Source organism: Taudactylus pleione, unplaced genomic scaffold (assembly GCF_031769625.1).
Source record: "Taudactylus pleione unplaced genomic scaffold, aTauple2 ptg000141l, whole genome shotgun sequence".
NCBI classification, from domain to species: domain Eukaryota; kingdom Metazoa; phylum Chordata; class Amphibia; order Anura; family Myobatrachidae; genus Taudactylus; species Taudactylus pleione.
The window spans coordinates 737,939-1,015,000 of record NW_028284543.1 but is presented as its reverse complement, the minus strand read 5'-3'; the positions used below and the strand labels follow the sequence as shown (position 1 = coordinate 1,015,000).

The 277,062-nt window shown below is 45.6% G+C and overlaps 1 protein-coding gene and 1 long non-coding RNA gene across 2 annotated transcripts; one reads left to right on the top strand and one right to left on the bottom strand.

Moving 5' to 3' along the window:
• The first annotated feature begins 35,609 nt into the window (after window positions 1-35,609).
• On the top strand, window positions 35,610-150,501 carry LOC148522730 (uncharacterized). The gene is made up of 3 exons (XR_015878517.1): window positions 35,610-35,697; window positions 47,696-47,758; window positions 150,367-150,501. It is a non-coding gene; the product is annotated as an uncharacterized LOC148522730 (long non-coding RNA).
• Window positions 132,963-176,370, bottom strand: LOC148522729 (lens fiber membrane intrinsic protein-like). Its single transcript, XM_088473825.1, has 5 exons — window positions 176,343-176,370; window positions 165,559-165,764; window positions 163,514-163,654; window positions 133,441-133,575; window positions 132,963-133,281 (listed from the first exon to the last, which is right to left on the bottom strand). Exons 2-5 carry the CDS (start codon window positions 165,731-165,733, stop codon window positions 133,214-133,216), a joined length of 519 nt encoding a protein of 172 aa, XP_088329951.1. The 5' UTR covers window positions 165,734-165,764; window positions 176,343-176,370; the 3' UTR covers window positions 132,963-133,213.
• Between the last annotated feature and the right edge of the window lie 100,692 nt (window positions 176,371-277,062).

Genomic DNA, 277,062 nt, shown 5'->3' with positions numbered 1-277,062 from the left:
CTGTGCTGCCACCACAAGCCTCTCTGCTCACAGGGTCTTCTCCTGCCAGCTCTGTATCCCTCCTCTGTGCTCCCACCACAAGCCTCTCTGCTCACAGGGTCTTCTGCTGCCAGCTCTGTAACCCTCCTCTGTGCTGCCACCACAAGCCTCTCTGCTCACAGGGTCTTCTGCTGCCAGCTCTGTAACCCTCCTCTGTGCTTCCACCACAAGCCTCTCTACTCACAGGGTCTTCTCCTGCCAGCTCTGTAACCCTCCTCTGTGCTTCCACCACAAGCCTCTCTATTCACAGGGTCTTCTCCTGCCAGCTCTGTAACCCTCCTCTGTGCTGCCACCACAAGCATCTCTGCTCACAGGGTCTTCTCCTGCCAGCTCTGTAACCCTCCTCTGTGCTTCCACCACAAGCCTCTCTACTCACAGGGTCTTCTCCTGCCAGCTCTGTAACCCTCCTCTGTGCTGCCACCACAAGCATCTCTGCTCACAGGGTCTTCTCCTGCCAGCTCTGTAACCCTCCTCTGTGCTGCCACCACAAGCCTCTCTGCTCACAGGGTCTTCTCCTGCCAGCTCTGTAACCTTCCTCTGTGCTGCCACCACAAGCCTCTCTGCTCACAGGGTCTTCTCCTGCCAGCTCTGTATCCCTCCTCTGTGCTGCCACCACAAGCCTCTCTGCTCACAGTGTCTTCTGCTGCCAGCTCTGTAACCTGCCTCTCTGCTCACAGGGTCTTCTCCTGCCAGCTCTGTATCCCTCCTCTGTGCTCCCACCACAAGCCTCTCTGCTCACAGGGTCTTCTGCTGCCAGCTCTGTAACCTGCCTCTCTGCTCACAGGATCTTCTCCTGCCAGCTCTGTATCCCTCCTCTGTGCTCCCACCACAAGCCTCTCTGCTCACAGTGTCTTCTGCTGCCAGCTCTGTAACCTGCCTCTCTGCTCACAGGGTCTTCTGCTGCCAGCTCTGTAACCCTCCTCTGTGCTCCCAACACAAGCCTCTCTGCTCACAGTGTCTTCTGCTGCCAGCTCTGTAACCTGCCTCTCTGCTCACAGGGTCTTCTGCTGCCAGCTCTGTAACCCTCCTCTGTGCTCCCAACACAAGCCTCTCTGCTCACAGTGTCTTCTGCTGCCAGCTCTGTAACCTGCCTCTCTGCTCACAGGGTCTTCTCCTGCCAGCTCTGTATCCCTCCTCTGTGCTCCCACCCCAAGCCTCTCTGCTCACAGTGTCTTCTGCTGCCAGCTCTGTAACCTGCCTCTCTGCTCACAAGGTCTTCTGCTGCCAGCTCTGTAACCCTCCTCTGTGCTCCCACCCCAAGCCTCTCTGCTCACAGTGTCTTCTGCTGCCAGCTCTGTAACCTGCCTCTCTGCTCACAGGGTCTTCTGCTGCCAGCTCTGTAACCCTCCTCTGTGCTCCCACCACAAGCCTCTCTGCTCACAGGGTCTTCTCCTGCCAGCTCTGTAACCCTCCTCTGTGCTCCCACCACAAGCATCTCTGCTCACAGGGTCTTCTCCTGCCAGCTCTGTAACCTGCCTCTCTGCTCACAGGGTCTTCTGCTGCCAGCTCTGTATCCCTCCTCTGTGCTCCCACCACAAGCCTCTCTGCTCACAGTGTCTTCTGCTGCCAGCTCTGTAACCTGCCTCTCTGCTCACAGGGTCTTCTCCTGCCAGCTCTGTAACCTGCCTCTCTGCTCACAGGGTCTTCTGCTGCCAGCTCTGTATCCCTCTTCTGTGCTCCCACCACAAGCCTCTCTGCTCACAGTGTCTTCTGCTGCCAGCTCTGTAACCTGCCTCTCTGCTCACAGGGTCTTCTGCTGCCGGCTCTGTAACCCTCCTCTGTGCTCCCACCACAAGCCTCTCTGCTCACAGGGTCTTCTGCTGCCAGCTCTGTAACCCTCCTCTGTGCTCCCACCACAAGCCTCTCTGCTCACAGGGTCTTCTGCTGCCAGCTCTGTAACCCTCCTCTGTGCTGCCACCACAAGACTATCTGCTCACAGGGTCTTCTGCTGCCAGCTCTGTAACCTGCCTCTGTGCTGGCAACACAGGCAAACTTCCAATTGCTTAATTAGTCCTTGTTTACCAGCGGGGTCCCAGAGCAAGCCTTGCTGATTGTTGCTAAAATTACCGATGTTAGGAAATATCGGACTTGCTTTGGAGGTGCGAGGAAATAACCTCCCAGCGCTCAAAAACTGACAAACCCGGCACCTGACTATATATGCCCCAAAGAGACCCAATTCCTGCAGCAGGATGCCAGTATCTATTGGGAACGGCCTAGTATTGAGAATGACCTCCTGCAGACAATACACAAGAATAGCAAATGCAGGGAAATGATCATCCCGTCACCATCATATCCTAACTGTAAGGCGCTGTGTAACAAGCTGGCACTAATTATACCCATAGACTTCACATCTCCTAATTCTCTTACTGCTATATAAAGTTTTAATGGTGGGAACTCACAGCCGTGGCGTCCAATGTCACAGCTCCATCTCCGGAAATAGCGTATTCTCCTACTGCTTGAAAGCAGGAAACATAACGCTGCATGCTGATAGCACTAGGATAATGGCATATCTGTAATGGGTGCAGGGTGTGTGGGGAACATGAGCCCCTAGTCCAGGGGGGCCCACACCGCACAGCCTGCACCCAGAATCTACTGCGCTGCGAGATGCATGGGGCCTGCACAGAGTCTGCACACAGGCCCTCTCCTCTCATGAAAGGCCCCTGGTCTGAGTGGAGGATATGATGAACTATCCAACTGTTCCAGGCTAAACTCCGTCCTCATACCACCTCCAATACCCCATCTGCATCCTGGGGCTGAGAGACTCCACTGCTCCCCAAAAGAGACGTCCACGCAGTATTCATTTGTGTCTATTCTCTATGTATCAGAGCCGGAAAACATCTCAGGGCCGGCTGGATGTGTCCCACACCACCCAGAGCTCATGAATCATCTCAGATGTCTTCTCCGTTCCCAATGATTACAGATCCCATAATAAATGCTGCTTAGCTCCTGACAGAGGTGATAATGATCCTACTGGTGTCTCAGGTAGCGATGACATGATGATGTCTGGGGGCAAAGTGCCCAAAATCAATCAACTCAAATATGTTCCTCACAATAAGATCTCAGTCCTTAGATCAGTTATAGTGAGTCAGACGCTGCCAGGGGCCTGGGATCTACCAGCCAGACGCTGCCAGGGGCCTGGGATCTACCAGCCAGACGCTGCCAGGGGCCTGAGATCTACCAGCCAGACGCTGCCAGGGGCCTGAGATCTACCAGCCAGACGCTGCCAGGGGCCTGAGATCTACCAGCCAGACGCTACCAGGGGCCTGAGATCTACCAGCCAGACGCTGCCAGGGACCTGAGATCCAGGGGGGGTGGAGTGGGTACAGCGTACCCAGGCCCGGGCTTGCTAGAGGGGCCCGTCCAACGTTAACATCCCCCTCCCTCACAGCAACTCAGAAGACAGCTTGTGCTGGGCTGCAGTGCGAAACTGATTGCGGCTGTTGCAGCAGCCGGAGCAGTCTCCTATGGCTGTGGGGGGTGCACACTGATCACGTCCCCCCCACTGCTTAGCGCCGGGCTGTGGGGCTTACAACACCCCCCTCCCCAGCATGCAGCGCTGCTACGTGGCACTGCAAAAATTATTTATTATTTACCTTTTTTGTCAAGCGGGCGCTCCTTTACCTGGGCCCGGCCAGGCTCTCTATGGCCCTTCTGGGATGTACCAGCCAGGCATCGCCCCCCCGTCATTGCCTGTATCATGTTATACAGAATAAAGCTTTCCATTATCTACTCACACTGAGTGCTCATCGCACACTTGGTCTGTGATATAACATTATAGATGTGCGCACAGACCCCGTGAGATCATGTCATTTGGACCTGTCCTTGTACATACAACATTACACCAGCCATGCCCTGTCCTTGTACATACAGTGTTACACCAACAACAGTCATCTCCAGCCATGACCTGTCCTTGTACATACAGCATTACACCAGCCATGCCCTGTCCTTGTACAAACAACGTTACACCAGCCATGACCGGTCCTTGTACATACAGCGTTACACCAATAACAGTCATCTCCAGCCATGACCTGTCCTTGTACATACAGCATTACACCAGCCATGCCCTGTCCTTGTACATACGTTACACCAGCCATGACCTGTCCTTGTACATACAGCGTTACACCAATAACAGTCATCTCCAGCCATGACCTGTCCTTGTACATACAGCGTTACACCAATAACAGTCATCTCCAGCCATGACCTGTCCTTGTACATACAGCTTTACACCAGCCATGCCCTGTCCTTGTACATACAACGTTACACCAGCCATGACCTGTCCTTGTACATACAGCGTTACACCAATAACATCCATCACCAGCCATGACCTGTCCTTGTACATACAGCGTTACACCAATAACATCCATCACCAGCCATGACCTGTCCTTGTACATACAGCGTTACACCAATAACAGTCATCTCCAGCCATGACCTGTCCTTGTACATACAGCGTTACACCAATAACATCCATCTCCAGCCATGACCTGTCCTTGTACATACAGCATTACGCCAATAACATCCATCTCCAGCCATGACCTGTCCTTGTACATACAGCGTTACACCAGCCATGACCTGTCCTTGTACATACAGCGTTACACCAATAACATTCATCTCCAGCCATGACCTGTCCTTGTACATACAGCGTTACACCAGCCATGACCTGTCATTTTACATACAGCGTTACACCAATAACATTCATCTCCAGCCATGACCTGTCCTTGTACATACAGCGTTACACCAATAACATCCATCTCCAGCCATGACCTGTCCTTGTACATACAGCGTTACACCAATAACAGTCATCTCCAGCCATGACCTGTCCTTGTACATACAGCATTACACCAGCCATGCCCTGTCCTTGTACATACAGCGTTACACCAGCCATGACCTGTACTTGTACATACAGCGTTACACCAGCCATGACCTGTCCTTGTACATACAGCGTTACACCAATAACATTCATCTCCAGCCATGACCTGTCCTTGTACATACAGCGTTACACCAGCCATGACCTGTCCTTGTACATACAGCGTTACACCAATAACATTCATCTCCAGCCATGAACTGTCCTTGTACATACAGCATTACACCAGCCATGCCCTGTCCTTGTACATACAGCATTACACCAGCCATGCCCTGTCCTTGTACATACAGCGTTACACCAGCCATGACCTGTACTTGTACATACAGCGTTACACCAGCCATGACCTGTCCTTGTACATACAGCGTTACACCAATAACATTCATCTCCAGCCATGACCTGTCCTTGTACATACAGCGTTACACCAGCCATGACCTGTCCTTGTACATACAGCGTTACACCAATAACATCCATCTCCAGCCATGAACTGTCCTTGTACATACAGCGTTACACCAATAACATCCATCTCCAGCCATGACCTGTCCTTGTACATACAGCGTTACACCAATAACAGTCATCTCCAGCCATGATCCCCTCACGGGTCACAATATTGTTTTCACCCACATTGGCCAAAGGCTGCAGTGAGCCAACTAAGCAACAGAGCAGCGGCACAAACACACGGCAGTATAATACATATATAGGACATCTAGGATACAAAGTGACACTGCAGTGGCAGACAGGATAAACTATAGAAAGCTATATCATATATATATTATATTATATTTATAGTAACAATCCATAAAGGTGGCACACTCACCACAACGGTGTTGAATAGCCCCAGTGCCCTCCGTAGGTGAATCGGTATGATTTGCCACCGGACCCCTGCCCGGCGATTGGAATCCTCACAGTGGCATCCCAGCAGAGGAAGAAATCCCGATAGTCGAAGGTAAGTATTCTCTAACCTAATTCTACCCCCTAACCCTAACCTCCCGGGGGGGGGGGTGCCTAACCCTAAGTCCCCCTCGGGGGTGCCTAACCCTAACCCTCCCTCCCCCTAGCCTAACCCCAAGTCACCCCCGGGAGCCCTAAACCTAACCCCCCCCGCCGCTGTCCGCACTTGGCGCCCGGCATTCCTTCGATCAGGAAGCCGGGCGCCGGTCTCATGGTATCGGTAAAATGACAGGTGTCTAGATTTAGACGCCTGTCATTTAAACATCGCCGGGATAAAGCAGTTGGGAAGCCGGGTGTTGGGATTAGGTCCACCTCCGTAGGTATCCCCCAGAGGGAATCCAAATATATCCGCTCACGGTACGGCGGCACTCAGGTATGCAAAATATACAAGTCGCAAGGGTATCACCAACGTTTCCATGTTTTAAAAATCTAAAAGGTCGGTGGTACCCCTGTGACTTGTATACCAAAGTCCCGTGAGTGCATAGATTATATATAGTGACAAGAATCACATAGACCGGGTAATATCCAACAGACGTTTATTTCCTCACCACATGCAGGAATACAGGACAGCACAGTGCTCAAAGGCCCAGGATGCCTAACACTAGTCACCCCCAGGCCTATAACCTGGGCGACTACTTCACCGTCAGGATCATCATCCCTGGGCACAAACACCATTTCTAACGCTAGCTAACAGGTTATACCAGTCAGCCATGGTGCAGTTCATCTCTGACCCTAAAGAAAACCTGGACTGAAACGATGTTCAACTAGTGTTCCACATTTAATCCAGTGAAGTCCTGCTGTCCTTGTCACAACACACACACACACACACAAACACACACACAATATAGGAATACGAAATGAGTGTCCCATATCTACAAAATCTGAGATAGAGAGATTGCTGTAATACAGGACCATCCCATGTCACAGACGCTTGTACACCAGACAATGTCAGAGGAGGAAAACAAGTGTAATATGCCCTCAGGGCGCAATAAACACAACTTCTGCACATGCTATTGGATTTGTCTCACATGTCAGATTATCAAATATCAGTCTCCGCTATATAATTGCACGGACCTGTCCACCCCATGAGCCTCGCTTAATGTGACACAGCCTCCATTCTGCATTATACACTGACAAACACAGCATCAGCCTCCAATCTGCATTATACACTGACAGTAACAGCATCAGCCTCCATTCTACATTATACACAGCAAGTGACAGCATCAGCCTCCATTCTACATTATACACAGACAGTAACATACACAGCATCAGTCTCCATTCTACATTATACACAGACAGTAACATACACAGCATCAGCCTCCATTCTACATTATACACAGACAGTAACATACACAGCATCAGTCTCCATTCTACATTATACATAGACAGTAACATACACAGCATCAGTCTCCATTATACATTATACACAGACAGTAACATACACATCATCAGCCTCCATTCTACATTATACAGACAGTAACAGCATCAGCCTCCATTCTACATTACACACAGACAGTAACAGACACAGCATCAGTCTCCATTCTACATTATACACAGACAGTAACATACACAGCATCAGCCTCCATTCTACATTACACACAGACAGTAACAGACACAGCATCAGTCTCTATTCTACATTATACACTGACAGTAACATACACAGCATCAGTCTCCATTCTACATTATACACTGACAGTAACATACACAGCATCAGTCTCCATTCTACATTATACACAGCCAGCAACATACACAGCATCAGTCTCTATTCTACATTATACACAGCCAGCAACATACACAGCATCAGCCTCCATTCTACATTATACACAGACAGTAACATACACAGCATCAGTCTCTATTCTACATTATACACTGACAGTAACATACACAGCATCAGCCTCTACTCTACATTATACACAGCCAGCAACATACACAGCATCAGTCTCCATTCTACATTATACACAGACAGTAACATACACAGCATCAGCCTCCATTCTACATTATACACAGACAGTAACATACACAGCATCAGTCTCTATTCTACATTATACACAGACAGTAACATACACAGCATCAGCCTCCATTCTACATTATACACAGACAGCAACATACACAGCATCAGTCTCTATTCTACATTATACACAGACAGTAACATACACAGCATCAGTCTCTATTCTACATTATACACAGACAGTAACATACACAGCATCAGTCTCCATTCTACATTATACACAGATAGCAACATACACAGCATCAGTCTCCATTCTACATTATACACAGACAGTAACATACACAGCATCAGCCTCTATTCTACATTATACACAGACAGTAACATACACAGCATCAGTCTCCATTCTACATTATACACAGACAGTAACATACACAGCATCAGTCACTATTCTACATTATACACTGACAGTAACAGCATCAGCCTCCATTCTACATTATACACAGACAGTAACATACACAGCATCAGTCTCTATTCTACATTATACACAGACAGTAACATACACAGCATCAGTCTCCATTCTACATTATACACTGACAGTAACATACACAGCATCAGTCTCCATTCTACATTATACACTGACAGTAACATACACAGCATCAGCCTCCATTCTACATTATACACTGACAGTAACATCATACACAGCATCAGCCTCCATTCTACATTATACACAGACAGTAACATACACAGCATCAGTCTCCATTCTACATTATACACTGACAGTAACATACACAGCATCAGCCTCCATTCTACATTATACACTGACAGTAACATACACAGCATCAGCCTCCATTCTACATTATACACAGACAGTAACATACACAGCATCAGCCTCCATTCTACATTATACACTGACAGTAACATCATACACAGCATCAGCCTCCATTCTACATTATACACAGACAGTAACATACACAGCATCAGTCTCCATTCTACATTATACACTGACAGTAACATACACAGCATCAGCCTCCATTCTACATTATACACTGACAGTAACATACACAGCATCAGCCTCCATTCTACATTATACACAGACAGTAACATACACAGCATCAGTCTCCATTCTACATTATACACTGACAGTAACATACACAGCATCAGCCTCCATTCTACATTATACACTGACAGTAACATACACAGCATCAGCCTCCATTCTACATTATACACAGACAGTAACATACACAGCATCAGTCTCCATTCTACATTATACACAGACAGTAACATACACAGCATCAGTCTCCATTCTACACTGACATTAATATACACAGCATCAGCCTCCATTCTACATTATACACAGACAGTAACATACACAGCATCAGTCTCCATTCTACATTATACACAGACAGTAACATACACAGCATCAGTCTCCATTCTACATTATACACAGACAGTAACATACACAGCATCAAGCTCCATTCTGCATTATACACTGACAGTAACAGTCTCTATTCTACATTATACAGACAGTAACAGCATCAGCCTCCATTCTACATTATACACAGACAGTAACAGTCTCCATTCTACATTATACAGACAGTAACAGCATCAGTCTCTATTCTACATTATACAGACAGTAACAGCATCAGCCTCCATTCTACATTATACACAGACAGTAACAGACACAGCATCAGCCTCCATTCTACATTATACACAGACAGTAACATACACAGCATCAGTCTCCATTCTACATTATACACTGACAGTAACATACACAGCATCAGCCTCCATTCTACATTATACACTGACAGTAACATACACAGCATCAGCCTCCATTCTACATTATACACAGACAGTAACATACACAGCATCAGTCTCCATTCTACATTATACACTGACAGTAACATACACAGCATCAGCCTCCATTCTACATTATACACTGACAGTAACATACACAGCATCAGCCTCCATTCTACATTATACACAGACAGTAACATACACAGCATCAGTCTCCATTCTACATTATACACAGACAGTAACATACACAGCATCAGTCTCCATTCTACACTGACATTAATATACACAGCATCAGCCTCCATTCTACATTATACACAGACAGTAACATACACAGCATCAGTCTCCATTCTACATTATACACAGACAGTAACATACACAGCATCAGTCTCCATTCTACATTATACACAGACAGTAACATACACAGCATCAAGCTCCATTCTGCATTATACACTGACAGTAACAGTCTCTATTCTACATTATACAGACAGTAACAGCATCAGCCTCCATTCTACATTATACACAGACAGTAACAGTCTCCATTCTACATTATACAGACAGTAACAGCATCAGTCTCTATTCTACATTATACAGACAGTAACAGCATCAGCCTCCATTCTACATTATACACAGACAGTAACAGACACAGCATCAGTCTCCATTCTACATTATACACAGACAGTAACATACACAGCATCAGTCTCCATTCTAAATTATACACAGACAGTAACATACACAGCATCAGTCTCCATTCTGCATTATACACTGACAGTAACAGTCTCTATTCTACATTATACAGACAGTAACAGCATCAGTCTCTATTCTACATTAAATAGACAGTAACAGCATCAGCCTCCATTCTACATTATACACAGACAGTAACATACACAGTATAAGCCTCTACTCTGCATTATACACAGACAGTAACATACACAGCATCAGCCTCCATTCTACATTATACACAGACAGTAACATACACAGCATCAGTCTCCATTCTACATTATACACAGACAGTAACATACACAGCATCAGTCTCCATTCTACATTATACACTGACAGTAACATACACAGCATCAGCCTCTATTCTACATTATACACAGACAGTAACATACACAGCATCAGTCTCCATTCTACATTATACAGACAGTAACATACACAGCATCAGTCTCCATTCTACATTATACACAGACAGTAACATACACAGCATCAGTCTCCATTCTACATTATACACTGACAGTAACATACACAGCATCAGTCTCCATTCTACATTATACACTGACAGTAACATACACAGCATCAGTCACTATTCTACATTATACACAGACAGTAACATACACAGCATCAGTCTCCATTCTACATTATACACAGACAGTAACATACACAGCATCAGTCTCCATTCTACATTATACACAGACAGTAACATACACAGCATCAGTCTCTATTCTACATTATACATAGACAGTAACATACACAGCATCAGCCTCCATTCTACATTATACACAGACAGTAACATACACAGCATCAGTCTCTATTCTACATTATACAGACAGTAACAGCATCAGCCTCCATTCTACATTACACACAGACAGTAACATACACAGCATCAGCCTCTATTCTACATTATACACAGACAGTAACATACATAGCATCAGCCTCCATTCTACATTATACACAGACAGTAACATACACAGCATCAGTCTTCATTCTACATTATACACAGACAGTAACATACACAGCATCAGTCTCTATTCTACATTATACAGACAGTAACATACACAGCATCAGTCTCCATTCTACATTATACACAGCATCAGCCTCCATTCTACATTATACACAGCATCAGCCTCCATTCTACATTATACACAGAGTAAAATACACAGCATCAGTCTCCATTCTACATTATACACAGACAGTAACATACACAGCATCAGTCTCCATTCTACATTATACACAGACAGTAACATACACAGCATCAGTCTCCATTCTACATTATACACTGACAGTAACATACACAGCATCAGCCTCTATTCTACACTATACACTGACAGTAACATACACAGCATCAGTCTCCATTCTACATTATACACAGACAGTAACATACACAGCATCAGTCTCCATTCTACATTATACACTGACAGTAACATACACAGCATCAGTCTCCATTCCACATTATAGACTGACAGTAACATACACAGCATCAGTCTCCATTATACATTATACACAGACAGTAACATACACAGCATCAGTCTCCATTCTACATTATACACAGACAGTAACATACACAGCATCAGTCTCCATTCTAAATTATACACAGACAGTAACATACACAGCATCAGTCTCCATTCTACATTATACACTGACAGTAACATACACAGCATCAGTCTCCATTCCACATTATACACTGACAGTAACATACACAGCATCAGTCTCCATTATACATTATACACAGACAGTAACATACACAGCATCAGTCTCCATTCTACATTATACACAGACAGTAACATACACAGCATCAGTCTCTATTCTACATTATACACAGACAGTAACATACACAGCATCAGTCTCTATTCTACATTATACACAGACAGTAACATACACAGCATCAGTCTCCATTCTACATTATACACAGCATCAGCCTCCATTCTACATTATACACAGACAGTAACATACACAGCATCAGTCTCCATTCTACATTATACACAGCATCAGCCTCCATTCTACATTATACACAGCATCAGCCTCCATTCTACATTATACACAGACAGTAACATACACAGCATCAGTCTCTATTCTACATTATACACAGACAGTAACAGACACAGCATCAGTCTCCATTCTACATTTTACACAGACAGTAACATACACAGCATCAGTCTCCATTCTACATTATACATAGACAGTAACATACACAGCATCAGTCTCTATTCTACATTATACAGACAGTAACAGCATCAGCCCCAATTCTGCATTATACACTGACAGTAACAGACACAGCATCAGCCTCCATTCTACAACATACACAGCATCAGCCTCCATTCTACATTATACACAGACAGTAACATACACAGCATCAGTCACTATTCTACATTATACACAGACAGTAAAATACACAGCATCAGTCTCCATTCTACATTCTACACTGACAGTAACATACACAGCATCAGCATCTACTCTACATTATACACTGACAGTAAAATACACAGCATCAGCATCAACTCTACATTATACACTGACAGTAACATACACAGCATCATCCTCCATTCTACATTATACACTGACAGTAACATACACAGCATCAGTCACTATTCTACATTATACACAGACAGTAACATACACAGCATCAGTCTCCATTCTACATTATACACTGACAGTAACATACACAGCATCAGTCTCCATTCTACATTATACACAGACAGTAACATACACAGCTTCAGTCTCCATTCTACATTATACACAGACAGTAACATACACAGCATCAGTCTCCATTCTACATTATACACAGACAGTAACATACACAGCATCAGTCTCCATTTTACATTATACACAGACAGTAACATACACAGCATCAGTCTCTATTCTACATTATACATAGACAGTAACATACACAGCATCAGCCTCCATTCTACATTATACACAGACAGTAACATACACAGCATCAGTCTCTATTCTACATTATACAGACAGTAACAGCATCAGCCTCCATTCTACATTACACACAGACAGTAACATACACAGCATCAGCCTCTATTCTACATTATACACAGACAGTAACATACATAGCATCAGCCTCCATTCTACATTATACACAGACAGTAACATACACAGCATCAGTCTTCATTCTACATTATACACAGACAGTAACATACACAGCATCAGTCTCTATTCTACATTATACAGACAGTAACATACACAGCATCAGTCTCCATTCTACATTATACACAGCATCAGCCTCCATTCTACATTATACACAGCATCAGCCTCCATTCTACATTATACACAGACAGTAAAATACACAGCATCAGTCTCCATTCTACATTATACACAGACAGTAACAGACACAGCATCAGCCTCTACTCTACATTATACACTGACAGTAACATACAGAGCATCAGCCTCCATTCTACATTATACAGACTGTAGCATACACAGCATCAGCCTCCATTCTACATTATACACAGACAGTAACATACACAGCATCAGTCACTATTCGACATTATACACTGACAGTAACATACACAGCATCAGCCACTATTCTACATTATACACAGACAGTAACATACACAGCATCAGCCTCTATTCTACATTATACACAGACAGCAAAATACACAGCATCAGTCTCCATTCTACATTATACAGACAGTAACATACACAGCATCAGCCTCTATTCTACATTATACACAGACAGTAACATACACAGCATCAGTCTCCATTCTACATTATACACTGACAGTAACAGCATAAGCCTCTGTTCTACATTATACACTGACAGTAACATACACAGCATCAGTCACTATTCTACATTATACACAGACAGTAACATACACAGCATCAGTCTCCATTCTACATTATACAGACAGTAACAGCATCAGCCTCTATTCTACATTATACACTGACAGTAACATACACAGCATCAGTCACTATTCTACATTATACACAGACAGTAACATACACAGCATCAGTCTCTATTCTACATTATACACAGACAGTAACATACACAGCATCAGTCTCCATTCTACATTATACACTGACAGTAACATACACAGCATCAGTCTCTATTCTACATTATACACTGACAGCAACATACACAGCATCAGTCACTATTCTACATTATACACTGACAGTAACAGCATCAGCCTCCATTCTACATTATACAGACAGTAACATACACAGCATCAGTCTCCATTCTACATTATACACAGACAGTAACATACACAGCATCAGTCTCCATTCTACATTATACACAGACAGTAACATACACAGCATCAGTCACTATTCTACATTATACACTGACAGTAACAGCATCAGCCTCCATTCTACATTATACACAGACAGTAACATACACAGCATCAGCCTCCATTCTACATTATACACAGACAGTAACATACACAGCATCAGCCTCCATTCTACATTATACACAGACAGTAACATATATAGCATCAGTCTCCATTCTACATTGAACACAGACAGTAACATACACAGCATCTGCCTCCATTCTACATTATACACAGACAGTAACATACATAGCATCAGTCTCTACTCTGCATTATACACTGACACTAACAGCATCAGCCTTTATTCTACATTCTACAGACAGTAACAGCATCAGCCTCCATTCTACATTATACACAGACAGTAACATACACAGCATCAGCCTCTACTCTGCATTATACACAGACAGTAACATACACAGCATCAGCCTCTACTCTGCATTATACACAGACAGTAACAAACACAGCATCAGCCTCTACTCTGCATTATACACTGACAGTAACAGCATCAGCCACTATTCTACATTATACAGACAGTAACATCATCAGCCTCCATTCTACATTATACACAGACAGTAACATACACAGCATCAGCCTCTACTCTGCATTATACACAGACAGTAACATACACAGCATCAGCCTCTACTCTGCATTATACACAGACAGTAACATACACAGCATCAGTCTCCAATCTACATTATACAGACAGTAACAGCATCAGCCTCCATTCTACATTATACACAGACAGTAACATACACAGCATCAGCCTCCATTCTACATTATACACAGACAGTAACATACACAGCATCAGTCTCCATTCTACACTATACACAGACAGTAACATACACAGCATCAGCCTCCATTCTACATTATACACTGACAGTAACATACACAGCATCAGCCTCCATTCTACACTATACACTGACAGTAACATACACAGCATCAGCTTCTATTTTACATTATACACTGACAGTAACATACACAGCATCAGTCTCCATTCTACATTATACACTGACAGTAAGATACACAGCATCAGCCTCCATTCTACATTATACACTGACAGTAACATACACAGCATCAGCCTCCATTCTACATTATACACAGACAGTAACATACACAGCATCAGCCTCCATTCTACATTATACACTGACAGTAACATCATACACAGCATCAGCCTCCATTCTACATTATACACAGACAGTAACATACACAGCATCAGTCTCCATTCTACATTATACACTGACAGTAACATACACAGCATCAGCCTCCATTCTACATTATACACTGACAGTAACATACACAGCATCAGCCTCCATTCTACATTATACACAGACAGTAACATACACAGCATCAGTCTCCATTCTACATTATACACTGACAGTAACATACACAGCATCAGCCTCCATTCTACATTATACACTGACAGTAACATACACAGCATCAGCCTCCATTCTACATTATACACAGACAGTAACATACACAGCATCAGTCTCCATTCTACATTATACACAGACAGTAACATACACAGCATCAGTCTCCATTCTACACTGACATTAATATACACAGCATCAGCCTCCATTCTACATTATACACAGACAGTAACATACACAGCATCAGTCTCCATTCTACATTATACACAGACAGTAACATACACAGCATCAGTCTCCATTCTACATTATACACAGACAGTAACATACACAGCATCAAGCTCCATTCTGCATTATACACTGACAGTAACAGTCTCTATTCTACATTATACAGACAGTAACAGCATCAGCCTCCATTCTACATTATACACAGACAGTAACAGTCTCCATTCTACATTATACAGACAGTAACAGCATCAGTCTCTATTCTACATTATACAGACAGTAACAGCATCAGCCTCCATTCTACATTATACACAGACAGTAACAGACACAGCATCAGTCTCCATTCTACATTATACACAGACAGTAACATACACAGCATCAGTCTCCATTCTAAATTATACACAGACAGTAACATACACAGCATCAGTCTCCATTCTGCATTATACACTGACAGTAACAGTCTCTATTCTACATTATACAGACAGTAACAGCATCAGTCTCTATTCTACATTAAATAGACAGTAACAGCATCAGCCTCCATTCTACATTATACACAGACAGTAACATACACAGCATAAGCCTCTACTCTGCATTATACACAGACAGTAACATACACAGCATCAGCCTCCATTCTACATTATACACAGACAGTAACATACACAGCATCAGTCTCCATTCTACATTATACACAGACAGTAACATACACAGCATCAGTCTCCATTCTACATTATACACTGACAGTAACATACACAGCATCAGCCTCTATTCTACATTATACACAGACAGTAACATACACAGCATCAGTCTCCATTCTACATTATACAGACAGTAACATACACAGCATCAGTCTCCATTCTACATTATACACAGACAGTAACATACACAGCATCAGTCTCCATTCTACATTATACACTGACAGTAACATACACAGCATCAGTCTCCATTCTACATTATACACTGACAGTAACATACACAGCATCAGTCACTATTCTACATTATACACAGACAGTAACATACACAGCATCAGTCTCCATTCTACATTATACACAGACAGTAACATACACAGCATCAGTCTCCATTCTACATTATACACAGACAGTAACATACACAGCATCAGTCTCTATTCTACATTATACATAGACAGTAACATACACAGCATCAGCCTCCATTCTACATTATACACAGACAGTAACATACACAGCATCAGTCTCTATTCTACATTATACAGACAGTAACAGCATCAGCCTCCATTCTACATTACACACAGACAGTAACATACACAGCATCAGCCTCTATTCTACATTATACACAGACAGTAACATACATAGCATCAGCCTCCATTCTACATTATACACAGACAGTAACATACACAGCATCAGTCTTCATTCTACATTATACACAGACAGTAACATATATAGCATCAGTCTCCATTCTACATTGAACACAGACAGTAACATACACAGCATCTGCCTCCATTCTACATTATACACAGACAGTAACATACATAGCATCAGTCTCTACTCTGCATTATACACTGACACTAACAGCATCAGCCTTTATTCTACATTCTACAGACAGTAACAGCATCAGCCTCCATTCTACATTATACACAGACAGTAACATACACAGCATCAGCCTCTACTCTGCATTATACACAGACAGTAACATACACAGCATCAGCCTCTACTCTGCATTATACACAGACAGTAACAAACACAGCATCAGCCTCTACTCTGCATTATACACTGACAGTAACAGCATCAGCCACTATTCTACATTATACAGACAGTAACATCATCAGCCTCCATTCTACATTATACACAGACAGTAACATACACAGCATCAGCCTCTACTCTGCATTATACACAGACAGTAACATACACAGCATCAGCCTCTACTCTGCATTATACACAGACAGTAACATACACAGCATCAGTCTCCAATCTACATTATACAGACAGTAACAGCATCAGCCTCCATTCTACATTATACACAGACAGTAACATACACAGCATCAGCCTCCATTCTACATTATACACAGACAGTAACATACACAGCATCAGTCTCCATTCTACACTATACACAGACAGTAACATACACAGCATCAGCCTCCATTCTACATTATACACTGACAGTAACATACACAGCATCAGCCTCCATTCTACACTATACACTGACAGTAACATACACAGCATCAGCTTCTATTTTACATTATACACTGACAGTAACATACACAGCATCAGTCTCCATTCTACATTATACACTGACAGTAAGATACACAGCATCAGCCTCCATTCTACATTATACACTGACAGTAACATACACAGCATCAGCCTCCATTCTACATTATACACAGACAGTAACATACACAGCATCAGCCTCCATTCTACATTATACACTGACAGTAACATCATACACAGCATCAGCCTCCATTCTACATTATACACAGACAGTAACATACACAGCATCAGTCTCCATTCTACATTATACACTGACAGTAACATACACAGCATCAGCCTCCATTCTACATTATACACTGACAGTAACATACACAGCATCAGCCTCCATTCTACATTATACACAGACAGTAACATACACAGCATCAGTCTCCATTCTACATTATACACTGACAGTAACATACACAGCATCAGCCTCCATTCTACATTATACACTGACAGTAACATACACAGCATCAGCCTCCATTCTACATTATACACAGACAGTAACATACACAGCATCAGTCTCCATTCTACATTATACACAGACAGTAACATACACAGCATCAGTCTCCATTCTACACTGACATTAATATACACAGCATCAGCCTCCATTCTACATTATACACAGACAGTAACATACACAGCATCAGTCTCCATTCTACATTATACACAGACAGTAACATACACAGCATCAGTCTCCATTCTACATTATACACAGACAGTAACATACACAGCATCAAGCTCCATTCTGCATTATACACTGACAGTAACAGTCTCTATTCTACATTATACAGACAGTAACAGCATCAGCCTCCATTCTACATTATACACAGACAGTAACAGTCTCCATTCTACATTATACAGACAGTAACAGCATCAGTCTCTATTCTACATTATACAGACAGTAACAGCATCAGCCTCCATTCTACATTATACACAGACAGTAACAGACACAGCATCAGTCTCCATTCTACATTATACACAGACAGTAACATACACAGCATCAGTCTCCATTCTAAATTATACACAGACAGTAACATACACAGCATCAGTCTCCATTCTGCATTATACACTGACAGTAACAGTCTCTATTCTACATTATACAGACAGTAACAGCATCAGTCTCTATTCTACATTAAATAGACAGTAACAGCATCAGCCTCCATTCTACATTATACACAGACAGTAACATACACAGCATAAGCCTCTACTCTGCATTATACACAGACAGTAACATACACAGCATCAGCCTCCATTCTACATTATACACAGACAGTAACATACACAGCATCAGTCTCCATTCTACATTATACACAGACAGTAACATACACAGCATCAGTCTCCATTCTACATTATACACTGACAGTAACATACACAGCATCAGCCTCTATTCTACATTATACACAGACAGTAACATACACAGCATCAGTCTCCATTCTACATTATACAGACAGTAACATACACAGCATCAGTCTCCATTCTACATTATACACAGACAGTAACATACACAGCATCAGTCTCCATTCTACATTATACACTGACAGTAACATACACAGCATCAGTCTCCATTCTACATTATACACTGACAGTAACATACACAGCATCAGTCACTATTCTACATTATACACAGACAGTAACATACACAGCATCAGTCTCCATTCTACATTATACACAGACAGTAACATACACAGCATCAGTCTCCATTCTACATTATACACAGACAGTAACATACACAGCATCAGTCTCTATTCTACATTATACATAGACAGTAACATACACAGCATCAGCCTCCATTCTACATTATACACAGACAGTAACATACACAGCATCAGTCTCTATTCTACATTATACAGACAGTAACAGCATCAGCCTCCATTCTACATTACACACAGACAGTAACATACACAGCATCAGCCTCTATTCTACATTATACACAGACAGTAACATACATAGCATCAGCCTCCATTCTACATTATACACAGACAGTAACATACACAGCATCAGTCTTCATTCTACATTATACACAGACAGTAACATACACAGCATCAGTCTCTATTCTACATTATACAGACAGTAACATACACAGCATCAGTCTCCATTCTACATTATACACAGCATCAGCCTCCATTCTACATTATACACAGCATCAGCCTCCATTCTACATTATACACAGAGTAAAATACACAGCATCAGTCTCCATTCTACATTATACACAGACAGTAACATACACAGCATCAGTCTCCATTCTACATTATACACAGACAGTAACATACACAGCATCAGTCTCCATTCTACATTATACACTGACAGTAACATACACAGCATCAGCCTCTATTCTACACTATACACTGACAGTAACATACACAGCATCAGTCTCCATTCTACATTATACACAGACAGTAACATACACAGCATCAGTCTCCATTCTACATTATACACTGACAGTAACATACACAGCATCAGTCTCCATTCCACATTATAGACTGACAGTAACATACACAGCATCAGTCTCCATTATACATTATACACAGACAGTAACATACACAGCATCAGTCTCCATTCTACATTATACACAGACAGTAACATACACAGCATCAGTCTCCATTCTAAATTATACACAGACAGTAACATACACAGCATCAGTCTCCATTCTACATTATACACTGACAGTAACATACACAGCATCAGTCTCCATTCCACATTATACACTGACAGTAACATACACAGCATCAGTCTCCATTATACATTATACACAGACAGTAACATACACAGCATCAGTCTCCATTCTACATTATACACAGACAGTAACATACACAGCATCAGTCTCTATTCTACATTATACACAGACAGTAACATACACAGCATCAGTCTCTATTCTACATTATACACAGACAGTAACATACACAGCATCAGTCTCCATTCTACATTATACACAGCATCAGCCTCCATTCTACATTATACACAGACAGTAACATACACAGCATCAGTCTCCATTCTACATTATACACAGCATCAGCCTCCATTCTACATTATACACAGCATCAGCCTCCATTCTACATTATACACAGACAGTAACATACACAGCATCAGTCTCTATTCTACATTATACACAGACAGTAACAGACACAGCATCAGTCTCCATTCTACATTTTACACAGACAGTAACATACACAGCATCAGTCTCCATTCTACATTATACATAGACAGTAACATACACAGCATCAGTCTCTATTCTACATTATACAGACAGTAACAGCATCAGCCCCAATTCTGCATTATACACTGACAGTAACAGACACAGCATCAGCCTCCATTCTACAACATACACAGCATCAGCCTCCATTCTACATTATACACAGACAGTAACATACACAGCATCAGTCACTATTCTACATTATACACAGACAGTAAAATACACAGCATCAGTCTCCATTCTACATTCTACACTGACAGTAACATACACAGCATCAGCATCTACTCTACATTATACACTGACAGTAAAATACACAGCATCAGCATCAACTCTACATTATACACTGACAGTAACATACACAGCATCATCCTCCATTCTACATTATACACTGACAGTAACATACACAGCATCAGTCACTATTCTACATTATACACAGACAGTAACATACACAGCATCAGTCTCCATTCTACATTATACACTGACAGTAACATACACAGCATCAGTCTCCATTCTACATTATACACAGACAGTAACATACACAGCTTCAGTCTCCATTCTACATTATACACAGACAGTAACATACACAGCATCAGTCTCCATTCTACATTATACACAGACAGTAACATACACAGCATCAGTCTCCATTTTACATTATACACAGACAGTAACATACACAGCATCAGTCTCTATTCTACATTATACATAGACAGTAACATACACAGCATCAGCCTCCATTCTACATTATACACAGACAGTAACATACACAGCATCAGTCTCTATTCTACATTATACAGACAGTAACAGCATCAGCCTCCATTCTACATTACACACAGACAGTAACATACACAGCATCAGCCTCTATTCTACATTATACACAGACAGTAACATACATAGCATCAGCCTCCATTCTACATTATACACAGACAGTAACATACACAGCATCAGTCTTCATTCTACATTATACACAGACAGTAACATACACAGCATCAGTCTCTATTCTACATTATACAGACAGTAACATACACAGCATCAGTCTCCATTCTACATTATACACAGCATCAGCCTCCATTCTACATTATACACAGCATCAGCCTCCATTCTACATTATACACAGACAGTAAAATACACAGCATCAGTCTCCATTCTACATTATACACAGACAGTAACAGACACAGCATCAGCCTCTACTCTACATTATACACTGACAGTAACATACAGAGCATCAGCCTCCATTCTACATTATACAGACTGTAGCATACACAGCATCAGCCTCCATTCTACATTATACACAGACAGTAACATACACAGCATCAGTCACTATTCGACATTATACACTGACAGTAACATACACAGCATCAGCCACTATTCTACATTATACACAGACAGTAACATACACAGCATCAGCCTCTATTCTACATTATACACAGACAGCAAAATACACAGCATCAGTCTCCATTCTACATTATACAGACAGTAACATACACAGCATCAGCCTCTATTCTACATTATACACAGACAGTAACATACACAGCATCAGTCTCCATTCTACATTATACACTGACAGTAACAGCATAAGCCTCTGTTCTACATTATACACTGACAGTAACATACACAGCATCAGTCACTATTCTACATTATACACAGACAGTAACATACACAGCATCAGTCTCCATTCTACATTATACAGACAGTAACAGCATCAGCCTCTATTCTACATTATACACTGACAGTAACATACACAGCATCAGTCACTATTCTACATTATACACAGACAGTAACATACACAGCATCAGTCTCTATTCTACATTATACACAGACAGTAACATACACAGCATCAGTCTCCATTCTACATTATACACTGACAGTAACATACACAGCATCAGTCTCTATTCTACATTATACACTGACAGCAACATACACAGCATCAGTCACTATTCTACATTATACACTGACAGTAACAGCATCAGCCTCCATTCTACATTATACAGACAGTAACATACACAGCATCAGTCTCCATTCTACATTATACACAGACAGTAACATACACAGCATCAGTCTCCATTCTACATTATACACAGACAGTAACATACACAGCATCAGTCACTATTCTACATTATACACTGACAGTAACAGCATCAGCCTCCATTCTACATTATACACAGACAGTAACATACACAGCATCAGCCTCCATTCTACATTATACACAGACAGTAACATACACAGCATCAGCCTCCATTCTACATTATACACAGACAGTAACATATATAGCATCAGTCTCCATTCTACATTGAACACAGACAGTAACATACACAGCATCTGCCTCCATTCTACATTATACACAGACAGTAACATACATAGCATCAGTCTCTACTCTGCATTATACACTGACACTAACAGCATCAGCCTTTATTCTACATTCTACAGACAGTAACAGCATCAGCCTCCATTCTACATTATACACAGACAGTAACATACACAGCATCAGCCTCTACTCTGCATTATACACAGACAGTAACATACACAGCATCAGCCTCTACTCTGCATTATACACAGACAGTAACAAACACAGCATCAGCCTCTACTCTGCATTATACACTGACAGTAACAGCATCAGCCACTATTCTACATTATACAGACAGTAACATCATCAGCCTCCATTCTACATTATACACAGACAGTAACATACACAGCATCAGCCTCTACTCTGCATTATACACAGACAGTAACATACACAGCATCAGCCTCTACTCTGCATTATACACAGACAGTAACATACACAGCATCAGTCTCCAATCTACATTATACAGACAGTAACAGCATCAGCCTCCATTCTACATTATACACAGACAGTAACATACACAGCATCAGCCTCCATTCTACATTATACACAGACAGTAACATACACAGCATCAGTCTCCATTCTACACTATACACAGACAGTAACATACACAGCATCAGCCTCCATTCTACATTATACACTGACAGTAACATACACAGCATCAGCCTCCATTCTACACTATACACTGACAGTAACATACACAGCATCAGCTTCTATTTTACATTATACACTGACAGTAACATACACAGCATCAGTCTCCATTCTACATTATACACTGACAGTAAGATACACAGCATCAGCCTCCATTCTACATTATACACAGACAGAAACATACATAGCATCAGCCTCTACTCTACATTATACACAGACAGTAACATACACAGCATCAGTCTCCATTCTACATTATACACTGACAGTAACATACACAGCATCAGTCTCCATTCTACATTATACACAGACAGTAACAGCATCAGCCTCCATTCTACATTATACACAGACAGTAACATACACAGCATCAGTCTCCATTCTACATTATACACAGACAGTAACATACACAGCATCAGTCTCTATTCTACATTATACAGACAGTAACATACACAGCATCAGTCTCCATTCTACATTATACACAGACAGTAACATACACAGCATCAGTCTCCATTCTACATTATACACAGACAGTAACATACACAGCATCAGTCTCCATTCTACATTATACACAGACAGTAACATACACAGCATCAGCCTCCATTCTACATTATACACTGACAGTAACATACACAGCATCAGTCTCTATTCTACATTATACAGACAGTAACATACACAGCATCAGCCTCTACTCTACATTATACACAGCCAGCAACATACACAGCATCAGTCTCCATTCTACATTATACACAGACAGTAACAGCATCAGCCTCCATTCTACATTATACACAGACAGTAACATACACAGCATCAGTCTCCATTCTACATTATACACAGACAGTAACATACACAGCATCAGTCTCTATTCTACATTATACACTGACAGTTACATACACAGCATCAGTCTCCATTCTACATTATACACAGACAGTAACATACACAGCATCAGTCTCCATTCTACATTATACACAGACAGTAACATACACAGCATCAGTCTCCATTCTACACTATACAAGGACAGTAACAGTCTCTATTCTACATTATACAGACAGTAACAGCATCAGTCTCTATTCTACATTATACACAGCATCAGCCTACATTCTACATTATACACTGACAGTAACATACACAGCATCAGTCTCAATTCTACATTATACACAGACAGTAACATACACAGCATCAGTCTCTATTCTACATTATACACTGACAGTTACATACACAGCATCAGTCTCCATTCTACATTATACACAGACAGTAACATACACAGCATCAGTCTCCATTCTACATTATACACAGACAGTAACATACACAGCATCAGTCTCCATTCTACACTATACACTGACAGTAACAGTCTCTATTCTACATTATACAGACAGTAACAGCATCAGTCTCTATTCTACATTATACACAGCATCAGCCTACATTCTACATTATACACTGACAGTAACATACACAGCATCAGTCTCAATTCTACATTATACACAGACAGTAACATACACAGCATCAGCCTCTACTCTACATTATACACAGACAGTAACAGTCTCTATTCTACATTATACACAGCATCAGCCTACATTCTACATTATACACTGACAGTAACATACACAGCATCAGTCTCAATTCTACATTATACACAGACAGTAACATACACAGCATCAGTCTCTATTCTACATTATACACTGACAGTAACAGTCTCTATTCTACATTATACAGACAGTAACAGCATCAGCCTCCATTCTACATTATACACAGACAGTAACATACACAGCATCAGTCTCTACTCTACATTATACACAGACAGTAACATACACAGCATCAGTCTCTATTCTACATTATACACAGACAGTAACATACACAGCATCAGTCTCTATTCTACATTATACAGACAGTAACAGCATCAGCCTCCATTCTACATTACACATAGACAGTAACATACACAGCATCAGCCTCTATTCTACATTATACACATACAGTAACATACACAGCATCAGTCTCCATTCTACATTATACACAGACAGTAACATACACAGCATCAGTCTCTATTCTACATTATACAGACAGTAACATACACAGCATCAGTCTCCATTCTACATTATACACAGCATCAGCCTCCATTCTACATTATACACAGCATCAGCCTACATTCTACATTACACACAGACAGTAACATACACAGCATCAGTCTCCATTCTATATTATACACAGACAGTAACAGACACAGCATCAGCCTCTACTCTACATTATACACTGACAGTAACATACACAGCATCAGCCTCCATTCTACATTATACAGAAAGTAACATACACAGCATCAGCCTCCATTCTACATTATACACAGACAGTAACATACACAGCATCAGCATCAACTCTACATTATACACTGACAGTAACATACACAGCATCAGCCTCCATTCTACATTATACAGAAAGTAACATACACAGCATCAGCCTCCATTCTACATTATACTCTGACAGTAACATACACAGCATCAGCCTCTATTCTAGATTATACACAGACAGTAACATATACAGCATCAGTCTCCATTCTACATTATACACAGACAGTAACATACACAGCATCATCCTCTATTCTACATTATACACAGACAGTAACATACACAGCATCAGTCTCCATTCCACATTATACACTGACAGTAACAGCATCAGCCTCTATTCTACATTATACACTGACAGTAACACACACAGCATCAGTCTCCATTCTACATTATACACAGACAGTAACATACACAGCATCAGTCTCCATTCTACATTATACACAGACAGTAACATACACAGCATCAGTCTCTATTCTACATTATACAGACAGTAACAGCATCAGCCTCTATTCTACATTATACACTGACAGTAACAGCATCAGCCTCTATTCTACATTATACACTGACAGTAACATACACAGCATCAGTCACTATTCTACATTATACACAGACAGTAACAACCACAGCATCAGTTTCAATTCTACATTATACACAGACAGTAACATACACAGCATCAGTCTCTATTCTACATTATACACTGACAGTAACATACACAGCATCAGTCTCCATTCTACATTATACAGACAGTAACAGCATCAGCCTCTATTCTACATTATACACTGACAGTAACATACACAGCATCAGTCACTATTCTACATTATACACAGACAGTAACATACACAGCATCAGCCTCCATTCTACATTATACACAGACAGTAACATACACAGCATCAGTCTCTATTCTACATTATACACTGACAGTAACATACACAGCATCAGTCTCTATTCTACATTATACACTGACAGCAACATACACAGCATCAGCCTCTATTCTACATTATACACAGACAGTAACATACACAGCAGCAGTCACTATTCTACATTATACACTGACAGTAACAGCATCAGCCTCCATTCTACAATATACACTGACAGTAACATACACAGCATCAGCCTCTACTCTACATTATACACAGCATCAGTCTCAATTCTACATTATACACTGACAGCAACATACACAGCATCAGCCTCCATTCTACATTATACACAGACAGTAACATACACAGCATCAGCCTCTACTCTGCATTATACACAGACAGTAACATACATAGCATCAGTCTCTACTCTGCATTATACACTGACACTAACAGCATCAGCCTTTATTCTACATTATACAGACAGTAACAGCATCAGCCTTTATTCTACATTATACAGACAGTAACAGCATCAGCCTTTATTCTACATTATACAGACAGTAACAGCATCAGCCTTTATTCTACATTATACAGACAGTAACAGTATCAGCCTCCATTCTACATTATACACAGACAGTAACATACACAGCATCAGCCTCTACTCTGCATTATACACAGACAGTAACATACATAGCATCAGCCTCTACTCTGCATTATACACAGACAGTAACATACACAGCATCAGCCTTTATTCTACATTATACAGACAGTAACAGCATCAGCCTCCATTCTACATTATACACAGACAGTAACATACACAGCATCAGCCTCCATTCTACATTATACACTGACAGTAACATACACAGCATCAGCCTCCATTCTACATTATACACTGAAAGTAACATACACAGCATCAGCCTCCATTCTGCATTATACACAGACAGTAACAGCATCAGCCTCCATTCTGCATTATACACTGACAGTAACAGCGTCAGCCTTTATTCTACATTATACAGACAGTAACAGCATCAGCCTCTACTCTGCATTATACACTGACAGTAACAGCATCCATTCTGCATTATACACTGACAGTAACAGACACAGCATCAGCCTTTATTCTACATTATACACTGACAGTAACAGCATCAGCCTCCATTCTACATTATACACTGACAGTAACAGACACAGCATCAGCCTCCATTCTACATTATACACAGACAGTAACAGACACAGCATCAGTCTCCATTCTACATTATATACAGACAGTAACATACACAGCATCAGTCTCCATTCTACATTATACACTGACAGTAACATACACAGCATCAGTCTCTATTCTACATTATACAGACAGTAACAGCATCAGCCTCCATTCTGCATTATACACTGACAGTAACATACACAGCATCATCCTCCATTCTGCATTATACACTGACAGTAACAGCATCAGCCTCCATTCTACACAGACAGTAACATACACACCATCAGTCTCTATTCTACATTATACACAGACAGTAACATACACAGCATCAGCCTCCATTCTACATTATACACAGACAGTAACATACACAGCATCAGCCTCCATTCTACATTATACACTGTCAGCAACAGACATAGCATCAGCCTCCATTCTACATTATACACAGACAGTAACATACACAGCATCAGCCTCTAGTCTGCATTATACGCTGACAGCAACAGACACAGCATCAGCCTTTATTCTACATTATACACTGACAGCAACAGACACAGCATCAGCCTCCCTTCTGCATTATACACTGACAGTAACAGCATCAGTCTCCATTCTGCATTATACACTGACAGTAACAGCAGCAGCCTCCATTCTGCATTATACACTGACAGTAACAGCAGCAGCCTCCATTCTGCATTATACACTGACAGTAACAGCAGCAGCCTCCATTCTGCATTATACACAGACAGTAACATACACAGCATCAGTCTCCATTCTACATTATACACAGACAGTAACATACACAGCATCAGTCTCCATTCTACATTATACACTGACAGTAACATACACAGCATCAGTCTCTATTCTACATTATACAGACAGTAACATACACAGCATCAGTCTCCATTCTACATTATACACAGACAGTAACATACACAGCATCAGTCTCCATTCTACATTACACACAGCATCAGCCTCCATTCTACATTATACACTGACAGTAACATACACAGCATCAGCCTCCATTCTACATTATACACAGACAGTAACATACACAGCATCAGTCACTATTCTACATTATACACTGACAGTAACATACACAGCATCAGTCTCCATTCTACATTATACACAGACAGTAACATACACAGCATCAGTCTCCATTCTACATTATACACAGACAGTAACATACACAGCATCAGTCTCCATTCTACATTATACACTGACAGTAACATACACAGCATCAGCCTCTACTCTACATTATACACAGACAGTAACATACACAGCATCAGTCTCCATTCTACATTATACACAGACAGTAACATACACAGCATCAGTCTCCATTCTACATTATACACTGACAGTAACATACACAGCATCAGTCTCCATTCTACATTATACACAGACAGTAACATACACAGCATCAGTCTCCATTCTACATTATACACTGACAGTAACATACACAGCATCAGTCTCCATTCTACATTATACACAGACAGTAACATACACAGCATCAGTCTCCATTCTACATTATACACAGACAGTAACATACACAGCATCAGCCTCTATTCTACATTATACAGACAGTAACAGCAGCAGCCTCCATTCTGCATTATACTCTGACAGTAACAGCAGCAGCCTCTATTCTGCATTGTATATAGTAAGGGGGTGATTGACACTGTAGAATGCCCTTGCAGGAAACAATATATAGGTAGGACCATACGACCACTAATAGTAAGACTAAACATACAGTATAAGGAATATAAAAGAAAGGGACTGAAGAACACCCGAATTCATCACAGTTCAAACATATTCACCAATCAGATCCCATCTTGGATTTTTTTTTAGCCCTCTAGACAGTTAAACCTAACAGGAGGGGGGTAACTACAGTATATCCCCCAGATAAACAAAGAGGAAATCAGACTAATACACAATATGGGCCCTGTAGCACCTAGAGGCCGGAACTTGTACAATGAGATTAGGGCCCTCATTCAGAGCCGTACGCTCTGAGCAGAGCGCACGCTCTGAATGAGGGCCGGCCTCCATTTTCATGGAGCGTCCTCCTGGACGCTCGTATAGCTGTGGGTCACCACCCACAGGCTATACGAGCGTGGATTGTGATGGTCGCGATGGTCGAGACCATCGCGACCATCGAAATTGCGAGCCGGAGCCTGCGGTTGAGGTTTTCAACCGCAAGCTCCGGAGTGATTTTGGCTCTATCAGAGCCAAAATCACTCCCACTGACATCACTAGTGATGTCAGTGGGCCGGCTTCTGACGGGAGGCGTTCCCGTGGGAACGCCCCCGTCAGGGAGGCACGCCCCCGGCACGCCCACCAAAGGGGGCGTGCTGTCAATCAACATTGACAGCACGCCCCCTTTGATCGGACACAACGAGCGAAGGACTTTCCTTCGCTCGTCGCGTCTGGCGCATGCGCACGACGGAGCTCCCTCCGTCGTGCGCATGCTCAGTCCATAACATCGACCCACTTGCGAGCGGACAGCCACTCGCGAGTGGGTCTGAATCAGGCCCTAGGTCCATTATTTGTAGTTAGATACATTTGTAAACCCCTTCTGCCCCCATACGATGCACCTCATCCACTCATCATAATAAGCAGATATGGCCAATATAGGTATAGAGAGTAAATACCCCATAAAGACAGGCTACTTACTATACAGAATAATTAGTGCTGATAATAGAGACGATATCCTTCTCTCTCTTTCATCATGCAAAATGCTACCAATGTTTAATGTGTATTCATTATTCTGCCCATATTGTTTTACATTAATTACATCACAAGACCACAGGGCAGGAATGCATGGATGGGTGCATTAGTGACCATGCCTACTTACTATCAGTGAGATCATGTTATATGACAGCCAACACCGATATTCCAGCATGAAGTCTGAATGAACACATGGCAGACGGCTTCCTGATACACCAGAGGTTCCCAAACTCGACCATTACAGTCCAGGTTTGAAGGATATCCATGCGTGAGTCCATTAAATTGACTGATGTACTAATTAAGTCACCTGTGCTCAGGCATGGAAGTCCTTAAAATATGTACTATAATGGCGGAGTTTGGGAACCTCTGTAACAGACAGACTCATCGACCAATATGAACAAACCTACATAGACTAATCCAGTGGTTCCCAAACTTTGTCCTCAGGCCCCCACACAGTTCACGTTTTGCACGTCACCCGGCTGGCACACAGGTATAATCATTACTCACTGACACATTTCCCAGGTCCCCCAGCAGGTGCACAGGTGTAATCATTACTCACTAACACATTTCCCAGGTCACCCAGCAGGAGCACAGGTATAATCATTACTCACTGACACATTTCCCAGGTCACCCGGCTGGCACACAGGTATAATCATTACTCACTAACACATTTCCCAGGTCACCCAGCAGGTGCACAGGTATAATCATTACTCACTGACACATTTCCCAGGTCACCCAGCAGGAGCACAGGTGTAGTCATTACTCACTGACACATTTCCCAGGTCACCCAGCAGGTGCACAGGTATAATCATTACTCACTGACACATATCCCAGGTCACCCAGCAGGTGCACAGGTGTAATCATTACTCACTGACACATTTCCCAGGTCACCCAGCAGGAGCACAGGTGTAGTCATTACTCACTGACACATATCCCAGGTCACCCAGCAGGTGCACAGGTGTATTCATTCCTTACTGACACATTTCCCAGGTCACCCAGCAGGTGCACAGGTATAATCATTACTCACTGACACATATCCCAGGTCACCCAGCAGGAGCACAGGTGTACTCATTACTCACTGACACATTTCCCAGGTCACACAGCAGGTGCACAGGTGTAGTCATTACTCACTGACACATTTCCCAGGTCACCCAGCAGGAGCACAGGTGTAATCATTACTCACTGACACATTTCCCAGGTCACCCAGCAGGTGCACAGGTGTATTCATTACTCACTGACACATTTCCCAGGTCACCCAGCAGGTGTAGTCATTACTCACTGACACATTTCCCAGGTCACCCAGCAGGTGCACAGGTGTAATCATCACTCACTGACATTTCCCAGGTCACCCTGCAGGTGCACAGGTGTAGTCATTACTCACTAACACATTTCCCAGGTCACCCAGCAGGAGAACAGGTGTACTCATTACTCACTGACACATATCCCAGGTCACCCGGCAGGAGCACAGGTGTAATCATTACTCACTGACACATTTCCCAGGACACCCAGCAGGAGCACAGGTGTAATCATTACTCACTGACACATTTCCCAGGTCACCCAGCAGGAGCACAGGTGTACTCATTACTCACTGACACATATCCCAGGTCACCCGGCAGGAGCACAGGTGTAATCATTACTCACTGACACATTTCCCAGGTCACCCAGCAGGTGCACAGGTATAATCATTACTCACTGACACATATCCCAGGTCACCCAGCAGGAGCACAGGTGTAATCATTACTGACTGACACATTTCCCGGGTTACCCAGCAGGAGCACAGGTGTAGTCATTACTCACTGACACATTTCCCAGGTCACCCAGCAGGTGCACAGGTATAATCATTACTCACTAACACATTTCCCAGGTCACCCAGCAGGTGCACAGGTATAATCATTACTCACTAACACATTTCCCAGGTCACACAGCAGGTGCACAGGTGTAGTCATTACTCACTGACACATATCCCAGGTCCCCCAGCAGGAGCACAGGTGTAGTCATTACTCACTGACACATATCCCAGGTCACCCAGCAGGAGCACAGGTGTAGTCATTACTCACTGACACATTTCCCAGGTCACCCAGCAGGTGCACAGGTGTAATCATCACTCACTGACATTTCCCAGGTCACCCTGCAGGTGCACAGGTGTAGTCATTACTCACTAACACATATCCCAGGTCACCCAGCAGGTACACAGGTGTAATCATTACTGACTGACACATTTCCCGGGTTACCCAGCAGGAGCACAGGTGTAGTCATTACTCACTGACACATTTCCCAGGTCACCCAGCAGGTGCACAGGTGTAATCATTACTCACTGACACATTTCCCAGGTCACCCAGCAGGTGCACAGGTGTAATCATTACTCACTGACACATTTCCCAGGTCCCCCAGCAGGTGCACAGGTGTTGTCATTACTCACTGACACATTTCCCAGGTCACCCAGCAGGTGCACAGGTGTAATCATTACTCACTGACACATTTCCCAGGTCACCCAGCAGGTGCACAGGTGTAATCATTACTCACTGACACATTTCCCAGGTCCCCCAGCAGGTGCACAGGTGTTGTCATTACTCACTGACACATTTCCCAGGTCACCCAGCAGGTGCACAGGTGTAATCATTACTCACTGACACATTTCCCAGGTCCCCCAGCAGGTGCACAGGTGTAGTCATTACTCACTGACACATTTCCCAGGTCACCCAGCAGGTGCACAGGTGTAATCATTACTCACTGACACATATCCCAGGTCACCCAGCAGGTGCACAGGTGTAGTCATTACTCACTGACACATATCCCAGGTCACCCAGCAGGTGCACAGGTGAAGTCATTACTCACTGACACATTTCCCAGGTCACCCAGCAGGTGCACAGGTGTTGTCATTACTCACTGACACATTTCCCAGGTCCCCCAGCAGGTGCACAGGTGTTGTCATTACTCACTGACACATTTCCCAGGTCACCCAGCAGGAGCACAGGTGTAATCATTACTCACTGACACATATCCCAGGTCACCCAGCAGGAGCACAGGTGTACTCATTACTCACTGACACATTTCCCAGGTCACCCAGCAGGAGCACAGGTGTAATCATTACTCACTGACACATATCCCAGGTCACCCAGCACGTGCACAGGTGTAATCATTACTCACTGACACATTTCCCAAGTCACCCAGCAGGTGCACAGGTGTAATCATTACTCACTGACACATTTCCCAGGTCACCCAGCAGGTGCACAGGTGTAGTCATTACTCACTGACACATTTCCCAGGTCACCCAGCAGGAGCACAGGTGTACTCATTACTCACTGACACATTTCCCAGGTCACCCAGCAGGTGCACAGCTGTAATCATTACTCACTGACACATTTCCCAGGTCACCCAGCAGGTGCACAGGTGTAGTCATTACTCACTGACACATATCCCAGGTCACCCAGCAGGTGCACAGGTGTAATCATTACTCACTGACACATATCCCAGGTCACCCAGCAGGTGCACAGGTGTAATCATTACTCACTGACACATATCCCAGGTCACCCAGCAGGTGCACAGGTGTAATCATTACTCACTGACACATATCCCAGGTCACCCAGCAGGTGCACAGGTGTAATCATTACTCACTGACATTTCCCAGGTCACCCAGCAGGTGCACAGGTGTAATCATTACTCACTGACACATATCCCAGGTCACCCAGCAGGAGCACAGGTGTAATCATTACTCACTGACACATTTCCCAGGTCACCCAGCAGGTGCACAGCTGTAATCATTACTCACTGACACATTTCCCAGGTCACCCAGCAGGTGCACAGCTGTAATCATTACTCACTGACACATATCCCAGGTCCTGGGGACTAATGAGATTAATCAGAGACCCTCCCTTTCTTTGGGGGAAGTCAGTGTATGTTTGTGGATGGGGCTGGATAGAGACTTTATGGGAAGGACATACAGAGTGCTATGAGCTTAGGATGTTGCCAATGACCCTCCAGCTCCTCATGTGATGTGATTGGTGTATGTACAGTCTACAAAGCAGATTCATGGTAAAGTATTTTGGGGAACCAGCTCCCCTCCCATGCTATGCCTCTGTGCGCACACAATATTGATTTTCTGCTTACTTACCTCCTGTTACACCATTTATTAATAATGTCTATTATACTGTCACCTTTTCTTCTTTTGATTTCTATTTCTGCTTTTGTCACAATGAAATGTATTCTCTGCATTGTTACATTGCACAGTACTTTAATACATTTATTTAAGTGTCATTTACAAAGGGGAATTAAAGAAGAATGTAAAACATAGGGTCTATGTTACATAGGGTATTCTGAGCTAGAGCTGCGGCCTGTACAATATCCATATATTCATAGTGAGGAGGCCACTGTAACAGGCAGGGTGATGTATTGTACAGTATTCATAGTGAGGAGGCCACTGTAACAGGCAGGGTGATGTATTGTACAGTATTCATAGTGAGGAGGCCAATGTAACAGGCAGGGTGATGTATTGTACAGTATCCATAGTGAGGAGGCCACTGTAACAGGCAGGGTGATGTATTGTACAGTATTCATAGTGAGGAGGCCACTGTAACAGGCAGGGTGATGTATTGTACAGTATTCATAGTGAGGAGGCCAATGTAACAGGCAGGGTGATGTATTGTACAGTATTCATAGTGAGGAGGCCACTGTAACAGGCAGGGTGATGTATTGTACAGTATTCATAGTGAGGAGGCCAATGTAACAGGCAGGGTGATGTATTGTACAGTATTCATAGTGAGGAGGCCAATGTAACAGGCAGGGTGATGTATTGTACAGTATTCATAGTGAGGAGGCCAATGTAACAGGCAGGGTGATGTATTGTACAGTATTCATAGTGAGGAGGCCACTGTAACAGGCAGGGTGATGTATTGTACAGTATTCATAGTGAGGAGGCCAATGTAACAGGCAGGGTGATGTATTGTACAGTATCCATAGTGAGGAGGCCAATGTAACAGGCAGGGTGATGTATTGTACAGTATCCATGTATTCATAGTGAGGAGGCCACTGTAACAGGCAGGGTGATGTATTGTACAGTATTCATAGTGCGGAGGCCAATGTAACAGGCAGGGTGATGTATTGTACAGTATTCATAGTGAGGAGGCCAATGTAACAGGCAGGGTGATGTATTGTACAGTATCCATGTATTCATAGTGAGGAGGCCACTGTAACAGGCAGGGTGATGTATTGTACAGTATCCATGTATTCATAGTGAGGAGGCCAATGTAACAGGCAGGGTGATGTATTGTACAGTATTCATAGTGAGGAGGCCAATGTAACAGGCAGGGTGATGTATTGTACAGTATTCATAGTGAGGAGGCCAATGTAACAGGCAGGGTGATGTATTGTACAGTATCCATAGTGAGGAGGCCACTGTAACAGGCAGGGTGATGTATTGTACAGTATTCATGTATTCATAGTGAGGAGGCCAATGTAACAGGCAGGGTGATGTATTGTACAGTATTCATAGTGAGGAGGCCAATGTAACAGGCAGGGTGATGTATTGTACAGTATTCATAGTGAGGAGGCCACTGTAACAGGCAGGGTGATGTATTGTACAGTATCCATGTATTCATAGTGAGGAGGCCAATGTAACAGGCAGGGTGATGTATTGTACAGTATTCATAGTGAGGAGGCCAATGTAACAGGCAGGGTGATGTATTGTACAGTATTCATAGTGAGGAGGCCACTGTAACAGGCAGGGTGATGTATTGTACAGTATTCATAGTGAGGAGGCCACTGTAACAGGCAGGGTGATGTATTGTACAGTATTCATAGTGAGGAGGCCACTGTAACAGGCAGGGTGATGTATTGTACAGTATTCATAGTGAGGAGGCCACTGTAACAGGCAGGGTGATGTATTGTACAGTATTCATAGTGAGGAGGCCACTGTAACAGGCAGGGTGATGTATTGTACAGTATTCATAGTGAGGAGGCCAATGTAACAGGCAGGGTGATGTATTGTACAGTATTCATAGTGAGGAGGCCAATGTAACAGGCAGGGTGATGTATTGTACAGTATTCATAGTGAGGAGGCCACTGTAACAGGCAGGGTGATGTATTGTACAGTATTCATAGTGAGGAGGCCAATGTAACAGGCAGGGTGATGTATTGTACAGTATTCATAGTGAGGAGGCCACTGTAACAGGCAGGGTGATGTATTGTACAGTATTCATAGTGAGGAGGCCAATGTAACAGGCAGGGTGATGTATTGTACAGTATTCATAGTGAGGAGGCCAATGTAACAGGCAGGGTGATGTATTGTACAGTATTCATAGTGAGGAGGCCAATGTAACAGGCAGGGTGATGTATTGTACAGTATTCATAGTGAGGAGGCCACTGTAACAGGCAGGGTGATGTATTGTACAGTATTCATAGTGAGGAGGCCAATGTAACAGGCAGGGTGATGTATTGTACAGTATTCATAGTGAGGAGGCCACTGTAACAGGCAGGGTGATGTATTGTACAGTATTCATAGTGAGGAGGCCAATGTAACAGGCAGGGTGATGTATTGTACAGTATTCATAGTGAGGAGGCCACTGTAACAGGCAGGGTGATGTATTGTACAGTATTCATAGTGAGGAGGCCACTGTAACAGGCAGGGTGATGTATTGTACAGTATTCATAGTGAGGAGGCCAATGTAACAGGCAGGGTGATGTATTGTACAGTATCCATAGTGAGGAGGCCAATGTAACAGGCAGGGTGATGTATTGTACAGTATCCATGTATTCATAGTGAGGAGGCCACTGTAACAGGCAGGGTGATGTATTGTACAGTATTCATAGTGCGGAGGCCAATGTAACAGGCAGGGTGATGTATTGTACAGTATTCATAGTGAGGAGGCCAATGTAACAGGCAGGGTGATGTATTGTACAGTATCCATGTATTCATAGTGAGGAGGCCACTGTAACAGGCAGGGTGATGTATTGTACAGTATCCATGTATTCATAGTGAGGAGGCCAATGTAACAGGCAGGGTGATGTATTGTACAGTATTCATAGTGAGGAGGCCAATGTAACAGGCAGGGTGATGTATTGTACAGTATTCATAGTGAGGAGGCCAATGTAACAGGCAGGGTGATGTATTGTACAGTATCCATGTATTCATAGTGCGGAGGCCAATGTAACAGGCAGAGTGATGTATTGTACAGTATTCATAGTGAGGAGGCCAATATAACAGGCAGGGGGGTGATGTATTGTACAATATCCATGTATTCATAGTGAGGAGGCCAATGTAATAGGCAGGGGGGTGATGTATTGTACAATATCCATGTATTCATAGTGAGGAGGCCAATGTAATAGGCAGGGTGATGTATTGTACAGTATTCATAGTGAGGAGGCCAATGTAACAGGCAGGGTGATGTATTGTACAATATCCATGTATTCATAGTGAGGAGGCCAATGTAATAGGCAGGGTGATGTATTGTACAGTATTCATAGTGAGGAGGCCAATGTAACAGGCAGGGTGATGTATTGTACAGTATTCATAGTGAGGAGGCCAATGTAACAGGCAGGGTGATGTAGGATTGTGAGGAAGGGGCAGGGGAGGCATTGTACAATATGGGGAGAGGGCTATGATGGGGTAGTATGGGGGCTATAGGAAGCGGTCAGTGTATTCCCAATTAATAATAGGTGACATACTGCACAAAGAGTGAGGACAGATTGCAGTCATATAAATAATAATCTTATTACTACACAATGCTATGCTACCATGGATGGGATAACAGGTGAAGTTGCAGGAGGGGGGGACTTCGGAGTAGGGGCAGGGAGAGGGCAATGAGAGCTATGGAGGAGGCAGTATATATAGATATGGGCAGGGAGAGGGCAGTGAGAGAGCTATGGAGGAGGCAGTATATATATATATATATATATATATATATATTAGGGGTGTGCACCGGCCACTTTTCGTGTTTTGTGTTTTGGTTTTGGATCTGGATTTTTCTTCGTGTTTTGGATCTGTATTTTTTTGAAAAAAAGCATAAAAACAGCTAAAATCACAGAATTTGTAGGTTTTTCTGCTCCTATGCTATTATTAACCTCAATAACCTTAATTTCCACTAATTTCCAGTCTATTCTGAACACCTCACACCTCACAATAGTGTTTTTATGTCCAAAAGGTTGCACCGAGGTAGATGGATGACTATGCTAAGCGACACGAGTGGGCGGCACAAACACGTGACCCATCTAGGAGTGGCACTGCAGTGGCAGACAGGATGGCAGTTTGAAAAACTAGGCCCCAAACTGTACATAATGCAAAGAAAAAAAAGAGGTGCAAGATGGACTTGTCCTTGGGCCCTCCCACCCACCCTTATGTTGTATAAACAGGACATGCACACTTTAACAAACCAATCATTTCAGCGCCAGGGTCTGCCACACAACTGTGGCTGAAATGATTGGTTCGTTTGGGCCCCCACAAAACAAGCTGGCAATTAATGTGTCCCTGCACAAACTGGCTCTATGGAGGCAAGATGTCATCCTCATCCTCCTCATCCACCGATTCCTCACCCTCTTCAGTGTGTACATCCTCATCCTCACAAAGTATTAACTCGTCCCCACTTGAATCCACCACCACAGGTCCCTCTGAACGTTCTGGAGGCTGGTCTCCTTGGAAGAGCTGATAATTCATTTTGATGAACATCATCTTCTCCACATTCTGTGGAAGCAACCTCCTACGCCTTTCGCTGACAAGGTTCCCGGCTGCACTAAACACTCTTTCGGAGTACACACTGGAGGGGGGGCAACTCAGGTAAAATAGAGCCAGTTTGTACAGGGGCCTCCAAATTGCCTCTTTTTCCTGCCAGTACAGGTATGGACTGTCTGACATGCCTACTTGGATGCTGTCACCGATGTAATCCTCCACCATTCTGTCAATGGTGACAGTATCATATGCAGTGACAGTAGACATGTCAGAAATTGTTGCCAGGTCCTTCAGTCCGGACCAGATGTCCAAACTTGGTCCTGCCTGCCCTGCATCACCGCCAGCGGGTTGCTTAGGATACCTACGTTTTTTCCTGGCAGCCCCAGTTGCGGGAGAAAATGAAGAAGGAGCTGTTGACGTGTCACGTTCCGCTTCAGCTGACAGTGTGTTCACCAGCAGGTCTTTGCACCTCTGCAGGCTTGTGTCGGCCAGAAAGAGAGACACCACATAGGCTTTAAACCTAGGATCGAGCACGGTGGCCAAAATGTAGTGGTCTGATTTCAACAGATTGACCACCCTGGAATCCTGGCAAAGCGAATGAAGGGCTTCATCCACAAGTCCCACATGCCGAGCGGAATCGCTCCGTCTTAGCTCCTCCTTCACTTTCTCCAGCTGCTTCTGCAAAAGCCTGATGAGGGGAATGACCTGACTCAAGCTGGCAGTGTCTGAACTGACTTCACGTGTGGCAAGTTCGAAGGGCTGGAGAACCTTGCACAACATGGAAATCATTCTCCACTGCGCTTGAGTCAGGTGCATACCCCCTCCTTTGCCTATGTCATAGGTGGATGTATAGGCTTGAATGGCCTTTTGCTGCTCCTCCATCCTCTGAAGCATATAGAGGGTTGAGTTCCACCGCGTCACAACCTCTTGCTTCAGGTGATGGCGGGGCAGGTTCAAGAGTGTTTGCTGGTGCTCCAGTCTTCGGCACGCAGTCGCTGAATGGCGAAAGTGGCCTGAAATTTTTCGGGCCACCCAAAGCGTCTCCTGCACGCCCCTGTCGCTTTTCAGAAAATTCTGCACTACCAAGTTTATTGTGTGAGCAAAACATGGGACGTGCTGGAATTTGCCCAGATGTAATGCCCGCACAATATTGGTGGCGTTGTCAGATATCACAAATCCCCAGGAGAGTCTAAGTGGGGTAAGCCACTGGGCGATGATTTCCCTCAGTTTCTCTAAGAGGTTGTCGGCGGTGTGCCTCTTACTGAAACCGGTGATACACAGCATAGCCTGCCTTGGAACGAGCTGGCGTTTCTGAGATGCTGCGACTGGTGACGCTGCTGCTGTTGCTGCGTAAGGTGATACATCTGATCTACCCAGTGGGCTGTCACAGTCATATAGTCCTTAGTCTGCCCTGTTCCACTTGTCCACATGTCCGTGGTTAAGTGGACATTGGGTACAACGGTATTTTTCAGGACACTGAAGACACTTTTTCTGACGTTTCTGTACTGTCTCGGTATCGCCTGCCTAGTGAAGTGGAATCTAGACGGGATTTGGAACCGGGGACACACTACCTCCAGCAATTGTCTAAATCCCACTGCACTAATGGCGGATACCGGACGCACGTCTAACACCAACATAGCAGTCAAGGCCTCAGTTATACGTTTTGCTTCAGGATGACTGCTGTCGTACTTCATCCTCCTCGCTAAGGACTGTTGGAGGGTCAATTGTTTAGTAAAAGTAGTGGTGTTCCTACTTCCTCTCTGGGATGATGAACGACTCGCAGCAGCAACAGCAGCAGCGGCAGCAGTAGGCGTAGCAATGCAGGATCCTCCGGAGGAATCCAGGATAGGAGAGTCAGTCATGCCAGTGACATGGCCTGCAGGACTACTTCCGATCCTGACTAAGGAGGAAATTGACGAGGAGGGAGTTGACGGTGTGGTTTGCAGGCGCTTGGATACAACAGGACAACGGGATTTAGGTGTCCCTGGACTGCTTACGGTCTTAGCCAAAGTTTCTGAACTTGACAGTAACTTATTATGAACGCGCTGCAGGTGCCGTATAAGGGAGGATGTTCCTAGGTGGTTGACGTCCCTACCCCTACTTATTCCACCTTTACATAAGGTACATATGGCAAGACAGTTGTCTGGATTTGGATAGAAATATTGCCAGACCAAAGAGGTGGAATGTTTGGTCTTCTGCCCAGGCATGACGGTGATGGGCTTTTTCATCCCACGGACAACTGTCTCCCCCGGAGCCTGATTTAAACAAACCACATCACCATCAGAATCCTCCTCGTCAACTTCCTCCTCAGCACCAGCTACACCAGTATCCTCATCCTGTTGTACTTCAACAGTGACATCTTCAATTGGCATATCAGCAAGTGGACTGTGGGTGCTCCTTTCAGCACTTGCAGGGGGCGTGCAAATGGTGGAAAGAGCCACCTCTTCCCGTCCAGTGCTGGGAAGGTCAGGCATCGCAACCACCACCACACTTGGACTCTCCTTGGGGATTTGTGATATCTTCTTAGAAAGCACAGTTCTTCGCTGTGCTTTTGCCAGCTTAACTCGTTTGATTTTTTAGTGGGAGGAGGGCTTCCATCGTCATGTGAAGCTGAACCACTAGTCATGAACATAGGGAAAGACCTTAGCCGTTCCTTGCCACTCCGTGTCGTAAATGGCATATTGGCAAGTTTACGTTTCTCTTCAGCTGATTTAAATGTCTTTTTCAAGGTCATTTTCCTGAACTTTGTCATTTGGGATTGTATGTGTCCTCTATTATGACATTGGGCATCGGCCTTGGCAGACGACGTTGATGGCATGTTATCGTCTATGTCATGACTAGTGGCAGCAGCTTCAGTACTAGGAGGAAGTGGTTCTTGATCTTTGTCTATTTTATTTTTATCGGAGAAAGTTTGGTCCTCCATTTATGTTATATCGATTTGATATATACGTGCGGCTAAACACAGAAAATATTTTTTTATTTTTGCTGGAGAGTAGTGCACTCTGTGGGTTACACCACCCTTTAAGAAATGAGCCAGCCGGCTCTTTACTTATGGGACACAGGCGCACGCTTGGCACTACTTTGTTGATGCACGTGCGGCTACTGCGCACACAATTCACAAACACAGAAAATATATTATTTTTTTAGCACTTGGGGGGAGCACCCCTGATGGACAGAGCACCCCCTGGACAACACTACAGCACCCCTTTAGGACTGGGACACTGCACAGGACTTTGGAGTGGACACAGCCCCTATGGAGAACTGACTGCACAACACAGTCCAGCCAGCCCCTATGGACTTTGAAGTAGTGGACACAGCCCCTATTAACAACAGCAGCACAGCACAACACAGCCAGCCCCTATGGACTTTGAAGTAGTGGACAACAGCAGCACTACACTACACTACACAGCCCTAACTCCCACCCTCCCTCTTCACTGTCCACAGCCGAGTGAGAAAATGGCGCCGACGCGGGTACCTTATATAGGATCCAAAACCCGCGAGACTCTGAAGGCGGGATGATGACGTTTTGCCTCGATTTCAGATCCGAGTCAGGCGGGAAAAGTCGAGCCTGACTCGGATCGGACTCGGATCGGGGGGGCTCGGGGGGGTTCGGATTTCAGAAATCCGAACCCGCTCACTCCTAATATATAAATATAAAAATATATATATATATATATATATATATATATATAAAATCTCTATCACAGTCAGGTCCATAAATATTGGGACAGTGACAGAATTGTCATATTTTGGCCTCTAGTCACCACCACAATGGCTTTGAAATGAAACAAACAAGATGTGATTTACCTGCAGACTTTCAGATTTAATTTGAGGGTAATTACATCCAAATCAGGTGAACGGTGTAGGAATTACAACGGTTTCTATATGGGCTTCCTTCTTTTTAAGGGGCCCAAAGTAATGGGACAAACTAAACAATCCTAAATCTAACTTTCACTTTTTAATACTTTGTTGCAAATCCTTTGCAGGTAATTACAGCCTGAAGTCTGGAACGCATAGACATCACCAGATGCTGGGTTTCATCCCTGGTGATGCTCTGCCAGGCCTCTACTGCAAATGTCTTCAGTTCCTGCTTGTTCTTGGGGCATTTTCCCTTCAGATTTGTCTTCATCAAGTGAAATGCATGCTCAATCGGATTCAGGTCAGGGGATTGACTTGGCCATTGCATAACATTCCACTTTTTAGCCTTAAAAAACTCTTTGGTTGCTTTTGCAGTATGCTTCGGGTCATTGTCCATCTGCACTGTGAAGCACCATCCAATGAGTTCTGAAGCATTTGACTGAATATGAGCATATAATATTGCCCGAAACACTTCAGAATTCATTCTGCTGCTTTTGTCAGCAGTCACATCATCAATAAATACAAGGGTACCAGTTCCATTGGCAGCCATACATGCCCACGCCATGACACTACCACCACCATGCTTCACTGATGATGTTTTGGATCATGAGCAGTTCCTTTCCTTCTCCATACTCTTCTCTTCCCATCACTCTGGTACAAGTTGATCTTTGTCTCATCTGTCCATAGGATGTTGTTCCAGAACTTTAATGGCTTTTTTAGATGTTGTTTGGCAAACTCTAATCTGGTCTTCCTGTTTTTGTGGCTCACCAATGGTTTACAGCTTGTGGTGAACCCTCTATATTCACTCTTGTGAAGTCTTCTCTTGATTGTTGACTTTGACACATATACATCTACCTCCTGGAGAGTGTTCTTGATTTGGCCAACTGTTGTGAAGGGGTTTTTCTTCACCAGGGAAATAATACTTCTGTTATCCACCACAGTTGTTTTCCGTGGTCTTCCGGGTCTTTTGGTGTTGCTGAGCTCTCCGGTGCGTTCTTTCTTTTTAAGAATGTTCCAAACAGTTGATTTGGCCACACCTAATGTTTTTGCTATCTCTCTGATGGGTTTGTTTTGATGTTTCAGCCTAATGATGGCTTCACTGATAGTGACAGCTCTTTGGATCTCATATTGAGAGTCGACATCAACTGATTCCAAATGCAAATGTCACACTGTGGCCGGAGGCTAGCCACACAGGGGTAATGGCTGCTGCGACACTGAAGGGGTTAACCCCTGTGCTGCGGCGCCATTTTTAAATGGACAAAGGGGCACTAGGCGCCATGTTAAAATGTATTACCGGCGCTAGGTGCCGGGTGTGTGGGGGGGACTGTCTGAAGCACTGCATGCTGCCGGAGTTGAGCTCCGGCCGAGCGGCGATGGCAGATTTAACCCCTGGTGCGCAGTGCTGAGAGAGGGCAGTATGGAGCGCTCGCATCCAGAGTTTTGTGCTGCGGCGCTCAGGAGGATTAACCCCTGGTGGAGCCCCAGCAGTCCAGGACTGCAGGAATAAGGGAGCCCAGCACTGAGCGCTGGGGACAGTATAAATAGCACAGATGTACATGTGGTTAAAATCACAAAATGTATTTAAAAAGTATGTGCAGCACTGAGCCAGAATAGGAGGTCCTGGGGTGATGCTGGGCACAGGCACAAACGGTGAATGTATTTAAATGTATAATTTAAGTAAAGTGCACTTAACTGTGATGCTCTGGACAGCCAGGGGATCCAGAGTCCTCCATGGGCTGGAACCCCCAGCCCCTTCCAGAGGAAATAAAATGTCCCCCTATGCAGCCTCAAGCCTGGAAGTGGTATGAGGGGGTGCATAGGGAGCTGGCTAAGGCAGCCAGATAACCATTTCAGGGAGCTTCAAAATGGCTTCCCTTCCATGGCCAGGAAAGTGTGCCCGGGGACCCTGCTTCCCCACCTCTGGAGCTCAGATTCAGGCAAAGGTGGCTGGGCTGGTCCCTTAGCAGATTCCTGGAAGTATGGTTTTTTGGGACAACCTCCCCCAGCCCTAGACGAGCTGACTCCTGGGTGGTGACCAAAACACCAGGAAGTCTCAGGCTCAGGGGAGTGACCACTCCCCACTGTCCATAGGGGACAATGTTAAACGTGCATGTGGCTAGCACATGCACAGGTCATGCACTTATGATGATTGGTTGGAAGCCACAGGGCAGACTTACCCCCTGTGGTAATGTGTGTTAGAATGACATAAAAAGAGGGTCTGTGAGCCCTGTATGTGTACAACCCTGTAACTCCTGTGTGGAGGAGACCTGCTGTATGATTTTTGTAACATCTTGTATGCTGATATTCCCCTTCAATCTGAAGGGAGGGTCTTTTTTTTTTAAGACTTTGAGCAATAAACACCTTGCCTGACTTCAATTGTGCCTCAATCCTGCGACCAACAGAATTGCGCAAAACACTATTCCGTTCTCCTGCTTTTCTGGGAAAGAGCTCCGTGTCTCCAAGTTCAAGCCCTCTGCCAGCTACCGTGCAGACCTGGTCCATTGCGAGGGATCAGGTGGGAACAGCCGACACCAAACAGGAGGTGTGTCCACAGATAGTCAAACGCATACGCAGCAGAAGCTGTTCCAGGTTCCAAGGCAGGAGCCTGAGTGTACCTAGTAAGCGGTTCCAAACGCCGATGGTAGAGTTTTGTGGTGGCAGCATCATTAAACGCCCACGGAGCAGTGGGCAGAGTCAGTGACAGGCGGTCACTGATGGTGAGTGGGAGTCCGAAAGCGCTAACCTGTGACCAGGGACGGCCTAGGCGAAAGGCGTCTGGTCACACACACACCTAGAATCAACTCCAGACCTTTTACCTGCTTAATTGATAATGAAATAATGAGGGAATAGCCCACACCTGTCCATGAAATAGCTTTTGAGTTGATAGTCCCATTACTTTTGGCCCCTTAAAAAGTGGGAGGCACATATAGAAACCGTTGTAATTCCTACACCGTTCACCTGATTTGGATGTAATTACCCTCAAATTAAATCTGAAAGTCTGCAGGTAAATCACATCTTGTTTGTTTCATTTCAAAGCAATTGTGGTGGTGACTAGAGGCCAAAATATGACAATTCTGTCACTGTCCCAATATTTATGCACCTGACTGTGTATATATATATATTATGCAATGAGAGAGCTATGGAGGAGGTAGTATATAGATATGGGCAGGGATAGGGCAATGAGAGAGCTATGGAGGAGGCAGTATATATAGATATGGGCAGGGAGAGGGCAATGAGAGAGCTATGGAGGAGGCAGTATATATAGATATGGGCAGTGAGAGAGCTATGGAGGAGGCAGTGTATCTATATATATATATATATATATATATATATATATAGATATGGGCAGGGAGAGCTATGGAGGAGGTAGTAATATAGATATGGGCAGGGAGAGGGCAGAGAGATAGATCCATACATTATCATGCTTTATGCTGTCTGGCAGTATCAGATTCAGGGGAGAAATCTATATTATTTTGCTCTCCTAAATACAGGTATTTATTATTTTATCTTTTCCAGACATGTCTGATACCTTCCAAGAGTTAGACAGCTACTAACGGAGCTTAGAGCACCAGCCGGCAGGTAGGACATAAATTCTCTTGGCCTTGGTTATTGTATGTACTCCATGCCGCAGCATAATGAAAACAAGGATGGGGCTCGTGGGTACGGTTTTCCCTGCGAGGCCACACCCACTCTTCCAGGCTCTGCTCCTTAGGCACGAAGAAATTACCCCCCCATCCCCTTTCGTGGTGCCCCCCTGTCATTTTGTTCACTACTACTGTGTGTATAATGTGTAAGGGGCACTATTACTGTGTGAATAATGAGTAAGGGGCACTATTACTGTGTGAATAATGAGTAAGGGTCACTACTACTGTGTGTATAATGTGTAAGGGGCACTACTACTGTGTGTATAATGTGTAAGGGGCACTACTACTGTGTGTATAATGTGTAAGGGGCACTACTACTGTGTGTATAATGTGTAAGGGAAACTACTACTGTGTGTATAATGTGTAAGGGGCACTATTACTGTGTGTATAATGTCTAAGGGGCACTACTACTGTGTGTATAATGTGTAAGGGGCACTATTACTGTGTGTATAATGTCTAAGGGACACTACTACTGTGTGTATAATGTCTAAGGGACACTACTACTGTGTGTATATTTTACCCTCCCCCAAACAAATGTCTACCTCATACAACACACATATACATTAGACTAGCTGGGCCCATAGGTTCCTTACTGCTCCCATATCCTGTCTCTATAATCTTCCCTGAGTGATAAGGTGTGATGTGTACAGCTGCTGGCTATTACTGTCCATGTATGGTAACTGGTACATTACTATAACCTGATGTACTGTACAAGTAATCACCAGATAGTATAATACAGTGCAGTATCCTGTCTCTATAATCTTCCCTGAGTGATAAGGTGTGATGTGTACAGCTGCTGGCTATTACTGTCCATGTATGGTAACTGGTACATTACTATAACCTGATGTACTGTACAAGTAATCACCAGATAGTATAATACAGTGCAGTATACTGTCTCTATAATCTTCCCTGAGTGATAAGGTGTGATGTGTACAGCTGCTGGCTATTACTGTCCATGTATGGTAACTGGTATATTACTATAACCTGATGTACTGTACAAGTAATCACCAGATAGTATAATACAGTGCAGTATACTGTCTCTATAATCTTCCCTGAGTGATAAGGTGTGATGTGTACAGCTGCTGGCTATTACTGTCCATGTATGGTAACTGGTACATTACTATAACCTGATGTACTGTACAAGTAATCACCAGATAGTATAATACAGTGCAGTATACTGTCTCTATAATCTTCCCTGAGTGATAAGGTGTGATGTGTACAGCTGCTGGCTATTACTGTCCATGTATGGTAACTGGTACATTACTATAACCTGATGTACTGTACAAGTAATCACCAGATAGTATAATACAGTGCAGTATCCTGTCTCTATAATCTTCCCTGAGTGATAAGGTGTGATGTGTACAGCTGCTGGCTATTACTGTCCATGTATGGTAACTGGTACATTACTATAACCTGATGTACTGTACAAGTAATCACCAGATAGTATAATACAGTGCAGTATCCTGTCTCTATAATCTTCCCTGAGTGATAAGGTGTGATGTGTACAGCTGCTGGCTATTACTGTCCATGTATGGTAACTGGTACATTACTATAACCTGATGTACTGTACAAGTAATCACCAGATAGTATAATACAGTGCAGTATTCTGTCTCTATAATCTTCCCTGAGTGATAAGGTGTGATGTGTACAGCTGCTGGCTATTACTGTCCATGTATGGTAACTGGTACATTACTATAACCTGATGTACTGTACAAGTAATCACCAGATAGTATAATACAGTGCAGTATCCTGTCTCTATAATCTTCCCTGAGTGATAAGGTGTGATGTGTACAGCTGCTGGCTATTACTGTCCATGTATGGTAACTGGTACATTACTATAACCTGATGTACTGTACAAGTAATCACCAGATAGTATAATACAGTGCAGTATCCTGTCTCTATAATCTTCCCTGAGTGATAAGGTGTGATGTGTACAGCTGCTGGCTATTACTGTCCATGTATGGTAACTGGTACATTACTATAACCTGATGTACTGTACAAGTAATCACCAGATAGTATAATACAGTGCAGTATTCTGTCTCTATAATCTTCCCTGAGTGATAAGGTGTGATGTGTACAGCTGCTGGCTATTACTGTCCATGTATGGTAACTGGTACATTACTATAACCTGATGTACTGTACAAGTAATCACCAGATAGTATAATACAGTGCAGTATCCTGTCTCTATAATCTTCCCTGAGTGATAAGGTGTGATGTGTACAGCTGCTGGCTATTACTGTCCATGTATGGTAACTGGTACATTACTATAACCTGATGTACTGTACAAGTAATCACCAGATAGTATAATACAGTGCAGTATCCTGTCTCTATAATCTTCCCTGAGTGATAAGGTGTGATGTGTACAGCTGCTGGCTATTACTGTCCATGTATGGTAACTGGTACATTACTATAACCTGATGTACTGTACAAGTAATCACCAGATAGTATAATACAGTGCAGTATCCTGTCTCTATAATCTTCCCTGAGTGATAAGGTGTGATGTGTACAGCTGCTGGCTATTACTGTCCATGTATGGTAACTGGTACATTACTATAACCTGATGTACTGTACAAGTAATCACCAGATAGTATAATACAGTGCAGTATCCTGTCTCTATAATCTTCCCTGAGTGATAAGGTGTGATGTGTACAGCTGCTGGCTATTACTGTCCATGTATGGTAACTGGTACATTACTATAACCTGATGTACTGTACAAGTAATCACCAGATAGTATAATACAGTGCAGTATCCTGTCTCTATAATCTTCCCTGAGTGATAAGGTGTGATGTGTACAGCTGCTGGCTATTACTGTCCATGTATGGTAACTGGTACATTACTATAACCTGATGTACTGTACAAGTAATCACCAGATAGTATAATACAGTGCAGTATCCTGTCTCTATAATCTTCCCTGAGTGATAAGGTGTGATGTGTACAGCTGCTGGCTATTACTGTCCATGTATGGTAACTGGTACATTACTATAACCTGATGTACTGTACAAGTAATCACCAGATAGTATAATACAGTGCAGTATCCTGTCTCTATAATCTTCCCTGAGTGATAAGGTGTGATGTGTACAGCTGCTGGCTATTACTGTCCATGTATGGTAACTGGTACATTACTATAACCTGATGTACTGTACAAGTAATCACCAGATAGTATAATACAGTGCAGTATCCTGTCTCTATAATCTTCCCTGAGTGATAAGGTGTGATGTGTACAGCTGCTGGCTATTACTGTCCATGTATGGTAACTGGTACATTACTATAACCTGATGTACTGTACAAGTAATCACCAGATAGTATAATACAGTGCAGTATCCTGTCTCTATAATCTTCCCTGAGTGATAAGGTGTGATGTGTACAGCTGCTGGCTATTACTGTCCATGTATGGTAACTGGTACATTACTATAACCTGATGTACTGTACAAGTAATCACCAGATAGTATAATACAGTGCAGTATCCTGTCTCTATAATCTTCCCTGAGTGATAAGGTGTGATGTGTACAGCTGCTGGCTATTACTGTCCATGTATGGTAACTGGTACATTACTATAACCTGATGTACTGTACAAGTAATCACCAGATAGTATAATACAGTGCAGTATCCTGTCTCTATAATCTTCCCTGAGTGATAAGGTGTGATGTGTACAGCTGCTGGCTATTACTGTCCATGTATGGTAACTGGTACATTACTATAACCTGATGTACTGTACAAGTAATCACCAGATAGTATAATACAGTGCAGTATCCTGTCTCTATAATCTTCCCTGAGTGATAAGGTGTGATGTGTACAGCTGCTGGCTATTACTGTCCATGTATGGTAACTGGTACATTACTATAACCTGATGTACTGTACAAGTAATCACCAGATAGTATAATACAGTGCAGTATCCTGTCTCTATAATCTTCCCTGAGTGATAAGGTGTGATGTGTACAGCTGCTGGCTATTACTGTCCATGTATGGTAACTGGTACATTACTATAACCTGATGTACTGTACAAGTAATCACCAGATAGTATAATACAGTGCAGTATCCTGTCTCTATAATCTTCCCTGAGTGATAAGGTGTGATGTGTACAGCTGCTGGCTATTACTGTCCATGTATGGTAACTGGTACATTACTATAACCTGATGTACTGTACAAGTAATCACCAGATAGTATAATACAGTGCAGTATCCTGTCTCTATAATCTTCCCTGAGTGATAAGGTGTGATGTGTACAGCTGCTGGCTATTACTGTCCATGTATGGTAACTGGTACATTACTATAACCTGATGTACTGTACAAGTAATCACCAGATAGTATAATACAGTGCAGTATCCTGTCTCTATAATCTTCCCTGAGTGATAAGGTGTGATGTGTACAGCTGCTGGCTATTACTGTCCATGTATGGTAACTGGTACATTACTATAACCTGATGTACTGTACAAGTAATCACCAGATAGTATAATACAGTGCAGTATCCTGTCTCTATAATCTTCCCTGAGTGATAAGGTGTGATGTGTACAGCTGCTGGCTATTACTGTCCATGTATGGTAACTGGTACATTACTATAACCTGATGTACTGTACAAGTAATCACCAGATAGTATAATACAGTGCAGTATCCTGTCTCTATAATCTTCCCTGAGTGATAAGGTGTGATGTGTACAGCTGCTGGCTATTACTGTCCATGTATGGTAACTGGTACATTACTATAACCTGATGTACTGTACAAGTAATCACCAGATAGTATAATACAGTGCAGTATCCTGTCTCTATAATCTTCCCTGAGTGATAAGGTGTGATGTGTACAGCTGCTGGCTATTACTGTCCATGTATGGTAACTGGTACATTACTATAACCTGATGTACTGTACAAGTAATCACCAGATAGTATAATACAGTGCAGTATCCTGTCTCTATAATCTTCCCTGAGTGATAAGGTGTGATGTGTACAGCTGCTGGCTATTACTGTCCATGTATGGTAACTGGTACATTACTATAACCTGATGTACTGTACAAGTAATCACCAGATAGTATAATACAGTGCAGTATCCTGTCTCTATAATCTTCCCTGAGTGATAAGGTGTGATGTGTACAGCTGCTGGCTATTACTGTCCATGTATGGTAACTGGTACATTACTATAACCTGATGTACTGTACAAGTAATCACCAGATAGTATAATACAGTGCAGTATCCTGTCTCTATAATCTTCCCTGAGTGATAAGGTGTGATGTGTACAGCTGCTGGCTATTACTGTCCATGTATGGTAACTGGTACATTACTATAACCTGATGTACTGTACAAGTAATCACCAGATAGTATAATACAGTGCAGTATCCTGTCTCTATAATCTTCCCTGAGTGATAAGGTGTGATGTGTACAGCTGCTGGCTATTACTGTCCATGTATGGTAACTGGTACATTACTATAACCTGATGTACTGTACAAGTAATCACCAGATAGTATAATACAGTGCAGTATCCTGTCTCTATAATCTTCCCTGAGTGATAAGGTGTGATGTGTACAGCTGCTGGCTATTACTGTCCATGTATGGTAACTGGTACATTACTATAACCTGATGTACTGTACAAGTAATCACCAGATAGTATAATACAGTGCAGTATCCTGTCTCTATAATCTTCCCTGAGTGATAAGGTGTGATGTGTACAGCTGCTGGCTATTACTGTCCATGTATGGTAACTGGTACATTACTATAACCTGATGTACTGTACAAGTAATCACCAGATAGTATAATACAGTGCAGTATCCTGTCTCTATAATCTTCCCTGAGTGATAAGGTGTGATGTGTACAGCTGCTGGCTATTACTGTCCATGTATGGTAACTGGTACATTACTATAACCTGATGTACTGTACAAGTAATCACCAGATAGTATAATACAGTGCAGTATCCTGTCTCTATAATCTTCCCTGAGTGATAAGGTGTGATGTGTACAGCTGCTGGCTATTACTGTCCATGTATGGTAACTGGTACATTACTATAACCTGATGTACTGTACAAGTAATCACCAGATAGTATAATACAGTGCAGTATCCTGTCTCTATAATCTTCCCTGAGTGATAAGGTGTGATGTGTACAGCTGCTGGCTATTACTGTCCATGTATGGTAACTGGTACATTACTATAACCTGATGTACTGTACAAGTAATCACCAGATAGTATAATACAGTGCAGTATCCTGTCTCTATAATCTTCCCTGAGTGATAAGGTGTGATGTGTACAGCTGCTGGCTATTACTGTCCATGTATGGTAACTGGTACATTACTATAACCTGATGTACTGTACAAGTAATCACCAGATAGTATAATACAGTGCAGTATCCTGTCTCTATAATCTTCCCTGAGTGATAAGGTGTGATGTGTACAGCTGCTGGCTATTACTGTCCATGTATGGTAACTGGTACATTACTATAACCTGATGTACTGTACAAGTAATCACCAGATAGTATAATACAGTGCAGTATACTGTCTCTATAATCTTCCCTGAGTGATAAGGTGTGATGTGTACAGCTGCTGGCTATTACTGTCCATGTATGGTAACTGGTACATTACTATAACCTGATGTACTGTACAAGTAATCACCAGATAGTATAATACAGTGCAGTATCCTGTCTCTATAATCTTCCCTGAGTGATAAGATGTGATGTGTACAGCTGCTGGCTATTACTGTCCATGTATGGTAACTGGTACATTACTATAACCTGATGTACTGTACAAGTAATCACCAGATAGTATAATACAGTGCAGTATCCTGTCTCTATAATCTTCCCTGTGTGATAATGTGTGATGTGTACAGCTGCTGGCTATTACTGTCCATGTATGGTAACTGGTACATTACTATAACCTGATGTACTGTACAAGTAATCACCAGATAGTATAATACAGTGCAGTATCCTGGCTGATTAGTAAATTCATCTGGGAGCGTTAATTGGACAAACACAGCAGACAATGGGGTAGGGTGTTCCAGGGCTGGGTGTGAACGCCCAAACTAGGGCCTTATATCAGAGCAGAGTGTTGAATAACAAAGCAATAATCAGAGAGGGTGACGCCCTGCAGTGAATGAAGCTTGGCAGGTTGGTTTCTGCAGGACGAGACGGGTGACTGATGTCTTATTGATTTATATACAGTACCTGCAAAGCATCTGTAGCAATGATACATCCCGATTCCCAACCATCACCCCTTCATCTGCGCCACCGCTGAGGGGGAATCACTCGGTGCATGGGGGCAAATGGTCGGCTGAAGACTCTTCACAACCAGTATCGTGGCTAATTCCCCATAGAGGTGCAGACTAAATAACATTACGCACCATAAAATACGTCGGTGTCCAGCAGCACATTACGCAGAACTTATTCCCTCCCCAAGTCATAGCAATGTTCATTCAGGGGATTTAATTACTGGATTTATTTATTTAATAGGGTGACCAGCTAAACACAATAGAATAGTGAATACAGGGTCTCATTCAGACCCACTCGCGAGCGCTGTACTCTTGCAAGCGGGTTGATGTTACCCAAATGCGCAGGTGCACGACGGAGGCGCCTCCGTTGTGCGCATGCGCGAGACCCGAATATCGTTATGGGTCTTGCACCAAAGGAGGCGTGCTGTTGATGGTGAGTGACAGCACGCCCCCTTTGGTGGGCGTGCCGGGGGCGTGGCTGGCCAGGCGGAGGCGTTCCCATGGGAATGCCTACCATCTGGGTCCGGCCCCACTGACATCACTAGTGAAAGTGCCAAATTCACTCCAGGGCTTGCAGCAGACGAAACCCTACCGCAAGGGTCTTGTCGCAAGCCCGATGGTCGCGATGGTCTTGACCATCGCGACCATCATCATGGACGCTCGCATAAGCTGCGGGTGGTAATCCACAGCTATGCGAGCATCCAAAAGGCCGCTTCGCAATTACAAAAAACACGCCCTGATTCAGAGCTGGCACTCGTTGAGAGCGTCCGGCTCTGAATCAGGCCCTCAGTTTATTAGTGATGTGTGTATTTTGGTTTTGCCAACACCTGTTTTTGTTACTACAGTGTTAACACCAATAACATTAATTTCCAGTCAATATTGCCCACCTCACAGCGCAGAAAGCCATGCTGGGGTCAGGCACAACAAGTAGCGATGTGTCCCCCGCGGGACCTATTGGCGTCAGGCGTTGGGATGCTCTGTGTGCTCAAAGCGCCAGGTAAGCAGAGGGGGCGGGTAGCTGGTGCTGGGACAGAGTATCTGTTCCCAGCGTCTGTCAAGCATTGGGCGCGGCGGTCCGTACTTTGCTCCGTGTGCGGGCTTACTGTAGCCCGCTGCCTGGCAGCCTGGTTACAGCGGCGGTTGTTTGGCTCGCGGGCCAGCAGCCAATAGAAGGCAGATGCGACGAGCCAATCGCGGCTCGCCGCATGATTGTCCCGCCCACTCGCGGTGTCTTGTTTTAGGGGGAGGAGAGAAGACCTCCCGAAGAACAGAAGGTCGTCACGGCAACAGGTCCAACGGCCGCGAAAGAGGCCAGAAGACGCCCTGAACAAGAGTGAAGATAGATGGGGCCGGCTGGATGCGGAGAAGTTCTGCAGTGGTGGGAAGCAAAAGAGCTGACTAAGCTCCTCACTGCAGCCTCTCCCAATGTCGCTGTTGCAGGCATTGTGATGCAGGGGGCGGGGCCACAATGACGCAATTCAGCGTGAATAGCGTCACCGTTACCCCGCTGCAGGGGTTTCAAAGATGATTGCGTGGGGATAGGAGGGGTGTGTGGCAGCCGGGAGGATTGCCTGTCTTTCCGGGAGGTTGGGAGCGGCACCCGATTTTCGGAAGGCTTCCGACCAAATCGGTAGGGTAGACAAGTGTGCCATAAGGTGGCCTGGGTATTAGACGCAGGCCATGAAGTAAGCCCACAGTCAGGCAGGCCCGTAGGCCTGAGCCATCATTATGAAAAGGGGACTCTGGCCAGTAGGCAGGCATAAAGCCTGAGCCGCCAGCCCATTGAGGGTGGTTCTGGGCAATAGGCCCAGACCACTGGTATAGTAAGAGTGTAGCCCCTGTGTGAGTGTATAGAGGTGTGAGTGCCTGTATGGCGCTCTCTCCAATTACCCAGTGGAGAGCTGTCAGGTAGCGTTTCCCCCGTCATATAGAAGAGGAACTGGCCAGCTGTAGTTAGGCAGGTAACAAACATTTAAGGGGACAGTACCGTGTTTTACTCTTCTGTGATTACCGTCTGTGATTGTTCCGTGCAGGGTAAATGTTTAGTTGTTTGTTGTTGTCCATTCTGCACTATACACACTGTAGGTTGAGGGCGATGCTGTCATAGTATGATAGACATTGGGTGTACACACTGATAGATATATGATAGACATTGGGTGTACACACTGATAGTTAGATATGATAGATATTGGGTGTACACACTGATAGATATATAGGATAGACATTGGGGGTACACACTGATAGATATATAGGATAGACATTGGGTGTACACACTGATAGATATGATAGACATTGGCTGTACACACTGATAGATATATATGATAGACATTGGGGGTACACACTGATAGATATATAGGATAGACATTGGGTGTACACACTGATAGATATATAGGATAGACATTGGGTGTACACACTGATAGATATATAGGATAGACATTGGGTGTACACACTGATAGATATATAGGATAGACATTGGGTGTACACACTGATAGATATATAGGATAGACATTGGGTGTACACACTGATAGATATATAGGATAGACATTGGGTGTACACACTGATAGATATATAGGATAGACATTGGATGTATACACAGATAGATCTATATGATAGACATTGGGTGTACACACTGATAGTTAGATATGATAGACATTGGGTGTACACACTGATGGGTATATATGATAGACATTGGGTGTACACACTGATAGATACATATGATAGACATTGGGTGTACACACTGATAGATATATATGATAGACATTGGGTGTACACACTGATAGATATGATAGACATTGGCTGTACACACTGATAGATATGATAGACATAGGCTGTACACACTGATAGATATATAGGATAGACATTGGGTGTACACACTGATAGATATATAGGATAGACATTGGGTGTACACACTGATAGATGTATATGATAGACATTGGGTGTACACACTGATAGATGTATATGATAGACATTGGGTGTACACACTGATAGTTATATATGATAGACATTGGGTGTACACACTGATAGATATATATGATAGACATTGGGTGTACACACTGATATATATGATAGACATTGGGTGTACACACTGATAGATATATATGATAGATATATATGATAGACATTGGGTGTGCACACTGATAGATATATATGATAGACATTGGGTGTACACACTGATAGATGTATATGATAGATATATATGATAGACATTGGGTGTACACACTGATAGATATATATGATAGACATTGGGTGTACACACTGATAGTTATATATGATAGACATTGGGTGTACACACTGATAGATATATATGATAGACATTGGGTGTACACACTGATATATATGATAGACATTGGGTGTACACACTGATAGATATATATGATAGATATATATGATAGACATTGGGTGTGCACACTGATAGATATATATGATAGACATTGGGTGTACACACTGATAGATGTATATGATAGACATTGGGTGTACACACTGATATATATGATAGACATTGGGTGTACACACTGATAGATATATATGATAGATATATATGATAGACATTGGGTGTACACACTGATAGTTATATATGATAGACATTGGGTGTACACACTGATAGATATATATGATAGACATTGGGTGTACACACTGATAGATATATATGATAGACATTGGGTGTACACACTGATAGTTATATATGATAGACATTGGGTGTACACACTGATAGATATATATGATAGACATTGGGTGTACACACTGATATATATGATAGACATTGGGTGTACACACTGATAGATATATATGATAGATATATATGATAGACATTGGGTGTGCACACTGATAGATATATATGATAGACATTGGGTGTACACACTGATAGATGTATATGATAGATATATATGATAGACATTGGGTGTGCACACTGATAGATATATATGATAGACATTGGGTGTACACACTGATAGTTATATATGATAGACATTGGGTGTACACACTGATAGATATATGATAGACATTGGGTGTACACACTGATAGTTAGATATGATAGACATTGGGGGTACACACTGATAGATATATAGGATAGACATTGGGTGTACACACTGATAGATATGATAGACATTGGCTGTACACACTGATAGATATATAGGATAGACATTGGGGGTACACACTGATAGATATATAGGATAGACATTGGGTGTACACACTGATAGATATATAGGATAGACATTGGGTGTACACACTGATAGATATATAGGATAGACATTGGGTGTACACACTGATAGATATATAGGATAGACATTGGGTGTACACACTGATAGATATATAGGATAGACATTGGGTGTACACACTGATAGATATATAGGATAGACATTGGGTGTATACACTGATATATAGGATAGACATTGGATGTATACACAGATAGATCTATATGATAGACATTGGGTGTACACACTGATAGATAGATATGATAGACATTGGGTGTACACACTGATAGATATGATAGACATTGGCTGTACACACTGATAGATATGATAGACATAGGCTGTACACACTGATAGATATATAGGATAGACATTGGGTGTACACACTGATAGATATATAGGATAGACATTGGGTGTACACACTGATAGATATATAGGATAGACATTGGGTGTACACACTGATAGATGTATATGATAGACATTGGGTGTACACACTGATAGATATATGATAGACATTGGGTGTACACACTGATACAGTATATATGACAGACATTGGGTGTACACACTGATACAGTATATATGACAGACATTGGGTGTACACACTGATAGATATATATGATAGACATTGGGTGTACACACTGATAGATGTATATGATAGATATATATGATAGACATTGGGTGTACACACTGATAGATATATATGATAGACATTGGGTGTACACACTGATAGTTATATATGATAGACATTGGGTGTACACACTGATAGATATATATGATAGATATATATGATAGACATTGGGTGTGCACACTGATAGATATATATGATAGACATTGGGTGTACACACTGATAGATGTATATGATAGATATATATGATAGACATTGGGTGTACACACTGATAGATATATATGATAGACATTGGGTGTACACACTGATAGTTATATATGATAGACATTGGGTGTACACACTGATAGATATATATGATAGACATTGGGTGTACACACTGATATATATGATAGACATTGGGTGTACACACTGATAGATATATATGATAGATATATATGATAGACATTGGGTGTGCACACTGATAGATATATATGATAGACATTGGGTGTACACACTGATAGATGTATATGATAGATATATATGATAGACATTGGGTGTACACACTGATAGATATATAAGATAGACATTGGGTGTACACACTGATAGATATATATGATAGACATTGGGTGTACACACTGATAGATATATGATAGACATTGGGGGTACACACTGATAGATATATGATAGACATTGGGTGTACACACTGATAGTTAGATATGATAGATATTGGGTGTACACACTGATAGATATATAGGATAGACATTGGGGGTACACACTGATAGATATATAGGATAGACATTGGGTGTACACACTGATAGATATGATAGACATTGGCTGTACACACTGATAGATATATATGATAGACATTGGGGGTACACACTGATAGATATATAGGATAGACATTGGGTGTACACACTGATAGATATATGATAGACATTGGGTGTACACACTGATAGATATATGATAGACATTGGGTGTACACACTGATACAGTATATATGACAGACATTGGGTGTACACACTGATAGATATATATTATAGACATTGGGTGTACACACTGATAGTTATATATGATAGACATTGGGTGTACACACTGATAGATATATATGATAGATATATATGATAGACATTGGGTGTGCACACTGATAGATATATATGATAGACATTGGGTGTACACACTGATAGATGTATATGATAGATATATATGATAGACATTGGGTGTACACACTGATAGATATATATGATAGACATTGGGTGTACACACTGATAGTTATATATGATAGACATTGGGTGTACACACTGATAGATATATATGATAGACATTGGGTGTACACACTGATATATATGATAGACATTGGGTGTACACACTGATAGATATATATGATAGATATATATGATAGACATTGGGTGTGCACACTGATAGATATATATGATAGACATTGGGTGTACACACTGATAGATGTATATGATAGATATATATGATAGACATTGGGTGTACACACTGATAGATATATAAGATAGACATTGGGTGTACACACTGATAGATATATATGATAGACATTGGGTGTACACACTGATAGATATATGATAGACATTGGGGGTACACACTGATAGATATATGATAGACATTGGGTGTACACACTGATAGTTAGATATGATAGATATTGGGTGTACACACTGATAGATATATAGGATAGACATTGGGGGTACACACTGATAGATATATAGGATAGACATTGGGTGTACACACTGATAGATATGATAGACATTGGCTGTACACACTGATAGATATATATGATAGACATTGGGGGTACACACTGATAGATATATAGGATAGACATTGGGTGTACACACTGATAGATATGATAGACATTGGCTGTACACACTGATAGATATATATGATAGACATTGGGTGTACACACTGATAGATATATAGGATAGATATATATGATAGACATTGGGTGTGCACACTGATAGATATATATGATAGACATTGGGTGTACACACTGATAGATGTATATGATAGACATTGGGTGTACACACTGATAGATGTATATGATAGACATTGGGTGTACACACTGATAGATATACAGTATATATGATAGACATTGGGTGTACACACTGATAGTTATATATGATAGACATTGGGTGTACACACTGATAGATATATATGATAGACATTGGGTGTACACACTGATAGATATATATGATAGACATTGGGTGTACACACTGATATATATGATAGACATTGGGTGTACACACTGATAGATATATATGATAGACATTGGGTGTGCACACTGATAGATATATATGATAGACATTGGGTGTACACACTGATAGATGTATATGATAGATATATATGATAGACATTGGGTGTACACACTGATAGATATATATGATAGACATTGGGTGTACACACTGATAGATATATATGATAGATATATATGATAGACATTGGGTGTACACACTGATAGTTATATATGATAGACATTGGGTGTACACACTGATACATATATATGATAGACATTGGGTGTACACACTGATAGATATATATGATAGACATTGGGTGTACACACTGATAGTTATATATGATAGACATTGGGTGTACACACTGATACATATATATGATAGACATTGGGTGTACACACTGATAGAGATAGATATATATATATATATCTATCTATCTCTATCTCTATATATCTCTATCTCTCTATTACACACACACACACTACATGCAAGAAAGACCATAGGTATCGTTCATGCGGGAATGCGCATCGTTGGTCGATCGTTCACTGAATAAAAATGAACGATTTATCGTTGAATGATATTGATTATCGTTCAGTAAAATCATCCCGTGTGTATGCAGCTTTAGCTTAGGTGTATCTGACTTTCTCAAAAAACGAACCCACACAGCTCTGCAGCATATCCCTAGGCCCGCACAGCTCTGCAGCATATCCCTAGTGCCACACAGCTTTGCAGCATATCCCTAGGCCCGCACAGCTCTGCAGTATATCCCTAGTGCCACACAGCTCTGCAGTATATCCCTAGTGCCCACACAGCTCTGCAGCATATCCCTAGGCCCGCAGAGCTCTGCAGTATATCCCTAGGCCCGCACAGCTCTGCAGTATATCCCTAGGCCCGCACAGCTCTGCAGTATATCCCTAGGCCCGCACAGCTCTGCAGTATATCCCTAGGCCCGCACAGCTCTGCAGTATATCCATAGGCCCGCACAGCTCTGCAGTATATCCCTAGGGCCGCATAGCTCTGCAGTATATCCCTAGGCCCACACAGCTCTGCAGCATATCCCGAGTGCCACACAGCTCTGCAGCATATCCCGAGTGCCACACAGCTCTGCAGTATATCCCTAGGCCCGCACAGCTCTGCAGTATATCCCTAGGGCCGCACAGCTCTGCAGTATATCCCTAGGCCCACACAGCTCTGCAGTATATCCCTGCTGTGTCTGCACTGCCAAGCCTCGGAGCTGAGCGCAGCGGGGCACTGCAGACATGACCCCTGGCTCACCAAAAGACGACAGGTGAGACGGGAGAAGGTAAGGGAATGCGGCAGCGGGGAGTGGGTGCCGGGGGAGGGGGGAGTTACGCTCTGGACTGGCTTGTGGTAGTTGAGTGCATTGAATAGGAGTTACTGCTCCTGCCTCTATCTACTACACTGCAGGCGGCTCTCCACTCATACCGGAGGAGACAGGCTCTGGTGCTGGCAGGGGAGCGCAGGCAGCATGACTAGCTGCGGGAAGGGGAGCACAGGGAGAGGAGACACCGGGGGCAGGTAGGGGAGCGCAGGCAGCATGACGAGCTGCGGGAAGGGGAGCACAGGGAGAGGAGACACCGGGGGCATGTAGGGGAGCGCAGGCAGCATGACGAGCTGCGGGAAGGGGAGCACAGGGAGAGGAGACACCGGGGGCAGGTAGGGGAGCGCAGGCAGCATGACGAGCTGCGGGAAGGGGAGCACAGGGAGAGGAGACACCGGGGGCAGGTAGGGGAGCGCAGGCAGCATGACGAGCTGCGGGAAGGGGAGCACAGGGAGAGGAGACACCGGGGGCATGTAGGGGAGCGCAGGCAGCATGACGAGCTGCGGGAAGGGGAGCACAGGGAGAGGAGACACCGGGGGCAGGTAGGGGAGCGCAGGCAGCATGACGAGCTGCGGGAAGGGGAGCACAGGGAGAGGAGACACCGGGGGCAGGTAGGGGAGCGCAGGCAGCATGACGAGCTGCGGGAAGGGGAGCACAGGGAGAGGAGACACCGGGGGCAGGTAGGGGAGCGCAGGCAGCATGACTAGCTGCGGGAAGGGGAGCACAGGGAGAGGAGACACCGGGGGCAGGTAGGGGAGCGCAGGCAGCATGACGAGCTGCGGGAAGGGGAGCACAGGGAGAGGAGACACCGGGGGCAGGTAGGGGAGCGCAGGCAGCATGACGAGCTGCGGGAAAGGGAGCACAGGGAGAGGAGACACCGGGGGCAGGTAGGGGAGCGCAGGCAGCATGACTAGCTGCGGGAAGGGGAGCACAGGGAGAGAATACATTGGGGGCAGGTAGGGGAGCGCAGGCAGCATGACGAGCTGCGGGAAGAGGAGCACAGGGAGAGGAGACACCGGGGGCAGGTAGGGGAGCGCAGGCAGCATGATGAGCTGCGGAAAGGTGAGCCCAGGAAGAGGAGACACCGGGGGCAGGTAGGGGAGCGCAGGCAGCATGACGAGCTGCGGGAAGGGGAGCACAGGGAGAGGAGACACCGGGGGCAGGTAGAAGAGCGTAGACAGCATGACGAGCTGCGGGAAGGGGAGCACAGGGAGAGGAGACACCGGGGGCAGGTAGGGGAGCGCAGGCAGCATGATGAGCTGCGGGAAAGGGAGCACAGGGAGAGGAGACACCGGGGGCAGGTAGGGGAGCGCAGGCAGCATGATGAGCTGCGGGAAGGGGAGCACAGGGAGAGGAGACACCGGGGCAGGTAGGGGAGCGCAGGCAGCATGACTAGCTGCGGGAAGGGGAGCACAGGGAGAGGAGACACCGGGGGCAGGTAGGGGAGCGCAGGCAGCATGACGAGCTGCGGAAAGGGGAGCACAGGAAGAGGAGACACCGGGGGCAGGTAGGGGAGCGCAGGCAGCATGACGAGCTGTGGGAAGGGGAGCACAGGGAGAGGAGACACCGGGGGCAGGTAGGGGAGCGCAGGCAGCATGACGAGCTGCGGGAAGGGGAGCACAGGGAGAGGAGACACCGGGGGCAGGTAGGGGAGCGTAGGTAGCATGACGAGCTGTGGGAAGGGGAGCACAGGGAGAGGAGACACCGGGGGCAGGTAGGGGAGCGCAGGCAGCATGACGAGCTGCGGGAAGGGGAGCACAGGGAGAGGAGACACCGGGGGCATGTAGGGGAGCGCAGGCAGCATGACGAGCTGCGGGAAGGGGAGCACAGGGAGAGGAGACACCGGGGGCAGGTAGGGGAGCGCAGGCAGCATGACGAGCTGCGGGAAGGGGAGCACAGGGAGAGGAGACACCGGGGGCAGGTAGGGGAGCGCAGGCAGCATGACGAGCTGCGGGAAGGGGAGCACAGGGAGAGGAGACACCGGGGGCATGTAGGGGAGCGCAGGCAGCATGACGAGCTGCGGGAAGGGGAGCACAAGGAGAGGAGACACCGGGGGCAGGTAGGGGAGCGCAGGCAGCATGACGAGCTGCGGGAAGGGGAGCACAGGGAGAGGAGACACCGGGGGCAGGTAGGGGAGTGCAGGCAGCATGACTAGCTGCGGGAAGGGGAGCACAGGGAGAGGAGACACCGGGGGCAGGTAGGGGAGCGCAGGCAGCATGACTAGCTGCGGGAAGGGGAGCACAGGGAGAGGAGACACCGGGGGCAGGTAGGGGAGCGCAGGCAGCATGACGAGCTGCGGGAAGGGGAGCACAGGGAGAGGAGACACCGGGGGCAGGTAGGGGAGCGCAGGCAGCATGACGAGCTGCGGGAAAGGGAGCACAGGGAGAGGAGACACCGGGGGCAGGTAGGGGAGCGCAGGCAGCATGACTAGCTGCGGGAAGGGGAGCACAGGGAGAGAATACATTGGGGGCAGGTAGGGGAGCGCAGGCAGCATGACGAGCTGCGGGAAGAGGAGCACAGGGAGAGGAGACACCGGGGGCAGGTAGGGGAGCGCAGGCAGCATGATGAGCTGCGGAAAGGTGAGCCCAGGAAGAGGAGACACCGGGGGCAGGTAGGGGAGCGCAGGCAGCATGACGAGCTGCGGGAAGGGGAGCACAGGGAGAGGAGACACCGGGGGCAGGTAGGGGAGCGTAGACAGCATGACGAGCTGCGGGAAGGGGAGCACAGGGAGAGGAGACACCGGGGGCAGGTAGGGGAGCGCAGGCAGCATGATGAGCTGCGGGAAAGGGAGCACAGGGAGAGGAGACACCGGGGGCAGGTAGGGGAGCGCAGGCAGCATGATGAGCTGCGGGAAGGGGAGCACAGGGAGAGGAGACACCGGGGGCAGGTAGGGGAGCGCAGGCAACATGACTAGCTGCGGGAAGGGGAGCACAGGGAGAGGAGACACCGGGGGCAGGTAGGGGAGCGCAGGCAGCATGACGAGCTGCGGAAAGGGGAGCACAGGAAGAGGAGACACCGGGGGCAGGTAGGGGAGCGCAGGCAGCATGACGAGCTGCGGGAAGGGGAGCACAGGGAGAGGAGACACCGGGGGCAGGTAGGGGAGCGCAGGCAGCATGACGAGCTGCGGGAAGGGGAGCACAGGGAGAGGAGACACCGGGGGCAGGTAGGGGAGCGTAGGTAGCATGACGAGCTGTGGGAAGGGGAGCACAGGGAGAGGAGACACCGGGGGCAGGTAGGGGAGCGCAGGCAGCATGACGAGCTGCGGGAAGGGGAGCACAGGGAGAGGAGACACCGGGGGCAGGTAGGGGAGCGAAGGCAGCATGACGAGCTGTGGGAAGGGGAGCACAGGGAGAGGAGACACCGGGGGCAGGTAGGGGAGCGCAGGCAGCATGATGAGCTGCGGGAAAGGGAGCACAGGGAGAGGAGACACCGGGGGCAGGTAGGGGAGCGCAGGCAGCATGACTAGCTGCGGGAAGGGGAGCACAGGGAGAGGAGATACCGGGGGCAGGTAGGGGAGTGCAGGCAGCATGACGAGCTGCGGAGAGGGGACCACAGGGAGAGGAGACATCGGGGGCAGGTAGGGGAGCGCAGGCAGCATGACGAGCTGCGGGAAGGGGAGCACAGGGAGAGGAGACACCGGGGGCATGTAGGGGAGCGCAGGCAGCATGACGAGCTGCGGGAAGGGGAGCACAGGGAGAGGAGACACCGGGGGCAGGTAGGGGAGCGCAGGCAGCATGACGAGCTGCGGGAAGGGGAGCACAGGGAGAGGAGACACCGGGGGCAGGTAGGGGAGCGCAGGCAGCATGACTAGCTGCGGGAAGGGGAGCACAGGGAGAGGAGACACCGGGGGCAGGTAGGGGAGCGCAGGCAGCATGACTAGCTGCGGGAAGGGGAGCACAGGGAGAGGAGACACCGGGGGCAGGTAGGGGAGTGCAGGCAGCATGACGAGCTGCGGAGAGGGGACCACAGGGATAGGAGACATCGGGGGCAGGTAGGGGAGCGCAGGCAGCATGATGAGCTGCGGAAAGGGGAGCACAGGGAGAGGAGACACCGGGGGCAGGTAGGGGAGCGCAGGCAGCATGATGAGCTGCGGGAAGGGGAGCACAGGGAGAGGAGACACCGGGGGCAGGTAGGGGAGCGCAGGCAGCATGACGAGCTGCGGGAAGGGGAGCACAGGGAGAGGAGACACCGGGGGAAGGTAGGGGAGCGCAGGCAGTATGACTAGCTGCGGGAAGGGTAGCACAGGGAGAGGAGACACCGGGGGCAGGTAGGGGAGCGCAGGCAGCTTGACTAGCTGCGGGAAGGGGAGCACAGGGAGAGAATACATTGGGGGCAGGTAGGGGAGCGCAGGCAGCATGACGAGCTGCGGGAAGAGGAGCACAGGGAGAGGAGACACCGGGGGCAGGTAGGGGAGCGCAGGCAGCATGATGAGCTGCGGAAAGGGGAGCCCAGGAAGAGGAGACACCGGGGGCAGGTAGGGGAGCGCAGGCAGCATGACGAGCTGCGGGAAGGGGAGCACAGGGAGAGGAGACACCGGGGGCAGGTAGGGGAGCGTAGACAGCATGACGAGCTGCGGGAAGGGGAGCACAGGGAGAGGAGACACCGGGGGCAGGTAGGGGAGCGCAGGCAGCATGATGAGCTGCGGGAAAGGGAGCACAGGGAGAGGAGACACCGGGGGCAGGTAGGGGAGCGCAGGCAGCATGACTAGCTGCGGGAAGGGGAGCACAGGGAGAGGAGACACCGGGGGCAGGTAGGGGAGCGCAGGCAGCATGACGAGCTGCGGAAAGGGGAGCACAGGGAGAGGAGACACCGGGGGCAGGTAGGGGAGCGCAGGCAGCATGACGAGCTGCGGGAAGGGGAGCACAGGGAGAGGAGACACCGGGGGCAGGTAGGGGAGCGCAGGCAGCATGACGAGCTGCGGGAAGGGGAGCACAGGGAGAGGAGACACCGGGGGCAGGTAGGGGAGCATAGGCAGCATGACGAGCTGTGGGAAGGGGAGCACAGGGAGAGGAGACACCGGGGGCAGGTAGGGGAGCGCAGGCAGCATGATGAGCTGCGGGAAAGGGAGCACAGGGAGAGGAGACACCGGGGGCAGGTAGGGGAGCGCAGGCAGCATGACTAGCTGCGGGAAGGGGAGCACAGGGAGAGGAGACACCGGGGGCAGGTAGGGGAGTGCAGGCAGCATGACGAGCTGCGGAGAGGGGACCACAGGGAGAGGAGACATCGGGGGCAGGTAGGGGAGCGCAGGCAGCATGACGAGCTGCGGGAAGGGGAGCACAGGGAGAGGAGACACCGGGGGCAGGTAGGGGAGCGCAGGCAGCATGACGAGCTGCAGGAAGGGGAGCACAGGGAGAGGAGACACCGGGGGCAGGTAGGGGAGGGCAGGCAGCATGACGAGCTGCGGGGAGGGGAGCACAGGGAGAGGAGACACCGGGGGCAGGTAGGGGAGGGCAGGCAGCATGACGAGCTGCGGGGAGGGGAGCACAGGGAGAGGAGACACCGGGGGCAGGTAGGGTAGCGCAGGCAGCATGACGATCTGCGGGAAGGGGAGCACAGGGAGAGGAGACACCGGGGGCAGGTAGGGGAGGGCAGGCAGCATGACGAGCTGCGGAAAGGGGAGCACAGGAAGTGGAGACACCGGCGGCAGGTAGGGGAGCGCAGGCAGCATGACGAGCTGCGGGAAGGGGAGCACAGGGATAGGAGACACCGGGGGCAGGTAGGGGAGCGCAGGCAGCATGACGAGCTGCTGGAAGGGGAGCACAGGGAGAGGAGACACCGGGGGCAGGTAGGGGAGCGCAGGCAGCATGACGAGCTGCGGGAAGGGGAGCACAGAGAGAGGAGACACCGGGGGCAGTTAGGGGAGCGCAGGCGGCATGACATGGCAAACATGCCTAGTGTTAGGGACCTAACAGGAAACTAAGGTGACTTCCACGGTGTCTAATAGTCCTACCAAAATTAATCTCTTCCCTGTGGGTCTACGTGCTGTGAAACCAGTGAGAATGAGCAATGCTGGGAAATACGGGCTACTCCTTCCTCCTTATGAGGCCCATTAGCTGTGTAGCAATGAGGGAATGTAGTATTGCCAAAGCTCGGAGGGGCAGACTGCTGAGATGGGTCTTCTGGATTGCCCCAATATGGGCTTTAAGCCTATGGAAATATTTCAGTGCTAATCGTGTCTTTTGGGGAGAGTTCTCCTTTAGCATTGGTTGACAACAAATTAACCATAACTATAAAGACCAGATATAAAATACTTTACATAGACCAACATTCTATAGAATAATCTTGAATCTGCAAATCTGGCTGAATAAAAAAACACAACACATAAGGGTAACGTAGAGAAAAAATTACCTGAGCTCAGTTTTGCGCGTCATGGCAAAGGCCGTGATTACTTATGTACATGAGATTTCTTATTGATTTTTTTTTTTTATATATATAAAATTCTCAAAAATCTCTAAAAGACATTTTACACGTGGTCATTATGGGGTATTGTGTGTAGAATTTTGAGGACAAAAATGAATTTATTCCATATTGGAATAAGGCTGTAACATAACAAAATGTGGAAAAAGTGAAGCGCTGTGAATACTTTCCCTATGCACTGTATATACTGCAATAAAGCGTCTGGTCATGTGGGAGCCCTAGATAGGGAGCTACGCTGTAATATCTCCATATACATATTGCAAGTAGACGTCTGGTCGGAATCCGTATGATTTACCGCCAGCCGCATGGCCTGCGGTTCTAATCCCAATGATGGCAGCCCAGCAGAGGTGGAAATCCCAATCGTCCATTAAGGTAAGTACAGCTAATCTAATTCCCCCCCTCCCTAACCCTCCCTTAGTTGTGCCTACCCTCCCCCCCCCCCCCACAAGTACCTAAATCTAACCCCCCCACACCTTCCCCGCAGCCTAACCCTAAGTCTCCTGGGGGGGTGCTTAACCCTAACCTCCCCCCAGGGGTGCCTAGCCCTAACCACCCCTGTCCCTAGCCTAACCCTAAGTCCCCCCCGGGAGCCCCTAACCTAGCCCTCCTCCCCCCACCGCGCCTGGCTTACCTTCGATCGGTAAGCCGGGTGTCGGGTTCCCGGCATAGGTCTAATGAGCTGCGTCGATATTTCGACACCTGTCATTTGAACCTTGCCGGGATTAGACAGTCGGGAAGCCAGCTGTCGGCATTGCAACCGTCTGCTTCACGACTGCTTCCCGTCTGGTCATGTGGGAGTCCTAGATAGGGAGCTACGCTGTAATAACCCCACATACATACTGCAAGAAAATAAACAAGGTAATAAGAAAAGAGCAGACCCTTTTGTTCTAGCCTGTCACCATTTTTTCGTGTATAATATATTGCCTGTCTATTACCTGTCCACATATATTCACCTGTCTATAATATTGCCCCATGTATCACCTGACTATATTACCTGTCCCCATGTACTACCTGTCTACAATATTACCTGTCCCCATGTATCACCTGTCTACAATATTACCTGTCCCCATGTATCACCTGTCTACAATATTACCTGTCCCCATGTATCACCTGTCTACAATATTACCTGTCCCCATGTATCACCTGTCTACAGTATTACCTGTCCCCATGTATCACCTGTCTACAGTATTACCTGTCCCCATGTATCACCTGTCTACAATATTACCTGTCCCCATGAATCACCTGTCTACAATATTACCTGTCCCCATGTATCACCTATCTACAATATTACCTGTCCCCATGTATCACCTATCTACAATATTACCTGTCCCCATGTATCACCTGTCTACAATATTACCTGTCCCCGTGTATCACCTGACTATAATATTACCTGTCCCCGTGTATCACCTATCTACAATATTACCTGTCCCCGTGTATCACCTATCTACAATATTACCTGTCCCCGTGTATCACCTGTCTACAATATTACCTGTCCCCGTGTATCACCTGTCTACAATATTACCTGTCCCCGTGTATCACCTGTCTATAATATTACCTGTCCCCGTGTGTCACCTGTCTACAGTATTACCTGTCCCCATGTATCACCTGTCTACAATATTACCTGTCCCCGTGTATCACCTGTCTACAGTATTACCTGTCCCCGTGTGTCACCTGTCTACAGTATTACCTGTCCCCGTGTGTCACCTGTCTACAGTATTACCTGTCCCCGTGTATCACCTGTCTACAGTATTACCTGTCCCCGTGTGTCACCTGTCTATAATATTACCTGTTCCCGTGTGTCACCTGTCTATAATATTACCTGTCCCCGTGTATCACCTGACTATAATATTACCCCCGTGTGTCACCTGTCTACATGTGTCATCCAGTTTAAGTTTTATTATTATTAATGTTATTCTAGGAGCTGAAAGCCCGAATGACAGCGTGTACGTGCGCGCTGGCCGGCTTATCTCCCCTAATTGGTGTCACCCTACATTTGTGGATGTCCCTGCACCTTATTTATTCTCTGATACTGATCTGTAGTCAGCAGTCAGGACCGTTCAGGGGCTCATTCACTGGAGCTTACCAGTCACTAGCGGACCCTGAAGCGCATCTGGCAGGGGTGTAGGGAAAGTGGGGTGTGTTTGGGTTATTCACCCCCTTAGTCTGCACCTTGTTTTGCTGGAAGGCTGAGATGAAACTTGGCAGAGACGAGTGCAATGAATCAGTCTGGAGCAGGACATGTTTCTGAGACTTTCCCCGTCCTGTTTATCCGGCCGGAGCGCTGCCTATTGTGGGATCTTTCATGAGTCAGTAAGAGGCTGAGCTGCCTCCTCTGTAGTGTTTGGATGGATTAAGAATATATTCTATCCAGGACAGCCTCTGTGCTTTGTCTGTGTGATTGCTTCATGTTTGTTTAAATCACTTTTAATGCAGCCAAGTAAATGCTGTACTTTTATACCAAGGAGCAGCAGACCCTGATGTCACAATCACACCTGTCCAAGCCCTGCCCCTGTATGCTATGTGCCTGGACTGGCCCATCTGAGGGCTCCGCCAGTGTCAGCCAGACAGCTCCTGCTCACTGGGACACTTATCAGGCCCGAATCTTACCACACCCTGGGACGGTGGATGGGAGATCATCGGCCATTGTCCCCTCTTCTTCTGACATTTACTCTCGTGACTCACCAGACTGGCTCTATGACATCATGAGTCCATAATATAATACATTTCTCTGCCCGGAACGTCACAATCCATCTACTCTTTGGGGTAAATTTACTAAGAATGGAGTTTGGGAGAGTTTGCCATCTCTGGAGAGTTTGGGCTTTTTATCCCACTCGCAAATTTACTCATGTAAAACTCCGGGGAGAGAGATCGCCTTTACTACGGGAAAATACTGGAGAGTTAGCAAACTCTTCAATTCACCGTCGGCTAAACTCGAGAACCTTTTCACTGGTGAAGATCGGATTCGGGAATGTACCAAGCAGAGAGTTTCTAAACTCTCATGAGATGGGAAAACTCTCCTGTAAAAACTCGGGGGGGGGGAAAAAAATCCCCGCCACCCCTGGGTGGTGGGTGACGGGCTGATAGTGTATGTGGTGTATAAAAAATAGAAGTATCAACATTGTCTTTACAGTCGAACTGCAGGACCCAGCAATCCTCCCCCGAATGCTGGTAGTTGGAGAACCACAAGTATCAGCATGCAGGACATTAACGGCTCACTGGTACCTATAGTTCACCTGTAGAGAAATGTCTAAAAAAAAACACACACACCGTGAACGTACAGTTGTATTACACTTACACACACACACGCACACACACTCGCGCACACACACACACACGCACGCGCGCGCGCACACACACACGCACACGCACACGCACACACATGCGCACACACACACTCTCATTACCAGGAGTGGTCCCCTTGTACAAAGTAGGCATCCAAGGTCTTCTTAAAACATAACGAAAATAACGACCCATGCATCAGATACCAACCAGGATAGTTGATATCTCCCAAATGAAACGCTCAGACGCGACTTCTGCCTGTAAAGAGCCGTATCTGAGCGTTCATTGGCTGAGAGGTGAGCTCCTACCTCTCTCTGCCAATGAACGGCTCCTCCATTGAAGTCAATGGTGGGAAACGCAGAATAAACTTTACTAACTTGCGGCTCTCCATTGACTTCAATGGAGGAGCCATTCATTGGATGAGAGAGGCGGGGGCTCGCTTCTCTCAGCCAATGAACACTCAGATACGGCTCTTTACAGGCAGAAGCCACGTCTGAGCATTTCATTCGGGAGATATCAACTATCCTGGTTGTTACATGTTGTGTGGATCGTGATTTTCATTTTATCGTTTTCTGAATCCCTTGGATGCCTACTTTGTACAAGGGGACCACTCCTGGTAATGTGTGTGTGTGTGTAATAAAACTGTACTTTCATGGTGTGTGTGTTTCTTTAGACATTTCTCTACAGGTTAACTACAGGTACCAGCGAGCCCTTAATGTCCCGCATGCTGGTACTTGTGGTTCTCCAACTACCAGCATGTGGGGGAGGCTTGCTGGGTCCTGCAGTATGACTGTAAAGACAATGTTGATACTTCTATTTTTTTACACACCACATACACTATCAGCCTAGGCCAGGTATGCCCTGGAGAGGGGCACCTCTGGGCATTATTGGGGGTCCCCAACTCTACAGGGATGCCTGGGCTGACTAGCGGTCAGGACTTATGCTGCGGCTGGTGGGCCCAGTGAAAGGGCTCCCCAGGCTGTGGCACCAGCCCCCCGCTAGAAAGGGTCCGGTGCTGGTTTTAATTATAGGGGGACCCCTATACAATTTTTTTTTTCTTTCCCCTATAATTAAAACCAGGACTGGCCCTGCAGCCTGGTGCTGGTACCTAAATTATGGTCGAACCCTACTTGTTTTGTTCCTCATAATTTAGGTACCAGGACTGGCTGGCAAGTCTGGGTCTACTTAAGCTTTGGGGGGGGAAACCCTACGTAATTTGTTTTGTAACTTTTAACCCGTTATTTTACAGCTACAACACAAGCGGCTTACACATATCTCACTGATATATCTCACTGACATGTGCAGGCTGCTCGCTCGGGAGAGTCACATAACTCACTGATGTATCTCACTGATATGTGCAGGCTGCTTGCTCGGGAGATCACATTAATCCCTGATATATCTCACTGATATGTGCAGGCTGCTCGCTTGGGAGATCACATTAATCCCTGATATATCTCACTGATATGTGCAGGCTGCTCGCTCGGGACAGTCATATAACTCACTGATGTATCTCACTGATATGTGCAGGCTGCTCGCTCGGGATATCACATTAATCCCTGATATATCTCACTGATATGTGCAGGCTGCTCGCTCGGGAGATCACATTAATCCCTGATATATCTCACTGATATGTGCAGGCTGCTCGCTCGGGAGATCACATAACTCACTAATGTATCTCACTGATATGTGCAGGCTGCTCACTCGGGAGATCACATTAATCCCTGATATATCTCACTGATATGTGCAGGCTGCTCGCTCGGGAGATCACATAACTCACTAATGTATCTCACTGATATGTGCAGGCTGCTCACTCGGGAGAGTCACATATCAGTGAGATACATCAGTGAGTTATGTGACTCTCCCGAGCGAGCAACCTGCACAGATCAGTGAGATATATCAGGGAGTTATGTGACTCTCCCGAGTGAGCAGCCTGCACATAACTCACTGATGTATCTCACTGATATGTGCAGGCTGCTCGCTCGGGAGAGTCACATAACTCACTGATGTATCTCACTGATATGTGCAGGCTGCTCGCTCGGGAGAGTCACATAACTCCCTGATATATCTCAGTGATCTGTGCAGGCTGCTCGCTCGGGAGAGTGTTGCAGAGAGGACTCTGCAATCTCGGGTGAGTCATCTCCTCCAAAACCTGCTACTCGGGGAGATATCTCGTTCTGCGTCACTATCGGACATCTCACTCTCAGCTAAACTCACTTCTTGGTAAATTTGAGAGTTTCAGGAGCCTAAAATCACCCGAGTTTCCGCAAAGCTAATCGAGTAAAAAAAATCCAATCTCTCCCAGACTCTCTTCTTAGTAAATTTACCCCTTACAGTGATCAGATTATCATCTCATCCATATACCGCACAAGCAAGTATAATAGTAATTAGAGGGGGGACATGGGGCGATCGTTTTGTACCATGTTGGAAGGGTGTACTGGTAGTCACTTCCTATGCACAGCCAATATATTGAATAAAGCATGTGTAACAGTCGTACAGTTTACACGAGGAGTATTACCCGGTAATACCATGCAAGTGTCATGTGGCCATTAGGTGGCGCAATGCTTTTGCCGACTATGGGTCCTATTCATCAAACGATAAATGGCCCGGTAACCATGCGGAAACTCTAGTTTCTGTGTATTTAAGTTACCGGGCTATTCATCATGATAGGACACCCTGATATTCAGCATATGGTGCCGAGAACAAGCGCCAGATGGCGCTTATTCTTGGATCTCCTCTCCTTCCAATGGGAAGATGTTTCGGGGATGTGGAGAGGGATCCAAGCGAATCCCTCCGCCGCCTCCTCACTACCTCCCTGGCGGCTTTGCGCATGTGTGACCTGAGGTCCGGCATCCGTAGCCAGGACGAGGAGGAGCAGGTAAGTAACGCAGATACAGAAGTAGCTGCGATCCGAACTACGAAGACAACTGCTTTTCGGAGCAGTTGTCCTCTCACTGGAGTAATGATTGCTCCGGGGTCACGTTTCCCCCGCTGTGAGTTGGATACTTAAGTATCCCTCGCAGCAAGTTCTAAACTTCATCATCGGAGGCCATAGGCCCCTATGGGAGATACCTTATGTGCCTCAGCCCCATGTAATCGGGCCTCTACTGAGCACAAGTCCATAGAACTGATTATAACCCAATTAGCCACCAGGTATGAAAGGCTTGGGCCCAATGTAGGCTGGGAATGCCCAATGTACTGTAGGCTGGGAATGCCCAATGTACTGTAGGCTGGGAATGCCCAATGTACTGTAGGCTGGGAATGCCCAATGTACTGTAGGCTGGGAATGCCCAATGTACTGTAGGCTGGGAATGCCCAATGTAGGCCGGTAGTGCAGTTGTCCTTCCACCACAGCCTCTGCTGCAGCAGGTACTCTCATAACTCCTAAACATTTAATTACACAGTAACACAAGGGCTGGAATCCATTTACTAGAACACATTCCAAATCATTGGCAGTTATAAAGCTGCCAGCACCCTCCATAGCTTTACGTGACAGAGCCACCGAGCTGGGATCTGTAATTGCAGTCTATGGGAGAGTCATTATTCAGCCTTGTATACACGCATGTTTTCTCACTATCTCATGCTGCATTGCACAGTCTATAATAACAACCCTGACTTGTTTCTCTTCTCAGCTTAATTATATGTTTTATTCACATTCAACTAAGAGCATTTATTTATTATATATATGCATTGCACACACACTATATAGAAAGATATATCTATCACACATGGTCCGGCTCTCCCAGGTAGGTGCCCCAGTGCCCGCATAGATAAACTTCATATGTATCCAATGGGAGTGGCCCTCAGGTACCTGAATACAATCTTTAATGCAGTAACATGAACGATCAGTAACGATTCTGTGAATATACCAGTGTGACTTAAACATTACACCAAGAACACACTAGAACCATGTCCTTATAAACCGGACGGTGTATATATAATATACCAGTGTGACTTACACATCATTACACCAAGAACACACTAGAACCATGTCCTTATAAACCGGACGGTGTATATATAAATATACCAGCGTGACTTACACATCATTACACCAAGAACACACTAGAACCATGTCCTTATAAACCGGACGGTGTATATATAATATACCAGCGTGACTTACACATCATTACACCAAGAACACACTAGAACCATGTCCTTATAAACCGGACGGTGTATATATAAATATACCAGCGTGACTTACACATTACACCAAGAACACACTAGAACCATGTCCTTATAAACCGGACGGTGTATATATAAATATACCAGCGTGACTTACACATCATTACACCAAGAACACACTAGAACCATGTCCTTATAAACCGGACGGTGTATATATAATATACCAGCGTGACTTACACATCATTACACCAAGAACACACTAGAACCATGTCCTTATAAACCGGACGGTGTATATATAAATATACCAGCGTGACTTACACATCATTACACCAAGAACACACTAGAACCATGTCCTTATAAACCGGACGGTGTATATATAATATACCAGCGTGACTTAAACATTACACCAAGAACACACTAGAACCATGTCCTTATAAACCGGACGGTGTATATATAATATACCAGTGTGACTTACACATCATTACACCAAGAACACACTAGAACCATGTCCTTATAAACCGGACGGTGTATATATAAATATACCAGCGTGACTTACACATCATTACACCAAGAACACACTAGAACCATGTCCTTATAAACCGGACGGTGTATATATAATATACCAGCGTGACTTACACATCATTACACCAAGAACACACTAGAACCATGTCCTTATAAACCGGACGGTGTATATATAAATATACCAGCGTGACTTACACATTACACCAAGAACACACTAGAACCATGTCCTTATAAACCGGACGGTGTATATATAAATATACCAGCGTGACTTACACATCATTACACCAAGAACACACTAGAACCATGTCCTTATAAACCGGACGGTGTATATATAAATATACCAGTGTGACTTACACATCATTACACCAAGAACACACTAGAACCATGTCCTTATAACCCGGACGGTGTATATATAATATACCAGTGTGACTTACACATCATTACACCAAGAACACACTAGAACCATGTCCTTATAAACCGGACGGTGTATATATAATATACCAGCGTGACTTACACATCATTACACCAAGAACACACTAGAACCATGTCCTTATAACCCGGACGGTGTATATATAATATACCAGTGTGACTTACACATCATTACACCAAGAACACACTAGAACCATGTCCTTATAAACCGGACGGTGTATATATAAATATACCAGTGTGACTTACACATTACACCAAGAACACACTAGAACCATGTCCTTATAAACCGGACGGTGTATATATAATATACCAGTGTGACTTAAACATTACACCAAGAACACACTAGAACCATGTCCTTATAAACCGGACGGTGTATATATAAATATACCAGCGTGACTTACACATCATTACACCAAGAACACACTAGAACCATGTCCTTATAAACCGGACGGTGTATATATAAATATACCAGCGTGACTTTCACATCATTACACCAAGAACACACTAGAACCATGTCCTTATAAACCGGACGGTGTATATATAATATATCAGCGTGACTTACACATTACACCAAGAACACACTAGAACCATGTCCTTATAAACCGGACGGTGTATATATAATATACCAGCGTGACTTACACATCATTACACCAAGAACACACTAGAACCATGTCCTTATAAACCGGACGGTGTATATATAATATACCAGCGTGACTTACACATCATTACACCAAGAACACACTAGAACCATGTCCTTATAAACCGGACGGTGTATATATAAATATACCAGCGTGACTTACACATCATTACACCAAGAACACACTAGAACCATGTCCTTATAACCCGGACGGTGTATATATAAAAATACCAGTGTGACTTACACATCATTACACCAAGAACACACTAGAACCATGTCCTTATAAACCGGACGGTGTATATATAAATATACCAGCGTGACTTACACATCATTACACCAAGAACACACTAGAACCATGTCCTTATAAACCGGACGGTGTATATATAAATATACCAGCGTGACTTACACATCATTACACCAAGAACACACTAGAACCATGTCCTTATAAACCGGACGGTGTATATATAATATACCAGCGTGACTTACACATCATTACACCAAGAACACACTAGAACCATGTCCTTATAAACCGGACGGTGTATATATAATATACCAGCGTGACTTACACATCATTACACCAAGAACACACTAGAACCATGTCCTTATAAACCGGACGGTGTATATATAATATACCAGCGTGACTTACACATCATTACACCAAGAACACACTAGAACCATGTCCTTATAAACCGGACGGTGTATATATAATATACCAGCGTGACTTACACATCATTACACCAAGAACACACTAGAACCATGTCCTTATAAACCGGACGGTGTATATATAATATACCAGCGTGACTTACACATCATTACACCAAGAACACACTAGAACCATGTCCTTATAAACCGGACGGTGTATATATAATATACCAGCGTGACTTAAACATTACACCAAGAACACACTAGAACCATGTCCTTATAAACCGGACGGTGTATATATAATATACCAGCGTGACTTACACATCATTACACCAAGAACACACTAGAACCATGTCCTTATAAACCGGACGGTGTATATATAATATACCAGTGTGACTTACACATCATTACACCAAGAACACACTAGAACCATGTCCTTATAAACCGGACGGTGTATATATAATATACCAGCGTGACTTACACATCATTACACCAAGAACACACTAGAACCATGTCCTTACAAACCGGACGGTGTATATATAATATATCAGCGTGACTTACACATTACACCAAGAACACACTAGAACCATGTCCTTATAAACCGGACGGTGTATATAAATATACCAGCGTGACTTACACATCATTACACCAAGAACACACTAGAACCATGTCCTTATAAACCGGACGGTGTATATATAATATACCAGCGTGACTTACACATCATTACACCAAGAACACACTAGAACCATGTCCTTATAAACCGGACGGTGTATATATAATATACCAGCGTGACTTACACATCATTACACCAAGAACACACTAGAACCATGTCCTTATAAACCGGACGGTGTATATATAATATACCAGCGTGACTTACACATCATTACACCAAGAACACACTAGAACCATGTCCTTATAAACCGGACGGTGTATATATAATATACCAGTGTGACTTACACATTACACCAAGAACACACTAGAACCATGTCCTTATAAACCGGACGGTGTATATATAATATACCAGTGTGACTTACACATCATTACACCAAGAACACACTAGAACCATGTCCTTATAAACCGGACGGTGTATATATAATATACCAGTGTGACTTACACATCATTACACCAAGAACACACTAGAACCATGTCCTTATAAACCGGACGGTGTATATATAATATACCAGCGTGACTTACACATTACACCAAGAACACACTAGAACCATGTCCTTATAAACCGGACGGTGTATATATAATATACCAGCGTGACTTACACATCATTACACCAAGAACACACTAGAACCATGTCCTTATAAACCGGACGGTGTATATATAATATACCAGTGTGACTTAAACATTACACCAAGAACACACTAGAACCATGTCCTTATAAACCGGACGGTGTATATATAATATACCAGCGTGACTTACACATCATTACACCAAGAACACACTAGAACCATGTCCTTATAAACCGGACGGTGTATATATAATATACCAGTGTGACTTACACATCATTACACCAAGAACACACTAGAACCATGTCCTTATAAACCGGACGGTGTATATATAATATACCAGCGTGACTTACACATCATTACACCAAGAACACACTAGAACCATGTCCTTATAAACCGGACGGTGTATATATAATATACCAGCGTTACTTACACATCATTACACCAAGAACACACTAGAACCATGTCCTTATAAACCGGACGGTGTATATATAATATACCAGCGTGACTTACACATTACACCAAGAACACACTAGAACCATGTCCTTATAAACCGGACGGTGTATATATAATATACCAGTGTGACTTACACATCATTACACCAAGAACACACTAGAACCATGTCCTTATAAACCGGACGGTGTATATATAAATATACCAGTGTGACTTACACATCATTACACCAAGAACACACTAGAACCATGTCCTTATAAACCGGACGGTGTATATATAATATACCAGCGTGACTTACACATCATTACACCAAGAACACACTAGAACCATGTCCTTATAAACCGGACGGTGTATATATAATATACCAGCGTGACTTACACATCATTACACCAAGAACACACTAGAACCATGTCCTTATAAACCGGACGGTGTATATATAATATACCAGTGTGACTTACACATCATTACACCAAGAACACACTAGAACCATGTCCTTATAAACCGGACGGTGTATATATAATATACCAGCGTGACTTACACATCATTACACCAAGAACACACTAGAACCATGTCCTTATAAACCGGACGGTGTATATATAATATACCAGTGTGACTTACACATCATTACACCAAGAACACACTAGAACCATGTCCTTATAAACCGGACGGTGTATATATAATATACCAGCGTGACTTACACATCATTACACCAAGAACACACTAGAACCATGTCCTTATAAACCGGACGGTGTATATATAATATACCAGCGTGACTTAAACATTACACCAAGAACACACTAGAACCATGTCCTTATAAACCGGACGGTGTATATATAATATACCAGCGTGACTTACACATCATTACACCAAGAACACACTAGAACCATGTCCTTATAAACCGGACGGTGTATATATAAATATACCAGCGTGACTTACACATCATTACACCAAGAACACACTAGAACCATGTCCTTATAAACCGGACGGTGTATATATAATATACCAGCGTGACTTACACATCATTACACCAAGAACACACTAGAACCATGTCCTTATAAACCGGACGGTGTATATATAATATACCAGCGTGACTTACACATCATTACACCAAGAACACACTAGAACCATGTCCTTATAAACCGGACGGTGTATATATAATATACCAGTGTGACTTACACATCATTACACCAAGAACACACTAGAACCATGTCCTTATAAACCGGACGGTGTATATATAATATACCAGCGTGACTTACACATTACACCAAGAACACACTAGAACCATGTCCTTACAAAACTGACGGTTTAAAGGGGATTGTGGAATTTACATACACAAGATCAGTGCAGACAAATGGACTATTATGTGGGTAACTATAACATTAATATACCACATGTACAGTATATAATACAGAAGGCATTATGTGGGTAACTATAACATTAATATACCACATGTACAGTATATAATACAGAAGGCATTATGTGGGTAACTATAACATTAATATACCACATGTACAGTATATAATACAGAAGGCATTATGTGGGTAACTATAACATTAATATACCACATGTACAGTATATAATACAGAAGGCATTATGTGGGTAACTATAACATTAATATACCACATGTACAGTATATAATACAGAAGGCATTATGTGGGTAACTATAACATTAATATACCACATGTACAGTATATAATACAGAAGGCATTATGTGGGTAACTATAACATTAATATACCACATGTACAGTATATAATACAGAAGGCATTATGTAAGTAACTATAACATTAATATACCACATGTACAGTATATAATACAGAAGGCATTATGTGATGCAGAGAGTTCCATAGGTCACCTGCAGCACAGGAGAAGTCTCCCAGATGCCAGAGACTGGAGGTTACAGGAAAGCTGGAGAGACTGATAATCGCATGTATATGACAGTACTGCTCTGTGTGTCACCCCCCCTATATGTGCGGTGTCACCCCCCCTGTATGCGCAGTGTGTCACCCCCCCTGTATGCGCAGTGTGTCGCCCCCCCTGTATGCGCAGTGTGTCGCCCCCCCCTGTATGCGCAGTGTGTCGCCCCCCCCTGTATGCGCAGTGTGTCGCCCCCCCCCTGTATGCGCAGTGTGTCGCCCCCCCCTGTATGCGCAGTGTGTCGCCCCCCCTGTATGCGCAGTGTGTCGCCCCCCCCTGTATGCGCAGTGTGTCGCCCCCCCCTGTATGCGCAGTGTGTCGCCCCCCCCTGTATGCGCAGTGTGTCGCCCCCCCCTGTATGCGCAGTGTGTCGCCTCCCCCTGTATGCGCAGTGTGTCGCCCCCCCTGTATGCGCAGTGTGTCGCCCCCCCTGTATGCGCAGTGTGTCGCCCCCCCCTGTATGCGCAGTGTGTCGCCCCCCCCTGTATGCGCAGTGTGTCGCCCCCCCCTGTATGCGCAGTGTGTCGCCCCCCCCTGTATGCGCAGTGTGTCGCCCCCCCCTGTATGCGCAGTGTGTCGCCCCCCCCCTGTATGCGCAGTGTGTCGCCCCCCCCTGTATGCGCAGTGTGTCGCCCCCCCCTGTATGCGCAGTGTGTCGCCCCCCCCTGTATGCGCAGTGTGTCGCCCCCCCCTGTATGCGCAGTGTGTCGCCCCCCCCCTGTATGCGCAGTGTGTCGCCCCCCCCTGTATGCGCAGTGTGTCGCCCCCCCCTGTATGCGCAGTGTGTCGCCCCCCCCTGTATGCGCAGTGTGTCGCCCCCCCCTGTATGCGCAGTGTGTCGCCCCCCCCTGTATGCGCAGTGTGTCGCCCCCCCCTGTATGCGCAGTGTGTCGCCCCCCCCTGTATGCGCAGTGTGTCGCCTTACAGCCTGATGTTATAACCAGGCGACCAGCAGAAAAATAGGTTTTTGTTAACATTTTAGTTTGAAAATAAAAAACCGCATTCACTATTAAGTTTGATTTATACACCCAGAAAAGCACATTTTATATAATGTATGAAGACAGCGCGGATCAGCCAATCAGAGTGGCGGCAACCATTATCATCAGTGGGTATTTGTACCAGCCCCTGGACTCGCAAAAGTGACGCGGCTACTGAGATACACTTAACAAGCGGCACCCAAGTGTCTGTCCTCCCTTTTACTTACTATTCATGCTTCACTGTGGCTATACTACAGTATAATTGTTCTACAGACTGACCCATATCCTGTACTCCAGACTTCTCTCTTCCAGAGACTGACCCAGATCTGTCTCTCTCTCTCTCTTCTAGAGACTGACCCAGACCTGTCTCTCTCTCTCTCTCTTCCAGAGACTGACCCAGACCTGTCTCTCTCTCTCTCTCTCTTCCAGAGACTGACCCAGACCTGTCTCTCTCTCTCTCTCTCTCTCTCTCTCTTCCAGAGACTGACCCAGACCTGTCTCTCTCTCTCTCTCTCTCTCTCTCTCTCTCTTCCAGAGACTGACCCAGACCTGTCTCTCTCTCTCTCTCTCTTCCAGAGACTGACCCAGACCTGTCTCTCTCTCTCTCTTCCAGAGACTGACCCAGACCTGTCTCTCTCTCTCTCTCTTCCAGAGACTGACCCAGACCTGTCTCTCTCTCTCTCTCTCTCTCTCTCTCTCTCTCTCTCTTCCAGAGACTGACCCAGACCTGTCTCTCTCTCTCTCGCTCTCTCTCTTCCAGAGACTGACCCAGACCTGTCTCTCTCTCTCTCTCTCTCTCTCTCTCTCTCTCTCACTTCCAGAGACTGACCCAGATCTCTCTCTCCCTCTCTCTCTCCCTCTCCCTCCCTCCCCAGAGACTGACCCAGACTCTCCCACATATCTGTGTTATAGAACAAGTCCCATAGTCTTTGTGTGGCATTGTCATAGTGACTCCATGCTGTCTGCCAGATCCCCTTTCCTGTATGATGTGGGGTAAGGACTTACGATCACCATATATCACCACCTGAGCAGTACACGGTGTCCTACCTGTATAAGGGAACAACAACAGCAGCATCTGGAGAAGACCATGACTGAGGGCTGAGTCCATGTATCTCCAGGGCACGGTGCCAGACCCCATGACTTTCTCCAGACAAATTCACAACTTGTAACCGGGAAGAGCCCAAATTCCCCAGTCCAGGGTCTCTCCAGAGCAGGGAGTCGGCTGTCTGACTGTCTGTCTCTTCCCTCTCACTCACTCATTCCTGGATTAAAAAGTAGCCCAACTAGTTTCCCACAGGCAAAGACAAAGCTATGCGGAGGGTGGAGGGGGAGGGCCAGGCGTGACAAGTGCAAAGCACTAATGAGATGATCAGTGACTGATGTCACTGTGTGTGTATATAATATACAATATTACTGTATATGGCGCACACACATACTGCAGCGCATTGCGGAGAGTATTTCCATCATTCATGTCTGTCCTATTCCCTAACACACCCTTACATCCACGGGCCAGGGGTACAGGGAAAAGCCCATGAAGGCCAGGACGGGGAGACCCCATTTGGAGGGGGGTCCCCACTTTCCATGGATTGCCATCCCTGGGCTAAGTAGTCTGTGGCTGGCTTAATGCTTTGGCGCTGTGTGTCCTCCTGCTGTGGCATTACCACCCCGGCTGGTTCAGCCTGTTACTGTAAATGGAAAATAGGGGAACTCCACGCTGGTTTTTCCTCTGATTTTCCATGACCACAATAAGCTAAAAAGTACAGGACTGGTACTGGAATTACATTGGAACTACTTACAGTAACTGCTCCTCCTAAGCCATGGCGCCCGTAGAGGTACTTACATGCAGGGCCGTAGCTAGGGTAGTGCGGCCGGTGCCATCACACAGGGCAGGGGGCGCTGTTTGGGCCTGTCAGTCTTCCTGTTATTATCATTCTTGCTTGTAGCTTCCTCTTATTTCATCCCCAGCATCTCCTGGCCTCCCCTATCTCTTCCCTGGCCCTTCCCCATGAGGCCATGGCCCTCTCTCAGGTGCACTATATTATGTCCCTATTTATCCCCAGCAACTCCTGGCCTCCCCTATCTCTTCCCTGGCCCTTCCCCATGAGGCCATGGCCCTCTCTCAGGTGCACTATATTGTGTCCCTATTTATCCCCAGCATCTCCTGGCCTCCCCTATCTCTTCCCTGGCCCTTCCACATGAGGCCATGGCACTCTCTCAGGTGCACTATATTATGTCCCTATATATCCCCAGCATCTCCTGGCCTCTCCTATCTCTTCCCTGGCCCTTCCCCATCAGGTGCACTATATTATGTCCCTATTTATCCCCGGCATCTCCTGGCCTCCCCTATCTCTTCCCTGGCCCTTCCCCATGAGGCCATGGCCCTCTCTCAGGTGCACTATATTATGTCCCTATATATCCCCAGCATCTCCTGGCCTCTCCTATCTCTTCCCTGGCCCTTCCCCATCAGGTGCACTATATTATGTCCCTATTTATCCCCAGCATCTCCTGGCTCCCCTATCTCTTCCCTGGCCCTTCCCTATGAGGCCATGGCCCTTTTTGGATGCATTATGTCCCTTTGAAAAATGATGGGGGCGCCAATGCTCTTTCTGGCACAGGGCACCACAAAGTCTAGTTACGGCTCTGATTACATGCAATACACAACATGCAAATTAGGTTTTCTAATCCAAGTTCCGTACTGACAGTAGACCTGCACCCGGACTCCGTGCATTTAGAACCCCAAAGTGATTCCAAACTGGGGTTCATTTCGATATGGAACCGCTAACTTTGGGTGTGGTCATTTTTCAGGAAAACCGAACTGCAGATCTCTATGCAAAACCAACCGTAATCCTGTGTTCATGTACATAGAGGAAGCCCAACAATAACATTATATATATATATATACTGCACCTCAATAGAAAATGACCTATTGCCACAATTTCTCCAGGTCAGCTGCGTGATACTAAGCTCCGTGACATCACTGATTGGCCGTGGTAAGAGCCCGGAAACCCACTTACACAAACACCAGATACATAGAGCAATATAAATCCTAATACACATGGTATAGTATGGGCACCTAATAAACATGATATAGTATGGGCACCTAATACACATGATATAGTATGGGTTCCTAATACACATGATATAGTATGGGTACCTAATAAACATGATATACTATGGGCACCTAATACACATGGTATAGTATGGGCACCTAATACACATGATATAGTATGGGCACCTAATACACATGATATAGTATGGGCACCTAATACACATGGTATAGTATGGGCACCTAATACACATGATATAGTATGGGTTCCTAATACACATGATATAGTATGGGTACCTAATACACATGATATACTATGGGCACCTAATACACATGATATAGTATGGGTTCCTAATACACATGATATAGTATGGGTTCCTAATACACATGATATAGTATGGGTACCTAATACACATGGTATAGTATGGGTTCCTAATACACATGATATAGTATGGGCACCTAATACACATGATATAGAATGGGTTCTTAATACACATGATATAGTATCGGTACCTAATACACATAGTATACTATGGGCACCTAATACACATGATATACTATGGGCACCTAATACACATGATATAGTATGGGTACCTAATACACATGATATACTATGGGCACCTAATACACATGGTATAGTATGGGCACCTAATACACATGGTATACTATGGGCACCTAATACACATGATATACTATGGGCACCTAATACACATGATATACTATGGGCACCTAATACACATGATATAGTATGGGCACCTAATACACATGATATACTATGGGCACCTAATACACATGACATAGTATGGGCACCTAATACACATGATATAGTATGGGCACCTAATACACATGATATACTATGGGCACCTAATACACATGGTATACTATGGGCACCTAATACACATGATATACTATGGGCACCTAATACACATGGTATAGTATGGGTACCTAATACACATGGTATAGTATGGGCACCTAATACACGTGGTATACTATGGGCACCTAATACACGTGGTATGCTATGGGCACCTAATACACGTGGTATACTATGGGCACCTAATACATATGATATACTATGGGCACCTAATACACATGATATACTATGGGCACCTAATACACATGATATAGTATGGGCACCTAATACACATGATATAGTAAGGCCACCTAATACACATGATATACAATGGGCACCTAATACACATGGTATAGTATGGGCACCTAATACACATGGTATAGTATGGGCACCTAATACACATGGTATACTATGGGCACCTAATACACATGGTATACTATGGGCACCTAATACACATGATATACTATGGGCACCTAATACACGATATACTATGGGCACCTAATACACATGGTATAGTATGGGCACCTAATACACATGGTATACTATGGGCACCTAATACACATGGTATACTATGGGCACCTAATACACATGATATACTATGGGCACCTAATACATGATATAGTATGGGCACCTAATACACATGGTATACTATGGGTACCTAATACACATGGTATACTATGGGCACCTAATACACGTGGTATGCTATGGGCACCTAATACACATGATATAGTATGGGTACCTAATACACATGATATACTATGGGCACCTAATACACATGGTATAGTATGGGCACCTAATACACATGGTATACTATGGGCACCTAATAAACATGATATAGTATGGGCACCTAATACACATGATATAGTATGGGTTCCTAATACACATGATATAGTATGGGTACCTAATAAACATGATATACTATGGGCACCTAATACACATGGTATAGTATGGGCACCTAATACACATGATATAGTATGGGCACCTAATACACATGGTATAGTATGGGCACCTAATACACATGGTATAGTATGGGCACCTAATACACATGATATAGTATGGGTTCCTAATACACATGATATAGTATGGGTACCTAATACACATGGTATACTATGGGCACCTAATACACATGATATAGTATGGGTTCCTAATACACATGATATAGTATGGGTTCCTAATACACATGATATAGTATGGGTACCTAATACACATGGTATAGTATGGGTTCCTAATACACATGATCTAGTATGGGTTCTTAATACACATGATATAGTATCGGTACCTAATACACATAGTATACTATGGGCACCTAATACACATGATATACTATGGGCACCTAATACACATGATATAGTATGGGTACCTAATACACATGATATACTATGGGCACCTAATACACATGATATAGAATGGGTTCTTAATACACATGATATAGTATCGGTACCTAATACACATAGTATACTATGGGCACCTAATACACATGATATACTATCGGCACCTAATAGACGATATACTATGGGCACCTAATACACATGGTATAGTATGGACACCTAATACACATGGTATACTATGGGCACCTAATACACATGGTATACTATGGGCACCTAATACACATGGTATACTATGGGCACCTAATACACATGATATACTATGGGCACCTAATACACGATATAGTATGGGCACCTAATACACGATATAGTATGGGCACCTAATACACATGGTATAGTATGTGCACCTAATACACATGATATAGTATGGGTACCTAATACACATGGTATACTATGGGCACCTAATACACATGGTATACTATGGGCACCTAATACACATGGTATAGTATGGGCACCTAATACACGATATAGTATGGGCACCTAATACACATGGTATAGTATGGGCACATAATACACATGGTATACTATGTGCACCTAATACACATGGTATAGTATGGGCACCTAATACACATGGTATAGTATGGGCACCTAATACACATGGTATACTATGGGCACCTAATACACATGGTATACTATGGGCACCTAATACACATGATATACTATGGGCACCTAATACACATGGTATACTATGGGCACCTAATACACATGGTATACTATGGGCACCTAATACACATGATATACTATGGGCACCTAATACACGATATAGTATGGGCACCTAATACACGATATAGTATGGGCACCTAATACACATGGTATAGTATGTGCACCTAATACACATGATATAGTATGGGTACCTAATACACATGGTATACTATGGGCACCTAATACACATGGTATACTATGGGCACCTAATACACATGGTATAGTATGGGCACCTAATACACGATATAGTATGGGCACCTAATACACATGGTATAGTATGGGCACCTAATACACATGATATACTATGGGCACCTAATACACATGGTATAGTATGGGCACCTAATACACATGGTATAGTATGGGCACCTTATACACATGGTATACTATGGGCACCTAATACACATGGTATACTATGGGCACCTAATACACATGATATACTATGGGCACCTAATACACATGGTATACTATGGGCACCTAATACACCTGATATACTATGGGCACCTAATACACATGATATAGTATGGGCACCTAATACACATGATATAGTATGGGCACCTAATACACATGACATACTATGGGCACCTAATACACATGATATAGTATGGGCACCTAATACACATGATATACTATGGGCACCTAATACACATGATATAGTAGTGGCACCTAATACACATGATATACTATGGGCACCTAATACACATGGTATACTATGGGCACCTAATACACATGATATACTATGGGCACCTAATACACATGGTATACTATGGGCACCTAATACACATGGTATAGTATGGGCACCCAATACACATGATATAGTATGGGTACCCAATACACATGGTATACTATGGGCACCTAATAAACATGATATACTATCGGCACCTAATACACAATATAGTATGGGCACCTAATACACAATATAGTATGGGCACCTAATACACATGGTATAGTATGGGCACCTAATACACACGATATACTATGGGCACCTAATACACACGATATAGTATGGGTACCTAATACACACGATATAGTATGGGCACCTAATACACATGATATAGTATGGGTACCTAATACACATGATATAGTATGGGCACCTAATACACATGATATAGTATGGGCACCTAATACACATGATATAGTATGGGCACCTAATACACATGGTATACTATGGGCACCTAATACACATGATCTACTATGGGCACCTAATACACATGGTATACTATGGGCACCTAATACACATGGTATACTATGGGCACCTAATACACATGATATAGTATGGGCACCTAATACACATGAGGGGACCACTACTGGGAAAACTGCATGGGGGGGGCTACTGCTGGGGGCACCATATAAAGGGCACTGCATAAGGGGCTACTGGGCACACTGCATTGTGGGGACTGCTACTGGGGGCACTGCATAAGGGGGAACACTACGTGGTGCACTGCATTTGGGGGGGCCACTACTGGGGGTACTGAGTAAGGGGAACTAATTGGGGGCTGTATAAGGGGACCACTACTGGGGATACTGTATAAGGGGCACTACTATGGACCTGCATAAGAGGGACCACAACTGCATACTGGGGGCACTGCATAAGGGGGAACACTACGTGGGGCACTGCATTTGGGGGGGCCACTACTGGGTGTACTGAGTAAGGGGAACTAATTGGGGGCTGTATAAGGGGGACCACTACTGGGGATACTGTATAAGGGGCACTACTATGGACCTGCATAAGAGGGACCACAACTGCATACTGGGGGTACTGTATAAGGGGCACTACTGGGGTTAAGGTGCATATGGATAGGAATGTTCAGTGTGAAAATAAAGGGGTGTGTCATGTTGACACGCCCCATTTTTAAGTGACCACGCCCATTTTTTTGCCGGGTGCGCACATCGGGGGGCGGGTTCCCTTTTCAAATTTGCCCTGGGCTCCAAATACCCTAGTTACGCCACTGATGTGGGAAGATGATCAGCTGCAGTAAGTGGGGGACACTTACTGTAAAGTGTAAGAATACCTGTATACAGTACTATGTATTTAACTCTTTAATGTACAGTACATCCACAATACTGGTGTACTGTACTGTTAAGCTACTGTTTTTAAAAAAGAAATGCACTGGCCGTTCTGTCCCTCCTGTGTAGGCTTAAGGTGCCCATCCACTAGACGATTTATGTGAGTGATCGATAATGTAATCGTTCATAAATCGTTTGCAAACATGTCTAAAATGACCGGTGATGCGCATGCCCGATGATCGTTTGTGTTTCATAAAATTGTACCATTAAGCTCGTGCAGTTACAGTACAATGTACTGTACTATGTACTATACTGTACTATGGAGATTGGTTGCTACTGTAAGATACCCCCAAAAATGAAACATGAACAGGAGATATTGTAATGTATTAGTGCTGGAGCGTGGTATTGGATAATATCCCTCTGTATAAAGTGAGCTTAGTGGTGTACTCTCACATTTTAGTTATGCAATTCATCAACCTGTATCTATAGTATAATCTTAAAATATAAACCATGATACACTGTAGTATTGTACAGTACTTTGATGCTACAGCATTAGATAGATGTACTGTATGTGTTTCTCTGTGGGAACATTTCAGGATCATTACAGTATCTCATTGTTTGATTATACAGTAGATACAGTACATTATCTTGAATTGTATAAATGAAATATGTGAGTACACCATAAATCTGAGTGACATTATTCAATATTGTACCACGCTCCAGTGCTGCTATTGTAACATATACTGTACTGACATGAAAATCATGCCATCGTCAAAATCCCAACACCGTTTAAATACAGTACATACAATGGAGAATTATAGTAAGGACTACAGAAGACTCTAGCAATTAGAATTACTGTACCTCTCCACTACTGTTCCTGCTAATCACCGGTTATTTGTACAGTAGGAGCTTATATAATATGCAGCGAGATATACAGTAGGCTGTGTAATAAAACAACCTGGCTTGGCCTTGTACATCACATGATTGGTGATTTAAAAATGTGACTAAACAGTACTGTACTTGCCGATACTCCAGTACTGCCTGCATCTCGTTAAAGTACAGTATGTCAAAAGCGCCATATTCTGCTTTGGAAAAACAATTTCATTGCAGTAATACGGTGATGTACAGTGCATTATTTACTGTTCAGTATTTACCTACAATTGGTATCGGCGGCTCCTCGTCCATTGGCTCTTCCTCTAAAGGTAAAAAGAAACTGCATTGGCTCTACTGTACTGTATATTGGCTCTACTGTACATTGGCTCTACTGTACTGTACATTGGCGATACTGTACTGTACATTGGCTGTACTGTACATTGGCTCTACTGTACTGTACATTGGAGATACTGTACTGTTCATTGGCTCTACTGTACTGTACATTGGAGATACTGTACTGTACATTGGCTGTACTGTACATTGGCTCTACTGTACTGTACATTGAAGATACTGTACTGTACATTGGCTCTACTGTAGTGTACATTGGAGATACTGTACTGTACATTGGAGATACAGTAAGTGTGAGTCTGAAGGCTGCAATTCCTCCTTATCAGAATACCTCATATATAATTCCCCATATCATCAGTAATTCCCCCTTATCAGTAGCATCTGTAATCCCTAATATCAGTATACCTCATATAATTTCCCATATCATCAGTAGTCCCCTGTAATCCCTCATATCATCAGTATACCTCATATACTATAATTCCCCATATCATCAGTAGTCCCCTGTAATCCCTCATATCATCAGTATACCTCATATACTATAATTCCCCATATCATCAGTAAACCCCTGTAATCCCTCATATCATCAGTATACCTCATATACTATAATTCCCCATATCATCAGTAGTCCTCTGTAATCCCTCATATCATCAGTATACCTCATATACTATAATTCCCCATATCATCAGTAGTCCCCTGTAATCCCTCATATCATCAGTATACCTCATATAATATAATTCCCCATATCATCAGTAGTCCCCTGTAATCCTTCATATCATCAGTATACATCATATAATTCCCCATATCATCAGTAGTCCTCTGTAATCCCTCATATCATCAGTATACCTCATATAATATAATTCCCCATATCATCAGTAGTCCCCTGTAATCCCTCATATCATCAGTATACCTCATATACTATAATTCCCCATATCATCAGTAGTCCTCTGTAATCCCTCATATCATCAGTATACCTCATATAATATAATTCCCCATATCATAAGTAGTCCTCTGTAATCCCTCATATCATCAGTATACCTCATATAATATAATCCCCATATCATCAGTTGTCCTCTGTAATCCGTCATATCATCAGTATACCTCATATAATATAATTCCCCATATCATCAGTAGTCCCCTGTAATCCCTCATATCATCAGTATACCTCATATACTATAATTCCCCATATCATCAGTAGCCCCCTGTAATCCCTCATATCATCAGTATACCTCATATACTAAAATTCCCCATATCATCAGTAGTCCCCTGTAATCCCTCATATCATCAGTATACCTCATATACTATAATTCCCCATATCATCAGTAGTCCTCTGTAATCCCTCATATCATCAGTATACCTCATATACTATAATTCCCCATATCATCAGTAGTCCCCTGTAATCCCTCATATCATCAGTATACCTCATATAATATAATTCCCCATATCATCAGTAGTCCCCTGTAATCCTTCATATCATCAGTATACATCATATAATTCCCCATATCATCAGTAGTCCTCTGTAATCCCTCATATCATCAGTATACCTCATATAATATAATTCCCCATATCATCAGTAGTCCCCTGTAATCCCTCATATCATCAGTATACCTCATATACTATAATTCCCCATATCATCAGTAGTCCTCTGTAATCCCTCATATCATCAGTATACCTCATATAATATAATTCCCCATATCATAAGTAGTCCTCTGTAATCCCTCATATCATCAGTATACCTCATATAATATAATTCCCCATATCATCAGTTGTCCTCTGTAATCCGTCATATCATCAGTATACCTCATATAATATAATTCCCCATATCATCAGTAGTCCCCTGTAATCCCTCATATCATCAGTATACCTCATATACTATAATTCCCCATATCATCAGTAGCCCCCTGTAATCCCTCATATCATCAGTATACCTCATATACTAAAATTCCCCATATCATCAGTAGTCCCCTGTAATCCCTCATATCATCAGTATACCTCATATACTAAAATTCCCCATATCATCAGTAGTCCCCTGTAATCCCTCATATCAGTATACCTCATATAATATAATTCCCCATATCATCAGTAGTCCCCTGTAATCCCTTATATCATCAGTATACCTCATATACTATAATTCCCCATATCATCAGTATACCTCATATAATATAATTCCCCATATCATCAGTAGTCCCCTGTAATCCCTCATATCATCAGTATACCATATACTATAATTCCCCATATCATCAGTAGTCCCCTGTAATCCCTCATATCATCAGTATACCTCATATAATATAATTCCCCATATCATCAGTAGTCCCCTGTAATCCTTCATATCATCAGTATACCTCATATACTATAATTCCCCATATCATCAGTAGTCCTCTGTAATCCCTCATATCATCAGTATACCTCATATACTATAATTCCCCATATCATCAGTAGTCCCTGTAATCCCTCATATCATCAGTATACCTCATATAATATAATTCCCCATATCATCAGTAGTCCTCTGTAATCCCTCATATCATCAGTATACCTCATATAATATAATTCCCCATATCATCAGTATACCTCATATACTATAATTCCCCATATCATCAGTATACCTCATATAATATAATTCCCCATATCATCAGTATACATCATATAATATAATTCCCCATATCATCAGTATACCTCATATAATGTAATTTCCAAACATCAGCAGTAATCCTCCCATATAACTATACGCCCTCTCATATCCGTACTCCCCCCTCCCCCATATCATCAGTACTCCCCCCTCCCCCCATATCATCAGTACTCCCCCCATATCATCAGTACTCCCCCCCCCTCTCCCCATATCATCAGTACTCCCCCCTCTCCCCATATCATCAGCACTCCCCCCATATCATCAGTACTCCCCCCTCCCCCCATATCATCAGTAACCCTCCCATATAACCGGGAAGCAGGATAAATTTAGGCTAGGGCAAGGGAGGGATAGGATTAGGCACCCCCCGGGGGACTTAGGTTTAAGTGGCGGGGAAGGGGGGGGGTTAGGTTTAGGCACTTGGTGGGGAGGTTAGGCACCCCTATGGGAGGGGTAGAGTGTAGAATAGGTTAGTCAATACTTACCTTTCGACGATCTGTATTTTCACTGCTGCTGAGATGCCACGGAATCCATATCATTAGTAATCCCTCATATCAGTAATACCCCATATCATTAGTAATCCCTCCATATCAGTAATACCCCACATCATTAGTAATCCCTCCATATCAGTAATACCCCATATCATTAGTAATCCCTCATATCAGTAATACCCCATATCATTAGTAATACCCTCATAATGATATCAGTAATACCCCATATCATCAGTAATACCCTATATGATTAGTAATCCCTCATATCAGTAATACCCCATATCATTAGTAATCCCTCATATCAGTAATACCCCATATCATTAGTAATCCCTCATATCAGTAATACCCCATATCATTAGCAATCCCTCATATCAGTAATACCCCATATCATAAGTAATCCCTTATATCAGTAATAACCCATATCATTAGTAATCCCTCCATATCAGTAATACCCCACATCATTAGTAATCCCTCCATATCAGTAATACCCCATATCATTAGTAATCCCTCCATATCATCCAAAATCCTCTCATATAATCAGTAATCCCTCATATCATCAGTAATCCTCCCATATAACCAGTAGCCCTCATATCAGTAATACCCCATATCATTAGTAATCCCTCCATATCAGTAATACCCCATATCATTAGTAATCCCTCCATATCAGTAATTCCCCACATCATTAGTAATCCCTCCATATCAGTAATACCCCATATCATTAGTAATCCCTCATATCAGTAATACCCCATATCATTAGTAATACCCTCATAATGATATCAGTAATACCCCATATCATCAGTAATACCCTATATGATTAGTAATCCCTCCATATCAGTAATACCCCATATCATTAGTAATCCCTCATATCAGTAATACCCCATATCATTAGTAATCCCTCCATATCAGTAATACCCCATATCATTAGTAATCCCTCCATATCATACGAAATCCTCTCATAAAATAAGTAATCCCTCATATCATCCGAAATCCTCTCATATAATCAGTAATCCCTCATATCAGTAATCCCTCATATCAATATTACCTCATATCATCAGTAATCCCTCCATATCATCAGTAATCTCTCATATCAGTAATACCCCATATCATTAGTAATCCCTCCATATCAGTAATACCCCATATCATTAGTAATTCCTCCATATCATCCGAAATCCTCTCATATAATCAGTAATCCCTCATATCATCAGTAATCCCTCCATATCATCAGTAATACCCCATATCATTAGTAATCTCTCATATCAGTAATACCCCATATCATTAGTAATCCCTCCACATCAGTAATACCCCTTATCATTAGTAATCCCTCCATATCAGTAATACCCCATATCATTAGTAATCCCTCCATATCAGTAATACCCCATAACATTAGTAATTCCTCCATATCATCCGAAATCCTCTCATATAATCAGTAATCCCTCATATCATCAGTAATCCCTCCATATCATCAGTAATACCCCATATCATTAGTAATCAATCATATCAGTAATACCCATATCATGGGTATTACTGATATGAGGGATTACTAATGATATGGGTATTACTGATATGGAGGGATTACTAATGATATGGGTATTACTGATATGAGGGATTACTAATATCAGTAATCCCTCATATCAGTAATACCCCATATCATTAGTAATCCCTCCATATCATCCGAAATCCTCTCATATAATCAGTAATCCCTCATATCAGTAATACCCCATATCATAAGTAATCCCTTATATCAGTAATACCCCATATCATTAGTAATCCCTCCATATCATCCGAAATCCTCTCATATAATCTGTAATCCCTCATATCAGTAATACCCCATATCATTAGTAATCCCTCCATATCAGTAATACCCCATATCATTAGTAATTCCTCCATATCATCCGAAATCCTCTCATATAATCAGTAATCCCTCATATCATCAGTAATCCCTCCATATCATCAGTAATACCCCATATCATTAGTAATCTCTCATATCAGTAATACCCCATATCATTAGTAATCCCTCCACATCAGTAATACCCCTTATCATTAGTAATCCCTCCATATCAGTAATACCCCATATCATTAGTAATCCCTCCATATCAGTAATACCCCATAACATTAGTAATTCCTCCATATCATCCGAAATCCTCTCATATAATCAGTAATCCCTCATATCATCAGTAATCCCTCCATATCATCAGTAATACCCCATATCATTAGTAATCAATCATATCAGTAATACCCATATCATGGGTATTACTGATATGAGGGATTACTAATGATATGGGTATTACTGATATGGAGGGATTACTAATGATATGGGTATTACTGATATGAGGGATTACTAATATCAGTAATCCCTTATATCAGTAATACCCCATATCATTAGTAATCCCTCCATATCATCCGAAATCCTCTCATATAATCAGTAATCCCTCATATCAGTAATACCCCATATCATAAGTAATCCCTTATATCAGTAATACCCCATATCATTAGTAATCCCTCCATATCATCCGAAATCCTCTCATATAATCTGTAATCCCTCATATCAGTAATACCCCATATCATTAGTAATCCCTCTATATCAGTAATACCCCATATCATTAGTAATCCCTCCATATCATCCGAAATCCTCTCATATAATCAGTAATCCCTCATATCAGTAATACCCCATATCATTAGTAATCCCTCCATATCATCCGAAATCCTCTCATATAATCAGTAATCCTCCATATCATTAGTAATACCCCATATCATTAGTAATCCTCCATATCATCAGTAATACCCCATATCATTAGTAATTCTCCCATATCATCAGTAATCCTCCCATATCATCAGTAATCCCTCCATAGCATCCGAAATCCTCTCATATAATCCGTAATCCCTCATATCATTAGTAATCCCTCCATATCATCAGTAATACCCCATATCATAAGTAATCCCTTATATCAGTAATACCCCATATCATTAGTAATCCCTCCATATCATCCGAAATCCTCTCATATAATCAGTAATCCCTCATATCAGTAATACCCCATATCATAAGTAATCCCTTATATCAGTAATACCCCATATCATTAGTAATCCCTCCATATCATCCGAAATCCTCTTATAATCAGTAATCCCTCATATCAGTAATACCCCATATCATTAGTAATCCCTCTATATCAGTAATACCCCATATCATTAGTAATCCCTCGATATCATCCGAAATCCTCTCATATAATCAGTAATCCCTCATATCCGTAATCCTCCATATAATCAGTAATCCCCTGTATAATCAGTAACCTACCCATATAATCAGTAATCCTCTGTATAATCAGTAACCTACCCATATAATCAGTAATCCCCTTTATAATCAGTAACCTACCCATATAATCTGTAACCTACCCATATAATCAGTAACCTACCCATATAATCAGTAATCCCTGTATAATCAGTAACCTACCCATATAATCAGTAATACATCCATATAATCAGTAACCTACCCATATAATCAGTAATCCCTGTATAATCAGTAACCTACCCATATAAACAGTAATACATCCATATAATCAGTAACCTACCCATATAATCAGTAATACGTCCATATAATCAGTAATCCCTGTATAATCAGTAACCTACCCATATAATCAGTAATCCCCTGTATAATCAGTAACCTACCCATATAATCAGTAATCCTCTGTATATTCAGTAACCTACCTATATAATCAGTAACCTACCCATATAATCAGTAATCCCTGTATAATCAGTAACCTACCCTCATAATCAGTAATCCCCTTTATAATCAGTAACCTACCCATATAATCAGTAATCCCTGTATAATCAGTAACCTACCCACATAATCAGTAATCCCCTTTATAATCAGTAACCTACCCATATAATCAGTAATCCCTGTATAATCAGTAACCTACCCTCATAATCAGTAATCCCCTTTATAATCAGTAACCTACCCATATAATCAGTAATCCCTGTATAATCAGTAACCTACCCACATAATCAGTAATCCCCTTTATAATCAGTAACCTACCCATATAATCAGTAATCCCTGTATAATCAGTAACCTACCCATATAATCAGTAACCTACCCATATAATCAGTAATACATCCATATAATCAGTAACCTACCCATATAATCAGTAATCCCCTGTATAATCAGTAACCTACCCAAATAATCAGTAATCCTCTGTATAATCAGTAACCTACCTATATAATCAGTAACCTACCCATATAATCAGTAATACATCCATATAATCAGTAACCTACCCATATAATCAGTAATATATCAATATAATCAGTAACCTACCCATATAATCAGTAATCCCCTGTATAATCAGTAACCTACCCATATAATCAGTAACCTACCCATATAATCAGTAATCCCCTGTATAATCAGTAACCTACCCATATAATCAGTAACCTACCCATATAATCAGTAATACATCCATATAATCAGTAATCCCCTGTATAATCAGTAACCTACCCATATAATCAGTAACCTACCCATATAATCAGTAATCCCTGTATAATCAGTAACCTACCCTCATAATCAGTAATCCCCTTTATAATCAGTAACCTACCCATATAATCAGTAATCCCTGTATAATCAGTAACCTACCCACATAATCAGTAATCCCCTTTATAATCAGTAACCTACCCATATAATCAGTAATCCCTGTATAATCAGTAACCTACCCATATAATCAGTAACCTACCCATATAATCAGTAATACATCCATATAATCAGTAACCTACCCATATAATCAGTAATCCCCTGTATAATCAGTAACCTACCCATATAATCAGTAATCCTCTGTATAATCAGTAACCTACCCATATAATCAGTAACCTACCCATATAATCAGTAATACATCCATATAATCAGTAACCTACCCATATAATCAGTAATATATCAATATAATCAGTAACCTACCCATATAATCAGTAATCCCCTGTATAATCAGTAACCTACCCATATAATCAGTAACCTACCCATATAATCAGTAATACATCCATATAATCAGTAATCCCCTGTATAATCAGTACCTACCCATATAATCAGTAATCCCCTGTATAATCAGTAACCTACCCATATAATCAGTAATCCCCTGTATAATCAGTAACCTACCCATATAATCAGTAATCCCCTGTATAATCAGTAACCTACCCATATAATCAGTAACCTACCCATATAATCAGTAACCTACCCATATAATCAGTAATTCATCCATATAATCAGTAACCTACCCATATAATCAGTAATCCCCTGTATAATCAGTAACCTACCCATATAATCAGTAATCCCCTGTATAATCAGTAACCTACCCATATAATCAGTAACCTAGCCATATAATCAGTAATACATCCATATAATCAGTAACCTACCCATATAATCAGTAATCCCTGTATAATCAGTAACCTACCCATATAATCAGTAACCTACCCATATAATCAGTAATACATCCATATAATCAGTAACCTACCCATATAATCAGTAATCCCCTGTATAATCAGTAACCTACCCATATAATCAGTAATCCCCTGTATAATCAGTAACCTACCCATATAATCAGTAATCCCCTGTATAATCAGTAACCCACCCATATAATCAGTAATCCCCTGTATAATCAGTAACCTACCCATATAATCAGTAACCTACCCATATAATCAGTAACCTACCCATATAATCAGTAATACATCCATATAATCAGTAACCTACCCATATAATCAGTAACCTACCCATATAATCAGTAATCCCCTGTATAATCAGTAACCTACCCATATAATCAGTAATCCCCTGTATAATCAGTAACCTACCCATATAATCAGTAACCTAGCCATATAATCAGTAATACATCCATATAATCAGTAACCTACCCATATAATCAGTAATCCCTGTATAATCAGTAACCTACCCATATAATCAGTAACCTACCCATATAATCAGTAATACATCCATATAATCAGTAACCTACCCATATAATCAGTAATACATCCATATAATCAGTAACCTACCCATATAATCAGTAATCCCCTGTATAATCAGTAACCTACCCATATAATCAGTAATACATCCATATAATCAGTAACCTACCCATATAATCAGTAATATATCAATATAATCAGTAACCTACCCATATAATCAGTAATCCCCTGTATAATCAGTAACCTACCCATATAATCAGTAACCTACCCATATAATCAGTAATACATCCATATAATCAGTAATCCCCTGTATAATCAGTAACCTACCCATATAATCAGTAATCCCCTGTATAATCAGTAACCTACCCATATAATCAGTAATACATCCATATAATCAGTAATACATCCATATAATCAGTAACCTACCCATATAATCAGTAATCCCCTGTATAATCAGTAACCTACCCATATAATCAGTAATCCCCTGTATAATCAGTAACCTACCCATATAATCAGTAATCCCTGTATAATCAGTAACCTACCCACATAATCAGTAATCCCCTTTATAATCAGTAACCTACCCATATAATCAGTAACCTACCCATATAATCAGTAATACATCCATATAATCAGTAATCCCCTGTATAATCAGTAACCTACCCACATAATCAGTAATCCCCTGTATAATCAGTAACCTACCCATATAATCAGTAATCCCCTGTATAATCAGTAACCTACCCACATAATCAGTAATCCCTGTATAATCAGTAACCTACCCACATAATCAGTAATCCCCTGTATAATCAGTAACCTACCCATATAATCAGTAATCCCTGTATAATCAGTAACCTACCCATATAATCAGTAATACATCCATATAATCAGTAATACATCCATATAATCAGTAATACATCCATATAATCAGTAATCCCCTGTATAATCAGTAACCTACCCATATAATCAGTAATCCCCTGTATAATCAGTAACCTACCCATATAATCAGTAACCTACCCATATAATCAGTAATCCCCTGTATAATCAGTAACCTACCCATATAATCAGTAATACATCCATATAATCAGTAATACATCCATATAATCAGTAATACATCCATATAATCAGTAATCCCTGTATAATCAGTAAACCTACCCATATAATCAGTAATCCCCTGTATAATCAGTAACCTACCCATATAATCAGTAACCTTCCCACATAATCAGTAATCCCCTGTATAATCAGTAACCTACCCATATAATCAGTAATACATCCATATAATCAGTAATACATCCATATAATCAGTAATACATCCATATAATCAGTACCTACCCATATAATCAGTAATACATCCATATAATCAGTAACCTACCCATATAATCAGTAATCCCCTGTATAATCAGTAACCTACCCATATAATCAGTAATCCCCTTTATAATCAGTAACCTACCCATATAATCAGTAACCTACCCATATAATCAGTAATACATCCATATAATCAGTAATACATCCATATAATCAGTAACCTACCCATATAATCAGTAATCCCCTGTATAATCAGTAACCTACCCATATAATCAGTAATCCCCTTTATAATCAGTAACCTACCCATATAATCAGTAACCTACCCATATAATCAGTAATACATCCATATAATCAGTAATACATCCATATAATCAGTACCTACCCATATAATCAGTAATACATCCATATAATCAGTAACCTACCCATATAATCAGTAATCCCCTGTATAATCAGTAACCTACCCATATAATCAGTAATACATCCATATAATCAGTAATACATCCATATAATCAGTAATCCCCTGTATAATCAGTAACCTACCCATATAATCAGTAATCCCCTGTATAATCAGTAACCTACCCACATAATCAGTAATCCCCTGTATAATCAGTAACCTACCCATATAATCAGTAATCCCCTGTATAATCAGTAACCTACCCACATAATCAGTAATCCCCTGTATAATCAGTAACCTACCCATATAATCAGTAATACATCCATATAATCAGTAACCTACCCACATAATCAGTAATCCCCTGTATAATCAGTAACCTACCCATATAATCAGTAACCTACCCATATAATCAGTAATACATCCATATAATCAGTAATCCCCTGTATAATCAGTAACCTACCCATATAATCAGTAATCCCCTGTATAATCAGTAACCTACCCACATAATCAGTAATCCCCTGTATAATCAGTAACCTACCCATATAATCAGTAACCTACCCATATAATCAGTAATACATCCATATAATCAGTAATCCCCTGTATAATCAGTAACCTACCCATATAATCAGTAATCCCCTGTATAATCAGTAACCTACCCATATAATCAGTAACCTACCCATATAATCAGTAATCCCCTGTATAATCAGTAACCTACCCATATAATCAGTAATCCCCTGTATAATCAGTAACCTACCCATATAATCAGTAATACATCCATATAATCAGTAATATCCCTTTATGATAAGTAATCTTCCTATATAATCACAAATCCCTTTATTATCAAAAGACCTCCCACCATATATTATTTATTTATTATCAGTTACTTCTATAGTGCCACCATATTCCGTTGCGGTTTACAGATGGGAAGAAACAGTAATAAAACAAGACTGTCTAATAACAGACAGACATGGAAATAAGAGCGCCCTCCTTGCAAGTTTACATTCTATAGGAAAATAGGCATGAGGATAGGTGCTACCTATTGCATATCCGTCCAGCCAGATTGCAGAGGTTCTTGGTGAGTTGTATGAACCAGTCACACAGGAATGTTGGCCGAGGGTTAGGAGGATGTAACAGTGAAAAAAAAAGAGAAAATATGTAAAGTTGTGTGTGGACTGTATATAGGGGAAGTAATTTAAGTAGGATAATTTATAGAGGTTAAGTGGGTGGTTCTGGAATTTGATATGCTTGTCTGAAGTCCGTTTTCAGGGAATGCTTCAAGGTTTGGGAACTAGAGGAAAGTCTTGGAGTCCATGGGAGGACATTCCATAGAGTGGGTGCAGCCTGTTACACTCTGCACAAATTGTGTGACTTACATTACCATTTGCTGCAGGTCAGGATTTCTGCCTGACCTTGTTCGGGAACCATGCAGTGACATCACCATCATGCACTATGTCAGCTGACAACATTCTTCCAGTGAGAGTGCTCCTGCCTCAGCTGATCTCAACAGCCTATCAGGGACTTGCAGCAGAGTCATATCCCCTGTGACAACTCCCACTGGTGCCTGAGCAAAGTGTTGCTTCCTAGAGTTCAGTCCTAACCTGTGGCTCCTTTGTGCAGAAAACCACCACTGCTATCAGCGGCCAGCGTTCCTGTGATATTCCGTTACCTGTTCCTGACCTTGGCTTCGTTTGTGACCCTGATTTCGCCTGACCCCTGTGACTGCATCTGATATCTGGTTTTGACTTCGGCTATTCCCTGTGACCTGTTTACGCCTGCTCCCTGGTACCGTCTAAGTCCGTTTGGTTCTGACCCGGCCTGTCGACTAAGCTATAGGTTTACCAGCACCTGTATAAGGGAACCTATCCTCAGGGCCGCGACCTGTGTGTCGGACTCAGCCAAGCCCATACCTTCTTGCGAGGGTCCTTGGTAAATACCGCCGGCACATTAGACTCCGCGCCTCAGGCTTAGGTCTAGCCAACTCCCTAATATGGGCCGAATCCATAATCATCCGGGAGTTGTGACACAGCCCCCAAAAAGTGCTGTAAGCGTGAATGGGAGCCGGTAATGCGTGGGGATGAGAGACGCAGATCTTGTGCAGAGGTTGGGTTGGGAGATATTTTGAGATAGGTGAAGAGATGTATGTTGGTGTGGTTTGGAATAGCCTTATGTGTAAGTAAGAGTTTTTTTTATATTGAATTCGAGGAATATAGGTAACCAACTGAGCGATTGACAGAGCGGAGAAGCAGACTATGAACGTTTGGCAAGGAAGATCAGCCTCGCAGCTGCATTCAGAATGGATTGCAGTGGTAAGAGTCTGTTTTGGGGAAGACCAGTAAGGAGACTATTACATGAGTCAATGCAGGAGATAATGAGTGAATGGATTAGAGTTTTTGTAGATATGGGCCCATATTCAATTAGAAGCGAAAAGCCAAGATCCTCGAAAAAGTATCGCCGAGTGCGACTTTTTGCCTGTCTGAAACTTATCTCCGTATTCAATTTTATCCACTTTTTACATACGTGGAAAGTCAATGCAATGTAATGGCCAAAAAAGTTTCACCTCTGAATAGCAGGCAGAAAAAAGTGCAGAATTGCGGTTTTGGGGTGCAAAAGTGCGGAAACCACTCTGCACCCTTGGGACAGCCCCCTAAAGGCTAACTGAGTTAAAAAAAAGCTTTAAAAAAAGTGAGGAACACCTAAAAGGGGGCAAAAAGTACAAAGTGGGGGTAGACACACAAAAAGTAGCGAAATAGACTGTTGGGGGGCCTGCAAGTATGGGGAAGGTGTTTATTTGCTTGCTGGAGGTGCATTTTTGGCGGCACTTAAAACTTTACTTTAGTGATTTTAAACCATGCTTGATACGTTTTTTAGATGTTTGTAAAATAATTTGGAAACAGATTGAATGTAGGGAACAAAGGAGAGTTCAGAGTCGAGGATGACACCTAGGCTGCGGGTTTGTGGGGCGGGTTGATTGTTGAGTTATCAATCGTGATAGAGAGATCAGGATAGTAACAACTATTTGCCAGTGGAAATATAATTAATTCTGATTTTGAAAAGATTAAAGGGCCTATTCGTCCACATTACAATATTGTTTTTAAGGACATTTTGCCTAGAAACCCCCTTCCCCAGTCCACAACATGACCACAATAGAAATACTAATATAATAGAATATTACTACTGCTGCATGTTCTTCTTAGTATAAAAAACTCACAAATTAGCACCACCTGTGGATCTAATATACCTGTGCAACAATTAGGATATCTGGAAAACATGCATTGCCAGTGGTGCACTGCTATAGACCATCAATCTGGTTAATTATTAATACAGTATAATACACTATTCAGTGCATAAGGGGAGACCAATGTGTACGTATATGCCCAGGGCAGTGCTGGGTTCTTCTGCTGCTCCCCCAGTATGTCTACAGGGCTTATGCTCTAGAATGTAAGCCCTGCAAACAGCTATAATATATAGAGCATAAGCCCTATAGACATACAAAATATATAGTATGTAAGCCCTGCAAACAGCTATAATATATAGAGCATAAGCCCTGTAGACATACACAATATATAGTATGTAAGCCCTGCACACAGATATAATATATAGAGCATAAGCCCGGTAGACATACACGATATATAGAATGTAAGCCCTGCCCACAGACATAATATATAGAGCATAAGCCCTGTAGACATACACTATATAGAATGTAAGCCCTGCTTACAGATATAATATATATAGCATAAGCCCTGTAGACATACACACTATATAGAATGTAAGCCCTGCACACAGACATAATATATAGAGCATAAGCCCTATAGACATACACAATATAGAGTATGTAAGCCCTGCACACAGATATAATATATAGAGCATAAACCCTGTAGACCTAACCAATATATAGTATGTAAGCCCTGCACACAGATATAATATATAAAGCATAAGCCCTGTAGACATACACGATATATAGAATGTATGCCCTGCACACAGATATAATATATAGAGCATAAACCCTGTAGACATACACAATATATAGAATGTAAGCCCTGCACACAGATATAATATATAAAGCATAAGCCCTGTAGACATACACGATATATAGTATGTAAGCCCTGCACACAGATATAATATATAGAGCATAAGCCCTGTAGACATAACCAATATATAGTATGTAACGCCTGCACACAGATATAATATATAGAGCATAAGCCCTGTAGACATACACAATATATAGTATGTAAGCCCTGCACACAGATATAATATATAGAGCATAAGCTGTGTAGACATACACTATATAGAATGTAAGCCCTGCACACAGACATAATATATAAAGCATAAGCTCTGTAGACATACACTATATAGAATGTAAGCCCTGCACACAGATATAATATATAGAGCATAAACCCTGTAGACATACACACTATATAGAATGTAAGCCCTGCACACAGATATAATATATAGAGCATAAACCCTGTAGACATACACAATATATAGAATGTAAACCCTGCACACAGACATAATATATAGAGCATAAGCCCTGTAGACATACACAATATTTAGTATGTAATCCCTGCACACAGATATAATATATAGAGCATAAGCCCGGTAGACATACACACTATATAGAATGTAAGCCCTGCACACAGACATAATATATAGAGCATAAGCCCTGCACACAGACATAATATATAGAGCATAAGCCCTGTAGACATACACAATATATAGTATGTAAGCCCTGCACACAGACATAATATATAGAGCATAAGCCCTGTAGACATACACATTATATTGAATGTAAACCCTGCACACAGATATAATATATAGAGCATAAGCCCTGTAGACATACACAATATATAGTATGTAAGCCCTGCACACAGACATAATATATAGAGCATAAGCCCTGTAGACATACACATTATATTGAATGTAAACCCTGCACACAGATATCATATATAGAGCATAAGCCCTGTAGACATACACAATATATAGTATGTAAGCCCTGCACACAGATATAATATATAGAGCATAAGCCCTGTAGACATACACAATATATAGATTGTAAACCCTGCACGCAGAAATAATATATAGAGCATAAGCCCTGTAGACATAACCAATATATAGTATGTAAGCCCTGCACAAAGGGTATTGTTTTTCTCTGAATTAATAGCAGACTTTACTATGAGATATCCTATAGTCACTATGCTGAGATATGGCTGAGATATGGCTGAGATATGGCTGAGATATGGCTGAGAATGTATCAATGAGAGACAACTGAGAAGATCCCTCAGAGAGAAAGTCTTTCTGAGATATAGCTAAGATGTTCTCTCTGAGAGACTACGGAAAGGGTTTCCCAGAGAGTTGAGAAGGTGTCTCTGATACCCCTTTTACACCAGAGCTAAAACCCAGGTTATTGCAGAGTTATCCCGGGTAGCTCCTTAGTGTAAAAGGGGAGAGGGTTGGATCGCCGTGTCGAGTGACCTGGCAATCCAACCCAGATAACTTGCATGGTTTAACATGGGAGTAACCCGTGAAACCCTGAGGTGTGAACGGCGTGCTCTGGGTCACGATGACCTGCAGCTCGCCACATGTCGGTTTTAGTAGCACTTGGAGATGACATCTCCAAGCGTCCACTTCAACGCCGGAAAAGCTGGGTCAATGCAGACTCTGCTCTGGTGTGAATGGCGCTGACTCGGGAATGTCCTAGGGTTGGCACCGGGAAAATTCCGGGTCTGATCCGGATTGGAACTCTGTTACAACTTCGGATCAGACCCGAAATTTCGGTGTAAAAGCGGTATGAGAGACAGCTGATAATGTGTCTGTGATAGATGACTGAGAAGGGGTCTCAGAGAGACAGCTGATAATGTGTCTGTGAGAGATGACTGAGAAGGGGTCTCAGAGAGACAGCTGATAATGTGTCTGTGAGAGATGACTGAGAAGGGGTCTCAGAGAGACAGCTGATAATGTGTCTGTGAGAGATGACTGAGAAGGGGTCTCAGAGAGACAGCTGATAATGTGTCTGTGAGAGATGACTGAGAAGGGGTCTCAGAGAGACAGCTGATAATGTGTCTGTGAGATGGCTGATAAGCACGGGTCTCAGAGAGACAGCTGATAATGTGTCTGTGAGATGGCTGATAAGCACGGGTCTCAGAGAGACAGCTGATAATGTGTCTGTGAGATGGCTGATAAGCACGGGTCTCAGAGAGACAGCTGATAATGTGTCTGTGAGATGGCTGATAAGCACGGGTCTCAGAGAGACAGCTGATAATGTGTCTGTGAGAGATGACTGAGAAGGTGTCTCAGAGAGACAGCTGATAATGTGTCTGTGAGAGATGACTGAGAAGGTGTCTCAGAGAGACAGCTGATAATGTGTCTGTGAGAGATGACTGAGAAGGGGTCTCAGAGAGACAGCTGATAATGTGTCTGTGAGAGATGACTGAGAAGGGGTCTCAGAGAGACAGCTGATAATGTGTCTGTGAGAGATGACTGAGAAGGGGTCTCAGAGAGACAGCTGATAATGTGTCTGTGAGAGATGACTGAGAAGGGGTCTCAGAGAGACAGCTGATAATGTGTCTGTGAGATGGCTGATAAGCACGGGTCTCAGAGAGACAGCTGATAATGTGTCTGTGAGATGGCTGATAAGCACGGGTCTCAGAGAGACAGCTGATAATGTGTCTGTGAGATGGCTGATAAGCACGGGTCTCAGAGAGACAGCTGATAATGTGTCTGTGAGATGGCTGATAAGCACGGGTCTCAGAGAGACAGCTGATAATGTGTCTGTGAGAGATGACTGAGAAGGGGTCTCAGAGAGACAGCTGATAATGTGTCTGTGAGAGATGACTGAGAAGGGGTCTCAGAGAGACAGCTGATAATGTGTCTGTGAGAGATGACTGAGAAGGGGTCTCAGAGAGACAGCTGATAATGTGTCTGTGAGAGATGGCTGATAAGCACGGGTCTCAGAGAGACAGCTGATAATGTGTCTGTGAGAGATGACTGAGAAGGGGTCTCAGAGAGACAGCTGATAATGTGTCTGTGAGAGATGACTGAGAAGGGGTCTCAGAGAGACAGCTGATAATATGTCTGTGAGAGATGACTGAGAAGGTGTCTCAGAGAGACAGCTGATAATGTGTCTGTGAGATGGCTGATAAGCACGGGTCTCAGAGAGACAGCTGATAATGTGTCTGTGAGATGGCTGATAAGCACGGGTCTCAGAGAGACAGCTGATAATGTGTCTGTGAGATGGCTGATAAGCACGGGTCTCAGAGAGACAGCTGATAATGTGTCTGTGAGAGATGACTGAGAAGGGGTCTCAGAGAGACAGCTGATAATGTGTCTGTGAGATGGCTGATAAGCACGGGTCTCAGAGAGACAGCTGATAATGTGTCTGTGAGAGATGACTGAGAAGGGGTCTCAGAGAGACAGCTGATAATGTGTCTGTGAGAGATGACTGAGAAGGGGTCTCAGAGAGACAGCTGATAATGTGTCTGTGAGAGATGACTGAGAAGGTGTCTCAGAGAGACAGCTGATAATGTGTCTGTGAGAGATGACTGAGAAGGGGTCTCAGAGAGACAGCTGATAATGTGTCTGTGAGAGATGACTGAGAAGGGGTCTCAGAGAGACAGCTGATAATGTGTCTGTGAGATGGCTGATAAGCACGGGTCTCAGAGAGACAGCTGATAATGTGTCTGTGAGATGGCTGATAAGCACGGGTCTCAGAGAGACAGCTGATAATGTGTCTGTGAGATGGCTGATAAGCACGGGTCTCAGAGAGACAGCTGATAATGTGTCTGTGAGAGATGACTGAGAAGGTGTCTCAGAGAGACAGCTGATAATGTGTCTGTGAGAGATGACTGAGAAGGTGTCTCAGAGAGACAGCTGATAATGTGCCTGTGAGAGATGACTGAGAAGGGGTCTCAGAGAGACAGCTGATAATGTGTCTGTGAGAGATGACTGAGAAGGGGTCTCAGAGAGACAGCTGATAATGTGTCTGTGAGAGATGACTGAGAAGGGGTCTCAGAGAGACAGCTGATAATGTGTCTGTGAGAGATGACTGAGAAGGGGTCTCAGAGAGACAGCTGATAATGTGTCTGTGAGATGGCTGATAAGCACGGGTCTCAGAGAGACAGCTGATAATGTGTCTGTGAGATGGCTGATAAGCACGGGTCTCAGAGAGACAGCTGATAATGTGTCTGTGAGATGGCTGATAAGCACGGGTCTCAGAGAGACAGCTGATAATGTGTCTGTGAGAGATGACTGAGAAGGGGTCTCAGAGAGACAGCTGATAATGTGTCTGTGAGAGATGACTGAGAAGGGGTCTCAGAGAGACAGCTGATAATGTGTCTGTGAGAGATGGCTGATAAGCACGGGTCTCAGAGAGACAGCTGATAATGTGTCTGTGAGAGATGACTGAGAAGGGGTCTCAGAGAGACAGCTGATAATGTGTCTGTGAGAGATGACTGAGAAGGGGTCTCAGAGAGACAGCTGATAATATGTCTGTGAGAGATGACTGAGAAGGTGTCTCAGAGAGACAGCTGATAATGTGTCTGTGAGATGGCTGATAAGCACGGGTCTCAGAGAGACAGCTGATAATGTGTCTGTGAGATGGCTGATAAGCACGGGTCTCAGAGAGACAGCTGATAATGTGTCTGTGAGATGGCTGATAAGCACGGGTCTCAGAGAGACAGCTGATAATGTGTCTGTGAGATGGCTGATAAGCACGGGTCTCAGAGAGACAGCTGATAATGTGTCTGTGAGAGATGACTGAGAAGGGGTCTCAGAGAGACAGCTGATAATGTGTCTGTGAGATGGCTGATAAGCACGGGTCTCAGAGAGACAGCTGATAATGTGTCTGTGAGATGGCTGATAAGCAGGGGTCTCAGAGAGACAGCTGATAATGTGTCTGTGAGATGGCTGATAAGCACGGGTCTCAGAGAGACAGCTGATAATGTGTCTGTGAGATGGCTGATAAGCACGGGTCTCAGAGAGACAGCTGATAATGTGTCTGTGAGAGATGACTGAGAAGGTGTCTCAGAGAGACAGCTGATAATGTGTCTGTGAGATGGCTGATAAGCACGGGTCTCAGAGAGACAGCTGATAATGTGTCTGTGAGAGATGACTGAGAAGGGGTCTCAGAGAGACAGCTGATAATGTGTCTGTGAGAGATGACTGAGAAGGGGTCTCAGAGAGACAGCTGATAATGTGTCTGTGAGAGATGACTGAGAAGGTGTCTCAGAGAGACAGCTGATAATGTGTCTGTGAGAGATGACTGAGAAGGGGTCTCAGAGAGACAGCTGATAATGTGTCTGTGAGAGATGACTGAGAAGGGGTCTCAGAGAGACAGCTGATAATGTGTCTGTGAGAGATGGCTGATAAGCACGGGTCTCAGAGAGACAGCTGATAATGTGTCTGTGAGAGATGACTGAGAAGGGGTCTCAGAGAGACAGCTGATAATGTGTCTGTGAGAGATGACTGAGAAGGGGTCTCAGAGAGACAGCTGATAATGTGTCTGTGAGAGATGACTGAGAAGGTGTCTCAGAGAGACAGCTGATAATGTGTCTGTGAGAGATGACTGAGAAGGGGTCTCAGAGAGACAGCTGATAATGTGTCTGTGAGAGATGACTGAGAAGGGGTCTCAGAGAGACAGCTGATAATGTGTCTGTGAGAGATGACTGAGAAGGGGTCTCAGAGAGACAGCTGATAATGTGTCTGTGAGAGATGACTGAGAAGGTGTCTCAGAGAGACAGCTGATAATGTGTCTGTGAGAGATGACTGAGAAGATGTCTCAGAGAGACAGCTGATAATGTGTCTGTGAGAGATGACTGAGAAGGGGTCTCAGAGAGACAGCTGATAATGTGTCTGTGAGAGATGGCTGATAAGCACGGGTCTCAGAGAGACAGCTGATAATGTGTCTGTGAGAGATGACTGAGAAGGGGTCTCAGAGAGACAGCTGATAATGTGTCTGTGAGAGATGACTGAGAAGGGGTCTCAGAGAGACAGCTGATAATGTGTCTGTGAGAGATGACTGAGAAGGTGTCTCAGAGAGACAGCTGATAATGTGTCTGTGAGAGATGACTGAGAAGGTGTCTCAGAGAGACAGCTGATAATGTGTCTGTGAGAGATGACTGAGAAGGTGTCTCAGAGAGACAGCTGATAATGTGTCTGTGAGAGATGACTGAGAAGGGGTCTCAGAGAGACAGCTGATAATGTGTCTGTGAGAGATGACTGAGAAGGTGTGTCAGAGAGACAGCTGATAATGTGTCTGTGAGAGATGACTGAGAAGGGGTCTCAGAGAGACAGCTGATAATGTGCCTGTGAGAGATGACTGAGAAGGTGTCTCAGAGAGACAGCTGATAATGTGTCTGTGAGAGATGACTGAGAAGGTGTCTCAGAGAGACAGCTGATAATGTGCCTGTGAGAGATGACTGAGAAGGGGTCTCAGAGAGACAGCTGATAATGTGTCTGTGATAGATGACTGAGAAGGGGTCTCAGAGAGACAGCTGATAATGTGTCTGTGAGAGATGACTGAGAAGGTGTCTCAGAGAGACAGCTGATAATGTGTCTGTGAGAGATGACTGAGAAGGTGTCTCAGAGAGACAGCTGATAATGTGCCTGTGAGAGATGACTGAGAAGGGGTCTCAGAGAGACAGCTGATAATGTGTCTGTGATAGATGACTGAGAAGGGGTCTCAGAGAGACAGCTGATAATGTGTCTGTGAGAGATGACTGAGAAGGGGTCTCAGAGAGACAGCTGATAATGTGTCTGTGAGAGATGACTGAGAAGGGGTCTCAGAGAGACAGCTGATAATGTGTCTGTGAGAGATGACTGAGAAGGGGTCTCAGAGAGACAGCTGATAATGTGTCTGTGAGAGATGACTGAGAAGGGGTCTCAGAGAGACAGCTGATAATGTGTCTGTGAGATGGCTGATAAGCACGGGTCTCAGAGAGACAGCTGATAATGTGTCTGTGAGATGGCTGATAAGCACGGGTCTCAGAGAGACAGCTGATAATGTGTCTGTGAGATGGCTGATAAGCACGGGTCTCAGAGAGACAGCTGATAATGTGTCTGTGAGATGGCTGATAAGCACGGGTCTCAGAGAGACAGCTGATAATGTGTCTGTGAGAGATGACTGAGAAGGTGTCTCAGAGAGACAGCTGATAATGTGTCTGTGAGAGATGACTGAGAAGGTGTCTCAGAGAGACAGCTGATAATGTGTCTGTGAGAGATGACTGAGAAGGGGTCTCAGAGAGACAGCTGATAATGTGTCTGTGAGAGATGACTGAGAAGGGGTCTCAGAGAGACAGCTGATAATGTGTCTGTGAGAGATGACTGAGAAGGGGTCTCAGAGAGACAGCTGATAATGTGTCTGTGAGAGATGACTGAGAAGGGGTCTCAGAGAGACAGCTGATAATGTGTCTGTGAGATGGCTGATAAGCACGGGTCTCAGAGAGACAGCTGATAATGTGTCTGTGAGATGGCTGATAAGCACGGGTCTCAGAGAGACAGCTGATAATGTGTCTGTGAGATGGCTGATAAGCACGGGTCTCAGAGAGACAGCTGATAATGTGTCTGTGAGATGGCTGATAAGCACGGGTCTCAGAGAGACAGCTGATAATGTGTCTGTGAGAGATGACTGAGAAGGGGTCTCAGAGAGACAGCTGATAATGTGTCTGTGAGAGATGACTGAGAAGGGGTCTCAGAGAGACAGCTGATAATGTGTCTGTGAGAGATGACTGAGAAGGGGTCTCAGAGAGACAGCTGATAATGTGTCTGTGAGAGATGGCTGATAAGCACGGGTCTCAGAGAGACAGCTGATAATGTGTCTGTGAGAGATGACTGAGAAGGGGTCTCAGAGAGACAGCTGATAATGTGTCTGTGAGAGATGACTGAGAAGGGGTCTCAGAGAGACAGCTGATAATATGTCTGTGAGAGATGACTGAGAAGGTGTCTCAGAGAGACAGCTGATAATGTGTCTGTGAGATGGCTGATAAGCACGGGTCTCAGAGAGACAGCTGATAATGTGTCTGTGAGATGGCTGATAAGCACGGGTCTCAGAGAGACAGCTGATAATGTGTCTGTGAGATGGCTGATAAGCACGGGTCTCAGAGAGACAGCTGATAATGTGTCTGTGAGAGATGACTGAGAAGGGGTCTCAGAGAGACAGCTGATAATGTGTCTGTGAGATGGCTGATAAGCACGGGTCTCAGAGAGACAGCTGATAATGTGTCTGTGAGAGATGACTGAGAAGGGGTCTCAGAGAGACAGCTGATAATGTGTCTGTGAGAGATGACTGAGAAGGGGTCTCAGAGAGACAGCTGATAATGTGTCTGTGAGAGATGACTGAGAAGGTGTCTCAGAGAGACAGCTGATAATGTGTCTGTGAGAGATGACTGAGAAGGGGTCTCAGAGACAGCTGATAATGTGTCTGTGAGAGATGACTGAGAAGGGGTCTCAGAGAGACAGCTGATAATGTGTCTGTGAGATGGCTGATAAGCACGGGTCTCAGAGAGACAGCTGATAATGTGTCTGTGAGATGGCTGATAAGCACGGGTCTCAGAGAGACAGCTGATAATGTGTCTGTGAGATGGCTGATAAGCACGGGTCTCAGAGAGACAGCTGATAATGTGTCTGTGAGAGATGACTGAGAAGGTGTCTCAGAGAGACAGCTGATAATGTGTCTGTGAGAGATGACTGAGAAGGTGTCTCAGAGAGACAGCTGATAATGTGCCTGTGAGAGATGACTGAGAAGGGGTCTCAGAGAGACAGCTGATAATGTGTCTGTGAGAGATGACTGAGAAGGGGTCTCAGAGAGACAGCTGATAATGTGTCTGTGAGAGATGACTGAGAAGGGGTCTCAGAGAGACAGCTGATAATGTGTCTGTGAGAGATGACTGAGAAGGGGTCTCAGAGAGACAGCTGATAATGTGTCTGTGAGATGGCTGATAAGCACGGGTCTCAGAGAGACAGCTGATAATGTGTCTGTGAGATGGCTGATAAGCACGGGTCTCAGAGAGACAGCTGATAATGTGTCTGTGAGATGGCTGATAAGCACGGGTCTCAGAGAGACAGCTGATAATGTGTCTGTGAGAGATGACTGAGAAGGGGTCTCAGAGAGACAGCTGATAATGTGTCTGTGAGAGATGACTGAGAAGGGGTCTCAGAGAGACAGCTGATAATGTGTCTGTGAGAGATGGCTGATAAGCACGGGTCTCAGAGAGACAGCTGATAATGTGTCTGTGAGAGATGACTGAGAAGGGGTCTCAGAGAGACAGCTGATAATGTGTCTGTGAGAGATGACTGAGAAGGGGTCTCAGAGAGACAGCTGATAATATGTCTGTGAGAGATGACTGAGAAGGTGTCTCAGAGAGACAGCTGATAATGTGTCTGTGAGATGGCTGATAAGCACGGGTCTCAGAGAGACAGCTGATAATGTGTCTGTGAGATGGCTGATAAGCACGGGTCTCAGAGAGACAGCTGATAATGTGTCTGTGAGATGGCTGATAAGCACGGGTCTCAGAGAGACAGCTGATAATGTGTCTGTGAGATGGCTGATAAGCACGGGTCTCAGAGAGACAGCTGATAATGTGTCTGTGAGAGATGACTGAGAAGGGGTCTCAGAGAGACAGCTGATAATGTGTCTGTGAGATGGCTGATAAGCACGGGTCTCAGAGAGACAGCTGATAATGTGTCTGTGAGATGGCTGATAAGCAGGGGTCTCAGAGAGACAGCTGATAATGTGTCTGTGAGATGGCTGATAAGCACGGGTCTCAGAGAGACAGCTGATAATGTGTCTGTGAGATGGCTGATAAGCACGGGTCTCAGAGAGACAGCTGATAATGTGTCTGTGAGAGATGACTGAGAAGGGGTCTCAGAGAGACAGCTGATAATGTGTCTGTGAGATGGCTGATAAGCACGGGTCTCAGAGAGACAGCTGATAATGTGTCTGTGAGAGATGACTGAGAAGGGGTCTCAGAGAGACAGCTGATAATGTGTCTGTGAGAGATGACTGAGAAGGGGTCTCAGAGAGACAGCTGATAATGTGTCTGTGAGAGATGACTGAGAAGGTGTCTCAGAGAGACAGCTGATAATGTGTCTGTGAGAGATGACTGAGAAGGGGTCTCAGAGAGACAGCTGATAATGTGTCTGTGAGAGATGACTGAGAAGGGGTCTCAGAGAGACAGCTGATAATGTGTCTGTGAGAGATGGCTGATAAGCACGGGTCTCAGAGAGACAGCTGATAATGTGTCTGTGAGAGATGACTGAGAAGGGGTCTCAGAGAGACAGCTGATAATGTGTCTGTGAGAGATGACTGAGAAGGGGTCTCAGAGAGACAGCTGATAATGTGTCTGTGAGAGATGACTGAGAAGGTGTCTCAGAGAGACAGCTGATAATGTGTCTGTGAGAGATGACTGAGAAGGGGTCTCAGAGAGACAGCTGATAATGTGTCTGTGAGAGATGACTGAGAAGGGGTCTCAGAGAGACAGCTGATAATGTGTCTGTGAGAGATGACTGAGAAGGGGTCTCAGAGAGACAGCTGATAATGTGTCTGTGAGAGATGACTGAGAAGGTGTCTCAGAGAGACAGCTGATAATGTGTCTGTGAGAGATGACTGAGAAGATGTCTCAGAGAGACAGCTGATAATGTGTCTGTGAGAGATGACTGAGAAGGGGTCTCAGAGAGACAGCTGATAATGTGTCTGTGAGAGATGGCTGATAAGCACGGGTCTCAGAGAGACAGCTGATAATGTGTCTGTGAGAGATGACTGAGAAGGGGTCTCAGAGAGACAGCTGATAATGTGTCTGTGAGAGATGACTGAGAAGGGGTCTCAGAGAGACAGCTGATAATGTGTCTGTGAGATGGCTGATAAGCACGGGTCTCAGAGAGACAGCTGATAATGTGTCTGTGAGATGGCTGATAAGCACGGGTCTCAGAGAGACAGCTGATAATGTGTCTGTGAGATGGCTGATAAGCACGGGTCTCAGAGAGACAGCTGATAATGTGTCTGTGAGAGATGACTGAGAAGGGGTCTCAGAGAGACAGCTGATAATGTGTCTGTGAGAGATGACTGAGAAGGTGTCTCAGAGAGACAGCTGATAATGTGTCTGTGAGAGATGACTGAGAAGGTGTCTCAGAGAGACAGCTGATAATGTGTCTGTGAGAGATGACTGAGAAGGTGTCTCAGAGAGACAGCTGATAATGTGTCTGTGAGAGATGACTGAGAAGGGGTCTCAGAGAGACAGCTGATAATGTGTCTGTGAGAGATGACTGAGAAGGTGTGTCAGAGAGACAGCTGATAATGTGTCTGTGAGAGATGACTGAGAAGGGGTCTCAGAGAGACAGCTGATAATGTGTCTGTGAGAGATGACTGAGAAGGTGTCTCAGAGAGACAGCTGATAATGTGTCTGTGAGAGATGACTGAGAAGGGGTCTCAGAGAGACAGCTGATAATGTGTCTGTGAGAGATGACTGAGAAGGTGTGTCAGAGAGACAGCTGATAATGTGTCTGTGAGAGATGACTGAGAAGGGGTCTCAGAGAGACAGCTGATAATGTGTCTGTGAGAGATGACTGAGAAGGTGTCTCAGAGAGACAGCTGATAATGTGTCTGTGAGAGATGACTGAGAAGGGGTCTCAGAGAGACAGCTGATAATGTGTCTGTGAGAGATGACTGAGAAGGTGTGTCAGAGAGACAGCTGATAATGTGTCTGTGAGAGATGACTGAGAAGGGGTCTCAGAGAGACAGCTGATAATGTGTCTGTGAGAGATGACTGAGAAGGTGTCTCAGAGAGACAGCTGATAATGTGTCTGTGACAGATGACTCTTTGTACAGTCTCCAGAAGAACCAGTTTGTGAGTGTGGTGTCTCGGCAATGATGTGAATTCATTGTTGCCCCCTTAGTGTCCTGGGGCTCCTGCACAAATAGTGGCTTTTCTGGTTTCATCGCACTGTGTTTTCTCTGTCTGAGATCCCTGCAGGGTCCAACGTCAAGACGGGGTGGGATAGTGACGTTTGTTATTCAGCTGTTTTATTCTATTACTAAGTGTTGTTATTTACCTCTCTACAGTGTGTCTTGTGTCTGCACTTTGTATTGTATGCTTTCACTTATGAGCTGTAATTATACTGACTGTTAGGTGCTACAAGGTTTACAGTACATCCCAAATAAATGATGCTGATGATATTCACAGAAAGGGAAAGGCCATTCTAATTGCGTTCAGAAGACATGACATGGTGGCATAGGGCCGCAGGGGCGTAACTAGGTATTTGGCCTCTATGTATCACCCAATGGTGACAAATGTATACAGCGCTCTCAGCTCTGGGCCTCATAGCAGCTGCACCCCTTGCATCTATGGTAGTTACGTCCATGGATAGGGGTGCGCCTAAGTTTGCGGAGACATTACTACACACAAAGGAGTATTAATACTTGGGATGGTCCATGTGTAGCACCCCCCTTTTGTGCTGTACTTTTATGGAAGATGACCGTGAGTCTTTACTATCCCATGCTCCATCTCTCCGGAATACATCACATGAAAAATGGCACCGCTGAGAGGAGGGGGGGGGGGGGGGTGGCAGGCCACTGCAGGCATAGGACCCTATACCCATTATACATATAAATCTGCCAGTGACCACGTATGACACTACACATCTGCTATAGTAACACATTATCCTCTGTTTCTGAGGTTTTCCTGGTATCTTGTAGCGATATATATAGATACTTATGAGCATGATGCAGATAATGCTTCATCATTGTAATTGTCCTTTTACAGCACTTTCCCGGACCCCGGGCATCTAAAGCCTGATCCTATATACTGGGGCCTATTTACCAAACTAATTAGGTCATAAAAACGACATAAACAACTGTTACCACATGTCTGAGGCAGAATCAGGTGCTGAGCTGTGTGTGATACTGGTTATACTGGTGATACTGGGGAGATGTCCTGCTCTCTGATCACTGCCGTGCCAGTAATGCCGTGCCAGTAATGCCTCTCTGGTGTAGAGGCATTACTGGGGCTACTTATCAAACTGGGAAACGTTTCTCTTATCAGAGCTTGTCTACGTTCCCTAATGCCACTTACCTCTATGGGGGCTGGACCTCCTCATGCTGCCCATCACAGGCATTACTGGGGCTACTTATCAAACTGGGAAACGTTTCTCTTATCAGAGCTTTGTCTACGTTCCCTAACGCCACTTACCTCTATGGGGGCTGGACCTCCTCATGCTGCCCATCACAGGCATTACTGGGGCTATTTATCAAACTGGGAAATGTTTCTCTTATCAGAGCTTGTCTACGTTCCCTAATGCCACTTACCTCTATGGGGGCTGGATCTCCTCATGCTGCATATCACAGGCATTACTGGGGCTACTTATCAAACTGGGAAATGTTTCTGTTATCAGAGCTTGTCTACGTTCCCTAATGCCACTTACCTCTATGGGGGCTGGACCTCCTCATGCTGCCCATCACAGGCATTACTGGGGCTACTTGTCAAACTGGGAAACGTTTCTCTTATCAGAGCTTGTCTACGTTCCCTAATGCCACTTACCTCTATGGGGGCTGGACCTCCTCATGCTGCCCATCACAGGCATTACTGGGGCTACTTATCAAACTGGGAAACGTTTCTCTTAGCAGAGCTTTGTCTACGTTCCCTAACGCCACTTACCTCTATGGGGGCTGGATCTCCTCATGCTGCCCATCACACGCATTACTGGGGCTACTTCTCAAACTGGGAAATGTTTTTCTTATCAGAGCTTGTCTACGTTCCCTAATGCCACTTACCTCTATGGGGGCTGGACCTCCTCATGCTGCCCATCACAGGCATTACTGGGGCTATTTATCAAACTGGGAAATGTTTCTCTTATCAGAGCTTGTCTACGTTCCCTAATGCCACTTACCTCTATGGGGGCTGGATCTCCTCATGCTGCATATCACAGGCATTACTGGGGCTACTTATCAAACTGGGAAATGTTTCTGTTATCAGAGCTTGTCTACGTTCCCTAATGCACTTACCTCTATGGGGGCTGGACCTCCTCATGCTGCCCATCACAGGCATTACTGGGGCTACTTATCAAACTGGGAAACGTTTCTCTTATCAGAGCTTGTCTACGTTCCCTAATGCCACTTACCTCTATGGGGGCTGGACCTCCTCATGCTGCCCATCACAGGCATTACTGGGGCTACTTATCAAACTGGGAAACGTTTCTCTTATCAGAGCTTGTCTACGTTCCCTAATGCCACTTACCTCTATGGGGGCTGGACCTCCTCATGCTGCCCATCACAGGCATTACTGGGGCTATTTATCAAACTGGGAAATGTTTCTCTTATCAGAGCTTGTCTACGTTCCCTAATGCCACTTACCTCTATGGGGGCTGGATCTCCTCATGCTGCATATCACAGGCATTACTGGGGCTACTTATCAAACTGGGAAACGTTTCTCTTATCAGAGCTTGTCTACGTTCCCTAATGCCACTTACCTCTATGGGGGCTGGACCTCCTCATGCTGCCCATCACAGGCATTACTGGGGCTACTTATCAAACTGGGAAACGTTTCTCTTATCAGAGCTTGTCTACGTTCCCTAATGCCACTTACCTCTATGGGGGCTGGACCTCCTCATGCTGCCCATCACAGGCATTACTGGGGCTACTTATCAAACTGGGAAATGTTTCTCTTAGCAGAGCTTTGTCTACGTTCCCTAACGCCACTTACCTCTATGGGGGCTGGACCTCCTCATGCTGCCCATCACACGCATTACTGGGGCTACTTATCAAACTGGGAAACGTTTCTCTTATCGGAGCTTGTCTACGTTCCCTAACACCACTTACCTCCTATGGGGGCTGGACCTCCTCATGCTGCCCATCACAGGCATTACTGGGGCTACTTATCAAACTGGGAAATGTTTCTGTTATCAGAGCTTGTCTACGTTCCCTAATGCCACTTACCTCTATGGGGGCTGGACCTCCTCATGCTGCCCATCACAGGCATTACTGGGGCTACTTATCAAACTGGGAAACGTTTCTCTTATCAGAGCTTGTCTACGTTCCCTAATGCCACTTACCTCTATGGGGGCTGGACCTCCTCATGCTGCCCATCACAGGCATTACTGGGGCTACTTATCAAACTGGGAAACGTTTCTCTTAGCAGAGCTTTGTCTACGTTCCCTAACGCCACTTCCCTCTATGGGGGCTGGACCTCCTCATGCTGCCCATCACACGCATTACTGGGGCTACTTCTCAAACTGGGAAACGTTTCTCTTATCAGAGCTTGTCTACATTCCCTAATGCCACTTACCTTCTATGGGGGCTGGACCTCCTCATGCTGCCCATCACAGGCACTTTACTTTACCTTGTACCAGGGGCCCTTACTGCTCCCACCTTGTACCAGGGGCCCTTACTGCTCCCACCTTGTACCAGGGGCCCTTACTGCTCCCACCTTGTACCAGGGGCCCTTACTGCTCCCACCTTGTACCAGGGGCCCTTTCTGCTCCCACCTTGTACCAGGGGCCCTTTCTGCTCCCACCTTGTACCAGGGGCCCTTACTGCTCCCACCTTGTACCAGGGGCCCTTACTGCTCCCATCTTGTACCAGGGGCCCTTACTGCTCCCACCTTGTACCAGGGGCCCTTACTGCTCCCACCTTGTACCAGGGGCCCTTACTGCTCCCACCTTGTACCAGGGGCCCTTACTGCTCCCACCTTGTACCAGGGGCCCTTACTGCTCCCACCTTGTACCAGGGGCCCTTACTGCTCCCACCTTGTACCAGGGGCCCTTACTGCTCCCACCTTGTACCAGGGGCCCTTACTGCTCCCACCTTGTACCAGGGGCCCTTACTGCTCCCACCTTATCCCATGAAGACTCCTTAGGGGTTGTCATCTTGCAATTGGACCACTACATTTTGACAGCCTTGCTTGATCTTGGGTTTAAGTTCCATATAATGTCTTTCTTTACACCTGACACAGATCTTAAGAGATGCATAGAACTCCTTGCAAATAAGTTGTCGGCTCAAGTGGCACATAATGCAACAACGTCTCCTGCTACAGTTTCTGCTGCAAATGCTGCTGCCAGGAAAAAAAATTACCTTTCTCAAGGGACACACGGGTGATGGTGAATCAACTCGGTGCACCAGACTAAAACATTATGACATTTGGTCAGACTTAAAAGAATTGCTTTAAAATTATTGAAACCACTAGTGTGTCAATGTGATACACTAAGGGGCATATGTATCAAAGCTTGATGTGAGATAAAATTGTTAGCTATAGATCACCAACCAATCAGCTTGTAACTTACATTTTGCAGGCTGTGTTTAAGAAATGGTAGTTTGGAGACGATTGGTTGTTGATATATATTTCACAATTTTATCTCACATCAAGCTGAGATACATATGCCCCCAAGTATCAAAAGAACAGTGGAGGATTATTTTAATGACTATGTATAATTTAGCATGTCACACAGTCCCTTCAAATGCTGGGAAGAAAAAAGGGAATTTGGAGCCCCTTATACATTCTAGCTATGGTGTATTTAAGCTGCCCACCCTCCAGTGTGTACTTAGAGTGCTTGGCACAGCTGAGGACCTTCTCAAAATGTGGGAAAACTGACGTTCATCAAAATGAACCACAAATTCTATGAGGAAGACCTTTGCTGCCAATTACAACAAAGTAAAGAGACTTCTGTAATGGTGGAATCCAGTGGGGATGAGCTAATATTGTATGATAACACTGATGAGGATGAGAATTAAATTTTTTCAAATGTAGAGATGAATAATAAGAGAGTTAGCTACCTTAAGTCCATTTTTTACTTGTTTTGTGGGGGCCCAAACAAACCAAGCACTACAACCATGAAAGTGGTAGTTCCTGTTGCTGAAGTGCTTGTTTTGTTAAACTGAGCATTTCCTCTTTTAACATACAACATAAGGGAGGTTGGGAGGTCCCAAAGACAATTTTATCATGCACCACTTGGTTTCATTGTACTTTATTGGGCTGTACTTTACAATGGCATTGTTGATGGTCTACTCAAAAAACAATTTTATCAGATTGCTAAAAAACAAAAAGGAATTTCGGTTTTGGGGAGCACTCTTAGGTATATATGGTTAATATATCAAAGATGTGTATGGGAAAATATTGTATACATTAAAACATACCTTTTATTGTTATCTCTCAAATAAAGGGCAAATGGGCTCTTTCAAAATGATGTCTTCTTGGATGGACTCAACCATATATACCTAAGAGTGCTCCCCAAAACAGGGATTACTTTTTGTTTTTTAGCAATCTAATAAAATAGTTTTTTGAGTAGTTCTACTTTATTCCTGGGAGCACTGCAAATATGGCTTACTTATTGATTTTTTTCAATCTATTATTAGCACCTATTTGGCCTAAGACAACTAATTTTATATTTCTTCTTGCAACAAATTATTACCCATGTTCAATCCAGTGCCGGATCATAAAATACATTTTGTGTGACATTGTTGATGGTCTACAGGTTTACAAGGCCCATTTCTGTTATTCTTATCTTTATAATTAGAACTGCTTCTCTGTTTGTAAAACCAATCAATGCTTTTACCTAGCTTCCTCTACATAAATAGTATTAAATACTTTACCACCATTTCCATGTACTGGCCTTGAGCCTCTGATCTAGTTCTTGATCCATGAAAACATTCTATAGCACCATATAGTTTTATATTAAACTGCTGTCCTGTCTGCCCCTGCAGTGCCACTATGTTTCCTAGATATGCTATATTCTTTTAACCTGCCACGTGTCTGTGCTGCTGCTCTGTTGCTTAGTTTAGAAAGTCAGTTCACTGCAGCCTTTACCCAATATTGGAATAAACAATATTGTGAACTGTGAAGTGGTCAAAATTGAGTGGAAATGGCTAGAAATTGTTATTGAGGAAAATGCTGTAGGACCATAAATAGGCTTAAATTACATGATTTTAGCTGTGATATATATATACAGGTTGAGTCTGCCATATCCAAATATTCCGAAATACGGAATATTTTTGGCATGACTGAGACAGTGAAACCTTTGATTTTTGATGGTTCAATGCACACAAACTTTGTTTAATGCACAAAATGATTAAACTAAAGTATAAAATGACCTATAGGCTGTGTGTATAAGGTGTATATGACATATAAATAAATTTCATGTATCTACACAAACTTTGTTTGAGCCACAAAATTATTGAAAATATTGCATAAAATTACCTTCAGGCTGTGTGTATAAGGTGTATATAATACATAAATTCATTCTGTGTTTAGATTTGGGCCATATTCCTAAGATATTTCAATATGGCATGCAATTATTCCAAAATACGGAATATTTCGATATCCAAAATACCCTTGGTCCCAAGCATTTTGGATATGGGAGACTCAACGTGTGTGTCTGTGTGTGTCTGTGTGTGTCTGTGTGTGTCTGTGTGTGTCTGTGTGTGTGTGTGTGTCTGTGTGTGTGTGTGTGTGTGTGTGTCTCTGTGTGTCTGTGTGTGTCTCTGTGTCTGTGTGTGTGTCTCTGTGTGTGTGTGTCTGTGTGTGTGTGTGTGTGTGTGTGTGTGTCTGTGTGTGTGTCTGTGTGTGTGTGTCTGTGGATATAGATAGATATTAATTTAAAACCAAAACATGATGACAAATTAGAACCAAGACACGGGGGTCCACTCACATCCCTAATATTTATCTGCTTGGTTTAAGGTGATTGCTAGAGGAGGATCCTCACCAGAGATGTTTTAATTGCATAGACTACCTGTTAAAATAAGTTGTTGCACCACAAGTACCACAGTAACTGGCAATAGTGGAAATCTCTTAAACCAAAACTGTTAAAATTGAATGCTTCTATTCAGAACCTGTTTACTTGCTATTCATAATTGGCATAGCTATTGTGGTATGCATAGGGTTATGTACAGTATGGGGTATGCATAGGGTTATGTACAGTATGGGGTATGCATAGGGTTATGTACAGTATGGGGTATGCATAGGGTTATGTACAGTATGGGGTATGCATAGGGTTATGTACAGTATGGGGTATGTATAGGGTTATGTACAGTATGTGATTATGAATGTTGCATGTATATTTAAGATGTATATGATTACATACAGTATAATTAGTTATGTACAGTATGAGGTATTATTATATACAGTATGTGAGTAGGTTTGTATCTGATTCTGTACAGTATGCACTTAAGAATGTTGTATATACGGTGTGTGCTATAAATAATATACATACACTAGCTGATGTACCCTGGTAGACCTTAGATGTTTACGGTTTCCATTTCCATCTTTCCACTCCAATAACTTATTATTCCTTCACCTGTATAGTAATTGTCCTTGCTCACCCCAGAATTATCGCATTCGCCTCCCTCTTGTAACACATTTGATATTCTGCTCCCTCACCTGTGTAGAAATGCAATCCCTCCCTCACACCTGTAGTAACATATTACCCTCTGTCACACCTGAGGGTTGGTTCTGGGTTGGATCAGGCATGGGAGACTGAAGAGGAGATTTGAGAGACGTGGATGAACTTAGGTGGCTCAAGCCAGGACCTCCTTATGTAATGATGTGAGGAGGAAGAGATACGGCAGTGGATGAGCCAGGACCTCCTCGTGTAATGATGTGAGGAGGTAGAGATACGGCAGTGGATGAGCCAGGACCTCCTCATGTAATGATGTGAGGGGGTAGAGATACGGCAGTGGATGAGCCAGGACCTCCTCGTGTAATGATGTGAGGAGGTAGAGATACGGCAGTGGATGAGCCAGGACCTCCCCATGTAATGATGTGAGGAGGTAGAGATACGGCAGTGGATGAGCCAGGACCTCCTCATGTAATGATGTGAGGAGGTAGAGATACGGCAGTGGATGAGCCAGGACCTCCTCATGTAATGATGTGAGGGGGTAGAGATATGGCAGTGGATGAGCCAGGACCTCCTCATGTAATGATGTGAGGGGGTAGAGATACGGCAGTGGCTGATGGATCTGAAGGTGAGAACAGGAACAGAAAGTCTCTATTGAACAGCAGGTTGGAAAGGAACAGAATGTATAATACTGAAAGAATGAGCAGAATCTGATTGGGACTGATGATGATGATGATGGATTGAGAGCGGGATCGGTTTGAGACCGATGTTGATGATTTGAAGAACTTGATGGAATTGAATCCGATGTTGAAAAATTGATGAACTCGGTTGGAACCGATGATGAATTGAATTGATGTGCGTCCGATGTTGGAAGCATCGGATGAGACCAATGGTTCCCCTCCCTAACCTGTGTAGTAAGACATTTTCCTCTCTCAATTCCGTAGTAACACATTCCCTTCCCTCACCTGTGTAGTAAAACATTCCCTTCCCTCACCTGTGTAGTAACAGATTCCCTTCGATCACTATAAAAATACAGGAGCCACACCAACTGCCAGTGATGTTTGGCAGCACTTGGGGTGACAGTTGGTAAATATGATCTGTGCTGCAGCCATGATGAGACAGTCAGTCAGGACACTGCACAGGGGGAGGAAACATTTAGCCCTTTACTCCCCCTTAGGTGTCAAACTTAAAAAAATTCCTTCTTAGTGGGCACCTTCGTCATGGAAGGAATATACTCCTCGATTTTCATGTTTCTAGGTCCCGGAGCTTGGGGGGCATTGATGAGTCAGGACATTTGATAGATAAAATATATAGGGGCCTATTCATCATATCTTAAAAATCAATGGATGTAATTAGGTTTAGAACTCGCATGGAGTTCTACCTAATTACCGGAGGAATTCATCATTCCTCCGCTCCATAAGTATCTATTCCGAAAAGCTGTCATTTATTGCGATGACACCTTTTCGGGAGATAGATACTTTTCCCTCTCTACTCTAAGTTACCACAGCTGGAATCCGTGCTGTGCATGCGCTGTTACATTCGTAAACCCAGCGCATGCGCAGCACTACCTACAGCTGCGATAAGTTTGTGTCCCCCCCTCTCCCCCCCCGTCCCGAACTTACCTGCCCACGCTGCAGCCTCCGGCTCCGTCCTGCTGCTCTGACACGTGTTCTCCCAGCACAACACAGTACAGTTTAGAAAAAAAAACACTTTTTTTTCCAAACTTTGTGTTCTGCTGGGAGAACACAGTGTGCGAGCAACCACCGGAGCCAGAGGAGGGACCAGAGCGCCGTAGGGAGCTACGGGGGACCTATCCAGCTGACCGCAGGTAAGTCTCACCTGCTATTCGCCACCTCACAGTGGCGGATAGTACCTCCATCAAATTCCGAAAATACATAATATTCAGAATTTGATGAATACCATAATTTCCATAACCCCATACTAATGTACCCATACTAATGTACTAATATACCCATACTAATGTACCCATACTAATGTACGGGGAGTGTGGAAATTAACGCAGAGGGACTTAGCACAGGAGATAACACTGATATCTCCTTGATAAGTGGCTTCATGAATACTAAAATAACATTATTTAAGGAAAATGTCCTTAAAAACATTATTTTAGTGTTGATGAATAGGCCCCTTAATCTCTTAAAATAAGGGAGGATCTATAAATTGTTGATTTGTCAAATATAGACCATAAACCACAATCCCGGAGATCGGCTTTTTGTCAGCGATTACTGTAGAACAGGTGAATCGGACACTGAAGATGATGTCAAAGTAAGATGAAAAATAACTTTTATGCTTATTTTTCCCATATTAACAAATGAATAAAACAATTCATAATCTCTTAACACTTCGATAATATTAAAACATTACTATTTCATTTATTTAATTGCAGGGAAGATTTCAGTATTTAGCATAATCCAGTGATTCTCAAACTGTGCCCCTAGCCACCCTGGGGGGGTGCCTCGTGACACTTGCTGGGGTACCTCAGGTTGGTGATCCAGCACCAAATTAAATTATGCATGGTCAATGTAATGTAAATATGAGGACAAGCAGAAGCTCAAACCTGTCCCCACCACATAACTGACCCTAAAGGTGACAGGTCAGCACATCCCTGTCCTCACCACATAACTGACCCTAAGGGTGACAGGTCAGCACATCCCTGTCCTCACCACATAACTGACCCTAAGGGTGACAGGTCACCACATCCCTGTCCTCACCACATAACTGACCCTAAGGGTGACAGGTCACCACATCCCTGTCCTCACCACATAACTGACCCTAAGGGTGACAGGTCACCACATCCCTGTCCTCACCACATAACTGACCCTAAGGGTGACAGGTCACCACATCCCTGTCCTCACCACATAACTGACCCTAAGGGTGACAGGTCAGCACATCCCCGTCCTCACCACATAACTGACCCTAAGGGTGACAGGTCACCACATCCCCGTCCTCACCACATAACTGACCCTAAGGGTGACAGGTCACCACATCCCTGTCCTCACCACATAACTGACCCTAAGGGTGACAGGTCACCACATCCCTGTCCTCACCACATAACTGACCCTAAGGATGACAGCTCAGCACATCCCTGTCCTCGCCACATAACTGACCCTAAGGATGACAGGTCAGCACATACCTGTCCCCACCACATAACTGACCCTAAGGGTGACAGGTCAGCACATCCCCGTCCTCACCACATAACTGACCCTAAGGATGACAGGTCACCACATCCCTGTACTCACCACATAACTGACCCTAAGGATGACAGGTCAGCACATCCCCGTCCCCACCCCATAACTGACCCTAAGGATGACAGGTCACCACATCCCCGTCCCCACCACATAACTGACCCTAAGGGTGACAGGTCAGCACATCCCAGTCCTCACCACATAACTGACCCTAAGGGTGACAGGTCAACACATCCCCGTCCTCACCACATAACTGACCCTAAGGGTGACAGGTCAGCACATCCCCGTCCCCACCACATAACTGACCCTAAGGGTGACAGGTCAGCACATCCCTGTCCTCACCACATAACTGACCCTAGGGGTGACAGGTCAGCACATCCCTGTCCTCACCACATAACTGACCCTAAGGATGACAGGTCACCACATCCCTGTCTTCACCACATAACTGACCCTAAGGATGACAGGTCAGCACATTCCACCCTAAGGGTGACGGGTCAGCACATCCCTGTCCTCACCACATAACTGACCCTAAGGGTGACAGGTCACCACATCCCTGTCTTCACCACATAACTGACCCTAAGGATGACTGGTCAGCACATCCCTGTCCTCACCACATAACTGACCCTAAGGATGACAGCACATCCCTGTCCTCACCACATAACTGACCCTAAGGATGACAGGTCAGCACATCCCCGTCCTCACCACATAACTGACCCTAAGGATGACAGGTCAGCACATCCCCGTCCTCACCACATAACTGACCCTAAGGATGACTGGTCAGCACATCCCTGTCCTCACCACATAACTGACCCTAAGGATGACTGGTTAGCACATTCCTGTCCTCACCACATAACTGACCCTAAGGATGACAGGTCAGCACATCCCTGTCCTCACCACATGACTGACCCTAAGGATGACAGGTCAGCACATCCCTGTCCTCACCACATGACTGACCCTAAGGATGACAGGTCAGCACATCCCCGTCCTCACCACATAACTGACCCTAAGGGTGACAGGTCTGCACATCCCTGTCCTCACCACATAACTGACCCTAAGGATGACAGGTCAGCACATCCCCGTCCTCACCACATAACTGACCCTAAGGATGACAGGTCAGCACATCCCCGTCCCCACCACATAACTGACACTAAGGATGACAGGTCAGCACATCCCTGTCCATCACCACATAACTGACCCTAAGGATGACAGGTCACCACATCCCTGTCCTCACCACATAACTGACCCTAAGGGTGACAGGTCTGCACATCCCTGTCCTCACCACATAACTGACCCTAAGGGTGACAGGTCAGCACATCCCTGTCCCCCACCACATAACTGACCCTAAGGATGACAGGTCAGCACATCCCTGTCCCCACCACATAACTGACCCTAAGGATGACAGGTCAGCACATCCCTGTCCCCACCACATAACTGACACTAAGGATGACAGGTCAGCACATCCCTGTCCATCACCACATAACTGACCCTAAGGATGACAGGTCACCACATCCCTGTCCTCACCACATAACTGACCCTAAGGGTGACAGGTCAGCACAACCCTGTCCCCCACCACATAACTGACCCTAAGGGTGATAGGTCAGCACATCCCTGTCCCCCACCACATAACTGACCCTAAGGATGACAGGTCAGCACATCCCCGTCCTCACCACATAACTGACCCTAAGGATGACAGGTCAGCACATCCCTGTCCTCGCCACATAACTGACCCTAAGGGTGATAGATCAGCACATCCCTGTCCCCGCCACATAACTGACCCTAAGGATGACAGGTCAGCACATCCCTGTCCCCCACCACATAACTGACCCTAAGGGTGACAGGTCACCACATCCCTGTCCTCACCTCATAACTGACCCTAAGGGTGACAGGTCAGCACATCCCGTCCTCACCACATAACTGACCCTAAGGATGACATGTCACCACATCCCTGTCCTCCCCTCATAACTGACCCTAAAGATGACAGGTCAGCACATCCCCGTCCTCACCACATAACTGACCCTAAGGATGACAGGTACCACAATTTACTTCTTCACTACATCTTTTTTTGAATTTCAGAACAACAAACTTTTGGCTTAGTTGTGCCGTGAAAACAATACTGATACTCTAGGACACCGTGGTTTAGAAAAGTTTGGGACCCTCTGGTTAATTCATTTGTGTGATTACCAATCAATTGAAGACACCAAAGCTGTATTAATGAGATGGACAAACAGTAGTAAGGAAACCGTATGAAGACAGACTGACACCATTCTGGGAATTACCCTGAGTTTTCTGTGGTGTCAGACTGACAGCACTCATGGCACACCCTGTACCGGATGATACATTCTGGCGCTATGGGCGCATCTGGCAATGCGGTAATACAGTAAGTCGGTGGGATGTAATCCCACTGGGGAACTCCAGCCATGCTGCAATAAAGTTCTCATCACAATGGCTAATTCTAAATTCTATTTCTAGTTTTAATGGAGGTTTAAAAATACTCGTGTACCCAATCTTGGCCTTTTCTATATTCAATATATAAACGACTCCTACGCTTAATTTTTTCACATTAGTATATTTGAATATATTTATAATACAGTCCTACTAGAAGTCTCGGCTAGATAGACCCAGCCCATTCAGCAATATAAAAGCAATTTCTTGATAAAATCCATTATCCATAATTTTGGTCAATATAAAAGTCTAACAGACGGTGTGGGGCGGCAAGTGCCGACGTCGTGACAGGAGGAGAGTGGGCAACAGGCGCACTGAGCCGTAGGATTTCATCCACTGGATACATTGGCTGTGTCTTGGGAACTGTTCCTGGCATAGGCACAGATGTGAAACACCCCTGGAAATACAGAGAAATGAGAGATCAGATGTTACATGTTCCCTTTTGATCAGGTGAGGAGAACAATGAGGAGGTCTGATGTGTGGGAACATGGAAACAATGTCCCTTTTATGGGTCGCAGTGTGAACCTGGTCTCCTGCATTTCAGGTGGTCACCTACCTGCAGACAAGGTGAGGATGATCCCGATCCAGCCTAGGATATAGGACCAGGAGAACCTCCAGTCCACATAACGTTTCCCAAAAAAAGTCACTGTCACCCCGGTGTATACGGACAATGCCAATAGCGCGAAGAAACCTGCAGATAAGGAGAAGTCCTATGGTCACAGAAACACTTATATTTAGGTGTACTGTCCTACAGAGGAATGGGGGTAATATACTGTACGTATCACTAGGAGACAGGAGTCCTTACACCTAGATACATTACTCTATATGGACAAGGCTGAAATAGATTATGGGCTGTATAAGTCAACACTGAAAATGCTGTTTTCTGAGGTTTAACCGCATTTTCTATATGCAGCGAGCTCGTGAGAGCGAATCTGAAGCTTTGAACCGATAGACAATGCCATCTATAGAAGACATTTCCTAATAGAAGCCTATGGGCTTCTTCTCTGAGCTTTCCTTATGGAGGATCCAATAGGATCTATAGAAGACGTTGCTTAATAGAAGCCTATGGGCTTCTTCTCTGAGCTTGGATCCAATAGGATCTATAGAAGACATTGCTTAATAGAAGCCTATGGGCTTCTTCTCTGAGCTTGGATCCAATAGGATCTATAGATGACATTGCCTAATAGAAGCCTATGGGCTTCTTCTCTGAGCTTGGATCCAATAGGATCTATAGATGACATTGCCTAATAGAAGCCTATGGGCTTCTTCTCTGAGCTTGGATCCAATAGGATCTATAGATGACATTGCCTAATAGAAGCCTATGGGCTTCTTCTCTGAGCTTTCCCTGTGGGGATAGAATAGGATCTATAGAAGACATTTCCTAATAGAAGCCTATGGGCTTCTTCTCTGAGCTTTCCCCATGGGGGATCCAATAGGATCTATAGAAGACATTGCCTAATAGAAGCCTATGGGCTTCTTCTCTGAGCTTTCCTTATGGAGGATCCAATAGGATCTATAGAAGACATTGCCTAATAGAAGCCTATGGGCTTCCTCTCTGAGCTTTCCCTGTGGGGATAGAATAGGATCTATAGAAGACATTTCCTAATAGAAGCCTATGGGCTTCTTCTCTGAGCTTTCCCCATGGGGGATCCAATAGGATCTATAGAAGACATTGCCTAATAGAAGCCTATGGGCTTCTTCTCTGAGCTTTCCTTATGGAGGATCCAATAGGATCTATAGAAGACGTTGCTTAATAGAAGCCTATGGGCTTCTTCTCTGAGCTTGGATCCAATAGGATCTATAGAAGACATTGCTTAATAGAAGCCTATGGGCTTCTTCTCTGAGCTTGGATCCAATAGGATCTATAGATGACATTGCCTAATAGAAGCCTATGGGCTTCTTCTCTGAGCTTGGATCCAATAGGATCTATAGATGACATTGCCTAATAGAAGCCTATGGGCTTCTTCTCTGAGCTTTCCCTGTGGGGGATAGAATAGGATCTATAGATGACATTGCCTAATAGAAGCCTATGGGCTTCTTCTCTGAGCTTGGATCCAATAGGATCTATAGATGACATTGCCTAATAGAAGCCTATGGGCTTCTTCTCTGAGCTTTCCCTGTGGGGATAGAGTAGGATCTATAGAAGACGTTGCCTAATAGAAGCCTATGGGCTTCTTCTCTGAGCTTTCCCTGTGGGGGATAGAATAGGCTCTATAGAAGACGTTGCCTAATAGAAGCCTATGGGCTTCTTCTCTGAGCTTTCCCTGTGGGGGATAGAATAGGCTCTATAGAAGACGTTGCCTAATAGAAGCCTATGGGCTTCTTCTCTGAGCTTTCCCTGTGGGGGATAGAATAGGCTCTATAGAAGACGTTGCCTAATAGAAGCCTATGGGCTTCCTCTCTGAGCTTTCCCTGTGGGGGATAGAATAGGCTCTATAGAAGACGTTGCCTAATAGAAGCCTATGGGCTTCTTCTCTGAGCTTTCCCTGTGGGGGATAGAATAGGCTCTATAGAAGACGTTGCCTAATAGAAGCCTATGGGCTTCTTCTCTGAGCTTTCCCTGTGGGGGATAGAATAGGCTCTATAGAAGACATTTCCTAATAGAAGCCTATGGGCTTCTTCTCTGAGCTTTCCTTATGGAGGATCCAATAGGATCTATAGAAGACGTTGCTTAATAGAAGCCTATGGGCTTCTTCTCTGAGCTTTCCCCATGGGGGATCCAATAGGATCTATAGAAGACATTGCCTAATAGAAGCCTATGGGCTTCTTCTCTGAGCTTTCCTTATGGAGGATCCAATAGGATCTATAGAAGACGTTGCTTAATAGAAGCCTATGGGCTTCTTCTCTGAGCTTTCCCCATGGGGGATCCAATAGGATCTATAGAAGACATTGCCTAATAGAAGCCTATGGGCTTCTTCTCTGAGCTTTCCTTATGGAGGATCCAATAGGATCTATAGAAGACATTGCTTAATAGAAGCCTATGGGCTTCTTCTCTGAGCTTTCCCTGTGGAGGATCCAATAGGATCTAAAGAAGACATTGCTTAATAGAAGCCTATGGGCTTCTTCTCTGAGCTTTCCCTGTGGGGATAGAATAGGATCTATAGAAGACGTTGCCTAATAGAAGCCTATGGGCTTCCTCTCTGAGCTTTCCCTGTGGGGGATAGAATAGGATCTATAGATGACGTTGCCTAATAGAAGCCTATGGGCTTCCTCTCTGAGCTTTCCCTGTGGGGGATAGAATAGGATCTATAGATGACATTGCCTAATAGAAGCCTATGGGCTTCCTCTCTGAGCTTTCCCTGTGGGAGGTAGAGTAGGATCTATAGATGACATTGCCTAATAGAAGCCTATGGGCTTCCTCTCTGAGCTTTCCCTGTGGGGGATAGAATAGGATCTATAGATGACATTGCCTAATAGAAGCCTATGGGCTTCTTCTCTGAGCTTTCCCTATGGGGATAGAATAGGATCTATAGATGACATTGCCTAATAGAAGCCTATGGGCTTCCTCTCTGAGCTTTCCCTGTGGGGGATAGAATAGGATCTATAGATGACATTGCCTAATAGAAGCCTATGGGCTTCCTCTCTGAGCTTTCCCTATGGGGATAGAATAGGATCTATAGATGACATTGCCTAATAGAAGCCTATGGGCTTCCTCTCTGAGCTTTCCCTGTGGGGGATAGAATAGGATCTATAGATGACATTGCCTAGTAGAAGCCTATGGGCTTCTTCTCTGAGCTTTCCCCATGGAGGATCCAATAGGATCTAAAGAAAACATTGCTTAATAGAAGCCTATGGGCTTCCTCTCTGAGCTTTCCCTGTGGGGATAGAATAGGATCTATAGATGATGTTGCCTAATAGAAGCCTATGGGCTTCCTCTCTGAGCTTTCCCTGTGGGAGGTAGGCAACGTCATCTATAGATCCTATTCTATCTCCACAGGGAAAGCTCAGAGAGGAAGCCCATAGGCTTCTATTAGGCAACGTCATCTATAGATCCTACTCTAATAGAAGCCTATGGGCTTCCTCTCTGAGCTTTCCCTGTGGAGATAGAATAGGATCTATAGATGACATTCCCTAATAGAAGCCTATGGGCTTCCTCTCTGAGCTTTCCCTGTGGGGATAGAATAGGATCTATAGATGACATTGCCTAATAGAAGCCTATGGGCTTCTTCTCTGAGCTTTCCTTATGGAGGATCCAATAGGATCTATAGAAGACGTTGCTTAATAGAAGCCTATGGGCTTCTTCTCTGAGCTTGGATCCAATAGGATCTATAGAAGACATTGCTTAATAGAAGCCTATGGGCTTCTTCTCTGAGCTTTCCCTGTGGAGGATCCAATAGGATCTAAAGAAGACATTGCTTAATAGAAGCCTATGGGCTTCTTCTCTGAGCTTTCCCTGTGGGGGATAGAATAGGCTCTATAGAAGACGTTGCCTAATAGAAGCCTATGGGCTTCCTCTCTGAGCTTTCCCTGTGGGGGATAGAATAGGATCTATAGATGACGTTGCCTAATAGAAGCCTATGGGCTTCCTCTCTGAGCTTTCCCTGTGGGGGATAGAATAGGATCTATAGATGACATTGCCTAATAGAAGCCTATGGGCTTCCTCTCTGAGCTTTCCCTGTGGGAGGTAGAGTAGGATCTATAGATGACATTGCCTAATAGAAGCCTATGGGCTTCCTCTCTGAGCTTTCCCTGTGGGGGATAGAATAGGATCTATAGATGACATTGCCTAATAGAAGCCTATGGGCTTCTTCTCTGAGCTTTCCCTATGGGGATAGAATAGGATCTATAGATGACATTGCCTAATAGAAGCCTATGGGCTTCCTCTCTGAGCTTTCCCTGTGGGGGATAGAATAGGATCTATAGATGACATTGCCTAATAGAAGCCTATGGGCTTCCTCTCTGAGCTTTCCCTATGGGGATAGAATAGGATCTATAGATGACATTGCCTAATAGAAGCCTATGGGCTTCCTCTCTGAGCTTTCCCTGTGGGGGATAGAATAGGATCTATAGATGACATTGCCTAGTAGAAGCCTATGGGCTTCTTCTCTGAGCTTTCCCCATGGAGGATCCAATAGGATCTAAAGAAAACATTGCTTAATAGAAGCCTATGGGCTTCCTCTCTGAGCTTTCCCTGTGGGGATAGAATAGGATCTATAGATGATGTTGCCTAATAGAAGCCTATGGGCTTCCTCTCTGAGCTTTCCCTGTGGGAGGTAGGCAACGTCATCTATAGATCCTATTCTATCTCCACAGGGAAAGCTCAGAGAGGAAGCCCATAGGCTTCTATTAGGCAACGTCATCTATAGATCCTACTCTAATAGAAGCCTATGGGCTTCCTCTCTGAGCTTTCCCTGTGGAGATAGAATAGGATCTATAGATGACATTCCCTAATAGAAGCCTATGGGCTTCCTCTCTGAGCTTTCCCTGTGGGGATAGAATAGGATCTATAGATGACATTGCCTAATAGAAGCCTATGGGCTTCCTCTCTGAGCTTTCCCTGTGGGGGATAGAATAGGATCTATAGATGACATTGCCTAATAGAAGCCTATGGGCTTCTTCTCTGAGCTTTCCCTGTGGGGATAGAGTAGGATCTATAGATGACATTGCCTAATAGAAGCCTATGGGCTTCTTCTCTGAGCTTTCCCTGTGGGGATAGAGTAGGATCTATAGAAGACATTGCCTAATAGAAGCCTATGGGCTTCCTCTCTGAGCTTTCCCTGTGGGGATAGAATAGGATCTATAGATGACGTTGCCTAATAGAAGCCTATGGGCTTCTTCTCTGAGCTTTCCCTGTGGAGATAGAGTAGGATCTATAGATGACGTTGCTTCTCAGGTCCGAGCTCTGGCTTCGTGCACACAGTATGTAAAATGCAGTCACATTTATGAGAACTGCATCCCGTCCTATATGTTCCCATAGTATACCAGAGTCCATACACATGAATGTATATAGTTGTACGGACCTCTGTATCCTATGGGAATGTATAGTACATTCACCTATATTCACCTGGGTATAGCACACTATACATTCCCATAGGATACAGGATATACATGGATTTATAGAAGTAGAGAGGTGTGTGCTCAGTTAGGAGAAACCGAACATCCTGACTCTGGTCTCTCTGCCAAGTTCAGATCTCAAAGTGCGGTCACATAATTTTCCCAGAAATCTCTTGTTTTAGATTGGATATTAGTCTTTCCGTCATGATCAGGTATACACGGCCCCCCACTCTCTCCCTGTAATTTGTCATTTAGGTGACAGTTGTAGCAGGTAGATGGAGCAGGTGGGATTGGTGATTACAGGCATCTTTGTTACGGTGTGTGTGCTAGTCACACGTACTACAAACTGCTAACAGGCTACTGTGTGTGCTGCTCCAAATATAGCATGTTACCCTAGTTAGTTTGCTGAAAAGTGAATTTGCACTTTTTTCACAATGAAATCTATATACACTACAATATATATGTTTGTCACTAGTGTATGAGACACAATTAACAAAAAAGATGCGGTTTCCGGCGTTAATAGTGAAGGGATATAGGCCCTCATTCAGAGCCACTCGCTATTTGCGGTCGTTCGTTCTAAAACTAGGGGTGGCTATTCAAATGAACTGTTCGCTGTTTGCGGTCTGTTCACGCCTCTATGTCTGAACGAGCGAACAAAACTTGCGTTCGTTTTTTTGAAAAATACGCCCCCTGGCCGCTCGCATCCTACGTCATGTCCGCTATTTATTAGATTAATCGAGTACATCGACAAGGGTATGAACTGCTCGCTATTCTTGGGGTTGGTGTTTGCTACCACAATTTTGCGAGCAGTTCTGACTATAAAATAACCCAGTGACGTGGTCCATGACGCTGCTGTTTTAAATATGCACACCCATAAAACGCCCGTTTTGACCTTTAAGCACGCCTGCGTTCTGATCTCCACTCCCCATTTTCAAGCACCTTCCCCTGTTACCACCCACATACGCCTCTTTCTGTCACTCAAAATAGCAGGCATTAGCTATTTTGCGAGCACATGAATTTCGGCCGCACTGACTGGTTAGCGCATGCGTATAACGATCCGTACGCATGCGCAGTTGGGCTAACATCGCTCGGAACGAACGAGCGGCTGCTTACGAGCGGCTCTGAATCAGGCCCATAGTTCCAAACAGATATCTTACTTTTTAATTTTAGTAAGATCCCCCAAAGGTCCTTTTAAGAGTTCATCCAACAATAATTGTCTATTCCAATAATAATCACTGCAATTGGTGTTCTCCAATAAAGACAAATCAGATTCTCCCCTTATTTATCTCAAAAAGAACAAAATGATGAGAGAATCTGATTGTCCAAAATTCAAATTGGGAAATTCTCCAACAGTCATTTCAAACGCTTCCAAACATAGATGTCCGGGACTCGCTGGCTCCCCTAATTTAGTGTTAGACTGCGCTGCGGACACCTCCTCTGCCAGAGACTGATGATTGTAACATTCTGTCCAAAAAATGCTCATCTGTGTCTGAGCTGCACCCGAAAGAAAGAGAAAACCTTTTGCTGTTCTAGAAACGCAATAATAATAATAATAATAATAATAATCGCAGGCTTTTCTAATTCTGTGTGAGATGCAGCATGTAACTGTGTACAGTGGTATCCCCATCATCTGTACCCCAAAATAATTCTTGCAAAGGAGACATTTTCTGCTCCTTTGTGTAAAACACAATGCTAAATTTTTGTATACAAACTAAACCATTTGCATAGTGTGTTTTTGAGACCCGCACATGCATTGGCAAGGACAGGCTGAGACCGTGGCCTTTATTCTGGATCGTGCTACTGCTCTTTCATGCACTAAAAGGCCTATTGCCAAAGACGGGGAAAGCACAGATAGGCTCAGGAATCTTCTCTAACCGTGCATGTACCAACGTCACTCTGGGGGCCCATGTATTAATAATTGTGGCACTGCCGCGATTAGTAAGGGTTCATATTAATCTATAGTAAAAATCTCCGCTATGTGCAAAGGGGAGCTTGCAGGGAGAGCAGTTGCAGTAACCACTGTCCCTGCGAGTTATATTCTCGGTATATTGTAGCAGTCTTCACAACAATTGCCTGTGAACCAATCATTGCAAGAGGAACCCAATATGACAGCCGCCATCCTGTTGCACAGAGGGTCACTGACAGCTACTGTATGTTAGCATTAGATCTGTGTCCAATATCCGCTATCAATGCATCTGATTTTAGACTATTATTTGAGGACCCTTTTTGGGTTTTTGTTTCTACGGGGAACCTAACCGAAGGCTATATGGCTGAGACACTCCACAAGTTGGTATCCATGGGTTACCCTGAGGTGGTTAACACAAGAAGCACAAAAGTTGTATGTGCAGCTGAGTACCCACAGTGTGGGAGTTTAGTAGCATGCAACAAGGTGCACAGATGTGTTGGCACTGTTTGTACTGCACATAGCGTGTAATAAGGTACACAAAGGTGTTGGCACAATGTGTGGTGTTGCAATGAGAGGCACCGTTGTGTTGGCACTGTTTGTACGGTGTGTAGTGTGTTATAAGGTACAATAATGGTGTTGGCACAGTGCGTGGCATGCAATGAGAGGCACCGTTGTGTTGGCACTGTTTGTACGGTGTGTAGTGTGTTATAAGGTACAATAACGTGTTGGCACAGTGCGTGGCATGCAATGAGAGGCACCGTTGTGTTGGCACTGTACGGTGTGTAGTGTTTATAAGGTACATGGAGGTGTTGGCACAGCATGTGGCATGCAATGAGAGGCACCGTTGTGTTGGCACTGTTTGTACGGTGTGTAGTGTGTTATAAGGTACAATAAGGTGTTGGCACAGTGCGTGGCATGCAATGAGAGGCACCGTTGTGTTGGCACTGTACGGTGTGTAGTGTTTATAAGGTACATGGAGGTGTTGGCACAGCATGTGACATGCAATGAGAGGCATCATTGTGTTGGCACTGTTTGTACGGTGTGTAGTGTGTTATAAGGTACAATAAGGTGTTGGCACAGTGCGTGGCATGCAATGAGAGGCACCGTTGTGTTGGCACTGTTTTTACGGTGTGTAGTGTTTATAAGGTACATGGAGGTGTTGGCACAACATGTGGCATGCAATGAGAGGCACCGTTGTGTTGGCACTGTTTGTACGGTGTGTAGTGTGTTTATAAGGTACATGGAAGTGTTGGCACAGCACGTGGCATGCAATGAGAGGCACCGTTGTGTTGGCACTGTTTGTATGGTGTGTAGTGTGTTATAAGGTACACAAAGGTATTGGCACAGTGCGTGGCATGCAATGAGAAGCACCTTTGTGTTGGCACTGTTTTTACGGTGTGTTATAAGGTACGTGGAGGGGTTGGCACAGTGCATGGCATGCCATGAGAGGCATGGACGAGTAGGCATTGTGGTAACAGGGTGGAGTGTGCAATAAAATGAACCTAGTAGATGCAATAACACTGGAGCTCACAACCAGACAGCGAGTGTATCATATTACACACATGCACATAGGCATAAATGCAAACCGGGGAAATTGGCACAACCAAATACATTGGAGTGGAGTCTGACTTCCACAGGACTTTATCAAGGATCAGCACAATAGGATATGAACGTTACTCAGTGAGGGCCCAGGTCGCAGTCCAGGGTAGTTGGTTCCCACTGTGAAAGCAACAGAATACTTAGCTGGTGCAAGGTTTGAAAACACTGCAGGTGGAAATACTTGTATGCAGGGCCATAGCTAGGGTAGTGCGGCTGATGCCATCGCACAGGGCACCACAGGTCAGGGGGTGCTGTTTGGGCCTGTCAAATGTCTGTTTATTATCACTCTCATTTGTTTAGTCCTCTTATTTCATCCCCAGCATCTCCTGGCCTCTCCTATCTCTTCCCTGGCCCTTCCCCATGAGGCCATGGCCCTTTTTTGGGTGCATTATGTCCCTTTGAAAAATGAAGGGGGCACCAATGTTCTTTCTGGCACAGGGCACCAAAAAGTCTAGTTACGGCTCTGCTTGTATGGATGTGTTGCTGTTGAAGAGTTCAAACTCCAGAGTTGAAACAACACTGGAAGCAAACTATACTAGAAAACTGAGCCGGTTTACATAGTGGCTGGCTGATGGGGAATACCCTGCATGAGCCAACATGCTGGAATTTATGGAAAACACCTGAGAGGCGTTGGATCATCTCTAGCCTGAGGCTAATCCCAGATGGTTTCTGTTAAGGATTCGAATTGAGTAGTTCAGCAATTAGTAGCCTGCTGAGTGTTAGAGGCAGGCCAGTGATAAATAAAGGCTACAGGCCTCATGATTGGATCGGAAATATCCATCGATGTTTTGCGATCTGTCAGAGGATTGCTGAAATTATACATGTTAAATTTCACAGATTTACTAATCACGATCATATTTTGATCGTGATCAGGAAATCTGAAATCTGACATGTTCGCAGGATCGTGGCGATCTGTCACAGATGTGTGGGGGCCTTAAGGCTGCAGCTACAAACATAGTCATGTGTCCACTACCAAACTCCATCTTGATTCCATTTTACCAGGAAGCAATTCCTCGCCTGTACTGGGACGTTAAAACAAAAAGTTATTCTTTGTCTACAAAATGCCATTGTACCAAGTATCTACTTAACTAAGAGATTTGGACAAGCAGTACTGGTCAATATAAAGATTACATGACCGTCCACTTGGGTGGGTGTATTGCCTTCAGCAGCAGCAGTATCTCACACAATGCCAGCTCATTCACAGGCAGCTACTCTGTATCACTAATCTCACTAAGAGGCATACTGGTGTCTCAGGCATGTGATAGCAAATGGCTTACCTCGCTAAGACTCTCCTCAGTATTTGTCATTTCCGATAACACAACTAACATTGTACAAGCATCACAACTGGGAGAATTTCAGCACACAACAAGCCATGACATGGGAAGAGGAGGTGTAATGTACCTTAGTCCAGCACAGTGGAGAATACTCTCGCTTTTATGCAAGCTACTGAAACCATTTGTAATAGTAATCAATGAAGGGAGTTCAGACACTGTCATCCTGGGATGTAGTCGGCATCCAAACGGGCGGGATGCCGAAGGTCCAAATACCGGCGCCAAAATCCCGACAGGTCAGAATCTCTGCACCAGTATCCTGACTGTCTGCATCCAAAATGGTAAGTATCAGGGTGTTAGGGGGAGGATAGCGTTAGCTAGCGTGGTTAGGCATTAGGGGGTGGGTTAGGCATCGGGAGGGAGTGTTAAACTTAGGGTAGGAGGAGGTTAGGCTTAGGGGAGGGGGAGCGGGAGGTTAGGTTTAGGCACTAGGAAGGGGGGGTTAGGTTTAGGCACTAGGAAGGGGGGGTTAGGTTTAGGCACTAGGAAGGGGGGGGGTTAGGTTTAGGCATCGGGGAGGGTTAGGATAAGGGTAGGGAAAATAATTATGGGTGTCAGGATGCTGCTGTCTGTATTCTGATCAGCGACATCCCGACAGCCGGGATTTCATACCAAACCCGTCATCCTGAGTCGGGTCTTACAATTTACTGGGAAAGCTGCTGGAGGAGCTGAAGGAGGAGATAAAACAAAGTGATTCCGCTAAGTATGCTGGACTTTGGCAAACATGCATGATCCTAGGTTTATATCCTATGCAATGTCTTCTGATACAGATCTTAAGAGATGCAAAAAAACTCCTGGCGGGCAAGTTGTTAGCTCAGGTGGCACATGACATGACAGTGACATCTCCTGCTTCAGTTTCTCCTGCAACTGCTGCTGCCAGGAAAAAACCTTTTCCAAGAGACTCGCTGGTGATGAGGATGAGTCAACTCCGAACACCAGAGTAACGCCTTGTGATATCTGCTCAGGCTTAAGAGTTGCCCACAGTTATTGACCCTCTACTTTGACAATCTGTAAACATCAATAGAATGGTGGAATGATGATGTACAAATGAGCATGTCACACAGTCCCTTTGAATATGGGGAGGAAAAGGGGGGATTTGGAGCCCCTTAGATACAATCCTCTTCAGTTTACAGACCTGAGTGTAACACAATCTTTTGCAAGTTCTAATTTAAAAAGTCCCTTTGGGATAATTAATCAGAGAAAATAACCTGAGATGCAGGAAAGTGACAGCTTTGTGTGTTTGCTTTGGCCGTGCCGCAGGGATGTATATGGAATATACGTGTGCAGCGTCCTTGAAGCTGAATGCAGTCTTTACATAACGTGAGCTGGAATGTATCATTTATCTGAGAGACTGTGACAGGGTCCAGCCAGCCTATTACACTAAATATATATATGTCCTTCTCATCCGCTGTCACTGCCCCACTAAAATATATATATATATATATACATGTCATAGCTGTGATTTGTATACTGCTCTCTAGTGCCATCTTATGAAAACATTGTATATTGTCCGTGTATACATTGTACCTAATTCTGACTCATCTCACAGATATCCCGACAAGGCCTATGTACTTAGGGTAGTGGCTAGATCCCCTTCAGTATTTGTACCCTGATGTCATCGTTATTCCCTACTATCCATGTGGGCATAGAGGGGAGGACATAAACCTGTGGTGAGTAAACCGAGCCACCGTGCCCGAAGCATGGCGAGTGGAGCAATTTCTTGTTTTGTTGGCCTTTATGGGCATAGAACCGCAGTTCCGCCCTCACTCCACGTCTCTTCCAGGTACAAATACTGAAGGGGGATCTATAACATGCGCATAGTGCCGATGGACTGATCCATGAGGTGACGGACCACTCTTTCTGTGATATAGGCATTTCTGGGCAGCAACTAGGCGACATCCACTGTCATGGAGTGTAGTGGGTGTGTCTACTAACTTCCCTGCTGACTGGCACATGTGACGGAGTCGGCAGCCAGCATGGAGTGGCTGCATGTCCAGATACTAGTGCTCGCAGCAGCTGCAGATGGAAAAACCATGAGCGTGATAGGCTTCCACATGCATTCATGCCATAGATAGGCCGATTCTCACTTTGGCGTAACCAGAGGCGCTGACAGCCGCGTCGGGCCTGGGGAAAGAAGGGAAAAAACAAAACCTTTTTGTGGTGCTGGGGAGGGGGTTGCTGTGAGCCCCTCAGCCCAGCGCATAGCCAGTGGGGGGCCCTATCAGTGTGATCGCTCTCCCCACAGGCACAGGAGACTTAGCAGCCGCGAGCAGTCTCCCAGTGCAGCCCAGCACACAGCAGCGAGAGGGGAGGTGGCGCAGGACCCGGGCACCCGTCTGGCCCCTCCAGCAGACCTGGGTAATTAGTACCCGCCCCTTTTGGCGCCCCTGGGTGTAACCTAAGCTGCCGTGGCTCTGTACATGTAGTCGTCACCGTTACCTTTTTATTAGTGTCATTCTGATATATCCCTGGAGCCACATTACATTATTCTATTATTATTATTAGTTGTCAGTATATTCAGCTGTGTTGTTGAGTGTCCTTTTATGCTACTGTCTAATATTTGGGATGGGATGTACTAAACATATGGTAAAACCCCTGGAAATGCAGTTTGTGAGTGTTTTAGCACATACCCCATATGTACAAAGCACCGTAATGTGATGAATTCTGGTGCTTCGTCCCAGTGGGAAACGCCATCTTTAGGTGACATCACCCAATAATGGCTACGTTCCAGGATGCCTCCCCTGAGAGGGATCCAATCAGAGCCATTGCAAAGGACAGCTCTTATCGGGAGAGCTGTCAATCAACCGTGGGATGCACCGGAAGACGGGGGGATGTAGCGCATCGCAGGTGCCATGCTTAGTACATCCCGCCCTTACAGTCATCTTAATTTCCCACTTTAACTGTAATGTCTCCCAGGCAGGAGGACATGAAGTGATGTTTGTGTGACCTGATCAGGAACAGCAACACTGCTTATGTCTATGCAGAGTAATATTACAGGTGCATGGCGAATGGGCCACCACCCAAATATCATCCTACAAGTGGTGTTCCTGTGCTCAGTGACAGAATTACAGAGACCTGACAGCGGCATGGTGGCAGAGTGATTAGCATTGTTCCACACCGAGAACAATCTGTATGAACTTTGTATGTACGGCCCGTGCTCCTCAGTGTGATCTGGTTTCATCTCATAGGCTTGGGGGAAGGGAGTTGTTTTTGTGGGCGCACAAAAAGAAGTTTAATATTAAATAAAATTTTACTTTTAGTTGATAATACATTAAAATGACCCCAATTCTGGGGCAATATACAGTGAAATATAAGGGATTAAAAATTATTTTTAAAGAAATATATAATAGGGGGGCAGGTCCACTGAGGAATTGTTAGTAATATAGGGTAATACTCTATAACTAGATGAATATAGGAATATATTGATTATACATATTAGAAATGCTTGAGCAAAGACAGGATAATTATAAATTCTATTATTTATCTCCAAGATTCGGGTGTTAATGGCTTCTAATTCCTGTCTATGTCTACAGTATAATTTAATTTCTTCCTAAATTTCCCAATCCATTATAAGTGCATTAGATGGAGAATGGTCAGAAAATCAATAGCACAATTTGATTGCTACATTTATCCCTGTATTGATTGTGCTATCACCAATTATGTCTATATAATGGTAACATTTTTAATATTCATGACCTCTATACTGTGATGGCACATACACGGTTCAATTATTTCGGAAACAGGTGTCAAACACATGACTACCTCAGATTACAATAATTCGGATTGGATTATCTGATTGGTTGCTATGGGCAACATCTCTTGTAAAAAAAAAAAAAAAGGGGGAAACAGCGCTGAATACAGCAATAATATTTATTAACAATTATTAGTACATAAAATCTCCAGTATAGACAATTACATACATATAGAACAATTGCCGGCCAGCAATATTTGGTACAATTAAATAGTTTCCAATACACATATATTTACCACACAAAAAATAAAAATGTATAAATATAGCAGATAGGAGTTAGATAATGAAACAATAACAATTAAATAGAAGATCTCCCTTGTGAGGAATACTGAGCATATAGTTAGAATTTGGTCTCTTGTTATAGAAAAACAATAATATCTTTTCAGGATTAGCACCAATAAAATTGTATCAAGTATCAACAACAGCTGCACAAATACTTTGTAGCCCAATAAAGATCCCTTTTCACTCTAAAAACCATTAAAACAGGGTTTTACATTCCTGCAGTTCTAATCAAGTGCAGAGTTCTCTTAATAACACTTGTTCTTCGTTTTAATTAATTCAACTGCTTCACCTGTAATTAGCTCAAGACAGCTTGTTGATTTTTATATAGTGTTTGTAATGTTGCTGCCCTTTGGATTTATAAAAATACCATGTTCTTTATAAAGAAATGTCCAGTAATCCTGTTGATAGGGTATATTCCGCTATTTAGCTGTAATTATTTCCATTAAACACTGTTCCTCACTACTCCTGTAGTTTTGCAGTTTAACAATTATCCCCCATGGCCATGTGGTTAAGAAAAGGGGAGGAAAAAAATATGAATATATATATATTCCTTTACCGGGGTGATGAACCCATAGGTGGATGATTCACCTGCCGGTCTGCCCGCTGCCAGTGTCTGTATCGCTCATCTCCAGGGACAGCGCTGCACCCGTTCCCTCCGAGCCTGTATTTAAGCAGATATAAATCCTCTGATGTCACCTGGCAATCTGGCGGTCAGCCTGCAATAGCGCTCAGGGCTAGATTGCTCGTCTCCAAAGATTAGCTGTCTGTATAACACACAGACGGTCAGTGAACATCCGTATTAGCCGGCACTGCTCAAAACGCGTTTCTCTGTCTCTAACCTCAGCGGCTTCCTCAGTCAGCACGCTATTGTAGGCTGACCGCCAGATTGCCAGGTGACATCAAACAGAGGATTTATATCTGCTTAAATACAGGCTCGGAGGGAACGGGTGCAGCGCTGTCCCTGGAGATGAGCGATACAGACACTGGCAGCGGGCAGACCGGCAGGTGAATCATCCACCTATGGGTTCATCACCCCGGTAAAGGAATATATATATATTCATATTTTTTTCCTCCCCTTTTCTTAACCACATGGCCATGGGGGATAATTGTTAAACTGCAAAACTACAGGAGTAGTGAGGAACAGTGTTTAATGGAAATAATTACAGCTAAATAGCGGAATATACCCTATCAACAGGATTACTGGACATTTCTTTATAAAGAACATGGTATTTTTATAAATCCAAAGGGCAGCAACATTACAAACACTATATAAAAATCAACAAGCTGTCTTGAGCTAATTACAGGTGAAGCAGTTGAATTAATTAAAACGAAGAACAAGTGTTATTAAGAGAACTCTGCACTTGATTAGAACTGCAGGAATGTAAAACCCTGTTTTAATGGTTTTTAGAGTGAAAAGGGATCTTTATTGGGCTACAAAGTATTTGTGCAGCTGTTGTTGATACTTGATACAATTTTATTGGTGCTAATCCTGAAAAGATATTATTGTTTTTCTATAACAAGAGACCAAATTCTAACTATATGCTCAGTATTCCTCACAAGGGAGATCTTCTATTTAATTGTTATTGTTTCATTATCTAACTCCTATCTGCTATATTTATACATTTTTATTTTTTGTGTGGTAAATATATGTGTATTAGAAACTATTTAATTGTACCAAATATTGCTGGCCGGCAATTGTTCTATATGTATGTAATTGTCTATACTGGAGATTTTATGTACTAACTCTTTCCCCCTTTTTTTCTGGTTTAAGATAGGTGATCTTTTGAGTAGATCTCCAACATAAAGATCTGCAGAATCAGCATTATATTGAATTGCTTTTTAAATCTATATAAGATTAACGCCAGGTTTTTTCTACTCTTTGTTATTTATCTCTTGTAAAACTCACTTTTAAAAACTCTCACTTTAGTAAATGTGCCCCTTATTGTTCAGAACGGACGTCTCAGGCAGTGGTAAACCCCCAGATAGGAGTTTTTTGGTTACAATACCTGGTTGCTGTAAATGCTGGTGAGTGACCTGTAGACACGTGCTCACAGGGGACACATTTTTCCCTCCGCATTCGGTCATATAATTACAAATTAGATACCATCTTACTTATGACACTTCATTTATCATTTGCCAGATTGTTTGCCCCTGTAGTCTCCCCTACATTGGTAAGACCACGAGGAAATTCAAGGAGAGAATGGGGGCACATAGACCCTCCTATATGTGCAGCCATTAATAGTGGATCCAGTGATCAACCGGTGGCTCACCACTTTGCAGAGGCCGGACACAATCTTGCCAGCCTCCGATACCACATGATAGATCATGCGCCCCTCTTAGATGAGGTGGTGACAGAGGTAAGCTCCAACTACAACGGGAGTTTTTTTGGATCCACTTTTGTCCTCTCCCCAAAGGGTTAAATAAGATTTTACCATTAACCTGTTTGCATTAGTATTGTGCCAGTAAGTTTCATTATGACGCTTTATTAATACTGGACATGTTATACAGTTTTCTTAGTATTATATGCTATGTTTTACTATTCATAATATATATATATTATGTTTCCTACTTCAGCTTAATTGTTTATACTGAATGCAGTCGCTATAATTGTCTCTACAGTGCATCTATGTTTACTCTGTATCCATGGGAATTGCATCTATCATTTCGATGTGCAGTGCGTACATATGCGATTACATCATCATGGCGTGCCTCCCAGGTCCGGCGGGAGTCGCCTATTCATACTGTCTGGTGGGGTATAAGGTAGGATGTGATTTTATGTTTGTTATATTTCCTGATGAAAATAATAGGGATTGAAACATTGAAATTGATTTGTGTACCTCTACTCAGCTTTGTATAATGCTCTGAGTGCCGCACCACTGGATCTATAAAGAATATAAAAATATGTGAAGGTTTCCCTCATCCTATACAGCCAGGTACTGTGCTAGCCTTATATCTTACCTGCTGTGTCAGTGATGTACAGTATTATAGCTGGGAGTAATACTCTCCCTCATCCTATATAGCCAGGTACTGTGCTAGCCTTACATCTTACCTGCTGTGTCAGTGATGTACAGTATTATAGCTGGGTGTGATTTTCTCCCTCATCCTATACAGACAGGTACACTGCTAGCTTTACATTTTACCTGCTGTGTCAGTGATGTACAGTATTATAGCTGGGTGTGATGGTCTCCCTCATCCTATACAGGCAGGAACACTGCTAGCCTTACATCTTACCTGCTGTGTCAGTAATGTACAGTATTATAGCTGGGTGTGATGGTCTCCCTCATCCTATACAGCCAGGAACAATGCTAGCCTTACATCTTACCTGCTGTGGCAGTGATGTGTACAGTATTATACCTGGGTGTGATGGTCTCCCTCATCCTATACAGCCAGGTACACTGCTAGCCTTACATCTTACCTGCTGTGTTAGTGATGTACAGTATTATAGCTGGGTGTAATAGTCTCCCTCATCCTATACAGCCAGGAACACGGCTAGCCTTACATCTTACCTGCTGTGTCAGTGATGTGTACAGTATTATAGCTGGGTGTAATGGTCTCCCTCATCCTATATAGCCAGGTACTGTGCTAGCCTTACATCTTACCTGCTGTGTCAGTGATGTACAGTGTTATAGCTGGATATGATGGTCTCCCTCATACTATACAGCCAGGTACTGTGCTAGCCTTACATCTTACCTGCTGTGTCAGTGATGTACAGTGTTATAGCTGGGAGTGATGGTCTCCCTCATCCTATACAACCAGGTACACTGCTAGCCTTACATCTTACTGTACATCACTGCCACAGCAGGTATGATGTAAGGCTAGCAGTGTTCCTGGCTGTATAGGATGAGGGAGAGTATTACACCCAGCTATAATACTGTACATCACTGACACAGCAGGTAAGATAAAAGGCTAGCACAGTAACTGGCTGTATAGGATGAGGGAGACCATCACACCCAGCTATAATACTGTACATCTCTGACACAGCAGGTAAGATGAAAGGCTAGCAGTGTACCTGGCTGTATAGGATGAGAGAGACCATCACACCCAGCTATGATACTGTACACATCACTGACACAGCAGGTAAGATGTAAGGCTAGCAGTGTTCCTGGCTGTATAGGATGAGGGAGACCATTACACACAGCTATAATACTGTACATCACTAATACAGCAGGTAAGATGTAAGGCTAGCAGTGTACCTGGCTGTATAGGATGAGGGAGACAATCACACCCAGCTATAATACTGTACACATCACTGACACAGCATGTAAGATGTAAGGTTAGCAGTGTTCCTGGCTGTATAGGATGAGGGAGACCATCACACCCAGGTATAATACTGTACATCACTGACACAGCAGGTAAGATGTAAGGCTAGCACAGTACCTGGCTGTACAGGATGAGGGAGACTATTACACCCAGCTATAATACTGTACATCACTGACACAGCAGGTATTATAGCTGGGTGTGATGGTCTCCCTCATCCTATACAGCCAGGTACTGTGCTAGCCTTACATCTTGCCTGCTGTGTCAGTGATATACAGTATTATAGCTGGGCGTGATGGTCTCCCAAATCCTATGCAGCCAGGTACTGTGCTAGCGTTACATCTTACCTGCTGTGTCAGTGATGTACATTGTTATAGCTGGATGTGATGGTCTCCCTCATACTATACAGCAAGGTACTGTGCTAGCCTTACATCTTACCTGCTGTGTCAGTGATGTACAGTATTATAGCTGTGTGCAATGGTCTCCCTCATCCTATACAGCCACGTACTGTGCTAGCCTTACATCTTACCTGCTGTGTCAGTGATGTACAGTAGTATAGCTGGGTGTGATGGTCTCCCTCATCCTATACAGCCAGGTACTGTGCTAGCCTTACATCTTACCTGCTGTGTCAGTGATGTACAGTATTATAGCTGGGTGTGATGGTCTCCCTCATCCTATACAGCCAGGTACACTGCTAGCCTTACATCTTACCTGCTGTGTCAGTGATTTACATTATTATAGCTGGATGTGATTGTCTCCCTCATCCTATACAGCAAGGTACACTGCTAGCCTTACATCTTACCTGCTGTGTCAGTGATGTAAATTATTATAGCTGGATGTGATGGTCTCCCTCATCCTATACAGCCAGGTACACTGCTAGCCTTACATCTTACCTGCTGTGTCAGTGATGTACAGTATTATAGCTGGGTGTGATGGTCTCCCTCATCCTATACTGCCAGGTACACTGCTAGCCTTACATCTTACCTGCTGTGTCAGTGATGTACAGTATTATAGCTGGATGTGATGGTCTCCCTCATACTATACAGCCAGGTACTGTGCTCACCTTACATCTTACCTGCTGTGTCAGTGATGTACAGTATTATAGCTGGATGTAATAGTCTCCCTTATCCTATACAGCCAGATACACTGCTAGCCTTACATTTTACCTGCTGTGTCAGTGATTTGTACAGTATTATAGCTGGGTGTGATGGTCTCCCTCATCCTATACAGGCAGGAACACTGCTAGCCTTATATCTTACCTGCTGTGTCAGTGATGTACAGTATTATAGCTGGGTGTAATAGTCTCCCTCATCCTATACAGCCAGGTACTGTGCTAGCCTTACATCTTACCTGCTGTGTCAGTGATGTACAGTATTATAGCTGGGTGTGATAGTCCCCCTCATCCTACACAACCAGGTACACTGATAGCCTTACATCTTACCTGCTGTGTCAGTGATGTACAGTATTGTAGCTGGATGTAATAGTCTCCCTCATCCTATACAACCAAGAACACTGCTAGCCTTACATCTTACCTGCTGTGTCAGTGATGTGTACAGTATTATAGCTGGGTGTGATGGTCTCCCTCATCCTATACAGGCAGGAACACTGCTAGCCTTACATCTTACCTGCTGTGTCATTGATGTGTACAGTATTATAGCTGGGTGTGATGGTCTCCCTCATCCTATACAGGCAGGAACACTGCTAGCCTTACATCTTACCTGCTGTGTCAGTAATGTACAGTATTATAGCTGGGTGTGATGGTCTCCCTCATCCTTTACAGCCAGGAACACGGCTAGCCTTACATCTTACCTGCTGTGGCAGTGATGTGTACAGTATTATACCTGGGTGTGATGGTCTCCCTCATCCTATACAGCCAGGTACACTGCTAGCCTTACATCTTACCTGCTGTGTTAGTGATGTACAGTATTATAGCTGGGTGTAATGGTCTCCCTCATCCTATACAGCCAGGTACTGTGCTAGCCCTATATCTTACCTGCTGTGTCAGTGATGTGTACAGTATTGTAGCTGGGTGTAATAGTCTCCCTCATCTTATACAGCCAGGAACACGGCTAGCCTTACATCTTATCTGCTGTGTCAGTGATGTGTACAGTATTATAGCTGGGTGTAATGGTCTCCCTCATCCTATATAGCCAGGTACTGTGCTAGCCTTATATCTTACCTGCTGTGTCAGTGATGTACAGTATTATAGCTGGGTGAAATACTCTCCCTCATCCTATATAGCCAGGTACTGTGCTAGCCTTACGTCTTACCTGCTGTGTCAGTGATGTACAGTGTTATAGCTGGATATCATGGTCTCCCTCATACTATACAGCCAGGTACTGTGCTAGCCTTACGTCTTACCTGCTGTGTTAGTGATGTACAGTATTGTAGCTGGATGTAATAGTCTCCCTCATCCTATACAGCCAGGAACACTGCTAGCCTTACATCTTACTGTACATCACTGCCACAGCAGGTATGATGTAAGGCAAGCGGTGTTCCTGGCTGTATAGGATGAGGGAGAGTATTACACCCAGCTATAATACTGTACATCACTGACAGCAGGTAAGATAAAAGGCTAGCACAGTACCTGGCTGTATAGGATGAGGGAGACCATCACACCCAGCTATAATACTGTACACATCACTGACACAGCAGGTATGATGTAAGGCTAGCAGTGTACCTGGCTGTATAGGATGAGAGAGACCATCACACCCAGCTATAATACTGTAGACATCACTGACACAGCAGGTAAGATGTAAGGCTAGCAGTGTTCCTGGCTGTATAGGATGAGGGAGACCATTACACCCACCTATAATACTGTACATCACTGACACAGCAGGTAAGATATAAGGCTAGCAGTGTACCTGGCTGTATAGGATGAGGGAGACTATTACACCCAGCTATAATACTGTACATCACTGACACAACAGGTAAGATGTAAGGCTAGCAGTGTTCCTGCCTGTATAGGATGAGGGAGACCATCACACCCAGGTATAATACTGTACATCACTGACGCAGCAGGTAAGATGTAAGGCTAGCACAGTACTTGGCTGTACAGGATGAGGGAGACTATTACACCCAGCTGTAATACTGTACATCACTGACACAGCAGGTATTATAGCTGGGTGTGATGGTCTCCCTCATCCTATACAGCCAGGTACTGTGCTAGCCTTACATCTTACCTGCTGTGTCAGTGATATACAGTATTATAGCTGGGCGTGATGGTCTCCCAAATCCTATGCAGCCAGGTACTGTGCTAGCGTTACATCTTACCTGCTGTGTCAGTGATGTCCAGTATTATAGATGGGTGTGATGGTCTCCCTCATCCTATATAGCCAGGTACACTGCTAGCCTTACATCTTAACTGCTGTGTCAGTGATGTACAGTATTATAGCTGGGTGTAATACTCTCCCTCATCCTATACAGCCAGGTACAGTGCTAGCCTTACATCTTACCTGCTGTGTCAGTGATGTACAGTGTTATAGCTGGATGTGATGGTCTCCCTCATACTATACAGCCAGGTACTGTGCTAGCCTTACATCTTACCTGCTGTGTCAGTGATGTACAGTATTATAGCTGTGTGCAATGGTCTCCCTCATCCTATACAGCCACGTACTGTGCTAGCCTTACATCTTACCTGCTGTGTCAGTGATGTACAGTAGTATAGCTGGGTGTGATGGTCTCCCTCATCCTATACAGCCAGGTACTGTGCTAGCCTTACATCTTACCTGCTGTGTCAGTGATGTACAGTATTATAGCTGGGTGTGATGGTCTCCCTCATCCTTTACAGCCAGGTACACTGCTAGCCTTACATCTTACCTGCTGTGTCAGTGATTTACATTATTATAGCTGTATGTGATGGTCTCCCTCATCCTATACAGCCAGGTACACTGCTAGCCTTACATCTTACCTGCTGTGTCAGTGATGTAAATTATTATAGCTGGATGTGATGGTCTCCCTCATCCTATACAGCCAGGTACACTGCTAGCCTTACATCTTACCTGCTGTGTCAGTGATGTACAGTATTATAGCTGGGTGTGATGGTCTCCCTCATCCTATACTGCCAGGTACACTGCTAGCCTTACGTCTTACCTGCTGTGTCAGTGATGTACAGTATTATAGCTGGATGTGATGGTCTCCCTCATACTATACAGCCAGGTACTGTGCTCACCTTACATCTTACCTGCTGTGTCAGTGATGTACAGTATTATAGCTGGATGTAATAGTCTCCCTCATCCTATACAGCCAGATACACTGCTAGCCTTACATTTTACCTGCTGTGTCAGTGATTTGTACAGTATTATAGCTGGGTGTGATGGTCTCCCTCATCCTATACAGGCAGGAAAACTGCTAGCCTTACATCTTACCTGCTGTGTCAGTGATGTACAGTATTATAGCTGGGTGTAATGGTCTCCCTCATCCTATACAGCCAGGTACTGTGCTAGCCCTATATCTTACCTGCTGTGTCAGTGATGTGTACAGTATTGTAGCTGGGTGTAATAGTATCCCTCATCTTATACAGCCAGGAACACGGCTAGCCTTACATCTTATCTGCTGTGTCAGTGATGTGTACAGTATTATAGCTGGGTGTAATGGTCTCCCTCATCCTATATAGCCAGGTACTGTGCTAGCCTTATATCTTACCTGCTGTGTCAGTGATGTACAGTATTATAGCTGGGTGAAATACTCTCCCTCATCCTATATAGCCAGGTACTGTGCTAGCCTTACGTCTTACCTGCTGTGTCAGTGATGTACAGTGTTATAGCTGGATATCATGGTCTCCCTCATACTATACAGCCAGGTACTGTGCTAGCCTTACGTCTTACCTGCTGTGTTAGTGATGTACAGTATTATAGCTGGGAGTGATGGTCTCCCTCATCCTATACAGCCAGGTACACTGCTAGCCTTACATCTTGCCTGCTGTATCAGTGATGTACAGTATTATAGCTGGATGTAATAGTCTCCCTCATCCTATACAGCCAGGAACACTGCTAGCCTTACATCTTACTGTACATCACTGCCACAGCAGGTATGATGTAAGGCAAGCAGTGTTCCTGGCTGTATAGGATGAGGGAGAGTATTACACCCAGCTATAATACTGTACATCACTGACAGCAGGTAAGATAAAAGGCTAGCACAGTACCTGGCTGTATAGGATGAGGGAGACCATCACACCCAGCTATAATACTGTACACATCACTGACACAGCAGGTATGATGTAAGGCTAGCAGTGTACCTGGCTGTATAGGATGAGAGAGACCATCACACCCAGCTATAATACTGTAGACATCACTGACACAGCAGGTAAGATGTAAGGCTAGCAGTGTTCCTGGCTGTATAGGATGAGGGAGACCATTACACACAGCTATAATACTGTACATCACTAACACAGCAGGTAAGATGTAAGGCTAGCAGTGTACCTGGCTGTATAGGATGAGGGAGACAATCACACCCAGCTATAATACTGTACACATCACTGACACAGCATGTAAGATGTAAGGTTAGCAGTGTTCCTGGCTGTATAGGATGAGGGAGACCATCACACCCAGCTATAATACTGTACATCACTGACACAGCAGGTAAGATTTAAGACTAGCACAGTACCTGGCTGTATAGGATGAGGGAGACTATTACACCCACCTATAATACTGTACATCACTGACACAGCAGGTAAGATATAAGGCTAGCAGTGTACCTGGCTGTATAGGATGAGGGAGACTATTACAACCAGCTATAATACTGTACATCACTGACACAACAGGTAAGATGTAAGGCTAGCAGTGTTCCTGCCTGTATAGGATGAGGGAGACCATCACACCCAGGTATAATACTGTACATCACTGACGCAGCAGGTAAGATGTAAGGCTAGCACAGTACTTGGCTGTACAGGATGAGGGAGACTATTACACCCAGCTGTAATACTGTACATCACTGACACAGCAGGTATTATAGCTGGGTGTGATGGTCTCCCTCATCCTATACAGCCAGGTACTGTGCTAGCCTTACATCTTACCTGCTGTGTCAGTGATATACAGTATTATAGCTGGGCGTGATGGTCTCCCAAATCCTATGCAGCCAGGTACTGTGCTAGTGTTACATCTTACCTGCTGTGTCAGTGATGTCCAGTATTATAGATGGGTGTGATGGTCTCCCTCATCCTATATAGCCAGGTACACTGCTAGCCTTACATCTTAACTGCTGTGTCAGTGATGTACAGTATTATAGCTGGGTGTAATACTCTCCCTCATCCTATACAGCCAGGTACAGTGCTAGCCTTACATCTTACCTGCTGTGTCAGTGATGTACAGTGTTATAGCTGGATGTGATGGTCTCCCTCATACTATACAGCCAGGTACTGTGCTAGCCTTACATCTTACCTGCTGTGTCAGTGATGTACAGTATTATAGCTGTGTGCAATGGTCTCCCTCATCCTATACAGCCACGTACTGTGCTAGCCTTACATCTTACCTGCTGTGTCAGTGATGTACAGTAGTATAGCTGGGTGTGATGGTCTCCCTCATCCTATACAGCCAGGTACTGTGCTAGCCTTACATCTTACCTGCTGTGTCAGTGATGTACAGTATTATAGCTGGGTGTGATGGTCTCCCTCATCCTTTACAGCCAGGTACACTGCTAGCCTTACATCTTACCTGCTGTGTCAGTGATTTACATTATTATAGCTGTATGTGATGGTCTCCCTCATCCTATACAGCCAGGTACACTGCTAGCCTTACATCTTACCTGCTGTATCAGTGATGTAAATTATTATAGCTGGATGTGATGGTCTCCCTCATCCTATACAGCCAGGTACACTGCTAGCCTTACATCTTACCTGCTGTGTCAGTGATGTACAGTATTATAGCTGGGTGTGATGGTCTCCCTCATCCTATACTGCCAGGTACACTGCTAGCCTTACGTCTTACCTGCTGTGTCAGTGATGTACAGTATTATAGCTGGATGTGATGGTCTCCCTCATACTATACAGCCAGGTACTGTGCTAGCCTTACATCTTACCTGCTGTGTCAGTGATGTACAGTATTATAGCTGGGTGTGATGGTCCCCCTCATCCTATACAACCAGGTACACTGATAGCCTTACATCTTACCTGCTGTGTCAGTGATGTACAGTATTATAGCTGGATGTAATAGTCTCCCTCATCCTATACAACCAGGAACACTGCTAGCCTTACATCTTACCTGCTGTGTCAGTGATGTACAGTATTATAGCTGGGTGTGATGGTCTCCCTCATCCTATACAGCCAGGTACTGTGCTAGCCTTACATCTTACCTGCTGTGTCAGTGATGTGTACAGTATTATAGCTGGGTATGATTGTCTCCCTCATACTATACAGCTAGGTACTGTGCTAGCCTTACATCTTACATGCTGTGTCAGTGATGTACAGGTACAGTATTATAGCTGGGTGTGACGGTCTCCCTCATTCTATACAGCCAGGTACTGTGCTAGCCTTACATCTTACCTGCTGTGTCAGTGATGTACAGTATTATAGCTGGATGTAATAGTCTCCCTTATCTTATACAGCCAGGTACACTGCTAGCCTTACATTTTACCTGCTGTGTCAGTGATGTGTACAGTATTATAGCTGGGTGTGATGGTCTCCCTCATCCTATACAGGCAGGAACACTGCTAGCCTTACATCTTACCTGCTGTCAGTGATGTACAGTATTATAGCTGGGTGTGATGGTCTCCCTCATCCTATACAGCCAGGTACTGTGCTAGCCTTACATCTTACCTGCTGTGTCAGTGATGTACCATATTATAGCTGGGTGTGATGGTCTCCCTCATCCTATACAGGCAGGAACACTGCTTGCCTTACATCTTACTTGCTGTGTCATTGATGTACAGTATTATAGGTGGGTGTGATGGTCTCCCTCATCCTATACAGCCAGGTACTGTGCTAGCCTTACATCTTACCTGCTGTGTCAGTGATGTACAGTATTATAGCTGGGTGTGATGGTCTCCCTCATCCTATACAGGCAGGAACACTGCTAGCCTTACATCTTACCTGCTGTGTCAGTGATGTACAGTATTATAGCTGGGTGTGATGGTCTCCCTCATCCTATACAGGCAGGAACACTGCTAGCCTTACATCTTACCTGCTGTGTCAGTGATGTACAGTATTATAGCTGGGTGTGATGGTCTCCCTCATCCTATACAGGCAGGAACACTGCTAGCCTTACATCTTACCTGCTGTGTCAGTGATGTACAGTATTATAGCTGGGTGTAATAGTCTCCCTCATCCTATACAGCCAGGTACTGTGCTAGCCTTACATCTTACCTGCTGTGTCAGTGATGTGTACAGTATTATAGCTGGGTGTGATGGTCTCCCTCATCCTATACTGCCAGGTACTGTGCTATCCTTACATCTTACATGCTGTGTCAGTGATGTACAGTATTATAGCTGGATGTAATAGTCTCCCTCATCCTATACAGCCAGGTACTGTGCTAGCCTTACATCTTACCTGCTGTGTCAGTGATGTACAGTATTATAGCTGGGTGTTATAGTCTCCCTCATCCTATACAGCCAGGTACTGTGCTAGCCTTAGATCTTACCTGCTGTGTCAGTGATGTGTACAGTATTATAGCTGGGTGTGATGGTCTCCCTCATCCTATACTGCCAGGTACACTGCTAGCCTTACATCTTACCTGCTGTGTCAGTGATGTACAGTATTATAGCTGGATGTGATGGTCTCCCTCATACTATACAGCCAGGTACTGTGCTCGCCTTACATCTTACCTGCTGTGTCAGTGATGTACAGTATTATAGCTGGATGTAATTGTCTCCCTCATGCTATACAGCCAGGTACACTGCTAGCCTTACATTTTACCTGCTGTGTCAGTGATTTGTACAGTATTATAGCTCGGTGTGATGGTCTCCCTCATCCTATACAGGCAGGAACACTGCTAGCCTTACATCTTACCTGCTGTGTCAGTGATGTACAGTATTATAGCTGGGTGTGATGGTTTCACTCATCCTATATAGGCAGAAACACTGCTAGCCTTACATCTTACCTGCTGTTTCAGTGATGTACAGTATTATAGCTGGGTGTAATAGTCTCCCTCATCCTATACAGCCAGGTACTGTGCTAGCCTTACATCTTACCTGCTGTGTCAGTGATGTACAGTATTATAGCTGGGTGTGATGGTCCCCCTCATCCTATACAACCAGGTACACTGATAGCCTTACATCTTACCTGCTGTGTCAGTGATGTACAGTATTATAGCTGGATGTAATAGTCTCCCTCATCCTATACAAGCAGGAACACTGCTAGCCTTACATCTTACCTGCTGTGTCAGTGATGTACAGTATTATAGCTGGTTGTGATGGTCTCCCTCATCCTATACAGGCAGGAACACTGCTAGCCTTACATCTTACCTGCTGTGTCAGTGATGTACAGTATTATAGCTGGGTGTGATGGTCTCCCAAATCCTATAGAGCCAGATACACTGCTAGACTTACATCTTAACTGCTGTGTCAGTGATGTACAGTATTATAGCTGGGTGTAATAGTCTCCCTCATCCTATACAGCCAGGTACTGTGCTAGCCTTACATCTTACCTGCTGTGTCAGTGATGTACAGTATTATAGCTGGGTGTAATAGTCTCCCTCATCCTATACATCCAGGTACTGTGCTAGCCTTACATCTTACCTGCTGTGTCAGTGATGTACAGTATTATAGCTGGGTATAATAGTCTCTCAAATCCTATACAGCCAGGTACTGTGCTAGCCTTACATCTTACCTGCTGTGTCAGTGATGTACAGTATTATAGCTGGGTGTGACGGTCTCCCTCATTCTATACAGCCAGGTACTGTGCTAGCCTTACATCTTACCTGCTGTGTCAGTGATGTACAGTATTATAGCTGGGTGTGACGGTCTCCCTCATTCTATACAGCCAGGTACTGTGCTTGCCTTACATCTTACCTGCTGTGTCAGTGATGTACAGTATTATAGCTGGATGTAATAGTCTCCCTCATCCTATACAGCCAGGTACACTGCTAGCCTTACATTTTACCTGCTGTGTCAGTGATGTGTACAGTATTATAGCTGGGTGTGATGGTCTCCCTCATTCTATACAGCCAGGTATAGTGCTAGCCTTACATCTTTCCTGCTGTGTCAGTGATGTACAGTATTATAGCTGGATGTAATAGTCTCCCTCATCCTATACAGCCAGGTACACTGCTAGCCTTACATCTTACCTGCTGTGTCAGTGATGTACAGTATTATAGCTGGGTGTGATGGTCTCCCTCATCCTATACAGCCAGGTACTTTGCTAGCCTTACATCTTACCTGCTGTGTCAGTGATGTACCATATTATAGCTGGGTGTGATGGTCTCCCTCATCCTATCCAGGCAGGAACACTGCTAGCCTTACATCTTACCTGCTGTGTCAGTGATGTACAGTGTTATAGCTGGGTGTGATGGTCTCCCTCATCCTATACAGCCAGGTACTGTGCTAGCCTTACATCTTACCTGCTGTGTCAGTGATGTACAGCATTATAGCTGGGTGTGATAGTCTCCCTAATCCTATACAGCCAGGTACACTGCTAGCCTTACATCTTACCTGCTGTGTCAGTGATGTACAGTATTATAGCTGGGTGTAATGGTCTCCCTCATCCTATACAGGTAGGAACACTGCTAGCCTTACATCTTACCTGCTGTGTCAGTGTTGTACAGTATTATAGCTGGGTGTGATGGTCTCCCTCATCCTATACAGCCAGGTACACTGCTAGCCTTACATCTTACCTGCTGTGTCAGTGATGTTCAGTATTATAGCTGGGTGTGATGGTCTCCCTCATCCTATACAGCCAGGTACTGTGCTAGCCTTATATTTTTCCTGCTGTGTCAGTGATGTACAGTATTATAGCTGGGTGTGATGGTCTCCCTCATCCTATACAGCCAGGTACTGTGCTAGCCTTACATCTTACCTGCTGTGTCAGTGATGTACAGTATTATAGCTGGGTGTGATGGTCTCCCTCATCCTATACAGGCAGGAACACTGCTAGCCTTACATCTTACCTGCTGTGTCACTGATGTACAGTATTATAGCTGGGTGTGATGGTCTCCCTCATCCTATACAGGCAGGAACACTGCTAGCCTTACATCTTACCTGCTGTGTCAGTGATGTACAGTATTATAGCTGGGTGTGATGGTCTCCCTCATCCTATACAGCCAGGTACTGTGCTAGCCTTATATTTTTCCTGCTGTGTCAGTGATGTACAGTATTATAGCTGGGTGTGATGGTCTCCCTCATCCTATACAGCCAGGTACTGTGCTAGCCTTACATCTTACCTGCTGTGTCAGTGATGTACAGTATTATAGCTGGATGTGATTGTCTCCCTCATCCTATAATGGCAGGTACTGTGCTAGCCTTACATCTTACCTGCTGTGTCATCGGTTTAGGGAACGTTTCATGTGTCGTTATAGTATGTAGATATGACTACAGGTCACCTAATGACAGCATCCTAGCACCAATTATACCCAGAATTCTTACCTGCAACTAACAACGTGACTCCAGCAGAGCGTGTTCTAGCAGATTTGGCCCCACTGGAGAAAGCTGTGAGCCCCAAGATGATGCCAGCGAAACATGACAGGATGGACAATAACATGAATGCTCGGGTGGCATCCCAGAAAGCTGGAAAACAGGAGAGAACGCAGAGAATCCCAAATATGAGAGTGTAAGAAGAAAGCAAAGGCATAGAGCATAAAACTCATATCCTCCATCTATGATATACAGATCATCCCCCATATTATAGCAATGTTTACCTGTAAGATCTCCTCCTCTCGCTGGGGTCATCTAACCTTATCCGTTTGTATTCTACATGGCCCAACTATGGAAACATTGGAACCGCTTTTTAGCAATTCTTATTTTTATAACATGGGGGAGGGGGGTTAGTTTGATGGGTCTCCCCTTTATAGGATCTAATAGATCTTTTGAGGAATCTTATACTTGACACCATCTTCCCACATTGCAGTACTGACTGCTGGGAGTAGAAATATAAGGGGGCAGGTGCGGTGTGGGGTGGCAGGTGCGGTGTGGGGTGGCAGGAGCGGTGTGGGGTGGAAGATGAGGCGTGGGGTGGCAGGAGTGGCGTGGGGTGGAAGACGCGGCGTGGGGTGGCAGTAGTGGTGTCATATGCTAGTACAAATGTGAAATAGGAGTAGTAGTGTCTGATACAATAGCAGTCTGGGATGAGAGTAGTGGTGTGGGGTGGTGTCAGATGGGGGTAGCAATGCGGGATGGGGGTAGCGAATAAATGATTGGTGATGCAATTGGCTTTGAATGACATCATTGTGTTGCCGCAACCTAATGCTAAATGTTGTAGAGAGTGAGACTAGGCTGCCAAAACTACCATTGATGTTACTGGTAAGTCGCCATTAGTGGGCGCTTGCTAACTCGGCTTTTACCTACTTCATTGTCAGAGCTACCTACTGTCCGGCTTCCCCCTATACTATTGTCCCTTACTCCTCCCTATACTGTAGTCCCTTACTCCTCCCTATACTGTAGTCCTTACTCCTCCCTGTACTGTAGTCCATTACTCCTCCCTGTACTATAGTCCCTTACTCCTCCCTGTACTGTAGACCCTTATTTCTCCCTGTACTGTAGTCCCTTACTCCTCCCTGTACTGTAGTCCCTTGCTCCGCCCTGTACTGTAGTCCCTTGCTCCGCCCTGTACTGTAGTCCCTTGCTCCGCCCTGTACTGTAGTCCCTTGCTCCGCCCTGTACTGTAGTCCCTTGCTCCGCCCTGTACTGTAGACCCTTGCTCCTCCCTGTACTGTAGTCCCTTGCTCCTCCCTGTACTGTAGACCCTTGCTCCGCCCTGTACTGTAGTCCCTTGCTCCGCCCTGTACTGTAGTCCCTTGCTCCGCCCTGTACTGTAGACCCTTGCTCCTCCCTGTACTGTAGTCCCTTGCTCCTCCCTGTACTGTAGACCCTTGCTCCTCCCTGTACTGTAGACCCTTGCTCCTCCCTGTACTGTAGTCCCTTGCTCCTCCCTGTACTGTAGTCCCTTGCTCCTCCCTGTACTGTAGTCCCTTGCTCCTCCCTGTACTGTAGTCCCTTACTCCTCCCTGTACTGTAATCCCTTACTCCTCTTTTGGGGCTGATTCTGAGTCTTCACAAAGCGGCTGTAGCTGTGCACAGATTTACTGCCTTATGCTAAAGCGAGAATCTATGGCGCGGTTCATGCGTCAGCAAGTGGAAAGCAGCACCACCCGCTGGTTGTATGCCATCCGCCATCATTAGTATAAGCTCCTGCGCTAAGTACCAGAGACCCGTCAGCAACACAACGCTCCCTATCACTAATCCACAAGACAGTCGCCCACATGAAATGCCCAATGTCACGGAAAGACACCCGCCTCAGGATGGGACAGACATGAGTACAGATGTGTAATAAGGCATCTGTATGTGCGCTATATACTAAAACTCACCATTTACACCCATGCACAGAGAATCAGACCCCCATTGCCCCTATGGATCATGTCTACCTACTCTGTAATGCTGGCGTCATTGTGTCTCATCATAGATCTTGTTCTTACCAACCGTGATGGTGTGAGCGTGACATTTCCCCGCCACACAAAATCTCCATAGTCCCTGATTACTCAGATTCCCCGAGTACCGATACTGCATCCAGAAGTCTGTTGCTGTGGCCACTATGAGAAGGACCAATCCGCAGACTGCGCAGAGCAGACCTCCTCCCATTAGTGTGTACATTCCTGCAGGACGGGACGTCTCTCCTTCTCTCCTGAATAAGACAAGGAAGCACTTTATTACCACCAGTCCCCTATTACTACATGACCATTACTGGCCGCACTCCTAGTGTCTTACAGCCTAGATAAGGACAACTAGCACATTTCCATACATATACCATGGACCTCTATCTGCGTTATTATTGTATTATAACCTTTCATTCAGCCTTCTAAATACCATGATGTTCTATCACTGGAAAGCAATCTCCCATTCTACTACCCTACATAATAGTCCCTCTTCATAAATCTCTCTCCAGTGATTCCAGCTTACACATGCGATGAGAGGCTGCCCCTGGGATGAGAGGCTGGCCCTGGGATGAGAGGCTGGCCCTGGGATGAGAGGCTGGCCCTGGGATGAGAGGCTGCCCCTGGGATTACAGTTGGGAACATAACATTACATTTATTTTGCAAATAACTCTCCCATTTAGTTCAACACAAATTCATTAACTTTCCCCATAGAAAGGCACATTTACTGTGCACTATGGCATTTGGTAGCGTACATCTGTTGTTAACTGTACACAATCCCAATAAGCATGGCTTTGTAATGATTCGAACGCTCAGTGGGCTCTATTTACTACAATCCGCATACAGCTGACTACAGGGACCGACTCCCGGCTCTGCTCTCCCCGTTAGAGCAGGGCAGGAGGCCGGTAACCGGGGGGAGACCCTGGATAACGCCACCGCCAGGTAACGTTATTATCACAGGGCTTCCCCCGGTATTTTTTCACAATTTATTGTTAGTAACTTTGGTCGGATCACATTTCCCATTACAGTTATGGGAAATGTGATCTGATTACTAACAATAAGTTATACTTAGGGGTCTACTCCAATTGCCCTGTAATAACTACAGGTGATACTAACATAATGTGACAACACAAAACAGCATTTATCACTTTATTTTAATAAAAATAATGTTAATAAGTAGAGCCCATAGAGCGATATATAAAGATAATCTATACCATACATAGAGATATATATAAAGATAATCTATACCATACATAGAGATATATAAAGATAATCTATACCATACATAGATATATAAAGATCAACTATACCATACATAGTGATATATAAAGATAATCTATACCATACATAGATATATAAAGATAATCTATACCATACATAGAGATATATATAAAGATAATCTATACCATACATAGAGATATATAAAGATAATCTATACCATACATAGATATATAAAGATCAACTATACCATACATAGAGATATATAAAGATAAACTATACCATACATAGATATATAAAGATCAACTATACCATACATAGAGATATATAAAGATAATCTATACCATACATAGAGATATATAAAGATCAACTATACCATACATAGAGAGATATATATAAAGATAAACTATACCATACATAGAGATATATAAAGATAATCTATACCATACATAGTGATATATAAAGATAATCTATACCATACATAGAGATATATAAAGATAAACTATACCATACATAGAGATATATAAAGATAATCTATACCATACATAGTGATATATAAAGATAAACTATACCATACATAGAGATATATAAAGATAATCTATACCATACATAGAGATATATAAAGATAATCTATACCATACATAGATATATATAAAGATAAACTATACCATACATAGAGAGATATATAAAGATAATCTATACCATACATAGAGATATATAAAGATAAACTATACCATACATAGAGATATATAAAGATAATCTATACCATACATAGAGATATATAAAGATAATCTATACCATACATAGAGATATATAAAGATAATCTATACCATACATAGAGATATATAAAGATAATCTATACCATACATAGAGATATATATAAAGATAATCTATACCATACATAGAGATATATAAAGATAATCTATACCATACATAGAGATATATAAAGATAATCTATACCATACATAGAGATATATAAAGATAATCTATACCATACATAGAGATATATAAAGATAATCTATACCATACATAGAGATATATAAAGATAAACTATACCATACATAGATATATAAAGATAAACTATACCATACATAGAGATATATAAAGATAATCTATACCATACATAGTGATATATAAAGATAATCTATACCATACATAGAGATATATAAAGATAATCTATACCATACATAGTGATATATTAAGATAAACTATACCATACATAGAGATATATAAAGATAAACTATACCATACATAGAGATATATAAAGATAATCTATACCATACATAGAAATATAAAGATAATCTATACCATACATAGATATATATAAAGATAAACTATACCATACATAGAGCTATATAAAGATAATCTATACCATACATAGAAATATAAAGATAAACTATACCATACATAGATATATATAAAGATAAACTATACCATACATAGAGATATATAAAGATAATCTATACCATACATAGATATATAAAGATAAACTATACCATACATAGAGATATATAAAGATAAACTATACCATACATAGAGATATATAAAGATAATATATACCATACATAGTGATATATAAAGATAATCTATACCATACATAGAGATATATAAAGATAATCTATACCATACATAGAGATATAAAGATAAACTATACCATACATAGAGATATATAAAGATAATCTATACCATACATAGATATATAAAGATAATCTATACCATACATAGAGATATATATAAAGATAATCTATACCATACATAGATATATAAAGATAATCTATACCATACATAGAGAGATATATAAAGATAATCTATACCATACATAGAGATATATAAAGATAATCTATACCATACATAGAGATATATAAAGATAAACTATACCATACATAGAGATATATAAAGATAATCTATACCATACATAGAGATATATAAAGATAAACTATACCATACATAGTGATATATATAAAGATAAACTATACCATACATAGAGATATATAAAGATAATCTATACCATACATAGAGATATAAAGATAATCTATACCATACATAGAGATATATAAAGATAATCTATACCATACATAGTGATATATAAAGATAAACTATACCATACATAGTGATATATAAAGATAATCTATACCATACATAGAGATATATAAAGATAATCTATACCATACATAGAGATATATAAAGATAATCTATACCATACATAGATATATAAAGATCAACTATACCATACATAGAGATATATAAAGATAAACTATACCATACATAGAGATATATAAAGATAAACTATACCATACATAGAGATATATAAAGATAATCTATACCATACATAGATATATAAAGATAAACTATACCATACATAGATATATAAAGATAATCTATACCATACATAGATATATATAAAGATCAACTATACCATACATAGAGATATATAAAGATAAACTATACCATACATAGAGATATATAAAGATAAACTATACCATACATAGAGATATATAAAGATAATCTATACCATACATAGATATATAAAGATAATCTATACCATACATAGATATATAAAGATAATATATACCATACATAGAGAGATATATAAAGATAAACTATACCATACATAGAGATATATAAAGATAATCTATACCATACATAGTGATATATAAAGATAATCTATACCATACATAGTGATATATAAAGATAATCTATACCATACATAGAGATATATAAAGATAAACTATACCATACATAGAGATATATATAAAGATAATCTATACCATACATAGAGAGATATATAAAGATAATCTATACCATACATAGATATATATAAAGATAAACTATACCATACATAGATATATATAAAGATAATCTATACCATACATAGATATATAAAGATAAACTATACCATACATAGAGATATATAAAGATAATCTATACCATACATAGTGATATATAAAGATAATCTATACCATACATAGAGATATATATAAAGATAATCTATACCATACATAGATATATAAAGATAATCTATACCATACATAGTGATATATAAAGATAATCTATACCATACATAGATATATAAAGATAAACTATACCATACATAGAGAGATATATAAAGATAATCTATACCATACATAGTGATATATAAAGATAATCTATACCATACATAGATATATAAAGATAAACTATACCATACATAGAGAGATATATAAAGATAATCTATACCATACATAGTGATATATAAAGATAATCTATACCATACATAGATATATAAAGATAATCTATACCATACATAGAGATATATAAAGATAATCTATACCATACATAGAGATATATAAAGATAAACTATACCATACATAGAGATATATAAAGATAATCTATACCATACATAGTGATATATAAAGATAATCTATACCATACATAGAGATATATAAAGATAAACTATACCATACATAGATATATAAAGATAATCTATACCATACATAGTGATATATAAAGATAAACTATACCATACATAGAGATATATAAAGATAATCTATACCATACATAGAGATATATATAAAGATAATCTATACCATACATAGAGAGATATATAAAGATAATCTATACCATACATAGTGATATATAAAGATAAACTATACCATACATAGATATATAAAGATAAACTATACCATACATAGTGATATATAAAGATAATCTATACCATACATAGAGATATATAAAGATAAACTATACCATACATAGATATATATAAAGATAATCTATACCATACATAGATATATAAAGATAAACTATACCATACATAGATATATATAAAGATAATCTATACCATACATAGTGATATATAAAGATAATCTATACCATACATAGAGATATATAAAGATAATCTATACCATACATAGATATATATAAAGATAATCTATACCATACATAGTGATATATAAAGATAATCTATACCATACATAGATATATATAAAGATAATCTATACCATACATAGTGATATATAAAGATAATCTATACCATACATAGAGATATATATAAAGATAATCTATACCATACATAGAGATATATAAAGATAATCTATACCATACATAGAGATATATAAAGATAATCTATACCATACATAGTGATATATAAAGATAATCTATACCATACATAGAGAGATATATAAAGATAATCTATACCATACATAGAGATATATAAAGATAATCTATACCATACATAGAGATATATAAAGATAATCTATACCATACATAGATATATATAAAGATAATCTATACCATACATAGAGATATATAAAGATAATCTATACCATACATAGAGAGATATATAAAGATAATCTATACCATACATAGAGATATATAAAAATTAAACCACTATAAAACACACTTGTAGTATGGAAACATTATTATCCCCTATGGTTGCTATTGCTTCATATTGTTTCTTAGCTGCTATTTATTAGGGTGATAGTCAGATTGCCAGTGGTTATAGGTATAATTACCCGTGTATATCCAGTCCAGGCAGGGCCGGCTCAACGCACGTTGGACCAGTGTGGTCGAACATAGAGGGCGCACCCCTCCCAACATCCCGATTTCAGTGGGACAGCACTGTCCTGCTGTTCCACTCGTGGGCCGAACTGGCCCGCGGGTGGTCTGGAGATTGGGCACTCCCACCGCCACTGTGCGGCGGGCCGGACCATAGAGTAGCTGAATGGATGCTGGGCGGATGTGCGCAGCATCCATTCAGTGCAGGGAGAGGGCTGGGGGAAGTCCAGCTAGTGACGGAGTGCTGCGCTCGCCCCCAGCCTGACGTTACACGGGAGGTGTGCCATGCGGGGCGCCCCCAAATAACATCATTTATGGGACGTGGCCTATGGTAATTAGGCCACACCCCCATTTTCTGTTGCATGTGTCTAGAGGGCGACTACTACCCATGCTGCACAGGGTACGGCTGCCCCTGGAGCCGTCCCTGAATCCAGGATATATTCAACAGCAATAGGTGGAACAGGTGTGAGCAGTCACTGGAGTATTTCAGAGTGGCTCTGGTGATAAGAAAATCACTGATCTCTCCGGGGCATTGCCGAGTCTGACTCTCTGACGTGCTCTGCGGGAACAAAGCCCCGGTGCCCAGTGGAAGGAGCCGGACAGGGGCGGAGTGATCCAAAAAGGATCCATCTTCCCAACCCAAAATATTGTATTTTCGGAGCTTGATTAAGTTAGATTCTATTACTAGTGTATGAGGACAGATTGGGACTGAAAGATGAGTGATATATCCTCTGTTACCTTTATAATGAATAACACGGATACTTCATTTCTACAGGAAGTAGAAAATGTTAGTTCATCTGCTTTTGTAGAAATGAAGTGAAGATAAATAGGACCCCAAGGGGTCTATCTGTCAAATAATTGTGGGATATTCCCCAGAAAACACCTGTTTGGGGGAGTACCTGCAAATCTTAATTATCTCCCGAATGTACCGTGGAGGGACAGCAGTAGATCCCCCATGTCTGACAGCAGCTGGAGGCCCTATAGATTTCTTTGGGGATTGCAAACCTGTAAGATTTAGCTCCAGAATGCAAGCTGGCGTTACCCTATAACAGCCTATAGGCTACACATTGCAAAACTTACCGGGAGAGGGTCCCCCTGAACCTTACCCGGCAATTGTCACATGCATGGTCACTAGGGGGCGCATGAGTCCCCATACAGGAGATCGGATCACAGGCACTGTCCCTGAGGGTGTGTTTGGCTGCGATTCATCGCTCATTTAGCGGAGATAATTGATAAATATACCACTTATAGACACAGTGGTTACTTCTATTCTGAACCCAACTCTCTCTGCTGACTGCCCATCTCTCAGCACCCCCCCCTACACTTCCCTACACTCCTGCTCACATACGTCCTTTCCTTACACAACCTATCTGACCCATGTTAGTCCCCCCAGAGGCTGCACTGACTGAGGTAGTGAATAATACATTCCCATAGGATTGAAGACACTGTCCTATCTTTGTTTTTGACCAAACTTTCAAACCTCTCCTTTATGGTTCATTTCTCTGGATCCACTATTCCTCCATCGTTGGCACTAGACAGTCTATTTATCTCTATCTATCCAAAGTCCCTTGGAAAATAAATTGGTTTCTTTAAATTTCAATATAATCTCTATGCAGATGATGCCCAATCTACTCTCTCTGGATCTCGCCATCCGTGCTGGTCCACGCTATGGTCATTCTCTGTGACATCTCGTCTTAGAAGTCCTCTCGTCAGCTCAAACTCAATCTTACAAAACATCCATTATTAATAATCCCATCAACAGAAGTTACAGTATAGAAGAAAGACAAAGTCCTATAGGCACAGGTACTAGGGGATCGTCTGCCCAGAGAAAGCAACAAACTGCATTATGAAAGAAATATGCTTATACGGAAATAAGAGGGTGATATTTTATATATTCCTATGGTTAGTTTATGGCCATTTTATGCTTCTTCACTTATGCTGGGTCCACACCAGATGATCGACCAATATATCTGCTGGCCACCGGCCAGTGTGTACAAACTATATGTCTGTGTACTGCGTCATTCAGACATATCACATTGGCTGTGCTGCATAGCCGATGGACAGATATGTCTGCAGACCACCCGTACACACCCATCGGCAGCTGCCCAGGATCCCCGGCTGCTGGATAGATGATGGACATTCAGTGTGTATGAATGACTTCAGATCACTCGATCCGCAGACATATTGCTATAGTGTGTCCCCACCTGTAGAAGCACAGTAATAGCATATAGAGAGATTCCATCTTCTCCCATTGCATCATTTCTTCTTATCACCCTCTCTGTGTCTCATGCATCTCATCAGTCACACCCTCATTACCCTCATCTAACCCCTCTCATCTCATCAGTCACACCCTCATTACTCTCATCTAACCCCTCTCATCTCATCAGTCACACGCTTATTACCCTCATCTAACCCCTCTCATCTCATCAGTCACACCCTCATTACTCTCATCTCATCAGTCACACCCTCATTACTCTCATCTAACTCCTCTCATCTCATCAGTCACACCCTCATTACTCTCATCTAACCCTTCTCATCTCATCAGTCACACCCTCATTACCCTCATCTAACCCCTCACATCCCATCAGTCACACCCTCATTACCCTCATCTAACCCCTCTCATCTCATCAGTCACACCCTCATTACCCTCATCTAACCCCTCTCATCTCATCAGTCACACCCTCATTACTCTCATCTAACCCCTCTCATCTCATCAGTCACACGCTTATTACCCTCATCTAACCCCTCTCATCTCATCAGTCACACCCTCATTACCCTCATCTCATCAGTCACACCCTCATTACTCTCATCTCATCAGTCACACCCTCATTACTCTCATCTAACTCCTCTCATCTCATCAGTCACACCCTCATTACTCTCATCTAACCCTTCTCATCTCATCAGTCACACCCTCATTACCCTCATCTAACCCCTCACATCCCATCAGTCACACCCTCATTACCCTCATCTAACTCCTCTCATCTCATCAGTCACACCCTCATTACTCTCATCTAACTCCTCTCATCTCATCAGTCACACCCTCATTACTCTCATCTAACCCTTCTCATCTCATCAGTCACACCCTCATTACCCTCATCTAACCCCTCACATCCCATCAGTCACACCCTCATTACTCTCATCTAACCCCTCTCATCTCATCAGTCACACCCTCATTACCCTCATCTAACCCCTCTCATCTCATCAGTCACACCCTCATTACTCTCATCTAACCCCTCTCATCTCATCAGTCACACCCTCATTACTCTCATCTAACCCCTCTCATCTCATCAGTCACACCCTCATTACCCTCATCTAACCCCTCTCATCTCATCAGTCACACCCTCATTACTCTCATCTAACCCCTCTCATCTCATCAGTCACACGCTTATTACCCTCATCTAACCCCTCTCATCTCATCAGTCACACCCTCATTACCCTCATCTCATCAGTCACACCCTCATTACTCTCATCTCATCAGTCACACCCTCATTACTCTCATCTAACTCCTCTCATCTCATCAGTCACACGCTTATTACCCTCATCTAACCCTTCTCATCTCATCAGTCACACCCTCATTACCCTCATCTAACCCCTCACATCCCATCAGTCACACCCTCATTACCCTCATCTAACTCCTCTCATCTCATCAGTCACACGCTTATTACCCTCATCTAACCCTTCTCATCTCATCAGTCACACCCTCATTACCCTCATCTCATCAGTCACACCCTCATTACTCTCATCTAACTCCTCTCATCTCATCAGTCACACCCTCATTACTCTCATCTAACCCTTCTCATCCCATCAACACACCCTCATTACCCTCATCTAACTCCTCTCATCTCATCAGTCACACCCTCATTACTCTCATCTAACTCCTCTCATCTCATCAGTCACACCCTCATTACTCTCATCTAACCCTTCTCATCTCATCAGTCACACCCTCATTACCCTCATCTAACCCCTCACATCCCATCAGTCACACCCTCATTACCCTCATCTAACCCCTCTCATCTCATCAGTCACACCCTCATTACCCTCATCTACATCCTCTCATCTCAGCAGTCACACCCTCATTACCCTCGTCTAACCCCTCTCATCTCATCAGTCACACCCTCATTACTCTCATCTATCCCCTCTCATCTCATCAGTCACACCCTCATCTAACCCCTCTCATCTTATTGCCTCCTGCCAGGGTCCTGTGCAGTATATGGGGAGGTAATTTAGCCTATATGGCTCTGATTCACTTACATAGTCTGTATCCGATGAAGGTTCCCACATACTATGGTCTGTCCCCTCTGTGTATTCCTGTGAGATGTGAGGCAGGATAAAGTCCAGGACTCACCTTAGTTACTAGTAGCCATGGCTGGTTCTCTGTATGGTGTAGATGAGAAGTGACTGGCTTTATATAGACCCTAGTGACACATACTATGCTCTGTCCTCTCTGTGTATTCCTGTGAGATGTTAGGCAGGATAAAGTCCAGGACTCACCTTAGTTACTAGTAGCCATGGCTGGTCCTCTCTATGGTGTAGATGAGAAGTGTCTGGCTTTATATAGACCCTAGTGACACATACTATGCTCTGTCCTCTCTGTGTATTCCTGTGAGATGTGAGACAGGATAAAGTCCAGGACTCACCTTAGTTACTAGTAGCCATGGCTGGTCCTCTGTATGGTGTAGATGAGAAGTGACTGGCTTTATATAGACCCTAGTGACACATACTATGCTCTGTCCTCTCTGTGTATTCCTGTGAGATGTTAGGCAGGATAAAGTCCAGGACTCACCTTAGTTACTAGTAGCCATGGCTGGTCCTCTCTATGGTGTAGATGAGAAGTGTCTGGCTTTATATAGACCCTAGTGACACATACTATGCTCTGTCCCCTCTGTGTATTCCTGTGAGATGTGAGGCAGGATAAAGTCCAGGACTCACCTTAGTTACTAGTAGCCATGGCTGGTCCTCTCTATGGTGTAGATGAGAAGTGACTGGCTTTATATAGACCCTAGTGACACATACTATGCTCTGTCCTCTCTGTGTATTCCTGTGAGATGTGAGGCAGGATAAAGTCCAGGACTCACCTTAGTTACTAGTGGCCATAGCTGGTCCTCTCTATGGTGTAGATGAGAAGTGTCTGGCTTTATATAGACCCTAGTGACACATTGCTGACAACGTGTGGAAGCCTCTGGCTGCCCAGATCTGCTGATGCCACGTTGCTGTGTGACATTGTTATAGGGATCAGCAGACTGGCACCATTCTACCCAGCTTTGTCCTGTGATACAAAGCAAAGTGGTGCTGAGTCTATGTGCTAGGAATGGAATATATATAGTGTGTATGTATAACAAATAATGATATATCTAACATTTTTGATAAACACTAGAAAAAAATATATGGGTGTAAATCACAGAGTTTACAATGTAATGTTTTTAATGTATAACTGCCACATTACAGTGTAGCTATCAGCATTCTCTGTGTATATGATGTGTATTCTCTGTGTATATGATGTGTACTCTCTGTGTATATGATGTGTATTCTCTGTGTATATGATGTGTACTCTCTGTGTATATGATGTGTATTCTCTGTGTATATGATGTGTACTCTCTGTGTATATGATGTGTACTCTCTGCCTGAGCATGCACCTCAGTGTAATCAATTACTTACATCCAGAACCTGATTCCAGATAGCTGCTCTCTAAGATGGCTGTATAGGCAAGCTCAGGGCAATATTGGGTTTTAACTCCTACTACTGCCGCTATAGCAAACACTTCTCCGACAGTGTACTAAGCTGGTTATACTCTCTAGGCTTCTGCTGTACTATCCTGTGTATTACCTGTGTACTGCGCTGTGTCCTCCTGCTGTACTATCCTATGTATTACCTGTGTACTGTGTTATGTCCTCCTGCTGTACTATCCTGTTACCTGTGTACTGTGCTCTCTGTCCTACAGCTGTACTGTCCTGTGTGTTACCTGTGTACTGTGCTCTCTGTCCTCCTGCTGTACTATCCTGTGTATTACCTGTGTGCTGTGCTCTCTGTCCTACAGCTGTACTGTCCTGTGTGTTACCTGTGTACTGTGCTCTCTGTCCCCCTGCTGTACTATCCTGTGTGTTACCTGTGTACTGTGCTCTCTGTCCTCCTGCTGTACTATCCTGTGTATTACCTGTGTACTGTGCTCTCTGTCCTCCTGCTGTACTATCCTGTGTATTACCTGTGTACTGTGCTGTGCTCTCTGTCCCCCTGCTGTACTATCCTGTGTGTTACCTGTGTACTGTGCTCTCTGTCCTCCTGCTGTAATATCCTGTGTATTACCTGTGTACTGTGCTGTGCTCTTTGTCCTCCTGCTGTACTATCCTGTGTATTACCTGTGTACTGTGCTGTGCTCTGTCCTCCTGCTGTACTATCCTGTGTATTACCTGTGTACTGTGCTCTCTGTCCTCCTGCTGTACTATCCTGTGTTACCTGTGTACTGTGCTCTGTCCTCCTGCTGTACTATCCTGTGTTACCTGTGTACTGTGCTCTCTGTCCTCCTGCTGTACTATCCTGTGTTACCTGTGTACTGTGCTGTGCTCTCTGTCCTCCTGCTGTACTATCCTGTGTATTACCTGTGTACTGTGCTCTCTGTCCTCCTGCTGTACTATCCTGTGTATTACCTGTGTACTGTGCTGTGCTCTCTGTCCTCCTGCTGTACTATCCTGTGTTACCTGTGTACTGTGCTCTCTGTCCTCCTGCTGTACTATCCTGTGTTACCTGTGTACTGTGCTCTCTGTCCTCCTGCTGTACTATCCTGTGTATTACCTGTGTACTGTGCTGTGCTCTCTGTCCTCCTGCTGTACTATCCTGTGTGTTACCTGTGTACTGTGCTCTCTGTCCTCCTGCTGTACTATCCTGTGTGTTACCTGTGTACTGTGCTCTCTGTCCTCCTGCTGTACTATCCTATGTATTACCTGTGTACTGTGCTCTCTGTCCTCCTGCTGTACTATCCTGTGTGTTACCTGTGTACTGTGCTCTCTGTCCTCCTGCTGTACTATCCTGTGTATTACCTGTGTACTGTGCTCTCTGTCCTCCTGCTGTACTATCCTGTGTTACCTGTGTACTGTGCTCTCTGTCCTCCTGCTGTACTATCCTGTGTGTTACCTGTGTACTGTGCTCTCTGTCCTCCTGCTGTACTATCCTGTGTGTTACCTGTGTACTGTGCTCTCTGTCCTCCTGCTGTACTATCCTGTGTATTACCTGTGTACTGTGCTGTACTATCCTGTGTGTTACCTGTGTACTGTGCTCTCTGTCCTCCTGCTGTACTATCCTGTGTGTTACCTGTGTACTGTGCTCTCTGTCCTCCTGCTGTACTATCCTGTGTGTTACCTGTGTACTGTGCTCTCTGTCCTCCTGCTGTACTATCCTGTGTATTACCTGTGTACTGTGCTGTGCTCTCTGTCCTCCTGCTGTACTATCCTGTGTATTACCTGTATACTGTGCTGTGCTCTCTGTCACCCTGCTGTACTATCCTGTGTGTTACCTGTGTATTGTGCTCTCTGTCCTCCTGCTGTACGATCCTGTGTATTACCTGTGTACTGTGCTGTGCTCTCTGTCCTCCTGCTGTACTATCCTGTGTATTACCTGTGTACTGTGCTCTCTGTCCTCCTGCTGTACTATCCTGTGTGTTACCTGTGTACTGTGCTCTGTCCTCCTGCTGTACTATCCTGTGTTACCTGTGTACTGTGCTGTGCTCTCTGTCCTCCTGCTGTACTATCCTGTGTATTACCTGTGTACTGTGCTGTACTATCCTGTGTGTTACCTGTGTACTGTGCTGTACTATCCTGTGTGTTACCTGTGTATTACCTGTGTACTGTGCTCTCTGTCCTCCTGCTGTACTATCCTGTGTATTACCTGTGTACTGTGCTCTCTGTCCTCCTGCTGTACTATCCTGTGTATTACCTGTGTACTGTGAGGTGCTCTGTCCTCCTGCTGTACTATCCTGTGTATTACCTGTGTACTGTGCTGTACTATCCTGTGTGTTACCTGTGTACTGTGCTGTACTATCCTGTGTGTTACCTGTGTATTACCTGTGTACTGTGCTCTCTGTCCCCCTGCTGTACTATCCTGTGTGTTACCTGTGTACTGTGCTGTACTATCCTGTGTGTTACCTGTGTACTGTACTGTGCTCTCTGTCCTCCTGCTGTACTATCCTGTGTATTACCTGTGTACTGTGCTGTACTATCCTGTGTATTACCTGTGTACTGTGCTCTCTGTCCTCCTGCTGTACTATCCTGTGTATTACCTGTGTACTGTGCTGTACTAGCCTGTGTGTTACCTGTGTATTACCTGTGTACTGTGCTCTCTATCCCCCTGCTGTACTATCCTGTGTGTTACCTGTGTACTGTGCTGTGCTCTCTGTCCCCCTGCTGTACTATCCTGTGTGTTAACCTATGTACTGTGCTCTCTGTCCCCCTGCTGTACTATCCTGTGTGTTACCTGTGTACTGTGCTCTCTGTCCTCCTGCTGTAATATCCTGTGTATTACCTGTGTACTGTGCTCTCTGTCCTCCTGCTGTACTATCCTGTGTGTTACCTGTGTACTGTGCTCTCTGTCCCCCTGCTGTACTATCCTGTGTGTTACCTGTGTATTGTGCTCTCTGTCCTCCTGCTGTACTATCCTGTGTGTTACCTGTGTACTGTGCTCTCTGTCCTCCTGCTGTACTATCCTGTGTGTTACCTGTGTACTGTGCTCTCTGTCCTCCTGCTGTACTATCCTGTGTGTTACCTGTGTACTGTGCTCTCTGTCCCCCTGCTGTACTATCCTGTGTATTACCTGTGTACTGTGCTCTCTGTCCCCCTGCTGTACTATCCTGTGTGTTACCTGTGTACTGTGCTCTCTGTCCTCCTGCTGTACTATCCTGTGTATTACCTGTGTACTGTGCTGTGCTCTCTGTCCTCCTGCTGTACTATCCTGTGTATTACCTGTGTACTGTGCTGTGCTCTCTGTCCTCCTGCTGTACTATCCTGTGTATTACCTGTGTACTGTGCTGTACTATCCTGTGTGTTACCTGTGTATTACCTGTGTACTGTGCTCTCTGTCCCCCTGCTGTACTATCCTGTGTGTTACCTGTGTACTGTGCTCTCTGTCCTCCTGCTGTACTATCCTGTGTTACCTGTGTACTGTGCTGTGCTCTCTGTCCTCCTGCTGTACTATCCTGTGTTACCTGTGTACTGTGCTGTGCTCTCTGTCCCCCTGCTGTACTATCCTGTGTGTTACCTGTGTACTGTGCTGTACTATCCTGTGTGTTACCTGTGTACTGTGCTGTACTATCCTGTGTGTTACCTGTGTGTTACCTGTGTACTGTGCTCTCTGTCCTCCTGCTGTACTATCCTGTGTTACCTGTGTACTGTGCTGTGCTCTGTCCTCCTGCTGTACTATCCTGTGTATTACCTGTGTACTGTGCTGTACTATCCTGTGTGTTACCTGTGTACTGTGCTGTACTATCCTGTGTGTTACCTGTGTGTTACCTGTGTACTGTGCTCTCTGTCCTCCTGCTGTACTATCCTGTGTTACCTGTGTACTGTGCTGTGCTCTGTCCTCCTGCTGTACTATCCTGTGTATTACCTGTGTACTGTGCTGTACTATCCTGTGTGTTACCTGTGTACTGTGCTGTACTATCCTGTGTTTTACCTGTGTGTTACCTGTGTACTGTGCTCTCTGTCCCCCTGCTGTACTATCATGTGTGTTACCTGTGTACTGTGCTCTCTGTCCCCCTGCTGTACTATCCTGTGTATTACCTGTGTACTGTACTGTCCTCTCTGTCCTCCTGCTGTACTATCCTGTGTTACCTGTGTACTGTGCTGTGCTCTCTGTCCTCCTGCTGTACTATCCTGTGTATTACCTGTGTACTGTGCTGTGCTCTGTCCTCCTGCTGTACTATCCTGTGTATTACCTGTGTACTGTGCTGTGCTCTGTCCTCCTGCTGTACTATCCTGTATGTTACCTGTGTACTGTGCTCTGTCCTCCTGCTGTACTATCCTGTGTATTACCTATGTACTGTGCTGTACTATCCTGTGTGTTACCTGTGTACTGTGCTCTGTCCTCCTGCTGTACTATCCTGTGTGTTACCTGTGTACTGTGGTCTGTCCTCCTGCAGTACTATCCTGTGTATTACCTGTGTACTGTGCTCTCTGTCCTCCTGCTGTACTATCCTGTGTGTTACCTGTGTACTGTGCTCTCTGTCCTCCTGCTGTACTATCCTGTGTTACCTGTGTACTGTGCTCTGTCCTCCTGCTGTACTATCCTGTGTGTTACCTGTGTACTGTGCTCTCTGTCCTCCTGCTGTACTATCCTGTGTTACCTGTGTACTGTGCTCTGTCCTCCTGCTGTACTATCCTGTGTGTTACCTGTGTACTGTGCTCTCTGTCCTCCTGCTGTACTATCCTGTGTGTTACCTGTGTACTGTGCTCTCTGTCCTCCTGCTGTACTATCCTGTGTGTTACCTGTGTACTGTGCTGTGCTCTCTGTCCTCCTGCTGTACTATCCTGTGTGTTACCTGTGTACTGTGCTCTCTGTCCTCCTGCTGTACTATCCTGTGTATTACCTGTGTACTGTGCTGTGCTCTCTGTCCTCCTGCTGTACTATCCTGTGTATTACCTGTGTACTGTGCTGTGCTCTCTGTCCTCCTGCTGTACTATCCTGTGTGTTACCTGTGTACTGTGCTCTGTCCTCCTGCTGTACTATCCTGTGTGTTACCTGTGTACTGTGCTCTCTGTCCTGCTGCTGTACTATCCTGTGTGTTACCTGTGTACTGTGCTGTGCTCTCTGTCCTCCTGCTGTACTATCCTGTGTATTACCTGTGTACTGTACTGTGCTCTGTCCTCCTGCTGTACTATCCTGTGTGTTACCTGTGTACTGTGCTCTCTGTCCTCCTGCTGTACTATCCTCTGTATTACCTATGTACTGTGCTGTACAATCCTGTGTTACCTGTGTACTGTGCTGTACTATCCTGTGTTTTACCTGTGTATTACCTGTGTACTGTGCTCTCTGTCCCCCTGCTGTACTATCCTGTGTGTTACCTGTGTACTGTGCTGTGCTCTGTCCTCCTGCTGTACTATCCTGTGTGTTACCTGTGTACTGTGCTCTCTGTCCTCCTGCTGTACTATCCTGTGTGTTACCTGTGTGCTGTGCTGTGCTCTCTGTCCTCCTGCTGTACTATCCTGTGTTACCTGTGTACTGTGCTGTGCTCTCTGTCCTCCTGCTGTACTATCCTGTGTTACCTGTGTACTGTGCTGTGCTCTCTGTCCTCCTGCTGTACTATCCTGTGTATTACCTGTGTACTGTGCTCTCTGTCCTCCTGCTGTACTATCCTGTGTGTTACCTGTGTACTGTGCTGTACTATCCTGTGTATTACCTGTGTACTGTGCTCTCTGTCCCCCTGCTGTACTATCCTGTGTGTTACCTGTGTACTGTGCTCTGTCCTCCTGCTGTACTATCCTGTGTGTTACCTGTGTACTGTGCTCTGTCCTCCTGCTGTACTATCCTGTGTGTTACCTGTGTATTACCTGTGTACTGTGCTCTCTGTCCTCCTGCTGTACTATCCTGTGTGTTACCTGTGTACTGTGCTCTGTCCTCCTGCTGTACTATCCTGTGTGTTACCTGTGTATTACCTGTGTACTGTGCTCTCTGTCCTCCTGCTGTACTATCCTGTGTGTTACCTTTGTACTGTGCTGTACTATCCTGTGTATTACCTGTGTGCTGTGCTGTGCTCTCTGTCCTCCTGCTGTACTATCCTGTGTGTTACCTGTGTACTGTGCTGTACTATCCTGTGTATTACCTGTGTACTGTGCTGTGCTCTCTGTCCTCCTGCTGTACTATCCTGTGTATTACCTGTGTACTGTGCTGTGCTCTCTGTCCTCCTGCTGTACTATCCTGTGTATTACCTGTGTACTGTGCTCTGTCCTCCTGCTGTAATATCCTGTGTATTACCTGTGTACTGTGCTCTCTGTCCTCCTGCTGTACTATCCTGTGTGTTACCTGTGTACTGTGCTGTGCTCTCTGTCCCCCTGCTGTACTATCCTGTGTGTTACCTGTGTACTGTGCTCTCTGTCCTCCTGCTGTAATATCCTGTGTATTACCTGTGTACTGTGCTGTGCTCTTTGTCCTCCTGCTGTACTATCCTGTGTATTACCTGTGTACTGTGCTGTGCTCTGTCCTCCTGCTGTACTATCCTGTGTATTACCTGTGTACTGTGCTCTCTGTCCTCCTGCTGTACTATCCTGTGTTACCTGTGTACTGTGCTCTCTGTCCTCCTGCTGTACTATCCTGTGTTACCTGTGTACTGTGCTGTGCTCTCTGTCCTCCTGCTGTACTATCCTGTGTATTACCTGTGTACTGTGCTCTCTGTCCTCCTGCTGTACTATCCTGTGTATTACCTGTGTACTGTGCTGTGCTCTCTGTCCTCCTGCTGTACTATCCTGTGTTACCTGTGTACTGTGCTCTCTGTCCTCCTGCTGTACTATCCTGTGTGTTACCTGTGTACTGTGCTGTGCTCTCTGTCCTCCTGCTGTACTATCCTGTGTGTTACCTGTGTACTGTGCTCTCTGTCCTCCTGCTGTACTATCCTGTGTGTTACCTGTGTACTGTGCTCTCTGTCCTCCTGCTGTACTATCCTATGTATTACCTGTGTACTGTGCTCTCTGTCCTCCTGCTGTACTATCCTGTGTGTTACCTGTGTACTGTGCTCTCTGTCCTCCTGCTGTACTATCCTGTGTATTACCTGTGTACTGTGCTCTCTGTCCTCCTGCTGTACTATCCTGTGTGTTACCTGTGTACTGTGCTCTCTGTCCTCCTGCTGTACTATCCTGTGTGTTACCTGTGTACTGTGCTCTCTGTCCTCCTGCTGTACTATCCTGTGTATTACCTGTGTACTGTGCTGTACTATCCTGTGTGTTACCTGTGTACTGTGCTCTCTGTCCTCCTGCTGTACTGTCCTATGTATTACCTGTGTACTGTGCTCTCTGTCCTCCTGCTGTACTATCCTGTGTATTACCTGTGTACTGTGCTGTGCTCTCTGTCCTCCTGCTGTACTATCCTGTGTGTTACCTGTGTACTGTGCTGTGCTCTCTGTCCTCCTGCTGTACTATCCTGTGTGTTACCTGTGTACTGTGCTGTGCTCTGTCCTCCTGCTGTACTATCCTGTGTGTTACCTGTGTACTGTGCTCTCTGTCCTCCTGCTGTACTATCCTGTGTGTTACCTGTGTACTGTGCTGTGCTCTGTCCTCCTGCTGTACTATCCTGTGTGTTACCTGTGTACTGTGCTGTGCTCTGTCCTCCTGCTGTACTATCCTGTGTATTACCTGTGTACTGTGCTGTGCTCTCTGTCCTCCTGCTGTATTATCCTGTGTATTACCTGTGTACTGTGCTCTCTGTCCTCCTGCTGTACTATCCTGTGTATTACCTGTGTACTGTGCTGTGCTCTCTGTCCTCCTGCTGTACTATCCTGTGTTACCTGTGTACTGTGCTCTCTGTCCTCCTGCTGTACTATCCTGTGTGTTACCTGTGTACTGTGCTCTCTGTCCTCCTGCTGTACTATCCTGTGTTACCTGTGTACTGTGCTGTGCTCTCTGTCCTCCTGCTGTACTATCCTGTGTATTACCTGTGTACTGTGCTGTGCTCTCTGTCCTCCTGCTGTACTATCCTGTGTATTACCTGTGTACTGTGCTGTACTATCCTGTGTGTTACCTGTGTATTACCTGTGTACTGTGCTCTCTGTCCCCCTGCTGTACTATCCTGTGTGTTACCTGTGTACTGTGCTCTCTGTCCTCCTGCTGTACTATCCTGTGTTACCTGTGTACTGTGCTGTGCTCTCTGTCCTCCTGCTGTACTATCCTGTGTATTACCTGTGTACTGTGCTGTACTATCCTGTGTGTTACCTGTGTACTGTGCTGTACTATCCTGTGCGTTACCTGTGTACTGTGCTCTCTGTCCTCCTGCTGTACTATCCTGTGTTACCTGTGTACTGTGCTGTACTATCCTGTGTGTTACCTGTGTGTTACCTGTGTACTGTGCTCTCTGTCCCCCTGCTGTACTATCCTGTGTGTTACCTGTGTACTGTGCTGTGCTCTCTGTCCCCCTGCTGTACTATCCTGTGTATTACCTGTGTACTGTACTGTGCTCTCTGTCCTCCTGCTGTACTATCCTGTGTTACCTGTGTACTGTGCTCTGTCCTCCTGCTGTACTATCCTGTGTATTACCTGTGTACTGTGCTCTCTGTCCTCCTGCTGTACTATCCTGTGTGTTACCTGTGTACTGTGCTGTGCTCTCTGTCCTCCTGCTGCACTATCCTGTGTGTTACCTGTGTACTGTGCTCTGTCCTCCTGCTGTACTATCCTGTGTGTTACCTGTGTACTGTACTGTGCTCTCTGTCCTCCTGCTGTACTATCCTGTGTGTTACCTGTGTACTGTGCTGTGCTATCCTGTGTGTTACCTGTGTACTGTGCTCTGTCCTCCTGCTGTACTATCCTGTGTATTACCTGTGTACTGTGCTGTGCTCTCTGTCCCCCTGCTGTACTATCCTGTGTATTACCTGTGTACTGTGCTGTGCTCTATCCTCCTGCTGTACTATCCTGTGTATTACCTGTGTACTGTGCTCTCTGTCCTCCTGCTGTACTATCCTGTGTGTTACCTGTGTACTGTGCTCTCTGTCGTCCTGCTGTACTATCCTGTGTACTGTGCTGTGCTCTCTGTCCTCCTGCTGTACTATCCTGTGTATTACCTGTGTACTGTGCTCTCTGTCCTCCTGCTGTACTATCCTGTGTATTACCTGTGTACTGTGCTCTCTGTCCTCCTGCTGTACTATCCTGTGTATTACCTGTGTACTGTGCTCTCTGTCCTCCTGCTGTACTATCCTGTATGTTACCTGTGTACTGTGCTCTCTGTCCTACTGCTGTACTATCCTGTGTATTACCTGTGTACTGTGCTGTGCTCTCTGTCCTCCTGCTGTACTATCCTGTGTATTACCTGTATACTGTGCTGTGCTCTCTGTCACCCTGCTGTACTATCCTGTGTGTTACCTGTGTACTGTGCTGTGCTCTCTGTCCTCCTGCTGTACTATCCTGTGTATTACCTGTGTACTGTGCTCTCTGTCCTGCTGCTGTACTATCCTGTGTATTACCTGTGTACTGTGAGGTGCTCTGTCCTCCTGCTGTACTATCCTGTGTATTACCTGTGTACTGTGCTGTACTATCCTGTGTGTTACCTGTGTACTGTGCTGTACTATCCTGTGTGTTACCTGTGTATTACCTGTGTACTGTGCTCTCTGTCCCCCTGCTGTACTATCCTGTGTGTTACCTGTGTACTGTGCTGTACTATCCTGTGTATTACCTGTGTACTGTGCTCTCTGTCCTCCTGCTGTACTATCCTGTGTATTACCTGTGTACTGTGCTGTACTAGCCTGTGTGTTACCTGTGTATTACCTGTGTACTGTGCTCTCTGTCCCCCTGCTGTACTATCCTGTGTGTTACCTGTGTACTGTGCTGTGCTCTCTGTCCCCCTGCTGTACTATCCTGTGTGTTAACCTGTGTACTGTGCTCTCTGTCCCCCTGCTGTACTATCCTGTGTGTTACCTGTGTACTGTGCTCTGTCCTCCTGCTGTACTATCCTGTGTGTTACCTGTGTACTGTGCTCTCTGTCCTCCTGCTGTACTATCCTGTGTTACCTGTGTACTGTGCTCTCTGTCCTCCTGCTGTACTATCCTGTGTGTTACCTGTGTACTGTGCTCTGTCCTCCTGCTGTACTATCCTGTGTGTTACCTGTGTACTGTGCTCTCTGTCCTCCTGCTGTAATATCCTGTGTATTACCTGTGTACTGTGCTCTATGTCCTCCTGCTGTACTATCCTGTGTATTACCTGTGTACTGTGCTCTGTCCTCCTGCTGTACTATCCTGTGTGTTACCTGTGTACTGTGCTCTCTGTCCTCCTGCTGTAATATCCTGTGTATTACCTGTGTACTGTGCTCTATGTCCTCCTGCTGTAATATCCTGTGTATTACCTGTGTACTGTGCTCTATGTCCTCCTGCTGTAATATCCTGTGTATTACCTGTGTACTGTGCTCTGTCCTCCTGCTGTACTATCCTGTGTGTTACCTGTGTACTGTGCTGTACTATCCTGTGTATTACCTGTGTACTGTGCTCTCTGTCCGCCTGCTGTAATATCCTGTGTATTACCTGTGTACTGTGCTCTGTCCTCCTGCTGTACTATCCTGTGTGTTACCTGTGTACTGTGCTCTCTGTCCTCCTGCTGTACTATCCTGTGTGTTACCTGTGTACTGTGCTGTGCTCTCTGTCCTCCTGCTGTACTATCCTGTGTGTTACCTGTGTACTGTGCTCTCTGTCCCCCTGCTGTACTATCCTGTGTGTTACCTGTGTATTGTGCTCTCTGTCCTCCTGCTGTACTATCCTGTGTGTTACCTGTGTACTGTGCTCTCTGTCCTCCTGCTGTACTATCCTGTGTGTTACCTGTGTACTGTGCTCTCTGTCCTCCTGCTGTACTATCCTGTGTGTTACCTGTGTACTGTGCTCTCTGTCCCCCTGCTGTACTATCCTGTGTATTACCTGTGTACTGTGCTCTCTGTCCCCCTGCTGTACTATCCTGTGTGTTACCTGTGTACTGTGCTCTCTGTCCTCCTGCTGTACTATCCTGTGTTACCTGTGTACTGTGCTGTGCTCTCTGTCCTCCTGCTGTACTATCCTGTGTATTACCTGTGTACTGTGCTCTCTGTCCTCCTGCTGTACTATCCTGTGTATTACCTGTGTACTGTGCTGTACTATCCTGTGTGTTACCTGTGTATTACCTGTGTACTGTGCTCTCTGTCCCCCTGCTGTACTATCCTGTGTGTTACCTGTGTACTGTGCTCTCTGTCCTCCTGCTGTACTATCCTGTGTTACCTGTGTACTGTGCTGTGCTCTCTGTCCTCCTGCTGTACTATCCTGTGTTACCTGTGTACTGTGCTGTGCTCTCTGTCCCCCTGCTGTACTATCCTGTGTGTTACCTGTGTACTGTGCTCTCTGTCCTCCTGCTGTACTATCCTGTGTGTTACCTGTGTACTGTGCTCTCTGTCCTCCTGCTGTACTATCCTGTGTATTACCTCTGTACTGTGCTGTACTATCCTGTGTGTTACCTGTGTACTGTGCTGTACTATCCTGTGTGTTACCTGTGTGTTACCTGTGTACTGTGCTCACTGTCCTCCTGCTGTACTATCCTGTGTTACCTGTGTACTGTGCTGTGCTCTGTCCTCCTGCTGTACTATCCTGTGTATTACCTGTGTACTGTGCTGTACTATCCTGTGTGTTACCTGTGTACTGTGCTGTACTATCCTGTGTTTTACCTGTGTGTTACCTGTGTACTGTGCTCTCTGTCCCCCTGCTGTACTATCCTGTGTGTTACCTGTGTACTGTGCTCTGTCCTCCTGCTGTACTATCCTGTGTGTTACCTGTGTACTGTGCTCTCTGTCCTCCTGCTGTACTATCCTGTGTGTTACCTGTGTACTGTGCTGTGCTCTGTCCTCCTGCTGTACTATCCTGTATGTTACCTGTGTACTGTGCTCTGTCCTCCTGCTGTACTATCCTGTGTATTACCTATGTACTGTGCTGTACTATCCTGTGTGTTACCTGTGTACTGTGCTCTCTGTCCTCCTGCTGTACTATCCTGTGTATTACCTATGTACTGTGCTGTACTATCCTGTGTGTTACCTGTGTACTGTGCTCTGTCCTCCTGCTGTACTATCCTGTGTATTACCTGTGTACTGTGCTCTCTGTCCTCCTGCTGTACTATCCTGTGTATTACCTGTGTACTGTGCTGTGCTCTGTCCTCCTGCTGTACTATCCTGTGTGTTACCTGTGTACTGTGGTCTGTCCTCCTGCAGTACTATCCTGTGTATTACCTGTGTACTGTGCTCTCTGTCCTCCTGCTGTACTATCCTGTGTGTTACCTGTGTACTGTGCTCTCTGTCCTCCTGCTGTACTATCCTGTGTTACCTGTGTACTGTGCTCTGTCCTCCTGCTGTACTATCCTGTGTGTTACCTGTGTACTGTGCTCTCTGTCCTCCTGCTGTACTATCCTGTGTTACCTGTGTACTGTGCTCTGTCCTCCTGCTGTACTATCCTGTGTGTTACCTGTGTACTGTGCTCTCTGTCCTCCTGCTGTACTATCCTGTGTGTTACCTGTGTACTGTGCTCTCTGTCCTCCTGCTGTACTATCCTGTGTGTTACCTGTGTACTGTGCTGTGCTCTCTGTCCTCCTGCTGTACTATCCTGTGTGTTACCTGTGTACTGTGCTCTCTGTCCTCCTGCTGTACTATCCTGTGTATTACCTGTGTACTGTGCTGTGCTCTCTGTCCTCCTGCTGTACTATCCTGTCTGTTACCTGTGTACTGTGCTCTGTCCTCCTGCTGTACTATCCTGTGTGTTACCTGTGTACTGTGCTCTCTGTCCTGCTGCTGTACTATCCTGTGTGTTACCTGTGTACTGTGCTGTGCTCTCTGTCCTCCTGCTGTACTATCCTGTGTGTTACCTGTGTACTGTGCTCTGTCCTCCTGCTGTACTATCCTGTGTGTTACCTGTGTACTGTGCTCTCTGTCCTCCTGCTGTACTATCCTGTGTGTTACCTGTGTACTGTGCTGTACTATCCTGTGTGTTACCTGTGTACTGTGCTCTCTGTCCTCCTGCTGTACTATCCTGTGTTACCTGTGTACTGTGCTGTGCTCTCTATCCTCCTGCTGTACTATCCTGTGTTACCTGTGTACTGTGCTGTGCTCTCTGTCCTCCTGCTGTACTATCCTGTGTATTACCTGTGTACTGTGCTCTCTGTCCTCCTGCTGTACTATCCTGTGTATTACCTGTGTACTGTGCTCTCTGTCCTCCTGCTGTACTATCCTGTGTGTTACCTGTGTACTGTGCTCTCTGTCCTCCTGCTGTACTATCCTGTGTGTTACCTGTGTACTGTGCTGTACTATCCTGTGTGTTACCTGTGTACTGTGCTCTCTGTCCTCCTGTTGTACTATCCTGTGTTACCTGTGTACTGTGCTGTGCTCTCTATCCTCCTGCTGTACTATCCTGTGTTACCTGTGTACTGTGCTGTGCTCTCTGTCCTCCTGCTGTACTATCCTGTGTATTACCTGTGTACTGTGCTCTCTGTCCCCCTGCTGTACTATCCTGTGTATTACCTGTGTACTGTGCTCTCTGTCCCCCTGCTGTACTATCCTGTGTGTTACCTGTGTACTGTGCTCTCTGTCCTCCTGCTGTACTATCCTGTGTGTTACCTGTGTACTGTGCTGTGCTCTCTGTCCTCCTGCTGTACTATCCTGTGTATTACCTGTGTACTGTGCTGTGCTCTCTGTCCTCCTGCTGTACTATCCTGTGTATTACCTGTGTACTGTGCTGTACTATCCTGTGTGTTACCTGTGTATTACCTGTGTACTGTGCTCTCTGTCCCCCTGCTGTACTATCCTGTGTTACCTGTGTACTGTGCTCTCTGTCCTCCTGCTGTACTATCCTGTGTTACCTGTGTACTGTGCTCTCTGTCCCCCTGCTGTTCTATCCTGTGTGTTACCTGTGTACTGTGCTCTCTGTCCTCCTGCTGTACTATCCTGTGTTACCTGTGTACTGTGCTGTGCTCTCTGTCCTCCTGCTGTACTATCCTGTGTTACCTATGTACTGTGCTGTGCTCTCTGTCCCCCTGCTGTACTATCCTGTGTGTTACCTGTGTACTGTGCTCTCTGTCCTCCTGCTGTACTATCCTGTGTATTACCTCTGTACTGTGCTGTACTATCCTGTGTGTTACCTGTGTACTGCGCTGTACTATCCTGTGTGTTACCTGTGTGTTACCTGTGTACTGTGCTCTCTGTCCTCCTGCTGTACTATCCTGTGTTACCTGTGTACTGTGCTGTGCTCTGTCCTCCTGCTGTACTATCCTGTGTATTACCTGTGTACTGTGCTGTACTATCCTGTGTGTTACCTGTGTACTGTGCTGTACTATCCTGTGTTTTACCTGTGTGTTACCTGTGTACTGTGCTCTCTGTCCCCCTGCTGTACTATCATGTGTGTTACCTGTGTACTGTGCTCTCTGTCCCCCTGCTGTACTATCCTATGTATTACCTGTGTACTGTACTGTCCTCTCTGTCCTCCTGCTGTACTATCCTGTGTTTTACCTGTGTGTTACCTGTGTACTGTGCTCTCTGTCCCCCTGCTGTACTATCATGTGTGTTACCTGTGTACTGTGCTCTCTGTCCTCCTGCTGTACTATCCTGTATGTTACCTGTGTACTGTGCTCTCTGTCCTCCTGCTGTACTATCCTGTATGTTACCTGTGTACTGTGCTGTGCTCTCTGTCCTCCTGCTGTACTATCATGTGTGTTACCTGTGTACTGTGCTCTCTGTCCTCCTGCTGTACTATCCTGTATGTTACCTGTGTACTGTGCTGTGCTCTCTGTCCTCCTGCTGTACTATCCTGTGTATTACCTGTGTACTGTTCTGTCCTCTCTGTCCTCCTGCAGTACTATCCTGTGTATTACCTGTGTACTGTGCTCTCTGTCCTCCTGCTGTACTATCCTGTGTGTTACCTGTGTACTGTGCTCTCTGTCCTCCTGCTGTACTATCCTGTGTTACCTGTGTACTGTGCTCTGTCCTCCTGCTGTACTATCCTGTGTGTTACCTGTGTACTGTGCTCTCTGTCCTCCTGCTGTACTATCCTGTGTGTTACCTGTGTACTGTGCTCTCTGTCCTCCTGCTGTACTATCCTGTGTGTTACCTGTGTACTGTGCTCTCTGTCCTCCTGCTGTACTATCCTGTGTGTTACCTGTGTACTGTGCTCTGTCCTCCTGCTGTACTATCCTGTGTTACCTGTGTACTGTGCTCTGTCCTCCTGCTGTACTATCCTGTGTGTTACCTGTGTACTGTGCTCTCTGTCCTCCTGCTGTACTATCCTGTGTGTTACCTGTGTACTGTGCTCTCTGTCCTCCTGCTGTACTATCCTGTGTGTTACCTGTGTACTGTGCTGTGCTCTCTGTCCTCCTGCTGTACTATCCTGTGTGTTACCTGTGTACTGTGCTCTCTGTCCTCCTGCTGTACTATCCTGTGTATTACCTGTGTACTGTGCTGTGCTCTCTGTCCTCCTGCTGTACTATCCTGTCTGTTACCTGTGTACTGTGCTCTGTCCTCCTGCTGTACTATCCTGTGTGTTACCTGTGTACTGTGCTCTCTGTCCTGCTGCTGTACTATCCTGTGTGTTACCTGTGTACTGTGCTGTGCTCTCTGTCCTCCTGCTGTACTATCCTGTGTATTACCTGTGTACTGTGCTGTGCTCTCTGTCCTCCTGCTGTACTATCCTGTGTGTTACCTGTGTACTGTGCTCTGTCCTCCTGCTGTACTATCCTGTGTGTTACCTGTGTACTGTGCTCTCTGTCCTCCTGCTGTACTATCCTGTGTGTTACCTGTGTACTGTGCTGTACTATCCTGTGTGTTACCTGTGTACTGTGCTCTCTGTCCTCCTGCTGTACTATCCTGTGTTACCTGTGTACTGTGCTGTGCTCTCTATCCTCCTGCTGTACTATCCTGTGTTACCTGTGTACTGTGCTGTGCTCTCTGTCCTCCTGCTGTACTATCCTGTGTATTACCTGTGTACTGTGCTCTCTGTCCTCCTGCTGTACTATCCTGTGTATTACCTGTGTACTGTGCTCTCTGTCCTCCTGCTGTACTATCCTGTGTGTTACCTGTGTACTGTGCTCTGTCCTCCTGTTGTACTATCCTGTGTGTTACCTGTGTACTGTGCTCTCTGTCCTCCTGCTGTACTATCCTGTGTGTTACCTGTGTACTGTGCTGTACTATCCTGTGTGTTACCTGTGTACTGTGCTCTCTGTCCTCCTGCTGTACTATCCTGTGTTACCTGTGTACTGTGCTGTGCTCTCTGTCCTCCTGCTGTACTATCCTGTGTATTACCTGTGTACTGTGCTCTCTGTCCCCCTGCTGTACTATCCTGTGTATTACCTGTGTACTGTGCTCTCTGTCCCCCTGCTGTACTATCCTGTGTGTTACCTGTGTACTGTGCTCTCTGTCCTCCTGCTGTACTATCCTGTGTTACCTGTGTACTGTGCTGTGCTCTCTGTCCTCCTGCTGTACTATCCTGTGTATTACCTGTGTACTTTGCTGTGCTCTCTGTCCTCCTGCTGTACTATCCTGTGTATTACCTGTGTACTGTGCTGTACTATCCTGTGTGTTACCTGTGTATTACCTGTGTACTGTGCTCTCTGTCCCCCTGCTGTACTATCCTGTGTGTTACCTGTATACTGTGCTCTCTGTCCTCCTGCTGTACTATCCTGTGTTACCTGTGTACTGTGCTGTGCTCTCTGTCCCCCTGCTGTTCTATCCTGTGTGTTACCTGTGTACTGTGCTCTCTGTCCTCCTGCTGTACTATCCTGTGTTACCTGTGTACTGTGCTGTACTATCCTGTGTACTGTGCTGTACTATCCTGTTTGTTACCTGTGTACTGTGCTCTCTGTCCTCCTGCTGTTCTATCCTGTGTGTTACCTGTGTACTGTGCTCTCTGTCCCCCTGCTGTACTATCCTGTGTGTTACCTGTGTACTGTGCTCTCTGTCCTCCTGCTGTACTATCCTGTGTATTACCTCTGTACTGTGCTGTACTATCCTGTGTGTTACCTGTGTACTGTGCTGTACTATCCTGTGTGTTACCTGTGTGTTACCTGTGTACTGTGCTCTCTGTCCTCCTGCTGTACTATCCTGTGTTACCTGTGTACTGTGCTGTGCTCTGTCCTCCTGCTGTACTATCCTGTGTATTACCTGTGTACTGTGCTGTACTATCCTGTGTGTTACCTGTGTACTGTGCTGTACTATCCTGTGTTTTACCTGTGTGTTACCTGTGTACTGTGCTCTCTGTCCCCCTGCTGTACTATCATGTGTGTTACCTGTGTACTGTGCTCTCTGTCCCCCTGCTGTACTATCCTGTGTATTACCTGTGTACTGTACTGTCCTCTCTGTCCTCCTGCTGTACTATCCTGTGTTACCTGTGTACTGTGCTGTGCTCTCTGTCCTCCTGCTGTACTATCCTGTGTGTTACCTGTGTACTGTGCTGTGCTCTGTCCTCCTGCTGTACTATCCTGTGTATTACCTATGTACTGTGCTGTACTATCCTGTGTGTTACCTGTGTACTGTGCTCTCTGTCCTCCTGCTGTACTATCCTGTGTATTACCTATGTACTGTGCTGTACTATCCTGTGTGTTACCTGTGTACTGTGCTCTGTCCTCCTGCTGTACTATCCTGTGTATTACCTGTGTACTGTGCTCTGTCCTCCTGCTGTACTATCCTGTGTATTACCTGTGTACTGTGCTCTCTGTCCTCCTGCTGTACTATCCTGTGTGTTACCTGTGTACTGTGGTCTGTCCTCCTGCAGTACTATCCTGTGTATTACCTGTGTACTGTGCTGTGCTCTCTGTCCTCCTGCTGTACTATCCTGTGTGTTACCTGTGTACTGTGCTCTCTGTCCTCCTGCTGTACTATCCTGTGTTACCTGTGTACTGTGCTCTGTCCTCCTGCTGTACTATCCTGTGTTACCTGTGTACTGTGCTCTGTCCTCCTGCTGTACTATCCTGTGTGTTACCTGTGTACTGTGCTCTCTGTCCTCCTGCTGTACTATCCTGTGTGTTACCTGTGTACTGTGCTCTCTGTCCTCCTGCTGTACTATCCTGTGTTACCTGTGTACTGTGCTCTGTCCTCCTGCTGTACTATCCTGTGTGTTACCTGTGTACTGTGCTCTCTGTCCTCCTGCTGTACTATCCTGTGTGTTACCTGTGTACTGTGCTCTCTGTCCTCCTGCTGTACTATCCTGTGTGTTACCTGTGTACTGTGCTGTGCTCTCTGTCCTCCTGCTGTACTATCCTGTGTGTTACCTGTGTACTGTGCTGTACTATCCTGTGTGTTACCTGTGTACTGTGCTGTACTATCCTGTGTGTTACCTGTGTACTGTGCTGTGCTCTCTGTCCTCCTGCTGTACTATCCTGTGTATTACCTGTGTACTGTGCTCTCTGTCCTCCTGCTGTACTATCCTGTGTGTTACCTGTGTACTGTGCTCTCTGTCCTCCTGCTGTACTATCCTGTGTGTTACCTGTGTACTGTGCTGTGCTCTCTGTCCTCCTGCTGTACTATCCTGTGTGTTACCTGTGTACTGTGCTGTGCTCTCTGTCCTCCTGCTGTACTATCCTGTGTATTACCTGTGTACTGTGCTGTGCTCTCTGTCCTCCTGCTGTACTATCCTGTCTGTTACCTGTGTACTGTGCTCTGTCCTCCTGCTGTACTATCCTGTGTGTTACCTGTGTACTGTGCTCTCTGTCCTCCTGCTGTACTATCCTGTGTGTTACCTGTGTACTGTGCTCTCTGTCCTGCTGCTGTACTATCCTGTGTGTTACCTGTGTACTGTGCTGTGCTCTCTGTCCTCCTGCTGTACTATCCTGTGTGTTACCTGTGTACTGTGCTCTGTCCTCCTGCTGTACTATCCTGTGTGTTACCTGTGTACTGTGCTCTCTGTCCTCCTGCTGTACTATCCTGTGTGTTACCTGTGTACTGTGCTGTACTATCCTGTGTGTTATCTGTGTACTGTACTGTGCTCTCTGTCCTCCTGCTGTACTATCCTGTGTTACCTGTGTACTGTGCTGTGCTCTCTATCCTCCTGCTGTACTATCCTGTGTTACCTGTGTACTGTGCTGTGCTCACTGTCCTCCTGCTGTACTATCCTGTGTGTTACCTGTGTACTGTGCTCTGTCCTCCTGCTGTACTATCCTGTGTATTACCTGTGTACTGTGCTCTCTGTCCTCCTGCTGTACTATCCTGTGTGTTACCTGTGTACTGTGCTGTGCTCTCTGTCCTCCTGCTGTACTATCCTGTGTGTTACCTGTGTACTGTGCTGTACTATCCTGTGTGTTACCTGTGTACTGTGCTGTACTATCCTGTGTGTTACCTGTGTACTGTGCTGTGCTCTCTGTCCTCCTGCTGTACTATCCTGTGTGTTACCTGTGTACTGTGCTCTCTGTCCTCCTGCTGTACTATCCTGTGTATTACCTGTGTACTGTACTGTGCTCTCTGTCCTCCTGCTGTACTATCCTGTGTGTTACCTGTGTACTGTGCTCTCTGTCCTCCTGCTGTACTATCCTGTGTATTACCTGTGTACTGTGCTCTCTGTCCTCCTGCTGTACTATCCTGTGTATTACCTGTGTACTGTGCTCTCTGTCCTCCTGCTGTACTATCCTGTGTGTTACCTGTGTACTGTGCTCTCTGTCCTCCTGCTGTACTATCCTGTGTGTTACCTGTGTACTGTGCTCTCTGTCCTCCTGCTGTACTATCCTGTGTATTCCCTGTGTACTGTGCTCTCTGTCCTCCTGCTGTACTATCCTGTGTTACCTGTGTACTGTGCTCTCTGTCCTCCTGCTGTACTATCCTGTGTGTTACCTGTGTACTGTGCTCTCTGTCCTCCTGCTGTACTATCCTGTGTGTTACCTGTGTACTGTGCTGTGCTCTCTGTCCTCCTGCTGTACTATCCTGTGTGTTACCTGTGTACTGTGCTCTCTGCCCTCCTGCTGTACTATCCTGTGTATTACCTGTGTACTGTGCTCTCTGTCCTCCTGCTGTACTATCCTGTGTGTTACCTGTGTACTGTGCTCTCTGTCCTCCTGCTGTACTGTCCTGTGTATTACCTGTGTACTGTGCTCTCTGTCCCCCTGCTGTACTATCCTGTGTGTTACCTGTGTACTGTGCTGTGCTCTGTCCTCCTGCTGTACTATCCTGTGTGTTACCTGTGTACTGTGCTCTGTCCTCCTGCTGTACTATCCTGTGTGTTACCTGTGTACTGTGCTCTGTCCTCCTGCTGTAGTATCCTGTGTGTTACCTGTGTACTGTGCTCTCTGTCCTCCTGCTGTACTATCCTGTGTGTTACCTGTGTACTGTGCTGTGCTCTGTCCTCCTGCTGTACTATCCTGTGTGTTACCTGTGTACTGTGCTGTGCTCTGTCCCCCTGCTGTACTATCCTGTGTGTTACCTGTGTACTGTGCTCTCTGTCCTCCTGCTGTACTATCCTGTGTATTACCTGTGTACTGTACTGTGCTCTGTCCCCCTGCTGTACTATCCTGTGTGTTACCTGTGTACTGTGCTCTCTGTCCTCCTGCTGTACTATCCTGTGTGTTACCTGTGTACTGTGCTCTCTGTTCTCCTGCTGTACTATCCTGTGTGTTACCTGTGTACTGTGCTCTCTGTCCTCCTGCTGTACTATCCTGTGTATTACCTGTATACTGTGCTGTGCTCTCTGTCACCCTGCTGTACTATCCTGTGTGTTACCTGTGTATTGTGCTCTCTGTCCTCCTGCTCTACTATCCTGTGTTACCTGTGTAATGTGCTCTCTGTTCTCCTGCTGTACTATCCTGTGTATTACCTGTGTACTGTGCTCTCTGTCCTGCTGCTGTACTATCCTGTGTGTTACCTGTGTACTGTGAGGTGCTCTGTCCTCCTGCTGTACTATCCTGTGTATTACCTGTGTACTGTGCTGTACTATCCTGTGTGTTACCTGTGTACTGTGCTGTACTATCCTGTGTGTTACCTGTGTATTACCTGTGTACTGTGCTCTGTCCTCCTGCTGTACTATCCTGTGTGTTACCTGTGTACTGTGCTGTGCTCTCTGTCCCCCTGCTGTACTATCCTGTGTGTTACCTGTGTACTGTACTGTGCTCTCTGTCCTCCTGCTGTACTATCCTGTGTATTACCTGTGTACTGTGCTCTCTGTCCTCCTGCTGTACTATCCTGTGTATTACCTGTGTACTGTGCTGTACTATCCTGTGTATTACCTGTGTACTGTGCTCTCTGTCCTCCTGCTGTACTATCCTGTGTATTACCTGTGTACTTTGCTGTACTAGCCTGTGTGTTACCTGTGTATTACCTGTGTACTGTGCTCTCTGTCCCCCTGCTGTACTATCCTGTGTGTTACCTGTGTACTGTGCTGTGCTCTCTGTCCCCCTGCTGTACTATCCTGTGTGTTACCTGTGTACTGTGCTCTCTGTCCTCCTGCTGTACTATCCTGTGTGTTACCTGTGTACTGTGCTCTGTCCTCCTGCTGTACTATCCTGTGTGTTACCTGTGTACTGTGCTCTATGTCCTCCTGCTGTACTATCCTGTGTGTTACCTGTGTACTGTACTCTCTGTCCTCCTGCTGTACTTTCCTGTGTTACCTGTGTACTGTGCTCTGTCCTCCTGCTGTACTATCCTGTGTGTTACCTGTGTACTGTGCTCTATGTCCTCCTGCTGTACTATCCTGTGTGTTACCTGTGTACTGTGCTCTCTGTCCTCCTGCTGTAATATCCTGTGTATTACCTGTGTACTGTGCTCTATGTCCTCCTGCTGTACTATCCTGTGTGTTACCTGTGTACTGTGCTGTGCTCTCTGTCCTCCTGCTGTACTATCCTGTGTGTTACCTGTGTACTGTGCTCTCTGTCCCCCTGCTGTACTATCCTGTGTGTTACCTGTGTATTGTGCTCTCTGTCCTCCTGCTGTACTATCCTGTGTGTTACCTGTGTACTGTGCTCTCTGTCCTCCTGCTGTACTATCCTGTGTGTTACCTGTGTACTGTGCTCTCTGTCCTCCTGCTGTACTATCCTGTGTGTTACCTGTGTACTGTGCTCTCTGTCCTCCTGCTGTACTATCCTGTGTATTACCTGTGTACTGTGCTCTGCACTCTGTCCTCCTGCTGTACTATCCTGTGTGTTACCTGTGTACTGTGCTGTGCTCTGTCCTCCTGCTGTACTATCCTGTGTATTACCTGTGTACTGTGCTCTCTGTCCCCCTGCTGTACTATCCTGTGTATTACCTGTGTACTGTGCTCTCTGTCCCCCTGCTGTACTATCCTGTGTGTTACCTGTGTACTGTGCTCTCTGTCCTCCTGCTGTACTATCCTGTGTTACCTGTGTACTGTGCTGTGCTCTCTGTCCTCCTGCTGTACTATCCTGTGTATTACCTGTGTACTGTGCTGTGCTCTCTGTCCTCCTGCTGTACTATCCTGTGTATTACCTGTGTACTGTGCTGTACTATCCTGTGTGTTACCTGTGTATTACCTGTGTACTGTGCTCTCTGTCCCCCTGCTGTACTATCCTGTGTGTTACCTGTGTACTGTGCTCTCTGTCCTCCTGCTGTACTATCCTGTGTTACCTGTGTACTGTGCTGTGCTCTCTGTCCCCCTGCTGTACTATCCTGTGTGTTACCTGTGTACTGTGCTCTCTGTCCTCCTGCTGTACTATCCTGTGTATTACCTCTGTACTGTGCTGTACTATCCTGTGTGTTACCTGTGTACTGTGCTGTACTATCCTGTGTGTTACCTGTGTGTTACCTGTGTACTGTGCTCTCTGTCCTCCTGCTGTACTATCCTGTGTTACCGGTGTACTGTGCTGTGCTCTGTCCTCCTGCTGTACTATCCTGTGTATTACCTGTGTACTGTGCTGTACTATCCTGTGTGTTACCTGTGTACTGTGCTGTACTATCCTGTGTTTTACCTGTGTGTTACCTGTGTACTGTGCTCTCTGTCCCCCTGCTGTACTATCATGTGTGTTACCTGTGTACTGTGCTCTCTGTCCCCCTGCTGTACTATCCTGTGTATTACCTGTGTACTGTACTGTCCTCTCTGTCCTCCTGCTGTACTATCCTGTGTTACCTGTGTACTGTGCTGTGCTCTCTGTCCTCCTGCTGTACTATCCTGTGTATTACCTGTGTACTGTGCTGTGCTCTGTCCTCCTGCTGTACTATCCTGTGTATTACCTGTGTACTGTGCTGTGCTCTGTCCTCCTGCTGTACTATCCTGTATGTTACCTGCGTACTGTGCTCTGTCCTCCTGCTGTACTATCCTGTGTATTACCTATGTACTGTGCTCTCTGTCCTCCTGCTGTACTATCCTGTGTATTACCTGTGTACTGTGCTCTCTGTCCTCCTGCTGTACTATCCTGTGTGTTACCTGTGTACTGTGCTCTCTGTCCTCCTGCTGTACTATCCTGTGTATTACCTATGTACTGTGCTGTACTATCCTGTGTGTTACCTGTGTACTGTGCTCTGTCCTCCTGCTGTACTATCCTGTGTGTTACCTGTGTACTGTGCTCTGTCCTCCTGCTGTACTATCCTGTGTATTACCTGTGTACTGTGCTGTGCTCTGTCCTCCTGCTGTACTATCCTGTGTGTTACCTGTGTACTGTGGTCTGTCCTCCTGCAGTACTATCCTGTGTATTACCTGTGTACTGTACTGTGCTCTCTGTCCTCCTGCTGTACTATCCTGTGTGTTACCTGTGTACTGTGCTCTCTGTCCTCCTGCTGTACTATCCTGTGTTACCTGTGTACTGTGCTCTGTCCTCCTGCTGTACTATCCTGTGTGTTACCTGTGTACTGTGCTCTCTGTCCTCCTGCTGTACTATCCTGTGTGTTACCTGTGTACTGTGCTCTCTGTCCTCCTGCTGTACTATCCTGTGTTACCTGTGTACTGTGCTCTGTCCTCCTGCTGTACTATCCTGTGTGTTACCTGTGTACTGTGCTCTCTGTCCTCCTGCTGTACTATCCTGTGTGTTACCTGTGTACTGTGCTCTCTGTCCTCCTGCTGTACTATCCTGTGTGTTACCTGTGTACTGTGCTGTGCTCTCTGTCCTCCTGCTGTACTATCCTGTGTGTTACCTGTGTACTGTGCTCTCTGTCCTCCTGCTGTACTATCCTGTGTGTTACCTGTGTACTGTGCTCTCTGTCCTCCTGCTGTACTATCCTGTGTATTACCTGTGTACTGTGCTGTGCTCTCTGTCCTCCTGCTGTACTATCCTGTGTATTACCTGTGTACTGTGCTGTGCTCTCTGTCCTCCTGCTGTACTATCCTGTGTGTTACCTGTGTACTGTGCTCTCTGTCCTGCTGCTGTACTATCCTGTGTGTTACCTGTGTACTGTGCTGTGCTCTGTCCTCCTGCTGTACTTTCCTGTGTGTTACCTGTGTACTGTGCTCTCTGTCCTCCTGCTGTACTATCCTCTGTATTACCTATGTACTGTGCTGTACAATCCTGTGTTACCTGTGTACTGTGCTGTACTATCCTGTGTGTTACCTGTGTACTGTGCTGTACTATCCTGTGTTTTACCTGTGTATTACCTGTGTACTGTGCTCTATGTCCCCCTGCTGTACTATCCTGTGTGTTACCTGTGTACTGTGCTGTGCTCTGTCCTCCTGCTGTACTATCCTGTGTGTTACCTGTGTACTGTGCTGTGCTCTGTCCCCCTGCTGTACTATCCTGTGTGTTAACCTGTGTACTGTGCTCTCTGTCATACTGCTGTACTATCCTGTGTGTTACCTGTGTACTGTGCTCTCTGTCCTCCTGCTGTACTATCCTGTGTTACCTGTGTACTGTGCTCTGTCCTCCTGCTGTACTATCCTCTGTGTTACCTGTGTACTGTGCTCTCTGTCCTCCTGCTGTACTATCCTGTGTGTTACCTGTGTACTGTGCTCTCTGTCCTCCTGCTGTACTATCCTGTGTGTTATCTGTGTACTGTACTGTGCTCTCTGTCCTCCTGCTGTACTATCCTGTGTTACCTGTGTACTGTGCTGTGCTCTCTATCCTCCTGCTGTACTATCCTGTGTTACCTGTGTACTGTGCTGTGCTCTCTGTCCTCCTGCTGTACTATCCTGTGTATTACCTGTGTACTGTGCTCTCTGTCCTCCTGCTGTACTATCCTGTGTGTTACCTGTGTACTGTGCTGTACTATCCTGTGTATTACCTGTGTACTGTGCTGTGCTCTCTGTCCCCCTGCTGTACTATCCTGTGTGTTACCTGTGTACTGTACTGTGCTCTCTGTCCTCCTGCTGTACTATCCTGTGTTACCTGTGTACTGTGCTGTGCTCTCTGTCCTCCTGCTGTACTATCCTGTGTTACCTGTGTACTGTGCTGTGCTCTCTGTCCTCCTGCTGTACTATCCTGTGTATTACCTGTGTGCTGTGCTCTCTGTCCTCCTGCTGTACTATCCTGTGTGTTACCTGTGTACTGTGCTGTGCTCTCTGTCCTCCTGCTGTACTATCCTATGTGTTACCTGTGTACTGTACTGTGCTCTCTGTCCTCCTGCTGTACTATCCTGTGTTACCTGTGTACTGTGCTGTGCTCTCTATCCTCCTGCTGTACTATCCTGTGTTACCTGTGTACTGTGCTGTGCTCTCTGTCCTCCTGCTGTACTATCCTGTGTATTACCTGTGTACTGTGCTATGCTCTCTGTCCTCCTGCTGTACTATCCTGTGTGTTACCTGTGTACTGTGCTCTGTCCTCCTGCTGTACTATCCTGTGTGTTACCTGTGTACTGTGCTCTGTCCTCCTGCTGTACTATCCTGTGTGTTACCTGTGTACTGTGCTCTCTGTCCTCCTGCTGTACTATCCTGTGTGTTACCTGTGTACTGTGCTGTACTATCCTGTGTATTACCTGTGTGCTGTGCTGTGCTCTCTGTCCTCCTGCTGTACTATCCTGTGTGTTACCTGTGTACTGTGCTGTACTATCCTGTGTATTACCTGTGTACTGTGCTCTCTGTCCTCCTGCTGTACTATCCTGTGTATTACCTGTGTACTGTGCTCTGTCCTCCTGCTGTAATATACTGTGTATTACCTGTGTACTGTGCTCTGTCCCCCTGCTGTACTATCCTGTGTATTACCTGTGTACTGTGCTGTGCTCTCTGTCCCCCTGCTGTACTATCCTGTGTGTTACCTGTGTACTGTGCTCTCTGTCCTCCTGCTGTACTATCCTGTGTGTTACCTGTGTACTGTGCTCTCTGTCCTCCTGCTGTACTATCCTGTGTATTACCTGTGTACTGTGCTCTGTCCTCCTGCTGTAATATACTGTGTATTACCTGTGTACTGTGCTCTGTCCCCCTGCTGTACTATCCTGTGTATTACCTGTGTACTGTGCTGTGCTCTCTGTCCCCCTGCTGTACTATCCTGTGTGTTACCTGTGTACTGTGCTCTCTGTCCTCCTGCTGTAATATCCTGTGTATTACCTGTGTACTGTGCTGTGCTCTTTGTCCTCCTGCTGTACTATCCTGTGTATTACCTGTGTACTGTGCTGTGCTCTGTCCTCCTGCTGTACTATCCTGTGTATTACCTGTGTACTGTGCTCTCTGTCCTCCTGCTGTACTATCCTGTGTTACCTGTGTACTGTGCTCTCTGTCCTCCTGCTGTACTATCCTGTGTATTACCTGTGTACTGTGCTCTCTGTCCTCCTGCTGTACTATCCTGTGTGTTACCTGTGTACTGTGCTCTCTGTCCTCCTGCTGTACTATCCTGTGTGTTACCTGTGTACTGTGCTCTCTGTCCTCCTGCTGTACTATCCTGTGTTACCTGTGTACTGTGCTCTCTGTCCTCCTGCTGTACTATCCTGTGTTACCTGTGTACTGTGCTGTGCTCTCTGTCCTCCTGCTGTACTATCCTGTGTATTACCTGTGTACTGTGCTCTCTGTCCTCCTGCTGTACTATCCTGTGTATTACCTGTGTACTGTGCTCTCTGTCCTCCTGCTGTACTATCCTGTGTTACCTGTGTACTGTGCTCTGTCCTCCTGCTGTACTATCCTGTGTGTTACCTGTGTACTGTGCTCTCTGTCCTCCTGCTGTACTATCCTGTGTTACCTGTGTACTGTGCTGTGCTCTCTGTCCTCCTGCTGTACTATCCTGTGTGTTACCTGTGTACTGTGCTCTCTGTCCTCCTGCTGTACTATCCTGTGTATTACCTGTGTACTGTGCTGTGCTCTCTGTCCTCCTGCTGTACTATCCTGTGTTACCTGTGTACTGTGCTCTCTGTCCTCCTGCTGTACTATCCTGTGTTACCTGTGTACTGTGCTCTCTGTCCTCCTGCTGTACTATCCTGTGTGTTACCTGTGTACTGTGCTCTCTGTCCTCCTGCTGTACTGTCCTATGTATCACCTGTGTACTGTGCTCTCTGTCCTCCTGCTGTACTATCCTGTGTATTACCTGTGTACTGTGCTGTGCTCTCTGTCCTCCTGCTGTACTATCCTGTGTATTACCTGTGTACTGTGCTCTCTGTCCTCCTGCTGTACTATCCTGTGTGTTACCTGTGTACTGTGCTCTCTGTCGTCCTGCTGTACTATCCTGTGTACTGTGCTGTGCTCTCTGTCGTCCTGCTGTACTATCCTGTGTGTTACCTGTGTACTGTGCTGTGCTCTCTGTCCTCCTGCTGTACTATCCTGTGTGTTACCTGTGTACTGTGCTGTGCTCTGTCCTCCTGCTGTACTATCCTGTGTGTTACCTGTGTACTGTGCTCTCTGTCCTCCTGCTGTACTATCCTGTGTATTACCTGTGTACTGTGCTGTGCTCTCTGTCCTCCTGCTGTACTATCCTGTGTGTTACCTGTGTACTGTGCTCTCTGTCCTCCTGCTGTACTATCCTGTGTGTTACCTGTGTACTGTGCTGTGCTCTGTCCTCCTGCTGTACTATCCTGTGTGTTACCTGTGTACTGTGCTCTCTGTCCTCCTGCTGTGCTATCCTGTGTTACCTGTGTACTGTGCTGTGCTCTCTGTCCTCCTGCTGTATTATCCTGTGTATTACCTGTGTACTGTGCTCTCTGTCCTCCTGCTGTACTATCCTGTGTGTTACCTGTGTACTGTGCTCTCTGTCCTCCTGCTGTACTATCCTGTGTTACCTGTGTACTGTGCTCTCTGTCCTCCTGCTGTACTATCCTGTGTGTTACCTGTGTACTGTGCTCTCTGTCCTCCTGCTGTACTATCCTGTGTTACCTGTGTACTGTGCTGTGCTCTCTGTCCTCCTGCTGTACTATCCTGTGTATTACCTGTGTACTGTGCTGTGCTCTCTGTCCTCCTGCTGTACTATCCTGTGTATTACCTGTGTACTGTGCTGTACTATCCTGTGTGTTACCTGTGTATTACCTGTGTACTGTGCTCTCTGTCCCCCTGCTGTACTATCCTGTGTGTTACCTGTGTACTGTGGTCTCTGTCCTCCTGCTGTACTATCCTGTGTTACCTGTGTACTGTGCTGTGCTCTCTGTCCTCCTGCTGTACTATCCTGTGTATTACCTGTGTACTGTGCTGTGCTCTGTCCTCCTGCTGTACTATCCTGTGTATTACCTGTGTACTGTGCTGTACTATCCTGTGTGTTACCTGTGTACTGTGCTGTACTATCCTGTGTGTTACCTGTGTACTGTGCTCTCTGTCCTCCTGCTGTACTATCCTGTGTTACCTGTGTACTGTGCTGTACTATCCTGTGTGTTACCTGTGTGTTACCTGTGTACTGTGCTCTCTGTCCCCCTGCTGTACTATCCTGTGTGTTACCTGTGTACTGTGCTGTGCTCTCTGTCCCCCTGCTGTACTATCCTGTGTATTACCTGTGTACTGTGCTCTCTGTCCTCCTGCTGTACTATCCTGTATTACCTGTGTACTGTGCTCTGTCCTCCTGCTGTACTATCCTGTGTATTACCTTTGTACTGTGCTGTGCTCTGTCCTCCTGCTGTACTATCCTGTATGTTACCTGTGTACTGTGCTGTGCTCTGTCCTCCTGCTGTACTATCCTGTGTATTACCTGTGTACTGTGCTGTAATATCCTGTGTATTACCTGTGTACTGTGCTCTCTGTCCTCCTGCTGTACTATCCTGTGTGTTACCTGTGTACTGTGCTCTGTCCTCCTGCTGTACTATCCTGTGTGTTACCTGTGTACTGTGCTCTCTGTCCTCCTGCTGTACTATCCTGTGTATTACCTGTGTACTGTGCTCTCTGTCCTCCTGCTGTACTATCCTGTGTATTACCTGTGTACTGTGCTCTCTGTCCCCCTGCTGTACTATCCTGTGTATTACCTGTGTACTGTGCTCTCTGTCCTCCTGCTGTACTATCCTGTGTATTACCTGTGTACTGTGCTGTGCTCTCTGTCCTCCTGCTGTACTATCCTGTGTGTTACCTGTGTACTGTGCTGTACTATCCTGTGTATTACCTGTGTACTGTGCTCTCTTAACTCCTGCTGTACTATCCTGTGTTACCTGTGTACTGTGCTCTGTCCTCCTGCTGTACTATCCTGTGTATTACCTATGTACTGTGCTGTACAATCCTGTGTTACCTGTGTACTGTGCTGTACTATCCTGTGTGTTACCTGTGTACTGTGCTGTACTATCCTGTGTTTTACCTGTGTATTACCTATGTACTGTGCTCTCTGTCCCCCTGCTGTACTATCCTGTGTGTTACCTGTGTACTGTGCTGTGCTCTGTCCTCCTGCTGTACTATCCTGTGTGTTACCTGTGTACTGTGCTGTGCTCTCTGTCCTCCTGCTGTACTATCCTGTGTATTACCTGTGTACTGTACTGTGCTCTCTGTCCTCCTGCTGTACTATCCTGTGTATTACCTATGTACTGTGCTGTACAATCCTGTGTTACCTGTGTACTGTGCTGTACTATCCTGTGTGTTACCTGTGTACTGTGCTGTACTATCCTGTGTTTTACCTGTGTATTACCTATGTACTGTGCTCTCTGTCCCCCTGCTGTACTATCCTGTGTGTTACCTGTGTACTGTGCTGTGCTCTGTCCTCCTGCTGTACTATCCTGTGTGTTACCTGTGTACTGTGCTCTCTGTCCTCCTGCTGTACTATCCTGTGTGTTACCTGTGTACTGTGCTGTGCTCTGTCCTCCTGCTGTACTATCCTGTGTATTACCTGTGTACTGTGCTCTCTGTCCTCCTGCTGTACTATCCTGTGTGTTACCTGTGTACTGTGCTCTCTGTCCTCCTGCTGTACTATCCTGTGTATTACCTATGTACTGTGCTGTACAATCCTGTGTTACCTGTGTACTGTGCTGTACTATCCTGTGTGTTACCTGTGTACTGTGCTGTACTATCCTGTGTTTTACCTGTGTATTACCTATGTACTGTGCTCTCTGTCCCCCTGCTGTACTATCCTGTGTGTTACCTGTGTACTGTGCTCTGTCCCCCTGCTGTACTATCCTGTGTGTTACCTGTGTACTGTGCTGTGCTCTGTCCTCCTGCTGTACTATCCTGTGTGTTACCTGTGTACTGTGCTCTCTGTCCTCCTGCTGTACTATCCTGTGTGTTACCTGTGTACTGTGCTCTCTGTCCTCCTGCTGTACTATCCTGTGTGTTACCTGTGTACTGTGCTCTGTCCTCCTGCTGTACTATCCTGTGTGTTACCTGTGTACTGTGCTCTCTGTCCTCCTGCTGTACTATCCTGTGTGTTACCTGTGTACTGTGCTGTACTATCCTGTGTTTTACCTGTGTATTACCTATGTACTGTGCTCTCTGTCCCCCTGCTGTACTATCCTGTGTGTTACCTGTGTACTGTGCTGTGCTCTGTCCTCCTGCTGTACTATCCTGTGTGTTAACCTGTGTACTGTGCTCTCTGTCCTCCTGCTGTACTATCCTGTGTGTTACCTGTGTACTGTGCTCTGTCCCCCTGCTGTACTATCCTGTGTATTACCTGTGTACTGTACTGTGCTCTCTGTCCTCCTGCTGTACTATCCTGTGTATTACCTGTGTACTGTGCTGTACTATCCTGTGTGTTACCTGTGTACTGTGCTGTACTATCCTGTGTGTTACCTGTGTACTGTGCTGTACTATCCTGTGTGTTACCTGTGTACTGTGCTGTACTATCCTGTGTGTTACCTGTGTACTGTGCTGTACTATCCTGTGTGTTACCTGTGTACTGTGCTGTACTATCCTGTGTGTTACCTGTGTACTGTGCTGTACTATCCTGTGTATTACCTGTCTACTGTGCTCTGTCCTCCTGCTGTAATATCCTGTGTATTACCTGTCTACTGTGCTCTGTCCTCCTGCTGTACTATCCTGTGTATTACCTGTGTACTGTGCTCTGTCCTCCTGCTGTACTATCCTGTGTATTACCTGTGTACTGTGCTCTGTCCTCCTGCTGTACTATCCTGTGTATTACCTGTGTACTATCCTGTGTGTTACCTGTGTACTGTGCTCTCTGTCCTCCTGCTGTACTATCCTGTGTATTACCTGTCTACTGTGCTCTGTCCTCCTGCTGTAATATCCTGTGTATTACCTGTGTACTGTGCTCTGTCCTCCTGCTGTACTATCCTGTGTATTACCTGTGTACTGTGCTCTGTCCTCCTGCTGTACTATCCTGTGTATTACCTCTGTACTGTGCTCTCTGTCCTCCTGCTGTACTATCCTGTGTGTTACCTGTGTACTGTGCTCTCTGTCCTCCTGCTGTACTATCCTGTGTATTACCTGTGTACTGTGCTCTGTCCTCCTGCTGTACTATCCTGTGTGTTACCTGTGTACTGTGCTCTTTGTCCTCCTGCTGTACTATCCTGTGTGTTACCTGTGTACTGTGCTCTCTGTCCTCCTGCTGTACTATCCTGTGTATTACCTGTGTACTGTGCTCTCTGTCCTCCTGCTGTACTATCCTGTGTATTACCTGTGTACTGTGCTCTCTGTCCTCCTGCTGTACTATCCTGTGTGTTACCTGTGTACTGTGCTCTCTGTCCTCCTGCTGTACTATCCTGTGTATTACCTGTGTACTGTGCTCTGTCCTCCTGCTGTACTATCCTGTGTGTTACCTGTGTACTGTGCTCTCTGTCCTCCTGCTGTACTATCCTGTGTATTACCTGTGTGCTGTGCTCTCTGTCCTCCTGCTGTACTATCCTGTGTGTTACCTGTGTACTGTGCTGTGCTCTCTGTCCTCCTGCTGTACTATCCTGTGTGTTACCTGTGTACTGTGCTCTCTGTCCTCCTGCTGTACTATCCTGTGTGTTACCTGTGTGCTGTGCTCTCTGTCCTCCTGCTGTACTATCCTGTGTGTTACCTGTGTACTGTGCTCTCTGTCCTCCTGCTGTACTATCCTGTGTATTACCTGTGTGCTGTGCTCTCTGTCCTCCTGCTGTACTATCCTGTGTGTTACCTGTGTACTGTGCTCTCTGTCCTCCTGCTGTACTATCCTGTGTGTTACCTGTGTACTGTACTGTGCTCTCTGTCCTCCTGCTGTACTATCCTGTGTTACCTGTGTACTGTGCTCTCTGTCCTCCTGCTGTACTATCCTGTGTTACCTGTGTACTGTGCTGTGCTCTCTGTCCTCCTGCTGTACTATCCTGTGTATTACCTGTGTACTGTGCTGTGCTCTCTGTCCCCCTGCTGTACTATCCTGTGTGTTACCTGTGTACTGTGCTCTGTCCTCCTGCTGTACTATCCTGTGTGTTACCTGTGTACTGTGCTCTCTGTCCTCCTGCTGTACTATCCTGTGTGTTACCTGTGTACTGTGCTCTCTGTCCTCCTGCTGTACTATCCTGTGTGTTACCTGTGTACTGTGCTGTACTATCCTGTGTATTACCTGTGTGCTGTGCTGTGCTCTCTGTCCTCCTGCTGTACTATCCTGTGTGTTACCTGTGTACTGTGCTGTACTATCCTGTGTATTACCTGTGTACTGTGCTGTGCTCTCTGTCCTCCTGCTGTACTATCCTGTGTATTACCTGTGTACTGTGCTGTGCTCTCTGTCCTCCTGCTGTAATATACTGTGTATTACCTGTGTACTGTGCTCTGTCCCCCTGCTGTACTATCCTGTGTGTTACCTGTTTACTGTGCTGTGCTCTCTGTCCCCCTGCTGTACTATCCTGTGTGTTACCTGTTTACTGTGCTGTGCTCTCTGTCCCCCTGCTGTACTATCCTGTGTGTTACCTGTGTACTGTGCTCTCTGTCCTCCTGCTGTACTATCCTGTGTGTTACCTGTTTACTGTGCTGTGCTCTCTGTCCTCCTGCTGTACTATCCTGTGTGTTACCTGTGTACTGTGCTCTCTGTCCTCCTGCTGTACTATCCTGTGTGTTACCTGTGTACTGTGCTCTCTGTCCTCCTGCTGTACTATCCTGTGTATTACCTGTGTACTGTACTGTACTATCCTGTGTGTTACCTGTGTACTGTGCTCTCTGTCCTCCTGCTGTACTGTCCTATGTATTACCTGTGTACTGTGCTCTCTGTCCTCCTGCTGTACTATCCTGTGTATTACCTGTGTACTGTGCTGTGCTCTCTGTCCTCCTGCTGTACTATCCTGTGTATTACCTGTGTACTGTGCTCTCTGTCCTCCTGATGTACTATCCTGTGTGTTACCTGTGTACTGTGCTCTCTGTCGTCCTGCTGTACTATCCTGTGTATTACCTGTGTACTGTGCTCTCTGTCCTCCTGCTGTACTATCCTGTGTGTTACCTGTGTACTGTGCTGTGCTCTGTCCTCCTGCTGTACTATCCTGTGTATTACCTGTGTACTGTGCTGTGCTCTCTGTCCTCCTGCTGTACTATCCTGTGTGTTACCTGTGTACTGTGCTCTCTGTCCTCCTGATGTACTATCCTGTGTGTTACCTGTGTACTGTGCTGTACTATCCTGTGTGTTACCTGTGTACTGTGCTCTCTGTCCTCCTGCTGTACTATCCTGTGTATTACCTGTGTACTGTGCTCTCTGTCCTCCTGCTGTACTATCCTGTGTGTTACCTGTTTACTGTGCTGTGCTCTCTGTCCTCCTGCTGTACTATCCTGTGTGTTACCTGTGTACTGTGCTGTGCTCTCTGTCCTCCTGCTGTACTATCCTGTGTGTTACCTGTGTACTGTGCTCTCTGTCCTCCTGCTGTACTATCCTGTGTATTACCTGTGTACTGTACTGTACTATCCTGTGTGTTACCTGTGTACTGTGCTCTCTGTCCTCCTGCTGTACTGTCCTATGTATTACCTGTGTACTGTGCTCTCTGTCCTCCTGCTGTACTATCCTGTGTATTACCTGTGTACTGTGCTGTGCTCTCTGTCCTCCTGCTGTACTATCCTGTGTATTACCTGTGTACTGTGCTCTCTGTCCTCCTGATGTACTATCCTGTGTGTTACCTGTGTACTGTGCTCTCTGTCGTCCTGCTGTACTATCCTGTGTATTACCTGTGTACTGTGCTCTCTGTCCTCCTGCTGTACTATCCTGTGTGTTACCTGTGTACTGTGCTGTGCTCTGTCCTCCTGCTGTACTATCCTGTGTATTACCTGTGTACTGTGCTGTGCTCTCTGTCCTCCTGCTGTACTATCCTGTGTGTTACCTGTGTACTGTGCTCTCTGTCCTCCTGCTGTACTATCCTGTGTATTACCTGTGTACTGTGCTCTGTCCTCCTGCTGTACTATCCTGTGTATTACCTGTGTGCTGTGCTCTCTGTCCTCCTGCTGTACTATCCTGTGTGTTACCTGTGTACTGTGCTGTGCTCTCTGTCCTCCTGCTGTACTATCCTGTGTGTTACCTGTGTACTGTGCTCTCTGTCCTCCTGCTGTACTATCCTGTGTGTTACCTGTGTACTGTACTGTGCTCTCTGTCCTCCTGCTGTACTATCCTGTGTTACCTGTGTACTGTGCTCTCTGTCCTCCTGCTGTACTATCCTGTGTTACCTGTGTACTGTGCTGTGCTCTCTGTCCTCCTGCTGTACTATCCTGTGTATTACCTGTGTACTGTGCTGTGCTCTCTGTCCCCCTGCTGTACTATCCTGTGTGTTACCTGTGTACTGTGCTCTGTCCTCCTGCTGTACTATCCTGTGTGTTACCTGTGTACTGTGCTCTGTCCTCCTGCTGTACTATCCTGTGTGTTACCTGTGTACTGTGCTCTCTGTCCTCCTGCTGTACTATCCTGTGTGTTACCTGTGTACTGTGCTCTCTGTCCTCCTGCTGTACTATCCTGTGTGTTACCTGTGTACTGTGCTGTACTATCCTGTGTATTACCTGTGTGCTGTGCTGTGCTCTCTGTCCTCCTGCTGTACTATCCTGTGTGTTACCTGTGTACTGTGCTGTACTATCCTGTGTATTACCTGTGTACTGTGCTGTGCTCTCTGTCCTCCTGCTGTACTATCCTGTGTATTACCTGTGTACTGTGCTGTGCTCTCTGTCCTCCTGCTGTAATATACTGTGTATTACCTGTGTACTGTGCTCTGTCCCCCTGCTGTACTATCCTGTGTATTACCTGTGTACTGTGCTGTGCTCTCTGTCCCCCTGCTGTACTATCCTGTGTGTTACCTGTGTACTGTGCTCTCTGTCCTCCTGCTGTACTATCCTGTGTGTTACCTGTGTACTGTGCTCTCTGTCCTCCTGCTGTAATATCCTGTGTATTACCTGTGTACTGTGCTCTTTGTCCTCCTGCTGTACTATCCTGTGTGTTACCTGTGTACTGTGCTGTGCTCTGTCCTCCTGCTGTACTATCCTGTGTATTACCTGTGTACTGTGCTCTCTGTCCTCCTGCTGTACTATCCTGTGTGTTACCTGTTTACTGTGCTGTGCTCTCTGTCCCCCTGCTGTACTATCCTGTGTGTTACCTGTTTACTGTGCTGTGCTCTCTGTCCCCCTGCTGTACTATCCTGTGTATTACCTGTGTACTGTGCTCTCTGTCCTCCTGCTGTACTATCCTGTGTGTTACCTGTGTACTGTGCTCTCTGTCCTCCTGCTGTACTATCCTGTGTGTTACCTGTTTACTGTGCTGTGCTCTCTGTCCTCCTGCTGTACTATCCTGTGTGTTACCTGTGTACTGTGCTCTCTGTCCTCCTGCTGTACTATCCTGTGTGTTACCTGTGTACTGTGCTCTCTGTCCTCCTGCTGTACTATCCTGTGTATTACCTGTGTACTGTACTGTACTATCCTGTGTGTTACCTGTGTACTGTGCTCTCTGTCCTCCTGCTGTACTGTCCTATGTATTACCTGTGTACTGTGCTCTCTGTCCTCCTGCTGTACTATCCTGTGTATTACCTGTGTACTGTGCTGTGCTCTCTGTCCTCCTGCTGTACTATCCTGTGTATTACCTGTGTACTGTGCTCTCTGTCCTCCTGATGTACTATCCTGTGTGTTACCTGTGTACTGTGCTCTCTGTCCTCCTGCTGTACTATCCTGTGTATTACCTGTGTACTGTGCTCTCTGTCCTCCTGCTGTACTATCCTGTGTATTACCTGTGTACTGTGCTCTCTGTCCTCCTGCTGTACTATCCTGTGTGTTACCTGTGTACTGTGCTGTGCTCTGTCCTCCTGCTGTACTATCCTGTGTATTACCTGTGTACTGTGCTGTGCTCTCTGTCCTCCTGCTGTACTATCCTGTGTGTTACCTGTGTACTGTGCTCTCTGTCCTCCTGATGTACTATCCTGTGTGTTACCTGTGTACTGTGCTCTCTGTCGTCCTGCTGTACTATCCTGTGTATTACCTGTGTACTGTGCTCTCTGTCCTCCTGCTGTACTATCCTGTGTGTTACCTGTGTACTGTGCTGTGCTCTGTCCTCCTGCTGTACTATCCTGTGTATTACCTGTGTACTGTGCTGTGCTCTCTGTCCTCCTGCTGTACTATCCTGTGTGTTACCTGTGTACTGTGCTCTCTGTCCTCCTGCTGTACTATCCTGTGTGTTACCTGTGTACTGTGCTGTGCTCTCTGTCCTCCTGCTGTACTATCCTGTGTATTACCTGTGTACTGTGCTCTCTGTCCTCCTGCTGTACTATCCTGTGTGTTACCTGTGTACTGTGCTCTCTGTCCTCCTGCTGTACTATCCTGTGTGTTACCTGTGTGTTACCTGTGTACTGTGCTCTGTCCTCCTGCTGTACTATCCTGTGTGTTACCTGTGTACTGTGCTCTCTGTCCTCCTGCTGTACTATCCTGTGTGTTACCTGTGTACTGTGCTCTCTGTCCTCCTGCTGTACTATCCTGTGTGTTACCTGTGTACTGTGCTCTGTCCTCCTGCTGTACTATCCTGTGTGTTACCTGTGTACTGTGCTCTCTGTCCTCCTGCTGTGCTATCCTGTGTTACCTGTGTACTGTGCTGTGCTCTCTGTCCTCCTGCTGTATTATCCTGTATATTACCTGTGTACTGTGCTCTCTGTCCTCCTGCTGTACTATCCTGTGTGTTACCTGTGTACTGTACTGTGCTCTCTGTCCTCCTGCTGTGCTATCCTGTGTTACCTGTGTACTGTGCTGTGCTCTCTGTCCTCCTGCTGTATTATCCTGTGTTACCTGTGTACTGTGCTCTCTGTCCTCCTGCTGTACTATCCTGTGTGTTACCTGTGTACTGTGCTCTCTGTCCTCCTGCTGTACTATCCTGTGTTACCTGTGTACTGTGCTGTGCTCTCTGTCCTCCTGCTGTACTATCCTGTGTATTACCTGTGTACTGTGCTGTGCTCTCTGTCCTCCTGCTGTACTATCCTGTGTATTACCTGTGTACTGTGCTGTACTATCCTGTGTGTTACCTGTGTATTACCTGTGTACTGTGCTCTCTGTCCCCCTGCTGTACTATCCTGTGTGTTACCTGTGTACTGTGCTCTCTGTCCTCCTGCTGTACTATCCTGTGTTACCTGTGTACTGTGCTGTGCTCTCTGTCCTCCTGCTGTACTATCCTGTGTATTACCTGTGTACTGTGCTGTGCTCTGTCCTCCTGCTGTACTATCCTGTGTATTACCTGTGTACTGTGCTGTACTATCCTGTGTGTTACCTGTGTACTGTGCTCTCTGTCCTCCTGCTGTACTATCCTGTGTTACCTGTGTACTGTGCTGTACTATCCTGTGTGTTACCTGTGTACTGTGCTGTAATATCCTGTGTATTACCTGTGTACTGTGCTCTCTGTCCTCCTGCTGTACTATCCTGTGTGTTACCTGTGTACTGTGCTCTCTGTCCTCCTGCTGTACTATCCTGTGTATTACCTGTGTACTGTGCTCTCTGTCCTCCTGCTGTACTATCCTGTGTATTACCTGTGTACTGTGCTGTGCTCTCTGTCCTCCTGCTGTACTATCCTGTGTGTTACCTGTGTACTGTGCTGTACTATCCTGTGTATTACCTTTGTACTGTGCTGTGCTCTGTCCTCCTGCTGTACTATCCTGTATGTTACCTGTGTACTGTGCTGTGCTCTGTCCTCCTGCTGTACTATCCTGTGTATTACCTGTGTACTGTGGTCTGTCCTCCTGCTGTACTATCCTGTGTATTACCTGTGTACTGTGCTGTAATAACCTGTGTATTACCTGTGTACTGTGCTCTCTGTCCTCCTGCTGTACTATCCTGTGTGTTACCTGTGTACTGTGCTCTCTGTCCTCCTGCTGTACTATCCTGTGTATTACCTGTGTACTGTGCTCTCTGTCCTCCTGCTGTACTATCCTGTGTATTACCTGTGTACTGTGCTCTCTGTCCTCCTGCTGTACTATCCTGTGTATTACCTGTGTACTGTGCTCTGTCCTCCTGCTGTACTATCCTGTGTGTTACCTGTGTACTGTGCTGTACTATCCTGTGTATTACCTGTGTACTGTGCTCTCTTAACTCCTGCTGTACTATCCTGTGTTACCTGTGTACTGTGCTCTGTCCTCCTGCTGTACTATCCTGTGTGTTACCTGTGTACTGTGCTCTCTGTCCTCCTGCTGTACTATCCTGTGTTACCTGTGTACTGTGCTGTGCTCTCTGTCCTCCTGCTGTACTATCCTGTGTGTTACCTGTGTACTGTGCTGTGCTCTCTATCCTCCTGCTGTACTATCCTGTGTGTTACCTGTGTACTGTGCTGTGCTCTGTCCTCCTGCTGTACTATCCTGTGTGTTACCTGTGTACTGTGCTCTCTGTCCTCCTGCTGTACTATCCTGTGTATTACCTATGTACTGTGCTGTACAATCCTGTGTTACCTGTGTACTGTGCTGTACTATCCTGTGTGTTACCTGTGTACTGTGCTGTACTATCCTGTGTTTTACCTGTGTATTACCTATGTACTGTGCTCTCTGTCCCCCTGCTGTACTATCCTGTGTGTTACCTGTGTACTGTGCTGTGCTCTGTCCTCCTGCTGTACTATCCTGTGTGTTAACCTGTGTACTGTGCTCTCTGTCCTCCTGCTGTACTATCCTGTGTGTTACCTGTGTACTGTGCTCTGTCCTCCTGCTGTACTATCCTGTGTGTTACCTGTGTACTGTGCTGTGCTCTGTCCCCCTGCTGTACTATCCTGTGTATTACCTGTGTACTGTACTGTGCTCTCTGTCCTCCTGCTGTACTATCCTGTGTTACCTGTGTACTGTGCTGTGCTCTCTGTCCTCCTGCTGTACTATCCTGTGTTACCTGTGTACTGTGCTGTGCTCTCTGTCCTCCTGCTGTACTATCCTGTGTGTTACCTGTGTACTGTGCTGTGCTCTCTGTCCCCCTGCTGTACTATCCTATGTATTACCTGTGTACTGTGCTGTGCTCTCTGTCCTCCTGCTGTACTATCCTGTGTGTTACCTGTGTACTGTGCTGTGCTCTCTGTCCTCCTGCTGTACTATCCTGTGTATTACCTGTGTACTGTGCTGTGCTCTCTGTCCTCCTGCTGTACTATCCTGTGTGTTACCTGTGTACTGTACTGTGCTCTCTGTCCTCCTGCTGTACTATCCTGTGTTACCTGTGTACTGTACTGTGCTCTCTGTCCTCCTGCTGTACTATCCTGTGTTACCTGTGTACTGTGCTCTCTGTCCTCCTGCTGTACTATCCTGTGTATTACCTGTGTACTGTGCTGTGCTCTCTGTCCTCCTGCTGTACTATCCTGTGTGTTACCTGTGTACTGTGCTCTGTCCTCCTGCTGTACTATCCTGTGTGTTACCTGTGTACTGTACTGTGCTCTCTGTCCTCCTGCTGTACTATCCTGTGTTACCTGTGTACTGTGCTGTGCTCTCTGTCCTCCTGCTGTACTATCCTGTGTTACCTGTGTACTGTGCTGTGCTCTCTGTCCTCCTGCTGTACTATCCTGTGTATTACCTGTGTATTGTGCTGTGCTCTCTGTCCTCCTGCTGTACTATCCTGTGTATTACCTGTGTACTGTGCTGTACTATCCTGTGTGTTACCTGTGTACTGTGCTCTCTGTCCTCCTGCTGTACTATCCTGTGTTACCTGTGTACTGTGCTCTACTATCCTGTGTGTTACCTGTGTGTTACCTGTGTACTGTGCTCTCTGTCCCCCTGCTGTACTATCCTGTGTGTTACCTGTGTACTGTGCTGTGCTCTCTGTCCCCCTGCTGTACTATCCTGTGTATTACCTGTGTACTGTACTGTGCTCTCTGTCCTCCTGCTGTACTATCCTGTATTACCTGTGTACTGTGCTCTGTCCTCCTGCTGTACTATCCTGTGTATTACCTATGTACTGTGCTGTACTATCCTGTGTATTACCTTTGTACTGTGCTGTGCTCTGTCCTCCTGCTGTACTATCCTGTGTGTTACCTGTGTACTGTGGTCTGTCCTCCTGCTGTACTATCCTGTGTATTACCTGTGTACTGTGCTGTACTATCCTGTGTGTTACCTGTGTACTGTGCTGTGCTCTCTGTCCGCCTGCTGTAATATCCTGTGTGTTACCTGTGTACTGTGCTCTCTGTCCTCCTGCTGTACTATCCTGTGTGTTACCTGTGTACTGTGCTCTCTGTCCTCCTGCTGTACTATCCTGTGTATTACCTGTGTACTGTGCTGTGCTCTCTGTCCTCCTGCTGTACTATCCTGTGTATTACCTGTGTACTGTGCTCTGTCCTCCTGCTGTACTATCCTGTGTGTTACCTGTGTACTGTGCTCTCTGTCCTCCTGCTGTACTATCCTGTGTATTACCTGTGTACTGTGCTCTGTCCTCCTGCTGTACTATCCTGTGTATTACCTGTGTACTGTGCTCTCTGTCCTCCTGCTGTACTATCCTGTGTGTTACCTGTGTACTGTGCTCTCTGTCCTCCTGCTGTACTATCCTGTGTGTTACCTGTGTACTGTACTGTGCTCTCTGTCCTCCTGCTGTACTATCCTGTGTATTACCTGTATACTGTGCTGTGCTCTGTCCTCCTGCTGTACTATCCTGTGTATTACCTGTGTACTGTGCTCTCTGTCCTCCTGCTGTACTATCCTGTGTGTTACCTGTGTACTGTGCTGTGCTCTCTGTCCTCCTGCTGTACTATCCTGTGTATTACCTGTATACTGTGCTGTGCTCTCTGTCCTCCTGCTGTACTATCCTGTGTATTACCTGTATACTGTGCTGTGCTCTCTGTCCTCCTGCTGTACTATCCTGTGTGTTACCTGTGTATTACCTGTGTACTGTGCTGTGCTCTGTCCTCCTGCTGTACTATCCTGTGTATTACCTGTGTACTGTGCTCTCTGTCCTCCTGCTGTACTATCCTGTGTGTTAACCTGTGTACTGTGCTCTCTGTCCTCCTGCTGTACTATCCTGTGTGTTACCTGTGTACTGTGCTGTACTATCCTGTGTGTTACCTGTGTATTACCTGTGTACTGTGCTCTCTGTCCTCCTGCTGTACTATCCTGTGTATTACCTGTGTACTGTGCTCTCTGTCCTCCTGCTGTACTATCCTGTGTGTTACCTGTGTACTGTGCTCTGTCCTCCTGCTGTACTATCCTGTGTGTTACCTGTGTACTGTGCTCTGTCCTCCTGCTGTACTATCCTGTGTGTTACCTGTGTACTGTACTGTGCTCTCTGTCCTCCTGCTGTACTATCCTGTGTATTACCTGTGTACTGTGCTCTCTGTCCTCCTGCTGTACTATCCTGTGTATTACCTGTGTACTGTGCTCTCTGTCCTCCTGCTGTACTATCCTGTGTGTTACCTGTGTACTGTGCTCTCTGTCCCCCTGCTGTACTATCCTGTGTGTTACCTGTGTACTGTGCTGTGCTCTCTGTCCTCCTGCTGTACTATCCTGTGTATTACCTGTGTACTGTGCTCTCTGTCCTCCTGCTGTACTATCCTGTGTATTACCTGTGTACTGTGCTCTCTGTCCTCCTGCTGTACTATCCTGTGTATTACCTGTGTACTGTGCTCTCTGTCCTCCTGCTGTACTATCCTGTGTTACCTGTGTACTGTGCTGTGCTCTCTGTCCTCCTGCTGTACTATCCTGTGTGTTACCTGTGTTCTGTGCTCTCTGTCCTCCTGCTGTACTATCCTGTGTATTACCTGTGTACTGTGCTGTACTATCCTGTGTGTTACCTGTGTTCTGTGCTCTCTGTCCTCCTGCTGTACTATCCTGTGTTACCTGTGTACTGTGCTCTCTGTCCTTCTGCTGTACTATCCTGTGTGTTACCTGTGTACTGTGCTGTGCTCTCTGTCCTCCTGCTGTACTATCCTGTGTGTTACCTGTGTACTGTGCTCTCTGTCCTCCTGCTGTACTATCCTGTGTTACCTGTGTACTGTGCTCTCTGTTCTCCTGCTGTACTATCCTGTGTGTTACCTGTGTACTGTGCTCTCTGTCCTCCTGCTGTACTATCCTGTGTGTTACCTGTGTACTGTGCTGTGCTCTGTCCTCCTGCTGTACTATCCTGTGTGTTACCTGTGTACTGTGCTCTCTGTCCTCCTGCTGTACTATCCTGTGTGTTACCTGTGTACTGTGCTCTCTGTCCTCCTGCTGTACTATCCTGTGTGTTACCTGTGTACTGTGCTGTGCTCTCTGTCCTCCTGCTGTACTATACTGTGTGTTACCTGTGTACTGTGCTGTGCTCTGTCCTCCTGCTGTACTATCCTGTGTTACCTGTGTACTGTACTGTGCTCTCTGTCCTCCTGCTGTACTATCCTGTGTATTACCTGTGTACTGTGCTCTCTGTCCTCCTGCTGTACTATCCTGTGTTACCTGTGTACTGTGCTCTCTGTCCTCCTGCTGTACTATCCTGTGTATTACCTGTGTACTGTGCTCTCTGTCCTCCTGCTGTACTATCCTGTGTGTTACCTGTGTACTGTGCTCTGTCCTCCTGCTGTACTATCCTGTGTGTTACCTGTGTACTGTGCTCTCTGTCCTCCTGCTGTACTATCCTGTGTTACCTGTGTACTGTGCTCTCTGTCCTCCTGCTGTACTATCCTCTGTGTTACCTGTGTACTGTGCTCTGTCCTCCTGCTGTACTATCCTGTGTGTTACCTGTGTACTGTGCTCTCTGTCCTCCTGCTGTACTATCCTGTGTGTTACCTGTGTACTGTGCTCTCTGTCCCCCTTCTGTACTATCCTGTGTATTACCTGTGTACTGTGCTCTCTGTCCTCCTGCTGTACTATCCTGTGTGTTACCTGTGTACTGTGCTCTGTCCTCCTGCTGTACTATCCTGTGTGTTACCTGTGTACTGTGCTCTCTGTCCTCCTGCTGTACTATCCTGTGTGTTACCTGTGTACTGTGCTCTGTCCTCCTGCTGTACTATCCTGTGTGTTACCTGTGTACTGTGCTCTCTGTCCCCCTTCTGTACTATCCTGTGTGTTACCTGTGTACTGTGCTCTCTGTCCTCCTGCTGTACTATCCTGTGTATTACCTGTGTACTGTGCTCTCTGTCCTCCTGCTGTACTATCCTGTGTATTACCTGTGTACTGTGCTGTACTATCCTGTGTGTTACCTGTGTACTGTGCTCTGTCCTCCTGCTGTACTATCCTATGTATTACCTGTGTACTGTGCTCTCTGTCCTCCTGCTGTACTATCCTGTGTATTACCTGTGTACTGTGTTCTCTGTCCTCCTGCTGTACTATCCTGTGTGTTACCTGTGTACTGTGCTCTCTGTCCTCCTGCTGTACTATCCTGTGTATTACCTGTGTACTGTGCTGTGCTCTGTCCTCCTGCTGTACTATCCTGTGTATTACCTGTGTACTGTGCTCTCTGTCCTCCTGCTGTACTATCCTGTGTGTTACCTGTGTACTGTGCTCTCTGTCCTCCTGCTGTACTATCCTGTGTATTACCTGTGTACTGTGCTGTGCTCTGTCCTCCTGCTGTACTATCCTGTGTGTTACCTGTGTGCTGTGCTCTCTGTCCTCCTGCTGTACTATCCTGTGTATTACCTGTGTACTGTACTGTGCTCTCTGTCCTCCTGCTGTACTATCCTGTGTGTTACCTGTGTGCTGTGCTCTCTGTCCTCCTGCTGTACTATCCTGTGTGTTACCTGTGTACTGTGCTCTCTGTCCTCCTGCTGTACTATCCTGTGTGTTACCTGTGTACTGTGCTGTACTATCCTGTGTATTACCTGTGTGCTGTGCTGTGCTCTCTGTCCTCCTGCTGTACTATCCTGTGTATTACCTGTGTACTGTGCTGTGCTCTGTCCTCCTGCTGTACTATCCTGTGTGTTACCTGTGTACTGTGCTCTCTGTCCTCCTGCTGTACTATCCTGTGTGTTACCTGTGTACTGTGCTGTGCTCTCTGTCCTCCTGCTGTACTATCCTGTGTATTACCTGTATACTGTGCTGTGCTCTCTGTCCTCCTGCTGTACTATCCTGTGTATTACCTGTATACTGTGCTGTGCTCTCTGTCCTCCTGCTGTACTATCCTGTGTGTTACCTGTGTATTACCTGTGTACTGTGCTGTGCTCTGTCCTCCTGCTGTACTATCCTGTGTATTACCTGTGTACTGTGCTCTCTGTCCTCCTGCTGTACTATCCTGTGTGTTAACCTGTGTACTGTGCTCTCTGTCCTCCTGCTGTACTATCCTGTGTGTTACCTGTGTACTGTGCTCTGTCCTCCTGCTGTACTATCCTGTGTGTTACCTGTGTACTGTGCTCTATGTCCTCCTGCTGTACTATCCTGTGTGTTACCTGTGTACTGTGCTCTCTGTCCTCCTGCGGTACTATCCTGTGTGTTACCTGTGTACTGTGCTCTCTGTCCTCCTGCGGTACTATCCTGTGTATTACCTGTGTACTGTACTGTGCTCTCTGTCCTCCTGCTGTACTATCCTGTGTGTTACCTGTGTACTGTGCTGTGCTCTCTGTCCTCCTGCTGTACTATCCTGTGTGTTACCTGTGTACTGTGCTCTCTGTCCTCCTGCTGTACTATCCTGTGTATTACCTGTGTACTGTGCTCTCTGTCCTCCTGCTGTACTATCCTGTGTATTACCTGTGTACTGTGCTCTGTCCTCCTGCTGTACTATCCTGTGTGTTACCTGTGTACTGTGCTGTGCTCTCTGTCCTCCTGCTGTACTATCCTGTGTGTTACCTGTGTACTGTGCTCTCTGTCCTCCTGCTGTACTATCCTGTGTATTACCTGTGTACTGTGCTCTCTGTCCTCCTGCTGTACTATCCTGTGTATTACCTGTGTACTGTGCTCTCTGTCCTCCTGCTGTACTATCCTGTGTATTACCTGTGTACTGTGCTGTACTATCCTGTGTATTACCTGTGTACTGTGCTCTCTGTCCCCCTGCTGTACTATCCTGTGTATTACCTGTGTACTGTGCTGTGCTCTCTGTCCCCCTGCTGTACTATCCTGTATGTTACCTGTGTACTGTGCTCTGTCCTCCTGCTGTACTATCCTGTGTGTTACCTGTGTACTGTGCTCTCTGTCCTCCTGCTGTACTATCCTGTGTATTACCTGTGTACTGTGCTGTACTATCCTGTGTGTTACCTGTGTGCTGTGCTCTCTGTCCTCCTGCTGTACTATCCTGTGTATTACCTGTGTACTGTGCTCTCTGTCCTCCTGCTGTACTATCCTGTGTATTAACTGTGTACTGTGCTCTCTGTCCTCCTGCTGTACTATCCTGTGTATTACCTGTGTACTGTACTGTGCTCTCTGTCCTCCTGCTGTACTATCCTGTGTGTTACCTGTGTACTGTGCTCTCTGTCCTCCTGCTGTACTATCCTGTGTGTTACCTGTGTACTGTGCTCTCTGTCCTCCTGCTGTACTATCCTGTGTGTTACCTGTGTACTGTACTGTGCTCTGTCCTCCTGCTGTACTATCCTGTGTATTACCTGTGTACTGTGCTGTGCTCTGACCTCCTGCTGTACTATCCTGTGTGTTACCTGTGTACTGTGCTCTGTCCTCCTGCTGTACTATCCTGTGTATTTCCTGTGTACTGTGCTCTCTGTCCTCCTGCTGTACTATCCTGTGTATTACCTGTGTACTGTGCTGTGCTCTGTCCTCCTGCTGTACTATCCTGTGTGTTACCTGTGTACTGTGCTCTGTCCTCCTGCTGTACTATCCTGTGTGTTACCTGTGTACTGTGCTCTGTCCTCCTGCTGTACTATCCTGTGTATTACCTGTGTACTGTGCTCTGTCCTCCTGCTGTACTATCCTGTGTATTACCTGTGTACTGTGCTGTGCTCTGTCCTCCTGCTGTACTATCCTGTGTATTACCTGTGTACTGTGCTGTGCTCTGTCCTCCTGCTGTACTATCCTGTGTGTTACCTGTGTACTGTGCTGTACTATCCTGTGTATTACCTGTGTACTGTGCTCTCTTTCCTCCTGCTGTACTATCCTGTGTTACCTGTGTACTGTGCTCTGTCCTCCTGCTGTACTATCCTGTGTGTTACCTGTGTACTGTGCTCTCTGTCCTCCTGCTGTACTATCCTGTGTGTTACCTGTGTACTGTGCTGTGCTCTCTGTCCTCCTGCTGTACTATCCTGTGTATTACCTGTGTACTGTGCTCTCTGTCCTCCTGCTGTACTATCCTGTGTATTACCTGTGTACTGTGCTGTGCTCTCTGTCCTCCTGCTGTACTATCCTGTGTGTTACCTGTGTACTGTGCTGTACTATCCTGTGTATTACCTGTGTACTGTGCTCTCTGTCCTCCTGCTGTACTATCCTGTGTGTTACCTGTGTACTGTGCTCTCTGTCCTCCTGCTGTAATATCCTGTGTGTTACCTGTGTACTGTGCTGTGCTCTGTCCCCCTGCTGTACTATCCTGTGTGTTACCTGTGTACTGTGCTGTGCTCTGTCCTCCTGCTGTACTATCCTGTGTATTACCTGTGTACTGTGCTCTGTCCTCCTGCTGTACTATCCTGTGTATTACCTGTGTACTGTGCTGTGCTCTGTCCTCCTGCTGTACTATCCTGTGTGTTACCTGTGTACTGTGCTGTGCTCTGTCCTCCTGCTGTACTATCCTGTGTGTTACCTGTGTACTGTGCTCTCTGTCCTCCTGCTGTACTATCCTGTGTGTTACCTGTGTACTGTGCTCTGTCCTCCTGCTGTACTATCCTGTGTGTTACCTGTGTACTGTGCTGTGCTCTCTGTCCTGCTGCTGTACTATCCTGTGTATTACCTGTGTACTGTGCTCTGTCCTCCTGCTGTACTATCCTGTGTATTACCTGTGTACTGTGCTGTGCTCTGTCCTCCTGCTGTACTATCCTGTGTGTTACCTGTGTACTGTGCTGTGCTCTGTCCTCCTGCTGTACTATCCTGTGTGTTACCTGTGTACTGTGCTCTCTGTCCTCCTGCTGTACTATCCTGTGTGTTACCTGTGTACTGTGCTCTGTCCTCCTGCTGTACTATCCTGTGTGTTACCTGTGTACTGTGCTGTGCTCTCTGTCCTGCTGCTGTACTATCCTGTGTATTACCTGTGTACTGTGCTCTGTCCTCCTGCTGTACTATCCTGTGTGTTACCTGTGTACTGTGCTGTGCTCTGTCCTCCTGCTGTACTATCCTGTGTGTTACCTGTGTACTGTGCTGTGCTCTGTCCTCCTGCTGTACTATCCTGTGTGTTACCTGTGTACTGTGCTCTCTGTCCTCCTGCTGTACTATCCTGTGTATTACCTGTGTACTGTGCTCTGTCCTCCTGCTGTACTATCCTGTGTGTTACCTGTGTACTGTGCTGTGCTCTGTCCTCCTGCTGTACTATCCTGTGTATTACCTGTGTACTGTGCTGTGCTCTGTCCTCCTGCTGTACTATCCTGTGTGTTACCTGTGTACTGTGCTGTGCTCTGTCCTCCTGCTGTACTATCCTGTGTGTTACCTGTGTACTGTGCTCTCTGTCCTCCTGCTGTACTATCCTGTGTGTTGCCTGTGTACTGTGCTCTGTCCTCCTGCTGTACTATCCTGTGTGTTACCTGTGTACTGTGCTCTGTCCTCCTGCTGTACTATCCTGTGTGTTACCTGTGTACTGTCCTGTGCTCTCTGTCCTCCTGCTGTACTATCCTGTGTATTACCTGTGTACTGTGCTCTGTCCTCCTGCTGTACTATCCTGTGTATTACCTGTGTACTGTGCTCTCTGTCCCCCTGCTGTACTATCCTGTGTGTTACCTGTGTACTGTGCTGTGCTCTCTGTCCTCCTGCTGTACTATCCTGTGTTACCTGTGTACTGTGCTGTGCTCTCTGTCCTCCTGCTGTACTATCCTGTGTATTACCTGTGTACTGTCCTGTGCTCTCTGTCCTCCTGCTGTACTATCCTGTGTATTACCTGTGTACTGTGCTCTGTCCTCCTGCTGTACTATCCTGTGTATTACCTGTGTACTGTGCTCTCTGTCCCCCTGCTGTACTATCCTGTGTGTTACCTGTGTACTGTACTGTGCTCTCTGTCCTCCTGCTGTACTATCCTGTGTTACCTGTGTACTGTGCTGTGCTCTCTGTCCTCCTGCTGTACTATCCTGTGTATTACCTGTGTACTGTCCTGTGCTCTCTGTCCTCCTGCTGTACTATCCTGTGTATTACCTGTGTACTGTGCTGTGCTCTCTGTCCTCCTGCTGTACTATCCTGTGTTACCTGTGTACTGTGCTGTGCTCTGTCCTCCTGCTGTACTATCCTGTGTATTACCTGTGTATTGTGCTGTGCTCTGTCCTCCTGCTGTACTATCCTGTGTGTTACCTGTGTATTACCTGTGTACTGTGCTCTCTGTCCTCCTGCTGTACTATCCTGTGTATTACCTGTGTACTGTGCTCTCTGTCCCCCTGCTGTACTATCCTGTGTGTTACCTGTGTACTGTGCTGTGCTCTGTCCTCCTGCTGTACTATCCTGTGTGTTACCTGTGTATTACCTGTGTACTGTGCTCTCTGTCCTCCTGCTGTACTATCCTGTGTATTACCTGTGTATTGTGCTGTGCTCTCTGTCCTCCTGCTGTACTATCCTGTGTATTACCTGTGTATTGTGCTGTGCTCTGTCCTCCTGCTGTACTATCCTGTGTGTTACCTGTGTATTACCTGTGTACTGTGCTCTCTGTCCTCCTGCTGTACTATCCTGTGTGTTACCTGTGTATTACCTGTGTACTGTGCTCTCTGTCCCCCTGCTGTACTATCCTGTGTATTACCTGTGTACTGTGCTCTCTGTCCCCCTGCTGTACTATCCTGTGTGTTACCTGTGTACTGTGCTCTCTGTCCTCCTGCTGTACTATCCTGTGTATTACCTGTGTACTGTGCTCTCTGTCCTCCTGCTGTACTATCTTGTGTATTACCTGTGTACTATCCTGTGTTACCTGTGTACTGTGCTCTCTGTCCCCCTGCTGTACTATCCTGTGTTACCTGTGTACTGTGCTCTCTGTCCCCCTTCTGTACTATCCTGTGTATTACCTGTGTACTGTGCTCTCTGTCCTCCTGCTGTACTATCCTGTGTGTTACCTGTGTACTGTGCTCTCTGTCCTCCTGCTGTACTATCCTGTGTGTTACCTGTGTACTGTGCTCTCTGTCCTCCTGCTGTACTATCCTGTGTGTTACCTGTGTACTGTGCTGTGCTCTCTGTCCCCCTGCTGTACTATCCTGTGTGTTACCTGTGTACTGTGCTCTCTGTCCTCCTGCTGTACTATCCTGTGTGTTACCTGTGTACTGTGCTGTGCTCTCTGTCCTCCTGCTGTACTATCCTGTGTGTTACCTGTATACTGTGCTGTGCTCTCTGTCCTCATGCTGTACTATCCTGTGTACTGTGCTGTACTATCCTGTGTACTGTGCTGTACTATCCTGTTTGTTACCTGTGTACTGTGCTCTCTGTCCTCCTGCTGTACTATCCTGTGTGTTACCTGTGTACTGTGCTCTCTGTCCTCCTGCTGTACTATCCTGTGTATTACCTGTGTACTGTGCTGTGCTCTCTGTCCTCATGCTGTACTATCCTGTGTACTGTGCTGTACTATCCTGTGTACTGTGCTGTACTATCCTGTTTGTTACCTGTGTACTGTGCTCTCTGTCCTCCTGCTGTACTATCCTGTGTGTTACCTGTGTGCTGTGCTCTCTGTCCTCCTGCTGTACTATCCTATGTGTTACCTGTGTACTGTGCTCTCTGTCCTCCTTCTGTACTATTCTGTGTGTTACCTGTGTACTGTGCTCTCTGTCCTCCTGCTGTATTATCCTGTGTTACCTGTGTACTGTGCTCTGTCCTCCTGCTGTACTATCCTGTGTGTTACCTGTGTACTGTGCTGTACTATCCTGTGTATTACCTGTGTACTGTGCTCTGTCCTCCTGCTGTACTATCCTGTGTGTTACCTGTGTACTGTGCTCTCTGTCCTCCTGCTGTACTATCCTTTGTGTTACCTGTGTACTGTGCTCTCTGTCCTCCTGCTGTACTATCCTGTGTGTTACCTGTGTACTGTGCTCTCTGTCCTCCTGCTGTACTATCCTGTGTATTACCTGTGTACTGTGCTGTGCTCTCTGTCCTTCTGCTGTACTATCCTGTGTTACCTGTGTACTGTGCTGTGCTCTGTCCTCCTGCTGTACTATCCTGTGTTACCTGTGTACTGTGCTCTCTGTCCTCCAGCTGTACTATCCTGTGTGTTACCTGTGTACTGTGCTCTCTGTCCTCCTGCTGTACTATCCTGTGTGTTACCTGTGTACTGTGCTGTACTATCCTGTGTATTACCTGTGTACTGTGCTGTGCTCTGTCCTCCTGCTGTACTATCCTGTGTTACCTGTGTACTGTGCTGTACTATCCTGTGTATTACCTGTGTACTGTGCTCTCTGTCCTCCTGCTGTACTATCCTGTGTATTACCTGTGTACTGTGCTGTGCTCTCTGTCCTCCTGCTGTACTATCCTGTGTGTTACCTGTGTACTGTGCTGTACTATCCTGTGTATTACCTGTGTACTGTGCTGTGCTCTGTCCTCCTGCTGTACTATCCTGTGTTACCTGTGTACTGTGCTGTACTATCCTGTGTATTACCTGTGTACTGTGCTCTCTGTCCTCCTGCTGTACTATCCTGTGTTACCTGTGTACTGTGCTCTCTGTCCTCCAGCTGTACTATCCTGTGTATTACCTGTGTGCTGTGCTCTCTGTCCTCCTGCTGTACTATCCTGTGTGTTACCTGTGTACTGTGCTCTCTGTCCTCCTGCTGTAATATCCTGTGTATTACCTGTGTACTGTGCTCTGTCCTCCTGCTGTACTATCCTGTGTGTTACCTGTGTACTGTGCTCTCTGTCCCCCTGCTGTACTATCCTGTGTGTTACCTGTGTACTGTGCTCTCTGTCCTCCTGCTGTAATATCCTGTGTATTACCTGTGTACTGTGCTCTGTCCTCCTGCTGTACTATCCTGTGTGTTACCTGTGTACTGTGCTCTCTGTCCCCCTGCTGTACTATCCTGTGTGTTACCTGTGTACTGTGCTGTGCTCTCTGTCCTCCTGCTGTACTATCCTGTGTATTACCTGTATACTGTGCTGTGCTCTCTGTCCCCCTGCTGTACTATCCTGTATGTTACCTGTGTACTGTGCTCTCTGTCCTCCCGCTGTACTATCCTGTGTATTACCTGTGTACTGTGCTCTCTGTCCTCCTGCTGTACTATCCTGTGTTTTACCTGTGTACTGTGCTCTCTGTCCTCCTGCTGTACTATCCTGTGTGTTACCTGTGTACTGTGCTCTCTGTCCTCCTGCTGTACTATCCTGTGTGTTACCTGTGTACTGTGCTGTGCTGTGCTCTATCCTCCTGCTGTACTATCCTGTGTATTACCTGTGTACTGTGCTCTCTGTCCTCCTGCTGTACTATCCTGTGTGTTACCTGTGTACTGTGCTCTCTGTCCTCCTGCTGTACTATCCTGTGTTTTACCTGTGTACTGTGCTCTCTGTCCCCCTGCTGTACTATCCTGTGTGTTACCTGTGTACTGTGCTCTCTGTCCTCCTGCTGTACTATCCTGTGTGTTACCTGTGTACTGTGCTCTCTGTCCTCCTGCTGTACTATCCTGTGTTACCTGTGTACTGTGCTGTGCTCTCTGTCCTCCTGCTGTACTATCCTGTGTGTTACCTGTGTACTGTGCTCTGTCCTCCTGCTGTACTATCCTGTGTGTTACCTGTGTACTGTGCTCTGTCCCCCTGCTGTACTATCCTGTGTATTACCTGTGTACTGTGCTGTCTGTCCCCCTGCTGTACTATCCTGTGTGTTACCTGTGTACTGTGCTCTGTCCCCCTGCTGTACTATCCTGTGTATTACCTGTGTACTGTGCTGTCTGTCCCCCTGCTGTACTATCCTGTGTATTACCTGTGTACTGTGCTCTCTGTCGTCCTGCTGTACTATCCTGTGTGTTACCTGTGTACTGTGCTGTGGTCTCTGTCCTCCTGCTGTACTATCCTGTGTATTACCTGTGTACTGTGCTGTGCTCTCTGTCGTCCTGCTGTACTATCCTGTGTGTTACCTGTGTACTGTGCTGTGCTCTCTGTCCTACTGCTGTACTATCCTGTGTTACCTGTGTACTGTGCTGTACTATCCTGTGTGTTACCTGTGTACTGTGCTGTGCTCTGTCCTCCTGCTGTACTATCCTGTGTGTTACCTGTGTACTGTGCTCTCTGTCCTCCTGCTGTACTATCCTGTGTGTTACCTGTGTACTGTGCTCTGTCCTCCTGCTGTACTATCCTGTGTATTACCTGTGTACTGTGCTCTCTGTCCCCCTGCTGTACTATCCTGTGTATTACCTGTGTACTGTGCTCTCTGTCCTCCTGCTGTACTATCCTGTGTGTTACCTGTGTACTGTGCTCTCTGTCCCCCTGCTGTACTATCCTGTGTGTTACCTGTGTACTGTGCTCTGTCCTCCTGCTGTACTATCCTGTGTATTACCTGTGTACTGTGCTCTCTGTCCTCCTGCTGTACTATCCTGTGTGTTACCTGTGTACTGTGCTCTCTGTCCTCCTGCTGTACTATCCTGTGTGTTACCTGTGTACTGTGCTCTGTCCTCCTGCTGTACTATCCTGTGTATTACCTGTGTACTGTGCTCTCTGTCCTCCTGCTGTACTATCCTGTGTGTTACCTGTGTACTGTGCTCTGTCCTCCTGCTGTACTATCCTGTGTATTACCTGTGTACTGTGCTCTCTGTCCTCCTGCTGTACTATCCTGTGTGTTACCTGTGTACTGTGCTGTGCTCTGTCCTCCTGCTGTACTATCCTGTGTGTTACCTGTGTACTGTGCTCTCTGTCCTCCTGCTGTACTATCCTGTGTGTTACCTGTGTACTGTGCTCTCTGTCCCCCTGCTGTACTATCCTGTGTGTTACCTGTGTACTGTGCTCTGTCCTCCTGCTGTACTATCCTGTGTGTTACCTGTGTACTGTGCTCTCTGTCCCCCTGCTGTACTATCCTGTGTGTTACCTGTGTACTGTGCTCTGTCCTCCTGCTGTACTATCCTGTGTGTTACCTGTGTACTGTGCTCTCTGTCCTCCTGCTGTACTATCCTGTGTGTTACCTGTGTACTGTGCTCTCTGTCCTCCTGCTGTACTATCCTGTGTATTACCTGTGTACTGTGCTGTGCTCTGTCCTCCTGCTGTACTATCCTATGTATTACCTGTGTACTGTGCTGTGCTCTGTCCTCCTGCTGTACTATCCTGTGTGTTACCTGTGTACTGTGCTCTGTCCTCCTGCTGTACTATCCTGTGTGTTACCTGTGTACTGTGCTCTCTGGCCCCCTGCTGTACTATCCTGTGTGTTACCTGTGTACTGTGCTCTCTGTCCTCCTGCTGTACTATCCTGTGTGTTACCTGTGTACTGTGCTCTCTGTCCTCCTGCTGTACTATCCTGTGTGTTACCTGTGTACTGTGCTCTCTGTCCTCCTGCTGTACTATCCTGTGTGTTACCTGTGTGTTACCTGTGTACTGTGCTCTCTGTCCTCCTGCTGTACTATCCTGTGTGTTACCTGTGTACTGTGCTCTCTGTCCTCCTGCTGTACTATCCTGTGTGTTACCTGTGTACTGTGCTCTGTCCTCCTGCTGTACTGTCCTGTGTGTTACCTGTGTACTGTGCTGTGCTCTGTCCTCCTGCTGTACTATCCTGTGTGTTACCTGTGTACTGTGCTCTGTCCTCCTGCTGTACTATCCTGTGTGTTACCTGTGTACTGTGCTCTGTCCTCCTGCTGTACTATCCTGTGTATTACCTGTGTACTGTGCTCTGTCCTCCTGCTGTACTATCCTGTGTGTTACCTGTGTACTGTGCTCTCTGTCCTCCTGCTGTACTATCCTGTGTGTTACCTGTGTACTGTGCTCTGTCCTCCTGCTGTACTATCCTGTGTGTTACCTGTGTACTGTGCTCTCTGTCCTCCTGCTGTACTATCCTGTGTGTTACCTGTGTACTGTGCTCTGTCCTCCTGCTGTACTATCCTGTGTGTTACCTGTGTACTGTGCTCTGTCCCCCTGCTGTACTATCCTGTGTATTACCTGTGTACTGTGCTGTCTGTCCCCCTGCTGTACTATCCTGTGTGTTACCTGTGTACTGTGCTCTGTCCCCCTGCTGTACTATCCTGTGTATTACCTGTGTACTGTGCTGTCTGTCCCCCTGCTGTACTATCCTGTGTATTACCTGTGTACTGTGCTCTCTGTCGTCCTGCTGTACTATCCTGTGTGTTACCTGTGTACTGTGCTGTGGTCTCTGTCCTCCTGCTGTACTATCCTGTGTATTACCTGTGTACTGTGCTGTGCTCTCTGTCGTCCTGCTGTACTATCCTGTGTGTTACCTGTGTACTGTGCTGTGCTCTCTGTCCTACTGCTGTACTATCCTGTGTTACCTGTGTACTGTGCTGTACTATCCTGTGTGTTACCTGTGTACTGTGCTGTGCTCTGTCCTCCTGCTGTACTATCCTGTGTGTTACCTGTGTACTGTGCTCTCTGTCCTCCTGCTGTACTATCCTGTGTGTTACCTGTGTACTGTGCTCTGTCCTCCTGCTGTACTATCCTGTGTATTACCTGTGTACTGTGCTCTCTGTCCCCCTGCTGTACTATCCTGTGTATTACCTGTGTACTGTGCTCTCTGTCCTCCTGCTGTACTATCCTGTGTGTTACCTGTGTACTGTGCTCTCTGTCCCCCTGCTGTACTATCCTGTGTGTTACCTGTGTACTGTGCTCTGTCCTCCTGCTGTACTATCCTGTGTATTACCTGTGTACTGTGCTCTGTCCTCCTGCTGTACTATCCTGTGTGTTACCTGTGTACTGTGCTCTCTGTCCTCCTGCTGTACTATCCTGTGTGTTACCTGTGTACTGTGCTCTCTGTCCTCCTGCTGTACTATCCTGTGTGTTACCTGTGTACTGTGCTCTGTCCTCCTGCTGTACTATCCTGTGTATTACCTGTGTACTGTGCTCTCTGTCCTCCTGCTGTACTATCCTGTGTGTTACCTGTGTACTGTGCTCTGTCCTCCTGCTGTACTATCCTGTGTATTACCTGTGTACTGTGCTCTCTGTCCTCCTGCTGTACTATCCTGTGTGTTACCTGTGTACTGTGCTGTGCTCTGTCCTCCTGCTGTACTATCCTGTGTGTTACCTGTGTACTGTGCTCTCTGTCCTCCTGCTGTACTATCCTGTGTGTTACCTGTGTACTGTGCTCTCTGTCCCCCTGCTGTACTATCCTGTGTGTTACCTGTGTACTGTGCTCTGTCCTCCTGCTGTACTATCCTGTGTGTTACCTGTGTACTGTGCTCTCTGTCCCCCTGCTGTACTATCCTGTGTGTTACCTGTGTACTGTGCTCTGTCCTCCTGCTGTACTATCCTGTGTGTTACCTGTGTACTGTGCTCTCTGTCCTCCTGCTGTACTATCCTGTGTGTTACCTGTGTACTGTGCTCTCTGTCCTCCTGCTGTACTATCCTGTGTATTACCTGTGTACTGTGCTGTGCTCTGTCCTCCTGCTGTACTATCCTATGTATTACCTGTGTACTGTGCTGTGCTCTGTCCTCCTGCTGTACTATCCTGTGTGTTACCTGTGTACTGTGCTCTGTCCTCCTGCTGTACTATCCTGTGTGTTACCTGTGTACTGTGCTCTCTGGCCCCCTGCTGTACTATCCTGTGTGTTACCTGTGTACTGTGCTCTCTGTCCTCCTGCTGTACTATCCTGTGTGTTACCTGTGTACTGTGCTCTCTGTCCTCCTGCTGTACTATCCTGTGTGTTACCTGTGTACTGTGCTCTCTGTCCTCCTGCTGTACTATCCTGTGTGTTACCTGTGTGTTACCTGTGTACTGTGCTCTCTGTCCTCCTGCTGTACTATCCTGTGTGTTACCTGTGTACTGTGCTCTCTGTCCTCCTGCTGTACTATCCTGTGTGTTACCTGTGTACTGTGCTCTGTCCTCCTGCTGTACTGTCCTGTGTGTTACCTGTGTACTGTGCTGTGCTCTGTCCTCCTGCTGTACTATCCTGTGTGTTACCTGTGTACTGTGCTCTGTCCTCCTGCTGTACTATCCTGTGTGTTACCTGTGTACTGTGCTCTGTCCTCCTGCTGTACTATCCTGTGTATTACCTGTGTACTGTGCTCTGTCCTCCTGCTGTACTATCCTGTGTGTTACCTGTGTACTGTGCTCTCTGTCCTCCTGCTGTACTATCCTGTGTGTTACCTGTGTACTGTGCTCTGTCCTCCTGCTGTACTATCCTGTGTGTTACCTGTGTACTGTGCTCTCTGTCCTCCTGCTGTACTATCCTGTGTGTTACCTGTGTACTGTGCTCTCTGTCCTCCTGCTGTACTATCCTGTGTATTACCTGTGTACTGTGCTGTGCTCTGTCCTCCTGCTGTACTATCCTGTGTATTACCTGTGTACTGTGCTCTGTCCTCCTGCTGTACTATCCTGTGTATTACCTGTGTACTGTGCTGTGCTCTGTCCTCCTGCTGTACTATCCTGTGTATTACCTGTGTACTGTGCTGTGCTCTGTCCTCCTGCTGTACTATCCTGTGTGTTACCTGTGTACTGTGCTGTGCTCTGTCCTCCTGCTGTTCTATCCTGTGTGTTACCTGTGTACTGTGCTCTCTGTCCTCCTGCTGTACTATCCTGTGTGTTACCTGTGTACTGTGCTCTCTGGCCCCCTGCTGTACTATCCTGTGTGTTACCTGTGTACTGTGCTCTCTGTCCTCCTGCTGTACTATCCTGTGTGTTACCTGTGTACTGTGCTCTCTGTCCTCCTGCTGTACTATCCTGTGTATTACCTGTGTATTGTGCTGTGCTCTGTCCTCCTGCTGTACTATCCTGTGTGTTACCTGTGTACTGTGCTCTGTCCTCCTGCTGTACTATCCTGTGTGTTACCTGTGTACTGTGCTCTCTTTCCTCCTGCTGTACTATCCTGTGTTACCTGTGTACTGTGCTCTGTCCTCCTGCTGTACTATCCTGTGTATTACCTGTGTACTGTGCTCTCTGTCCCCCTGCTGTACTATCCTGTGTGTTACCTGTGTACTGTGCTCTCTGTCCTCCTGCTGTACTATCCTGTGTATTACCTGTGTACTGTGCTGTGCTCTGTCCTCCTGCTGTACTATCCTGTGTTACCTGTGTACTGTGCTGTGCTCTCTGTCCTCCTGCTGTACTATCCTGTATGTTACCTGTGTACTGTGCTCTCTGTCCTCCTGCTGTACTATCCTGTATGTTACCTGTGTACTGTGCTCTCTGTCCTCCTGCTGTACTAGCCTGTGTATTACCTGTGTACTGTGCTCTCTGTCCTCCTGCTGTACTATCCTGTGTATTACCTGTGTACTGTGCTCTCTGTCCTCCTGCTGTACTATCCTGTGTGTTACCTGTGTACTGTGCTCTGTCCTCCTGCTGTACTATCCTGTGTATTACCTGTGTACTGTGCTCTGTCCTCCTGCTGTACTATCCTGTGTATTACCTGTGTACTGTGCTCTCTGTCCTCCTGCTGTACTATCCTGTATGTTACCTGTGTACTGTTCTGTGCTCTGTCCTCCTGCTGTACTATCCTGTGTTACCTGTGTACTGTGCTCTCTGTCCTCCTGCTGTACTATCCTGTGTGTTACCTGTGTACTGTGCTCTCTGTCCTCCTGCTGTACTATCCTGTGTATTACCTGTGTACTGTGCTCTCTGTCCTCCTGCTGTACTATCCTGTGTGTTACCTGTGTACTGTGCTCTCTGTCCTCCTGCTGTACTATCCTGTGTATTACCTGTGTACTGTGCTGTACTATCCTGTGTGTTACCTGTGTACTGTACTGTGCTCTCTGTCCTCCTGCTGTACTATCCTGTGTGTTACCTGTGTACTGTGCTCTCTGTCCTCATGCTGTACTATCCTGTGTGTTACCTGTGTATTACCTGTGTACTGTGCTCTCTGTCCTCCTGCTGTACTATCCTGTGTGTTACCTGTGTATTACCTGTGTACTGTGCTCTCTGTCCTCCTGCTGTACTATCCTGTGTATTACCTGTGTACTGTGCTGTACTATCCTGTGTGTTACCTGTGTACTGTGCTGTGCTCACTGTCCTCCTGCTGTACTATCCTGTGTGTTACCTGTGTACTGTGCTCTGTCCTCCTGCTGTACTATCCTGTGTATTACCTGTGTACTGTGCTCTCTGTCCTCCTGCTGTACTATCCTGTGTATTACCTGTGTACTGTGCTCTCTGTCCTCCTGCTGTACTATCCTGTGTGTTACCTGTGTACTGTGCTCTCTGTCCTCCTGCTGTACTATCCTGTGTATTACCTGTGTACTGTGCTGTGCTCTGTCCTCCTGCTGTACTATCCTGTATGTTACCTGTGTACTGTGCTGTACTATCCTGTGTGTTACCTGTGTACTGTACTGTGCTCTCTGTCCTCCTGCTGTACTATCCTGTATGTTACCTGTGTACTGTTCTGTGCTCTGTCCTCCTGCTGTACTATCCTGTGTTACCTGTGTACTGTGCTCTCTGTCCTCCTGCTGTACTATCCTGTGTATTACCTGTGTACTGTGCTGTACTATCCTGTGTGTTACCTGTGTACTGTGCTCTCTGTCCCCCTTCTGTACTATCCTGTGTTACCTGTGTACTGTGCTCTCTGTCCTCCTGCTGTACTATCCTGTGTGTTACCTGTGTACTGTGCTCTCTGTCCTCCTGCTGTACTATCCTGTGTATTACCTGTGTACTGTGCTCTCTGTCCTCCTGCTGTACTATCCTGTGTGTTACCTGTGTACTGTGCTCTCTGTCCTCCTGCTATACTATCCTGTGTGTTACCTGTGTACTGTGCTCTCTGTCCTCCTGCTGTACTATCCTGTGTGTTACCTGTGTACTGTGCTCTCTGTCCTCCTGCTGTACTATCCTGTGTGTTACCTGTGTACTGTGCTGTGCTCTCTGTCCTCCTGCTGTACTATCCTGTGTGTTACCTGTGTACTGTGCTGTACTATCCTGTGTGTTACCTGTGTACTGTGCTGTACTATCCTGTGTGTTACCTGTGTACTGTGCTGTACTATCCTGTGTGTTACCTGTGTACTGTGCTGTACTATCCTGTGTGTTACCTGTGTACTGTGCTCTCTGTCCTCCTGCTGTATTATCCTGTGTTACCTGTGTACTGTGCTCTCTGTCCTCCTGCTGTACTATCCTGTGTGTTACCTGTGTACTGTGCTCTCTGTCCTCCTGCTGTACTATCCTGTGTGTTACCTGTGTACTGTGCTGTACTATCCTGTGTGTTACCTGTGTACTGTGCTGTACTATCCTGTGTGTTACCTGTGTACTGTGCTGTACTATCCTGTGTGTTACCTGTGTACTGTGCTCTCTGTCCTCCTGCTGTACTATCCTGTGTGTTACCTGTGTACTGTGCTCTCTGTCCTCCTGCTGTACTATCCTGTGTGTTACCTGTGTACTGTGCTCTCTGTCCTCCTGCTGTACTATCCTGTGTGTTACCTGTGTACTGTGCTCTCTGTCCTCCTGCTGTACTATCCTGTGTATTACCTGTGTACTGTGCTGTACTATCCTGTGTGTTACCTGTGTACTGTACTGTGCTCTCTGTCCTCCTGCTATACTATCCTGTGTGTTACCTGTGTACTGTGCTCTCTGTCCTCCTGCTGTACTATCCTGTGTGTTACCTGTGTACTGTGCTCTCTGTCCTCCTGCTGTACTATCCTGTGTGTTACCTGTGTACTGTGCTCTGTCCTCCTGCTGTACTATCCTGTGTGTTACCTGTGTACTGTGCTCTCTGTCCTCCTGCTGTACTATCCTGTGTGTTACCTGTGTACTGTGCTGTGCTCTCTGTCCTCCTGCTGTACTATCCTGTGTGTTACCTGTGTACTGTGCTGTACTATCCTGTGTGTTACCTGTGTACTGTGCTGTACTATCCTGTGTGTTACCTGTGTACTGTGCTGTACTATCCTGTGTGTTACCTGTGTACTGTGCTCTCTGTCCTCCTGCTGTACTATCCTGTGTTACCTGTGTACTGTGCTCTCTGTCCTCCTGCTGTTCTATCCTGTGTGTTACCTGTGTACTGTGCTGTGCTCTCTGTCCTCCTGCTGTACTATCCTGTGTGTTACCTGTGTACTGTGCTGTACTATCCTGTGTGTTACCTGTGTACTGTGCTGTACTATCCTGTGTGTTACCTGTGTACTGTGCTGTACTATCCTGTGTGTTACCTGTGTACTGTGCTGTACTATCCTGTGTGTTACCTGTGTACTGTGCTCTCTGTCCTCCTGCTGTACTATCCTGTGTTACCTGTGTACTGTGCTCTCTGTCCTCCTGCTGTACTATCCTGTGTGTTACCTGTGTACTGTGCTCTCTGTCCTCCTGCTGTACTATCATGTGTGTTACCTGTGTACTGTGCTGTGCTCACTGTCCTCCTGCTGTACTATCCTGTGTGTTACCTGTGTACTGTGCTCTGTCCTCCTGCTGTACTATCCTGTGTGTTACCTGTGTACTGTGCTCTCTGTCCTCCTGCTGTACTATCCTGTGTATTACCTGTGTACTGTGCTCTCTGTCCTCCTGCTGTACTATCCTGTGTGTTACCTGTGTACTGTGCTCTCTGTCCCCCTGCTGTACTATCCTGTGTTACCTGTGTACTGTGCTCTCTGTCCTCCTGCTGTACTATCCTGTGTGTTACCTGTGTACTGTGCTCTCTGTCCTCCTGCTGTACTATCCTGTGTGTTACCTGTGTACTGTGCTCTCTGTCCTCCTGCTGTACTATCCTGTGTGTTACCTGTGTACTGTGCTCTCTGTCCTCCTGCTGTACTATCCTGTGTATTACCTGTGTACTGTGCTGTACTATCCTGTGTGTTACCTGTGTACTGTGCTCTCTGTCCCCCTGCTGTACTATCCTGTGTGTTACCTGTGTACTGTGCTCTGTCCTCCTGCTGTACTATCCTGTGTGTTACCTGTGTATTACCTGTGTACTGTGCTCTCTGTCCCCCTGCTGTACTATCCTGTGTATTACCTGTGTACTGTGCTGTGCTCTGTCCTCCTGCTGTACTATCCTGTGTGTTACCTGTGTATTACCTGTGTACTGTGCTCTCTGTCCTCCTGCTGTACTATCCTGTGTGTTACCTGTGTACTGTGCTCTGTCCTCCTGCTGTACTATCCTGTGTATTACCTGTGTACTGTGCTCTCTGTCCCCCTGCTGTACTATCCTGTGTGTTACCTGTGTACTGTGCTCTCTGTCCTCCTGCTGTACTATCCTGTGTGTTACCTGTGTGCTGTGCTCTCTGTCCTCCTGCTGTACTATCCTGTGTATTACCTATGTACTGTGCTGTACTATCCTGTGTTACCTGTGTGCTGTGCTCTGTCCTCCTGCTGTACTATCCTGTGTATTACCTGTGTACTGTGCTCTCTGTCCTCCTGCTGTACTATCCTGTGTGTTACCTGTGTACTGTGCTCTCTGTCCCCCTGCTGTACTATCCTGTGTGTTACCTGTGTACTGTGCTCTCTGTCCTCCTGCTGTACTATCCTGTGTGTTACCTGTGTACTGTGCTCTCTGTCCTCCTGCTGTACTATCCTGTGTGTTACCTGTGTACTGTGCTCTCTGTCCTCCTGCTGTACTATCCTGTGTGTTACCTGTGTACTGTGCTCACTGTCCTCCTGCTGTACTATCCTGTGTGTTACCTGTGTACTGTGCTCTCTGTCCTGCTGCTGTACTATCCTGTGTGTTACCTGTGTACTGTGCTCTCTGTCCTGCTGCTGTACTATCCTGTGTGTTACCTGTGTACTGTGCTCTCTGTCCTGCTGCTGTACTATCCTGTGTGTTACCTGTGTACTGTGCTGTGCTCTCTGTCCTGCTGCTGTACTATCCTGTGTATTACCTGTGTACTGTGCTGTGCTCTCTGTCCTCCTGCTGTACTATCCTGTGTATTACCTGTGTACTGTGCTGTGCTCTCTGTCCTCCTGCTGTACTATCCTGTGTATTACCTGTGTACTGTACTGTGCTCTCTGTCCTCCTGTTGTACTATCCTGTGTATTACCTGTGTACTGTGCTGTGCTCTCTGTCCTCCTGCTGTACTATCCTGTGTTACCTGTGTACTGTGCTCTCTGTCCCCCTGCTGTACTATCCTGTGTGTTACCTGTGTACTGTGCTCTCTGTCCTCCTGCTGTACTATCCTGTGTATTACCTGTGTACTGTGCTCTCTGTCCTCCTGCTGTACTATCCTGTGTGTTACCTGTGTACTGTGCTCTCTGTCCTCCTGCTGTACTATCCTGTGTGTTACCTGTGTACTGTGCTCTCTGTCCTCCTGCTGTACTATCCTGTGTATTACCTGTGTACTGTGCTGTACTATCCTGTGTGTTACCTGTGTACTGTACTGTGCTCTCTGTCCTCCTGCTGTACTATCCTGTGTATTACCTGTGTACTGTGCTGTGCTCTGTCCTCCTGCTGTACTATCCTGTGTGTTACCTGTGTACTGTGCTCTCTGTCCTCCTGCTGTACTATCCTGTGTGTTACCTGTGTACTGTGCTCTCTGTCCTCCTGCTGTACTATCCTGTGTGTTACCTGTGTACTGTGCTCTCTGTCCTCCTGCTGTACTATCCTGTGTATTACCTGTGTACTGTGCTGTACTATCCTGTGTGTTACCTGTGTACTGTACTGTGCTCTCTGTCCTCCTGCTGTACTATCCTGTGTATTACCTGTGTACTGTGCTGTGCTCTGTCCTCCTGCTGTACTATCCTGTGTGTTACCTGTGTATTACCTGTGTACTGTGCTCTCTGTCCTCCTGCTGTACTATCCTGTGTGTTACCTGTGTACTGTGCTCTCTGTCCCCCTGCTGTACTATCCTGTGTGTTACCTGTGTACTGTGCTCTCTGTCCTCCTGCTGTACTATCCTGTGTACTGTGCTGTGCTCTGTCCTCCTGCTGTACTATCCTGTATGTTACCTGTGTACTGTGCTGTACTATCCTGTGTGTTACCTGTGTACTGTGCTCTCTGTCCTCCTGCAGTACTATCCTGTGTTACCTGTGTACTGTGCTCTCTGTCCTCCTGCTGTACTATCCTGTGTGTTACCTGTGTACTGTGCTCTCTGTCCTCCTGCTGTACTATCCTGTGTATTACCTGTGTACTGTGCTCTCTGTCCTCCTGCTGTACTATCCTGTGTGTTACCTGTGTACTGTGCTCTCTGTCCTCCTGCTGTACTATCCTGTGTATTACCTGTGTACTGTGCTGTACTATCCTGTGTGTTACCTGTGTACTGTACTGTGCTCTCTGTCCCCCTGCTGTACTATCCTGTGTATTACCTGTGTACTGTGCTCTCTGTCCTGCTGCTGTACTATCCTGTGTATTACCTGTGTACTGTGCTGTACTATCCTGTGTGTTACCTGTGTACTGTACTGTGCTCTCTGTCCTCCTGCTGTACTATCCTGTGTGTTACCTGTGTACTGTGCTCTCTGTCCTCCTGCTGTACTATCCTGTGTATTACCTGTGTACTGTGCTGTACTATCCTGTGTGTTACCTGTGTACTGTACTGTGCTCTCTGTCCCCCTGCTGTACTATCCTGTGTGTTACCTGTGTACTGTGCTCTCTGTCCTCATGCTGTACTATCCTGTGTATTACCTGTGTACTGTGCTGTGCTCTGTCCTCCTGCTGTACTATCCTGTATGTTACCTGTGTACTGTGCTGTGCTCTGTCCTCCTGCTGTACTATCCTGTGTGTTACCTGTGTACTGTGCTCTCTGTCCTCATGCTGTACTATCCTGTGTATTACCTGTGTACTGTGCTGTACTATCCTGTGTGTTACCTGTGTACTGTACTGTGCTCTCTGTCCTCCTGCTGTACTATCCTGTGTGTTACCTGTGTACTGTGCTCTCTGTCCTCCTGCTGTACTATCCTGTGTGTTACCTGTGTACTGTACTGTGCTCTCTGTCCTCCTGCTATACTATCCTGTGTGTTACCTGTGTACTGTGCTCTCTGTCCTCCTGCTGTACTATCCTGTGTGTTACCTGTGTACTGTGCTCTGTCCTCCTGCTGTACTATCCTGTGTGTTACCTGTGTACTGTGCTCTCTGTCCTCCTGCTGTACTATCCTGTGTGTTACCTGTGTACTGTGCTGTGCTCTCTGTCCTCCTGCTGTACTATCCTGTGTGTTACCTGTGTACTGTGCTGTACTATCCTGTGTGTTACCTGTGTACTGTGCTGTACTATCCTGTGTGTTACCTGTGTACTGTGCTCTCTGTCCTCCTGCTGTACTATCCTGTGTGTTACCTGTGTACTGTGCTCTCTGTCCTCCTGCTGTACTATCCTGTGTATTACCTGTGTACTGTGCTGTACTATCCTGTGTGTTACCTGTGTACTGTACTGTGCTCTCTGTCCTCCTGCTGTACTATCCTGTGTGTTACCTGTGTACTGTGCTGTGCTCTGTCCTCCTGCTGTACTATCCTGTGTGTTACCTGTGTACTGTGCTGTGCTCTGTCCTCCTGCTGTACTATCCTGTGTGTTACCTGTGTACTGTGCTGTGCTCTGTCCTCCTGCTGTACTATCCTGTGTGTTACCTGTGTATTACCTGTGTACTGTGCTCTCTGTCCTCCTGCTGTACTATCCTGTGTGTTACCTGTGTACTGTGCTGTGCTCTGTCCTCCTGCTGTACTATCCTGTGTACTGTGCTCTGTCCTCCTGCTGTACTATCCTGTGTGTTACCTGTGTACTGTGCTCTCTGTCCTCCTGCTGTACTATCCTGTGTGTTACCTGTGTACTGTGCTGTGCTCTGTCCTCCTGCTGTACTATCCTGTGTGTTACCTGTGTACTGTGCTGTGCTCTGTCCTCCTGCTGTACTATCCTGTGTGTTACCTGTGTACTGTGCTGTGCTCTCTGTCCTCATGCTGTACTATCCTGTGTATTACCTGTGTACTGTGCTGTGCTCTGTCCTCCTGCTGTACTATCCTGTGTGTTACCTGTGTATTACCTGTGTACTGTGCTCTCTGTCCTCCTGCTGTACTATCCTGTGTGTTACCTGTGTACTGTGCTCTGTCCTCCTGCTGTACTATCCTGTGTATTACCTGTGTACTGTGCTCTCTGTCCTCCTGCTGTACTATCCTGTGTGTTACCTGTGTACTGTGCTCTGTCCTCCTGCTGTACTATCCTGTGTGTTACCTGTGTACTGTACTGTGCTTTGTCCTCCTGCTGTACTATCCTGTGTGTTACCTGTGTACTGTGCTCTCTTTCCTCCTGCTGTACTATCCTGTGTATTACCTGTGTACTGTGCTGTGCTCTGTCCTCCTGCTGTACTATCCTGTGTGTTACCTGTGTACTGTGCTGTGCTCTGTCCTCCTGCTGTACTATCCTGTGTGTTACCTGTGTACTGTGCTCTCTGTCCTCCTGCTGTACTATCCTGTGTGTTACCTGTGTACTGTGCTGTGCTCTGTCCTCCTGCTGTACTATCCTGTATGTTACCTGTGTACTGTGCTGTACTATCCTGTGTGTTACCTGTGTACTGTGCTCTCTGTCCTCCTGCTGTACTATCCTGTGTTACCTGTGTACTGTGCTCTCTGTCCTCCTGCTGTACTATCCTGTGTGTTACCTGTGTACTGTGCTCTCTGTCCTCCTGCTGTACTATCCTGTGTATTACCTGTGTACTGTGCTGTGCTCTCTGTCCTCCTGCTGTACTATCCTGTGTGTTACTTGTGTACTGTGCTCTCTGTCCTCCTGCTGTACTATCCTGTGTATTACCTGTGTACTGTGCTCTCTGTCCTCCTGCTGTACTATCCTGTGTGTTACCTGTGTACTGTGCTCTCTGTCCTCCTGCTGTACTATCCTGTGTTACCTGTGTACTGTGCTCTCTGTCCTCCTGCTGTACTATCCTGTGTGTTACCTGTGTACTGTGCTCTGTCCTCCTGCTGCACTATCCTGTGTATTACCTGTGTACTGTGCTGTACTATCCTGTGTGTTACCTGTGTACTGTGCTCTCTGTCCTCCTGCTGTACTATCCTGTGTATTACCTGTGTACTGTGCTGTACTATCCTGTGTGTTACCTGTGTACTGTACTGTGCTCTCTGTCCTCCTGCTGTACTATCCTGTGTGTTACCTGTGTACTGTACTGTGCTCTCTGTCCTCCTGCTGTACTATCCTGTGTGTTACCTGTGTACTGTGCTCTGTCCTCCTGCTGTACTATCCTGTGTGTTACCTGTGTACTGTGCTCTCTGTCCCCCTGCTGTACTATCCTGTGTGTTACCTGTGTACTGTGCTCTGTCCTCCTGCTGTACTATCCTGTGTGTTACCTGTGTACTGTGCTCTGTCCTCCTGCTGTACTATCCTGTGTGTTACCTGTGTACTGTGCTCTGTCCTCCTGCTGTACTATCCTGTGTGTTACCTGTGTACTGTGCTCTCTGTCCTCCTGCTGTACTATCCTGTGTGTTACCTGTGTACTGTGCTCTCTGTCCTCCTGCTGTACTATCCTGTGTATTACCTGTGTACTGTGCTCTGTCCTCCTGCTGTACTATCCTGTGTGTTACCTGTGTACTGTGCTCTCTGTCCTCCTGCTGTACTATCCTGTGTGTTACCTGTGTACTGTGCTCTCTGTCCTCCTGCTGTACTATCCTGTGTGTTACCTGTGTACTGTGCTCTCTGTCCTCCTGCTGTACTATCCTGTGTATTACCTGTGTACTGTGCTCTGTCCTCCTGCTGTACTATCCTGTGTATTACCTGTGTACTGTGCTCTGTCCTCCTGCTGTACTATCCTGTGTGTTACCTGTGTACTGTGCTCTCTGTCCCCCTGCTGTACTATCCTGTGTGTTACCTGTGTACTGTGCTGTACTATCCTGTGTGTTACCTGTGTACTGTGCTCTCTGTCCTCCTGCTGTACTATCCTGTGTATTACCTGTGTACTGTGCTCTCTGTCCTCCTGCTGTACTATCCTGTGTGTTACCTGTGTACTGTGCTCTCTGTCCTCCTGCTGTACTATCCTGTGTGTTACCTGTGTACTGTGCTCTCTGTCCTCCTGCTGTACTATCCTGTGTATTACCTGTGTACTGTGCTGTACTATCCTGTGTGTTACCTGTGTACTGTACTGTGCTCTCTGTCCTCCTGCTGTACTATCCTGTGTGTTACCTGTGTACTGTGCTCTCTGTCCTCATGCTGTACTATCCTGTGTATTACCTGTGTACTGTGCTGTACTATCCTGTGTGTTACCTGTGTACTGTGCTCTCTGTCCTCCTGCTGTACTATCCTGTGTGTTACCTGTGTACTGTGCTCTCTGTCCTCCTGCTGTACTATCCTGTGTGTTACCTGTGTACTGTGCTGTGCTCTGTCCTCCTGCTGTACTATCCTGTGTGTTACCTGTGTATTACCTGTGTACTGTGCTCTGTCCTCCTGCTGTACTATCCTGTGTATTACCTGTGTACTGTGCTCTGTCCTCCTGCTGTACTATCCTGTGTATTACCTGTGTACTGTGCTCTCTGTCCTCCTGCTGTACTATCCTGTATGTTACCTGTGTACTGTGCTCTGTCCTCCTGCTGTACTATCCTGTGTATTACCTGTGTACTGTGCTCTGTCCTCCTGCTGTACTATCCTGTGTATTACCTGTGTACTGTGCTCTCTGTCCTCCTGCTGTACTATCCTGTGTATTACCTGTGTACTGTGCTGTACTATCCTGTGTGTTACCTGTGTACTGTGCTCTCTGTCCTCCTGCTGTACTATCCTGTGTGTTACCTGTGTACTGTGCTCTCTGTCCTCCTGCTGTACTATCCTGTGTATTACCTGTGTACTGTGCTGTGTCCTCCTGCTGTACTATCCTGTGTGTTACCTGTGTATTACCTGTGTACTGTGCTGTACTATCCTGTGTATTACCTGTGTACTGTGCTGTACTATCCTGTGTGTTACCTGTGTACTGTGCTCTCTGTCCTCCTGCTGTACTATCCTGTGTGTTACCTGTGTACTGTGCTCTCTGTCCTCCTGCTGTACTATCCTGTGTGTTACCTGTGTACTGTGCTGTGTCCTCCTGCTGTACTATCCTGTGTGTTACCTGTGTATTACCTGTGTACTGTGCTCTCTGTCCTCCTGCTGTACTATCCTGTGTATTACCTGTGTACTGTGCTGTGCTCTGTCCTCCTGCTGTACTATCCTGTGTGTTACCTGTGTACTGTGCTCTCTGTCCCCCTGCTGTACTATCCTGTGTATTACCTGTGTACTGTACTGTGCTCTCTGTCCTCCTGCTGTACTATCCTGTGTGTTACCTGTGTACTGTGCTCTCTGTCCTCCTGCTGTACTATCCTGTGTGTTACCTGTGTACTGTGCTCTCTGTCCCCCTGCTGTCCTATCCTGTGTATTACCTGTGTACTGTGCTCTCTGTCCTCCTGCTGTACTATCCTGTGTGTTACCTGTGTACTGTGCTCTCTGTCCTCCTGCTGTACTATCCTGTGTGTTACCTGTGTACTGTGCTCTCTGTCCTCCTGCTGTACTATCCTGTGTATTACCTGTGTACTGTGCTGTGCTCTGTCCTCCTGCTGTACTATCCTATGTATTACCTGTGTACTGTGCTGTGCTCTGTCCTCCTGCTGTACTATCCTGTGTGTTACCTGTGTACTGTGCTCTCTGGCCTCCTGCTGTACTATCCTGTGTATTACCTGTGTACTGTGCTGTGCTCTGTCCTCCTGCTGTACTATCCTGTGTGTTACCTGTGTACTGTGCTCTCTGTCCCCCTGCTGTACTATCCTGTGTATTACCTGTGTACTGTGCTGTGCTCTGTCCTCCTGCTGTACTATCCTGTGTGTTACCTGTGTACTGTGCTCTCTGTCCTCCTGCTGTACTATCCTGTGTGTTACCTGTGTACTGTGCTCTCTGTCCCCCTGCTGTACTATCCTGTGTATTACCTGTGTACTGTGCTCTCTGTCCTCCTGCTGTTCTATCCTGTGTGTTACCTGTGTACTGTGCTCTCTGTCCTCCTGCTGTACTATCCTGTGTATTACCTGTGTACTGTGCTGTGCTCTGTCCTCCTGCTGTACTATCCTATGTATTACCTGTGTACTGTGCTGTGCTCTGTCCTCCTGCTGTACTATCCTGTGTGTTACCTGTGTACTGTGCTCTGTCCTCCTGCTGTACTATCCTGTGTGTTACCTGTGTACTGTGCTCTGTCCTCCTGCTGTACTATCCTGTGTGTTACCTGTGTACTGTGCTGTGCTCTGTCCTCCTGCTGTACTATCCTGTGTGTTACCTGTGTACTGTGCTGTACTATCCTGTGTGTTACCTGTGTACTGTGCTCTCTGTCCTCCTGCTGTACTATCCTGTGTATTACCTGTGTACTGTGCTGTGCTCTGTCCTCCTGCTGTACTATCCTGTGTGTTACCTGTGTACTGTGCTGTACTATCCTGTGTGTTACCTGTGTACTGTGCTCTCTGTCCTCCTGCTGTACTATCCTGTGTATTACCTGTGTACTGTGCTGTGCTCTCTGTCCTCCTGCTGTACTATCCTGTGTGTTACCTATGTACTGTGCTCTCTGTCCTCCTGCTGTACTATCCTGTGTGTTACCTGTGTACTGTGCTCTGTCCTCCTGCTGTACTATCCTGTGTGTTACCTGTGTACTGTGCTCTCTGTCCCCCTGCTGTACTATCCTGTGTGTTACCTGTGTACTGTGCTGTACTATCCTGTGTGTTACCTGTGTACTGTGCTGTACTATCCTGTGTATTACCTGTGTACTGTGCTCTCTGTCCTCCTGCTGTACTATCCTGTGTGTTACCTGTGTACTGTGCTCTCTGTCCTCCTGCTGTACTATCCTGTGTATTACCTGTGTACTGTGCTGTACTATCCTGTGTGTTACCTGTGTACTGTACTGTGCTCTCTGTCCTCCTGCTGTACTATCCTGTGTGTTACCTGTGTACTGTGCTCTCTGTCCTCATGCTGTACTATCCTGTGTATTACCTGTGTACTGTGCTGTACTATCCTGTGTGTTACCTGTGTACTGTACTGTGCTCTCTGTCCTCCTGCTGTACTATCCTGTGTATTACCTGTGTACTGTGCTGTACTATCCTGTGTGTTACCTGTGTACTGTACTGTGCTCTCTGTCCTCCTGCTGTACTATCCTGTGTGTTACCTGTGTACTGTACTGTGCTCTCTGTCCTCCTGCTGTACTATCCTGTGTATTACCTGTGTACTGTGCTGTGCTCTGTCCTCCTGCTGTACTATCCTGTGTGTTACCTGTGTATTACCTGTGTACTGTGCTCTGTCTTCCTGCTGTACTATCCTGTGTATTACCTGTGTACTGTGCTCTCTGTCCTCCTGCTGTACTATCCTGTGTATTACCTGTGTACTGTGCTCTCTGTCCTCCTGCTGTACTATCCTGTGTATTACCTGTGTACTGTACTGTGCTCTCTGTCGTCCTGCTGTACTATCCTGTGTGTTACCTGTGTACTGTGCTCTCTGTCCTCATGCTGTACTATCCTGTGTATTACCTGTGTACTGTGCTGTACTATCCTGTGTGTTACCTGTGTACTGTACTGTGCTCTCTGTCCTCCTGCTGTACTATCCTGTGTGTTACCTGTGTACTGTGCTGTGCTCTGTCCTCCTGCTCTACTATCCTGTGTGTTACCTGTGTATTACCTGTGTACTGTGCTCTCTGTCCTCCTGCTGTACTATCCTGTATGTTACCTGTGTACTGTGCTCTGTCCTCCTGCTGTACTATCCTGTGTATTACCTGTGTACTGTGCTCTCTGTCCCCCTGCTGTACTATCCTGTGTGTTACCTGTGTACTGTGCTCTCTGTCCTCCTGCTGTACTATCCTGTGTGTTACCTGTGTACTGTGCTCTCTGACCTCCTGCTGTAGTATCCTGTGTGTTACCTGTGTACTGTGCTCTCTGTCCTCCTGCTGTACTATCCTGTGTATTACCTGTGTACTGTGCTGTGTCCTCCTGCTGTACTATCCTGTGTGTTACCTGTGTACTGTGCTGTGTCCTCCTGCTGTACTATCCTGTGTACTGTGCTCTCTGTCCTCCTGCTGTACTATCCTGTGTGTTACCTGTGTACTGTGCTGTGTCCTCCTGCTGTACTATCCTGTGTATTACCTGTGTACTGTGCTGTGTCCTCCTGCTGTACTATCCTGTGTGTTACCTGTGTATTACCTGTGTACTGTGCTCTCTGTCCCCCTGCTGTACTATCCTGTGCATTACCTGTGTACTGTGCTGTGCTCTGTCCTCCTGCTGTACTATCCTGTGTGTTACCTGTGTATTACCTGTGTACTGTGCTCTCTGTCCCCCTGCTGTACTATCCTGTGTATTACCTGTGTACTGTGCTCTCTGTCCTCCTGCTGTACTATCCTGTGTATTACCTGTGTACTGTGCTCTCTGTCCTCCTGCTGTACTATCTTGTGTATTACCTGTGTACTGTGCTCTCTGTCCTCCTGCTGTACTATCCTGTGTGTTACCTGTGTACTGTACTGTGCTCTCTTTCCTCCTGCTGTACTATCCTGTGTTACCTGTGTACTGTGCTGTGCTCTGTCCTCTTGCTGTACTATCCTGTGTATTACCTGTGTACTGTACTGTGCTCTCTGTCCTCCTGCTGTACTATCCTGTGTGTTACCTGTGTACTGTGCTCTCTGTCCTCCTGCTGTACTATCCTGTGTATTACCTGTGTACTGTGCTCTGTCCTCCTGCTGTACTATCCTGTGTGTTACCTGTGTACTGTGCTGTGCTCTCTGTCCTCCTGCTGTACTATCCTGTGTGTTACCTGTGTACTGTACTGTGCTCTCTGTCCTCCTGCTGTACTATCCTGTGTGTTACCTGTGTACTGTACTGTGCTCTCTGTCCTCCTGCTGTACTATCCTGTGTTACCTGTGTACTGTGCTGTGCTCTGTCCTCTTGCTGTACGATCCTGTGTGTTACCTGTCTACTGTGCTGTGCTCTCTGTCCTCCTGCTGTATTATCCTGTGTGTTACCTGTGTACTGTGCTCTCTGTCCTCCTGCTGTACTATCCTGTGTGTTACCTGTGTACTGTGCTGTGCTCTGTCCTCCTGCTGTACTATCCTGTGTTACCTGTGTACTGTGCTGTGCTCTGTCCTCTTGCTGTACTATCCTGTGTATTACCTGTGTACTGTGCTGTGCTCTGTCCTCTTGCTGTACTATCCTGTGTATTACCTGTGTACTGTGCTCTCTGTCCTCCTGCTGTACTATCCTGTGTGTTACCTGTGTACTGTGCTCTCTGTCCTCCTGCTGTACTATCCTGTGTTACCTGTGTACTGTGCTGTGCTCTGTCCCCCTGCTGTACTATCCTGTGTATTACCTGTGTACTGTGCTGTGCTCTCTGTCCTCCTGCTGTACTATCCTGTGTATTACCTGTGTACTGTGCTGTGCTCTGTCCTCCTGCTGTACTATCCTGTGTGTTACCTGTGTACTGTGCTCTCTGTCCTCCTGCTGTACTATCCTGTGTGTTACCTGTGTACTGTGCTCTCTGTCCTCCTGCTGTACTATCCTGTGTTTTACCTGTGTACTGTGCTCTCTGTCCTCCTGCTGTACTATCCTGTGTGTTACCTGTGTACTGTGCTCTCTGTCCTCCTGCTGTACTATCCTGTGTGTTACCTGTGTACTGTGCTGTGCTCTCTGTCCTCCTGCTGTAGTATCCTGTGTGTTACCTGTGTACTGTGCTCTCTCTCCTCCTGCTGTACTATCCTGTGTGTTACCTGTGTACTGTGCTCTCTGTCCTCCTGCTGTACTATCCTGTGTATTACCTGTGTACTGTGCTCTGTCCTCCTGCTGTACTATCCTGTGTGTTACCTGTGTACTGTGCTCTCTGTCCTCCTGCTGTACTATCCTGTGTATTACCTGTGTACTGTGCTCTGTCCTCCTGCTGTACTATCCTGTGTATTACCTGTGTACTGTGCTGTGCTCTCTGTCCCCCTGCTGTACTATCCTGTGTATTACCTGTGTACTGTGCTCTCTGTCCTCCTGCTGTACTATCCTGTGTATTACCTGTGTACTGTGCTCTCTGTCCTCCTGCTGTACTATCCTGTGTGTTACCTGTGTACTGTGCTCTCTGTCCTCCTGCTGCACTATCCTGTGTGTTACCTGTGTACTGTGCTGTGCTCTCTGACCTCCTGCTGTACTATCCTGTGTGTTACCTGTGTATTACCTGTGAACTGTGCTCTCTGTCCTCCTGCTGTACTATCCTGTGTGTTACCTGTGTACTGTGCTCTCTGTCCTCCTGCTGTACTATCCTGTGTTACCTGTGTACTGTGCTCTCTGTCCTCCTGCTGTACTATCCTGTGTATTACCTGTGTACTGTGCTCTCTGTCCTCCTGCTGTACTATCCTGTGTGTTACCTGTGTAATGTGCTCTCTGTCCTCCTGCTGTACTATCCTGTGTATTACCTGTGTACTGTGCTCTCTGTCCTCCTGCTGTACTATCCTGTGTGTTACCTGTGTACTGTACTGTACTATCCTGTGTATTACCTGTGTACTGTGCTGTACTATCCTGTGTATTACCTGTGTACTGTGCTCTCTGTCCTCCAGCTGTACTATCCTGTGTATTACCTGTGTACTGTGCTCTCTGTCCTCCTGCTGTACTATCGTGTGTGTTACCTGTGTACTGTGCTCTCTGTCCTCCTGCTGTACTATCCTGTGTATTACCTGTGTACTGTGCTCTCTGTCCTCCTGCTGTACTATCCTGTGTGTTACCTGTGTAATGTGCTCTCTGTCCTCCTGCTGTACTATCCTGTGTATTACCTGTGTACTGTGCTCTCTGTCCTCCTGCTGTACTATCCTGTGTGTTACCTGTGTACTGTGCTGTACTATCCTGTGTATTACCTGTGTACTGTGCTGTACTATCCTGTGTGTTACCTGTGTACTGTGCTCTCTGTCCTCCTGCTGTACTATCCTGTGTGTTACCTGTGTACTGTACTGTACTATCCTGTGTATTACCTGTGTACTGTGCTGTACTATCCTGTGTGTTACCTGTGTACTGTGCTCTCTGTCCTCCTGCTGTACTATCCTGTGTGTTACCTGTGTACTGTGCTCTCTGTCCTCCTGCTGTACTATCCTGTGTATTACCTGTGTACTGTGCTGTACTATCCTGTGTGTTACCTGTGTACTGTGCTCTCTGTCCTCCTGCTGTACTATCCTGTGTTACCTGTGTACTGTGCTGTGCTCTGTCCTCCTGCTGTACTATCCTGTGTATTACCTGTGTACTGTGCTCTCTGTCCTCCAGCTGTACTATCCTGTGTATTACCTGTGTACTGTGCTCTCTGTCCTCCTGCTGTACTATCCTGTGTTACCTGTGTACTGTACTGTGCTCTGTCCTCCTGCTGTACTATCCTGTGTGTTACCTGTGTACTGTGCTCTCTGTCCTCCTGCTGTACTATCCTGTGTGTTACCTGTGTACTGTGCTCTCTGTCCTCCTGCTGTACTATCCTGTGTTACCTGTGTACTGTACTGTGCTCTGTCCTCCTGCTGTACTATCCTGTGTGTTACCTGTGTACTGTGCTCTCTGTCCTCCTGCTGTACTATCCTGTGTGTTACCTGTGTACTGTGCTGTGCTCTGTCCTCCTGCTGTACTATCCTGTGTATTACCTGTGTACTGTGCTCTCTGTCCTCCTGCTGTACTATCCTGTGTGTTACCTGTGTACTGTGCTGTACTATCCTGTGTGTTACCTGTGTACTGTGCTCTCTGTCCTCCTGCTGTACTATCCTGTGTGTTACCTGTGTACTGTGCTCTCTGTCCTCCTGCTGTACTATCCTGTGTGTTACCTGTGTACTGTGCTCTCTGTCCTCCTGCTGTACTATGCTGTGTATTACCTGTGTACTGTGCTCTCTGTCCCCCTGCTGTACTATCCTGTGTGTTACCTGTGTACTGTGCTCTGTCCTCCTGCTGTACTATCCTGTGTATTACCTGTGTACTGTGCTCTCTGTCCTCCTGCTGTACTATCCTGTGTGTTACCTGTGTACTGTGCTCTCTGTCCTCCTGCTGTACTATCCTGTGTGTTACCTGTGTACTGTGCTGTGCTCTGTCCTCCTGCTGTACTATCCTGTGTATTACCTGTGTACTGTGCTCTCTGTCCTCCTGCTGTACTATCCTGTGTACTGTGCTCTGTCCTCCTGCTGTACTATCCTGTGTATTACCTGTGTACTGTGCTCTCTGTCCTCCTGCTGTACTATCCTGTGTGTTTTACCTGTGTACTGTGCTGTGTCCTCCTGCTGTACTATCCTGTGTATTACCTGTGTACTGTGCTGTGCTCTGTCCTCCTGCTGTACTATCCTGTGTATTACCTGTGTACTGTGCTCTCTGTCCTCCTGCTGTACTATCCTGTGTTTTACCTGTGTACTGTGCTGTGTCCTCCTGCTGTACTATCCTGTGTATTACCTGTGTACTGTGCTGTGCTCTGTCCTCCTGCTGTACTATCCTGTGTGTTACCTGTGTACTGTGCTCTCTGTCCTCCTGCTGTACTATCCTGTGTTACCTGTGTACTGTGCTCTCTGTCCTCCTGCTGTACTATCCTGTGTGTTACCTGTGTACTGTGCTCTCTGTCCTCCTGCTGTACTATCCTGTGTGTTACCTGTGTACTGTGCTCTCTGTCCTCCTGCTGTACTATCCTGTGTGTTACCTGTGTACTGTGCTCTCTGTCCTCCTGCTGTACTATCCTGTGTATTACCTGTGTACTGTGCTGTACTATCCTGTGTGTTACCTGTGTACTGTGCTCTCTGTCCTCCTGCTGTACTATCCTGTGTGTTACCTGTGTACTGTGCTCTCTGTCCTCCTGCTGTACTATCCTGTGTGTTACCTGTGTACTGTGCTCTCTGTCCCCCTGCTGTACTATCCTGTGTGTTACCTGTGTACTGTGCTCTCTGTCCTCCTGCTGTACTATCCTGTGTATTACCTGTGTACTGTGCTGTACTATCCTGTGTGTTACCTGTGTACTGTACTGTGCTCTCTGTCCTCCTGCTGTACTATCCTGTGTGTTACCTGTGTACTGTGCTCTCTGTCCTCATGCTGTACTATCCTGTGTATTACCTGTGTACTGTGCTCTCTGTCCTCCTGCTGTACTATCCTGTGTGTTACCTGTGTACTGTGCTCTCTGTCCTCCTGCTGTACTATCCTGTGTGTTACCTGTGTACTGTACTGTGCTCTCTGTCCTCCTGCTGTACTATCCTGTGTGTTACCTGTGTACTGTGCTCTGTCCTCCTGCTGTACTATCCTGTGTGTTACCTGTGTACTGTGCTCTCTGTCCTCCTGCTGTACTATCCTGTGTGTTACCTGTGTACTGTGCTGTGCTCTCTGTCCTCCTGCTGTACTATCCTGTGTGTTACCTGTGTACTGTGCTGTACTATCCTGTGTGTTACCTGTGTACTGTGCTGTACTATCCTGTGTGTTACCTGTGTACTGTGCTCTCTGTCCTCCTGCTGTACTATCCTGTGTGTTACCTGTGTACTGTGCTGTACTATCCTGTGTGTTACCTGTGTACTGTGCTGTTCTCTCTGTCCTCCTTCTGTACTATCCTGTGTATTACCTGTGTACTGTGCTCTCTGTCCTCCTGCTGTACTATCCTGTGTATTACCTGTGTACTGTGCTCTCTGTCCTCCTGCTGTACTATCCTGTGTATTACCTGTGTACTGTACTGTGCTCTCTGTCCTCCTGCTGTACTATCCTGTGTGTTACCTGTGTACTGTGCTCTCTGTCCCCCTGCTGTACTATCCTGTGTATTACCTGTGTACTGTGCTCTCTGTCCTCCTGCTGTACTATCCTGTGTGTTACCTGTGTACTGTGCTCTCTGTCCTCCTGCTGTACTATCCTGTGTATTACCTGTGTACTGTGCTCTCTGTCCTCCTGCTGTACTATCCTGTGTGTTACCTGTGTACTGTGCTCTCTGTCCCCCTGCTGTACTATCCTGTGTATTACCTGTGTACTGTGCTCTCTGTCCTCCTGCTGTACTATCCTGTGTGTTACCTGTGTACTGTGCTCTGTCCTCCTACTGTACTATCCTGTGTGTTACCTGTGTACTGTGCTCTGATCTCTGTCCTCCTGCTGTACTATCCTGTGTGTTACCTGTGTACTGTGCTGTGCTCTGTCCTCCTGCTGTACTATCCTATGTATTACCTGTGTACTGTGCTGTACTATCCTGTGTATTACCTGTGTACTGTGCTCTCTGTCCTCCTGCTGTACTATCCTGTGTATTACCTGTGTACTGTGCTCTCTGTCCCCTTGCTGTACTATCCTGTGTGTTACCTGTGTACTGTGCTCTGTCCTCCTGCTGTACTATCCTATGTATTACCTGTGTATTGTGCTCTCTGTCCTCCTGCTGTACTATCCTGTGTATTACCTGTGTACTGTGCTCTCTGTCCTCCTGCTGTACTATCCTGTGTACTGTGCTGTGCTCTGTCCTCCTGCTGTACTATCCTGTGTGTTACCTGTGTACTGTGCTCTCTGTCCTCCTGCTGTACTATCCTGTGTGTTACCTGTGTACTGTGCTCTCTGTCCTCCTGCTGTACTATCCTGTGTATTACCTGTGTACTGTGCTGTGCTCTGTCCTCCTGCTGTACTATCCTATGTATTACCTGTGTACTGTGCTGTACTATCCTGTGTAATGTGCTCTCTGTCCTCCTGCTGTACTATCCAGTGTGTTACCTGTGTACTGTGCTCTCTGTCCTCCTGCTGTACTATCCTGTGTGTTACCTGTGTACTGTGCTCTCTGTCCCCCTGCTGTACTATCCTGTGTGTTACCTGTGTACTGTGCTCTCTGTCCTCCTTCTGTACTTTCCTGTGTGTTACCTGTGTACTGTGCTCTGTCCTCCTGCTGTACTATCCTGTGTGTTACCTGTGTACTGTGCTCTCTGTCCCCCTGCTGTACTATCCTGTGTGTTACCTGTGTACTGTGCTCTCTGTCCTCCTGCTGTACTATCCTGTGTGTTACCTGTGTACTGTGCTCTCTGTCCCCCTGCTGTACTATCCTGTGTGTTACCTGTGTACTGTGCTCTCTGTCCTCCTGCTGTACTATCCTGTGTATTACCTGTGTACTGTGCTCTCTGTCCCCTTGCTGTACTATCCTGTGTGTTACCTGTGTACTGTGCTCTGTCCTCCTGCTGTACTATCCTATGTATTACCTGTGTATTGTGCTCTCTGTCCTCCTGCTGTACTATCCTGTGTATTACCTGTGTACTGTGCTCTCTGTCCTCCTGCTGTACTATCCTGTGTACTGTGCTGTGCTCTGTCCTCCTGCTGTACTATCCTGTGTGTTACCTGTGTACTGTGCTCTCTGTCCTCCTGCTGTACTATCCTGTGTGTTACCTGTGTACTGTGCTCTCTGTTCTCCTGCTGTACTATCCTGTGTATTACCTGTGTACTGTGCTGTGCTCTGTCCTCCTGCTGTACTATCCTATGTATTACCTGTGTACTGTGCTGTACTATCCTGTGTAATGTGCTCTCTGTCCTCCTGCTGTACTATCCAGTGTGTTACCTGTGTACTGTGCTCTCTGTCCTCCTGCTGTACTATCCTGTGTGTTACCTGTGTACTGTGCTCTCTGTCCCCCTGCTGTACTATCCTGTGTGTTACCTGTGTACTGTGCTCTCTGTCCTCCTTCTGTACTTTCCTGTGTGTTACCTGTGTACTGTGCTCTGTCCTCCTGCTGTACTATCCTGTGTGTTACCTGTGTACTGTGCTCTCTGTCCTCCTGCTGTACTATCCTGTGTGTTACCTGTGTACTGTGCTCTCTGTCCTCCTGCTGTACTATCCTGTGTGTTACCTGTGTACTGTGCTCTCTGTCCTCCTGCTGTACTATCCTGTGTGTTACCTGTGTACTGTGCTCTCTGTCCTCCTGCTGTACTATCCTGTGTATTACCTGTGTACTGTGCTCTGCACTCTGTCCTCCTGCTGTACTATCCTGTGTGTTACCTGTGTACTGTGCTGTGCTCTGTCCTCCTGCTGTACTATCCTGTGTATTACCTGTGTACTGTGCTCTCTGTCCTCCTGCTGTACTATCCTGTGTGTTACCTGTGTACTGTGCTGTACTATCCTGTGTATTACCTGTGTAATGTGCTCTCTGTCCCCCTGCTGTACTATCCTGTGTATTACCTGTGTACTGTGCTCTCTGTCCTCCTGCTGTACTATCCTGTGTATTACCTGTGTACTGTGCTGTACTATCCTGTGTATTACCTGTGTAATGTGCTCTCTGTCCCCCTGCTGTACTATCCTGTGTATTACCTGTGTACTGTGCTCTCTGTCCTCCTGCTGTACTATCCTGTGTATTACCTGTGTACTGTGCTCTCTGTCCTCCTGCTGTACTATCCTATGTATTACCTGTGTACTGTGCTCTCTGTCCTCCTGCTGTACTATCCTGTGTGTTACCTGTGTACTGTGCTCTGTCCTCCTGCTGTACTATCCTGTGTGTTACCTGTGTACTGTGCTCTCTGTCCTCCTGCTGTACTATCCTGTGTATTACCTGTGTACTGTGCTGTGCTCTGTCCTCCTGCTGTACTATCCTGTGTATTACCTGTGTACTGTGCTGTGCTCTCTGTCCTCCTGCTGTACTATCCTGTGTGTTACCTGTGTACTGTCCTCTCTGTCCTCCTGCTGTACTATCCTGTGTGTTACCTGTCTACTGTGCTCTCTGTCCTCCTGCTGTACTATCCTGTGTGTTACCTGTGTACTGTGCTCTCTGTCCTCCTGCTGTACTATCCTGTGTGTTACCTGTGTAATGTGCTCTCTGTCCTCCTGCTGTACTATCCTGTGTGTTACCTGTGTACTGTGCTCTGTCCTCCTGCTGTACTATCCTGTGTGTTACATGTGTGTTACCTGTGTACTGTGCTGTACTATCCTGTGTGTTACCTGTGTACTGTGCTGTGCTCTCTGTCCCCCTGCTGTACTATCCTGTGTGTTACCTGTGTACTGTGCTCTCTGTCCTCCTGCTGTACTATCCTGTGTGTTACCTGTGTACTGTGCTCTGTCCTCCTGCTGTACTATCCTGTGTGTTACCTGTGTACTGTGCTGTGCTCTGTCCTCCTGCTGTACTATCCTGTGTGTTACATGTGTGTTACCTGTGTACTGTGCTGTACTATCCTGTGTGTTACCTGTGTACTGTGCTGTGCTCTCTGTCCTCCTGCAGTACTATCCTGTGTATTACCTGTGTACTGTGCTGTGCTCTCTGTCCTCCTGCTGTACTATCCTGTGTGTTACATGTGTGTTACCTGTGTACTGTGCTGTACTATCCTGTGTGTTACCTGTGTACTGTACTGTGCTCTCTGTCCTCCTGCTGTACTATCCTGTATTACCTGTGTACTGTGCTCTGTCCTCCTGCTGTACTATCCTGTGTATTACCTTTGTACTGTGCTGTGCTCTGTCCTCCTGCTGTACTATCCTGTATGTTACCTGTGTACTGTGCTGTGCTCTGTCCTCCTGCTGTACTATCCTGTGTATTACCTGTGTACTGTGCTGTGTCCTCCTGCTGTACTATCCTGTGTATTACCTGTGTACTGTGCTCTCTGTCCTCCTGCTGTACTATCCTGTGTATTACCTGTGTACTGTGCTCTCTGTCCCCCTGCTGTACTATCCTGTGTGTTACCTGTGTACTGTGGTCTGTCCTCCTGCTGTACTATCCTGTGTGTTACCTGTGTACTGTGCTGTAATATCCTGTGTATTACGTGTGTACTGTGCTCTCTGTCCTCCTGCTGTACTATCCTGTGTGTTACCTGTGTACTGTGCTGTAATATCCTGTGTATTACGTGTGTACTGTGCTCTCTGTCCTTCTGCTGTACTATCCTGTGTGTTACCTGTGTACTGTGCTCTCTGTCCTCCTGCTGTACTATCCTGTGTGTTACCTGTGTGCTGTGCTCTCTGTCCTCCTGCTGTACTATCCTGTGTGTTACCTGTGTACTGTGCTCTCTGTCCTCCTGCTGTACTATCCTGTGTATTACCTGTGTACTGTGCTGTGCTCTCTGTCCCCCTGCTGTACTATCCTGTGTATTACCTGTGTACTGTGCTCTGTCCTCCTGCTGTACTATCCTGTGTGTTACCTGTGTACTGTGCTCTCTGTCCTCCTGCTGTACTATCCTGTGTATTACCTGTGTACTGTGCTCTCTGTCCTCCTGCTGTACTATCCTGTGTATTACCTGTGTACTGTGCTCTCTGTCCTCCTGCTGTACTATCCTGTGTGTTACCTGTGTACTGTGCTCTGTCCTCCTGCTGTACTATCCTGTGTGTTACCTGTGTACTGTGCTCTCTGTCCTCCTGCTGTACTATCCTGTGTGTTACCTGTATACTGTGCTCTGTCCTCCTGCTGTACTATACTGTGTGTTACCTGTGTACTGTACTGTGCTCTCTGTCCTCCTGCTGTACTATCCTGTGTGTTACCTGTGTACTGTGCTCTCTGTCCTCCTGCTGTACTATCCTGTGTGTTACCTGTGTACTGTGCTCTGTCCTCCTGCTGTACTATCCTGTGTGTTACCTGTGTACTGTACTGTGCTCTCTGTCCTCCTGCTGTACTATCCTGTGTGTTACCTGTGTACTGTGCTCTGTCCTCCTGCTGTACTATCCTGTGTGTTACCTGTGTACTGTACTGTGCTCTCTGTCCTCCTGCTGTACTATCCTGTGTATTACCTGTGTACTGTGCTGTGTCCTCCTTCTGTACTAGCCTGTGTATTACCTGTGTACTGTGCTCTGATCTCTGTCCTCCTGCTGTACTATCCTGTGTGTTACCTGTGTACTGTGCTCTCTGTCCTCCTGCTGTACTATCCTGTGTATTACCTGTGTACTGTGCTGTGTCCTCCTTCTGTACTATCCTGTGTATTACCTGTGTACTCTGCTGTACTATCCTGTGTGTTACCTGTGTACTGTGCTGTACTATCCTGTGTGTTACCTGTGTACTGTGCTGTACTATCCTGTGTGTTACCTGTGTACTGTGCTGTACTATCCTGTGTGTTACCTGTGTACTGTGCTGTACTATCCTGTGTGTTACCTGTGTACTGTGCTCTCTGTCCTTCTGCTGTACTATCCTGTGTATTACCTGTGTACTGTACTGTGCTCTCTGTCCTCCTGCTGTACTATCCTGTGTGTTACCTGTGTACTGTGCTCTCTGTCCCCCTGCTGTACTATCCTGTGTGTTACCTGTGTACTGTGCTCTCTGTCCTCCTGCTGTACTATCCTGTGTTACCTGTGTACTGTGCTCTCTGTCCTCCTGCTGTACTATCCTGTGTTACCTGTGTACTGTGCTCTCTGTCCTCCTGCTGTACTATCCTGTGTTACCTGTGTACTGTGCTCTCTGTCCCCCTGCTGTACTATCCTGTGTGTTACCTGTGTACTGTGCTCTCTGTCCTCCTGCTGTACTATCCTGTGTTACCTGTGTACTGTGCTCTCTGTCCTCCTGCTGTACTATCCTGTGTGTTACCTGTGTACTGTGCTCTCTGTCCTCCTGCTGTACTATCCTGTGTGTTACCTGTGTACTGTGCTCTCTGTCCTCCTGCTGTACTATCCTGTGTGTTACCTGTGTACTGTGCTCTCTGTCCTCCTGCTGTACTATCCTGTGTGTTACCTGTGTAATGTGCTCTCTGTCCTCCTGCTGTACTATCCTGTGTGTTACCTGTGTACTGTGCTCTGTCCTCCTGCTGTACTATCCTGTGTGTTACATGTGTGTTACCTGTGTACTGTGCTGTACTATCCTGTGTGTTACCTGTGTACTGTGCTGTGCTCTCTGTCCCCCTGCTGTACTATCCTGTGTGTTACCTGTGTACTGTGCTCTGTCCTCCTGCTGTACTATCCTGTGTGTTACCTGTGTACTGTGCTGTGCTCTGTCCTCCTGCTGTACTATCCTGTGTGTTACATGTGTGTTACCTGTGTACTGTGCTGTACTATCCTGTGTGTTACCTGTGTACTGTGCTGTGCTCTCTGTCCTCCTGCTGTACTATCCTGTGTGTTACCTGTGTACTGTGCTGTGCTCTCTGTCCTCCTGCTGTACTATCCTGTGTGTTACATGTGTGTTACCTGTGTACTGTGCTGTACTATCCTGTGTGTTACCTGTGTACTGTACTGTGCTCTCTGTCCTCCTGCTGTACTATCCTGTATTACCTGTGTACTGTGCTCTGTCCTCCTGCTGTACTATCCTGTGTATTACCTTTGTACTGTGCTGTGCTCTGTCCTCCTGCTGTACTATCCTGTATGTTACCTGTGTACTGTGCTGTGCTCTGTCCTCCTGCTGTACTATCCTGTGTATTACCTGTGTACTGTGCTGTGTCCTCCTGCTGTACTATCCTGTGTATTACCTGTGTACTGTGCTCTCTGTCCCCCTGCTGTACTATCCTGTGTGTTACCTGTGTACTGTGGTCTGTCCTCCTGCTGTACTATCCTGTGTATTACCTGTGTACTGTGCTGTAATATCCTGTGTATTACGTGTGTACTGTGCTCTCTGTCCTCCTGCTGTACTATCCTGTGTATTACCTGTGTACTGTGCTCTCTGTCCTCCTGCTGTACTATCCTGTGTGTTACCTGTGTACTGTGCTCTCTGTCCTCCTGCTGTACTATCCTGTGTATTACCTGTGTACTGTGCTGTGCTCTCTGTCCCCCTGCTGTACTATCCTGTGTATTACCTGTGTACTGTGCTCTGTCCTCCTGCTGTACTATCCTGTGTGTTACCTGTGTACTGTGCTCTCTGTCCTCCTGCTGTACTATCCTGTGTATTACCTGTGTACTGTGCTCTCTGTCCTCCTGCTGTACTATCCTGTGTATTACCTGTGTACTGTGCTCTCTGTCCTCCTGCTGTACTATCCTGTGTGTTACCTGTGTACTGTGCTCTGTCCTCCTGCTGTACTATCCTGTGTGTTACCTGTGTACTGTGCTCTCTGTCCTCCTGCTGTACTATCCTGTGTGTTACCTGTGTACTGTGCTCTGTCCTCCTGCTGTACTATCCTGTGTGTTACCTGTGTACTGTACTGTGCTCTCTGTCCTCCTGCTGTACTATCCTGTGTGTTACCTGTGTACTGTGCTCTCTGTCCTCCTGCTGTACTATCCTGTGTGTTACCTGTGTACTGTGCTCTGTCCTCCTGCTGTACTATCCTGTGTGTTACCTGTGTACTGTACTGTGCTCTCTGTCCTCCTGCTGTACTATCCTGTGTGTTACCTGTGTACTGTGCTCTGTCCTCCTGCTGTACTATCCTGTGTGTTACCTGTGTACTGTACTGTGCTCTCTGTCCTCCTGCTGTACTATCCTGTGTATTACCTGTGTACTGTGCTGTGTCCTCCTTCTGTACTAGCCTGTGTATTACCTGTGTACTGTGCTCTGATCTCTGTCCTCCTGCTGTACTATCCTGTGTGTTACCTGTGTACTGTGCTCTCTGTCCTCCTGCTGTACTATCCTGTGTATTACCTGTGTACTGTGCTGTGTCCTCCTTCTGTACTATCCTGTGTATTACCTGTGTACTCTGCTGTACTATCCTGTGTGTTACCTGTGTACTGTGCTGTACTATCCTGTGTGTTACCTGTGTACTGTGCTGTACTATCCTGTGTGTTACCTGTGTACTGTGCTGTACTATCCTGTGTGTTACCTGTGTACTGTGCTGTACTATCCTGTGTGTTACCTGTGTACTGTGCTCTCTGTCCTTCTGCTGTACTATCCTGTGTATTACCTGTGTACTGTACTGTGCTCTCTGTCCTCCTGCTGTACTATCCTGTGTGTTACCTGTGTACTGTGCTCTCTGTCCTCCTGCTGTACTATCCTGTGTTACCTGTGTACTGTGCTCTCTGTCCTCCTGCTGTACTATCCTGTGTTACCTGTGTACTGTGCTCTCTGTCCTCCTGCTGTACTATCCTGTGTTACCTGTGTACTGTGCTCTCTGTCCTCCTGCTGTACTATCCTGTGTTACCTGTGTACTGTGCTCTCTGTCCTCCTGCTGTACTATCCTGTGTTACCTGTGTACTGTGCTCTCTGTCCCCCTGCTGTACTATCCTGTGTGTTACCTGTGTACTGTGCTCTCTGTCCTCCTGCTGTACTATCCTGTGTTACCTGTGTACTGTGCTCTCTGTCCTCCTGCTGTACTATCCTGTGTGTTACCTGTGTACTGTGCTCTCTGTCCTCCTGCTGTACTATCCTGTGTGTTACCTGTGTACTGTGCTCTCTGTCCTCCTGCTGTACTATCCTGTGTGTTACCTGTGTACTGTGCTCTCTGTCCTCCTGCTGTACTATCCTGTGTGTTATCTGTGTACTGTGCTCTCTGTCCTCCTGCTGTACTATCCTGTGTGTTACCTGTGTACTGTGCTCTCTGTCCTCCTGCTGTACTATCCTGTGTATTACCTGTGTACTGTGCTCTCTGTCCTCCTGCTGTACTATCCTGTGTGTTACCTGTGTACTGTGCTCTCTGTCCTCCTGCTGTACTATCCTGTGTATTACCTGTGTACTGTGCTGTGCTCTCTGTCCTCCTGCTGTACTATCCTGTGTGTTACCTGTGTACTGTGCTCTCTGTCCTCCTGCTGTACTATCCTGTGTGTTACCTGTGTACTGTGCTCTCTGTCCTCCTGCTGTACTATCCTGTGTGTTACCTGTGTACTGTGCTCTCTGTCCTCCTGCTGTACTATCCTGTGTGTTACCTGTGTACTGTGCTCTGTCCTCCTGCTGTACTATCCTGTGTGTTACCTGTGTACTGTGCTCTCTGTCCTGCTGCTGTACTATCCTGTGTGTTACCTGTGTACTGTGCTGTGCTCTCTGTCCTCCTGCTGTACTATCCTGTGTATTACCTGTGTACTGTGCTGTGCTCTGTCCTCCTGCTGTACTATCCTGTGTTACCTGTGTACTGTGCTCTCTGTCCTCCTGCTGTACTATCCTGTGTATTACCTGTGTACTGTGCTGTGCTCTGTCCTCCTGCTGTACTATCCTGTGTGTTACCTGTGTACTGTGCTCTCTGTCCCCCTGCTGTACTATCCTGTGTATTACCTGTGTACTGTGCTGTGCTCTGTCCTCTTGCTGTACTATCCTGTGTGTTACCTGTGTACTGTGCTCTGTCCTCCTGCTGTACTATCCTGTGTGTTACCTGTGTACTGTGCTCTCTGTCCTCCTGCTGTACTATCCTGTGTGTTACCTGTGTACTGTGCTCTCTGTCCTCCTGCTGTACTATCCTGTGTGTTACCTGTGTACTGTGCTCTCTGTCCTCCTGCTGTACTATCCTGTGTATTAACTGTGTACTGTACTGTGCTCTCTGTCCTCCTGCTGTACTATCCTGTGTGTTACCTGTGTATTACCTGTGTACTGTGCTCTCTGTCCTCCTGGTGTACTATCGTGTGTGTTACCTGTGTACTGTGCTCTGTCCTCCTGCTGTACTATCCTGTGTATTACCTGTGTACTGTGCTGTACTATCCTGTGTGTTACCTGTGTACTGTGCTCTCTGTCCTCCTGCTGTACTATCCTGTGTATTACCTGTGTACTGTGCTCTCTGTCCTCCTGCTGTACTATCTTGTGTATTACCTGTGTACTATCCTGTGTTACCTGTGTACTGTGCTCTCTGTCCCCCTGCTGTACTATCCTGTGTTACCTGTGTACTGTGCTCTCTGTCCCCCTTCTGTACTATCCTGTGTATTACCTGTGTACTGTGCTCTCTGTCCTCCTGCTGTACTATCCTGTGTGTTACCTGTGTACTGTGCTCTCTGTCCTCCTGCTGTACTATCCTGTGTGTTACCTGTGTGCTGTGCTCTCTGTCCTCCTGCTGTACTATCCTGTGTGTTACCTGTGTACTGTGCTCTCTGTCCCCCTTCTGTACTATCCTGTGTATTACCTGTGTACTGTGCTCTCTGTCCTCCTGCTGTACTATCCTGTGTGTTACCTGTGTACTGTGCTCTGTCCTCCTGCTGTACTATCCTGTGTGTTACCTGTGTACTGTGCTGTACTATCCTGTGTATTACCTGTGTACTGTGCTCTCTTAACTCCTGCTGTACTATCCTGTGTTACCTGTGTACTGTGCTCTGTCCTCCTGCTGTACTATCCTGTGTGTTACCTGTGTACTGTGCTCTCTGTCCTCCTGCTGTACTATCCTGTGTGTTACCCGTGTACTGTGCTGTGCTCTCTGTCCTCCTGCTGTACTATCCTGTGTGTTACCTGTGTACTGTGCTCTCTGTCCTCCTGCTGTTCTATCCTGTGTGTTACCTGTGTACTGTGCTCTCTGTCCTCCTGCTGTACTATCCTGTGTATTACCTGTGTACTGTGCTCTCTGTCCTCCTGCTGTACTATCCTGTGTATTACCTGTGTACTGTGCTCTCTGTCCTCCTGCTGTACTATCCTGTGTGTTACCTGTGTACTGTGCTCTGTCCTCCTGCTGTACTATCCTGTGTGTTACCTGTGTACTGTGCTCTCTGTCCTCCTGCTGTACTATCCTGTGTGTTACCTGTGTACTGTGCTGTGCTCTCTGACCTCCTGCTGTACTATCCTGTGTGTTACCTGTGTACTGTGCTCTCTGTCCTCCTGCTGTACTATCCTGTGTGTTACCTGTGTACTGTGCTCTCTGTCCTCCTGCTGTACTATCCTGTGTTACCTGTGTACTGTGCTCTCTGTCGTCCTGCTGTACTATCCTGTGTATTACCTGTGTACTGTGCTCTCTGTCCTCCTGCTGTACTATCCTGTGTATTACCTGTGTACTGTGCTCTCTGTCCTCCTGCTGTACTATCTTGTGTATTACCTGTGTACTGTGCTCTCTGTCCTCCTGCTGTACTATCCTGTGTGTTACCTGTGTACTGTACTGTGCTCTCTGTCCTCCTGCTGTACTATCCTGTGTTACCTGTGTACTGTGCTGTGCTCTGTCCTCTTGCTGTACTATCCTGTGTATTACCTGTGTACTGTACTGTGCTCTCTGTCCTCCTGCTGTACTATCCTGTGTATTACCTGTGTACTGTGCTCTCTGTCCTCCTGCTGTACTATCCTGTGTGTTACCTGTGTACTGTACTGTGCTCTCTGTCCTCCTGCTGTACTATCCTGTGTGTTACCTGTGTACTGTGCTCTCTGTCCTCCTGCTGTACTATCCTGTGTTACGTGTGTACTGTGCTGTACTATCCTGTGTATTACCTGTGTACTGTACTGTGCTCTCTGTCCTCTTGCTGTACTATCCTGTGTGTTACCTGTGTACTGTGCTCTCTGTCCTCCTGCTGTACTATCCTGTGTTACCTGTGTACTGTGCTCTGATCTCTGTCCTCCTGCTGTACTATCCTGTGTGTTACCTGTGTACTGTGCTCTCTGTCCTCCTGCTGTACTATCCTGTGTATTACCTGTGTACTGTGCTGTGTCCTCCTTCTGTACTATCCTGTGTATTACCTGTGTACTCTGCTGTACTATCCTGTGTGTTACCTGTGTACTGTGCTGTACTATCCTGTGTGTTACCTGTGTACTGTGCTGTACTATCCTGTGTGTTACCTGTGTACTGTGCTGTACTATCCTGTGTGTTACCTGTGTACTGTGCTCTCTGTCCTTCTGCTGTACTATCCTGTGTATTACCTGTGTACTGTACTGTGCTCTCTGTCCTCCTGCTGTACTATCCTGTGTGTTACCTGTGTACTGTGCTCTCTGTCCCCCTGCTGTACTATCCTGTGTGTTACCTGTGTACTGTGCTCTCTGTCCTCCTGCTGTACTATCCTGTGTTACCTGTGTACTGTGCTCTCTGTCCTCCTGCTGTACTATCCTGTGTTACCTGTGTACTGTGCTCTCTGTCCTCCTGCTGTACTATCCTGTGTTACCTGTGTACTGTGCTCTCTGTCCCCCTGCTGTACTATCCTGTGTGTTACCTGTGTACTGTGCTCTCTGTCCTCCTGCTGTACTATCCTGTGTGTTATCTGTGTACTGTGCTCTCTGTCCTCCTGCTGTACTATCCTGTGTGTTACCTGTGTACTGTGCTCTGTCCTCCTGCTGTACTATCCTGTGTGTTACCTGTGTACTGTGCTCTCTGTCCTCCTGCTGTACTATCCTGTGTATTACCTGTGTACTGTGCTCTCTGTCCTCCTGCTGTACTATCCTGTGTGTTACCTGTGTACTGTGCTCTCTGTCCTCCTGCTGTACTATCCTGTGTATTACCTGTGTACTGTGCTCTCTGTCCTCCTGCTGTACTATCCTGTGTGTTACCTGTGTACTGTGCTCTCTGTCCTCCTGCTGTACTATCCTGTGTGTTACCTGTGTACTGTGCTCTCTGTCCTCCTGCTGTACTATCCTGTGTATTACCTGTGTACTGTGCTGTGCTCTCTGTCCTCCTGCTGTACTATCCTGTGTATTACCTGTGTACTGTGCTCTCTGTCCTCCTGCTGTACTATCCTGTGTGTTACCTGTGTACTGTGCTCTGTCCTCCTGCTGTACTATCCTGTGTGTTACCTGTGTACTGTGCTCTCTGTCCTCCTGCTGTACTATCCTGTGTTACCTGTGTACTGTGCTCTGTCCTCCTGCTGTACTATCCTGTGTGTTACCTGTGTACTGTGCTGTGCTCTCTGTCCTCCTGCTGTACTATCCTGTGTATTACCTGTGTACTGTGCTGTGCTCTGTCCTCCTGCTGTACTATCCTGTGTTACCTGTGTACTGTGCTCTCTGTCCTCCTGCTGTACTATCCTGTGTATTACCTGTGTACTGTGCTGTGCTCTGTCCTCCTGCTGTACTATCCTGTGTGTTACCTGTGTACTGTGCTCTCTGTCCCCCTGCTGTACTATCCTGTGTATTACCTGTGTACTGTGCTGTGCTCTGTCCTCCTGCTGTACTATCCTGTGTGTTACCTGTGTACTGTGCTCTGTCCTCCTGCTGTACTATCCTGTGTGTTACCTGTGTACTGTGCTCTCTGTCCTCCTGCTGTACTATCCTGTGTGTTACCTATGTACTGTGCTCTCTGTCCTGCTGCTGTACTATCCTGTGTGTTACCTGTGTACTGTACTGTGCTCTCTGTCCTCCTGCTGTACTATCCTGTGTATTACCTGTGTACTGTACTGTGCTCTCTGTCCTCCTGCTGTACTATCCTGTGTTACCTGTGTACTGTGCTCTCTGTCCTCCTGCTGTACTATCGTGTGTGTTACCTGTGTACTGTGCTCTGTCCTCCTGCTGTACTATCCTGTGTATTACCTGTGTACTGTGCTGTACTATCCTGTGTGTTACCTGTGTACTGTGCTCTCTGTCCTCCTGCTGTACTATCCTGTGTATTACCTGTGTACTGTGCTCTCTGTCCTCCTGCTGTACTATCTTGTGTATTACCTGTGTACTATCCTGTGTTACCTGTGTACTGTGCTCTCTGTCCCCCTGCTGTACTATCCTGTGTTACCTGTGTACTGTGCTCTCTGTCCCCCTTCTGTACTATCCTGTGTATTACCTGTGTACTGTGCTCTCTGTCCTCCTGCTGTACTATCCTGTGTGTTACCTGTGTACTGTGCTCTCTGTCCCCCTTCTGTACTATCCTGTGTATTACCTGTGTACTGTGCTCTCTGTCCTCCTGCTGTACTATCCTGTGTGTTACCTGTGTACTGTGCTCTGTCCTCCTGCTGTACTATCCTGTGTGTTACCTGTGTACTGTGCTGTGCTCTCTGTCCTCCTGCTGTACTATCCTGTGTGTTACCTGTGTACTGTGCTCTCTGTCCCCCTTCTGTACTATCCTGTGTATTACCTGTGTACTGTGCTCTCTGTCCTCCTGCTGTACTATCCTGTGTGTTACCTGTGTACTGTGCTCTGTCCTCCTGCTGTACTATCCTGTGTGTTACCTGTGTACTGTGCTGTACTATCCTGTGTATTACCTGTGTACTGTGCTCTCTTAACTCCTGCTGTACTATCCTGTGTTACCTGTGTACTGTGCTCTGTCCTCCTGCTGTACTATCCTGTGTGTTACCTGTGTACTGTGCTGTGCTCTCTGTCCCCCTGCTGTACTATCCTGTGTGTTACCTGTGTACTGTGCTCTCTGTCCTCCTGCTGTACTATCCTGTGTGTTACCTGTGTACTGTGCTGTGCTCTCTGTCCTCCTGCTGTACTATCCTGTGTGTTACCTGTGTACTGTGCTCTCTGTCCTCCTGCTGTTCTATCCTGTGTGTTACCTGTGTACTGTGCTCTCTGTCCTCCTGCTGTACTATCCTGTGTATTACCTGTGTACTGTGCTCTCTGTCCTCCTGCTGTACTATCCTGTGTATTACCTGTGTACTGTGCTCTCTGTCCTCCTGCTGTACTATCCTGTGTGTTACCTGTGTACTGTGCTCTGTCCTCCTGCTGTACTATCCTGTGTGTTACCTGTGTACTGTGCTCTCTGTCCTCCTGCTGTACTATCCTGTGTATTACCTGTGTACTGTGCTGTGCTCTCTGACCTCCTGCTGTACTATCCTGTGTGTTACCTGTGTACTGTGCTCTCTGTCCTCCTGCTGTACTATCCTGTGTGTTACCTGTGTACTGTGCTCTCTGTCCTCCTGCTGTACTATCCTGTGTTACCTGTGTACTGTGCTCTCTGTCCTCCTGCTGTACTATCCTGTGTTACCTGTGTACTGTGCTCTCTGTCCTCCTGCTGTACTATCCTGTGTTACCTGTGTACTGTGCTCTCTGTCCTCCTGCTGTACTATCCTGTGTGTTACCTGTGTACTGTGCTGTGCTCTGTCCTCCTGCTGTACTATCCTGTGTATTACCTGTGTACTGTGCTCTCTGTCCTCCTGCTGTACTATCCTGTGTATTACCTGTGTACTGTGCTCTCTGTCCTCCTGCTGTACTATCTTGTGTATTACCTGTGTACTGTGCTCTCTGTCCTCCTGCTGTACTATCCTGTGTGTTACCTGTGTACTGTACTGTGCTCTCTGTCCTCCTGCTGTACTATCCTGTGTTACCTGTGTACTGTGCTGTGCTCTGTCCTCTTGCTGTACTATCCTGTGTATTACCTGTGTACTGTGCTGTACTATCCTGTGTGTTACCTGTGTACTGTGCTCTCTGTCCTCCTGCTGTACTATCCTGTGTGTTACCTGTGTACTGTGCTCTCTGTCCTCCTGCTGTACTATCCTGTGTGTTACCTGTGTACTGTGCTCTCTGTCCTCCTGCTGTACTATCCTGTGTGTTACCTGTGTACTGTACTGTGCTCTCTGTCCTCCTGCTGTACTATCCTGTGTGTTACCTGTGTACTGTGCTCTCTGTCCTCCTGCTGTACTATCCTGTGTTACGTGTGTACTGTGCTGTACTATCCTGTGTATTACCTGTGTACTGTACTGTGCTCTCTGTCCTCTTGCTGTACTATCCTGTGTGTTACCTGTGTACTGTGCTCTGTCCTCCTGCTGTACTATCCTGTGTGTTACCTGTGTACTGTGCTCTCTGTCCTCCTGCTGTACTATCCTGTGTATTACCTGTGTACTGTGCTGTGCTCTCTGACCTCCTGCTGTACTATCCTGTGTGTTACCTGTGTACTGTGCTCTCTGTCCTCCTGCTGTACTATCCTGTGTGTTACCTGTGTACTGTGCTCTCTGTCCTCCTGCTGTACTATCCTGTGTTACCTGTGTACTGTGCTCTCTGTCCTCCTGCTGTACTATCCTGTGTTACCTGTGTACTGTGCTCTCTGTCCTCCTGCTGTACTATCCTGTGTTACCTGTGTACTGTGCTCTCTGTCCTCCTGCTGTACTATCCTGTGTGTTACCTGTGTACTGTGCTGTGCTCTGTCCTCCTGCTGTACTATCCTGTGTATTACCTCTGTACTGTGCTCTCTGTCCTCCTGCTGTACTATCCTGTGTATTACCTGTGTACTGTGCTCTCTGTCCTCCTGCTGTACTATCTTGTGTATTACCTGTGTACTGTGCTCTCTGTCCTCCTGCTGTACTATCCTGTGTGTTACCTGTGTACTGTACTGTGCTCTCTGTCCTCCTGCTGTACTATCCTGTGTTACCTGTGTACTGTGCTGTGCTCTGTCCTCTTGCTGTACTATCCTGTGTATTACCTGTGTACTGTGCTGTACTATCCTGTGTGTTACCTGTGTACCGTGCTCTCTGTCCTCCTGCTGTACTATCCTGTGTGTTACCTGTGTACTGTGCTCTCTGTCCTCCTGCTGTACTATCCTGTGTGTTACCTGTGTACTGTGCTCTCTGTCCTCCTGCTGTACTATCCTGTGTGTTACCTGTGTACTGTACTGTGCTCTCTGTCCTCCTGCTGTACTATCCTGTGTGTTACCTGTGTACTGTGCTCTCTGTCCTCCTGCTGTACTATCCTGTGTTACGTGTGTACTGTGCTGTACTATCCTGTGTATTACCTGTGTACTGTACTGTGCTCTCTGTCCTCTTGCTGTACTATCCTGTGTGTTACCTGTGTACTGTGCTCTGTCCTCCTGCTGTACTATCCTGTGTGTTACCTGTGTACTGTGCTCTCTGTCCTCCTGCTGTACTATCCTGTGTGTTACCTGTGTACTGTGCTGTGCTCTGTCCTCCTGCTGTACTATCCTGTGTTACCTGTGTACTGTGCTGTGCTCTGTCCTCTTGCTGTACTATCCTGTGTGTTACCTGTGTACTGTGCTCTGTCCTCCAGCTGTACTATCCTGTGTATTACCTGTGTACTGTGCTGTGCTCTCTGTCCTCCTGCTGTACTATCCTGTGTGTTACCTGTGTACTGTGCTCTCTGTCCTCCTGCTGTACTATCCTGTGTTACCTGTGTACTGTGCTGTGCTCTGTCCCCCTGCTGTACTATCCTGTGTATTACCTGTGTACTGTGCTGTGCTCTCTGTCCTCCTGCTGTACTATCCTGTGTGTTACCTGTGTACTGTGCTGTGCTCTGTCCTCCTGCTGTACTATCCTGTGTGTTACCTGTGTACTGTGCTCTCTGTCCTCCTGCTGTACTATCCTGTGTGTTACCTGTGTACTGTGCTCTCTGTCCTCCTGCTGTAGTATCCTGTGTGTTACCTGTGTACTGTGCTCTCTGTCCTCCTGCTGTACTATCCTGTGTGTTACCTGTGTATTACCTGTGTACTGTGCTCTGTCCTCCTGCTGTACTATCCTGTGTATTACCTGTGTACTGTGCTGTGCTCTCTGTCCTCCTGCTGTACTATCGTGTGTGTTACCTGTGTACTGTGCTCTCTGTCCTCCTGCTGTACTATCCTGTGTGTAAACCTGTGTAATGTGCTCTCTGTCCTCCTGCTGTACTATCCTGTGTATTACCTGTGTACTGTGCTCTCTGTCCTCCTGCTGTACTATCCTGTGTGTTACCTGTGTACTGTACTGTACTATCCTGTGTATTACCTGTGTACTGTGCTGTACTATCCTGTGTGTTACCTGTGTACTGTGCTCTCTGTCCTCCTGCTGTACTATCCTGTGTGTTACCTGTGTACTGTGCTCTCTGTCCTCCTGCTGTACTATCCTGTGTATTACCTGTGTACTGTGCTCTCTGTCCTCCTGCTGTACTATCCTGTGTATTACCTGTGTACTGTGCTCTCTGTCCTCCTGCTGTACTATCGTGTGTGTTACCTGTGTACTGTGCTCTCTGTCCTCCTGCTGTACTATCCTGTGTGTTACCTGTGTACTGTGCTGTGCTCTCTGTCCTCCTGCTGTACTATCCTGTGTGTTACCTGTGTGCTGTGCTCTCTGTCCTCCTGCTGTACTATCCTGTGTGTTACCTGTGTACTGTGCTCTCTGTCCTCCTGCTGTACTATCCTGTGTATTACCTGTGTACTGTGCTCTCTGTCCTCCTGCTGTACTATCCTGTGTATTACCTGTGTACTGTGCTCTCTGTCCTCCTGCTGTACTATCGTGTGTGTTACCTGTGTACTGTGCTCTCTGTCCTCCTGCTGTACTATCCTGTGTGTTACCTGTGTACTGTGCTGTGCTCTCTGTCCTCCTGCTGTACTATCCTGTGTGTTACCTGTGTGCTGTGCTCTCTGTCCCCCTGCTGTACTATCCTGTGTGTTACCTGTGTACTGTGCTGTGCTCTCTGTCCTCCTGCTGTACTATCCTGTGTGTTACCTGTGTACTGTGCTCTCTGTCCTCCTGCTGTACTATCCTGTGTATTACCTGTGTACTGTGCTCTCTGTCCTCCTGCTGTACTATCCTGTGTATTACCTGTGTACTGTGCTCTCTGTCCTCCTGCTGTACTATCCTGTGTGTTACCTGTGTGCTGTGCTCTCTGTCCTCCTGCTGTACTATCCTGTGTGTTACCTGTGTACTGTGCTCTCTGTCCTCCTGCTGTACTATCCTGTGTATTACCTGTGTACTGTACTGTACTATCCTGTGTATTACCTGTGTACTGTGCTGTACTATCCTGTGTGTTACCTGTGTACTGTGCTCTCTGTCCTCCTGCTGTACTATCCTGTGTGTTACCTGTGTACTGTGCTCTCTGTCCTCCTGCTGTACTATCCTGTGTGTTACCTGTGTACTGTGCTCTGTCCTCCTGCTGTACTATGCTGTGTATTACCTGTGTACTGTGCTGTGCTCTCTGTCCCCCTGCTGTACTATCCTGTGTGTTACCTGTGTACTGTGCTCTGTCCTCCTGCTGTACTATCCTGTGTATTACCTGTGTACTGTGCTGTGCTCTCTGTCCTCCTGCTGTACTATCCTGTGTGTTACCTGTGTACTGTGCTCTCTGTCCTCCTGCTGTACTATCCTGTGTACTGTGCTCTGTCCTCCTGCTGTACTATCCTGTGTATTACCTGTGTACTGTGCTCTCTGTCCTCCTGCTGTACTATCCTGTGTACTGTGCTCTGTCCTCCTGCTGTACTATCCTGTGTTTTACCTGTGTACTGTGCTCTCTGTCCTCCTGCTGTACTATCCTGTGTGTTACCTGTGTACTGTGCTCTCTGTCCTCCTGCTGTACTATCCTGTGTGTTACCTGTGTACTGTGCTGTGCTCTGTCCTCCTGCTGTACTATCCTGTGTGTTACCTGTGTACTGTGCTGTGTCCTCCTGCTGTACTATCCTGTGTGTTACCTGTGTACTGTGCTGTGCTCTGTCCTCCTGCTGTACTATCCTGTGTATTACCTGTGTACTGTGCTCTCTGTCCTCCTGCTGTACTATCCTGTGTATTACCTGTGTACTGTGCTCTCTGTCCTCCTGCTGTACTATCCTGTGTGTTACCTGTGTACTGTGCTGTGCTCTGTCCTCCTGCTGTACTATCCTGTGTATTACCTGTGTACTGTGCTCTCTGTCCTCCTGCTGTACTATCCTGTGTATTACCTGTGTACTGTGCTCTCTGTCCTCATGCTGTACTATCCTGTGTATTACCTGTGTACTGTGCTCTCTGTCCTCCTGCTGTACTATCCTGTGTGTTACCTGTGTACTGTGCTCTCTGTCCCCCTTCTGTACTATCCTGTGTGTTACCTGTGTACTGTGCTCTCTGTCCTCCTGCTGTACTATCCTGTGTATTACCTGTGTACTGTGCTCTCTGTCGTCCTGCTGTACTATCCTGTGTGTTACCTGTGTACTGTGCTCTGTCCTCCTGCTGTACTATCCTGTGTGTTACCTGTGTACTGTGCTCTCTGTCGTCCTGCTGTACTATCCTGTGTACTGTGCTCTCTGTCCTCCTGCTGTACTATCCTGTGTGTTACCTGTGTACTGTGCTCTGTCCTCCTGCTGTACTATCCTGTGTACTGTGCTCTGTCCTCCTGCTGTACTATCCTGTGTATTACCTGTGTACTGTGCTCTCTGTCCTCCTGCTGTACTATCCTGTGTGTTACCTGTGTACTGTGCTCTGTCCTCCTGCTGTACTATCCTGTGTACTGTGCTCTGTCCTCCTGCTGTACTATCCTGTGTATTACCTGTGTACTGTGCTCTCTGTCCTCCTGCTGTACTATCCTGTGTATTACCTGTGTACTGTGCTCTCTGTCCTCCTGCTGTACTATCCTGTGTATTACCTGTGTACTGTGCTGTGTCCTCCTGCTGTACTATCCTGTGTGTTACCTGTGTACTGTGCTGTGTCCTCCTGCTGTACTATCCTGTGTGTTACCTGTGTACTGTGCTCTCTGTCGTCCTGCTGTACTATCCTGTGTACTGTGCTCTCTGTCCTCCTGCTGTACTATCCTGTGTGTTACCTGTGTACTGTGGTCTGTCCTCCTGCAGTACTATCCTGTGTATTACCTGTGTACTGTGCTCTCTGTCCTCCTGCTGTACTATCCTGTGTGTTACCTGTGTACTGTGGTCTGTCCTCCTGCAGTACTATCCTGTGTGTTACCTGTGTATTACCTGTGTACTGTGCTCTGTCCTCCTGCTGTACTATCCTGTGTGTTACCTGTGTACTGTGCTCTCTGTCCTCCTGCTGTACTATCCTGTGTATTACCTGTGTACTGTGCTGTGCTCTCTGTCCTCCTGCTGTACTATCCTGTGTGTTACCTGTGTACTGTGCTCTCTTTCCTCCTGCTGTACTATCCTGTGTGTTACCTGTGTACTGTGCTCTCTGTCCTCCTGCTGTACTATCCTGTGTATTACCTGTGTACTGTGCTGTACTATCCTGTGTGTTACCTGTGTACTGTGCTCTCTGTCCTCCTGCTGTACTATCCTGTGTTACCTGTGTACTGTGCTCTCTGTCCTCCTGCTGTACTATCCTGTGTGTTACCTGTGTACTGTGCTCTGTCCTCCTGCTGTACTATCCTGTGTATTACCTGTGTACTGTGCTGTGCTCTGTCCTCCTGCTGTACTATCCTGTGTGTTACCTGTGTTCTGTGCTCTCTGTCCTCCTGCTGTACTATCCTGTGTGTTACCTGTGTTCTGTGCTCTCTGTCCTCCTGCTGTACTATCCTGTGTATTACCTGTGTACTGTGCTCTGTCCTCCTGCTGTACTATCCTGTGTGTTACCTGTGTACTGTGCTCTCTGTCCTCCTGCTGTACTATCCTGTGTGTTACCTGTGTACTGTGCTCTCTGTCCTCCTGCTGTACTATCCTGTGTATTACCTGTGTACTGTGCTCTCTGTCCTCCTGCTGTACTATCCTGTGTGTTACCTGTGTTCTGTGCTCTCTGTCCTCCTGCTGTACTATCCTGTGTATTACCTGTGTACTGTGCTCTGTCCTCCTGCTGTACTATCCTGTGTGTTACCTGTGTTCTGTGCTCTCTGTCCCCCTGCTGTACTATCCTGTGTGTTACCTGTGTACTGTGCTGTGCTCTGTCCTCCTGCTGTACTATCCTGTGTGTTACCTGTGTACTGTGCTGTACTATCCTGTGTGTTACCTGTGTACTGTGCTGTGGTCTCTGTCCTCCTGCTGTACTATCCTGTGTATTACCTGTGTACTGTGCTCTCTGTCCTCCTGCTGTACTATCCTGTGTGTTACCTGTGTACTGTGCTCTCTGTCCTCCTGCTGTACTGTCCTGTGTGTTACCTGTGTACTGTGCTGTGTCCTCCTGCTGTACTATCCTGTGTGTTACCTGTGTACTGTGCTGTGCTCACTGTCCTCCTGCTGTACTATCCTGTGTGTTACCTGTGTACTGTGCTCTCTGTCCTCCTGCTGTACTATCCTGTGTGTTACCTGTGTACTGTGCTGTACTATCCTGTGTATTACCTGTGTACTGTGCTCTCTGTCCTCCTGCTGTACTATCCTGTATGTTAACTGTGTACTGTGCTCTCTGTCCTCCTGCTGTACTATCCTGTGTGTTACCTGTGTACTGTGCTGTGGTCTCTGTCCTCCTGCTGTACTATCCTGTGTGTTACCTGTGTACTGTGCTCTCTGTCCTCCTGCTGTACTGTCCTGTGTGTTACCTGTGTACTGTGCTGTGTCCTCCTGCTGTACTATCCTGTGTGTTACCTGTGTACTGTGCTGTGCTCACTGTCCTCCTGCTGTACTATCCTGTGTGTTACCTGTGTACTGTGCTCTCTGTCCTCCTGCTGTACTATCCTGTGTGTTACCTGTGTACTGTGCTGTACTATCCTGTGTATTACCTGTGTACTGTGCTCTCTGTCCTCCTGCTGTACTATCCTGTGTGTTACCTGTGTACTGTGCTCTCTGTCCTCCTGCTGTACTATCCTGTGTGTTACCTGTGTACTGTGCTGTGCTCTGTCCTCCTGCTGTACTATCCTGTGTGTTACCTGTGTACTGTGCTCTCTTTCCTCCTGCTGTACTATCCTGTGTGTTACCTGTGTACTGTGCTCTGTCCTCCTGCTGTACTATCCTGTGTGTTACCTGTGTACTGTGCTCTCTGTCCTCCTGCTGTACTATCCTGTGTGTTACCTGTGTTCTGTGCTCTCTGTCCCCCTGCTGTACTATCCTGTGTGTTACCTGTGTACTGTGCTGTGCTCTGTCCTCCTGCTGTACTATCCTGTGTGTTACCTGTGTACTGTGCTGTACTATCCTGTGTGTTACCTGTGTACTGTGCTGTGGTCTCTGTCCTCCTGCTGTACTATCCTGTGTGTTACCTGTGTACTGTGCTCTCTGTCCTCCTGCTGTACTGTCCTGTGTGTTACCTGTGTACTGTGCTGTGTCCTCCTGCTGTACTATCCTGTGTGTTACCTGTGTACTGTGCTGTGCTCACTGTCCTCCTGCTGTACTATCCTGTGTGTTACCTGTGTACTGTGCTCTCTGTCCTCCTGCTGTACTATCCTGTGTGTTACCTGTGTACTGTGCTGTACTATCCTGTGTATTACCTGTGTACTGTGCTCTCTGTCCTCCTGCTGTACTATCCTGTGTATTACCTGTGTACTGTGCTCTCTGTCCTCCTGCTGTACTATCCTGTGTATTACCTGTGTACTGTGCTCTCTGTCCTCCTGCTGTACTATCCTGTATATTACCTGTGTACTGTGCTCTCTGTCCTCCTGCTGTACTATCCTGTGTGTTACCTGTGTACTGTGCTCTCTGTCCTCCTGCTGTACTATCCTGTGTGTTAACTGTG

Bases quoted from the DNA above. Each gene is read 5' to 3' on its own strand.
- LOC148522729 (XM_088473825.1), bottom strand. From the start codon at position 165,733: ATGTACACACTAATGGGAGGAGGTCTGCTCTGCGCAGTCTGCGGATTG. The intron at 133,576-163,513 runs GTAAGAATTCTG...CCTTATCTGCAG, and splicing joins AGTCACGTTGTTAGTTGCAG to GTTTCTTCGCGCTATTGGCA. The intron at 133,282-133,440 runs GTAGGTGACCAC...CTGTATTTCCAG, and splicing joins CATCCTCACCTTGTCTGCAG to GGGTGTTTCACATCTGTGCC.